A 222,297-nucleotide genomic window follows, 5' to 3' on the forward strand; every position below is an offset into this window, starting at 1 on the left:
ATGGCTTTTTCTCTGTGTGAAGGCATCCCTGATGTCTCTCTGTGTGTCTGGATTTCCTTTTCTTATAAGGATATAGTCAGATTGAATTAGGGCTCACCCATATGACTCACTGTATCTTAATTACCTATTTATTTATTTATTTATTTGTTTATTTATTTATTTATTTCTGAAACAGGATTTCACTCTGTCACCCAGGCTGGAGTGCAATGGCACAATCTCGGCTCACTGCAACCTCTGCCTCCCAGGTTCAAGCTGTTCTCCTGCCTCAGCCTCCCGAGTAGCTGGGATTACAGGCACACGCCACCACACCCAGCTGATTTTTATATTTTTAGTAGAGACAGGGTTTTGCCTTGTTGGCCTGGCAGGTCTCGAACTCCTGGCTTCAAGCGATCTGCCCTCCTTGGTCTCACAAAGTGCTGGGACTACAGGTCTGAGCCACTGCACCTGGCCTTAATTACCTCTTTAAAGGGCCTATTTCCAAATACAGTCACACTCCGAGGTACTGGGACTTGGGCTTTGACCTATGAATTTTGGGAGAACACAAATCAGCCTACAACAGCAGAATGTTTACAAACTACAAATATTCTAACCCAAGATGTTCTTGCTGGAAGACTGACAACGGGCTTGACTACATGAACATCTTAAGGGTGTGTCCTTTGGTGGGGAGCTACACTGTCCAAAATGGTAGCCAACAGCTACGTGTGGCTACCATGTTCAATAGCCAATGTGACTGTTGAACACTGACATGTGGTGAGAAACCAAATTTTTTAATTTTTTATTTTAACTAATTTAAATTTAAAAACTAAAGAAGGGTAAAACTATTTTTCTGCTGAAGACAGCTTTATTGGGTTGGTAGAAATACATTTAATTTCAATCATTACAAATTTAGTGTCTGGATAGAGATGTGATAAAAATGTAAAATACACACTGGAATTCAAAGACTTAGAATGAAAAAAGTGAAATATTTCTTTAATAATTTGTATATTGATTATATGTTGAAATGAAAATATTTTTAATATCTTGAGCTAAATTAAATATATTAATAAACTCAATTTCACCAGTTTATTTTCTTTTTTTAATAATGTGGCTACTAGATAATTTTAAATGACAGGTCTGGTTTGTACTATATTCCTATTGAACAACATTGGGTTAGAGCTTTAGCTCATTGCTCACCAAAAGTGAGTCAGTAAATACCCTAAAATATGAATTCCTTTTGCCAAAAAGATTAAAGTTCCAGGTTCTTTTGTGTCCTCTGTACAAAGATTAAGATAACTGAAACCAATCGTTTATTCTTGGATACTAATATATTATTAAATCTCCCATTACTTGCCATATTTGTAAGTTTTCTCAATAATATTTTCAACAATAAAATCTTGTTAAACATACCTACATTTAAGAATCAGAAATAATTTTCCACGTAATGAAATGATTCTTTCTTATAAATTAATCCTTCTATGCTGGTGCCCTGGTTTCTTTTTTTTTTTTTTCCCAAAATGCCCCCGCTTAATTTATCTTCCCATCCTACTTGCCATTTTTTTTTCTGTCCTCCTGCCTCAGTTGCTAGGAAATTCCTAAGCAAAGCATCTGACGTCTGATGAGGCCCAGCGGCTCACACCTGTAATCCTAGCACTTTGGGAGGCCAAGTAGGGAGGATCACTTGAAGCCAGGAATTCAAGACCAGCCTGGGCAACAAAGCAAGACCCTGTTTCTAAGAAAAATAAAAAAAAAAATTAATAATTAGCCAAGCATGGTGTCTACTCAAGAGGCTGAGGCAGGAGGATAACTTGAGCCCATGAGTTAGAGGCTGCAGTAAGCTGTGATTGTACCACCGCGCTCCAGCCTGGGCAATAGGACCAGACCCTGTTTCCAAATAAATAAATAAAGGCATCTAATATCTTTCTTTCTTCTATTTAACACATGCTGAAAATTCACTCTAATTTCTTCATTTGCAGCATAGAAGAGCAAAGAAGGCCCATGGGGTCTCTAGTTATGGTACAACTTTTAGATACACCTGACACGGTCAGTGGTGGGACAGTGGGGGTTTTGAGGAGGTGTAGGAATTGAATTCTAAGGTTTTGTAAAAGACTTTGAGGGTGATTTTTGTAAATCACCCTACTTAACATTACAGCATTAAAAAGTAAAGAATTAAAAGTTAAACATTCAAACAGGGTAAAAGATTCAAGGTCAGAATAATTGGTTGGTTTTCTCTAACCCTTTCTTAAGCAGCTTAATCCCCAAATGTCATAAAGAACAACTAACAAACAGCAGACGGAACTTCTGGACACCTGACCCCATGACACAGTTCATTATTCCCCACTGCCAGTCCCCCTTAGCCCCTGATAGGGAATATCTAAAATTCCCTAAATGACCAGAGAATCAGTCTAGTGTCATGTCATCACTCTAAAATATAGGACAAGGGGAACAATCAAAGAGACAGTTTTTGTCTTATCACTTTGTTCTTTCTGGCATCAGTCAGACTTTAGAATAACAAAATCAATGCAAACATTTGTTGGAAGATGCCTACTTTGAAGATCATTTGCTACCTAACTATCTTGGTCATTTACATGGAATCCAGGGAGGATTTCAAAGAGTCTCTCTCCCTTGTTACTCGGATAAAAGGAAGACTCAGGTGTTGAGTTTGGTTTTGTGTGTGTGTGTGTGTGTTTTAATATTTGATAAGGCTTCTATTTCACACACACAAAGATTCCCATGTGGGTTTTATTTCTTTTTGTCCTTTAATTGAAGTTATGCAGATTGAATCAAACATGAAAAATGCATTCAGACCCAAAAAAGGAAAAAATATTTACAGACAGAAAAGTAACATGTAAGTGTGTGGTTTCATATAGATAAAGCAAATGTTTTTCAGTGTGTGCAGTAGTAGTAATACATTGCAGAGTGGCTTACATTAGAAAATGCAAGAGAAAAAAAGATTGGTAAACATAGCCAGCAGACAGATATGAAAGATTTACTCACCAAAACTTGGGAGGGGAATATGAGGAAAGGGTGTACATGAATAAAGTCCTCATCTGATATAATAAGTTCAGTAGAAAATGTGGAAAGAAACAAAATCAAGAACTAGTGGGAAGCCATGTTAATTAGAGTTATGGAGGCAACTACTGGAAAACAGAGAATCAAAGAAAGTTTAAAGTTGTTGAAAGGATTTTGCTTTTCATTGGATGACCTTTGGCACTCTTTGGTTTTCTTTAATACATACACAAGTATTATTTTCATAATATCTTTCCATTTGAGAAATAACAATCTAAACTCTGCATTTACATCTCTCATTTACTTCTCACCCACTGTCATCTGCCTCACATTCCCCAACCCTTTACCCTACCCTTGCCTAAAATACCCATCCTCTTTCTTTTCCTCTTTCCATCCCACCATGCTTCCCTTGCAACCACCAGACTTTCATAACGTCACTCAATCTGCTCTCTCGAATGACCTCCTAATTAGCAAATCCAAGGGACACTATTCAAGTGTGTTCCTCAAGGCCCTATCTTCTTTTCTCTTTTCGTTCTATTCACTCTCCATGAGCAATATCATCCTTACCTATGTATGTAACTGCACATCTATGTTGATGGCTACTAAACCAGTCTGTCTTCTCCAAAGTATTAGTTATCTACCAACAGCCTGGTGAACATTACAGATGATAGGATTGGCCCTTCAAATTCAATCTGTCCAAATCTCAAGTCTCCATCTTTTCTTCTTCAATCTGCTCTCACTCTACATTTGCTATTTTGGTAAATAGGTCCTACCCTGTTACCTAAGCCAAACACTAGAGAGTTATCCTAGATTTATGTATCTCACTCATGAAACACTGGAGACAAACTACATTAAAACATATAGGACTCACAGATAGGAAACCTGTAAAACAGAAGACATTCAAGAAGTACCATGCATTTAAGAAAAATAAATACCATAAAATAGAAGAGGCAAATTCAAGAAGCAAAAGAATAAACATCTGAAAAAAAGAAATGTTTGTCTTCATTCACAAATGATATGATTGTATATGTTAAAAATCAAAAAAGTCTACAAAAATTTACTAGAACTAATGAATAAATAGAATAAAGCAGTTGGATACAAGGTCAATATGTAAAATTAATTTTATTCTGTATATCAGCAACAAACAGGTGGAAAATAATTTTTAAATGCCATTTACAATAGTATCAAAAACATCAAATGCCTAGGAATGAATGTAACAAAATATGTGCAAGACATTTACACTACTATAAAGTATTACTGAAAAAAACTAAAGATCTAAATAAATGGAGAGATATACAATTTTCATGGAGTGGCAAACTCAACATTGTAGATAGCAATTCACCCCCAAACTGAGCTATTAAATCACCATGATTCTAATCAAAACCCTAGCAAGCCTTATTTTAGAAATCAACAAGTTGATGTGGAAATGCAAAGGCACTAGATTAGCAAAGACAATCCTGGGAAAAAAAACAAAGCAGGAGGACTTATACTACTAGCAGATTTTAAGACTTATTACAAAGCTGCATGAATTAAAACAGCACATCTATGCCAAGAAAAAAAACAAAGCAGTGTATCTGTGCAAAGACATATAGATAGATCAAAGTAATAGACTAGAGGTAAAAAATAGACCCATAAAGTCAATTAATTTTTTTTTTGAGACAGAGTTTTGCTCTTGTTGCCCAGGCTGGAATATAATGGCACAATCTCGGCTCACTGCAACCTCCGCCTCCTGGGTTCAAGTGATTCTCATGCCTCAGGCTCCTGAGTAGCTGGGATTACAGGCATGTGCCACCATGCCCAGCTAATTTTTGTATTTTGGTTTTTTTTTTTTTTTTTGGAGAGACATGTTGGTCAGGCTGGTCTCAAACTCCTGACCTCAGGTGATCCACCTGCCTCGGTCTCCCAAAGTGCTGGGATTACAGGTGTGAGCCACCACTGCCAGTCTTCAATTGATTTTCAATGAAGATGCTCAATAACTCAAAGGGGAAAGAAAAATATTTTCAATAAATAGTATGGAGAAATTTGAAATTTATATCTTAAAAATGAACCCTGACCTCCTACCTCACACCATTCACACAAAAAAAATTAAGATAAATCATAAACCTAAATGTGAAAGTTAACAAATAAAGTTCCTAAAAATATATAGGAGACTGTCTTCATGATCTTAGAGAAATATTTTTTAAGGCACAAAACTATAAAGACCATTAGAGAAAAAAATCTAATAAATTAGACTTCATGAAAATGTAAAATTTTACTCATAAAAAAAAGAACACCATTAGCCAGGTGCAGAGGTACACACCAGTAGTTTCAGCTACTCAGGAGACTGAGGTGGGAGGATCTCTAGAGCCCAGGAGTTTGAGGCCAGACTGGAAAACGGTGAGATTGTGCCTGGAGAGAAAAAAAAAAAAAAAACACTATTAATATAGTGAAAAGGCAAGCCACATACTGGGAAAAAATACTCTCAACCTGTGTATCTAACAAAAGATTCACACACATAATTTACAAAAACTCCTGTAAATCAAGAAGAGAAAGTCAAACAACCCAATTCTTAAAATGGACAAAAGACTTGAAGAGGTACTTGCAAAATAATATATCCAAATGGATAATAAATATATGAATAGGTGTTCAATACAATTACTCATCAGGGAAATGTAACTAAAGACCACAATAACATAACTTGAGACATTGAAAATTCTGATAAATACTACAATATGAATGAATCTTGAGGACATTATGCTAAGTGAAATAAACCAGTCACACAAAAGACAAATACTGTATGATTACTCTTACATGAGGTACCCACAGTAGTCAAATTCATAGAGACAAGAAGTACAATGGTGGTTGCCAGGACCCGGGGGGAGAGGGAAATGGGCAGTTATTTTTTGTGGATGCAGGGTTTCAATTTGCAAGATAAAATGAGTGCTGGAGAGGGATGGTGGTGATGGTTGTAACTGTATTGAGAGATGATGGAACCTAAAGGTATTTGGGTCATGAGGAATCCACCTTCATGAAGGGATAAATGTAGCATCTCAGAAGTGAATGAGTTTTCACTCTCATGGAACTGGATTGGTGGCAGCAAGAGCAAGTTGTTAAAAGTGAGGTTGTCAGGCATGGTGGCTCATGCCTGTAATCCCAGCAGTTTGGGAGACCAAGGCAGGAGAATCACTTGAGTCCAGGAGTTCCAGACCAGCCTGGGCAACATTGTGAGAGCCAGTTCCTGCAAAATAAAACAAAATTAGCCAGGCATGGTGGTGCATGCCCTTGGTCCCAGCTACTCCGGACGGGGAAGCAGGAGGATCACTTGAGCCCAGGAGTTTGAGGCTGCAGTGAGCCATGATCACATCACTGAACTACAGCCTGGGTGACAGAGCAAAACTCTGCTCAAAAAACAATAAGAAGAAAATAAAAATAAGTGTGGTTGCCTCTCGTGTTTTGTCCTCTTTGCATGTACACATTTCTGTTTCCACTTCTCCACCATGTTATGATGCGGCACATGGCTCTCAGCAGACACTGACCAGATGTGGCCACCCAATAGTTGACTTCCCAACCCCAGAATCATGAGCTAAATAAATATTTTTCCTTTATAAATTACCCAGTCTTAGATTTTCTGTTATAGCAACACAAAAATGGACTAAGACAGCCCACTTTACAGCAAAAGTGATGCAGCGGTAGTTTCGTGTCCATGGGGTCTACAAGGCCTGCTGCATTCAACACCAAGAGGAAGCTGCCAGCCTGGTCGACGAGTTATATCACCTGCTCAAAGCAAATCCAGTGTGCTGGCTGAGAGATAAACATCTTACCAGGATGAGGCTGTTTTCCAGAATATGGCACACACCCTAAGTCAATGACCCTTATATGGTACTGTGTCCCCACTAGATGAAACAAATAGATTTTGGGACCAAAGGCTGAATATAGAAGTAGTCTCACATATCATCACTTCCAGTGATTTATTTAGAAACATGTGCTTCTCATCTCTTCAAACCTAGTTTCCATGGGTGTAGACATCCTGCTACCCAGAAGGGGAACACTTCCACCAGAGGATGTAAGTATATCATTAAACTTCAAGCTGTGAATGCCAGCTTTGGGCTCCGCATGTCAAGAGACCAGCAAGCAAGGACTGGAGTCACCATTTTGGAAAGCATCAATTAACCCTGATCATCGCGAACAGACAGGGCGGCTGGTAAGCAGTGAGGGCAGGGAGGAATGTGTGCAGCAACCACTGAGTGCCTCTAGGTGTTCCCTTGCCCAGTTGTAATGGTAAATGGACAAGTATAGCAGCCACAGTCACAGAAGGGCATGGAGACCAGAGGCTCAGACTCCTCAGGGACAAAGATCTGGGTCACCCCAATAAGGAAGTTTCCTAGACCAGGACAGGTACTGGCTGAGTCTGAGGGAAATCTAGAATGAAGAATGCGGGAAGGAAAAGATGAGTATCAGCTTCAGTCCTAAGTTAGCTACATTACTAGGAGCTATATAGTTCATCCCACTAACTTTCCTCTTGTAAATTTCCTCAGGAAAAAACATTGAGAAACATGGAAGGCTGAATTTACATGCAGCAAGCAGACCTGAGAGGCACAAAGCCCATTCTATAGAGGATGCTACGACACTACCCAGATTCCTGCTTCAGGACGGGTGCATGCACTGCATGGGTGGACTGCATTTTGCCTCCTTAGGACTTACTTTTGGGTCCCTCTCCAGAAACAGCTCTTAGCTGATGGCAGCTGCTTGGCCCAAGCTTCAGCCCCTCTTTGAGGACAATATACATGCAATGATCACTCACTGCAAGGGTACAACTTGAAAGGCTGCTGGACTACAAATCTAAACATATTCCTTTGAGACAGTATCAATGCACTGAGATATACAGAAGCTCATTCATTTAGCAAATATTAAGCATAGACTATGGGTCTAAACTATTTCAGGAGCTTGATATATATCAGTGAACTAAACACAAGAATTTCTGCCCTTGTGGAGTTTACATTCTAGTGGGAGGAGATGTAGTAAACAATATACATAATAAAGTAAATTATGGCTGGCGCAGTGGTTCACGCCTGTAATCCCAGCACTTTGGGAGGCCAAGGCAGGTGGATTACTTGAGGTCAGAAGTTCGAGACCAGCTTGGCCAACATGGTGAAACCCTGTCTCTACTAAAAATACAAAAATTAGCCGGCCGTGGTGGGCAGGCACCTGTAATTCCAGCTACTCAGGAGGCTGAGGGATGAGAGTCACTCAAACCTAGGAGGAGGCAGAGGTTGCAGTGAGCCAAGACCACACCCACTTGTACTCCAGCCTGGGTGACAGAGTGAGACTCCATCTCAAAAAAAAAAAAAGAAAAGAAAGAAAGTAAATTATATGGTATGCTATGAAAAGAAAAATAGCACAGATAAGAAAGATGAGGGGCACTGAGGAACGGTGGATGGCTGCAACTTTAAAATGGGTTGTCCAGGTAGATCTCTTTGAGAAGATGACTTGAAGGAGGAAGCATGCAATTATGTGGGAGGAAAGAATACCAGCAGAGGGAACAGCTAATGCAGGGGTAGTAAAACGGGCTCAGACCTGGCGTGTTTGAGGGACAGCAAGGAGACCAGTGTAGCTGGAGGGAGGGAGTGACAGGAAGTACAGAAGGAGAGAAGGTCGAGAGGGTAAGTGTGGTGGGGCAGAGGGGAGGGGCAGACTACACGTGGCCTTGAAGGCCATTGTATAAGGATCTTGACTTTTACTCTGAAGAATATGGGAAGCTATTGAAAGATTTTGATCAGACTAATATGATCACTTCTATGTTGAGAGGACTCTTCTCCCTGCCAGGAGGCTCTGGCAATAATTCAAGTAAGAGATGATGTGGCTCAAGTCAGGGGGTGGCAGTGGGGGTGATGAGAAGATCCTAGATACATTTTAAAGGTGAAGCCAACCTGATTCCCTAATGTATTGACAAGGGTGTGATAAAAAGAGAGGACTCATGGATAACTCCAAGGTATAACCATTTATGTTGTATCTAGCGAGTGTAAATGGATGGGTTTGGGAGAGCAGTGGGAGTGAGGGAAAGAGTCCAGAAGTTTAGGACATGTTAAGTTTGCAATGTCTAATAGACTCTGTAGCAGACTGCTGGTGCTCTGCTGCCAAGCTAGAGATGCCTAGGAGTTTATGTTTTCCCAGAGCAGTGCCTAAAGAATGACTGATAAATGCAGGAATATAATAGCCCGGCTCCCATTTTTTTGCTTTGGGGCAAACTACCAGCCTGGTGGTGTGAACAGCCCTGTGGGATAAGGTTAAAGCTACCCTCCATGGAATTTTGCCTGAGATCACACTTTGTTTGGTTTCCTCACCTTCTCTGTCCTGTCCTGCTTCACCCACCCCGGTGCTAGTCTCCTCAGAGTAGCTCCTAATGGATCACATGTACACAAACCCTCGTCTAAGGTCAGCTGCTGAGGAACCAGATCCAAAATGATATCCAAGCAGACATGTCAAGCTCATGAGAGCTGTTTCAGCTAGAAAAATAAACTTGGATGTCAACCAGATGTAGATGGAATTTAAAGCTAGGAGACAGGGTAAGGTCACCAAGAGACTGAGTTGGTGTTATTCTTTCATTATAGAGATTTGAAGATAGAGGAGAGAGTGAAAAACTTTCACCTTAAAAGTAATTCAGGGGAAGTAAAGTTGGCCTATTCTTTTTTAAATATTATGAAACTGTAATTACAATTTCATCATACAAAACGTCAGAAGTTAGTACTTGAAGCTGGGCCATGGTTGTCCAGGGAATCATTATACCATTCTTATTATTTATGTTCATGATTGAAAATTCCATAATAAAAATTATATAAGTAAAATGTAAATACACTCACCTTTAAAAAATAAATAATTGCATTGTAAAGAACTAGAAACAATGCAAATGTCCATCAATAAATTTATCGACATGACGGAATACTATACAGCAATGATTATGACAAACCATAACTACATGAGATAATACAAGTGAATCTTATATTGTTGCACCAAAAAACTCAGACACAAAAGAGTACATGTTCTATGATTTAGTATATGCGAAGTTCAAAAACAGGAAAAATTAACCCACGCTGCTAGATAGGAGTGTGGTTATCTTTAGGAGGCTATTGACTGAAGGGGACATTTGGGGGGCTTCTGTGATACTGCTAATGTTTTTTTTCTTGATCTGGTGCTGGTTACATGAGTGAGTTCACTTTGTAGGATTCATCAATTGTACACTTATTGTATGTGTACTTTGCAATATTTACTTTACCATTATGAAAACTCTGAAGAGTCTGTGATTTTAGCCTGCCACAATCTCATGGATACTGGTAGAAGACACAAGATCCTAGGTCAGAGACAAAGGACTTCATTATTCACAGGAATTGTAAGCTTCTGTTTGTATCAGTTCCCTTTAACCCTCAAGACCCACATGGGTGACGTGGAGATTAGCCCCGGTGGAAGCTGCACACGCAGTGCATTTGCATCAGACAATCTTAGCCTAGGAAACCTCAGTCTCGTAAAGGGACTGTAAGCAAACGCTGCTTAAACTTTGTCTCAGATGGAGACATTATTTTTATTATACTGCACAGCAAACAAATCTGCCCCTCCTCAGAGGGAGACCCATCTCTATCTTCCAAGGCTATTCACTATATGAACATATTTGAAAAGATAGTCTAGAACAAAACCTGTTAGTGCCTTTGCTCACAAGACTTGCAGAAACATGAGAGATCTATAGAGAACTGCCTCTCAACAATATTGCAATCAAAATATACATTTACAAAGTCATTTAGGTAAATCATTACAGACAAGGCCAAAAGGAACTTCATTTGATATTCCACTTCTCCAAGTCCCAGAGGTGATCATGACTTGTTTGGTGCATACCTTTCCAGACTATTAGCTATACAATCACAAGTATCTATATCTATATACGTACAGATATGTATCTGTATATATAGAGAGAGATACATATCTATATAGATACTTATCTATATATGGATTCCTATATATGTACCATATATATAGTACATATATAGTATATATAGTACATATATAGTATATATAGTATATATAGTACATATATAGTATATATAGCACATATATACTATATATGGTACATATATACTATATACGTAGTACATATATAGTGTGTATATATACACACATATATATACACATATATACATGTATATATACGTATATGTATATATACGTATATATGTATACATGTATACATATATACATATATACGTATGTATACATATATACACATATACACACATGTATACGTATACACATATACACACATATATACATATATGTATACATATATACACATATATACATATATACACATATATACACATATACATATATGTATACATATATACACATATATACATATATACATATATACATAATATATACATATATACATATATACGTATATACATATACGTATATATACATATATGTATGTATACATATATACGTATATACATACATGTATGTATACAGGTATACATACATGTATGTATACAGGTATACGTATATATGTATATATACATATATACATATATACATATACGTATGTATGTATATATACATATATGTATATATGTATATATACATATATACATATATGTATATATACATACACACACACACACACACACACACCCTCACACTGTATATATAGAGAGAGAGACAGAAACAGAGATAGAGACAGAGGGAAGTTATTTGGGGGCAGTATGGAGTATGAATTAAAAATTTGACATCATTCTCTTCATGTCATTTTGCAACTTGTTTTCACTTAACAGGATCTTGGCATTTTTCTTTTCCTTCTTTCCTTGCCACTATATGCCAACAGATCTCCCGTCTTCTAAGCTGCTGCCTAGAGAGCCATGGCATGGATGTGCCATGGTTTAATTAAACATTCCCCTTTTGAATGGGTTCAGTTTTTTCTTTCTCTTATTGCAAACAGTGCTTCAGGACTATTGTCAGACAGGTCTCTATAAATTTGTGCAAATATCTACTTAGAGTGGGTTGAGGAAGGACAAAGAAGAAGGACTGCTGCCAAATTTACCCTTCAAAAACATCATCCCAGTTACATCTCAATGGTAGCTTATGAAAGTGCCATTTCCCCATGACCTTGCCAAAATGAAACATTATTGTTCACTTTAATTTTTGTCATTTGGAAAGGAAACAAAAATTACATCTTGTTGGCATTTTAGCTTGCATTCTCCCAGTCTCTAGTAAAGCTGAACATATTTTCATGCCTTAATTCTTAAATTACCATTTCTTAACATTTATGTGCCCAGAACTGTAATGGGCACTTTACGTGAACTATTTCATTTTATCTTCACAATTCATCCCTGATGTAATAGTGAGGAATGAGCCAACATTTTTTCCCAGGTGACAGGTGAGTAAACTGAGGCTTAGAAGCTAGAGAACTAGGGTGGACTCACACATCTAGTGTTTATGGCAGCAAACTCCTCCTGCCACTTAATTACACAGTAGCTGTTCTCTTCTTCTTTAGTAAAATAATCCAAACTTTAATGGGAGCAGCAACGTGTCCAGCTTCAAATTCATCCCTCCCAGCCTTCCCTGTAGGTAGAAATAGCCATGTGATTACATTGTTACCAATGCATTACAGCTGCAAGTTGAGGGTGGAGCTGTTTCCCAAAAGGCTCCTTGAAAGGAGGAGTAGTTCTAGTTCTTTTGCCTTTCCCTTCCTCCTCCTTCCTCCTTCAGATGTGATGACTGAAACTGCAGCAGCCATGAGAGGACCATGAATAAAGGTGGCGTAGAAAGATAAAAAGAACCCAGGACATTGACAGCATCGTGGGGCCTGTTCTCCTCCACCCTAGACTACCTACGTCTAGAATTCTGGTTACGTGAGCAAACCCACTCTGCTTTTCTGTTATTACTGACACAATGATGGAGCCAGGATTTGAACCAAAGCTATGCTGAGTCATTCCTTCCCGTCCAGGTAACACTCGCCACACAAACGCTATGCTATTACTACAGAAGTCACCATCTGTGGCCTATAAAAACTGGAGAAATCTTGCTCCAGCTATTCTTTCTCAGGATGATTGGAGTTGCAAGTCTTGGAAGTAGGAATAATTTCAACCTCATAACAGCAATAGAAAAGTTAGTGCTTGTGAAAGATAAAAGTAGAAATAGCCTAACACAGCATAACTTTCTTTATTGATAGTATCTACACAGGGAAGTGTGGATTTATAGAAAAGAACAATGTGACAAATGATTACAAACAAAGTTCTGATTCTGGCCTCACTGTTGTATTTGCTGTTGAACTTAGAAAAATGACAGTTTCTGTCTGTTTCCCTTTTCTTACAATGTTAATAAAATAGATCTTTGCGCCATGGGCTTGTGATGAGAGTCCAATGATGAAATATACATAAAAGCTTTTCAAAAAAAAATCAACATGTTCGGTGCTCTGAACCTGGAAGGAATCACTATACGAATACTGCATTCCTAGGGTACGTGTAACCCATGCACAGAGAACCCTATGGTTATTATTATCAGATTGTAGAGACCCCAATTTTCTCCCTCTTTTTTAGCCATTAAGTCATAAGAGACCCCATGAGACACAGGAATAAGGTCAGAATGGAGCGACATTGTCACAGTGAGGAGTAGGTGTGCCTGTATGTGTGCGTGCGTGTGCGTGTGTATAAGATTTAACCTTTTTCTCATTGAGTTTCATATATTTCATGCAAAGGATTGCTGAATATTCATTGATGTATCTAGTATCCACAAGTATGCTATTAGAAATGTATTACTTATCTATATTTTTGAAATGTTGAAATAATTCAGTGTTGATCCTTTGCAAGATAGGTTTGCTACCTTTAAACTGAAGTGACAATAACACCCAAGCTGTCTTCGGTTTCTCTCAAGTTGTGCTGATATCCTTGATGTCTCTAACAAACCAGAGACTGCCTGTGAGAATCCTCTATGTCACCATTAAATTGAAAAAGGCTTGAAATATCAAAACCTCACTTCTTGTAGGGAAGGGAAGCGAGAAAAAAGCAAACCGATGGTTATTCATGAATCACCCCCGGCCTGCCATGATAAATAACAGTGGCCTCTTTCTCCTCTTGGCTGGGCTCGTAATTTTCTCCCTGAAGGTGTTTTACCTGCACAGGAAGAATTGGACTGGAGGGATGTCTAGTAAAAATGATTTTTAAAAGCCTCTTAAAACGCAAAAGCCTGTGTTTGGGTTATGAGTCATTCTTTTTGCATACAGCAAACAATGTCCAATTAATCTCAGCCGACTGGGGAGATGGGACTAAGACAATTTGCCATGTTTAGTCTGTGGTTTTGTGACAACCTAGTGATGTTAAGAGAAAATTAAATACTCGATAAAAGAGCTTATTTTAAAAGATTACAAGCGAAGGGGTCTAGATTTGGGCTTCTCTTGCGACATTAAACATGAGGATTCACTGTCCAAATATGGCTTCTGCATATAAGGTAGGAAATATTTATGCCATTTCCACATTAAAAGGGTAGCTTATTATTTGTAATGAAATACAGCAATACAAAAATAATCAGTCAAAGTGTGGCTTCAGTGTGTTTTTATGTAGACGTCTGAATGTCCTTCCATTGTTTCAACGGAGAGCTGCTGTTTTCTCCTGCGCTGACAGGCAACGCTATGTGATATGTTGGCAAACAATTTTACTGTTTTCCTCTCTCTTCTTATGAACGATATTTATAGACTCCGAATTGCATTTGGTTCCGCTTTCCGACACAGTTATCTTCTTGGGCGTGGATTAAATGAAGATCTGGGTGTTGAAAGACATTTACATAAGTGCTATTTGTGAACAGGAAGGCCAGTTCTTCTATTATCGCCAGAACATTTAAATCTTAATGACTGGCATTGTTGTCTAAAAGACGGTGTTTTTCCTGCTGAGAAACTGCATTAGATTCAAGAAACGAAGCTCATTTCCATTCTCTCAGCAGTCTCTCTAGAAATGACATGCAGTGCTTGAAACTGTTTATTTCCAAATTCAGGCCTCCCTCGCATCAGTCATCAGCTTCAATTACCAGTTTTCCGGAGCCGAGCCATCAGGCAGTCTGACACCGGGGTCCGGCCTAATTCCCACCTTCTCCAGAGTCAAGAGCATAATGTGCGGATGAAAAGGTGCAAAATAGCCTGGACTTCATTAGCATGCAGGGCCTGGCTGTTCATTTGCCGGCTGCGAATGGAAGTTCTGACACTCGGAGCTTGCTGCAAAATGAGAAAAGTCCTCTTCAGGGGAGATGAGGTCCTTGGTGGTGAGGAAAGGTCATCAAAAAGACAGCCGCTGCCCTTGCTCCCTGCTCTCCATGACTGCTTATTGATTCCAGGAACACCTCATTACACGCCGGATCAACATATTATTGCCATGTTCTGGGACTGAATTGTTTACAAGTGTCTTTATCGCCAGCAAAGGCCTGCCCGGAGATGCATGACTACACTCATTTGGCTGTGACCCGCCAATTATGTGTTATCCGATATGTTGCTGGGTATCTTGATCTTTGCCCGGGTCTTCGCCTGGCATCAACACAGTCCCATTTACTACTTCTTTCTAACCACTCTTTGGGAAAGTAGCCATTAGCCTGTCAGTGTGTAAATGTGCGTGTGTGTGTGTGCGTGCGTGTGTGTGTTACCTCTGCTACAGGAAATCTGAGCATCGATGCTCCATTGCTTGCTATTCATGAGGTGCATAATCATTTGGGGGAAGGAAATTCTCACTCACACTCACACACACACACCTTCTTTTTATGGCATCCAGGGTAACCCACACAATTTGCAATCAGTATGCACAACAGAGAGCATAATGCAGCTTGTTATCGGCTCCCTCTGCTTACATATAGGCCCTATACGAGAGAGCTGTCATATTTTATTTGGGCATAGCTACTGCAAACCACTGCACAGGACCATTTTAATCTTTCATTACAGACACTTCTATGTCTCCATAAAAGAAAGAGTGGACTAGCAACTTGATTAAAAACTTAGTAAAGAGATTGTGCAAACCCTCCCACCCCCGAAAAGTGGAGCTACAGCCCTAGTTTCTTACTGAAGCCACTCTGCAATGCAAATGTGACTTCCATTTTCCTCCAGTGGTGACTAATGACATAAATTTAATGATGCTGAGAATTGACAACTTCTGTTAATTTTTGTGAATATTGCTTGGAGAAGGTTTAATGACTCCACCAAACATTAGGACCGTCTCAACCAAATACTAAAAAGGGGGCCATTTCATTTACATTTCCTGTTGCCATCAAGAATGGCTCTTTAATGAGTTTTCCACAGCAGGACGTAGCGACACAGATGCCAAGAAACTTGCCTTTATTTTTCTTGGAAGCATATATCCTTGGCAATGGGCACATATTAATATGATGAGTGAACTGAAACTCAAGAATCTAACTGCCTTCAGAAAAGTGACATCTGTATGCACATTCATTTCCAGCAATTTCCCAGATTTCTTTGGTATTTGTCTTTCTTTAATTTTTTCCAGGTATTTTTTTTCTCTTTCCAATTTTGAGAGAGGAGTTTTGTAAAGATACTGAGTTCTTTCAGTTCTTTCCAAAATCCCTTAGTTTTGGCTTTCTGACAAATCACTATTAATAACTGGAAAAAGCTGATTAAGACCCCCTCGTCAGGGTGCTTCAACTCAATTAAAGAGTCCATCAAGAGATGTTTACTCCACCCAGTGTTTAAGGACACTGCTAATTCTGTACTATTCTGTACTATTATCAACCAATAAATACCCTTTGGAAGAGAAAGAGATGATTGGAAGGATTACTCTTGGTTTATTTCGGGGGTACTATTGCACGAGAAGCTTGATCAAGGGATAAAGATGGAACAAAAAGAAGTGTTTACCAACATTCGTATCTGAGGATCAAGTCTCAGTGTGGTTGGAACTCAGAGAAGGACAAAAAGGGTAATTTTCAATAACTAGGAGTCATCCAAAAGGAAAGGGGCTTCTTTACAAATTTACAAGAGATTGTAATGGTGTAGCAGTGGGAATGCCCAGGCGGTAGGCACTTTGAGGTTGAATGCCCTAGGTAGAAGGGAGAGCCCCATCCAGGAGCTTCTGCCAATTGTTATAACCAGATCATCTGTTATTTCAATGATTAAAGAGAATTCCTCTCTGTTATGGCTTAAATGGCTCATCTTCTTTATGAATCCCTCAAATTGGCACCAAAAGATTCTTTTCAATTAACAGAATGGCCAGTCATCCTAGATCCTCTGGATTGCTTCCCGACCTTTAGGAGTCGCAGGTTCCTACGTATATTTTCCGATGCTGAATAGAAAATGCATACACACAGTCTACAAGCATAGTGGTGTGATTAGATGATCAGATGGCAACTAAGCCCCAAAAAAGAGCTTGTTTTAAAAATCATTTATTAAATATAACTTTGTGCCAGGAAACTTTCTAGAAAGTTAACATACATTAACTTATGTATTACTCACAACAACCGGGTGACTTAAGTATTGCTATTCCCCCTTTACAGATGAGGAAGCCTTCTTGCACATCTAATAGGGTTTTCCAGTGTGCTCAAGGTCATGTGGCAGAGGTAGAAGAATTAAAACCTGGATGTGACCCACGGCAGAGCCCACACTCTATTCTGCCTCCCCTAGAGCCAGCATCCACTACACATTTCCAAGAATCCTGTAAAGCACCCTTTTCTGCATACCAGCCAACGTGAATGCCAAAAGAGTCGCTAGTAGTGATAATAAATATGTCAAAACAATTATCTTTTACATGTCTGATATCCTTCGCCATGAGGTGGGCTATAGAAGCCTTCTTTGATTGATAGACTAAAATAAGTTTTGATACAAAAAGGCAGTTCTGGCCATTTAATTAAAAAGTGGTGGGGGTTGCAGGGAGAACATATTCCGGGAGCCGTAGAAGTGCCCCCACTGGTCAGTAGGAGCATCTGAGGAAGTCTTGTCAATCTTTGGCTATTATACTCATCCAAGTTGCCTGCAGATCTTCCTTTAGTGGTTCTACTAAAAACACAACAATACTTTATTTACTTCCTGTGGCCATCATAGCCAGTTCTCCCACTGCGTTACTCTGCCATTGGAAACCTAATAACGAACGGTCCAATCACAACACAGGAGACTGCATTCAAAGGCTTGAGGGATATCCGTGTACTGACTGGAAACCTGCATAAACATGTTCACAGGTGCTGGAATCTTCCCCTGTCTCATGTATTCATTTTTCCCTGCTGTCCATGAGAATGTTAGCTACTTTCTGGTGCCTAGGATAATGCATCATTCGGAATGTCTCCCGGACTACTGGCCTGGCTTAAATGAAGGGAGATGACTTATCCACAGGGATCTTCCTCCTCATTTCTCCTTCCTTCAGTGTCAGCAGCCTCTAATCTTCCAGCACATTCATGCTGCCCCAGTTTCTTCTGTAAGAGAAAGAGAGACACTGCTCTTATCAGTTCATTTACACTAAGACACCAGAGATTCAAATGTATACCCTATCTTTCCCTTTCCATCTCCAACAGGCAGTACTTGTATCATAAAAGAGGTCAATGCTTGACCCAAAGGAATGGTGTGTCATGATGGGGATGGAGGAGAGGTGTGGTATTTGGGAAGGGGAAGCCTTCCAGGTGATACATTCCAGTGGGAACAAATTTGGCCATTCCTGAAGTAGATGTTTACATCACCTAAGCCTCACTTATGCTGGGAGGATTTCAGAATTATTTAATTTTCAGAATGAGCAGTTGAAGACTCTAGAGAAATCTACTAGAAATGAGCTCTACTGATCTAATCTTAACCCAAGGGCAGATATATGCTGGTCACTCTCTCCACCCAGCCCTTCTGGGTATTTCTTTCAGCTTTGCACAGACACTCATGTTGAGACTCCACTATGTACTCAAACTGTACAGAGTGTTCTTGGAGCTCTAACTTGCATTTTCTGCCCTTGAAGAGCCAACAATAAGAGGCAACAAAAAGTGTCACAAAACAGTAAATGATTAAAGACAAAATAACAAGTGTGTATAATAACAGGTGCCCTAGGAGTTGAGGGGTGAGTGTGGAAGACCCCCGTGGACTAGCATGATGGGAAAGACTTTCTACATGACATAGGATAAGAGTGTGTCTTGGAGATTTGAATAAGTGGAAAGAGGGGTGGGTAAGCATGATAGTATCCAAATATAACCACCCTCAGTTTTTCCCATTCCATGTAGCTCTTCCCATCAATAGGAAGAGGGGCGGCTCACACCGTAGTCCTAATTGGAGGCTGCAGTGAGCTATGATCTCACTACTGCATGCCAGCCTGGACCACATGGACAGATCCTGTCTGTTAAAAAAATAAATAAATAATCTGGGCACAGTGGCTTACACCTGTATTCCCAGCACTTTGGGAGGCCAAGGTGGGCCGATCACTTGACGTCAGGAGTTCAAGACCAGCCTGGCCAATGAGGCAAAACCCCATCTCTACTAAAAATACAAAAAATTAGCTGGGCATGGTGGTGCGTGCCTGTAATTCCAGTTACTCAGGAGGCTGAGGCAGGAGCATCGCTTGAACACAGGAGGTGAGGTTGCAGTGAGCAGAGATCATGCCACTGCACTCCAGCCTGGGTGATGGAGTGAGACTCTGTCTCAAAAATAAATAAATAAATAAGTAAATAAAAAGAGGAGGAGCCTTTTTCCCTTCCCCTTGAATCTGGCTGCAAACTGTGGCTTGCTTTGTGACCAGTAGAATGAGATGAGAGTAACATTCTGGGACTTCTGGTTGCATAGGCCTTAAAAGGACTAGCAGCTTCCACTCCCTCCCGCTTGGATCGCAGCTGTCATGCAGAAGAGAAACCCATGCTAGCGTACAGAATGATTAGAGGTCATGCGGACATAGGCCCTGGGAGGTGAGAGAGTGTCTTGGACTTTCCACATAAATAAGCCCAGCTGACCTTTCTTAGAGAAGTGCCCAACGAGTCCTGCTAGAAATTCTGACCAATGGAATTGTGAAAAAAAATAAACTGTTGTTGTTTTCAGTCACTAAGTTTTGGGGTGATTCGTTAAGCAGCAACAGATAAGTGAAACAGTAGGATAAAGAGGAGTACATGCATGATGAGCTGCTTTCCACATGAGAAGTTGGCATAAATAAAACGAGAATGAGCACATACGGTATTAGGGAACCCTAAATTGGATAAACCAACCCGGCTAGAGCAAGCATTTCAGGTTAGCAACTAGAAGAATATAGATCAATAAATCAGGCCCAAATAGCTTTATTGTGGGAAGGAGCTCTTTAAGGCAGTCCATGTGATGCCCTCCATAGGAGATGCTGTCAGTGTTGATAGCTCCTTACCGGTCTACATCAGCGTGTACCAGCTCAATGACCAACCACCAGTTGTTTCATTGCCTGGGAACTTTTTCTTGGCCCCTGAAGCTCACTCTGCTTATGCAACAGGCCAGAAGTGCTGGGGAAATAATGCCAGCAGAGTAGCCCTCAGCCAGTGACTGATGGAATTGGTCTATAAATATTCCAGCTCAAGTGTGTGCTACATCATTTCCCAGAGCTCACAGTAGAATTAAATTCCAGGTGCCCACAATGGTAACCTGCTTTATAATATACCTTAATGGTTGCCTTCCCTTCTCTGTCTCTCAACTTCATTCCCTTACTGATGTTTCCAGAGATCACAGTAATCCATTGCTTGCTTTTGGAGAAACCCAAACTAAGATGCTTTCATTTTGCAGTTAAGAAAAATAAAGCCAGGATGGGGATTACTTTGAGCGGGTGCTATAAGAAAATGAACCAAAATTTGCAGTTCTTCAAACAAAACAGAAATTTATTATTGCCGTATAAGCAGTCCAGGATGGGAGGGCAGATTCTGCTCCTGGAAGTCATCTCGGGACCCAGGCCATTGGGGAACCGTTGCCTTCCTCAGTACACGGCTCTCATTAGCGTAATTCCCAGCCAGCAAGAAGGAACAGGGAGGTGCAAGTATGAGATGACAATTACGCACATCACTTCTACTTGCATCTTGCATGCCACTGGTGAATGCTTAGTCACATGGTCCTCGTGTCGCTGCACGGGAGGCTGGGAAACGTAGTTCAGCTGGTCAGCCAGGTGCCCAGCGAAAATAGAATAATGATGATGAGTGGCAGACAGGAGTCTCTGACCCTGGAAGATTAGTTTGTTGCCAAAGTGCCTATAGCTAGTTAGTGGACAAGTGGAACTATAAGCCTTTCTGCACACTATTTTTTCCTTACTCCCCTCACTTGGATTCCAACCAGACTGCAACAGGGCTCAAATGTCATGTTGAAGAGTCTGGTATTCTGCAAGGTTCATCTCCCCTCATCACAGAAACAGCAAAGCAGAATAAGCCTTTGGAGGCCCTCTCAGGCTCAGCCTACATGAGGTTGCTAGATTGGATTTTGTGGCCAAAGCAAATAGCATAAGGCCCCATGCTTTCAAACAGAGCCAGCCAGCCTCACTGCTAGCCCATGTAGCCCCGTGGTACAGATTTTTAGATGCACCTGTTACTTTACTGACAAACACCAAAACAATGTCTTAGAAACCATACAAACCACACAAATCAACAATGATGGGAAGGGCACCCCTATGTGACACTCAACCTGTCCGATTGGAATCCTGGCCAGGAGAGGGAGAGGAAAGAACCATGGGGCTAGCTGAAATCTATGGATAACAGAGATATTTTGTAGTCATCTCTGAAGAACCTGAACTTGTTTCTGTAGCTTCCAATTATCCACAGGCCGACAAAGCTGTTTCTTTTGGAACTCTGTATCACAGATGGAAATGCTAGAAGGTTAAGCCCACCCAGCACAGCTCATTTATACATTAAAATAGAAGAAAATGAGAGCAGACAGGTTTATCTAAGCGGATCCTATTCATAACTTTTACATGCTAACCTGAATTTTTCAAATTCACTTTTTGACTGGATTTGGGGTTAAGTTGGCTAATGTACAAATGGTCATTTAAAAAAAGGGGCAATGAAAGCAAATGAATTGTTTATTGGAAAAATTTGTTTAATGGCTCTGCACTGTTCTTTTATGTCAATTTTTAAAAAAATCCTTTACGCTCAATAGAGATTGCACTAAATTTTAAAATTGTTATTCTGCCTTAACCATTCTTTAACTTTTCCCAAGATACAAGGTGTATATTTTTTTACATGTAGGTTGAAAATTACCAAGGTTTGTTTCATTTAAGTTATTGGACACAACTCATTATTATATTTCTAATATTTTTCTGCAAGTGAACAGGAGTAGCAGTTACCTCTGATTTGAACCCTATACAGTAAGGTGGTACTTTGGATTTTTCCCCCCAACAATTTCCTGTTATGCTCAACAAACCTCTCTCCAAATGCAAACCTCAGTCTCAGTTAGTAGACTGTGTTGAAAATATGTGTCTAATCACCAAAAAAGCCAAGCATTTATCAGGATAAGCCTTCCAAACTCATCAACTTTAATGGTATCCAGACGGCTTTTCTGGAGAGGACTCATTAGTTTAAAAAAAAATTCTCAACATTTCCATGTTCTGTAGCTTTACTGACGTAGTCAAAAATATAATCCAAGCTCCCTGCCTTCTTGTTTAGTAGCCATTTTCTGCCCATATACTGCCTTGAAAAATAGTCAAACAAATGTAAAGAAGATAAATATCAAGCATAAATGAACTAGCACCAAAGGGGATAGGTTCTGTATATAAAAATGAGCAACACCAGTGGCTGCAGATTAAGAAACTGAATATGTTGGTGTTTAAAATTAGAATGGTTCCCCAAAGGATTGAAAATGTTCCATTTAAGAAAAGAAATGTTTTCAAATCACTCTGCTAACTAGAGGAGTCTGAATCAAAGTCAGAAATTAATAATAGGATGCAGACAGAGACCCCCAATCATAAATAGCAGAGATGATTTTTATATGTATAAAAGCCTGCATGGCCCAGCAATGCCTATAGTTCTATGGGGAAAAAAAACTAATGAAGTGCAAGAAGAAAATGTTAAAAATAGAAATGAATGTGCCCGGTAGAAATGCTATTGTCATACTCTTGTGACACAATGACTTCTTTTCTGGAAAAGTAATTTTTCAATTGAGCCCAGGCAAGCATTCTATTCATTGTAAAGTTGTATATTTAAACCTGTAGTCTGAAGGGTTTGCCTGTATTTAAAGCTCAATGCTACCTGGGCTCATTAGAGTACCAGGGCAAAGCTCTAGCATGTTACTGCTTTGATACTCCTCAGAACTTCTAGGTAGTTTTCAGTAGCTTCAAGTACTTAGATTGTCGGCAGTATAGGAAATAGAAAGTAGAATATTGAATGGGTGAGGTGTATACATCAAACATGTGGGAATGTATAGACAGAGAGATAAAGATCCTCCTCGAACATCCTATTATATTGCAGAGGGTGCAGAACAATTCCAGGATAAACACAGGCTTGGAGTAAACAGAGCTGCAATGTGCGGGTTGCACGAATTACAGCATCCTGAGTCTCATTCGAGATCAAATGGTTCCTTTCTAGACTTTTTATCAGGAACAGGCTCTGCTCTGGGTAACAGAAAGATAAAAGAACATAATCGCAGCCATGAAATCTTTAGTGTAGAGACAAGAAGAGCAAGGAGTGTTTAAATTCAGGCCTGTTTTAACAACACAGCGGCCTCATTCTACAAGTGCCTCTTTTCCAGTTTGGGCCAACTCAGCGCTTTGGCTGAATCTGTGACAGGATGTGTGCCCTCTCCACGGTTTTGGATAAACCTGTGCTTTCTGGGAAGTTGCTTTCAGGATGCGCGTGCACTGGCTGAGGGTGAAGATAGGAAGGAAGGACACTGGTCAGGAGGAGGATAGCCCCGAGCCAGGCAGGACAATATCCAGCCAAAACAATTTACCCTGCTTTCTGGTAAACGCAATTTATTTTTATGTATTTATATTTGAAATAAACAATACCTGCACGTGGGGAGAAAAGTGAAAGATTCAAGAAACGGCACAGTGGAAAGTTGGTCTCCCTGTAGCCCACCTACCTTGGTTCCTTTCCAGCGACAACTGTGAGCCTTCCTTGCAGATATTTCCATGCACAAATTGTCACTCAATTTCAATCCATGATCTTTAAAAACACAGCTCCCCATCCCTATCCAGCCCCTCCCAGCACCCAGGTCTTCTCTTCCCCTTCAGGTCATTCTTCACCCAGCCCCACTCCCCAACATATTTCTTCATCTTGGGGTACCTGACAGACGACCTGCTGACACCCTGATGACCCAGGCGCCCTTCTTTTTATATATATATAAGGGTTAGAGTTATTACTTAATGATAATTACTTATTTTACACATTGTCGTCTGCTGATGTTTAAAAGATAAGAAGACATTTGTCAGGGCGGGTGCCTGAGTCTCTCAGAGGACTCCGGGAGACCCTGCCAAAACGTTTCCAAACTGAATAGTCATTGGGCTGCCAGATAATTCAGAAACTATTTGTATGAGCTGTTTATCAAATTATTAACCGCACAGATGTTGTTTGGCTGAAGAGCAGCTGAATCCCCTCTCTGGCAGCCGCGGAGACAAAGGTCTCCAGGAATAATTGGAGATGTGCATGGAATATTAAATTAATTTACTGCTCTTAATTCTTATGCAAATTCTGACCTCCGATGGCGCCTATCAATTACCCCGCGCGCAGTGAAAGCGAAAGCTACAGTTTCTTTTCTTCTCTTTGCTTTTTTTTTTTTAAGAACTCGAAAAAGGAAATATTTGCAATAAGCAGGCGGTAGTAGCACTTCGTAACTGGAATTATTTAATTGAATCTTCAAGTTTTTAGGGATGTCCGTAGAGGATAAAACCCCAGCGCTCAGGGGAGAGGGTGGGAGGGGTACAGGGGGCGGAGGAATTTGTTGGTTTGACTGTACACCTGCGGGCGGCGGCAAAATACAGCCACGAGCAGGGACCAGTGATGTCAAATAAACCATTGGCTTGTAGGCCGACGCGGGCCTTGGGAATCGCGCTAGCTCAGCGTTAGCCCGGGGTTTCACCCAAGCCGGCGATTCGAAGGGAGTCGCGTTTCCTCAATCTGCATCGCTAGGGGCCTGGCGTGCAAGCGCCTCTGCGCAACTTTCCTCCACCGCTGCCTACAAGGGAGGCTCTGGTTTCCATTTACTTACTTTTTAGGAGTTTTAACCTTAGAAGGTTCCTGCTTTTACAACCGCTAACCCAAAAAACCTTTTTTTTTTTTCTTTTTGTTCTTTGTAAAACCAAACCACTATGCTGCGCGTTCATGTTCAACTCTGTTGAAATCCCGGGTGGGCCGAAATAAGATTTAATTGTCTCCTGCGTGGAGAAGTGACACCCACTTTTTCCCCTGCATTGAGCAAACACCAGGGCTTTGTCTGAGCTTGTGGCTTAAACGCCGTGCGGTTTCTGCACCCAGTTGGTGGGTTGTAAGACCGGAGGTTTCCAAGTCTTTCATCATGTTTCTAATAAGGAAAACCAAATCGGGCCCATAATGTCATCAGCCCTGGCCCGACCTCGGCAGCCCGATGATGTCGCCAGCGGCCCCGGCGCAGCCACGACGCGCCGCCTTTCAGCTCCTCGCAGTCCCCACAAAAGCCAGACCACAATATCAATTAATCATGCAGCGGGCAAACAAGGAGATTTATCCCGCGACAAACAGCCCCACCGAGAGCCGCTGAATGGGCGTGATTAGCATGTGAAAAGGCGAGCAAAACTCCGCGGTTCAACAGCTAAAGAGCAATTTGATGGGGCTGGGATGGGGAAATTACTTGATTAGCGTCCGTCGGAGGAGAACACGGTTACAGTCCCTCGGCCGGGAATCCGACCGGGGAACAAAACGCGCTGGTAAACGCGGCGACGTACAGGGAGCGCGGGCGAGGGAGGGAGCGCGGGGGCCGACATCGAGAAGCAATCAGGGTGGGGGCAGAAATAGGGGCTGACCTGCTAGCCCCCGCCAAACCCCGACCACCCTCACCTAGGGCTCCCGGGCGGACCCAAGACTTCACCCAGCGCTGGAGGTCGACCTTAATTTAAAGCGCTGCCCCGGCTCTGGCCCCGAAAGAGAGTGACAGAGGCGCGTGCGGGGGGGAAAGGCCCACCCACTCTGTCCCTGGAGTCCCCTCCAGTGTCCCCAGGGTCGCAGTCAGCGGCTGCCAGCTCCAGGGGCTCGGGCCCCAGGTTGGAGTAGCCACGCTAGCGGCTAGGCCGTTCCACCGGGTACCTCAGCGCTTCCTTTTGCCCAGGCAGCTAACTTTGGAGCCGCGCAAGACGTGTTTTCCCGCTCCTTCGAATTTAACCGCCCAGTGCCTGCCTCCTGGAAAAGCTGCCACGATTGGGCTTGGGCTTGGCCTTGGTCAAGAAAGGTTTCCTCGGCTGCGCCACCGTGGGGATGGAGGTGGGAGTTGGAACACAGACCCCTAGCTGAGTGCAGGGGCCAGAGGCTCGCGGGGGCACGCGGGGGTGGTTGGGGGCGGAGTGCGGCGGGGGGTAAGGGCGCGACCGCCTTGGGGCAGGGGCGGTGATGGAGTAGCTCCGGGCTCTCCCCGGACTCGATTGGACAGCGGCAGGCCGGCCTTTGATCCTTGGAGGCGGATACGCAAGGCCAGACCTGGCGGCGTGGCCAGTTGGGCATCGCGGTATCTTCCCCAGGCCTGGAGGGCAGTGCTGAAGGCCCGCGGCAGAGGTTTTGCTTTAGGTATACTTGGGCCTCGCAACTGAGCTGTTTGCGAACAGAGACCTGGCGAATCGCCAAGGAGCGGCGCGGCTCAGCGTCCCCACTTCAAGGCCAAGTGGAGAGTGAGGACACGCTGAGGCCCCCTGCTACCTATCATGCCATCTTAAGCGGGCACCGACTCCTTACCCGGAAAAGACCCTGGAACTAAAGCCTGCGCCTACACCAGAGAGGGGAATTTAAGTTTCCCACTCTCGACGTGTCTGGAACCTTCCCTCTAGCCGCATACCCACAACCCCCTGCTCCCTGGCTCCTCCCAGTGTCAAGGAAGGGGAAAGACTCCCACCCTGCCCCCAAAGTCTCAGACTAACTCGCTCCAGGTCACAGGACCCACAAAGAGGGCCTTTCCAGCTCGTGCCCGGAACAGGGGTGCAGCGGCGACCCTCCGGGATCTGGAGAGAGAGAATTTAACACGGCCTTCCTGAAGTACATTCACACAAATGTAAGAAAGACTTCAACGCACAGAATCGCCAAAGCCCTTGCCGTCTTAAATAAATCCTGCCCCTTGGCACAGAAGAACGGAGAACCAAGGAGTCAATTCCTATTTTATAAGAAAAAAAAAAGGAGGGGGAGGGAGGAAGGGAATGGATGGCCCCCACTGAGCGGAACAATTGTCACTCAGTTGAACAGTGTCAATTAACAAACCGCAGCTCTGGCAGACTTCGAAAGACTTGATTCTTTTTGAAATGTCTGTGGTGATGGGTGTGCAGCGAACCCCTGCTCGCCGGTCGCCGCTCACCCCGCTCGCCTCTCTCTCCCTCTGGACTCGGTGCTGAAGCCCCAGTGTAGCTCCCTTCTCCTTTTGTCCTCAGCTGGACCCGGAAGCCCTGACTCCCGGCTTGTCGCCTGTGCTGAGAGCTGAGAAGGACGTCGCGACCGGCAGGCCTGGAGGGCGCATTGGTGTGCAGAGTGTAGCGGCTGGTCTGCCCCTGGGAACCCCAGACCCGCGAAGCTGGAGGGTGCACTCCCCGGCCTCAGAGCCCCAAACCCGAGGCGCTGTCCAAACGCGCCAACGCTGCATGCAATGTGGCAGGGCACACCGAAATGCCCGCCTCGCACACCTGCCCATCTTTCTCTGCTCAACACGAAAGCGCCTTGTGGCTCGAAGCGCTTCCTTGGGGTGGCTAGGGCTGTGCATTTTAATTCCAAAGTCAAGAGGTTGAACCATCTCAAAGTTGGCGGGTGGAGGGGGCGGTGGCAGGGAACTAGGTGGCTGGATGCCTTTGCCTGCGGGGTGGCAGGGCTGTTCCTACCAATAGCCACGGCTCGGGGCTGGCTTTGTAGTTATTTTTCCAAGTTCTGCCCGGTGCCCATCATATTGCCCTGAAAAGCAAAAGAGGCCGCTGCAATTTATTCCAATGGGCGGTTTTTAAGAAGCTGGCAATTTGAACCGGCTGGGTGTTATTTAGTGCAATGTGAAATCAAATGATCCTATTTCTCAAATAACAGTGTCTGTGAGGAGAAGTGAATCCTCTGAAAGGGTAATTGTCTGCTGATGGTGTTTCCCATTATACCCGATCTTGGCCTAAATGGTGTTCGGCAGCGGGGCGGAGAGCGAGGGGTGAAATCAATGCGCTCCAGCTCGCGCTCAGGAGACAGGAAAAGGTAGCACAGCTGGCGTCCTGGCACGTCGAACGAACAATGCCACCCCACGCGTCACTGATCGACTCATCTTGCAGGTGTCCGAAATCATTAGACTTGAGTGATCTTGTGGACGGGGGTATAAGACTAACTGTTTTTCCTTTCGCAACTTTGGGAATTGTTAGTCTCCTGGCATCAGTCACACAGCAGACTGACGATAATCTGGGAAATAAAACCCAGTTTGAAGTCCCTTATCCCACCCCCTCCCCACCTCCATGTCATTACTGAGACGCTCAGTCCTTTCTTCCAAGGACTCACTTCTGTCTAGAACCTTCCCAGTCCAGCTTCTGGAAAACAAATGTAATTCCTGGGAAATATAATGCGTCCACCAGGCGCACATTATTAATGCTATAATTAGGTGTGGTACCTTTGGGAGAAACAGGTTGGTCCTGGGCTTTTAAATTGTTCTCCGTGGGCCCAGCCACTATTTTTGGTGGAACCAGATATAAGGGGGTCAATTTGTGTCTGAGAGAAGCACAGATGAGGAGCAAATTTAAGGAATGATTTTCATAACAAGGACAAAAGCGGCATGCGGGAACCAGCGCGTTGGCCTTTGGTCAGGTCAGTACCCCGAGGTGGAGCGTCAGCGGTAATATCAGAGGCTGCTTCTCCTTAAAATGACTCCGGCTGCAGAGGCGGCCGCAAGCAACAGCCTTGTCCGTAAACCCTCTTTAGTTACCACTAACCCACCTTGAAGGGAGTGGCCTCCTCTCAGGGCCTGTGGGCCAGGACAGAGAGGTGCGGCCCCTGGAGAAAGATGCAGCCAGGTCTGCAGCCGCTGGGGGCCCAGGACGCGGGGCAGCTTCGGAGCACTTCTCCTCTGGCTCCCACCCCCCAACCCCTGACTTGTTTTTTTCCTAAGAAGGGTTTTGTGTGTTCCAAATATCCTGGAATTGCAGTCACAACCTACATCCTCTGCTAATTTGGGGAATTTCAGGCTGAGCCTCCTAGAACCAATTTGTGGCTTGTTTCTGCTCTAGCTAGGCAGGTTTTGTTTACATATTCTCTCTGGGTGTTTTGAGAGAACACACACAGACAGACAGACACACAGGCGCACACACACACACTCATATGTTTTTTCTATACTGTGACCTCTGTTTACAAGCCCATTTGGTTGTTCATGATTTTCCCCTTCCTTGGTGTTACCTCCAAATATCTGGAGAAGCTGGGAGAGAAATGGTCATGGCTGCATATCCAAGAAGCCCAACCTAGGAAGCTTCCATCTTTGTCTAGGAGGAAGGTTCGGCCACTGCACCTGGAGCCCGAGGCACCGGACACCAGGCGCGCCGTTCCGGGGCTCTGTAGGGCCTCTCTGGTTGAAGGAAAGCGGGCAGCCTGGCTTCAGCCCGCCGGGTCCCCTTTCGAATGCCATTTCCCAGCTAAAAATCCAGCCAGCATAGCCTGGACGCCAAGCCCTCTGGAGCCCTGGTCAAGACGCTTTAATTTTCACCCTCCCGCTCTGGGTCTGAACAACCCCCCCGCCCCCCTCCCGAGGGTGTTTTTTCCTAGGGTCTTCTGGGGACATCCCTACCTCTCGAGGGCCTGCCCTCCTCGGGCTAAAAGTTCAGCCCTTCAACGCAGCCATGGAATAAGAGGCGACTCTCCCCGTGTCCCGCAAGTGGTTTCTCGAGGTACCCCTCTGAGGCTGCCGCCCCCAGAGTAGACCTGGCTCTGCACAGCAGCAAAAGCAACCGCCTACCTGGCCGGGGGCAGGACTGTGCCGCGGCGGCAGGGACAGTGTGAGCGCCGCCGGCCCCCTCACCCGGCAAGGGCCCTGCGCTCACACCTCTTCCAGGGGAAGGAGTGGCCACGCCTGAGCACCCCTACCCCACCTCTTCAGGAGAAAACAGTGCCGACTAGGAGTCCCTCCAGTAACCTCAGTTTAGATCGGGTTTTCGCGCCTCCCCTAGGAATCAGGCTGGAAACCCCGGAGACTTTGCGCCTAGAGTTTTGTGGGCGTCTCTCTGCCTCCCCGCAGCTTCGGGCTCTCGCAGGCTTCATCCACCCCCTCTTCCCCCGGACCTGCCTGAACCCCGCCGAGCACTAGGCAAGGCCGGGGTCTGCGGGCTGGGGAAAAGAAGGGGCTTGGGGTGGCCCAACCCGACCGCTACCTCGGCCGGGCCTGCGGGGAAACCCCACAAAGCCAAGGCGCGGGGTGGGGGCGGAGGGCGGGATCCAGAGAGAGACCCAGAGGGGCGCCCCTTCCCCCCAGAGGTCTCCGAATCCTAGGGACTCTGTAACCCCCGTGGCAGAGAAAAGAGGAATTTTTAAAAACAAATCTTCCCTTGCCTGAGGCCATTTTCCAGCCTTCCACGCGCCTTTGTCGGGGAAAGAGTCGATGACTCGCCCTGCTCATCGGCTCAGACCAGAGCTACCCTGAGCCCACACCTCTCCTCCTCTCTGCAAGACACCCCTTCCGCCACCCCCAGTCCCACCGTCCTCCCCTCTCCAGACCCACTGACCTTGGGAAGGCGCAGACCCACCGCTCACCAAGCCTCGCCCCGCACTGTGCACGGGAAGAGCGGGCTCCGAGCGCAGCCCAGTCCGGTTAGCTGGTCGGCGTCGGCGGGGCTGCCGAGGCGGCGCAGAGCTCCCCTCCCCCATGCCTTATAATTTAATCACGCGCGATATTAAATTATCAAGCTGCTCATTAATCATCACTCGAGTTATTGGGACTGAACACGCCGCCGCGTGTTTTGACAGCCCAGAACCATTCGCGGGGGTCGGGGTGTGTCTGGGTTTGGGGACTGTGGGATGTCTAGCCACTCTTGAGAAACACTGCGAGCCCCACGCGGGCTGGTGGAGCCTCTTGCCTGGAAAAAGATGTGGAAACGCGCAGGTTGGGCGTCAGAGTTTGGTTGAGGGTCTGTCAAAAGCTCAAACGTAACCCTCCCAGGCCACTTTCCTTAATATTTGGATTTTGATCACGATGATTAAGACAGCCGGTGATGTGTAATCAACAGCATCTAATTAAGATGCAGTTTTTCAGGAGGGTGAATTTGACCTTACTCTGTGCATCTTCATTGCCCAGTGTGGACGGTGTGAAGTTAATGCGGTTGAAATACAGATGGAGTCAGATCACCGAAGTCATCTCAAAGAATAACTTTTCCCTGATTCAAAGGGTCTCTCTTGCCTTTCACATACTACAAATGTGGAGAGAGAGACAAAGAATTTTAAAAATTAAATTCTTAATTTGGGGTATTCATTTTTAAAATGATTTACGCGTTTCGCCCTAAAGTGGTTAGAACCTGGTTTTATTTTCTAGGGTTTTATTTTTCCTTTTCTCTATTTCAATTAAAGGAATCTCTTTAAATGAATAAACCAATTAAATGAAACTTCTTATGATTTCATTCCATACAATAGAAGAAACAAATGCTCATTAAAATTTGTCTTAGTGGCACAAAGGAGAGTAATTAATTCTCAGCATTCACACCAGCAAAACGATAAACAAGAGGGAAAACATCCCCCAACTCTGGAAGAGGAGGTGTAGATGTGAATCTGCAAACCAACTTAAAAAAATATATACCTAGTTTGAAATTAGTCTTTGGAAGAAGTGTAATTCCCAAATTAAGTCTTTTCCCACCTTAACATAAACCAAGGCTAGTTTAGCAGAAGACCAGTTCCTCTGGGCAAGAGCTGTGAATTTCAATAAGTTGGCAAGCCAAGTTTTCTACACAAATCAGAGATTAAATCAAGTTGTTTTCTCTTTTTAAAATATAAAGTATAAACAAATACCAAACTGGGGCATGTTCCAAATCCTCAGCAGCTAAATTGCATTTGACTTTTCTACCAGAAAATGTGATCAATTTAGTAAGCCAGTAAGTACATAAATACTACCCCCGCTTATGTTTTATCACAGAATATCATTGATAATATTAAATGTGTCCAAGACCGCTCATGAGTTATTTTCTCTTCTATTAATCTGTTGTCTGCATTTTTCTACCCTGTCCACAAACACACAAAGAGATGGGTATCAAAACTCAACACACACACATACTGCTAGGTGAAATTCATACATCCTAAAGAAGCTAGTGCAGGGGGGAAATGCCATAATATAGATGTGATATTTTTTCATAAGCCAATGGTGAAAAATATATTGACTATCTTTATCCAGGCAGTTCATGCCTACGTATGCTCTGCAATGACAAGGACATTTGTTGTCAGGGACTGAGAGATGGCTTTCAATGCCACGAGCTTTTTCTTGTAAAAGTGGGCCATTGGCTAAAAAATTGTATCTGAAGACTTTGTTTTAAAACTGGAGATTTTGAACATAACCTGAATTATCCAGACAACATGGTTTGGTGAACTTGGCAATCGTGTACTTCAAGACTACATGAGAAGCTTTTGAAAAAAAATAAAACATAAGGTTTTATTGAGTAGAGTCACCAAAAATGGGAAAAAATAATTCCTTTCATTCATTTGCCTATTTTCTTCATTGTACTGTTTTTGCACGATCACCCATTTGATGCTCACTGGAATGCTAAAAGTGTGAATTCGAGGTGAGAATTTATCTCCACTCCTGAGGCTCAAGTTATGGAACTTGTTCACCACTAGAGCAAAAGCAAGAACCCACATTTCCTGACTCCTAGTCCAGTGCTCTCTCCAAATAATAGCTAACATAAACATTTAATTTGTTCCTTTTCATGGGCCCTCCCTATCACTAAATAAGATTGAACACTTTAATTCTCTGAAGTTTTGTCAGAATGTAGCAAATTTGGAAAGCACTCTTGACTAGGGGTCAGTTCAGCCCTTAGTTATAGCCCTGTGACCTTGAACAAGTCACTCTCTTATTTTAGTTGGGTTCCCCTACAAGTCAGCCCTGAGCCAAAGATGAGTACAAATAGATTTTTCAGGGGGTGATCTCAGGAAGCAACACAGTAGGGGAAGTAGGGAAAAGAAGCAGGGAAGGGGAGGGAGCAATACAGGGTGAATTACCAAGCAAGTTACCATTTTATCACAACTGGAAATTAATACTACTAGAGAAATCTTGGGAGGCGGTGTAGACGCCTGCTTGAGGGACAAGGGAATTGTAGCATCCAATTATTGGTTGAGGACTTCTGGGGTGGGCATTATTTGCCCACACTGTAGAGTTGCCTTACAGGAGGTGAAGAAGACATTGGCCAAAGAAAGACCCTAGGTAAAGGGTCATAGATGCTGGCAGTTGGATGGTGGGCTGATGTGCACGGAAATGGTGAGTCCCACTGTGTTTTCCAAAAACAGCTGTGTCTGTATCTCCCAGCCCACGTGTTCTTTTGCAATTGACTTTGCCAGTTTTGCCAATTTCTTTGTGGAAAAGAAGTGGGACTTACTTTTCCACCCTTTGAATCTGGATGGGCCCTGTGACTGTTTTGACCAATAGAACACAGTGAAATTGACATTGTACTAATTCCAGTGCGGGTGTTAACTGGCCAAGCAGCTTCCATTTCTTGTTTCTTGGAATGCTGGCTCTTGGGACACTCCCTCTTAGAACCCAGCCACCATGCTGGAGACAGATCGGGTGAGCGTGCAGTTCAAAAGCCCTAGCTAAGCTCCCAGCTGACTGCCGGCATTAGCCACCAATGTGGAGTGAGCAATGACCATGAGAATGAGTCATCTTGGATGCCCAGCCCAGTGGAGGCTTCAGAAGACTGCAGCTCTCACATCTGACTTAAAAACACATAAGAGATCCTGCGACGGTTAGTTTATGTATCAACTTGGCTAGGCTATGGTACCCAGTAACTTGCTGTGAAGGTATTTTATATTTGTAGTTAACATCTAAAACCAGTTGACTTTAAGTATTAGAGATTATCCTCAATAATGTGAATGGGCCTCATCTGATCAGTTGAAGGCCTTAAGAGCAAAAATGGAAGTTTCCTGGAGAAGAAATTCTGCCTCAAGACTGCTGCATCAACTCCTGTCTGCATCTCCAGCCTGCCAGCCTGTGCTACAGATTTCAGATTTGCCAACCCCTGCAATTACATGATCCAATTCCTTTAAGTATATATATATGGTATATCTATATACAGGGTATATGTATACACACATACATATATATATACACACACACACACACACACACACAAATATATATATATATATATACCTATGTCTACAATTGGTTCTTTTTCTCTGGAGAACTCTGGCTGAAAAGGATCCAAGCCAAGAACCACCCAGGTGAGCCCAGTAAACCCACAGAACCATAAAAGTAATAAAAAGCCATTGTTTATCACACAGCAATAGATAATGAGAATAATCAGAACAGGAAGTGACATTGTCCACTCTGCTTCTTTGTACCTCAGTTTCATCATCTCTATAGTGAGTATCTTGTCCTAGATTGACATTTTAGCTCTTTCGAACTTTCTTGCTCTCAAATTCCCAAGACTCATCAATGAGATGGACTATTCTGCTGTCACTAAGTTGATAATACATATTTTGTTAACACCAAACTGAAAAAAAATGAATAAAGAATTAAATACGATAAGATGGACAGATTACTAAATTGTAAAAATTGTGGCACTGAAGAGGTTATAAAGTTAATTAAATAGTTGGTAGGTTAAGGAAAAAGTGGTTTTATTCTTCTTTATTAAGTTGCTTAAATAAACCTGAAATATTTCTGTGGTTTTATGATGAGAGAGTTTTTATTGGTGCTTTTGTGAAGTAATGGCAATGACCTTGTCTATGGGCTTTCTACAGAACAAGAGGTAACACTTCTCATCAATGATGTCACCAAAATATTCTAGAAATCAGGTTGAACATCGTAATAGAGAAAAAAACATGAGGTCCAATTATTTTCCTACTCTTAGAATGCCCAGGTGCATTTCCTGAGATTTGAGGGGTCATGGGAAGCTTTGTATTTCTTTTCCTTGCCCATAGCAGATAACTCTTTTCTTTCTGTTTTTTTTTTTTATTGCCCAAAGATAATGATGTCACAATTTCAACGTGTTTATTAGAAATTTATTCCTATAGAGAAATTCAGCTCTGAAATATTCAAGGAAACTTAAGAAAGGGAAAAGAATGTTGGAGAAGAAATCCCATGGAGTGTTAGAGTGCAAAGTGGTAGAAAATTTCAACTTATTGCTATCTTCGTTGCTCTACACACCTTGCAATATGCAGTTGGCCTGAGGCTCTCATTTCATTTCATATTGTCACTTCTAGACCACAATTTCATTCCCTCTATTTTTTTTTTGTTTGTTCTGTTTTTAAGAGATAGGGTCTCGCTACGTTGGCCAGGCTGAAGTGCAGGGGCTGTTCACAGGCACGATCATAGCACACTGCAGCACTGAACTCCTGGGCTCCGCAATACTCCCAAGTAGTTGAGACTATAGGCACAGGCCACTGCGCCTGGCCCGTCTACATTCTATTTAAAATTCATCCCACTGACTTCAGGTTCTGCTTGGGGATAAAAGAGAGCTGGAAAGAGCATTGCTCTCACCTTACAGCAACAAAGGCCAGAAAGCCAGTAAGTATGTCTGTTGTTGAAGGCACCAGAGTACTAATATCACAAGGCAACCAACTGGCCCAAGACTTAGGCTCAGGGTGAGACTTCCTGTGCGTGCCTGGAGCCCTCCATCTGACAGCTTCTGAGTGTATCCACTGAGTTCTTCAGTGCAAATTTGGAGCACGGAGAGGAAGTTGAACAGTTTCCCTTTAAGCAAGGTAGTATATTCTAATGGTCCTATAATAGGTCTTGAAATCAGTCTTAGTCCTCCAATATTCTTTCCACAATTCTTCTTTATAGAGTTGTTTTGGCTGTTAGAAACAGCTTGTCAATTTCTTAAAAAAAAAAAAAAAAAACCTGCTGGGATTTTGATAGGGAATTTGTAGAATTTATCAATCAATTTGGAGAGAATTGACGTCATAACAATATTGAGTGTCCTGACTTATATTTCTCTCCATTGATTTAGATCTTCTTTCATTTCTCTTAGCAATATTTGCAGTTTTCAGTGTGCAGTTCTAGCACATCTTTTGTCAGATTTGCCCCTAAATATTTCATGGTTTTTGATGCTATTGTAAATGGTATTTTAAATTTTTCAATTTCCTATTGTTTGTTGCTGGTATATAGAAATACAATTGAGTTTTATATATTGATCTTTTATCCTACGATCTTGCTAAACTCACTTATTAGTTCTCTGCAAGGCAGTAGAAACCAGAATGACACAGCCTGGTTTCCCTCCTCCCCATTATCCTAGGAGGACATTTGTCATGCAGATGACCATCGGTTGCCCTCTACTTCTCTGTCTTCTGCCAGGCTTCGAACAGGAGAAGCAACCTCTCCAAGCCTCGGGATAACAATGCTCACCTTGCCATGCTATAGTTAGGAGTAATAAGAACCTATATGTTGAAAGCCCAGCCAAGGTCTGAATCATAGCCCTCAGTATATGTCAGTGTCCTTTGATTAATATTCTAAGTTCTCCATGGAAACTCCCAAGCGCTAAATACCCTTTAGGTCCAAGTGTTCAAAGCATCTTCACTTGTTGGCCTATCATGATATGCTCCATTAAGGAACTAAAAAGTGTGTTTTTAGTTAATGCGCATGCTGTTTCTAAATAGCTGATGCTGTCAGAGTTCATTTCTCCTTTCTTACCCTGCAGGTTACCTTCATAGTGTCTGTACAGTCCAGGACATCCTCCACCTCTCTGTTTGAGGGTGTTCTATGGTGCTGGGACTCCTTGGGAGATTGCAAGCAAGATTGGAAATACTAGAGTTGTCTTAGTTCAAGTTGCTGTAACAAAATATGTTATACTGGGTAACTTATAAACAACAGGAAAGTAGAGTGCTCACAGTTCTGGAGGCTGGGAAGTTCAAGATTGAGGCACCAGCAGACTGGGTGTCTGGCAAGGACTCACTACTTCACTGATGGCATCTTCTTGCTACATCCTCAAATGGTGGAAGGGCAAAAGGGGCAAATAGGCTCCCTCAGGCCTCTTTTACAAGAGCACTAATCCCATTCATGAGGGCTCTGCCTCCCAAAAGCACCACTTCTTAATATCAAAACACGGGGGACCGGGCATGGTAGCTCACACCTGTAATCCCAGCACTTTGGGAGGCTGAGGCGGGCGGATCACTTGAGATCAGGAGTTCAAGACTAGCCTGGCCAACATGGTGAAACTCTGTCTCTACTAAAAATAGAAAAATTAGCTGGGTGTGTAGTGCATGCCTGTAATCCCAGCTATTCGAGAGGCTGAGGCAGGAGATTCACTTGAACCCGGGAGGCAGAGGTTGCAGTGAGCTGAGATCACATCACTGCACTCCAGCCTGGGCAACAGAGCAAGACTCCGTCTCAAAAAAAAAAAAAAAAAAAAAAAACCACTGGGTATTCAATTTCTACATATGAATTTTGGAGTATTGCAAACATTCAGACCATAGCAGGAGTTAACCTAAGGAGCAACCCTCCATCAATGAGTGGTGGGAGTGGATAGATTCAAAAGCCTACTTTCTCATCCCTCAGTCAAGATTATTCTGTTCTATCCTTCCATAGTCCCTTAGAGGTCCCCAGCTGAATTGAGTCACAGCTGTCCTCAGTGGTAACCTGCTCATTAAGGCCTCTTAAATCTGCTTCCTTTCCTTCTCTGTCTAATGGTCCCTGTCTCTCAACCACTTTCTGGGATAACCTCCAAAATAAACTAGTTGTGCCCCCCAACCTTGTCTTGGGATCTGCTTTGGGGAATCAAAAGTAAGATAGGTCATTTGACAAATGCTCAAGGTAGTTAGTAGCAGAACTAGAATTAGAACCCAGGTCTTCTGGTTCTAGACTATGTTCTTTAGTCTTACCAGATGTGGGAGTAATGCACTTGAAACAATGATAACACAGCATCCAGCAGTATGTAATTGGACACTAATAGCCCAGCACTGGCTCTGCATGCCATGCTTGTATCCTAAGGCTGGTATTAGGAATTACTCTTCTGAGTGGGTTCAAGTAGCAACATAATCAGCAAATGAAGTGGCGACTGAGGTGCAGGTCACTGAAGCCAAGAAGGGATAATTTTTTAAAGATAATGAAATAGTAGTGATATGGGATATTTTAAAATCTCATGGGGGGAAGGGAGCCTACAGTAGTGGTGCACAGCTGTAAGTATGACTTAATGAGGCAAGTTTTAAAAAGCCCAGAGGTACTGGTCAGCAGCATTTACTAGACCACGTGTTTCCATAAGCAAGGCATATGTACACATTTGACAAATGACTTATTAGTAGTGCAATAGCGTGGCGGTGCTGTGATATACTAGAAAGATGCCTACCCCATGACATTTTAAGTCAATTTTAAAAGTTAAATACAAGGTACTATATTAAATGCCATCACTGTCAATATCATAGTATATGAAATGAAAACAGTCTTATCAAAACAGGACTAGATAAATTGCATCATGTAAGATCCACAAAACAAAACTCTACATAACTGTTTAAAAGGATGAGGCAGATCTGTAGCTTTCCATATCCTGATACAGAAGGATCGCCAAGATATGTTAAGCAAAAACACAAGATGCAAAACAGTGTGTAAAGAGTGCTGCTATTTACATATTTTAAATGCTATAGTAGCTGGGTTCGGAAATGTAGAGGTGCTCAGATAGACAAAGATGTGCTTAGAATAACTCAGGAAGGCCAAGTAAGATACTGGTAACTCATTGCCTCCGGAAAAGGAAACTGGAAGGGTTGTGGCAGGAATGAGAGGGACATTTTTTGCTCTCTTTTTCACAATTGAATTTCCTATGATGTATTGTTTCAAAAATATTATAATAACGAAAAAATATTTGAGAGCTGTCCTGGAAGCCAGCCACCAGAGAAAGAAACAAGACCACTGACTGACATGGGATAATGTGGAAAGAAAGGCCCAGCCAACATCTATACCAAGGCCGCAGTATAAGAGTGAAGCCATCCTGGACATTGCAACCTCAGCAAAGTTCCGGTTGAATGTGCTTAATATGTGAACCATTCTCTTTACCATCTTTTTTCTCCTCCCGTGGAGCCGCCACCATGAAAGTCAAGCTGTGCAGTTTCAGCAGATACAAGATCTACTCCGGACACAGGAGGCGCTACGCCAGGACTGAAGGGAAGGTTTTCCAGTTTCTTAATTCAAAATGCGAGTAGGCATTCCTTTCCAAGATTAATCTTCAGCAGATGAACTGGACTGTCCTCTACAGAAAGAAGCACAAAAAGGGACAGTCAGAAGAAATTCAGAAGAAAAGAACCCGTCGAGCAGTCAAATTCCAGAGGGCCATTACTGGTGCATCTCTTGCTGATATAATGGCCAAGAGGGATCAGAAACCTGAAGTTAGAAAGGCTCAATGAGAACAAGCTATCAGGGCTGCTAAGGAAGCAAAAAAAGGCTAAGCAAGCATCTAAAAAGACTGCAATGGCTGCTGCTAAGGCACCTGCAAAGGCAGCACCTAAGCAAAAGATTGTGAAGGCTGTGAAAGTTTCAGCTCCCCAAGTTGGTGGAAAACGCTAAGCTGGCAGATTTGATTTTTAAATAGATTGGATTTTAAAAAAAATGTGAACCAGGCCATCCAAATGAGCTCAGTCGGCCCACAGATTCATGTGATATAATAAGTCATTTTGGTTTAAAGACACTAAAACCTACATGCACATATGAAGAAAGAAAGGAAAGAAAAATAGGAGAGAAAGAGAGAAGAAAAAGTTGAATAGAAAATGGTGACTTTTCCAAAGTAGAATTCTAACGTAAGTATGAGACACATTTTTGGTGACTCTTGTTGCTGCTAAATGGTAGCAAGTAGTTAACTGTGTACACATCACCATCCCTGAGTGGTGGTCTCCTATGATAGGGACCCAATGATACAGTAGAAAACCCACAGATCTTGGAGAAAGGCTGGACTAGATTTAAATAGTCAGCAAGTTCCTTAACCCCCTGAGCCTCAATGAAACAGGGATAATAACACACATTTTGCAGAGCTCTTGTGAGGCTTAAAGAAGTAGACTCCCACACCTGATTCTATGGCTGAAAGAGAGTGGGTATATAATAATCATTGACTTTTTGAACCACCACCATCCCACCCCAACTGTATCAGTTATCTAATGATGCCTACCAAATCATCCCCAAGCTTATTGACTTAAAAGAATATGATAATTTGTGATCTCATGGTTTCTAGGGTCAGAATTCAAGATCAGCTTGGCTGTTCAGTTCTCTCTTGAGATCCCTTGTGACGATGCAGTCAGATTTTGCCTAGAGCTGTAGTCATCTGAAAACTAGACAGAGCTGGAGGGTCTAACTCCAGCTAAGCCTAATTGCCGACTTACCAGCACTCACGTGGCTGGTACAACATCACACAGGTTGGCCCTGATACAGTGCGGGAGGGGACTACACAAGGGCATGAATTCCAGGGGAAGGAATATTGGAGGACTATTATGGGCTGAGTTGTATCCCCTCAAAATTCATGTTGAAGTCCTAACTCCCAGTACCTCGGAATGTGACTATGTTTGGAGATAGGCTCTCTACAGTGGTAATTAAGATTGTATTAGCCATTCTTACATTGCTACAAAGGAATATCTATGGCTGGATAATTTATAAGGAAAAGAGGTTTAACTGGCTTATGGTTCTGTAGGCTGTACAGGAAGCATGAGCATCTGCTCAACTTCTCAGGAGGCCTCAGGAAACTTACAATCACATGGGAGGCAAAGAGGGAGCAGGATGTCATGTGGCCAGAACGGGAACAAGAGAGAGGGTAGGGAGGTGCCACATACTTTTAAACAACCACATCTTGTGAGAACTCATTCACTATTGTGAAGACAGCACCCAGCCCCAAGCCATAAGGGATCTGCCCCCATGATCCAATCATCTCCCACCAGACTCCATCTCCAATATTGGGGATTACATCTTAACATGAGATTTGGGGGGTGAGGGCATAGATCCAAATCATGTCAAAGGCTAAATGAGGTCATCGGGGTGAGCCCTAACCCAATATGACCTGTGTTCTTATAAGAGGAGATTAGGACACAGACACAGAGGAACATCATGTAGACACAGGGAGAAGACGACCATCTATAAGCCAAAGAGAGAGGCCTCAGAAGAAATCAACCCTGCTGACACCTTGATTGCAGACTTCTACCTTCCAGAACTGTGAGAAAATTTATTTCTGTGGTTTACGCCTTGCAATTTGTGGTACTTTATTATGGTAGCCCTACAACCTAATACAGGGGCCATGATGGAAGCTGGCTTCTATATTGACCACCTTATTGCATTAAAAATAATGGCTTCTTCAGATACAAGGCCACTTATTGTACAATTCTATTTATATGAAATTTCCTGGGTAGATGAATCCATAAAGATAGAAAGTAGGTTAGCGGTAGCCAGGGACTGAGGGTACAGAGGAATGGGGAATGACTGCTAAGAGGTATAGGGTTTCTTTTTGGGGCGATGAAATGTTCTAGAATTAATAGTGTTGATGGTTGTACAACTTTGTGAATATGCTAAAAATCACTAAATTTTACTCTTTCAAAGGATGAGTTTCATCAAATGTGAACTATATCTCAATTTTTAAAAACATCTTGTTGGCTTCTTGTTGCTACACTCGACCATTATCCAGTATCTTTGGGGTGGTCTTCTGGCCTGGGTTCTGGTCCCAGAACTCAGCTGAGGAATGCTGAAGAAATATATGGCAGCCTTTATTCCTGAAGATGGCCTATAATCAAGTTGCAGTCATAGAACATGGCGTTAAAATACTCGCAAAGAGATTCCAGTTTAAATTCACTCCCAAAAAGTCCACCACTGGGAAGAAGCAATGCCCCCATAACACCTCCACAGGTCCACCCCAGCTTCCACTCCTGCAGCAGTGGCCCACCTTGGATATGACACAGCCTCTTGTGCCTCAGTTTGGCTGCTCCAACAAACACCTGCCATTGTGAGAAGAAGCAGAATATAGTGGTTGAGAATTAGGGCTCTGGTGCTACATTGTAGGGGTTATAACTCCACCCCTCCTTTGACGAGCCATGTGGCCTTGGTGGAGTGGCTTAACCTCGACATGCTCCAAATTCCTCATCTGGAAAATGAGGCCAATACATGTAAAGAGCCACGCACAAAGTGAAGCTCCATCATGTTAGCTATCGGATGGTATTTACTGACAAACATGCATGTGACCGCACACGTACAACCTGTAGCAAAATGAACCCATCGCCATTCCTCTTTGGTTACATTTAGAAGTCCCAGGAAATTCAGAATGCTTCCTTGTCCTCAGGGAGAGGTTGGAACCATTTGTTTATTGAGTGTTTTCTACTGGCCAGGCCTGTGCTAACGACGTCTTAAATATTTCATTTACTCCTTGCAATTACTTGATAAATAAAAATGTTGTTGCCCTCATTTTAGAAATGAGCAAAATGAGACATTCAAAATGTTGAGATATGCTCAGAGCCACACAGTCGCTAAGAGGCAGAGCTGGGACTGGAACTCAAGTCTACTGATTCTGAAGCACATGATCTTTAGACAACATGGTGCTGCCTGCGTGTCATTGACTTCTACCCCTGAGGCTGATGGGCTGAGATCTCCTCAACTGCCAGGGTTGACACAAAAGTAGTAAAACTGAATCCCAGCTTGAGGTTCCCAACTGAATGTCACCTACTGAGTCATCAGTGATGAATTCAGGTGACCAGAACCTGACCCTGCGTGGGCAGGTGACTGCAGAACCAGTAGAATTGATGAAAAGGACAGAGAGGAAGCTCAGGAAATGCCTCTGAGAGACAGAGATAAGTCATAAAATGCAGAATTTGGGCCATTACCTCTGATGACTTGCTTTACCTCCCAAAGGGATATTTTTCTTGTCTCCCTAAGAAGCAATGCTAGCTTGTGTTGGTTGAGGGATAATTCTACCAGGCATGATTCCAAGTGCATCACACAGATCACCACATTTAAGGCTCTCAATGACCCTGAGAGGAAGGCACTCTTATGATCACCATTTCACAGATGAGGAATTTGAGGCACAGCAAGGGTAAGTAATCTGCCCAGGGTCACACAGGTTGTAAGAGAAGTGACAGTATACCATGGAGAGGGGGCACCTGAGCCCAAATTCCCAACTCTTGTATTTGACTGCTTCTTGAGGACACAATGGCAAATGTTTGATGATTAAGTGTAGGGAGGTTGCTTTGTGTAGCAGTCATCATTGAGGTGTGCCCCAGCAATGAATGAAGCCAACGTTTCTACAAAGACTGTGAATAATTGCAGACAATGAGAAGTGGAACATTCTACATGCGGTGCCCTGTCACCTTGTAAACATAAATACATAGTCATCAAATAAATGGTATTTATTATGCAAACCCTTTGGTTTTAACCTGCCTGTGAATTGTAAGAACAGGCCTAGAGCGTCCCTTTGTTTCCAACCCTTGTAGTTAGGAGTACTTGTTGAACCCTGATGAGAAGTGCATCCAAGTGGCAAACAATTAAGAAATTCACCAAATGATTTTTGAGGAGAATCTTGGCATTCAAAGATTGTTCACATGTGACATCAGCACCTACAGCCTGTCACTCATGCACCCAGGGCTGCAGGGCTGCAGAGCTGCTCCTGCCTGGTACACCACGCCACGGGCCAGTCCTGCAGGGAGAAAAGAGTGCAAAGATTTGGTGTTTCAAGTCTATCTCCTCTGAGGATTCCTCTTTGTCTACAAAGGGATAATCCTGGAGACCTCATGGAAGCCCAATTCAAGGACTTCAGGGGAAATCATAGGCATATAAGAGCTGTGAGACAGAGTGAGCCCATCTCGTTTAAGTAGTGAGTCTCCAGCTAGAGGCAGTTAACTGCTCTATTATTCCATTTTTTGGCTGTTATTTAGCTTTTCTAGAACTCAAATATTTTAGAGACTCACTTTTTTTTTTTTTTTTTTTTTTTTTTTTTAGACAGGGTCTCACTCTCTCACTCAGGCTGGAGTGCAGTGGCGTCATCTCAGCTTGAACCTTCGCCTCCTGGGTTCAAGCGATTCTCTTGCCTCAGCCTCCTGAGTAGCTGGGCTTACAGGCATGTGCCACCACGTCCAGTTCATTTTTTGTATTTTTAGTACAGACAGGGTTTCACCATGTTGTCCAGGCTGGTCTTAAATCCTGAGCTCAGGTAATCCTCCAGCCTCCACCTCCCAAAGTGCTAGGATTACAGGGGTGAGCCACCACGCCCAGCCAGGACCCACATATTAATTGTTGGTTTATATGATATGAAATAAAATGAGGAAATCTATGTTTTTATTTTATTTATTGGAATCTGCACCCAATTCTTATTATTTTAAATTAGCTATTACAAATGTCTTTGTTAGCCAGGCATGGTGGCACGTGCCTGTTGTCCCAGCTACTTGGGAGACGGAGGCAGGAGGATCACTTGAGCCCAGGAATTCAAGGCTGCAGTGAGCTATGATCATGCCACTGCACTCCAGCCTGGTGACAGACTGAGACCTTGTCTTAAAATCAAATTAATTTAATTAAAAAAACAAATGCCTTTGAGCAAAGTGCTGTTAGTAACCTCATGTCTTCCTGTATTCATCAGGGTTCTTCAGGGAAACAGAACCAGTAGGAAACACACACGCACACGCACACACACACACACGTGTGTGTATATACATGTGTGTCTATATTATATATGGAGAGAGAGAGAGATTTATTTTTAGGAATTGGTTCATGAGATTGTGAGAGACTTCATTCTTTTCTCCTAAGGCCTTCAACTGACTGGATGAGGCCCATCCACATTTTGGAGAGTAATCTACTTTCCTCAAAGCCTACTGCTTCAAATATTAACAACATCTAAAAAAAAACTTCACAATCATGTCTAGACTGGTGTTTGATAAAGCAACTGACCATCATGACCTAGCCAAGTTGACACATAAAATAAATTCACAATCACACCTCTTCTCTTGATGACCATCACCTCTTTATTAGTCCATTTCACACTGTTATAAAGATACTACCTGAGACTGGGTAATTTATAAACAAAAGATGTTTAATTGCCGCATGGCTGGGGAAGCCTCAGGAAACTTGCAATCATAGCGGAAGGGGAAGCAAGGCACGTCTTACATGGCAGCAGGCGAGAGAGAGACAGAGAGAGAGAGAGAGAGACAGAGAGAGAGAGAGAGACAGAGAGAGAGAGTGAGACAGAGAGAGAGAGAGCAAGCTCGCAGTGGAAACTGCCAGACACTTACCAAACAACCAGGTCTCATAAGAACTCCCTCTCTACCGCAAGAACAGCAATTACCTCCCGCAAGGTCCTTTCCTCGACACAGCGGTATTACAATTCAAGATTTGGATGGGGACACAGAACAAAACCATATCAACCTCCCAGCAAGGATGGCATCTTACCTTCTATTCTTATCTTTCCACTTCCCAGTGATTTATGTCCTCCCTCTCCCTGTTCCATGTTTATCCATCTTTCCACTTCATCTCTAGATCTGCATGGTTCAACAAAGTGGCTACTAGCTACATGTAGCCTCTTAAATTTTAATTTTAATTATTAAAATAAAATTAAATTTGGCTGGGCCCAGTGGCTCACACCTGTAATCCCAGCACTTTGGGAGGCTGAGGTGGGTGGATCACCTAAGGTCAGGAGTTCGAGACCAGCCTGGTCAACATGGCAAAAACCTGTCTCTACTAAAAATACAAAAATTAGCCAGGTGTGGTGGCGCGTGCCTGTAATCCCAGTTGTTAGAGGGCGCTGAGGCAGGAGAATTGCTTGAACCCAGAAGGCAGAGGTTGCAGTGAGCTGAGATTGCACACCGGCACTCCAGCCTTGGCAACACAGTGAGACTCCATCTCAAAATAAATAAATAAATAAAAATTAAATTAAAAATTCAATTTCTCAGTTGCACTAGCCACATTCAATTGCCCAATAGCCATGCATGGCTAATGGCTACCAGATTGGATAGCACAAAATGGAATATTTCCATCACTGCAGAAAGTCCTATTGGACAGAGTCTCTCTGACTGGTTCTTTATTACAGCCTTGGCTTCATTATCTGGGACTCTGTCCTTGAGTGTTGGCTCTTAATATTACTGTTACAGGTTTTTATTACCATCTACATAGTCACATAAATCCTCACTGAGAATTTTATGGAAAGATATTTTGATGCATTTGTGCAATTTCTGCATGGAATGCTTGTGTATTAGTCAGGATAAGCAATGCCAGCTGCTGAGACAAATGACCTTAAAATATCAGTTTTTAATTGATTTATTTATTGATTTATTGCTCAATTAAGATTGATTTATTGCTCAAGTCACAGTCCCGTGCTTATCGCAGTCACTCACTTTTCTTCCAGGGCCTCAGAGTTCTCCAATGGATTCTTTGCACCTAGCCACGCAACTAATGGAAACAGGAAGATTGTGCAGGATGTTTTGGGGTCAGGCCTGGAAGTGGCTGCATCACTTCTGCCCACATTTCACTAGTCAGACTTGGTCATGTAGATCCACCTAACGGCTAGCAAGGATGATAAATGTAGTCTTTCTGAGTTCTAAGAAGGAAATTAACCAGAATGGTGAACACATCATGCTGTATCACAGCATGTAGCAAAATGTATTCTATGCATGCTACTCCCAATACATGAACCGTGTATCTGTAAAAACCCTTCTGGGTCACATAGTATATATTTTACACATCTCATACAAGGAAAATAAAAAATATAGGTAGCTTCAAATGATGAGGATCAAGGCAAAGGATTTATATAATATATATAATATATATAAGAGAGGATGGACTCTGGAATTGGAACAGGCCGGTGGCCAAATCCTACCACTCTTAATCCTACCACTACCATTGGTTTGACAAGAACACACTGATAGTGTGATTTTGGGCTAGTAGCTTCAACTTGTGGTGCCCTCAAAGGACTGTTGTAGATCCAAATGAGGCTACAAATGCTTGCACCAGTATACATGTCAGTGACAGAAGGAGTACATTTCAATGGCATACTCATACATGGGACATCACAGCTTTCCCCCTACTTCCTACATTTGATTTGTCTCTACTTTTTTATTTTGGTAGAGTCTTGCCCAGGCTGGCTGTTGCCCAGGCTAGAGTACAATGGCTCATAGCTCACTACAGTCTTGAATTCCTGGGCTCAAGAGATCATTCCACCTCAGCCTCCTGAGTAGCTGGGACTACAGGTGGGTGCCATCATGGCTGGCTAATTTAAAAAAAAATTTTTGTAGGGGGGCGGATCTCACTATGTTGCCCAGGTTGGTCTTGAACTCCTGGGATTAAGTGATCTTCCTGCCTTGGCCTCCTGAAGTGCTGGGATTATAGGTGTGAGCCACTTTGCCCAGCCTCATCTCTACTTCTAGATCAACTTTTCTAATGGGGTAGGAAGCAATGTCTTATATTTCTGCATAATGACTGCAAAATGAAATCTTTTCCTACTTTCATATCTATCATGGATTGAAATGTGTCCCCTGCACAATACATATGTTGACATTCTAACTCTCAGTACCTCAAAAGGCAGTCTTCTTTGGAAACAGGGTCAATGCAGATGTAATTAGTTAAGATGAGATCATACTGGGGAAGGGTGGGCGTCTAATCCAATATGATTGGTGCCTTCATAAAAAGGCAGAATTTGGAGACATATACACAGGTAGAACACCATGTGAACATGAAAGCAGAGGTCAAGATGATGTGTCTACAAGCCAAGGAACACCAAAGATTGCCTGCAAACCACCAGCAGTCAGGAGAGAGGCATGCAGCAGATTCTTCCCCACAGCCCTCAGAAGGAACGAACCATGTGGATATCTTGATCTTCAACTTCTAGCCTCCAGACCTGAAACACAATAAATCCTGTTGTTTAAGACACCCAGTTTGTGGTGCTTTCTTAGAGCAGCCCTAGCAAATTAATACAATATCCAAGCAGTTATTGACTCAAATATACATGATTTAATTAAAAGCAACATAGTGCATACATTTTAAAATATAAAATGTTGCTGCAGGCCAGACGCGGTGGCTCTCGCCTGTAATCCCAGCACTTTGGGAGGCCAAAGCGGGTGGATCACCTGAGGTTGGGAGTTCAAGACCAGCCTGACCAACATGGAGAAATCCTGTCTCTACTAAAAATACAAAATTAGCCAGGCGTAGTGGCACATACCTGTAATCCCAGCTACTCAGGAGGCCAAGGCAGGAGAATTGCTTGAACCAGGGAGGCAGTGGTCGTGGTGAGCTGAGATCATGCCATTGCACTCCAGCCTGGGCAACAAGAGTGAAATTCCGTCTCAAAAAAAAAAAAAAAAAAAAAAAAAATTGCTGCTGCATTGAGAGGCCAATCGGAACAGGACTTGTTGGGTTTCCCACTCAATTAGTATTAGATCATGTCCCCTTTGTCCAATCACATTTCTACACAACTGTCGATCATGCCTATCCAATAAAGTCCCCATAAAAGACCCAAGGGGACAGGGTTCAGGAAGCTTCTGAGCTGGCTGAACATGTGGAGGAGGTTCCTGGAGGGTGGTGTGCCCGTGGAGGGCATGGAACCTCTACACCCCTTCCCCCAGACCTCACCCTATAAATCTTTTCATCTGTATCTTTTGTGATATTCTTATAATAAACTGGTAAATGTAATGTATATATACATATATATGGAAATATGCTGAAATTAGAATTTCCCAATACTAGAATATATGTACAATTCTAATTTCAATATATTTTCCAGAATCAGTTTTGTTTTTGAGCTACAAAAACAACAATTTCATTGGTTCACCCTAAGATTCACGTGACTTCTGGGCCGAGACACTGGCTTCCCTTGCTGTTTGCTTAATGGGACCACTAGGGATCCATATTTTGAACCAGACTCGTTAATATTACATAGATTTCCAGCTATGTGACTTTGGCCAAGCCCCTTATCTGCCCGGAACCCTTTTTCCCCTGTAAAACAAGGGGGTGGGGCTAGACTCCCTCTAAGTTCTAGCTAAGACATTCTAGGACTTAGAGGAAGCCTTGATCTAGGCAGACTTGATGACCCTTGGTCCAGTGAGCTAAAAGCAAGGCTGCTTACAGAAATCAGCTCAGCTAAATAAAGAGTTTGAAGAAAAATATTAAAATAGAGGGCTCCAGCAAATTAAATATTCAAAGTGAAGAATTCAGAATTTATTGAAAGCCTGTCACCATTTAAAGTGCATAATTTTAGCATAAATACTCTAGAAATATTCCTTTTGTTTGCTATGTGTTATTGTTAATAAAGGAGATCCTACATCTAGATTTGTCATATGTCATTAATGAATCAACCATAGGATGCAAATTATAATTATTTTGAGTTATCTATTTACTGTTTAATTACATTTAATTTTAGATTCTCCTAAAATGGCCTAATAAAAATTTGGGGTGCTAAATGACTGCCTCATCTGCTTACTCTGTGCTACTTGCTGAAAATAGTTATATTAATTGTTTGGGGATTCTTTTTCTTAAAAAAAAAACAAAACTAACCTGGGGGCATGGTCCTAAATAAAATATCCTAAAAATTTAATGCTTTTCTTTTTTCTCCAGGGTTGTAGTAAAATGTAAGTTACACTAAACTCATTAAAATAAACCTTTGCACGTTACCACTGAATCAATTGGATATAATCTGAATAAAAACTAAATAAAAGTCACATGAGTGCTACCCTTAGACCAGGGCAAGAAGGCCTCTGCCCTGGCTTCTGTGTATTAGAGGGTCTGTTCTAGCCCTTCTCTGCCCATGCTGCTCCACGCAAGGCAAGGAGGTCCCATGGCCAGATGACAGGCCCACCTGGGGTGCTCACACACATACACACATATGCTCTTCTAGAACACATTCTAAGTACCCAACACCCTTACCTTCCCTGCTCAAAGGGGCCCAAGCTGCTTTCTAAGGCTTTAAAAGGCCTCTTGGCTGGGTCTTTCCTGCAAGGGTGACCATCACTGGCATGCTCACTGCCCGGCCAAGAGGAGGCTGAGGTGGGGTTGTGGGCAGAGTTGGGACTTGCTGGCTGGAGAAGAGGAGGAGAAGAGGCAGGGCACACACATCCCTGCCGGTGTGTGAGACCCCTCACAATGCAAGACTGGGCCTGGGGTGGGAAATGGGGTTGGGAGGAGCTGGAGAAGCAGGCAAACTAAATTCCACCCTGGTTTTCCAGGTTCTTAAGAAAGCATATTGATCAAAGTGGAGAGGAGAACACAAATTTTACCTACAGTTTGTTATCTTGAATTATAATTCAATATTTAGGCAGATGGTATGAGGGCCTCCATTCATACTCTTGCCCTGGACCTGGCAAATGTGAATGGAAGGCTGAGTAAAATCATAGTTTTGTGTTGTTGGCCTTCGAGTGTTCCATCTCTCCTACAATTTTAGTTTGTCACACCTTGCACCTTGTAAGTAAAATTAATGGCATAGAAAAGAAACCAAAAGAAGTGAACAATAAGAGACTAAAGAAACTCTACAGGCCGGGCAAGGTGGCTTATGCAAGTAATCCTAACACTTTGGGAGGCCAAGGTGGGTGGATCACCTGAGGCTGGGAGTTTGAGACCAGCTTGGCCAACATGGTGAAACCCCGTCTCTCCTTAAAATATAAAAAATACCAAAAAAAAAAAAAATTATCTGGGTGCGGTAGCGCACACTTGTAATTCCAGTTATTCAGGAGGCTGAGGCACGATAATCTTTTGAACCCGGGAGGCAGAGCTTGCAGTGAGCCGAGATCACGCCACTGCACTCCAGCCTGGGCAACAGAGTGAGACTCCGTCTCAAAAAAAAGGAAAGGAAGGCAGGCAGAGAAGCGGGCTAAGGCTTAATTTTTCTGCCCAGTGGGTTTTGGAATATGTTGGCTTCCTTCAGGAAGCTTTTTCCCCACGTTGATGATGATAATAAAACCTGATGCTTTCTATGTGCTGGGCCCACTTACTTACAAACACTAACACATATTAACAATCGAATCCTAAACTAATCCTGTGTTAACAGCCTCCCACTTTACATACGAGGAAACCTGGGGTGACTTGCACACGGCCTGGCAGCTGGGACGTGGATAGGGAATGTACACCCAGGCAGTCTGGCTCCCGGGCTCCTGCTAGAGGATCCTACAGGACATTAGGATCATTGTCCATTAGAGCTGTCTGCACAAACGTCTGCTTCCCAAGCAACTAGTTATCAACTTTTCCCTCTCGCCAACGATACTGGCACCTGGAACAATCCTTAGATTCAGCACGGATTTTCGAGTAAGGGGTTGGTCCACTGTCGGGGCTGAGCACAGCTGTTTAGCAGTTGAGGGTTTGTCTTTTTTTATGTGGTGTTTTGTGTCGCTTTTGAGTGCTGATATAATAGAACAAGCTTAGTACAGTGCCTGGCACTCAACAAATCCTGGCAAGAAAGGAGGTCGAGGAAAAGAAGCAAGCGAGGAGAGACGAAAGAAAGGGAGGGAATGCGTCTTGTAACATTAACGTAGCTTGTGCGAATTCTGGAAGGTGAGGAGAAAGGAGACATTGCGTCAAAGGGTAGAGGAGAGGGCACCGAGCGCCAGCCCCTCCGACGTGGTCCGCCCCGGCCTCACGACGCCCCGCCTCTGCCTCACGACGCCCCGCCTCTGCCAAGCGTCTTCCCCGCCCCTGCCAAGCGTCTTCCCCGCCCCTGCCAAGCGTCTTCGCCGCCCCTGCCAAGCCTCTTCCCCGCCCCATGCAGGTATTCGTCCCGCCCCCCACAAAGCCGACCTCCGCCCCGTCCCTCAGCGGCGCCCCGCCCCCACGGCGTCTTGCCCCGCCTCCTGCAGGCGGCCCGGCGCGGTGTTTACCCGCGGTGCATGGTGGGGCGGTCTCCTTCGGCAACCGCGGCCGAACGGCCGCCCAGAGGCTGTGCTGAGCTGGCGCAGCTGCAGCAGCATGAGCCGGACCCTCGCATCGGCCGTGCCCCTGTCGAGTCCCGACTACTATGAGAGGCTGGGCCAACTCCAGCACGGGCTGCGGGACAGGTAAGGGCACTGGGGCGGGGGTAGGGAGTCGGCCCGCGCCGAGGGTCTTCCGCGTGCCCTGCCCCATTTTCCTTCCCGCTCCCCCGCCCGAGGTTCCCCCGGGCCCAGGCCCACGCGCAACGCCCCCCAGGCTCCCAATGGGGCCTGGAGGACAACGTTTACTAGAGCCACCCCCTGTATTGGGGGTGCGAGCGGAGAGAGGTGAGAAACCGCCCCCCGCCCCCTCAATAGCAGCTAAAGCCTGGTCTCCGGTTTGAGGATGCGGCCGCGTCACAGAATTTGCCCAGAAGTGAAAGTGGGAGTTCTTCTGCCTGTCACTCTCCATCAAGCCTTGTGAGTTCTTCTTGTCCCCTTTTACACGCCCCCTCCTCACTCTCTCTTCAAATTGCCATCCCGCCGTGACAGCTACACTGCATCAATGATGACAGGTCCTGGAACGCAGACGGTTGTGTGTGTGTGTGTCAAACATGTGCCCCCGTTTAAACTCAGGAGACTTTTAGGGGGAGCGAGGGCTAGCTAGATTTCCAGCGAAGGGATGAAATTTCCAGCTAGAGAAGTCCAGCTTCCAGAGGGTTCATGATGCCTTTGATTAAGATGTGAAAGATGGGAACCACTGAAAACAGCTAGATCTAAGAGTGCATGTAGAGAGAAAATTATACCGCAATGTACTATGAATAACCACGTAAAAGATAAATTGCTGGACCTCTTATTTAGCTGCTAAGTTAATTGGAGTTGTAAATCTCATTAGTTGACAAGAAAGGAAATAGATTTTTGGATCTCTTGATAAACAAAACATTTAATGAGTGTTAAAAGTTACAAAATCATTCTAGTGAACAGGAGAGCTGTGTGTGTGAGACAATGCTAAAATGATAACAATAATTACATGGAAAATAAAGGCAGAAGTAAGTGATTTTGAAAAGGAATTACATTTATCTTATGCTAGATTTAATTCTTGTCAGATATTTATGGAGCATCTACAACAGGCTTCCTTAATTGTCGTTAGCATTTTTTTTTTACCTTGTACTCCTTTTCTACATCCTATTTTCTTTCTGACATATCACTACTCACCCATATCAGTGACCTCTTAATTTCTAACTTTAAAAAGAAATCTCTTCCTGCAGAGCCTTCCCTGTTTCAACCCATTCCCTAACTTTTGTGACTCTTGGCATTCTTACAGCACTCATAAATGGCATTCTTTTGAACATTAATTGTAAGTTATTTTTGTTTTCTGTGCTAGGGACACCTGGCTGTTTATAGTCCTTATGGCACAATAACTGTATAATGATTATGTACTTTATGGTTAACACTTATTCCTTTAATTATTAAACAAGGTGAGGCTGTTGAAAATATATAAGGAATTTGAATCAAATTTTATAGCCTGTTCACGGTTCTGCATTTCGAGGTTTGTTTTATTTTTAAGTCAGTACAAATCTGTTGCTGTGTGTGTTCATTTTTCATTTTAAGAATTTATAACTAACTCAAATTAATGCACATTGGACACAGTTATAGAGGCAAGTAATTCTAGATACAGAAAAGGCTGCAGTAGAAACATCAAAACCTGGATTCTAGTCCACGAACAATTGTGTGGCCTTGAGCAGGTTGTTCCACCTCTCTGAACCTTGGTTCTTTACCAGGAATGAGGGGGCTTGACTAACATGCAAAGTAAGGCCACAGATTTTTTTCTTTTTCTCTTTGCTGGAATAATGGGCCTTAAAGTAAAAAAAGAAAAAAAAAGCTGAAAGCTGTAGTTTTGCAAAGCAATGTGTAAAGAATATTATTGTCTGTATCCATTTTGAGTGTTTGGATGTACCTTTTTGTTTGTTTGTTTGTTTATTTGTTTGAAACATAGTCTCACTCTGTCACCCAGGCTGGAGTGCAATGGCATGATCTCAGCTCACTGCAACCCCCGCCTCCCAGGTTCAAGCGATTGTCCTGCCTCAGCCTCCCTAGTAGCTGGGATTACAGGCGCCCACCACCAACCCCAGCTAATTTTTGTATTTTTAGTGGAGATGGGGTTTCACCATGTTGGCCAGGCTGATCTCGAACCCCTGATCTCAGGTGATCTGCCTGCTTCTGCCTTCCAAAGTGTTGGGATTACAGATGTGAGCCACCGCACCCGGCCTTGGTTGTACCTTTTTAAACAAACAAACACAAACCATCCCACTGATCACAGATACCACTGTCTCCTAAAATTCCTGAGTCATTTCATAGGGTGCAACCCTGGGTAGTCACAGCTGCTTTATCAATCCAGAAACTTCTGGGAAGCGGGAGACAAAAAAAAACTCCCTCTTTCTCAGACCTTTTAGAGGTGGTCATTGCAATGTTAGCTGGTCAAATAGCCAACATATTTCTAGCCCAAGTCATCTTAGCTGTAGTTACACGTAGATGTAATTTTATCATCTGAATGTTTTCCTATGTGTGTACAGTGTTTTTTCTGCATTGTGGTGAAAGTCAATAATTGAATCTAAAAGAGTCTAATGGAGTGACTTGTTACAGTGTGTATAGCACCCACAAGCATGGTAGAAACTTATAAGTGGAATTGGCTCTTACGGTTATATAAAAACATCCTTTTAAAAGGGCCCATTAGCCAGCCGTGGTTTTTTCAGTGCCTATATTGATTCAGAGTAAGATATCATAATAGTCTAGAAACTGACACTGAGATATTAGTAGAGTAAACTGAAGATGGTATAGAATTGTGGTATCGAGACAAAAACAGAATAACAAGTGGCTTAAAAGTAGAAAACTCAGCAAGATAAGGACCACTTAGCTGTGTAAAACTGAAAGGTCCAAGTGAGGGGTGACTGAAAACATGAACTATGGGTAAGCATCCCAGGGATGGGTATTTCAAAGATTCTGAAATAAGAGATTTAATATGTAAGAATTGCAAGCCATGGAAAGGCTTTTCATTGAGGCAAATATCTGGTTTTTAGTATTAAATTTTAAAAAGACATGGAGGACTCAGCATTCTGAGGTGCTGCAGTGTGGATGAGGGGCTAGAAAATAGGCCTGTGAAGAAGAGTTAACAAGATTAGCACTGTTTTGCCTGGGAGAGAAAGCCAAGAGGAGTTTGATTATCAGGGTATGAAGTGTTATGATAGAGAAGTGTGAGCAGCAGATGTCTGCATCTGCTGAAGATGTTTTACAAATAAATTTTACATTCATTACTAAGAAGAACTTGCTGCTTGGGAGGTGGTGGATTTCCAAAGTGACTGTGGTCCTTTTTCACTAGAAGTCATAGGTGAATTTTAGAAATTATTTTAAAGTGGCTGGGCATGGTGGCTCACACCTGTAATCCCAGCACTTTGAGAGGCAGAGGCGGGCAGATCACCTGAGGTCAGGAGTTTGAGACCAGCCTGGCCAACATGGCAAAACCCTGTCTCTACTAAAAATACAAAAATTAGCTGGGTGTCGTGGTGCATGCCTGTAATCCTAGCTACTTGGGAGACTGAAGCAGAATCCCTTAAACCCGGGAGGGAGAGGTTGCAGTGAGCCGAGATTGTGCCACTGTACCCCAGCTTGGGCAACAGAGCGAGACTCCGTCTCAAAAAAAAAAAATGTGTGTATATATGTGTGTATATATATATATATATATATTTTTTTTTAAAGTAAGTTCTAGCTTACAAAAAAGTTGCAAATGTAGGACAAAGACCTCCAGTGTTCCTGTCACCCAGATCCCTCAACTATTAACATTTTATTAGATTTTTGACACTGAGATATCAGTTGAGTTTCTATTTAAATCTGTCTATCTAAAACCATTAGCCTTTTCTGATCTGTTTGAGAAGCGCGTATATGATGCCTCATCGCTTCTAAAATCTTCAGTGTGTGTTTCCAAAAACCAAGGGTGTTCTTGTACATGATCACACCATACAGCCCTCCTAGTGGTGAAACCAGTCTGCAGACCGCATCAGATTTCACCAGCTATCTTAACGATGCTCCCTTTTTTTTCCCCTGGTCCAGTGGCTCACCTGCGAACCGGGGTTGCATTTGGCTGCTGTGTCTCTTCAGTCTCCCTACATCTGGAATGATTCCTCAGTCTTTCCCTGTCTTTCATGTTCCTGACAAGTTCATAGAGTACAGCTTTCATTCTAGAGGGTGTCCCTCAAGCTGAGTCTATCTGATGGTGTCTCATTACCAGACTGCAGTCATGCTTTCTTAGGAATACAACAGAAATGAAGCACTACCTCAGGGCATGGGGTCATAGATGTATTTAGAGGTCTTCCTGTCCTTGTAATTTAATGACAAGTTGCTCACACTATCCAGTCATTCATTCTGCATGAACCCAGTACCCAATTGATCATGAAACTCTAGGGGGGGATTGGTAACTAATAAAAATTTCTAATGTGGAAGCAATTATGCTATATTTCCTTCACTTCTATTCTAAGTTCACTCTTACTAGTGAGAAGGTAAAGATTTGTGATGCTATTAGTTAAAAATGTGTGTTTTTGTAATTTTTTTCCTTTTAATCTTTCTTTTTCCTTTTTAACATAGGTATACTGCAACCCATGGGTTGTGTTCCCCAAGTGAAGATTCTGTGTCTGGATTTTGGACCCCATATTCCCATTAAATGAATTTTGGTTAAATAGTAGTTTCCATTTAACATTATGCAAAGAAAAGAAAGTTATGTAACCTGTAATGTAGCTAACAGTGACTTTTGGGATGATCTTTTTTTTTAAAGGAAAAGAATTATTCTGAAGATATGTAGAAACCGATAATTAAGAGCTCACAAATGGAGCATGGGGCCAGCCCCTTTCCCTCAGGAAGCCAACCTGAGATCACCTCTGTTGGAGTCCTTATCTTTATTTCACAGCCTTTTGTTTAGGATTCTTCGCTTGGATAGAATATTATGTGGTTTCTTTTTTGGCCTTTACTTAATGTTAACTTAGATGAGCAATTTAGCTTCGGTTAGGTGGGATTGAAACAAATAGTGGTGCTCGGATGGAACCCTCTGTGGCTAATCCTCCCAGGCACTCTTCTTGGGACTGAATGGCTTCATCAGTTTTACCCCCCAGCCCCCTGGTTTTAGCTGCCTCTGCTTCCTCTGCTGCCCAGTTCCCCCTCATCCTTGCCCAGGCTGGTTGTGGGGTAAGACAGGTTTTCTCCTTAGCTTATTGCTAGCACTCACCTGAACAGCACAGGTTCAGTCTTTACTGGTAGTAGCTCCAGGAAAACAGCAACCTGTGACAAATAATGGTACCATTACAGAGTTATAAAAAGAAATCCCTCCAAATTTGAAATGATGGTCTTAGAAGGCCTGGTCTTCATCAGATGTAAGTGAGGCCAGGTTTACTTTTCAGAGGTCTTTCTCTAGCTCATCCACTTGGCTGTGCCCAGGCTTGTCTGGTTGAAAACAGAGCAAGCCACCAGTCTTCAATCTGTACACAAAATCTGGTGGGACCCCATCACCGAAATGCCAGCGACTCAGAGAAGTCTGGCCATGTTACGTTGTATATACTTATCTTGTTTATTATTGTCTGTCCTTCTCCCTAGAATGTCAACTCTTTGAGGGCAGGAGTCTTGGCTGGCTAGTTCATATTAGTCTCCAGGCATAGAACAGTGCCTGAGTCATCGTAGGCACTCAGGAAATACTTGCTAAATGAAGGCACCTGCTTCCCAGACTTTTCCTATTGCATTTCCCCGTTTACTTTGTGGATTTTATTCTTTTGTCTCCTATTGGTGTTCGTTTTGTTTTTTAGATTTCCCTGGTGACTGCTGCATACTTTTGTGCCTTTTGTTTTAGATGCATCTGGCATTTTCTGCTTCTTAGACCAGAGAAGCATTCTCACAAAGGTGTGATTTGGTATTTGGAGTTTTTTTGACCTCTAATCAACACCTTGCGACAAAGCCATGATTTTGAAGAAGAGCATGGTCTAAATCCAACTCCCTATTACTTATCATGTAATTACTTATAAAATATTTTTTTTATAGTGAAAAGAAGAGATTGGACCTGGAAAAGAAACTTTATGAATATAATCAGTCTGATACATGCAGGTAAGAGATGACAGTGGGAACAGTTTTCAAGCCAGGTTCCATATATTAATCAAAAATTTAACCCTAATATTATGTCATAAGTATTGTAGTTAGAGTACTGGGTTTTTTGTTTTGTTTTGTTTTGTTTTTTTGAGATGGAGTCTTGCTCTTTTGCTCAGGCTGGAGTGCAGTGGTGTGATCTCGGCTCATTGTAACCTCTGCCTCCCAGGTTCAAGCAATTCTCCTGCCTTAGCCTCACAAGTAGCTGGAATACCTGGGATTACAGGTGGGTGCCACCATGCTGGCTAATTTTTCTATTTTTAGTAGAGACTGGGTTTCACCATGCTGGCTAGGCTGGTCTCGAACTCCTGACCTCAAGTGATCCCCACGCTTCTGTCTCCCAAAATGCTGAGATTACAGCAGTGAGCCACCGTGCCCAGCCTAGTTGGAGTACTCTTACCATTCTCTTATTTTTAGTGTGTAATAATTTGAAATAAACAGTGCAGTTTAATATAATTACTACCAAATAAATTTGGTTAAAATCGATATGAGATCAAAATGTGTTATTTTCATTATTTCATATTTGTTTTAAGAATCTGTTTTGCTTAAAAATCCTAAAATAAGACATAGCCTTATCTTTTTTATTGCAATTTAAACACATTGAGCTTGTGTGATGATTAAGACATAATACTGTAGTTGATCTTTCAATGTACTACTGTAGGCAGGGTTACCTGGTATCTCATTTGTTCATGGATATATGAGAATGACTATTAAAATTATAAGCAGTGAATAATATATTGTACGTATTATTCTTTTTAGGTTTCTTCCTCCACTATTAAGAGCAGATTTTAAATATTTTAGTTTGTATTTTATAAAAACTGAACTTTATCCTTAAGCCAAAAGTATGGCATTACCTCTTATATTATTCATATGAAGAACTTCTGGCTTTGATAGCATTAAGTTTGTAATTTATCCATGTCACACTATGAGTGAGAAATGAAAAGATCTCATCCAGAAGAGAGACAGGCCAGGAATCCTTTAAAGTCAAATTACCTATTAGGTCAGTTCTTTCCCTTGTCTTCAAAATTATTCTTTGTTTTTAAGATTTAGTGTACTTCAAAAGCTTCCAGTTGAGGTAGACAGCCATATGACTCTAGTAACTCTGAAAGAGACAAGAAATCAGTTGTTTTGTGTGTGGAAGAAATAGCCAGCATTGTGGATGCTGTGGCCTCAAGAGTGGGCGCGAGTCAGAGGGGATCCTTGGCAGCTGCCATTTTTCTAGCCCATGGCTAAAGGGCAGAAGATTGTGTGTAGACGTTTCATGCAGTCTGTTCTTGGGAAGCCTCCTGGCCTTCTGGTGGTGGGAGGGGGCAAGTGTGAGAAAAGGATGGGCACTTTTACCAAGCTGTCAGTTCACTGAGCTGCTGCTTCTCTCCCAGCCTCTTACTGTTTCCTGGAAGACAGAGGATATGATTTGCTAAAAATAGGCTTGCTTAGATTGCCTTTAGAAGAAAATCCAAACAAGGCTGCCTCCACCTAGTACCAGCCAGAAGGCAGAATCTGAGATGAGGGTCTGTGTATAGGTGGTAATTTATTTGACAAGGTGGTCACCTAAAATTGGAGAGCAGGGCTGGACAGACCAAAATAAGAGCTGTTCACTGCAGTGAGCACCTGGGGTTCAGTCCCTCCAGACCTTCAGAGGAGCCTTCAGAGGAGCAGTGTAGACTACCCTTCCGCTCTGCACGGTGTCTACTCCTGCGAAAGGAGAGGGGGCTGTATTCCTACCGGTTCCTGACCCCGGCTGGTAAGGGCAGCCCCAGGTGGAGTTAACTCCTTTACACATCTAGGTTTTTCCCTGCTGCAAACTCAGAATGGCAGTCCTGAAATGCCAAGTGCAGCTAAGGCAGAGGCAGATGCTCTCAGGTTATACCACATGCAGGAGGCTGTGGCGGCTGTGGCAACTGTGGCAACTGTGGATGGTAGAAAAAAGGTTGGGCCAGGAGGTGTGAGATGGGCACAAGAGGTGTCTCATCCAGCAGCCTACCAGACACACCATTATCTGCACCCTTTTTAATTTACATTATCACCGTCTCTCTCCAGCCTCTCCCTAAGATTCGACACTGACTGAAACGTCAGGCTCTTAAGCATGACGGGATCTTTTGTAATGTGGTATAAACTTCTAGGCTCTGTGGTTAGGTGCTTCAGTTCCATCTGAGCCTCACCAGCTCTGAGCCGGTGACCTTGGGGCAATTACTCCAACATTCGGTGCCTCCATTTCTTCTTCTGTCAAATGGGAACAATGATAGCTGTGAGAACTCAATAAGATTCATACAAAGCCTTAAAGCAGTGTCTGACCTAGAGCCAATTATTATTTATTACAATTTTATCAACATTCTTTTTCCTATTTTTTGCCTTTGAGCTTTCTGACATGCTGTTTCCCCCACCTGGAATGTTTTCCCCTCATCTTTTCATTTTTGACTTCATCAATTTTGATTAACTCTCATTCATCTTTCAGGTCTTTTTTTTTTTTTTTTTCCTGAGACGGTCTTGCTCTGTCGCCCAGGCTGGAGTGCAGTGGTGTGATCTCAGCTCACTGCAGCCTCTGCCTCATGGGTTCAAGCAATTCTCCTGCCTCAGCCTCCTGAATAGCTGGGATTACGGACACACACCACCACACCCGGCTAATTTTTGTATTTTTAGTAGAGGTGGTGTTTCACCATTCTGGCCAGGCTGGTCTCGAACTCCAGACCTCAGATGATCCACCCACCTCGGCCTCCCAAAATGCTGGGATTACAGGTGTGAACCCCCATGCCCAACCCATCTTTCAGGTCTTAGCTGAAAATTATTTCCACTGGGAAGGCCTCCTGGCCCTTTCAGCTAGGTCAGGTTGCCCGGTTTGTAGAAGTCCTTTTTAGTTTCCCTCATAGCATTCATCACGTATTTACTTATGTCATTGTTTTCTTTGTTGACCTTAGCGGAAAGACTTTGATCTTTAGAGTGCTGAATATGTGGATGATTGCATGGGTAGATGAGTTACTCACTCATGTGGTCAGCTTTGAAGGTCAATGTGGTAGCTGGAATGGAACTAGAATTTGGATGGAGAAGGCATGGTACAATTGTACCCACTCCAGGTAGACACCACCAGCAGCAGCTTTACTGAGTCCCTGAGTGTGAACGACAGTATGTTAGGTTCTACTTCTGTTACAGTTACTTGCGTCAAAAATGCAGAGACATGGGCAGCAATAAGACCAGCCTTCAGTTTTTATTCAGAAAGAAAAATGAGGACAGCCAACCCTGGTCAAAGCGCAGAATTATTAACACGATAAAGACTTTCTTGAAAATTGTTGGCCTAGGATTGGAAGTTTAAGATCTGTTGTTAAACAACTTTGGACATCTCCAGCATCTTTGCAAATCTTTGTTTTGAGGGTGAATATTTTTGTCATTTTAAAATTTATTTTTGTTTGATGAAAGAATGTTGAATAATTTATTGAGCCAACAATTGAAATGGTGTATAACAGAGAAGAAGAGTTAGGATTAACAGCGTTGGTGCCATGAGAAAAGTCGACTGCACAACTTGAACTATCCAGTATGTTTTTTTATGTACAGAAAAATTGGAATGCAGAGTATGTTTTTGCTATTATGCTTTGGATAAGAGTCTTAAAAGTTTTTTTCACAGTTGGAGTAGTTACAGTCCATATATTATTATAAAATATTTTAATGGTGAATTATATTGTAGCAATTTCTAACAAGTATATTTATATTATCTAAATTAGAGCTTTTGGTATTTTACATTTTTAAATTTCTTTTTAATTTCTTAATTTTATGGGTTGTGATTTGTAGTTTGATTTAATTCCATATGAGCAGTTATTTTTGAAATTGTCATATGTAAGAATGTTAGTGAGCCATTCGTCGAACATGTCCACATAGACACTACTCTTGAAATCACATTTAATTGTGAGAAATAAATCCATAGAAATCTTTACTGTGTGAATGTTAGAATGTGGTCTTATATATATTTCTCAGGGGAGTTATGCTTAGAGGAAACCGATATGATACCTCAGTGGTACTGCATTAACTTTCTGTCTCCAAAAATGTGTATATACATTTTGTCCTTTGGGTTTCAGTGGTTTGGGTAAAATACCTTAGAATACATTGTCTCATTAACAATTTTGATAAAAAAAGTTCTCTTTCTTAGATTCATCCAAGTCTAGTCCATTGTTTTAAAACTGCTTTTAATTTTCTAGAGTTAAGCTGAAATATGTAAAACTAAACAATTATCTGAAGGAAATATGTGAATCTGAAAAGAAGGCTCATACTCGAAACCAAGAATATTTAAAGCGATTTGAGCGTGTCCAAGCTCATGTTGTACACTTCACCACAAATACAGAGAAGCTTCAAAAACTGAAGGTGACTTCCTATTTTTTACTATGTTTCATTTTGTTTGTTGTTGTGATGGTTTTTTTTTTTTTTTTCAAGATGAGACCTCACTGTGTTACCCAGGCTAGACTTGAACACCCGGGCTCAAGCAGTCCTCCTTTCTCAGCCTGCTGAGTAGCTGGGATTACAGGTGCACACCGTGTGTAGCTGTGTACCTCCCGAGTAGCTGGGATTACAGATGCACACCCCAGGTTTATGTTTTGTTTTTAATCTTTTTTTTTGCTAAAATGAGAAATAATGAGTACTAAGTTTCAGATCAGTGGTAGTCACTAATGTTTCGTTGTTCATACTTAGGATTAAGTATCAGCTTTTTCTGTGAATTCCCATGTGGCTAAATTTTATCAGAGAACTTGAAACTGCATTTTCCAAGATTCTTCTTTAGTTGAGGAATCAATGGGATATCTCTAACACAGGCAAGATCACTAGCCAGTACCTGGCACAGTGTAACACATGGTATTTGTTGGCTGAATGACTGAATTTGAGCAGCATTGGGGTTCCCTCTAGAAACTGATTCTGTCTTGAAAGGGTTCTTTTTCTGTGGTCTGGGCCCCTCTTCTCTGGCAAACAGTGCATTGGGAGAGTAGTAAGGGTAGAACTGTCCCCGAGGAGTTTGCCTTCATGCTCCTGGTCTGTGTGACCCAGAGTGACTGCCCTTGTAGCCCTCTCTGGTTCTGGCACCTTTTTCCCCTTGAAGTGCAGGTGCTTGGCTGCCTGCTGCTGCTTGGCTGCCTGCTGCTCCACAAATTATGCCAAGTGTGGAGGGCCAGGAGCTAGGCCTTTATCCTCACCGTTTGCACTGGTCAGGTGTTGTCCAATTTAACCCATCTCAACACTGGTCACGGGAGGAGTTGGATTCAGTATTCTGCCTGCTAGCCTGCTACTGAGCCCCCCTACCTTTTTTTTTTTTTTTTTGCCCTGCAGTTTTTCTTCAGCCTTTTATTGCAAAATTTTCAAATACACAGAAGAGTTAGCATAATTATTATGATGAACACTCATAATTCTCCACTTAGATGCAATAGTTGTAAATACCTTGTTATATTTGCTTTGTATGTGTATTTTTTTTTTCTCTGAGCCATTGAAAGTCTGCTGCAGGCATCATGACACTTCTTTCCTAAGCACTTGAGCATGGATCTCCTAAATGCAGGGACAGTCTCCTACATAATCATACCATTATCACATCTAAGAAGATTAAAAATGATTCCACAATTTGCTTTTTGAGACAGGGCCTTACCCTGTCATCCAGGCTGAAGTGCAGTGGTGTGATCATGGCTTATGGTAGCCTCAACCTTCTGGACTCAAGCGAGCCTCCCTCCTCAGCCTCGAGCTGGGACTATAGGCATGCACCACCATGCCTGGCTAATTTTTTATTTTTTTGTAGAGATGAGGTCTCACTATGTTGCCCAGGCTGGTCTCGAACTCCCAGTCTCAAGAAATTCTCCTAACTTGGCCTCCCAGAGTGCTCAAACAGGGTGTGCAGTTTGAGTCACTGCACCCAGACGTAATATCATTTAATTTTCAGCTCCTATTCAGATTTCCCCGCTTCTCCCAAAAAGTAACTTATTTTTCCAGACCAGGAGCCAACTAGGGCTCATGTATTGTTTTTTGTGTTATTGATTATTGTGCCTTTTTTGTCTCTTTTAATCTAATTTAGTCTCCTACCATTCCTCCCTTTTTTTCCCCCATGTCATTGGCTATTTTGAAAAAGCCAGTCCATCTGCTTGTAGAATGATCCACATTCTGAATCTAAGGCATCATTTAACTTGTACAGCATCCCCTGTATTTCCTGTGAACTGGAAATGTGGTCTAAACAAGCACTGTCCAGTAGAATTTTCTGCAGTGATGGCAATGTTCTGTATCTATGCTGATGCTATCTAATACAGCTACTGCTCATATATGGCTATTGAGCACTTAAAATGTGGCTTGTGACACTGAAGACTGTATTTTTAATTTTGTCAATTTTAATTAATTTTAATTTAAATAGTTACACCTGAGGTCATACTTCCAACTGCATCCCATCAGGAGGCCCATGATGTCAGGTGGCCCCTGGGTGAGGCTGACTTTGACCCCTTGGTTAAGATGATGATCTCTAGATGTCTCTATTGTAAGGTACATTTTTTTTCCTGTTTGCATGTTAGTAACTAATCTATAGAGTGATGGGTTGGCATCATGGGAATATTGTGTTCCTCAGTATCCTTTTACCTAATGGTTTTAGGACCTATAGATGAGCCTTGCCTGAACCAGTTATTTCTAGTGGAGGTTATGAAAAGTGATTTTCTGTTTTATTGTATCTTCTGTTAGCTGGCTTTCCTCTATAACGAAGAGTGTTTTCCCCCTTTTCTTTTCTTTCAACATCTTCTTTTTTTTTTTTTTTTTTTAAATCGTACAACAGCACCTGGTATTCCCAGGAAGTCTCCCATCCAAGTATGAAACAGGCCCAACCCTACTTAGCCTTCAAGATCAAATGAGAGCAAGCGTGTTCAGGGTGGTATGGCCATAGATCCTTTTTTTTTTTTTTTTAATGTTATGATGGACTTGTGAATTTCTGTTTACTAGTATGTTATCAATTACAGTAATTATTCTTTTTGTTGTTTTATTGTCTTATATTTGGCCAATTGGAGTCTCTCCAGATTGGCTCCTGTGTCCTTTTGACATAACCCCGTTAATTCTGAGCCTTCTTTGATCTGGGGCATAACAAGACATTCCAGGTTTACCTCACATTTTTTCTCCCTCAGATATGGAATTAGCCTCCTATCCAAGGAGCTGTGGTTCTTTTTAATGGAGAGGGGTATTTAGAAACCAAGATATATGGTTAAATGTGCTCAAGCAATAGCAAGTTTTAGCTCCCCAATTTTTTCTTTTAGTATTCATGAAAAATGTTTAAAGTTCAAAAAAAGTTGTCATTATCAGTGTTGCAAACCACTTTTCAAAGATTTCATGGAGAAAATGAAAGTGATGGGCAAAGGAGGGAATTTTGTCTTCCCAATAAAATAAAGGAAATAATAGAACATTTCTGCTTATTTTCATATTGAGGCTTCATTTAATTGTTGATTTCTTATTATGACCAAATTTGAGAGGAAGGAATTTGAAGGGAAGAATCATCTTTTTAAATTTTTTTTATATTGAGAGCATTCATTATATAAAATAGGATATGTTATTAAAAAACTTGTATGAGCTGCTTAAGACTATCAACATGGGAGACCATTTTAACATGACAAACTAGATAGGAATATGAAAAGCTTTATTAATAAACATGGTTCAAAATTATGTAGGTGTTCCTTTTTTGAATTTTGGATAAGGAATGCCTTTAAAAAAAATTCTTCTAGTAGCGTAAAAGACCAAATCATGGCACTATACTCAGGAAGGATGTGAGTTCCATGGAGAACTGGACTTTGGCCGTCACCCTAGGTCCAAAGCCAATGAATGTTTGTTGTGTGCCTACGAACCCAGACAGCAATGTCAGCGACCCCTCCAGTGATCCCGTCTTCTTCAGCAGGCTGTGCAGTGAGCTGAGGTTCAACATAGGGGATGTTTGTCTCTGGTGTTTTCCCATTTCTTTCTGCTTCTTCCTTTTGGGCCAGAGTCCAGTGGTGGCCCAGGTATGCCAGAAACACTTGTCTCCTCTTAATGCTGCCCATCCAGGTATCAGATCTTTACCTCCTTTCTTGACTGACCTCACATAAGTCTTGGGAGAAAGATGTTCACGGTGCATTGTCCATACACCCCAAAATGCCACAGGTATTGCACCTTGAACAGACTGCAGTTAATACAAATGAACTTCAAATTGGTAGAATTCCAGAAAGTGCAACCAAGTGAAGCAGTGTGAGAGAAGTAGGGGTTTTGCCCAAACTGGTACCAAGTGACTTTCTCCCACTTTGTAGAGGTGGGCTGGGCCCAGTTCATTATATAATGCTAAAATCTCCTAAAATGAGCTAAATACTGAAAACACTGTCAACTGATTTTATGACTCATAATACTTTATTTGGAGGCCTATAATAATTTTCAGGGCTTTTAAAGGATATTGACGTGTTATGTAGTTTTGAAAATACAGTGTTATATCTATGCTGCTACTTGTCAGTTGGATAAAGGGGCTGAATAAACACAGTTCAAAAATATAAATATTAGGTCTGGGCATGGTGGCTCATGCCTGTAATCCCAGTGCTTTAGGAGGCTGAGGTGGGAGGATCACTTGAGGTCAGGAATTCGAGACTAGCCTGGACAACATAGTGAGACCCCATCTGTACAAAAAATTTAAAAATTAAATTTAAAAATTAGCCAGCTCTAGGGGTGTGCACCAGTAGTCCCAGCTGCTCAGGAATCTGAGATGGGGGGAGGATCATTTGAGCCCAGGAGGTTGAGGCCATAGTAAGCTATGACAGTGACACTGCAGTCTAGCCCTGGTGACAGAGCAAGACCCTGGCTCTCCAAAAAAATTAATAATAATAAAAAATTTTAAAAACCCAAGAATGTGAATATTAGTATTAATGCTGTGAGGAGTGTACCCTCCTCTCCCTCATTCACCCCCTCCCCCCACCTCGCTCCCTGTATTAGCTGCTTTCATAGAAGGGGCCCCAGTTGGTCCTAACTTAAAGCAATTTCACTCAGGTGCCCATTATCCTTGTCTCAGGTTGGGTTCTCCCTGAAGCAGACCTGGAGAACAGGGATTTGAGGGTAAGTGGTTGATTTGGGAGATAAGGAATATCAGTAGTAAACGGGCGAAGGGAGGCAGGGAGGGCACTGGGTGTATTATTAAGCCAGCTACCATAGTCAGCCCGGCGCCGAATCCTACAGAGAACTTCTGGCAAGGGGTTTGCACATTTGGGATATGTGTCCAGCAGCTCCTAAGCAGCATTGATTGAGGACTGATGGGCAAGGTTGTAGGTGGTAGGGAATTAACCAAACGCTCTCCAGAGCAGCCTTCCCAGGTTCTGAGAAGCCTTAGGTACGGAGTCCCAGATTCCAGAACTTAGGAGTGCCCAGAAAGGTCCCAGGGACATGTGTAGAACATTGCCAGCATCTGCCTTAGCCTCCCTTATGGCAGTATGGCCAGGATGGGGCCTACATGTCAGGGCATTCAGGGAGGATCCCCATGGCAGGCACAAGAGTCTTCATCTGGTTAGGTCTCTCCTTGGCCTGAAATGCTGGCCCAGGCTTTTGAGGACAAAGCCCAGATGCTGGTCTCTGCCTGCACAGAGCAGCCTCACCCTTATTACTCCTCCCAACACACACACACACACACACTCTCTCTCTCTCTGTCTCTCTCTCTCTGTGTCTGTCTCTCTCACACAAATACACAGACGTGCACATTTTTCTCCTCATCTCTCCCTAATTTCCCCCCTCCACCTTCTCCTGCCATCCCTATTTCTCCCTCTTATCTCTGCCCCCTCTCCTATTCCTGTCTCCTTGCCTCTTCTTACCCCCAAATCTGTCTCCTCCAGATCCTCTAACTCTTCCACCCCCATATCTTCCCACTGTCTCTCTACATCTTTATCTCCTGCACACGTACACAAACACACACTCTCTCACACACACACACACACTCTTACATGCACCCACAGTACTTTAAGCATGCTGAACAATTTGTATTTCCTTGAAAGCACCACATTATCTCGTACCTCCTTCAATTAGAAGGCCTTTTTCCCCCTGCCCTGCCTTAGGTCTGTGTCATAATTATCTCAGTAAGCACTTCCTTCATGGTATTATAATTGTTTACATGTCTGTTTTCCCACTTCACTGTGAGCTCCTTGTCTTATTATTTCAATGCTCTCAGTATCTGACCCAGAATATGGCACATAATAAGCACTCAGTAAGCATCGAGACTTCCCCCTTGACTGAAATTAATTCTTCCATATTTTTTGTCTCATTCTGTTATGGACTGTGAACTACTATGTGAGAACTAATGTGGTATTGATGATACTCTTTATTATACCTTCCCAGTTAGCATTTCTGTTTAATAGCAGAGGTATTCTGAATATATAATGTCATTATTTAAAGATGTGATTCTCCAGGCCTGGACAACATGATGAGAACCCGTCTCTACAAAAAAATAGAAAAAATTAGCTGGATGTGGTGGCGTGTGCTCTAGTCCCAGCTATTCGCGAGGCTGAGGTAGGAGGATTGATTAAGCCCAGGAGGCTGAAGGGCAGTGAGCTGTGATCATGCCACTGCACTCCAGCCTGGGTGACTGAGCAAGACCTTGTCTCAAAAAAAAAAAAAAAAAAAGTAAAGTAAAATAGATGTGTTTCTCCTTGAAAATTCGGTCATTAGGTTACGTATGCCTATAAGGGGCTAATATTTGAGAACAAGTCTTTCAAACTCTGATTTGATTTCTGCTAAGGATTGTGACAGACATTGTGAGCAGGGCACAACCTTCATACCCCTGGAGGACAAAGTGTGTAGCAAATACCATTTTTTATCAACCAAAGTGTCTTGCCTGTTAATATGCATTAGTTGAACAAATAAACGTTCCCCCATATCTTTGGTAAAAGTTCACAATCTAAGAGGAAGCACAGATATTGGAAAAAAATAGGAGAAGAGAAAACAAAAGACTGTGAATCTTAGTCGCATCTCTCATACTGACTTGAGGATCAAATCAACCCATTATGTAACTCTGTACCCATTTCCTCAACTCTAATATGAGGAGACAGGGCCAGCAGATTTTAAATGTCGATTCAGTTCAATTATTCACTTATTCTGTAACTTAAGAATTAGCTGTGCAACCCTGAAAAACAATGAAAAAGGAAATCTGTAGCAAAAAAAAGGTAGTGGTGGCACTTCCAGGCAAACAGTAAAGTGATGGAGGGGAAATTGACTGAAGTGAGAATACAGAAAGTAACATAATGGAAAACGTTTGTGAGCATGGAGAGAAATCCCAGAGACCTGAAACTTCTGCCAGAACCTCCATCAACCCCCAGTCATTGTTAACAGATTTCATTAATTCAGCTGAAATAAATTACTTGTGCATACTGAGGAAGTAAATGGGAAGGTCCTGCTAAGTTTAGGTGGGCAGCATCAAGCCAATGCTGTGAAGCAATACAGTAATAGACAGAACAAGTTACCTGATGGATTAACTGAGTGCTCTTGGGTTTATTAAAACAGATTTCTTGGGTTGGGGCGGGGGAGATAAGGGAATTATTTATCCCTAGAGGGGCTCCAGACCAGGAGATGTTACTGGGGCATGAGTAGGCTCTGGAGAGCGCTGTGGAAAACTCCTGCTCTCCAGTGTTCAGGACGTGGATAATCACCAGGTGTTGTATGCAAAAAGAAAAAGAAAAAGAGAACAAAGCATTTTTTGATGGAAATCCATGGTCCCAGGGGATATAGACTTACAGTCTGTATCAATCATTAATTTATCATCATATCTCTCCGACTTCATTGTGCCATTTCTATTTGCATTATTAATTTAGATAAAGAGTATCTACAGTTCAGTGACTTTTTCAGTTGCATTGAGAGCAATCTAAATTGGGCTCTTAAAGATACTTCTTTCTGTTCTTTAGGAAGACTTTATGCAGTTATCACTTCCTTTTTCCTTTAGCAAAATGAATTGAATAAAACTCTCATATTTCTATGAGAAAATGCTCTGTCTTTGGAAGGTATGGCTCTGAAATGATCCTATAATGAGGAAATCAGGTACAATGCTCATTGATCTCAAAGAGCATAAGAAAACATTTGTAGTCACAGGAAAAAAGAATTTTTATTTAACCTGTAATTGTATGTTTATATTGTAATTCATCTCCCATTTCTTTTTTGAGATACTATCCCTTGGAATCTGTAAAGGATGCCTGTTTAAAGCTCTTGGGGCTAAAATGTAAACATCTCTAAGTTCAGAGGAATAGATGTGGAACAGAGAGATATAAATTGTATCTTTGTTATTGCTTTATCTATTTCTAGTTTATTATTTTATCATTTATACTGGCCTGATAAAATTTTCATTTAATTGGCTATCTATTTAGAGAATTACTGCCATCTATCATATAGTACTCTGCTGGAGAAAAAACATCCATACCTAACTGTTACTAAAAATGAGACAGCGTATATTAATAATACCTTTCAAAATATTTTGAGGGAAACAAATCAGTTTGGTTATTATTGCCCATTTGTTTTTTGTGTGTCAAAACAAAGCTCAGGCCTATTTTATGTTCAGAGAACTAAGGAAACAGCTTTCTAATTTCATCATCTCATAGGTGTGTTTCTAATTACAGTGCATACCTGCCTAATTTAGAAAATGTTCTGATACTTATCTTTGATGGACCACAATCCATGACTTTTTTAAGGCTTTAATTACTAGCGTACTGAATCAAAGTGCTTTTTTATGCCTTGCTTTTAAGAAAAAGTCATTTTAAGATTGAATCACTTTCACCAATTACAGTGTGGTGATGATGCAGACATCTTTATGTAGTTATTAGTGCCAGAGCAAACTGGATTCTGAACATTGATGTCTGCAGTATATTTTTATTCATAGAAAATGGAATTTGTTTTAAGTTGATGATCTAGCAAGTATACTCAATTGCTGTGACGATCAGAATCATGATATTTTGTAGATATCATATAGATAAGAAATCAGTAGGATTGATTTTTTTTTTTGTTTGGGGCAAAACTTCTAAAAGGAAACACTGTCTAATGTGCTACTTTCATAATAAAGGAATTGTATTTTTGTGATAAAGTATCAAACTGTATACATATATATACACACACACATATATATACACATATACATGTGTATATATATACAGATTTTATTCCCTAAGTTGATGAAAGTAAAAATCCATCAAATCTTATTTTATTTAAAAATTGTAGCATTTTGTAAAATTCAACTTTTGATATGTGTCATTTGCAAAATTGTTCATTTTCTAAGATAAGGTGAATTTCTTGGCAACATCAGCTTTTACTTTCTACTTCAATGCTCCCTGTATGTTGTAAAGACCGCAGCATACAGACAGGTGCTAGTTGTAAAAATATTTATCACAAAATCAAACTTTGTTTATATTCAGCTCGAATATGAGACTCAAATTAAGAAGATGCTGCTCTCAAAAGATAGCCTGGGACTAAAAGAGGAACTGACAGATGAAGACAGAGAAAAGGTAATAAACTAAATTAATAACCTTTCTGTTAACAGAGGAGTTCTGGAGTGTTTATATTTTAAGATATTGTTTTAAATAAAATCATCTTATTAGAAAGATCCCTTTGATTAAACCTTAAGTGATTATTTAAAGATTTTTGCTTACAGAATATTGCTTTAATATCTAATTTAATTAAGTTTGCTGAAAGGGAGTTACTTTGGGAAGAAAGGATAGACTCTAAAGAAAACCTCAGTGATGTCAGTAGGTAAAATTGTTTTTCTAAATCATGCCTTGTAGCTGCTCTTTTCTTAGTTTGAGAAGTGTTTTAAATGAAAAGTAAACAAAATACGGCATTTTGATTCTTTTATTTGTGTGAATATATATAATTTTGTACATTTTAACCTTTGCACAGAAAAAGTGGAAAGAAAAGATTGCATATCTAAGCAATAGACAAAAAGATCGGCAAGGAATACTTAAATAAATTCTGCTATGTATCTGCTGTAATGCAGGCTTCTAATCCTCCCACCTATCTCCATATAAATGATTCTGTTCAAGACCATAGATGTTTTCTTCACTAAAAGCAGTAAAGCTCTTTTAGATGAAATGTCTAAAAACATCTTGTAATAACTTGGAGCATGCTGGCAAGAGTAGTCACTTGTGACTATGTGTGAAACCCCCTCAGCCAGTCGATATTGTAATAAGCAAAAATGGTAGCATCACTCTGTTATTCAGAAAAGCCAACAGCTTGCTTGTTCCTTAGGCTGCAGCATTCATTAAGAAAAGCTTACTGGGCTGAAAGCTGGAAACAGATGATAACGGGATATGATTTTCATATTTAATGCTTTCCTTGGAAGAGTGTGTGTGCTACAGATTGATAGAAGAATCAACTGCTACTTTACTAAAAGACTTTCAGGTTTGCCCTATAGCTACCGATGGAATCGTTCAGCCAAGAAATTAACTTTTTCTCCTTTTACCTGCTTTATATATCTGCTAAGCAGGCTGCCTGGCTGCCAGTAAATGTTATTATGCAGTTAACTGTTTGGTATTTAAGACTCTTATCAGAAAAGAAACAGAGGCCACACTATTTTGTTTTTATAGTAGGAGGAAGGTTTTAGTTTTTCTTTCTTCCGTGCATTAGCAGGCATTAATCTGAGTTTATAGGAAGTTTTCGTTTTCCTTCCTCATAGATTAAAAAGTTTTAAAAAAACCCTAGAATTTAGAGCATTCTTTAAACTGTAAGATACAAAACACCAAGCCCCAGCAACCTTGACCTATATAAAAAGGCCTTTAATGATAAATGATGTATATGCCATTCGATGTAGGCCAAATGTGGTATGATGTGATAGACTTTTAAAGCATTCAGACAGTTTTTCTGTTTGACATTCGGTCATGAAATAATTGATGTGTTTTAATCTAGAAGCCAGTTAGTTCTTTCTATGCCATTCTTGATAGACATATTCTTAGCACAGCATTGTCAATGGTACTTCAGGAAAACGGAAGCTTTTTTTTTCTTTATTTACCCACTGATTCTTTACCTTGCATGTAGTTGTGGAGTCTCCTTTTAGGACATATTTAAAATTAGGGCAAGAGACATACAGTTGACAACCCCTTAAAATGTTACGTATAATAATTAGAAGTCTTTTCATTTATACAGAAAGGTGTCATTTCCTTAAAAGCTTTGACTATTGGCTGTATAAGAATCGATTAGGTAACACTTTGAGAAATTTATATTTTGCCTTTTCTAATTTTCCATTGGTGTTCAACCAATTAAAAGGTAAATACATTTCAGCAAAATCATGTTTTAGTTAATCCTTATACTAATTCCTGAACCATTCCTTATCATATGAGTTATGTCTTATTGTTTAGTGGAAATCCAAGCTTCTCTTCTTTGGGCAGTCATATGAATTAGTCTTGGTCATTGACCTCCAGGGCCTTTCCTGAAGCATAGTACAGTCACTGGTTGAATCAATAAATAGTTGTTAAGCATCTGTTCTGTTTGAGAAGCCACAGTAGGCCCCTCTATGAAGGCCACAATTTTCTTACCTTCAAAGTGCTTCTCACAAAGCAATGTTCTTTCTAAGGCACAGAATAGTGTGTGATAAAGTGTCAGTCACATGGGACAAGCATGAGGAATGAGAAGAAAGAAGGTTCTACTTCCTGTGAATTGAGTAACCCCAGCCCTGGTGGAAGAGGTGGTGTGTGAGCTGGCATAGAAGGATGGGCAGGATGCCAGTCAGTGGTAGAAAATGAGCTTGGAAATCTACCTTCTGGGATTTGGTACCTGGAACTATGGTACCAGGCTAAGAACTGAGATTTCCTCCTTGAATTTGTGTGTGTGTGTATGTGTGTGTGTGTGTGTGTGTGTGTGTGTGTGTTGGGGCAGGTGAAGGAAAGACTTGTGAGCAGAGCAGTCACATCCCATGTGTGCAGCTGTGGGAAGATGAGGCTGGCAGTGCTGTGCAGGATGAGCCTGGGGAGGAGTACGTGGAACTGAGGAAATCAGGCTCCATTCAGACAGGAGGAATTAACAGAATGGAGGGCCTGTATTGGGGATGGCCATTGAGGTGGGAAACACTAATAAAGGGGAGAGGATCTATCAAATTGGTGATCATTCTGAATTATAAAAAGATATTTTTTTAAGTGGCTGTACAGCTTTCAACCATAGGCAGTAACTTGGATGCCAAGAAAAGTCATCAAGTGGTGTATGTCCATTTTTTAAATATAAAACTCTGGCTCAGTTTTGGTGTAGGACCTCTATTTGCTTGCATCCAGTGGTTGCTCTTTAGAATCATACATTTGCTTAGAAGGATTAATAGTTAGTCTGTTCATCTGCCATGCTTGTTTCCACTATTAATTTACTTAGTCAGCTTACAAAAAATGTGTCTTACCAAAAAGGCATGTTTCAAGCCCCACTCAAATCCTCACGAATTTTACTATAGTAATTCTTCACCTCTATTATATATATTGTTATTTTTTATTTTGGGGGCAAACTCTATTTCCAGACATGTTTTTCTGGTTGAAGAACAGTGACTAGAGAATATACATAAAAACACATAAAAATGTATGTCCTCAAGAAAGATTGAGATGGCGTTTTTGAATGAGAGTATACATTTGGGGATAGGGGTTGTAAGGTTTCTTAGAACTATTATGCTGTGAAGTATATTCTACTAGAAGTAGACGCAAACTGATTATACTCTGTCAGGGATGGATAGGTGTGGAGGACCAGGGAATTTCATCACAGAGCTGAAGGCTTGTTGAGGAGCGTCACTTCCACTGTGGTAACCCTCCCTACAAGGATCAGGTGGGAGAATGGTTATAAAGGTGTTATTCCCACTTTTAATACTGGTAGTAACAATGGGTAATAATCACTGCACTTTTACTTTGCCAGGTGCTGTATTAACACTTTATGTGTATCAACTCATTTAATCTTCTCAACAACCCTGGAAGTAGAGGATATTGTTGCCCCCATTTTATAGTAAGGCTCAGAAAATTTAGTTAACTTGCCAAAAACTACACAGCCAGGCAGAGCCAATATTCAAACCCAGACTATTGGACTTCGGCATCTATGTTGTTAACCACTTTGCAACAATGCCCTCTAAGGTAGTATGGGTAAAAGATAGTATGGGTAGCTCTTCAAAAGTTGGAGAAATTCCTGGTGAAATAAAAACAACTTTAAATACTACATTTTTACCTAGACTTGAGGGAGGAAATGGTCTTCCTTGGTACTGTAGTATTTGAGCTGAATCAGGTGAGCCATGGCAAGCTGAGGACCCGCCCCCTAAACTGCCCATGTTTGTAATAAAAGAAGCATCCGTTTCTGTTGCCTTTGTTCGGCAGAAGAAATGCCTTACAGCTCGACTGAAGAAGAACTTGAAGGGAGAAAGCCTGCACGGCCACAGGAGGTGGCTGTGTGTCTGGTATGCAGGGATGAGCTCTGCAGTGGCTTTAGCCATGGATCTGAGCATGTGTCCGAGGTGCTCCCAGGAGCAGTGCCACTGCAGGAGAGACACACGACAGAGAAGACAGCACCCCAGTATGAGATGATGGAAAGGGTTCTTCCATTCCAGATGTGTTCCCAGGATCTGAGCACCATTCATAAGACCAAGGCAGCCACTGTAGGACCTGGCTCGTCTCCAAGGAGTAAAGGGACCAGATACCTTGTGTGGGGGAAACTTGATTGAAATAAATATTGCAGCAAGGGGGAAAGGAATCCTAAAACTATACTGAAGTGTCTCTATTGAAAGAGCAAGTGACTTAGGTTGGAATCCCCTGGGAAGGACCCTAACACAATGATTTGAGTGTTAAGTAGTTTATTTGGGAGGTGGTCCCAGGAAGCACAGATAGAAAAGGGAGGAAGATGGCATGGGGAAGGGAAAGCGGGCTGTAAGAGTGTGTGGTTGAGTGGGTTATCACTCATAGCACCTGGTGCTCTGTCCCATTGGGGAACCTTGTATGACTGTGTAGGGCATGCCTCAGGGATATCCCATTCAAGGAGTAGGAAAGGGCGGTGTTTCCCCTCCAGGTCTGTCACTGCCAGAGTGCCACGCCTGGCTCCTCTTCTGGTGCTGCACAGCAGCTGAGAGAAATGCTCGGGCCAAGAGGCACAGGTGCTTACAGGAGGACACTGGGCAGGTACTGGAATGATGAGGGCACAGGGATATGGGCCCGCCCTCTCACACCTGCTAAGGGAAATAACAGTGGGTGGAGGAGGTAGAGGTTATTCCTTAGAGTTCTCTGTATAAGCCCGATTTCTTATCCTTATTAGCCCACAGTGCCGCCTTCACCAGTAGCCTCCTTGAATCACTGCTCAACTATAAACAACACAAAAGTCTCCCTAGACGGGGGCTCTGAGCAGTTGCCTTCACGGGGAACGTGGCCCTCAGTTCTGCCATTCTCAAAGTTATGGCTGTACTTGATTTAAACAGAGCCATGACGAGTCAAAAAGTAGCCTCTCTGTGTTCAGCTGGACCTTTTTATATTAATTGATTTCTTATTTATATGTGTTTGTATTCAGAAAACAATTAGAAATTAACCCGAATTACACAAATTGTATTTCAAGTCCTGGCCCTAAAACTACATCTGCAGATCTGCAGACCTTTTTTTCAGGAGAGGGTAGAACATGCTCTTCTCTCCCAGCTCACTTGACAGTAAGCTTCCACATGGCAGGGCCCGGCCCCTTCTTGCCCACCGTACCACCCCACAGCACCCTGCACCTGGTGAGTGATGATAACCTGCTGACCTGAAAGGAGGAAGCGGGGTGGGCTGCTCTCTGAGTGAAGGGTACTTTCCATTTAATGTGGTGTTCGAGGGCAGATGACATTTGGACTCTTCACTCCTGCTTTTGGGGGTGCCTTCCAAGGAGCTGGTGGGGAGTGTGGCTCTGATGGACAGCTCCCCCATGGGTCTTTCAGGCACTATTCTAAGGACTTTCTATAATATACGTGTATAGAAATACACGTTGGTTACAGCAACCTTACAAAATAAGAACTATTTTAATACCCATTTTACAGATGAGGAAATGGGAGCTCAAATAAGTAACTTAATTTCTTAGTCACACAGCTAGTAAGTGGCATACTGGCCTGGAGTCTTAATAAATACATTAGTCTGCTTTTCAGTTACTGGAAGAAAGGATTTACTTAGGAAAATGGTGGGAGAGGGCCTTTTTTTAAGGGATTAGGCTACTCTCTCATAGTCAAGAAGGAAAGAAAAACAGTATTTTTAAAACTTACCTTTTGTGGGGACATTTGGCTAGCCAGCTGTCTTCCTTTGCTCTTCTCTGTGGCAGGATTCTGTGGCAGGTGTATTATGTGACAGAGGCTCTAACAAGTGAGAAAATTGTATTCATAGATAAAGGTGCCTATCGTGTAGTGGAATGAGGGAGAAGAGAAAAAAAGTGGATGACAAGGGGAAAAGAAATGTAAGTCAATTTAACAAGAAAAAGATAAATTTTGTGGGGAAACACTATTTCTTTTCTCCCTTTGATAGTAGAAAAGGGTTTATAGAAGCTCCATAGGAGAACGAGTATTGGGTTCTTGTTCTTTAGAAGACTTTCCAAATTCATATACTTACAGTCCATGAAATACTGTATTATTAGAAAAAGATACACTTCATGCAGTCTTAAAAAAAAAGTTAGTGCCTAGAACTTTCTTGGAAAAGAATCTGGTAGTAACAGTCACGATGAATACACACATATGCTTTGTGCCAGCTGTCCCACTTTTGCTAATCTGTGCCCTAGAAAGAAAATCTTTTGTTCAAAATGGCAAAAATATAGTCTGTGTGTTGCAACATTATTTGTAGCAGCAAAAACACAGAAGCAGCCTGAATGAGCAGCTGCAGAGGAGAGGCTGAACTAGGGAGAGAGAGCACCCTCATGATCAAGTACTCTGCATATGGCGCCCAGAATCCAGTGCATTCCTCATGATCTGGGCAGTGTCCAAAGAATATTATTAAGAGAGGAAAGCATGTTGCGGAGAGTTGCTTACAACATGCTCTCACTTTGTACAAGTGGCCAAACCTTACCAGCAAGGAATTAGTTGTCCTGGGTTTGAAGGAAAGTGTGAATAGGCATCCTAACTGGTTTGCTTCAGTTACCTCGTGGAGGGGAGAGAGAGGCAATGAGCTGGGGAAAATAAGTAACTTGATCTTTACATCCCTTTGCTTTGTATCTCGTTTCTATAATTTAATAATTTTTATACAATTTTAAAAATTAAACCTATGAAGAAGGGATGAGCAGGTGGTTAGTTCATTTTAGGAAGAAGGAACCTGCTTGTGGTTGAGACTGTTCTTTTAATTGTGGGGGAGTGTGAGTTGCTTACGTCCTTACTCAAATCCCTCAGAATTATAGAAACTGGAGGTGCCTTTCTATCCCTCTGATGTAGTTCTGCATATTTCTTTTGTGAATGGGGATCTCTAAGAGAGTTTTATCCTGAGTTACCCTACTTGGGGATGGTGGAGCATAGACAGGGGATATTGAATTGTATTATAAAAAGAAAGGGCTGTTACCTTGACATTTTTAGGTATTTGTTAAGCCTCTTAGGAAGTGTTACTTGAAAACTGTAACTTAACTTTGTATTACTTTGACCAAGACAATTGCTTAGGCCTATGGATGTGAAACAGTGGCATTTTGGAATGCCGAATTTCTCTTGAGGCTCATACCTGCTTTTCTCTTACTCTTCCATTTACCCCACATAGACTAGGTTTTATTTATCATATACAAGTTCTATTCAGGGTCTATTTTAGTGAGATCAGATTTTGAGTTATTTGAAGTTAGAAATTAGGCACAGGCTTCAGATTCATTATTAGGGATTTTTATGTTTGTTTTTAAAAGCTGTGTTCAGTAATGCAATTTGAGTTTGACTGACTCAGTTTTGAATATTGTAGCATAAGAGGTTTGCATTGGAGTCCTGGTATCTGGGTTTGAATCCTGGCTCTGTGAACATGGACAAGTTGCTCAACCTGGCTGAGTCTCATAAGAGTAGGGCTAATAATAATGGTTGTTTTCATAATATAAATCTCTTAGCTCCTGCGTGTCACTTCGTACATGCTTGATAAATGTTCCCTGCTCTTGCTGCTACCGTCACCACCATCATTACCATTGTTGTTCTCCACTAGGGTAGCCTTACTTTGATCCTGGATTCTTGCCACTTATTTAAGATAGAGAAGAGGTTGGTGTGGCGGTAGGGAGACTACCTATGAATTGAAGAAATAGGAGGTAATACCACTTGATGGTGACAACTCATAAAGATTGATTTTGTGCAAGATAATTTACAGAATACACCGTTAAAGCCTAATTTAACAGATACATCTTAAAATTTAGATAGTTCCAGTAACTGTTGAATTTCATGGCCAGAGATATCTCTTGGTGGCCTAAGTTGTGAGATTTTGGTGATGACTCCATTTATCATGGTGGCAACATGTAAGAAGAAGACTTAAAAATCACAATGGCATACTGTATTAGTTTGCTAGGGCTGCCATAACAAAATACCACAAACTGGGTGGCTTAAACAACAGAAATGTATTTTTTGAAGTTCTGGAGGCTGGAAGTCCAAGATCAAGGTGCCAACAGGGTTGCTTTCTGATGAGGCCTTTCTCCTTGAGTCATAGAAGGGGCCTTCTCACTGTGTCCTCATGTGCCCTTTTCTCTGTGTGCATGAACTGAGAGATCATTGGTATCGCTTCCTCTTATAAGGACACCAATTCTATTGGATTAAGGTCCCACCATTATGATATAATTTAACCTTTATTACCTCCTTTAAGGCCCTATCCTTTAAGCCACATTGGAGATTGGGACTTCAACATGTGAATTGGACACAATTCAGTGTGTGATATGTATATTGTGTAAAATATGTATAATAATTTTATAATAAACATATAACTTCAGGATTGTTACATATAAATTATTGTTAATGTATTTTTAAAAATCTTCTCAATGTGACTTAAGAACTTGCTTACATAGAAATTAAAAACAATAATTGTACCATGTGAAAAGCTGAAAATTTGGTCTAACAGCTTCATTTCCATTCTGCATTTAACTTGCTGCTTCTCATTCCCTTGTCTGTGAAGATAATAAGAAGAAGAAAAAATAAAGATTTACTTAGCATTTTGCAAAACATGAAGTATAACTTTTTTTTCAAAGTATATTAGTGGTTAAGGTCTGCCTTTAAATACTGTAGTTCATAATGATTAAGACATCATTACAATTCTAAACTTGTTGATCTCTTCTTATGTTCACTCCTCTTCTTTCCCCCAGTAAAGATGAATTCCTGATTTTTAAAAGTTATCTTCTGTTCACTAATAAATATTTTCAGTCATGTTCATGTGCTTTGCTATTGCTTCCCACAACTCCCAACATTTTTTAAGACTGCAGATGGATAACTGTGACAAGAAGAGAAAAAGAACTGAACTAAAATCTTGGATTATAGATTTATCTCTAGCACTCAACTACAGAAAGTAATAGGAAGGTGTGGAAAAGTTGGTCACTATGTCAGATCCTTAAATACTGATACATGCTGCTGCTTTTGGCAATAACATCTGTCTCTCAAAAACTTTTGAATTCCTAATACTATTCCTGTGTCAACAATAATGTGAAACATGGTATTCTCTTTTCAGCTTCCCTGGCTCAGAAACTGCTTTGAGAAGACACCTAATAATGTTCAGAATTTAAGATTAAAGAGTATTCTGTTTCCTGTTGCTAAGCTAATAAAATGACAGACTTTTAAAAAAGAAAAGAGACACCTGTCTTAGAGTCTGATCTCAGCAGATGGGAAACCTGCCAGCCTACAGAAACTCAGCTTACATTTCACTGGAGCCAGTATTTTACTTTGCAAGTGTGGAGCTAGTTCAAATGCAGCATTGCCTTATAGTGAGCAGCAGTTAATTTTTGCAAGTTTCTCATTTTTTGTTATAAAAGTTTATATAATTGCTGGTGGGAATGTAAAATGGTGCAAACACTTTGGAAAACAGTTTGGCAGTTCCTGAAAAAGTTAAACATATAGTTACCATACGAGGCAACAGTTTCATTCATAGCATAGCATTCAAGCATAGCAGCTTGCTGTGTACAAGATTGGACACAAAAAGTGGACAAAAGTTTATAGCAGCATTATTCATAGTAGCCAAAAAGTAGACACAATTTACATGTTCTCATCTGATGAATGGATAAACAAACTACAGTATATCCTTAAAACAATATTATTCAGCCATGAAAAGGAGTAAAATACTGATAAATGCCACAAAATGGATAAACCTTGAAAACATTGTGCCAAGTGAAAGAAACCAATCAAAAAAGACAACATATTATATGATTCCACTTATACATTCATAAATGTGCAGAATAAGCAGATTTTTACAAACAGAAAGTAGATTAGTGGCTGCCTAGGGCTGGGGACTGACTGGGGAGGATGGGGAGTCAGGCTAAAAGGTATGGGGTTTCTTGTTGGAGCGATGAAAAAATGTTCCAAAATTGATTGTGGTGATGGTCGCACAACTCTGCAAATATACTAAAAACCCACTGAATTGTATGCTTTTAAAAGGATAAGTTTTATGGTATGTGAATTATATCTCAGTAAAATGGTTTTCAAAAGTTTAAATCAAATTGAATTTATTAAACCAGAAAAAAGAAAAGCGAATAGCAATGTTAATATTCTTGACATAATTCTATATAAACACATTTTGGTAAATATCTTTTTCCTGTGTTTAGATTTATTTTATATAGGTATAAGCATACTGAGTATGTAATTTTTAAAATTTGCCATATCTAAGTATTTTTGTTATGACATAGTCTTTATTTGCGTCATTTTTATGACTTCGTGACCTTTCCCTATTTTATAGTCATATAAGTTGCTTCCAACTTTTTATGATTTGAAATAATGCTCTACGTGAACTTGTTTGTCCACATAGCTGTTTTTTTCTATTAGCTTTATTTCCTTATTATGATGGATTTCCATATAGAATTACTGAATCAAAGCAACAAGTATGGTTAGGACTTCTGATGCCAGATTCTTTCCTACGAGGATTCTGCCCATGTATTCAGCCACCAAAGGTGTGACAGCTTCTATTTCACCTAACCTTCCTCAGTACTGGGGGGTTATAATTTTTAAAAATCATCTTTATTTTACAATAATTTTGGATTTGCAGAAAAGTTGCAGAGATAGTACAAAGTGTTCCCTTGGATCTCTCACCTAGTTTCCACCATTGTTACCATCTTACATTACCATGCCACACTTGGCAAATCTAGGAAACTAACACAGATACATTACTGTTAACTGAACTGATTCAGATATTGCCAGTTTTTCCATTAATGTCTTCTTTTTTTGTTGTTCCAGGACTCAATTCAGGATTGTTATAATTTTAATTTTTAAAAATTCAATATAATGTTTATAGAATGATATTACATTGTTATCAGTCTTAGACATAGGGTTATAATGGAGCTGAAAAAATTCCTGTTGCCTAATGACTTAACATTGTAGTGTAATGCATTTCTGACATGTTTGTGGTGATGCTGGTTCAACAAACCTACTGTGCTGCCAGTTGTATGAAAGTATAGCAGAAACAATTATGTATAGTATATAATACTTGGTGATAATAATAATAAATGACTTTGTTACTGGCTTATTATTGGCCCAATTGACAAAATTGGATTATGGGTTGTGGAATAGAAAACAAGATTATATCAATGTTAAATTTTCTGATTCTGATCATGAACTTTGCTCAAGAACGAGCGTGTCCCTGTGCTTTTGGAAATGCTCACTGAAGTGCTTAGTGGTAGATAGGCAGGGTGTCCCAACTTACCCTCAAATGGTTCAGAAAAAAATCATATGCTTATATTTAAGTATACACACATACAGAGACAAACACATATATGTAGAGGGAGAGAAAATGATAAATGGGATAAAATGTAAACATTTGGTAAATCTGGCTAAACACTGTTAGGGGAATGTTTTGTATTATTTTTGCAATGTTTCTGTAAATGTAAAATTATATCAAAATAAAGCCACGCATGCTTATGCACACCTGTAGTCCCAGCTACTTGGGAGGCTGAGGCAGGAGGGTCACTTGAGTCCAGGAGTTCGAGTTCACCGTGAGCAACATAGACCACATCTCTATAAATAAAAAAAAATTGTTTAAATTATGTCAAAATAAAAAGTTACTGCTCCCTATAAATAATTCTGGCAACAACTAGAAATAGTGCGGGAAGACAACCTTCCTATTGAGTTGAAGCAAATCCTCAAGTACATGTTGCCTTTTTTGGGCCCTTGGATGAATGATGCGTCGTCCACAGACTTATTTTTACACATAATTAAGGGCCACTTTTTTATAACTGCTAATTTGTTACAGGCCACTAACATGCCATGTACTTATTAATTAGTATATTACTAGAGTTTGTTGAGGACCCAGAGTTCAGTATTCCAGGAAGTCTGGCAATGCTTGGCAAAATTGCAAAATAGTTAATAACTACTTGCTGTCACAGAGAGTGGTAAATGCTCCTCTTTTTGGGAAATAAACCTCTGCTAACAGTGTTGTCTCTTGAATTGGGTCCTTATTTTCACTTTCTGTAGTTCTGAAGCATTTACTATAAGTACATCATGGTTCCCTGCTACTTTTCCTGACTGTGCAGATAAGCAATCTGATTGTTGTTTCCAGTTCTTCGCTCTGGATTTGTTGTTCAGTTTTGCCTCTCTTAGGGGGTTGGAGACATTTGAGAATTACTAGTTGAGAGCAGTAACTCAGGGGCACTTCCTTTGGCCCTCCTCAGGTGTCTTTCTCGTATCTGAAATGTGCCTTCTTTTGTGCTTTGGCTTGGCCTTTAGCGGGTCAAAAGAGGAAGGTGCTTAGGCCTTCCGTGTCCTCCCTGTACTGGGTTAGTCATTGCTCTGGTGTTGGTGCATTAACACTTCATAAACTGGTCTTGAAAATGAAAAATTAAAGGCTTCTCAGACTTCTGAGTCTGATCACTGATTTGCTTCATGTCTCCACCAAGTAACTGCTATTGCACAGCCACTCTGAGGCCTCAGCCCTTTTAGCCCTGCTAAAGTCTCCATAGTAGCCCATCCCTCAGAGCCATCTATTTACACAACTAGTTTTTTTATAACAGGAAAAATGAAAGTAGTTGTTAGATTACAGTAGTGGTAATAGGTAATTTTTCCTGTTTTAAAATTTGTCTTTGTTATTGTATCAGTATAATATATATCAGCTTTTTTATTACAAAAGGAATAGAAGACACAGTATATTATGAATACTATTCATATTGGTGAGTCAGAATGTTGATTAATATCATTTTTGCTATTTAAACCATATGGTATAATGGAAAATTCTTTAAAATGACATAATGGCCTCTTTGGATGGTGAAATGACAGTATTCTATAAGGCAGGCTTGACCCAGCAATTTCAGTTCTAGAAAAGTATCCTACTGATATACTCGCCTGTGTGCAGAGAGACATACACTCAGGAATAATCACTGCAGCATGATTTGGAGTGGAAGATGGTGGGAAACAAACCAATGTCCTTCAATAGCAGACTGTTTACATAAATTATGGTACATCTATAGAATAGGATAATATGCAGCTGTTAAAATTGAATATAATAAAAACTATAATTATATAATGCAAAGTATGTCACCCTTTACGCACATACCTGCTAGTGTATCCAGGTCCTTTCTGCAAGAAACTTAGAGTTGCTTTCTCTGGGGAGAACAGCTAGAGGACTAAAGGATCATGGAGGTAGAACTTCCTTTTTCCTCTATACTTTTCTATCCTGCTGGCTCTTCCTGCTTCTCCTCCCTCTATGGGGAGAGATGGGAGAGATGTACTTTTCCTAATTTTTTTTTGAGACAGGGCCTCACTCTATAGCCCAGGCTGGAGTGCAGTGGTGTGATCATAGCTCACTGCAGCTTTGACTTCCTGGGCCCAAGCAGTTCTCCTGCCTCAGTCTCCAAGTAGCTGGGACCACAGGTGTGTGCCACCATGCCCAGCTAATAAAATACATATATGTATAAAATAATAATTATTTTTTTTTTTATATGGAGTTTTGCTCTTGTCACCCAGGCTGGAGTGCAGTGGCAAGATCTCGGCTCACTGCAACCTCTGCCTCCCGGGTTCAAGCGATTCTCCTGCCTCAGCCCCCTGAGTAGCTGGGATTACAGGTGCCCAAATATTTTTTAATTAAAAAAATTTTTTTAAATTTTTTATTTTGTAGAGTTGGAGTGTCACTATGTTGCCAAGGCTGGTCTCAAGTTCCTGGGCTCAAGCAATCCTCCCACCTCAGCCTCAGGGCCGGGAACTCTTCCTAATCTCAGATTAGCTGCACAACTTAATTTCTTTTCTAAGGATTTTTTATTCATTTGTTCATTTTCTTTTTTTGTGACAGCTTTATAGTTTTTATTATATTCAGAGTTGCACAGCCATAATCACAATCAATGTGAGCATACTTTCATTCCTGAAAAAGAAACCCCATACCTGTTAGGAACCACTCTTTACCTCCCCCGATTCTTTCTACTCCCCACCACCCATCCCAGCCCTTCAGTCCCCAGCCTGGGGCAGACAGTTAACTACTTCCTGTCTCTAAAAATGTGCCTATTCTGAACATTTTCTATAAATGAAATCTTACACTATATGGTCTTTTGTGACTGGCTTCTCATTTAGCATGATATTTTCGAAGTTCATCCATGATGTAACAGGTATCAGTAATTCATTTCTTTTCATGGCTGAAAATTATTCTCTTGTATGAATGTATTACATTTTATCTAGCCATCTAATGTTGGCCGTTGGCGTTATCTCCACTTTTGACTATCATAAATAATGTTGCTGTGCACATCCTTTTACAAGATTTTGTGTAGTCATATGTTTACACTCTCCATACCTCTGCCTGGATATGGAATTGCTGGTCAGATGGTAACTCTGTTTAACTTTTTCAGGAGCTGCCAAACTCTTCTAAAGTGGGTGCACCGTTTTATATTCCCATCAGCAGTGTATGATTCTAATTTCTCCACATCCTGGACAACACCTGTTATTGCCTGTTGCAGTGAATTCTTATAATTTTACGTTACCTCAGCATCCATTTTAAATCTAAGTTGAACCTTCTCATACCAGAAGCAGGACTCAGTCACCCCTGACACAGCTGGCAGTTCCACCCTCCTCCACAGTTCCTCAGTGTGGTTGGTCCAGATAACCTGCCTTACACAGCTGCTCTCTGGTGACCACTTCCCTATGGGACAGCTGGATGCAGCCTGCTTGACAGGTCCTTCTGACCTTCGCATCCCCCATGGACCATATGCCACCGTGACCACCTCTCAGTCACTGGGTAACCTCCCAGAACTCATGCCTGCTTGCTTTAAACTCACCAGTTAAAACTCCCCGGGCTGCCTGTGGGAAACCTGTTTGGATAACATCTGGGACTCAGTAAAGACGTTGGCTCATGTGTCCTTCCCCTCAACCCCTGCTTCTACCATGTGAGGACACGGGTCCCTTTTCTCTTTCTCTCTGCCTGCACTCCCTGACATTTGTGTGTGTGGCCTCGAGGTGTGCCATGTACTCCCCAGAACCTGTAAGTGATAATGTCTTTATTTCCATCTCATCTTTCTCCTAATTATTGGAGGGGTACTCTCCATCTTAAAGATCCTAAATTAAAACACCTATCATTCTTAGTATAGCCATTGATAATGGGCTGAATATTTGTGTCCCCCCCAAAATTCATATATTGAAATTCTAATCCCCAAGGTGATGGTTTTTGAAGGTGAAGACTTTGGGAAGTGATTAAATCAAGGGGGCAGAGCCTTCATGGGCGGGATTAGTTTCTTTATAAAAGAGGCCCGTGGAAATTTGCCTGCCCCTTCCACCCTGTGAGCACACAGCAGAAAGATGCTGTCTGAGAGAAAGCAGTTCCTTACCAGACCCAGAGTCTGCTGGCGCCTGCCTGGATCTTGGACTTCCCAGCCTCCAGAACTATCAGAAACAAATTTCTGTTATTTATGCACTGTTTAGTTTATGGTATTGTTATAGCAGCCTGAACAGACCAAGACAGCCATAATAGTGGGCAAAGTGATATCTTATTGTGCTTTTGAATTATGTTTCCCTAATGAATAATGATATTAAGCATCATTTTATGTGTTTATTGGCCATTCATATATCTTCTTTGGAGAAATGTCTATCCAAATCCTTTTCCCACTTTTAAGGTCTGTTTGTCTTTTTATTATGTAGTTATATGACTTCTTTATGTATTTTGGATACTAGACCCTTATCAGATACGTAATTTATAATATTTTCTCCCACTGTGTGGGTTATATTTTCACTTTCCTGATGATGTCTTTTCAAAGCATGTATTTCTTTTTTCAAAAACATGTATTCTATACTTTGTTTTTTTTGAGATGGAGTCTCCAGGCTGGAGTGCAGTGGCATGATCTCGGCTCACTGCAACTTCTGCTGCCTGGGTTCAAGTGATTCTCCTGCCTCAGCTTCCTGAATAGCTAGGATCACAGGCACCTGCCACTGTGCCCGGCTAATTTTTGTATTTTTAGCAGAGACGGGGTTTCACCGTGTCAGCCAAGCTGGTCTCGAACTCCTGACCTCAGGTGATCTGCCCACCTTGGCCTCCCAAAGTGCTGGGATTACAGGCGTGAGCCACCACACCCGGCTTACTTTCTTTACTATATTTGTTTTGTGAACTATCATTGTTATTAAAATTAAATCCTATGGACTTTACTGCTTTTTCCTCATTCATTATGTAGGAAGCCATGAGTTTAATAAAACATGGTAGGTGCTGATTTCAATAATCATGCTTTGTTTGACCTCCTTTCATTTCTGAAAAAAAAAACCCCACCTAGTTGTTTATACACAGTATGTTTAACTCACATCTCTTTTGGTGTTGCAGGTTGCAGTGCAGGAGGGAATTAACTCAGGAACAGCCATGTCAAGAGGATTGTATCAACCAGCAACAATCTTTATGGGCCGCCAAATGTCAACCGTCTCAAGCATGGGAGATTTCAGTACAGAGCACAAATCTCCCCAACCCACAAAGAACTTTTCAATTCCTGACCCACATTCACACCGACAGACAGCCCAGAGCAGTAATGTGACAGACAGCTGTGTAGTACAAACTAGTAATGACACAGAGTGCTTAAATAAGTCTGACAACATAGATGGAAAGGCATCTCTTCAGATTGGTGAGAAAACGCCAGTCACAGCCAGTGTATTGTCTGAGGAGGAACAAACTCATTGCTTGGAGATAGGAAGTAACACACGTCATGGCAAGAGTAATTTATCTGAAGGCAAAAAGTCTGAACTCAATTCCCCGTTACAGGAAAGATTAAGTCCAGAGAACAGAACCACTGATTTAAAGTGTGACAGTTCCAGCAGATCCGAGGGATCAGAGGGAGAAATACTGACACGGGAACATATTGAAGTTGAGGAAAAAAGAGCCAGCCCGCCAGTCTCTCCGATATCAGTTTCAGAATACTGTGAATCTGAAAATAAGTGGTCTCAAGAGAAGCATTCTCCTTGGGAAGGTGTTTCAGGTGGGATGAGAGGCTGAGTTTGGTTGCTGATTTTTCTGGGTGGTAGTGATCTTATGTAAGGACAAAATATACTCTCCAATTGTCTCTCTTTGTCATGAAATAGTATCTTTGCCAACAAATTCCCTTCTAATGAACTCTTAAATATGTACGTGCAAGTGAATTTGCTGATTTTTAAACCTACTGTGATTTTTTTAAACATTTGAAAACATGTTTAAGCTTTTAAGTTCCGTAATGAATTGTGTGTGGGTTGCTTCTCCATGTTTTTAACTGATGAGTAATTCTGCTGTGTGTTACCTTGCTTCCCCCTGAAGTCAGTGATTGGTAATCAGTTCATGTCCCCACTTGCAGATCATCTTGCTCACGGGGACCTAAAGTCACAAAAGCCCTTCAGAAAAATGCAGGAAGAGAAGGAGGAGGAAAGTTGGAGCACCAGCAGTGACCTCACCATTTCAATAAGTGAAGATGATCTGATTTTAGAGAGCCCAGAACCACAGCCAAATCCAGGTGGCAAGATGGAGGGAGAAGATGGAATAGAGGCCTTAAAATTAATCCATGCTGAGCAAGAAAGAGTTGCCCTATCCACTGAAAAAAATTGTATTTTGCGAACCCTAAGCTCTCCTGATTCAGAAAAGGAATCCTCCACTAACGCACCGACAAGAGAGTAAGCCATTCAATTTTTTTTTCTACTGTTCTGTTTTTAATTGTAGACATTTCTAGAGACCATTCCACTGGGAATGTATTATTGAGTACTCAGCCATGAAAGTGTAAATTCCTTAAGTCTCATAAGTAATCTTTTAGGCAAGACCTAATTTTCTTTCTGTCCTTCTTTCTTCTTTCTTTCCTTCCTCCCTTCTTTCTTTAACAAAAAAACTTTAAAAGTTTGAATATCATTGAATCATGGTGATTACAGCTTATAATTATATACACATAATCCCTGGTTAACTTATAAGTCATTCCCCAACCCCCTATTCTCCAGCCTTTCAGAAAATAAATCTGTTTTGAAGTTTTGGTACCACAGAAGGTGACAGTTAAACTTACTAGGAATGCAGCATTAGAGTCTGAGAACTTTATGTCTAATTAATTTGCTTAATCCTTTTATTCCTTGCCATAGTATCATTTTTGTCATCTGATTAAACATGAGTTAATAAGTTCTTCTAATTGTATATATAAGCCAGATTTCCTTTTCTGAATCTAAATAGGAAACATTGGAATCTCTAATGTTAAATGGGAACATCAGCGTTATACATTTTGAGAACTTATATTATCCGACTGATAAAAATTTGTATATGTTTTTGTGCTACTGATTGGAGATGCTGGAAGAAAACTTTGTAGAAAGTTCTTGTGTATCTACTGTGTAGAAAACTTGTTAACTGTTGAAAAGTGATTTTGTGCTGAAAAATGGCATTAATAACATCAAATCTCTTTTGGGGGTAGAAGGAACCTAAGTAAACAACCTAAGGTAGATCTCACCTTTTACAAATGAGGAAACGAAGGGCGGAGCAGAGTGGTGTCACATAGGTCTACTGGATCTGCTGGGGCAGAACACCCCACAGCCTGTCTGCCTGAATGTCACACCACTGCCTCACCCCCAGAATTTTCTGTTACACCGTAATGCTGGTCACCCTTTCATTTCCACAAAGCTGGCAGCAGTGAAAAGCCAAGTGGGCCTTTTTGTACGGCATATGTTCTCTTTAGAACACCATTGTACCTTTTAATATATTGCCTCTTAGCATTCATTGTCTACTTATGGTGAAAAGTTTATTAATAGGCTTTAATGTATAGATTGTATCCAAACTGATGTTCAGGAAATATTTATTAAGAGTATATCCAAGTGCAAAGTTCTTACACTATGGATGGAAGAACCAACATGGTTCCTGTCATTGGGAAATTTGATTTATTAGAGAGGCAAGGCAAATGCATTTTTCTAGTAATAATACTTCTCTCATCAAAGAGGCACAGGTAATACATATTACATCATCAGGAACTTTATTACTGGAGGTAGAATGTTATCTATCTCTAGTTTTGTGTTTGTGGGCTTATTTTTATGGCATGGTGGACAAGTTAGTACTTTGGTAGGCTAACAAGGGGACTAATATACTTACCCAGGACTCAGTCTTTTTCTGAGGTGAAAAAAATTGAGTATGTGTATGGAATTCCTACTAAACATTTCTCTAAGAGTCAAGAATGTTCATTCTGTCTCCATTCGAATGACTTTTTTTTTTTTTAAAATGATCTTGGAGGCATAAAGTCAAGCTCCTTGGAGTTTTGGCGTATAGTTTTCCAGTATTTATTGGAAAATATGGGCATGCGGGGAATTTTGAGTATTTCTCTTAATAAAATGCCCCCAGAATGAAAATGTCAGTCAGCAGTGGTTGTTTCTGTGTCTGTATTATCAAATTTGAGCCTACTGATTTTCTGGGTAAAAATATTTTCCAGGAATAGGTTGAAGGTGGTTTTAAATGATGCTAGTTAACTTGCTGACATCACCACTGCGTTTGAGGCCCCACATTTTCTTAATTTATTGTTTAACTGGAGCTCTTCTTTGCTCTGAGGGTTAATTATTGGTCTGAGACCATAGCATAGCATCATATTTATAGAGCTAGCACTATAACCTCAACAGTTCAATATTTCAGTTGACTTTAGGGTCTGTTGGGGGCCTGGAGAAAAACCACTTGAATGAATTTAATTAGCAAAGATGCATAAATGGGACAAAGGAGGACACATAGGAGCAAATGATCCAGAATGTAGAATCTGCGCAACATCTTGAAGTCTTTCTAGGCTTTGAAGGAGAAAGAGGAGGGAAAGAGCAAATAGGGTCTGGAGGAAAATGCAAGAAGGAATGCGGAGCAGAGAACACAGAGGACATGGGAGGGGCAGAGCAAAGGACCCCATGGGTGAGATGGGCCTTTTAGAGTTAAGGTTCAAAATGTCACCTAGGGTGAGGTTGAGAAAGGCCTGGAATATCAGGTTAATGAATTTAGAGTTCACTCTATGCTTTGTAGAGCTGTTGAAGGTTATTTTAGGAGGACAGTGTGATGAGGCTTGATTTAGGAGGATTAACCTGACAGCATTAGTTCATTAGGATTAATCATCCGTGTGGTAGGCAGAAGTGTAGATGGCCCTGAGATTCCTGCTCCCTGTTGTCTGTGCCCTGTGTAATCCCCTTGCCTTGAGAGTGGGCAGGATTGGGAGTCTGATGGATTTTACTCCTGTGATGAAGCTGTCATGTGACAAAGATGAAAGATTTTGCAGATATAATGAAGGTCCCAAATCAGTTGCCCTTCAGCTAGTCAAATGAAAATTATCCAAGGTGGACCTGACCTAATCAGATGAGACTTTAAAAGAGACTGGCCCTTACTGAAGCCAGTGGCACAACCTCAGCTCACTGCAACCTTTTCCTCCTGGGTTCAAGCTATTCTGCCTCAACCTTACAAATAGCTGGGATTACAGGTGCCCACCATCAGGCCTGGCTAATTTTGTTTTTGTTTTTTTGTTTTGAGATGGAGTCTTGCTCTTGTTGCCCAGGCTGGAGTGCAATGGCACAACCTCGGCTCACTGCAACCTCCGCCTCCTGGGTTCAAGCGATTCTCCTGCCTCAGCCTCATGAGTAGCTGGGATTACAGGTATGTGCTGCCATGCCTGGCTAATTTTTGTATTTTGTATTTTTTTTTTTTTTTGGAGAGACTTGGTGTCTCCATGTTGGTCAGGCTGGTCTTGTACTCCCTACCTCAGGTGATCTGCCTACCTCGGCCTCCCAAAGTGTTGGGATTACAGGCGTGAGCCACTGCACCTGGCCAATTTTTGTATTTTTAGTAGAGACCCAGTTTCACTATGTTGGCCAGGCTGGTCTTGAACTGCTGACCTCAAGTGATTTGCCCACCTTGTCCTCCCAAAGTGCTGGGATTAGAGGCGTGAGCCACCGCGCCCAGCCTGAAGCCAGAGAGATTTAAAGCAGCTAAGATACTCTCCTGTTTGCCTGAAGAAGCAAACTGTCATCTTATGGGAAAGACCACATGACAGGAAATGGCATGCAGCCTCTAGGGGCTGAGGGCCTCAGTCCTACAGCCACAAGGAAATTGATTCTGCCAATAACCAGTGAGCGTGGAAGAAGTCCCTGAGCCTTAGATGAGATTGCATCTCCAGCAGACACCTTAATTTCAGCCTGGTGAGACCTTGAGCAGATGACCCCACTAACCCAGATCCAGACTCCTGTCTCATGGGAACTATGAAATAATAAATTTGTGGCAATTTGTGATACAGCAATAAGAAAATTAATACAACTCATTGGAAGCAAGGATTGCATGGATAGAAGTGTCTACCCATAATGACTGGGAACAGGCTGAATTGGACATGTTCAGGGTTCCTTGTGGGAACACATGGTAACAAAGTAGCTGAGTGAGTGATTCAGCAGCCAAGGTAACCTGTGCTTCCCCTCCCCTTGTACCCTCACCATCTGAGCAAGTGCGTTTTCACACTCAGGTAAGCAGTAGTGGAACATTATAGACTGCTAGGGACTCTAAAAGTGGGTGTGCCTATCCACATTAACCAACAAGCAGTTTCTCATGCTAGTAGGTTTTTTGTTTGTTTCGCTTTTTTTTTTTTTTTGAGATGGAGTTTTGCTCTTGTCGCCCAGGCTGGAGTACAATGGCACGATCTCGGCTCACTGCAACCTCCACCTCCCGGGTGCAAACTATTCTCATGCCTCAGTCTCCCAAGTAGCTGGGATTACAGGCATGTGCCAGCACATCCAACTAATTTTGTATTTTTAATAGAGATGGGGTTTCACCATGTTGGCCAGGCTGTTCTCGAACTCCTAACCTCAGGAGATTTGCCTGCCTTCAAAGTGCTGGGATTACAGACGTAAGCCACTGTGCCCGGCCTGCTTTGTTTTATATATCAATGCATAATGATATGTATCCACCTTTAAAGTATCATTAAAAAATAGTTTCTTTTTTTTATTATTATACTTTAAGTTTTAGGGTACATGTGCACAACTTGCAGTTTAGTTACATATGTATACATGTGCCATGTTGGTGTGCTTCACCCAGTAACTAATTAACATTAACATTAGGTATATCTCCAAATGCTATCCCTCCCCCCTCCCCCACCCCACAACAGGCCCCGGTGTGTGATGTTCCCCTTCCTGTGTCCATGTGTTCTCATTGTTCAATTCCCACCTATGAGTGAGAACATGCAGTGTTTTTTGTCCTTGCGATAATTTGCTGAGAATGATGGTTTCCAGCTTCATCCATGTCCCTACAAAGGACATGAACTCATCATTTTTTATGGCTGCATAGTATTCCATGGTGTATATGTGCCACATTTTCTTAATCCAGTCTATCATTGTTGGACATTTGGGTTGGTTCCAAGTTACATTTCGGTTGGTTCCAACTTACAAGGGACGTGAAGGACCTCTTCAAGGAGAACTACAAACCACTGCTCAATGAAATAAAAGAGGACACAAACAAATGGAAGAACATTCCATGCTCATGGGTAGGAAGAATCAATATCGTGAAAATGGCCATACTGCCCAAGGTAATTTATAGATTCAATGCCATCCCCATCAAGCTACCAATGACTTTCTTCACAGAATTGGAAAAAACTACTTTAAAGTTCATATGGAACCAAAAAAGAGCCCGCATCGCCAAGTCAATCCTAAGCCAAAAGAACAAAGCTGGAGGCATCACGCTACCTGACTTCAAACTATACTACAAGGCTACAGTAACCAAAACAGCATGGTGCTGGTACCAAAACAAGAGGTATAGACCAATGGAACAGAACAGAGCCCTCAGAAATAATGCCGCATATCTACAACCATCTGATCTTTGACAAACCTGACAAAAACAAGAAATGGGGAAAGGATTCCCTATTTAATAAATGGTGCTGGGAAAACTGGCTAGCCATATGTAGAAAGCTGAAACTGGATCCCTTCCTTACACCTTATACAAAAATTAATTCAAGATGGATTAAGGACTTAAACGTTAGACCTAAAACCATAAAAACCCTAGAAGAAAACCTAGGCATTACCATTCAGGACATAGGCATGGGCAAGGACTTCATATCTAAAACACCAAAAGCAATGGCAACAAAAGCCAAAATTGACAAATGGGATCTGATTAAACTAAAGAGCTTCTGCACAGCAAAAGAAACTACCATCAGAGTGAACAGGCAACCTACAGAATGGGAGAAAATTTTCGCAACCTACTCATCTGACAAAGGGCTAATATCCAGAATCTACAATGAACTCCAACAAATTTACAAGAAAAAAACACAACCCCATCAAAAAGTGGGCGAAGGATATGAACAGACACTTCTCAAAAGAAGACATTTATGCAGCCAAAAGACACATGAAAAAATGCTCATCATCACTGGCCATCAGAGAAATGCAAATCAAAACCACAATGAGATGCCATCTCACACCAGTTAGAATGGCGATCATTAAAAAGTCAGGAAACAACAGGTGCTGGAGAGGATGTGGAGAAATAGGAACACTTTTACACTGTTGATGGGACTATAAACTAGTTCAACCATTGTGGAAGTCAGTGTGGCAACTTCCTAGGGATCTAGAACTAGAAATACCATTTGACCCAGCCATCCCATTACTGGGTATATACCCAAAGGATTATAAATCGTGCTGCTATAAAGACACATGCACATGTATGTTTGTTGTGGCACTATTCACAACAGCAAAGACTTGGAACCAACCCAAAAAAATAGTTTCTGTGCTTGAAAATGACCTGTGCTCCATCTACTCACCCCTCTTCCTTTAACCCCACCTGAACCCCTTGCAAGTACTGATCTTTTTAGTGTCTTGTCTTTTCCAGAATGTCAAGTAGTGGGAATTATGTAACAAGTAGTATTATCAGGTTGGCTTTTTTCACTTAGGAATGTATATTTAAGGTTATTCCATGTCTTTTTATGGCTTCATAGCTTATTTATTTTTAGCACTGAATAATACTCCATTGTCTGGATGTACCAGAGTTTATCCATTCACCTACTGAGGAACATCTTGGTGGCTTCCAGGTTTTGCCAATTGTGAATAAAGCTGCCATAAATATCTCTGTGCAGGTTTTTGTGTGGACATAAGTTTTCAACTCATTTGGGTAAATACCAAGGCGTGTCATTGCTGGATCATGTGTAAGTCTGTTTTTGGTATGGGGTTATTTAGTTTTTAAATTTTAAATTTTTGTAGATACATGGTAGGTATATGTATCTATTTATAGGGTACATGAAATATTTTAATACAAGCATGCAATGTATAATAATCACTTCATGGTAAATGGGGTATCCATCCCCTCAAGCATTTATTCTTTGTGTTATAAACAATCCAGTTATACTCTTTTGGTTATTTTTAAATGTACAATTAAATTATTACTTACTATAGTCATCCTTTTGTGCTATCAAATACCAAATACTAGATCTTTTTTTTTTTTTGAGACAGAGTCTCTCTCTGTCGCCCAGGCTGGAGTGCAGTGGCGGGATCTCGGCTCACTGCAAGCTCCCCCTCCTGGGTTCACGCCATTTCTCCTGCCTCAGCTTCCCGAGTAGCTGGGACTACAGGCGCCCGCCACCATGCCTGGCTAATTTTTTGTATTTTTAGTAGAGGCAGGGTTTCACCGTGTTAGCCAGGATAATCTCGATCTCCTGACCTCATGATCTGCCCGCCTCGGCCTCCCAAAGTGCTGGGATTACAGGCGTGAGCCAACGCGCCCAGCCGTCAAATACTAGATCTTATTCGTTCTTTCTAACTTATCTTTTTGTATCCATTAACCACCCCCACTTCCCCCTGCCCCCGAACTGCACTACACTTCCCGGCCTCTGGTAACTATCTTTCTACTCTGTCTTCATGAGTTCAATTGTTTTAATTTTTAGCTTCCCCAAATAAATGAGAACATGCAAAGTTTGTCTTTCTGTGCCTGGCTTATATCACTTAACGTAATGACCTCCAGTTCCATCTATGTTGTTGTAAATGACAGGATCTCATTCTTTTCTATGGCTAAATAGGTAAGTCTATGGTTACCTTTGTAAGAAACTGCTGAACCGTCGTCTTCCAAAGTGGCTGTGCCATTTTGCGTTATCACTAGCAATGAATGAGAGTTCTTGTTCTACATCTTGTCAGCATTTGGTATTGTCATTTTAAAATTTTAGCCATTCTAAAAGGTGTTTAGTGTTATGCAATTGTTTTAATTTGCAGTTCTCTAATGACATATGATGTCGAACATCTTTTCATATGCTTATTTGCCATCTGTGTATCTTTTTTGATGAGATGTCTGTTCAGATCTGTCACCCATTTTTATTTCAGTTGTTAGTTTTCTTATTGTTGAGTTTTAATAGCTCTTTCTATATTTTGGATATCAGTCCTTTATCAGGGGGATAGTGTGTCTTGCAGATATTTTTTCCCAATCTATGGTTTGTCTTTTCCTTTGAACAGTGTCTTTTACAGAGCAGAAGTTTTAAATTTTATTTTTTAAATGTATTTTGTTTGTTTGTTTGTGACAGGGTCACACTCTGTTGCTCAGGCTGGAGTGCAGTGGTGTGATCATGGCCCACTGCAGCCCTGACCCCCCCAAGCTCAGGTGATCCTGCCACCTCACCCTCCTGAGTAGCTGGGATTACAGGCACGTGCCACCACACCCAACTAATTTTGTATTTTTAGTAGAGATAGGGTTTCCCCATGTTGGCCAGGCCAGTCTCGAAGTCCTGTCCTTAGGTGATCCACCCACCTTGGCCTCCCAAAGTGCTGGGATTACAGGCATGAGCCACCATGCCCGGCCTTTTGCTATATGACTTTCAAGGTTGAGTTATACATAAAAGGCCTTGCAGTGTCTACCCTATTAGCTGGAACTCTCACTATGGGAACCACAAGCCACCATATTGAAAGTCTGATCATTCTAGGCTGCTGTGCTGAAGAAATTATGTGTAGGTGCCCCAGTCCATAGTCCTTGCTGAGCCTTATCCTTCCAGTCGTCCCCACCAAGGTGCTGGACATATAGGTGATGGCTTCTTGGACTCTCCAGACAAATCCATCCAGAGGCTAAATATCACTAAATGCCCTCTCTTGATAATATGTGAAACAGAAGAATCACCCAGCCACTCCTTGCCTGCTTTCCTAATCCGCAAAAGCATGAGATATAATGACTTGGTTGTTGTTTTAAGCTACTAAGTTTTGAGGTAGTTTGTTATGAGTCTATAGATAACGAGAAAAGGGGTACATTCATTTAACATTAAATATGGAACACCTGCTCTGTGCCGGGCATTGTTCTTGCTCTTGTGGTACTTATGATCATGCATGTGGAGAAGAGGAAGGAAATATAAACCAGTAAACAATTGTGTGAAAAGTATTATGACAAAGGGCCAGGCGCGGTGACTAACGTGTAATCCTAGCACTTTAGGAGGCTGAGGCGAATGGATTGCTTGCGCTCAGGAGTTCGAGAACAGCCTGGGCAACGTGGTGAAATCTCGTCTCTACAAAAGATGCAAAAAAATTAGCCAGGTGTGCTGGCGCACGCTTGAGCTATTTGGGGAGGGTGAGGCAGGAGGATCACTTAAACTCAGGAAGTTGAGACTGCAGTGGGTCGAGATTGTACCACTGCACTCCAGCCTGGGTGACAAAGTGAGACCCTGTCTCAAAAAAAAAAAAAAAAAGTATTATGATGAAGAATAAACAGGTTAAGTAGATAGAGAAGGCATGGGGGTACAGTTTAATATAAAATATAAGATAGTGGGGAAAGGTCTCTATGGTAAGATGGTAGTTGAGTAGGACCTGAAGTGAGAGAGTTGGTAAGCCACATTCAGTTGTGCCCAGGCCTTCTCTATCCACTTAACCTCATCTGTTCTTTGTCATCTTTTACACTGGTTTATGTGTTTGTCTCTTAGTTTATACTTCTTCTCTCCTCTGGGAGAGAGATGGGATATGTCTTGAGAAAGAGCATACTAGGCAAAGGGAACCGCAGTACAGAGGCCATGCAGTGGGGGCGTACTGAGTGTTTCCTGAACAGCAAAGTGGCTGGTGCACCTGAATCCGAACAGGTGTTGGGGAGAAGGGAGAGGCTGGAGTGAGAGACTATCAGTGTGCCACATCGTGAAGGGTCAGTAGGCTGAAGGAAGGACTTTGGGTTGAACTTCAGTTGAAATGAAGAATCACTCTGGCCACTTATGGAAAATAAACTTGGGGAAAGAGTGGGAGCAGGGAGTGCTGTTTGGATGATAATGCAGAGATCCTGCAGAGAGGTGCTGTTGCTTTGGACTGTGGTGGCAGCAGTAGGGTGGTAAGAAGTGGTCAGATTCTGGATATATTTTTATATAAAAGAACCAGCTGGAGGGCTGGGCGTGGTGGCTCACGCCTGTAATCCCAACACTTTGGGAGGCCGAGATGGGCCGATCACTTGAGGTCAGGAGTTCAAGACCAGCCTGGCCAACATGGTGAAACCCCGTCTCTACTAAAAATGTAAAAATTAGCTGGGTGTGGTGGCAGGTGCCTGTAATCTCAGCTACTTGGGAGGCTGAGCCAGGAGAATTGCTTGAACCCGGGAAGTGGAGGTTGCAGTGAGCCAAGATTGTGCCACTGAACTCCAGCCTGGGCAACAGGGGGAGACTCCGTCTCAAAAAAAAAAAAAAAAGAAGAAGAACCAGCTGGATTCTTTATGGCTTGGGTGTGGGTTATAAGAGAAAGGGAGTAGAAGGATGACTCCAGGGTTTGGGGACAGAGTGAGTTATTTATTGAGATAAGGAACATGTAGGAGGCACAGACTTGAGGGAAAGAAAATCAAGACGGGAGTTTTGGGTATGTTAGATTTGAGATGCCTTTTTGACATTCACAGGGAGATGCTGAGTAGGCAGATGGATTTCATGAACTTGGAATTCAGAGAGAGGTCAGGGCTAGATAAATACATCTGTAAATCATCAGGGTATAAATACATTTTAAAGCCATGGGCCTAAGAAGAAGACTGGAGAGTGAATATAAATAGGAAAGTGGCCCAGGGCATGACTCCACATTCAGGGTCGGGAAGATCAGAAGGAACCAGCAAAGGAGTCTCAGAAGACGCTGCAGGGAAGAACGAGGAGAACCAGGAGGGTGTTGTGCTGCAGGTGCCAAGTAGAATGTTTCACATGAGGTTTAGAAAGCTTAAATAACCTGCCCAGGTCACAGAGGTGCAGCTAGGGTCTAAACTAACAGTCTGATGCCAGAATGCATGCTCTTAATTTCTGTTTTCTACCACCCAAATCACAGCCAAAATGGTTGTTTGTTAGTACTGACTCCGTGCCAGGCACTGTTTTAACACCTTTATTTATAATCATTTAATCCTGTTACCATCATCATTTTACAGATGAGAAAACTGAGGCACAGGGAGTTAAGTAACATATTGAAAGTCATAAAACAGCTGTGTGTGCTCCAAACTGGCCCTCTGTGACCAGAGTTAACTGGTACCCTATGCTGTCTCCCAGTGAATCTTTACTACCTAGATAGTTGGAATATCATCAAAGATAATATTTTATAAGATTAAATAGGAAACTCAAAAAGCAAATTAGATTCTTTAATTAGAAAAAGAAAAAAGAAAAGAAAACTAAGCAGTGGCAATTTGACCTCTTGCTCCGTCCATATTGATTTTTGTGCTTTCCAACCTCAAATAGGCCAATGAAGTGCTACGTGCCTTTATTCAGGCTTGAACAAAGTACTTGTAAAGTTGCTTTGTTCTCTCTCCTCCTGGAGTGTGACTGAAAACAGAATGTAATGCTGCCTTTTAAACTAACTCAGATGAAAGCCTTGGTTTCTCAAGGTCATAAAAATGTGATCACACAGATTGAATCCCATCCAGTGATTTTAATTTAGCTCCTCTTCAAAGTTAAATGTAGGAAAGAAGTTATTGCATCTGAGAAAAATTTGTTGCTGAAAGTCATGTGCCTGGAATAATAGGTTTGAACTATGTTCATTTAGAATTTACCCTGAATTCACTTTATAAGGAGCTGGAAGCATATTTAGAAATTCAGCATTCCTTCAGATGCGATGATGCCTTCAGATGTCTGTTCTCAGCTGTCTGTTTTCATCAGCACAGTTGCCTGTTTCTCTTGAACATGACCTTTGGCACCTCAACACTGGTGGCCCCTGAGCCTTTTCTTGCCACCACACAGATTCTGTCCTTTGTTCCCAAAGTAAGGCTGTGCATTATACTTCTGGAAAAATAACCCAGTGCCAGTAGATGTGGCCGTCAGGGTATTCCCTTTGTTTTCTACCTGTCACTTCATTCTTATCTTGCCTGTGCTTTTCCTGTTAGCTCACCTAGTTTCTGAAAAATCTAAGACTTTCATTATCCTTATTTTGGTCTAAATTTGTAAAAATCCAAACCTACTAAGAAGGGAATAGTCCTGAGACCTGATCCTCAGCAAAGTAGGCAATAATCATAGTCACAGCCATTGTCACTTGGTGTATAGGAGATGTTAAAAGAAGTCTCCATTGGCCAACAGGAATGAACCCAGGTCTCCATCCTTTGCCAGCCGTCTCACCATATAGGCTTCTAGCCTCAGTCAGACATGGAGCAATGGCAGGGGTTAGATAGGAACTGAGAAGCACTTGTGAAGGTCACAGCCCAGGTCACCGCACAGGTCACTAGAAGACTGAAACCTAATCCAAGGACCATAAAAGGCTTCCCCTCCCCCATGCCTTGCCACCACATCAATAGGGATCCTGTATAGTAGCAGGAAACGATTATACAACTGAATGAACCACATGTCTCAGACCTTAGTTAAGTCTCTAGGAGGCCAGGCATGGTGGCTCGCTTATGCCTGTAATCCCCAACACTTTGGGAGGCCGAGGCAGGCGTATCACTTGTGGTCAGGAGTTTGAGACCAGCCTGGCCAATACGGTGAAAGCTGGTCTCTACCAAAAAATACAAAAATTAGTCAGTCGTGGTGGCACATGCCTGTACTCCCAGCTACTCAGGAGGCTGAGGTGGGAGAATCACTTAAACGTAGGAGGTGGAGGTTGCTGTGAGCCGAGATGGCGCCACTGCACTCCAGCCTGGGCAACGGAGTGAGACCCTGTCTGAAAAAAAATGGAGGCTGGGCACGGTGGCTCACGCCTATAATCTCAGCACTTTGGGAGGCCAAGACAAGTGGATCACCTGAGGTCTGGAGTTCAAGACCAGCCTGGCCAACAGCGCAAAACCCTGTCTCTACTAAAAATACAAAAATTAGCTGGGTGTGGTGGTGGGTGCCTGTAATTCCAGCTACTTGAGAGGCTGAGGCACAAGAATTGCTTGAACCCGGGAGGCAGAGGTTGCAGTGAGCCAAGATTGCACCACTGCACCCTATCCTCAGTGACAGAGTGAGACTCTGTCTCAAATCAGTCAATCAATCAATCAATCAATCAGGAAAGCTGAAGACAAGGGAAGGAGACAAAAACAAGGACACCCAAGGAAAGTTTAGCCTCTGATACCTACATTTGCAGCTGCAACAGACGATAAACACAGCCTAACTTCTAACCAGATGAACATAAAACCCCAGCTTGAAGGGCTGTGTACCTGTTCACCCTAAAGGACTATTTACCTAGTACATCATGCCTGGCTTTCAACAAAAAACATTACAAGGCACAAAAATTGCAAAAAAAAAAGAAAAATACAGTTTGAATAGACAGAGCAAGCATCAGAGCCAGACTCAGATATGGCAGATGTTGGATTTTTCAGACTAGGAATTTAAAATAACTGATTAATATGCTAGGACTCTAGGGCTCTAAAGGAAAAAGAGGACAACGTGCAAGAAAGGATAGGTAATGTAAACAGAAAGATGGAAATTATAATAAAGAATAAAAAAGTAATGCTAGAATTAAAGAAACTCTGTAACAGAAATAAAGAATGCCTTTGATGGGCTTATCAGTAGATTGGACTTGGTAGAGAAATGATGTCTAGCTTATTTCACTTAGCATGTTGTCTTCAGAATTCATCCATGTTATGACGTGTCAAAATTTCCTTCCTTTTTAAGGCAGAATAATATTTCATTGTACGTGTATTTTCTTTGTCCATTCATCTATTGATGAACATTTTGGTGGTTTCTAGATCTTCGCTATTGTGAATAGTGCTGTGATGAACACTGGAGTGCTAATACTTCTTTGAGATCCTTATTTCAATTATTTTGGGTAAATACCCAAAAGTGAGATTGTTGGATCAAATGGTAGTTCTCGTTTTAATTTTTTGAGGAATCTCTGTACTGTTTTCTATTTTACACTCCCACCAACAGTGTACTAGAGTTCCAGTTTCTCTACATCTTTGCCAGTGCTTGTTATCTTTTGTTCTTTTTGTGAATAGTCGTATGAACTGATATTTTTCTGTGGTTTTGATTTGCATTTCCCTGATGACTAGTGATGAGCGTCTTTTCATATACCTGTTGGCTATTTATATGTTTTATGGAGACATTGAAGAAATGTTTATTCAGGTCTTTAGCCCATATTTTAGTCAGGTTATTAGTTTTTTTGCTATTGAACTGTTGGAGTTCCTTACGTGTTTGGGAAATTAACCCCTTATATGTGTTTTGCAAATATTTTCTCTCGTTCAGTAGATTGCCTTTTTGCTCTGTTAGTTGTTTCCTTTGCTATGCAGAAACTTTTTAGTTTGATGTAGTCCCACTTGTCTATTTTTGCTTTTGTTGCCTGTGCTTTTGGTGTCGTATCCATGAAATCTTTGCCAAGGCCAATGTTATGAAGCTTTTTCCCTATGTTTTCTTCTAGGAGTTTTAGAGCTTCAGGTCTTATATTTAAATCCTTAATTCATTTTGAGTTGATTTTTCTGTGTAGTATAAGAGTCCAGTTTCATTCTTTTGCATACGGATTTCCAGTTTCTCCCAATACCCTATGTTAAAAGACTGTCCTTTCCTCATCATATATTCTTGATACCCTTGTCAAAGATCAGTTGACTGCATATGCATGGATTGATTTATGGGCTCTCTATTCTGAATGTTCCATTGGTCTATATGTCTGTCTTTATGCCAATACCATACTGTTTTGATTGTGGTAGCTTTGTAATATATTTTGAAATCAGGACGTGTGATGCCTCCAGCTTTTTCTTCTTTCTCAAGATTGTCTTGGCTTTTCAGGTTCTTTTGTGATTCCACATGAATTTTAGTCTTGTTTTTTTATTTCTGAAAAAAAATGCCATTGAAATTTTGATAGCGATTTCATAGAATCTGGAGATTGCTTTGGTAGTATGGACACTTTAACAATATTAAGTCTTCTAATCCATGAACATGGAATTCTTTCCATTTGCTTGTATCTTCTTTAATTTCTGTCATCAATGTTTTGTAGTTTTTAGCATGAAAGTCTTTTACCTCCTTAATTAAGTTTATTTCTAGGTATTTTATTCTTATTGGTGCTATTGTAAATGGGAATATTTTTGTAATTTCATATTCAGACAGTTTGTTGTCAGTGTATAGAAACACAACTGAGTTTTGTATGTTGATTTTGTATTCTACAAGTTTACTGAATTCATTTATTAATTCTAACAGTATGCATCTGTGTGTGTATGTGATCTTTAGAGTTTTCTATGTATCACGTCATCTGCAACAGGGACAATTTTACTTGGATTTGAATAGCTTTTATTTCTTTTCCTTGCCTAATTATTCTGGCTAGGGCTTTCAGTACTGTATTAAACAGAAGTGGCAAGAGTGGGCATCCTTGTCTTGTTCGTGATCTCAAAGGAAAAGCTTTCAGCTTTCACCATTGAGTATGATATTAGCTGTGAACTTTTTATATGTGACCTTTATTAAGCTGAGGTAATTTCATTCTATGTCTAGTTTATTGAGAGGTTTTTATTGGGAAAGGGTGTTGAATTTTGTCATTTATTCTGTGTCTGTTAGGATGGTCATGTGATTTTTATCTTTCATTCTATTACTGTGGTGTATCACATTGATTTTTATATGTTGATTCATTCTTGCATCCCAGGGATAAACATCTCACTTGGTCATGATTTATGATTCTTTTAATGTACTGTTGAATTTGGTTTGTTAGTATTTTGTTGACAATATTTGTGTCTGTATTCATTAGGCATATTGGTCTGTAGTTTTCTTTTTTGTGGTATCTTTGCCTGGCTTTGGCATCAGGGTAATGCGGGCCTAATAAAATAAGTTTGGAAGTATTCCCTTTTTTTCAGTTTTTTCGGAAGACTTTGAGAAGTATTGGCATTAATTCTTTAAATGTCTGGTAGAATTCACCAGTGAAGCTGAAGCTGTCTGGTCCTGGGGTTTTTTTTTTTTTTGATGGGAGTTTTTTGATTACTGATTCACTCTCCTTACTAGTTTTAGGTCTGTTCAGACTATTTCTTTATTATTTAGTCTTGGTATGTGTATGTTTTTAGGAATTTATTTATTTCTTCCAGGTTATCCAGTTTGTTGGTTTATAATTGTTTATATAGTTTCTTGTGTTCTTTTTTAATCTCTGTGATATCAATTGCAGTGTTTCCTCTTTCATTTCTGATTTTATGTATTTGGGTTTTCTCTCTTTTTTCTTAAGTAGTCTAGCTAACGGTTTGTCAATTTTGTTTATTTTTTCAAAAACCTCTTAGTTTTATTGATTTTTTTTTTCCTATTTTTTGTATTCTCTTTCATTTATCTCTAATCATTATTATTTCCTTCTATCTACTAACTTTGTGCTTGGTTTGTTCTGTTTTTCTACTTAAGGTGTGAAGTTAGGTTGTTGATTTAAGCTTTTCTTCTTTTTAAATGTAAGTTTTTATTGCTATAAACTTCTCTCAGTACTGCTTTTGCTGCATCTTGTAAGTTTCGGTATGTTGTATTTTTGTTTTCATTTGTCTCAGATGTTTTCTAATTTCCCTTTTGATTTATTTTGTGATCCATTGGTTGTTAGTGTGTTGTTTAATTTCCACGTGTTTGTGAATTTTACAATTTTGCTTCTGCTATTGATTTCTAATTTCATTCCATTTCATCAGAGAAAACCCTTGGTATGATTCAGTCTTTTTAAATTTGTAAGACTTGTTTTGTAACCTAACACGTGATCTGTTCTAGCGAATGTTTTGTCAGCACTTGAGAAGAATGCTATAGCTTTTGGGTGGAGTGTTCTGTATATGTTTGTTAGGTCCATTTGGCCAGTACTGTTGTTCAACTTTGTTGTTTCTTTGTTGATTTTGTCTGGTTGTTCTGTTTATTATTGAAAATGGAATACTGAAGTCTCCCACCAGTATTATATTGCTATGTATTTCACCTCATTTTCAAACTAAAAAATCTGTGAGTTTTTGGTTTGCTCTTTGCTCTTTTTTTTTTTTAATAAGGAAATTCAGGCAGTTTTTTAAAAAGATGATGACGATGACAACTCTTTTCCTAGAATTTTTTTCACCATTTTCTATTTAAGTAAATTACAACATTTTGGGGCAATCTCCCAAGTAAGTGTTAAGGTGCCCTACCCCCACTCTCCTGGAGCCAAATAAGTGGTAGGGGGTGGGGCGAGGAAAGAAGAGACGGGTGCAAGGGGAGGAAAAGTCAGGAAGGCTACTGAGAGCGTAGAGCCGACTTGAGCCTCTGTTGGGAAGGGAACCAACAGTCAAGCCAAATCCTACTATGGGTATAGCAAAACTAAACTTCTTTCAATACAAATTTGAGATCTAAGAGTAGTTTATTCTGGTGGAACAGGCTTACCCATGGTTTCAGAAGTTAGAGAAGAGACTCTGAGAGTCAAGCCCTGGTTGTTCAAGACCCAAATAAGGCAGGAGAAAGCAGAACATAGGCAGGTTTCCAAGAAAATGAGCCCAATAGCATTCAAGCCTCAGTGACAGGCCAGGTATAGGTACTCCAGTCAGTAGTCCCAGCCGAGCCCAGTAATTCCAGCCCAAGCTCCAGATGTGAGTTTAGGAATCATCAAATAATTCCAGTCCCTTTATTCCAAGTCACCCTCAGATGTTCAAGCTGAGGCCCCAGACATCATGGAGCAGAGACAAACCACCTGTACTGTGCCCTACCCATGTCCAGATTACTGAACCACAGAAGCCATGAGCATTATAAAAAGTTGTTGGTTGTTGGTTTATACCACTAAATTTGGGTAGTATTTTATTATACAGCAGTAGATAACCAGAATAGCCATGATGACTGGTTTGGCTAATTGAAGGAGATTCGTCATTCCAGATTTTGAAGGCTGCAGTATGAACAGAGGCCTGGAGATAAGCAAGCATGGCCCGTATCTGGGAACTATTGTTTCTCCAACTGAAGGAGTGGCTCACATGCCAGCAAATAGCACCACTGTAGGCCCAGGGGATGCATTCAGGGTCTGCAAAGTGTCTTTTCCTCATCTTTCCAGTCCCCACACAAGAGCAGCCACCTGGTCTTGCCTCATGCTGGCCCAGCCACACCAAAGGCAAGGGTTCTATGGTTAACTCGGATTTTTTAAAAGGACAAAGAGGAGACATGTTAGGGGCAGGACGCACATTTGTCATTTTAAAATATCTCCTTAAATTCTTTTCAATGAAACACAAATTTGAATTACTGAAAAGCCATCTATCAGAGTTTTTTTTTTTTTTTTAGACAGGGTCTCACTCTGTCACCCATGCCAGGGTGCAGTGGCATGATCTTGGCTCACTGCAACCTCCACCTCCCAGGTTCAAGCGTTTCTCATGCCTCAGCTTCCCTTGTAGCTGGGATCACAGGCATGCGCCACCATGCCTGGCTAATATTTGTATTTTTAGTAGGGACGTGGTTTTACCATGTTGCCCAGGCTGGTCTTGAACTTCTGACCTCAAGTGAGCCACCCTCCTCAGCCTCCCAAAGTGCTGGGATTACAGATGTGAGACACCGCACCTGGCTTCTGTGTTCTTTTTTAAAACTTAGTTTTCTGGCATTGTTGAACATTCAGCTATTATCTTGATATATCAGGATGCTGTTGATTGCCAATAACAGGAACACTGTCTGAAACACAGATGCTTAAACAAGAAATGCATTTGTTCTGACTCATTTCTGGAAGTCCAGAGGTAGAGCAGGCCATGGAGTTGGTTGGTACTGCCCTTCACTTTTGTTGTCAAAGACCCAGATCCTTTCCATTTCCCTACTCTGACATCCTCAGTGTTGACCTCTTCCTACAGCCAGGAGCAAAGTGGCAGCAGCAGTGCTGTTATGGACTGAATGTTTGTGTCCCTCTAAAATTCATATGTTAAAGCCGTAACCCTCAGTGTGATATTTGGAGAAGGGACCTTTGGGAGGTAATTTGGGTTAGATGAGGTCAGGAAGGTAGGGCTGTCATGATAGAATTAAATGTGCTTTTAAGAAGAGACGCAAGAGAGCTCTGTCTCTCCCCCACCATCTGAGGACACAGTGAGGAGTCAGAAGGTGGATAAATACCAAGGACCCAATCTAGACACCACAGCCTTATATAGCTTCCAAAGACAGAAAGAGACTCTCTCTTCTTGGGTCTCTGTTAGAAGCAAGGAAAGTATTCAGTAGACTTCCCCTTGCATCTCGTTGACTAAAATTTGTTCACAGACCCGTTCCTAAGCTAATTACTGGCAAGGGTTATTATAATTGTCCTAGACTAAGGAAGCCTTTTCTGTGGAAGACCAAATAGTAAGGCCAGGCACAGTGGCTCACCCCTGTAATCCTAGCACTTTGGGAAGCCGAGGTGGGCAGATTGCCTGAGCTCAGGAGTTCAAGACCAACCTAGGCAACATGGCGAAACCCTGTCTCTACTAAAAATACCAGTAATTAGCTGGGCATGTTGGTGTGCACCTGTAATCTCAGCTACTCGGGAGGCTGAGGCATGAGAATCACTTGAACCCGGGAGGCAGAGGTTGCAGTGAGCCGAGATTGTGCCACTGCACTCCAGCCTGGGCAACGGAACGAGACTGTTCCCCCGCCAAAAAAAAAAAAAAAAAAGACCAAATAGTAAATATCTTAAGCTTCTTTTCTCCTCTCCCCTCCCTCTCTCTGCTCTTTCTCTCTTTAAATATGTGCTCAAGGGCTATACAACAGCAGGCTGTGGCTGGATTTGGTCACCCCTGGCTTAGATTAATCACAGTCTACTCTGGAATGAGGCAAGGGGTTATTGCCCCATGAGTTATACAAGGGAGAGGTTGATTACTACACAAAATTGGGGTCCCACGAAAAGGAAGAAGGGAGATGGACACTGAGTAGGCAACTGCACGATTGCTAAATTTGGTCCAAAGAAAGGTTAGTAGATGCAGAAAACAGCCAAAGGGACTGAATCTGGAGACAGAACTCTACCCCGGCAAGGTGTTTGTCCTGTGACTGGTGGGTTAAAATGGGAATGCCACAGGCAAGTTGAATAGGTATTGCTTTCATAATCAGAAAAAAAATTAAAACCATCTTTCAGAAATGTTCTAAAATTCGATTGTGTGATGGTTGCACAACTCTGAGTATACTAATAAAAACCATTGAAGGGTACATTTTAAGTTAGTGAATTTTATGATATGTGAGTCATATCTCAGTAGAGCAGTTACAAAAAAAATCTCTTGAATTCCAAAGCTTAAAAACCATGGACCGCAGCTCTGTGGTGCTTCCTGTTTAGAGGCAAGGGCGCCTTTGGCTGTGTGGCTAGCTTCACGGCTTTCACGGATGGCCTTGGAAATCTTCCCATAATGGGAATGCTTTTAATGACCATTTCTTTTTACATATGTGCTAAATGTTTTTCAGTCCATGCAAAATATTTTACATTTTATAATTAAAGAATTAGCATGCTTACAGTAAAAATAAAACTGATACAAAAACAGTAAATTACAGGATTTTTTTGTCCTTTTTACCTCTTTTTAAAGTGTATTTTCTGTTTTTATGCAGTAGGACTCATTCACTGCATATGTCAATGCAGCCCAGTAGTAGACAGTCTTCAGGCTGGCTTTGCCCAAGCCTCAGATGGTACCAGTGGGCTCTGACTTCTCGGTTTCCCTCTGATCCACTCCCTCTGGATCAGCTCAGTTCTTAGGCCTTGCAGCTGGAGAATTTTTCCCTGGCATGCTGAATCAGAGGCTGTCATTGGCTCTGACCACATCATATGCCCATCCCCTATACAATCACTGAAGCAAGGGCAGAGTCCATTGGCTTTTACCTGGATCTCATGCTTCACTCAAACTGTATGGGTTAGGATAGGGGAGTAGTGGTTCATCAGAATAAAATTGGGTTCTGTTAATGGTTGCCAGGTGGCAGAGCCAACACTTTCCTTCTCTGCATCCCTGACTTCATTTTTTTTTTTTTTTTTTGAGTCAGAGTCTCTCTCCTGTTGCCCAGGCTGGAGTGCAATGGTGCGATCTCAGATCACTACAACCTCTGCCTCCTGGATACAAGCAATTCTCCTGCCTCAGCCTCCCAAGTAGAGCTGGGATTACAGGTGCCCATCACCACACCCAGCTAATATTTTGTATTTTTAGTAGAGATGGGGTTTCACTGTGTTAGCCAGGCTGATCTCGAACTACTGACCTCAGGTGATCCACCTGCTCAACCTCCCAAAGGGCTGGGATTACAGGCGTGAGCCACCACGCCTGGTCCCCTGACTTCATTTCTACCTGTTGTTGCCCATTTCATTCTTCCTTCTTTAGTTCTTTGTGGCATACTTTCCCTTTAATTCTCTTTAACTTATAGTTCTCACCTTTGAAGAATAGCAGTTGAGCTTCTAGTGACAGACTTTTGGAAAAACCAAGTTTGTTTTAAGGTGGGCTTTGACAAAGAACCTTCAAGCTTGATAACTGAGTGGGAAAGCTTCCCTTCAGTGAGAGAAAAGTGTCTGCAGATAGGCCAGGTGAATGAGACACCCTAAAACTGGAAAGTTAAGCAGGAAATAAGACTTTAATGTTTCCTGGGGCCTCCTGTTGTGGCATGCCTGTTATCCCAGCACTTTGGGAGGCCGATGTGGGAGGATTGCTTGAGGCCAGGAGATTGAGACCAGCCTGAGCAACATAGCAAGACCTTGGCTCTATAAAAATAAAAATAAAAATAAGTTAGTCAGGCATGATGGTACACACCTGTAATCCTAGCTACTCAGGAAACTGAGGTGGGAGGCTTGCTTGAGCCCAGGAGTTGGGAAATACAGTGAGCTATGATTGCATCACTGCATTCCAGCCTGGGCAACAGAGCAAGACCCTGTCTCGAGGAAAGGAAAAAAATAATTGTGTGTGTGTGTGTGTGTGTCTGTGTGTGTGTGTGTGTGTACGCATGTGCATGTGCTTTCTATACTTTTATACTGAATCTATTTTGAATTTGGGTTGGAAGCTTTAGAATATTACCTTAACCTACAAGAGAGATGTGAGGAATAGTTCTGAGTCCCCTATCTTTTATGGCTTTCAACTATTTTTCTCACTTCTTTTCTGACAGTTTTCCTTTGTCAGTGTAAATTCATTTTGATTTGCTTGTCATTTTGATGGACTGGAAATGTGTTTTTAAATCTGAAAACAGTACTAGTTTCAAATTTGTTTTCTTTCCTGTAGTGATTCTCAGATATATTTTAGTAAAATTATTCTACCTTTTCTTTTTGAGACGGATTCTCACTCGGTCACCCAGGCTAGAATGCAGTGGCACGATCTCGGCTCACTGTAACCTCTGCCTCCTGGGTTCAAGCGATTCTCCTGCCTCAGCCTCCCGAGTAGCTGGGATTACAGGCAGCCATCACCACACCCAGCTAATTTTTGTACTTTTAGTAGAGACAGGGTTTTTACCATTGTTGCCCAGCATGGTCTCGAACTCCTGGCCTCAAGTGATCCACCCACCTTAGCCTCCCAAGTGCTGGGATTACAAGCGTGAGCCACCACGCCCAACCCTACTTTTATTTATTTATTTTTTAAACAGAGTCTTGCTCTGTTGCCCAGGCTGGAGTGCAGTGGCGCCATCCCGGCTCACCACAGCCTCAACCTCCCAGGTTCAAGCAATTCTCCTGCCTCAGCCTCCCGAGTAACTGGGACTACAGACGTGTGTCACCATGCCCTGCTGGAATTATTCTACATTTGAGTAAAGTGGTCTTTTCTAAGTTCATAGGAAAATTAATCTTTGAATTTTGAGAACCGTCTCAAAATTGGTTTACTAAAACTTGGGCACCTGCTGTATAGTTTGCCTACTAGAAGATAATAAAATGAATGAGAGTACCAAATGAAAAATAATGGAAAGTATGGAAGTTGCTGATCTTGACAGATTCTTAAATCATGGACATATGTGTTAATGGTTTGATTTTTATATTGTGTACATATATTTATTGTTTACTAGTAAAAAAAGTTCTAATTTGTGTGATAAATGGAATATATCAATACTTCATGGCAAAAATTTTTGTGAATTTCAGGTGTTCTTCCACCTTGAATGTTGAAAAGCACTACTTTCCAGGATAACCAAATCCCTAAAAGAATTTCTGGTCATGAGACTGATGATCCTTACTGATCAGCTGTGTCACATATGATGTCCATGTGATGGAATGGACTGGGCATGGTTGTTTTAGGAGCATGACTGGCATCTGTAATCATGAGTACACTTGGAATGCGTTTCTTCCATTTCGAAAAGTCCACTTACCCGGAATTGGGACATCCCCTAAACTCTGACACTGACAAAAGAGGTCATTGCATCTGGTTCCCAGCTACTTCCATACTTTCCATTATTTTTCATTCGGTACTCTCATTCGTTTTATTATCTTCTAGTAGGCAAACTAGATAGCAGATGCCAAAGCTTTAGTAAACCAATTTTGGGAAGGTTCTCAAAATTATAAAGAGTAATTTTCCTAAGAACTTAGAAAAGACCACTTTACTCAAATGTAGAATAATTCTACTAAAATATATCTGAGAATCACTACAGTAAAGAAAACAAACTCAAATCTAACAGGCTGTCCTAGGAGAGCCAGTTAGCTTTTGTTGTTTTCTTGCTTACATCTCGCCTTCCCTTCTTCCACATTTAATCCATTTATTCATTCATAATACTTGTTCTTGTCCACTTTCATGTTTCTTATTTCTTCTTTTTGTCTTTGGCTTCCTCTTAGTAGCTTCTTAGACAAACAAGCACTTGAATAATAAACTGATTCAGCATCTTCAGTTTAATACAGGGCAGGTTGAGCATCCCAAATCCCCAAATCCAAAGTCCGAAATCCTCCAAAATCTGAAACTTTTTGAGTGCCAACATGATGAATGTTTATTGGAGCATTTCAGATTTGGGATACTCATATTCCAAAATCAAAAAATAAAAATTAAAAAAAAACACAATTCAAAATCTGAAAAAATTCAAAATCCAAATTCCCAACCATTTCAGATAAAGGATACTCAACCTATATTGATCCTCTAAGGGTTCAACAGCAAACCAGCCCAATCCTTTCAGCCGTCCTATATTTTATATCTACCATGCTCAGAGAGCAGGAGGCATGATATTCATAAGCCAGGCATTTCACTGGTATGGAAGTAGACCCCGAGCAGAGTCAGAACCCAGGATGGGACCTGCCCTACTCATCTGAGTGCCCCCTCAGTGGAGTATAACTCTGTACTAGACCCATTCCCATTCATCAGACTAAATTGGCCTCTGTGGAGACTCACTTATCCTAGAGAAGTGACATGGCAGCTTATTTCAGGGTCTCAACGTTGCCTGAGCCAAAATTCAGTAAGCCTATCCACCCTCCCATCATGCCTTCTGGTTTCCCTTCTCCCTGAATCCGCTCACCTAGTGTAACCCTCACCAGCCCAGTCTGAGCCTCCTCGTCTCCTCTCTTAAACACACGTGTATATATGGATAGAAACAGACAGACAGACATGGAACAACACAGCAGAGTCTGATGTTTTGTTTCATGATCCTGCATCAGCCTTTAATCCTCACAAAGATAATTCTACCTTGACAATACCAGATACCTTTTCATCATCATCATTTACCCTCTAGAGTTTAATGATAGAACTGATTATAATGTCTAGTAAATTCTTTTTGATATGTTTGTAGTATTTTAAAACTTTCTGAAAATACAGAGCCTAATTGTATTAAATTTGGGGAAGGCATAAAGTTGTATGATAATAAGACATTTACCCTCGTTGGGCCTCAGAAAATGACACCCCAAAGGGAAGGCCCCAGAAGTAAGTTTCTCTCTGATCTTCTCCCACTCTCCTGTACCTCAGCCTCATTTTCTCAGAGGTAAGCTATAGAAACTAGAATTCCTTTTCCTCAAAGTGAATCATAAAAACCTGAACCCATTTTCTCCAAAGCCAGCCATAAAACTTAAAAATATTACTCGAATTTCCCTCCTGTATTTCTGTGGCAGAGTTGGCCATAAAGAAATTCTTTAACCTACCCTGTTTGATTGTGAGTCGTAAGACTCCCCATTTCAGAAAGGGTCCTGCCCCATATCAGGGAGGAATAAACACTGCACAGAGACACCAAGAAGAATGAACAGACAGGCCTGGCAGAGTTTCCCTACTCAGTCTGTTAGCATACCTTCTTGGCCAAGCACAGTTCTACATGGTTGTCTGTTCTTCACTGAACTTCAGCATAAAAATGGAAAGTTTTCCCAATATCCTTAGGTCTTCAATCTGAAGGCTGCCATGTCACAGAAAACAATGATCAAATAAAATTTGTTGTGTTTTCTTTTGTTAACCTGTTTGTTATAAGGGTGTTGACTGTGACCCTTATAATGAGGAGGAAAGGGATCACCCCTTCTGACCCTACACCCTCCACATTCTTTTTTTTTTTTTTAGTAGATATTTAAAGCAGTCACTTTAGGTAGCTGATTCCATAATAAACCCTGGAGATGTGTTTTATATTTTTATTTATTTATTTATTTATTTATTTGTTTATTTTTGAGACGGATCTCGCCCTGTCACCCAGGCTGGAGTGCAGTGGTGCAATCTCGGCTCACTGCAAGCTCTGCCTCCCGGGTTCACGCCATTCTCCTGCCTCAGCCTCCCAAGTAGCTGGGACTACAGGCACCTGCCACCACGCCCAGCTAATTTTTTTTTTTTTTGTATTTTTGGTAGAGACGGGGTTTCACCGTGTCAGCCAGGATGGTCTCGATCTCCTGACCTTGTGATCCACCTGCCTTGGCCTCCCAAAGTGCTGGGATTACAGGCGTGAGCCACCACGCCCAGCCTGTTTTGTATTTTATTTTAAGAGACGGAGTTTTGCTATGTTGCCCAGGCTGGTCTCAAACTCCTGGGGTCAAGCAGTCCTCCCACATTGGCTTCCCAAAGTGCTGAGATTAGAGGCATGAGCCACCATCCTGCATGCTGTTTATACATCTTAGTTGGAGAACTCAGCCAGCACCCTAATGACTACACCCTTCTATGGGTGCTGATTTGGAAGAAACCCAGGGAAGCAAGAGTAAATTTTCCCAATCTTTACCTGCCCAGTCAGGAGGATTTTTTTCAACCTGAAAAAAAACAGAACCCCTGTTCTGTTAAAAGGGTTAAGTTTGGGATCCATAGAATTATCAAAGAGAGAATGCCGTTCATTTCATAAAGGATGTCTGCCACCATTACAAATGATTCTTGGCTATTAAAAATGGGTGATGGGTTCAGGCGGTTTAAGGGTGGAGGAAAAAATGCGTGATGGGTTCTCTCTTTAAGGGTGGATGGAAATACCTATTAAAAATTCTCCCAAGCCTTCCAGCTCTTCATTAAGACACTTCTTTAAAAAGTCATATGGGAGAGGGTTCGTTCTGAAAATTAAAATGGAACAGAATGATGAGATCTGTTCAGAGGCCAAAGTGGGGAAAAGGCAAGGGTTTTGCTTGTGCAGCCTGTGCTACAATGAAGAGGACCTTAGTACAGATGGATGGTGCCCTACTAAATGTAGCCCATAATTCAAGCTGTCAGCTTCATCACACTGCTTCCAGGTAAAGAGAAGGAGCCCTTGTTTCCTGGGTAAAGAGAAGGAGCGTTGTTTGCTGACCCCTGGTCCACAGCCTGCCATGGTTGCCTCGCTGTGCTGGCCTTTGTGTTGCTGTCTCCTCCTTCCCTCCTTTTTGGCATTGTGCTCCCTTCAAGTGGCCCCCTGGAAGGGACCACCCAGGGGGCTGCACAATGGAGATTGAGGTAGCCACCAAAACACAGGTTTTGTAAGACAGCCCTTTAAAAGAAAAATACTGTTTAACTATGTATGTGTTTGTCCTTTCTACAACTGTTTTGTGTGGCAAACAAAACCCTGTATACAAACTTCACTGTGGCCTCACATACAGCTGTTCCAGCCATCGGGTGTCAGGCTTGAGATAGTCGCTTCCAGTTTATTTTCCCAGGACACTAATTCTTGATGTGGTTTCTAGTTACATGCTTAGATTTATGGCCAAGAAATGTGATATCAAAACAAGCAAATTGCACTGGCTTTATTAAACTATTTTATCAGTAGTCCTCAGAGTTGACGGCTGGGCATTGCTCCTGGGTGAAATTTGCCTGTAATGCTGCTTAACAAAAGCTAGCAGCCCGGAATTCAGTTCTCAATAGCCATTTACACCTCTGTAAAAGGATTAGCGCTAGCCAATTGTTACACTGTTTAAATCTTAATTTGCATCGTTATGGGGGTAGAGCTTCTAAAGACCTCTCTGGTTCCCAGTTGAATTTGTGTACCTGTGGATGGGAGAGTCACTAGAGATTTCTCTTATTGATGAGGGTGCTAAATTGCTTCGGGATAACCGGTATGCCACAAATATTGAATTAGCCTCTCAGGTTCCAACTGGCAGACAATAGTCTGCTTTGGTTCATTAGTTATATTTTATAGCAGTTGTGGTCCTTGAGTATTTGGTACTTGGATGCATTCTTCTACATCTGTTTCAAGTAAAAATTTTCATGGGTCTTAGGAGGATTTTAAATGTTGTTTGTAAGCAACAAATTTCCTTGGGAATTATATGCAAAAACAAAAACCAGAACGTGATAGTTTTAAAAGTAATCTTTTTCTATCCAGACCATATGTTTTTAAAGATCAAAGCCTTTTTATGTTTAGAATTGCCCTGTCAATAGACAATAGATGAAATTGTCTTTTCATAATGTAAAGCTGGAACTACACATCTGTTTCAGATGCTCAGCCTAGGCATGAGTGAGTTCTAATTGTAAGATGGAGGAGGAGGGAGGTGGACAGGGAGGGAAACTAGCAGGTCAGGAGCATGGCAGGAAGAGAGGGTATTAAACTACATTAAATGGATGAAAATTGAGGGAGTTTGGACTGCTTGGTTGGAATGAAAACAAAGCTTGGGACATTTTAATGACCACCTTATCACCAGTTCCACCATTTTTCCCTCATAAAGCATTTGTTCATTTATTCAACAAATAGTTACTACGTATCCATCTCACGCATGGTGTTAGCCACTGAATTTAGTGATTATTGCACGTGGAGTAAAAAGAATTGTCTTGGTTGCTGAGAGTAGTCAGGATGGTAAATATAATTTAAACAGACTTTGCAGCCTGCAAGTTTTCCATGTAATAGACATGCCAGGCAGAAGGAAAGTAGATACAACTGCTTATAAATAAATATTGCCCTTTTAAGAAACATTACAGAAATTGAATGCACTGGGTGGAAGGGCTTTTGGGGAACTCCCCAGGAAAGGTTGTTTTGAGCCTATGGGGAAAGCCAGGCCAGCCATTCCTGGGGAGGTGAGCCACAGCAAAGGCTTTGGTATTCCAAGAAAGCAACCACAACTAAATTATTTTTTGTTTTTTAACTTTGGAAAATTTTGAGGCAGTGACTGGATGCTCATTGATCCTCACAGAGGCTAAAGAAATCGTCATGGTTTCAAAATTAAAATAACTGAAATAAGGAAGCCTGTTCATTTTGCTTTAATGTGTCTTTGTACACATGCTAAAAGAGAACAGAGGGGGGAAGCATCCAGAAAGGAACTTACACCTTAGTTGATTTGTACCTGAGAAGAATTTTTAGTATATGAGGTTAACCAACAGGTTTGTTTTGTTTTTTGGAGAGGAGGTAGGGGTTGTTTAAAAGAAAGAAAAAAAAAATGCAGCCCCAGACTGTTACCAGTATAACAGTAAAAGGAGTTCAGTGAGAGAAGGCAGTAAAGCAGCCCAGAGCTCCCTTATCGAGAATGTTTTAGTTTATTCTACTCACAAACCCTCTTTGTTGGGAACTGTCCAACCCCAGCTTCTGCCGGCAGGAAGGGGTACACTGGGATTGGAAGAAGGGAAACCAGGGCTCCAAGGAGCAGGATCAGGACGGAAGGTAGGGCCAACCCCATGAAAAGACAGAAGTTGAGTTTCCTAGCCAGTTTTTCTGCATCACTGGAAAACAATTGGAATTTGAAACAAAGGTTGGCTGCCTTGCCTCTTCCCACCTTTCTGAATACAGGGTATTCCTGAATTACATGTTCATCACTTAGGGACCACCTCTCCAAATAATACCATTTCGTTGTTCATTTCGGGATTTTTTTTTTTTTTTTTTTTTTTTTGCGGGGGAGGGTGTTATTTTGTTTGATTATTAGCGACTGGGTTATACTATGTTGCCGAGGCTAGACTCCAACTCCTGGGCTCTAGCGATCCTCCTACCTCACCCTTCTGAGTAGCTGGGACTGCAGGCTGGAGCCACCTTTCCTGGCTTGCTTCTTTTGAAATACAATTTCCTTCCCTAAAATTTTATTCTGGATGTGATCAACTACAGTGCTCTGTGACCTTCAGTCTCACTAAAAATATAGTGACAACATTTTATAAAACTTCTAAAAAGTAATATGTAAATTATGTAAGTGTAAGTTTCCCTGAAAAATGAACTGACAAAAGGCAGATTAATAGGAGAAAAGACTTGCAAAATTTGTTTTGATATGCATAGCACAGGGAAATTGCAGGAGAGTGATTACCCAATAACCCATTGGGGTATGTTTACTTTTTTATCCTTCTTCATAGGGGAGGGGAGATGGGGAAAGCTGGCAATTTGGGGCATAGTAAATGATTTTTAGGGGAAAATGAATGGACTTGAAGAACATACAGTGGCCTGGGACAAAGTCTGTTTGGCCTGCAGAGTAGACAGTGGTTTGTGAGGACATCTGTCCAGGTGTGTTGACAGACTTAGTCCTTCTTTCTGCAGTGTAAGTTGAGTTAATAAAAATTCAGAGAAGGGACTATAGGTGATTGTTTTCTTCTTCCAGCAGGTCCAGACTTTAGGCAGATAAGGGAACTTCAGAGAACAATTGCATCCTGTGCTTTGAGAGACAGGAGGGGGGCGGGGGAGGGAAGGTCAGAGAGACCTTGCATCTCTGCTTCAGCCCAGCATTTCAAAATGCTATATTTTGGGATATCAGCTTCTGAGCCCCAATGTTGGCGAACTTGTTACTATTTATGATCAGAGATCACACCATTTTGAGATTGCTATTCCTTGGAGAAAATAAAATCTGCAAATCAAGCCTATTGTGCCGCAAATGAAACACAAAAATTTAACTCACCAAAAAGATAACACTGGCAGGAATATGTACAAGTTATCTGGTAGGTTTAAGGAAAAGTTTATTTTCTGTAGCCCTCATACAGGGTCATTTTTGCCAAGAAGTAATTCTCAGTTTGCAATTCTGAACACAGCACTTTTTCTCTCTTACTAACTTTAAAAATCCCTGTACCTTGGGATCTGGAACTAGAAATACCATTTGACCCAGCCATCCCATTACTGAGTATATACCCACAGGATTATAAATCATGCTGCTATACAGACACATGCACACGTATGTTTATAGCGACACTATTCACAATAGCAAAGACTTGGAACCAACCTAAATGTCCAACAACGATAGACTAGATAAAGAAAATGTGGCACATATACACCATGGAATACTATGCAGCCATAAAAAATGATGAGTTCATGTCCTTTGTAGGGACATGGATGAAACTGGAAACCATCATTCTCAGCAAACTATCGCAAGGACAAAAAACCAAACACCGCATATTCTCACTCATAGGTGGGAATTGAACAATGAGAACACATGGACACAGGAAGGGGAACATCACACACTGGGGACTATTGTGGGGTGGGGGGAGGGGGGAGGGATAGCATTAGGAGATATACCTAATGCTAAATGACGAGTTAATGGGTGCAGCACACCAACATGGCACATGTATACATATGTAACAAACCTGCACGTTGTGCACATGTACCCTAAAACTTAAAGTATAATAATAATAAAATTAAAGAAACAAAAAAAATCCCTGTACCTTAATTTCAGTGTTCCCAATAGCCTAGAGTGGAGTTGTCTCCTAAATCTTGTGTGACTGAAAATGAAGCTAGAAAGCAATTATTTTTAATTTGGCCAATTTTTTTACATTTATTATATGCTTTAACTGTTGTTGGATAAGATAAGCTATGCATCTTTAAAGTGCCATTTGTGTCCACGAGTTACTTGTCATTCAGCAGGTTCCTCCACCTGCCAGACCTCACAGAGAACAAGGTGATGGTAGGGCTAGCATGTTGGTGCCAGAGACTGGACACAGGTTCCTCAAGCCAGTGCCCTTCCAACTGGAATGATTTTGGCAGGAATGTACATAGAAAAAGGAATTGAGGTCTTGAGTTCTAAAATAGTTACAGTGTTTTTATAACACATAGTCTTTAATATTTAATTCCATACAGTGTTTGAATTCTTTAGTTGAGTTCTTTTCAGCAAAAGAACTGATGAATATTTTGTAAACTAAAGTCTGCTATCTGGGAAGAGCACTGTTAGAGATCCTCAGCATAAACCAGCTCATCTTTTAGTCAGAGAAAGTTCTGAGTTAGAGTAGATCATAAGCTCTGTGCATAGTGCTTGTGGCCAGCTTATTGATCACCCAGTACCGAGGGGGAAACCCTGGACTGGTGTAACAACAACCATTATAAAAATACTGTCAGCCAGGTGCGGTGGCTCATGTCTGTAATCCCAGAACTTTGGGAGGCCGAGGTGGCAGGATTGCTTGAGCTCAGGAGTTTGAGACCAGCCTGGGCAACAAAGCAAGACCCCATCTCATTTTTATGAAAAAAAATACTGTAAAGATAAGTGTGTCATATGAATTTCTTTTATCTGGGTTTAAGTTTCAGCTTATCATTCGACATGTAGTATCATGAAGTTGTATGCTCAGCATTGTGCTGAATGCTATGAGAAATAAAAGTAAAAAATTCAGAAGTGCAGTTGCTATTCTCACCAGGCTTTTGCTCTTGTTGAGAAGACTCGGCAGAGGTGACTTAACTATGGAATAGCACAAGGTAAGAAGGTAAGATGGTGTCTCTTTTGTGATAAAGAATTCAGGGATAAGAAAGATCCCTATGAGTAAGGTAGTCGGGGAAGCTTCTAGAGGGTCATGAGATGAGCTAGTCTAAGTAAGCCTGACACTTAGATTGATAAGATCGGCAAAGAACAAAGGTTACCTGGCATTTGTCCTGGCAGGACAATCAAGCATTACTGAGCACTGGCGTGCATGCCATGGTGGTAGTGAGGGGATGTTGGAGGAGTGCAGATGCGGGTAATAAGTAGGTGCATTCTATGGAAGAATTTAAAAACAATAATGAGACCACTAAAAGTCAGTCTGCCTTCTGTTGTCACCATTCCTAAGGATGGCAAAGATAAAATACACCTTCCCATGGAGGGAACCTGCTCCCGCTGCAGCATCCACCAGCACCATGGAGTGTCAGCCAGTTTCCAGTACTGCACAGTACTAACCTTTTAGAGGATATCCAAAAACATGAAGCCATGGTCCTTGCTCCAGGTTTGCATCCTGGTTTGGGAAGTGGGACTAAAGGGAATCTAAGCTTGGAGATCATAAGCTGGTGGCCTGCAGGCCTACCTTGGGCTGCAGATAGGTTCTCTTTGTCCTGTCAGTGGGTAGGCAACCTTTTGAATTAGTCACCACATTTAAAAAATTGGGAGCTGTTAAATAAAAACAAAACTTGCAATTATAAACTTCCAGCTTCTCTTAAAAACTGAGAAGATCTAGGTTCACTGGGACACACACTCCTCAGGGAGAGCTTTTGATGGAGGCACTGGCCCCAGCTCTCCACAGCCCCACCCCACCAGCAGCCAGCATGGTCTCAGTTACCTTCCCTGTAGTCAGCTGAGTGCTCCCCAGGTGAGCAGTGAAGGACTGTTTCTTCCTCCCTTGCCTCACCTACTTACCTGCTCTTCCTCTGCCACCTACAGCACAAGGTCAGTCTCCTGACTGGTCTCTGGGCCTCAAGTCTCTCTCCTCACCAACTCCATCCTTGCAAGGCTGCCAGGCTAACCCTCTGAAAAACACTGCTTTCGAGAAACCAGCAATGGCTCAGAAATCCACAAGCTTATTGCTGTATTCTTTCCAGAGTTTCATATTGAATTTAATTTTCCATTGCTATCCTACTATGACCAACAGCAACCCCTACCCAGCCAAACTTGTCTCCCTTGCTGGTCCCCATACCACTCTTACCCTGTCATTTCCCATCACCTTTGCCTCTGTCTCTCCTTAGTTTCAAATGTCATCTCCCCTTCTCCCTAAAACCTGCCTGGCTTGAGTTCCTCCTCCTTAGTGAAGCCCCTGAGACTCCAGTGATCTCTCTGTGTCTTTACCGCTTCATAATTCCTGACTGTCTGATAGCCTGCCCTATACCTCTCACCGTTGATGACAGGCTCTCTTTTACTACCGTGAAATTGGCTCACCATTGGTGGGACCTCTTAAGGGCAGGTGTTATTCTGGAAATTGAGTGATGACAAGATAAAGGCTTCCAGGAAGAATTAGGATCCAGATTTTGCCTAGGCAATAAGAGGTATTCATAGGTACTGTAAGTCAGATAGGCCTGAAGTCTGGAAGCTTTGGGACAGCAGAACCCAGGAGTGAAGGACCCAACTCAGGGTCTGACCTATAAGAACTAAGAATCCAGGCTTAGAGTTTAGACAGAAGCCTGGGAATTGGCAAGGAGCTGGAGCACCAACAGTGCGGATAAGAGTCAGGAATAGCACTTGAATCCTGTGTGCCTGTTATTATTCCTTCCCAGCATAAAGGTACACTTCAGAGTAGGGGTAAGCCTGAGTCTGCAGTTGTCACTCACCCTCCAATAGACGGACCACGTCTCCTTCATCCTTATCACATCAGGCACATAGCCATCAACTAGGTCCAGTAACTTCACCAACTGTAGTGCTATTTACAAATTAGTACTTTGCAAATTAACATATTGCTTTATAAGTTGCTTTGTAACTAATCTTCATTTTCTTTTTGGGGTATGTGTTGAATATTCCCAACTACAAATGTGAACAGCTCCTTTAAAATAGAAACACTGTTTTGTCTTTGATATCTTCTCCTATAGCTTTTTAGAATCATGCATCCCTCAAAATAGACATTTTTTTAAAGACGGTAACTAATCTGTTTGAAGGCTACTGTGATACAATGACAGACCTAACCTAAAACAGTGACCAAATTTTTAGACTCTTATCACTTACTCAATAGACTGGATATAGATAATAAAAGATAAATCCCTCTTTCCATGCCTTCCTATTCTGATTAAGAATAAAGAAAATTTGACTGCAATAGGATCTGAATGGAAAACTAATAGCCATTTTTCTACATTCAGAAATAGAGGATGTAACCTATACTTCAGCCAGAAGTTTTCAATTTCTTAGCAGTGACAATTTAAGTAAATTTCATATGAGTTGTGGGGATCTAACTTTGTTATGATTGACAATATAAAATTAGCCTTTTCTGCTGTTAAGATTATCTAGCATACCTATCATTCAGGTGGAATGTGGAACAAGATTGCCCAGCTGTGGATTTGAACATCATTAAAGTCAACAAAGGGTTAAAAGTTACTTCCTCTGATGGGTTTAAAATTGCCACATACACGCAAACAAGTTTTTCAAACTGCCCCATTTTATGTCTTTGTTGAGAGACAGTATAGTTGCTGCATTTTAATGTCCAGATTATATTACAGATATATTTCAGTAAACCATGAAGAACCACCATAGATTCTAGAAGCTGGCGATCTGTGCTTAAATAAGCATCTCCTGCAGCACCTTGTTTATTTTATAGGCTCAGTAATCACAGTGACATTCTGAAAGAAGACCTTGAAGCTCACAGAGCAGCTGTCCTTCACCAGCTCCCAGGACTCCTACCTGGGGGTGGCAGCTATGAAAAGCAAGTCAAGTCTTACTGGCTTGATATTGCTGTCATGGTGGGATGGCCATTCTTGTTCCCAAATGCTCCAAAATCAAAAAGATCACAAAGTTGCAATCCTCTTATTTATTTTTTATTTATTTATTTATTTTTTTTGAGACAGAGTCTTGCTCTGTTGCCCAGGCTGGAGTGCAGTGGCCTGATCTCAGTTCACTGCAAGCTCCGCCTCCTGGGTTCAGGCCATTCTCCTGCCTCAGTCTCTTCAGTAGCTGGGACTACAGGCGCCTGCCACCACGCCCAGCTAATTTTTTGTATTTTTAGTAGAGACAGGGTTTCACTGTGTTAGCCAGGATGGTCTCGATCTCCTGACCTCGTGATCCGCCTGCCTTGGCCTCCCAAAGTGCTGGAATTACAGGCGTGAGCCACTGTGCTCGGCCGCAATCCTCTTATTAAAACACATCTGCACTGTTTACTAGCAGAGAATAGATTATTACTCAGGAGTGGTCAGTAGGTGCATGTCTGTGAAAGCCCCTCTGAAGGGACCTTGTTTGGCTGGCTGAGTGAGTGAGTGGCTTTGAGTCTGCTTAGCCTACAACATAGTGCCGTCTTCCTCACCTGTCATGTGCCACTTAGGCTGTTTTATGTTAAAGATATAAATAGGGAGGATATTTAGAGGATTCAGCTTAAATCTAGTACACATTGGACTCTATCAAAGGGTGGATGGAAATCAGGATAATAGTCTTTAAAGGGACCTTGTCACAAGAAAACTTCACCAGATTAAGTGGCTTTGTTTTACATTACCTTGTGTGTCTGTGCTAGTAATCTTGAAGCTATGGGAAATGCTGGAAATGACCTTCCTGGTCAGTAGCTTTTCAACCTAAGGCAGTAAAAGGCAATGCCAGAAAACCCTCTTTCAGTTTTTATCATGCAGAATAAAAACCACGGTCTTAAAATAATCCTTTACAACGTGGTGGAAGAAGCTGGGTTGGGAGAAGTCCTTCTGTGCTCTCTAGATCATTTGGTGATTGTGTGTTAGAAGGCTCTTTAATCTCCCGTTTCTTTCTCACTGCCTTTTATATCTGTTTATATACTATTTGGCATAAACCACAGTTGTGGTGTGTAGCATGGGAAGGATATATGCATTTATAATTCTCTGTGCAAGCTGAGTTGTTAAACTAAATGATTCATTTTGTGACTCTCTTAACCTAGGCTGCCAAACTGTGATTATGGGTGATAAGCCATGATGTCTGTACCTACTAGACTAACGATTGTTAGAGTTTCTCAGCATTCATAATAGAGCATTGATTTCCATTATGAAAGGTTGTGTTTTACATGGCTATTGATCTACAGTTATGTGTAAATCAGTCTTCCATAAGAAATGATCCTTCTTTATGACCACCACAAATTTTAAAATTAATATCTGGAGTCTTCAAAACTGTTTCTTTACCACAATCATTTTTTAGAGCCAGATAAAGAAGTCAAGAATGTTCTCTGCTGTCAGCATTATGTTCTGCTACAGTTAGAATTGCTGTATACATTGTGACTGGGGATGCTGTTTAACACGCACTGATTATCACTGGTTCACTGTCTAGCCTTGAAAAAAGTGCCAAGTGTTTGTGACCTTTGAGAGACAGCAGTCAGGTCTTTAAACACAGATTCTTCCTAATGGATTTTAGTCACCAGGCTGCCCCACTGCCCTCCTTGCTCTAGCTTCCTCTTGGGCCCCTTAGCACCCAGAAGTCCCTGCTGGGAACTCCAAGTCTCAGTGAAATAGACCTGTCTGCTTTGTGATCATCACCTGGCCAGTTTGATCAACCATTGCAGAAACACTGGTTTGGAGAGAATGATTTATTCTTGTTCTTTAATGGTTAATAACTCTGGTGTCATAGAATTCTTTTTTCTTTTTTTTTAAGACAGAATCTTGCTCTGTCGCCCAGGCTGGAGTGCCGTGGAGTGATCTTGGCTCACTGCAACCTCCGCCTCCTGAGCTCCAGAGATTCTTGTGCCTCAGCCTCCTGAGTAGCTGGGATTACAGGTGTGCACTGCCACACCCTGCTAATTCTTTGTATTTTTGGCAGAAGATGGGGTTTTACCATGTTGGCCAGGCTAGTCTTGAACTCCTGGCCTCAAGTGATCCGCCCACCTCTGCCTCCCAAAGTGCTGGGATTACAGGCATGAGCCATCACACCAGCCTGGTGTCATAGAATTCTAATCCAGGCAGGCAAGGCTTTGACTGGTTACAAAGTCCTTAAAGGAGTGTTTGGTGTAGCAGCAGCTCAACATCTGTCTCTTTAATCTTGATCTGTAAAATGAGACACCTGCCCCCATAGCATACTCTAGAGCAGCAGTCCCCAACCTTTTTGGCACCAGGGACCAGTTTCATTTAAGATAGTTTTTCCACGGACCAGGGTTAGGGAGGTGTGGGCAGGGGCATGGTTTCAGGATGATTCAAGTACATTGCATTTATTGTGCACTTTATTTCTATTATTATTACATTTTAATATATAATAAAATAATTATACAATTCACCATAATGGAAAGTTAGTGGGAGCCTTGAGCTTGTTTTCCTGCAACTAGACAGTCCTGTTTGGGAGTGATGGGAGACAGTGACAGATCATCAGGCATTAGATTCTCATACAGAACATGCAACCTAGCTCCCTTGCATGCACAGTTCACAATAGGGTTCGTGCTCCTGTGAGAATCTAATCTCCCCCTGATCTGACAGGAGGCGGAGCTCAGGTGGAGCTAATGCTCCGCCCTCTGCCACTCACCTCCTGCTTTGTGGCCCAGTTCCTAGCAGACCACATATCAGTACCAGTCCGTGGCCCAGGCATTGAGACCCCTGCTCTAGAAGATAATGTGAAGATTTCTGAATTCCTGCTCACAAAATGAAGCATCTTAAGAGAAAAAAAGAACTACTCTTGCAATCATTATTGATTTATGTTATATCAAGGATTAAGACCTTCATATGGGCCAGGTGGCTAACGCCTGTAATACCAGCACTTTGGGAGGCTGAGGCAGGTGGATTGCTTGAGCTCAGGAGTTCGAGACCAGCCTGGGCAACATGGCGAAACCCCATCTCTACAAAAAATAAAAAAAAAATTAGTAAAGTGTGGTGGCGCACACCTATAGTCTCAGCTACTCAGGGGGCTGAGGCAAGAGGACCGCTTGAGTTCAGAATGTCAAGGCTGCAGTGAGCTGTGATTGTGCCACTGCACTCCAGCCTAGGTGACACAGCAAGACGCTGTCTCAAAAAAAAAAATAACAAAAAGTCATATGCAAAGTTTACTATTATCATGTGGAAGATCAAGCTATTGTTTTTGACAATTATGAATTATAAAAATATGATTCATGTTATTTAGAGAAATTGATTTAAAAATTGCTCATTATTGTCTTCTGGAAAACATTTTAATATAAAAATGATTAATAAGTATTTTATGAGAAACATAATGAGACTATCCATTTATTTTTTTCCAGGTGCAACTAATTCTCTATATTAGTGGCTACTTTCAGATACGTTTCCCAATTGTGTTCTCATGCTCATACTGAAAAATTGAGTCAGCTTTGTATTGTTTGTATTATAGTATATAAAAATCTCTATTTTAGTCTGCCTGTGTTCAGAATTAAATTCAGGGTATTTATTACTCTGCCTTTAAAGTTAGGAAATATGGATACATTTGTTTAAATTTCACTTTTCTGATTGGAAGCCCTTTCAAGTACATGAAATTAATTATAGACAATTTAAACTATATTCCTTTATTACATTTTTAATTAAAGAATTACCTGACATTAAACTTTGTTTTTATATGTGTCGTCAATGTTATAAATTTTCCAACGTAAAGTAGACGAAACAGAAAAATCTCCTTTAAATCCTTTGTACCACTTTGCACATTTTCTGATGTGGTATGTTTTTGTAGAGCCATGGGCGAAGCTCCATTTAAGGAAGTCATGGCTCTTGCACTTCTTGCCTGATCTATCCCAAAAGAAATCTGCAAGTCAGCTTTCTTTTGTGCTTTAAGGGTTGCCTTAGTTGTTCAGAAGTCACCAACCCTAGGTGCTGTACCTCCTTCAACAGCTCATTTTCTGTTTGACTTGTGCAAGTCAATTAATCAATTTTGTCCTTTTGTGGGAAATAAGTATAATAATTTTAGGAAACCTTAGCTAGTTTTTCATGCTAGGACCCAAAGGGTAGATGCAATTGGGTGGTGTATTAGTAACAAGAGTCTTGCCTTCATTTTGCTTCTACAGAAAATCATGTGTATTAGCCACCAGAGGGACTGTTCTTTGGTAATTTGACTCACTTAGCTATTTAACTAATTTAATTCATCCAAATTAAACTTGCTTTCAAGCCAGAAGCATAGTTGACTTACTTATTGTAAGAAATATACCCACTGAATGGGCTAGAATTTGCTGATGACTGGTCAGTGCATTTTCCCAGCAGGCGCAGTCTGTTAAGAAACCAAATATAGATGCAAAGGTCAAAACAAAGGAATTGGGTAGTTTAATGACATCATTGTGGTACGGTGGTAACCAAGAAAGGCAAGTTGCTGAAAGGTCTTTCTATCAAACTAGTCAGAAGCCTTAGAATCAAAGGATTCCAATGACTCATCTCACTTTATTCAAGTCCTGGAAAAAAATAGGGTTAGGTCAGGCACAAGTAATAACAATTAAGACTTCTTAAGGAAGGTTCTGAACTGTACCTAGACTTACTTTCTTTTCCAGAGATTTTATTATGGAATTTTTCAAACATACAGAAAAGTAAAAGGAATCATACAGTGGACATCCATATACATACCACCCAGATTGTACTCCTGACATTTTATTGCACTCTCATATTTGTTTATCAATCCTTTATTTTCATACGTTTCTAAGTAAGTTGCAGACACTAATATACATTTAACTTTTTACCTTGACATTTTTAAACATTCGAAGTCTCATATACCCACTACTCAGATCCACCAGCTGCTCACATTTCATCAGTCTTGTTTTATCTCTCTCCCTAACGCTTTTTTTCTTGAGTAGTTTAAAACAGACAACATATCGTTTCGCTCACAAATACTTATACCTCTAACATATAAGGATTTAAAATACTATCATTTAACATAATCAACAAAATTCTTCAGTTTATGTAATACCTAGTCCTTGTCAGTTTGCCTTGCTTATCTGAAAAAATGTTTTTCTGCCTTTGTTTTGTTTGAATCAGAGTTCAAATAAGGTCCACATATTATAATTGGCTATGTCTCTGAAACCTCTTTTAATTTTGTGACATTCCCTCCCTGCTTTTTTTTATACTATTGATTTGTTGGAGGAACTGGGTCACCTGTCCTGGAGAATTTACATGCTCTATTTGGTTGGTATGTTTAACCAGTTCCTCTTTACTCTATTATCTGTAAACTGGTGGTTAGATCCAAATATGTGATTAAATTCCAGGCCAGTTATTTTAGCAAGAAAATGTTATGGGTGGTGCTGGTACTTAAAACTGGGCAGCACATGATGTTTCGTTACCCCATGGTTAGTGATACTAAGACCGATCTGTGGGTTCAAATGTCAAAAGGTTGATGACTCCAGGACGGAAGGTTACTATTATGTAATTTTCACAAAATTATTACCATTTCCTAGGTACATTCATTAATTTGGACTTACAAAATGGTGACTTTTCTAATTTGATTATTTCTTCTGCATTTATTGGAAGAACTTTTCCTTATCAGCTACTTGGTGACTCTGAAATGTATTTTTTGACCACAAAAGCAGGATAAATGCTTTATTCTGTTTCTTTATTTACCAATTTGCAGAATAATGAATTGTTGCCCTACCAGCCTCCAAAGGTTTTAAAATTTATTTTTATTTTGTCTTTACTGTGGTTTAAAAAAACGTAAAATTAGCCATCTTAACCATTTTGAACTGTACAGTTCAGTAGTGTTAAGTATCTTTACTTTGTTGTACAACAGATCTCCGGAACATTTTCATCTTACAAAATGGAAAGTCTATACCCATTAAACAACTCCCCATTTTCCCTTCCCCCCAGGCCCCAGCACCCACCATTCAACTTCTGTCTTTATGAATTTGACTGTTCTAGGTACCTCATTTAAGTGGGATCATACAGTATTTGTCCTTTTCTGACTGGCTTATTTCACTTAGCACAATGCCCTTAAGATTCATCTATGTTGTAGTATGTGACAGGATTTCCTTCCTTTTAAGGCTGAATCCAAAGGTTTTTATTTTTATTTTTTTAAATTTTATTTATTTATTTATTTATTTTTAGATGAACTCAAGGATTTTCCTGTATTCCCTGTGTTTCAGTCCATTGCAGTCAGTATCCTTTTGGTGCTTAAATTGTCCCATCTTTGACAGTGGGAGCTTCCTCAAGATATCCCCTCCCCACCTTCAGTTCTTTTGATACAACTTTGAGAGCTTCCTTACTTTCTGGTACAACAAGATGTTTCAGGTTCATCTTGTGCATTTCCTGCCCCAGACCTGAATAGGGCATTTCTTTAATGAACTTTGGTTACTTTTAGTATATAAATACCACAGCCTGAGCAGCAATATAGGCTTATTTTTTAACTCTTTCCTAATATCTTAATTTTTAAAAAACTGTAAGTAGACCATGGTAAGAGTGTAACAAAACAACAAAACGTCTGCTGTTGAGATGAAAATGCGATCTTCTTCTCTTCACTACATGTGGGAGACTGACCATCTATGCAGTGATTCAAAACCATTGTTGTGCTTTAGAATCACTCTGTGAGCCTTAAAAATCCCACTGACCAGACCAGGCGTGGTGGCTCACCCCTGTAATCTCAGCACTTCAGGAGGCCGACGCAGGTGGATTATTTGAGCCCAGGAGTTTATGACCAGCCTGAGCAACATGATGAAAGCCAGTCTCATGACCCAGTCTCTAAATAAATAAATAGATTAAAATTTTAAAGTAAAATTTTTAAAAAGCCCACTGGCCAAGCCACACCCCAGACCATTTTTCCTGGACTCTGTAGAGGTGGCCCCAGGCACCCAGATTGTGCAGAGCTCCCCAGGTTGTTCTGTATGCAGCAAAAGTTGAGAATACTCATTTAGCAATGAAATAACCAAAGTTTTTAAAAGTTTAAAAAAAAGGATACTTGGACTCAAAGCTCCCTCAGACCAGAATATGTTGAGTTCCAGACTTCTGGATAAACCATCTTCTACTAACATAATTGAGACCTTTAAAAATATGGGAATCTTATAATATTACAAATCTATAGTGAGTGTCCTGTTTCTGTTTTATAGACCTGGACAAGCACCAGACTCAGGCGTACCGAGGGCACAGGTGGGTCAGCATGTTGCCACCTTGAAAGAACATGATAATTCTGTCAAAGAAGAGGTAGGTAGCTAAACTGTCTGAAGTTTTCCCAATCACAAATGTGGACCACAGGGCAAGGTTAGTAATTTTTATTAAAAAAAAAAAAAAAAAGTTTTGGCCGGGCGCCGTGGCTCACGCCTGTAATCCCAGCACTTTGGGACGCCGAGGCAGGTGGATCACGAGGTCAAGAGATCGAGACCATTCTGGCCAACATGATGAAACCCCGTCTCTACTAAAAGTAAAAAAATTAGCTGGATATGGTGGTGTGCACCTGTAGTCCCAGCTACTTGGGAGGCTGAGGCAGGAGAATTGCTTGAACCCAGGATGCAGAGGTTGCAGTGAGCCGAGATCACGCCACTGCACTCCAGCCTGGCGACAGAGCGAGACACCATCTCAAAAAAAAAAAAGTCTCAAGATGTACAAATTATTCATTTGAGGAAATGTTATGTATTTGAAAAAAATAACGATAAGAAAAGTAGTAAGTGAGGTTTTGTGGTTGGTTGGTTTTTAACTTTCTGACCTCGGGCCTTTTGCATAATGTTTTATGTAGGAATTCATTTTCCAAGAAATTTCGAAGCATCTTATAACACTCTGGTTTTCCGTCTCCACTCCATACTTTAAAAATACTTCATAGTCATTCATGTCAATTCAGCAAATGCCTGTCGATCCATTACTGTACACAGGTATCAGCCCAGATCCATTGGAGGGAAAGAGACAAATAAAGTGTGACCCCCTCCTTCTGGGGTGTGACATCATGGGACGCATGTAATAAGAAAATGTCAAAAATGTGGGTTTTCGGGAAAGAGAGCCAAGCCAAGACTCCTGGAGAAGCAAGGAAGGCAGAGGTCATGATGGAGGGAGTACAGGGGCATGAGAGGTGATCTTTAAAAGATAGGCTTTTGATGGTACGAGTTGGGGGTGGGGGCAGAGGCGACAAGAAATGGCTGCTATGAGCCAAAGAGCACACTGGGAAACCCAACACATATTCAGGCAACAGAGCCATCCTGAGGCTGAAGCGTGTGCTCAAGTCTGGGGATGGTGAGAAGGAGCACAAGAAGTGGTTGCTGGCCATGGTGTGCAGCATCCGATGCCAGGCCAGGGAGAATGTGTTTAGTTTTGTAGCTTTTGAAAAGCCACTGGATCTTTTTGAACAGAGCTGTGATAGGCTTTCCTCAGTGCCTTAGGGAATTTCATGTTTGGTTTGGGACTGAGACATTGAAGGAGGGAGCCCTGCAGTGGTTCAGGCAAGAGGAAGGAGGGGCCTGATTTGGGAGCTGGTGCCAAGAGAGAAGTCGAAGATGCTAAACAGAACATGGAAACAGATGGAGCAAGTTCCCAAGGAAATCATGAGGGGAGGAACCGGAAGCCCAAGTTTAGAGCATGTCCATTGGCATATTCCTTCCTCATTCCCTAGAAAAGCCACATTCAGGGAAACAGCCTTTCTTCTCCTAGGTTGAACATCTTGGGAATGTGTCTTGTTTCAAAGCATGTTTTTTCATCTTTATATATAATATAGGATTTTCTGGCTTTGATTCTTTTTAAGGTGTTTTTAAAATTATTATCATGCTCATAGTTCAAGGATTATGTATCTGCACCTTCTGGAGTCAAGCCTTCCCTCTGTCTTGAAGTCACATGCCCAAGTGGCTGTGCCATCTAGAGCCCCTGGCATTGCCCCTCCAGCCTTCCAGAGCACCTTTAGTCCTCCTCAGACCCCTCTTTCCTTGCCAGTCTAATTAAGAGAGTAGCAGGACTTTTTTTTTTTTAAATAGCATTTCAAACATACATATATTCAGTGATAGGACGGACCCACTAATCACATGCCCACAACCCAAATTCACATGTGTTATCATTGCACCATATTTGTTTCAGACCCCCTCCTCCTCATCTTCCTCCTTTCTCCCATCTTCCTACCCCCTTCCCTTCCCCCTCCTTCTTTCCTCCCCCCACTTCACCCACCTTCTCTCTCTTCTGCTCTTTCTCTCTTCTCCCTCTTCTCGTCAAACTTCCTTCCCTCCCTGCTTTCCCTTAGGGGGAAGAAATAAATTATTACAAACATAGATACAGCCCCCTGTATGCCTTTCATAGATTTCATGCCCCTTTTCAAAGATAACCTAGATCGATTCCTTCTTTGCTGATGAACGTAGATCTTTTTTGTTTGTTTGTTTGTTTTTTCGAGACGGAGTCTCATTCTGTTGCCCAGGCTGGAGTGCAGTGGTGCGATCTCGGCTCACTGCAGCCGAGGCTCACTGCCTCCCGGGTTCAAGCGATTCTCCTGCCTCAGCCTCCCAAGTAGCTGGGACTACAGGCATGTGCCACCATGCCCGGCTGATTTTTTTTTGTATTTTTAGTAGAGACAGGGTTTCACCATGTTGGCCAGGCTGGTCTCAAACTCCTGACCTCGGGCGATCCGGCCCCCCACCCCCCATCGGCCTCCCAAAGTGCTGGGATTGCAAATGTGAGCCACCATGCCCAGCCGATGAACATAGATCTTAAGAAAGATACTGTTTGGGTTTCGTTGTCCCTTTGAGTTAGCACTGTCTTGTAACAACATTATTTCCCATGCTTGTTCACTGCAAGTACATCACATCTCAGGCATTTTAAGGGTGAAATATGTGTTGATCGACTGTCCTTTGCTATCTAATATTTTTTTAAATGATATTGTTTATATTAGAAACACATGGTCCACGTCCCAAACAACCAATCTACTCAATTTTTCCAATAATGGGAGGAGGTGCCGTCTAACTAATATCTAATGAATCAAATTATATTCTGCATCCCCTAATAGATCTTTGTTCCTTTTTAAATCATTCTGATCTCATTTTAGTGACAATCATAAAAATTACCAATAGATTAATGACAAAATCTATCCTTAAAAATGGAAGTAGGCCGGATGCGGTGGCTCACGCCTGTAATCCCAGCACTTTGGGAGGCCAAGGTGGGCGGATCACAAGGTCAGGAGATCGAGACCATCTTGGCTAACACGGTGAAACCCCATCTCTACTGAAAATACAAAAAATTAGCCGGGTGTGGTGGCGGGTGCCTGTAGTCCCAGCTACTCGGGAGGCTGAGGCAGGAGAATGGCCTGAACCCGGGAGGCGGAGCTTGCAGTGAGCCGAGATTGCACCACTGCACTCCAGCCTGGGTGACAGAGCGAGACTCTGTCTAAAAAAAAAAAAAAAAAAAAAATGGAAGTAAACAGGTAATTTCTCATCCAGTTAGGTTGTGACTGAAGAAATGCACAGCCCCAAAGAACAATATTACCAAAATGATGCAGGCGGGGCAAGCCTTGTGAACTGAAGGACAAAATGCTTTTGTGAGTCCTAGAACTGTTTTGGTTTACATGTCATCCTTTTCCGATTAGTAAAATGAAGTGTCTTTGAGTTGTTTCTGTGTATTGAAACCATCTACACATATAGTAAATACTACGGGTTAAATCTTTCTCTTTAGATAAAATCTTAAAAGTAAGTGATTTTCAAAATTTAAAAAAGCTGTACTAGAAACTACTTGGTTAAGAGTCTAATGAAGCTCAGAAATATTTACTTTGATCTCGGGTAAATGGCTAATTAAAAAGCCGCATGTAAATGATGTTTACCTGTGGGTCCCTGTGCTGTCAGCCTGAGTCAATCCCTTCTCTTGAGTGAATACATCATCAAAGCCGCAGAAACTCAGATTATGTTCCCTGGAGACCAGATAAGGTCTGCAGTGCCCACATAACCTATTAGGCAATTACATAATTGAGCTGCCTGCTTTTAAATCGGAAAAATTTGTAATTACTTTTTGTGGAAAAAAAAGTGAGTTGGGTGCTTCATTAAAATACAAGATGCCTTAATATTACTTTTCTCCCAAGTGATATCTGTTTCTGCCCTGGAGAACTTTGTCACAGCAGAGCAATTTGCTGGTGACACTCATAGGGTAGATCGGGGTCCTGCCCCCACCATACACACAGACCAGTTTTATTCACCAGGAAGATGCTTTCCCCAAATGCTGGACTGTTTTCTTGTTCTTATCTCCTGAATACTCATTTGCTGGGTCATATGAATATCTTCCCATTTAAAAAAAAATTGCTACACAGGTAAAATCCCTTCATTCCCTTTAACGTAGAACTTAAGTGTTGATGCTTGCATTTCTCTTTAAACACCAAGAAATTACTTCCAGTGTCCAAGAGGAATATTCTTGAACCTTGAGGAAGAGTCAGTTAAATCTGCATGTTAGGGGAAAATATTATCTGCTGTCCACATCCATTATTTTTAATTCTCTTGCTTTTCTGTGTCTGTGTTAGTAGCACTGGTTTGCATATAGAAGGGAATTTAATTTTATCAGATGCATTTACATTCATTTTCTCTTTGTATTGGTACCACTGATAGCAGAAATTGGATTTCTTTAGAGCTAGCATATGTTTTCTTTTAAAAACAAGCATTAAAAATCTTGAAATAGTAAGATAAAAAGAAAACTGGCCATTTTCCTACTATTCTACTATTTATATATAACCCTGTTAACATTATGGTGTATGTTTTTTAAATATTTAATATATTGATATGGGAGGCCGAGGTTGGTGGATCACCTGAGGTCAGTAGTTCAAGACCAGTCTGGCCAATGTGGTAAAACCCTGTCTTTACTAAAAATAGAAAAATTAGCCAGGTGTAATGGCACGCACCTGTAATCCAAGCTACTTGGGAGGCTTAGACACAAGAATTGCTTGAACCTGGGAGGCAGAGGTTGCAGTGAGCCAAGATCGCGCCACTGCGCTCCAGCCTGGGTGACAGAGCGAGACTCCATCTTTAATAATAATAATAATAATTAATATATTGAAAAACATAGGTTGCATTATTTGTATACATAAATACATAACCTAGTTTCTTTTTACCCCCATTTGCTGCAAAGTGAACTCTTTCATACCATTACATGTTCTATTTCCATCATTTCAAATGGCTTTACAGACGTCCCCTGTCCACTGTCACTTCAGTCATTTACCTGTTCAACATTTGTTTCTAATTTTTCCTCTAGCAAAAAAGTTTCAAAGAATATCTGTGCAATTCAGATTTTACAAATATCTATAATATTTTCTTAGAATGAATTCCTAGATGTAGAATTACTAGGTCAAAAGGTGGGTATATCTTTCAGGCTTTTGCTATGCATGGCCAGATCTCACTCTGGAAGGGTCATCAGAGTTACCAGTAATGGATGAAAATAACATTTCTCTGAGTTCTTTATGAAACTAGATACTATCAACTTTTTTTTTTAGGGGCACCAATTTGAGAGATGAAAATGACCTCCAATTTTCTTTTGTTCATTTGACCTTTTTATTACAATTGAGGTCAAACTTTTCTCTACCTATTTATTAGCTATTTGTATTTCTTTTTTCATAATCTGCCAGCTCATGTTCTTTGCTCATTTTTGTATTAGGTTAGTAATATTTTTTCTTATTGACTTGCAAAAACTTTTTAAATATAAATTTGGACATTTTGTTGCAATCTTTTTAGCACTTTAATTTTTGTCTATTAATTTTCTTAATGGTGTTTTAGATACAATGTCTTTTCTATTAATATCTTACATCTGTCTGTCTATATATTTGAATATCACAACCGTAAGTTTTTGGATGTAATTTAAGAGTCAGCCTAGATGATTCTTGGGGTTCTAGATAGAGCAAGATTAATATTTAAACTGAACATGGAGGAAAATTCTAGTAGAACTGGGCTAATAAAGGAATAGTACTGTAGGTGTAATTCATAGAACGATTTATCTGCCATAATATCTGAAATATGGAGGTGTCAACATCAGTCATTCCACAGATAGTTTGTGCCCTGGCATTTAATTTCCAAGCCCTTTCTCCTGGCTCCTGGGAAGGCTGAAAAGTGAGGGGGTGGTTTGTTGGTACTGACTTAGCCTTCAGACTGCTGAGACCAATGGAACAATCTCTAGTTTTCTCTTCTGGGCTCCAAAAAGAGAGCCTTTATTAATAACAGGTAAGTTGAAACCCATGCATAGTTCATTCATAAGCACTATCAGAAAGCTTGTGGTAAAATTGTTGTCTAATGACATTTTTTTCAGAGAATTAGCTCCAGTTTGCAGAACCCATTTAGTCCCAGCATGAGATGTAATAAAGCAACCTGTTAACTGTTCTCTGAGCTTCTCTCTGTGTTAGTGTCATCAGTCTCAGACTGCAAACTCCTTCAGATTGGAGGTTTCCTTAGAAATACACTTCTCTGGAACATCTGCAAACAGTACATCTTGAGAATGTATTACAGACATTTTCCTGACTGCAGAAGTTGTTTTTGCCAGGCACGGTGGCTCACGCCTATAATCCCAGCACTTCGGGAGGCCAAGGAACGCAGATCACCTGAGGACAGGAGTTCGAGACCAGCCTGGCCAACATGGTGAAACCCCGTCTCTACTAAAAATACAAAAATAAGCCTGGTGTGGTGACACACGCCTGTAATCCCAGCTACCTGGGAGGCTGAGGCATGAGAAACACTTGAACCTGGGAGGTGGAGGTTGCAGTGAGCCAAGACCCCGCCACTGCACTCCAGCCTGGGCAAGAGAGAGAGACTCTGTCTCAAAAAGAAGTTGTTTTTGACTAGAAATCTATGACCTATTCTTGTCTATCCTTGTCTGAGACTAACTTTTGTCTTCATCCCTGCTTATCATCTTTGAGAAATTATCTGTGGAATTATCTTAAAAGATACGTTCTTTTATAAACATTTCTATCAAAAAAGTAACAGAAATCCTGGAGATAAGTATTGAGTAGTGAAGATAAATGGGATAAAATACAGATAGTCCCTGACTTCCAATGGTTCAACTTACAATTTTTTGATTTTACAGTGGTGTGAAAGTGTTAGGCATTCAGTGGAAACCATACTGCAAGTAGTACAGTATCCAGTAAATTATATGTGAAAATCAACATTTTATTATAAAATAGGCTTTGTGTTAAATGATTTTACCCATCTGTAGGCTAATGTAAGTGTTCTGAGCAGTTTAAGGTAGGCAGAGCTAAACTATGATGTTCAGTAGCTTAGGTGTGTTAAATACATTTCTGACTTACAATTTTTTCAACTTGTGGGTTTATTGGATGTAACTCCCTTCATAAACTCAAGGAGCGTCTGTGTACAAAGTAAATTAAACTAGCAGTGCAGTATGCCCGCCACATTATTTACCTCACCATGGAAAAGAGGGCTCAGTGCAGAACTGTTGGCAATGGCAGTATTCTTGTCAAGCATACAAGGACTCATTAGAAAGGTGTTTGTAGTAGATTCCAGAAGCAAGTGCAGTGCAGTGGTCTGTGTAGGCAGTTGGGATGGGGGCAGTGATGGGAACCAGCCTTTGTCTGGCCTTCAAGGGCAGGACCCTACCCCTAGACTGCAGAAATGGGAATACTGAGCAAGTCATCCCAACAGAGTTATTACGTGGAGTGAAATCCAGGGACTAGTTTCTAGAAATAGAGGAAAAGCCCCTGGTCACTAGAACTGCACCACAGAAAGGTCCTGGCTGCAAGGCTAACGTGACACCAAGTTCTTTGGCCAAGGGGACTAGAACTCCTTAAATCTCCCAAATCAGCTACTCCAGCAACTCTGGTAGGCCATGGGTCCAGGAGGTCAGCCAGTACTAGGGAGGGAAGAAGGCAAGAACTCTGCAGGGACGCCAGGACTAAAGGCAGTTGCCTTGATGTGTCTGAAATGCCAAAAATGCAAGACCAGACCTTCCATCCAGACCTTCCGTCCGGGCCTTCCGACCGGACCTTCCATGCTCTGCTTTAGTGACTCTCCCTGTCGGAGTGTCTTCACCTCGTTTCATGTTAATCACAAAGAAGGTTATTTTTTCCACCTTGTTCACTGGATAGTTACATTGTTAACACTTCCCTCTTGGCTAATGATGAACTATGAACATTTGTCCACTTCTGCTCTTTATATTAATTTTAAACTCTCATGTGTATTTCCCACAATTGGTTTGGACACTACCCAGTATTTACTGTCATTGTCAGCTACCTGTGGGTCACCACCACCACCGCGGTTTCCTCTCCAGCTACCTAAGGAAATCGCCACCTGTCAATAGGAAATGAGAGAAACATACACTCTGGCAGCGGGATAATGTGACCAGTGGTTATCTACTAAAAGTTTAACTCTTATTACCAGCATATTTGTATTTCTTAGGGGAAAGTACTGACTTGAAAATCAGGAGACATGGCTACTAACCCAGGTCCTGAGAATTGCCCCTTTTTCTCCACCTCTAAGGTTGGCTCTGATAAAAACCTGTGTCCTCCTCCTTGCTCAGGACACATGAGGCATATAAGTAAGACAATGCCTTTGAAAAAGGATAGGCAGTGTGGTGGGTGAGTTTCCCCAGATCCCCAGATGACTTACAGGCAAAGTGCAGACCATCTTAGTACTTGATTGAAGACTGGGATTTAGAATAAGGGCAGTTATCTTTCTTCTCAGTGCATCCTCTTCAGCCACAAATTTTTCTGCAATCTTCCTGTTTAGGGGAAGTTCGTGGGTCATTTTTAGGAGGATGGGGATATGGGAAGGTCACATCTTTCCAGATCTTTTTCTCAGTTCAAAGTAATTCTGTCTGATATGCCTAGAAAATAGGATTCATGTAATGAAAGAATAAATTTTTCCTTCAGAAAGGAGGTCTGAGGCTCTGCCTTTTGCATATATTGAAGGGAGGATAAACCTGCCCAGATTAACAGAGGTGGTCACATTTCATATACATACTTAACAAGCAGAAGAACATTTCTGCATTACATAAGATTCAGCCCTCAAAAAGTGTATTATTGTGAGGGTAACTTGTAAAGAATTAGATTATAGTAGAAAATAACCAGGTGTTATTTTATCTTGACATTTTAATTTCATTTAAATGTAGGAAACAAATTAAATCCTAAGTAAAGCTTAACTTAAAATTGTATTTGAAGGCTATCTTTGAGATCAAGAGGAATGTGGCTACAGTTTATTTTTATTTCTTTGTGCGTTTTTTGAAACACTGTAGGCAACAGCATTATTGAGAAAAGCCCTTACGGAAGAGTGTGGCCATAGGTCAGCTATTCACAGTAGTGAATCATCTTGCAGCTTGCCATCTATTCTGAATGACAATAGTGGAATAAAGGAAGCCAAACCTGCTGTATGGCTCAACAGTGTTCCTACAACGGAACAAGGTAACTATTGTTAAAGTGTGTGTCCACAGCAAAAAGGCATTCAGGGTCATCATCATCTTTCTCAAGGTATACCTATAGAATGTCACTGACTAGTGAATACCTCTGATTTTAATATGCATAATATAGTATTTGTTTTATACCACCTTCCAATAAATATATGTGTTCTCCTTTAGTCTTAACAGGAATGGGAAATCTAACTGTAAGTCTGTAGTTCTAGTGAATTTATTTCTAATAAAATAAGTATGAAGAAGTTACGAAATCTTAACAAAACTAATCACTTGGCAGTAGATAATTTTGATCCCACAAAGATGAAGATGATTCCATAAAGTACTGTGAAGTTTTTGATACCACCTAATAGAATTACTCATAATTGTAAACATTACTTTTAATTATAATAGAACCTTATCAGTGTCTAAACAGTTGATTAAGAATCAATGAATTTATGCCCCCCAAATTTAATAACCAATTTTGAGCACCCAGAAACTGTGATTATTTTAGCTTTACTGCTAAGACATGCCATTTAACTGCTTTAATGGTTTTCCAAGACAGCTATGAATTCCTCAGGAATTGCTCGAGTTGATGTACATGTGCAGGATGTGAGACTTACTTATTTTATGTCCCACCCAAATTTGGTAGATGTCAGGCCCAGTTATTTTGCATGAAAGCAACGTAGTGGTACCTTAATTCAATTTTATTTTTAAATTTTTATTTATGAGATACCTTAATTTTAGAATAGGTTTCCTTTTAGGAATAGTATTGTTTCAGACAAGAAATACATTAACCAAAAAAAAAAAAAAAGGGAATGACAAACACCCAAAGGATCTATTCCTTAACTTTGAAATACACTTTTTTTATTATGCATTCAATTTTTAGAAGTTTCAAGTGGCTGTGGAGACAAGAGCAAGAAAGAAAACGTGGCTGCAGATATCCCAATCACAGGTAAAGCTATGGTTGCCTAAGAGTTTCAGACACAAGATTTAGCATTATTATATAATCAGAACATTTTGGGTCAGTGGTTTGTGGATTCCACTAAGAGCATGTGTATTCAGCTACTGCATGCTGGAGCAGGAGATTAATCCTAAGAGCAGAACATATATACTTATGTTAACATAAACTAAGGTGGAAAATCACTGTGTCTGTTGAATTCTTCATCACCATGTTATATATTTACACCTGTAACATCCTCCATCATATACCCTCTCAGCACCTGTGTCTCTGTAAAAAGGTCCATCTCCCTGGGGAACACCCAAGTCATTATATAGCAAACTATAGATGTTTCTGATTTTACTCTTTTCTTTCCTGTAGTAATTGAATATGTATATTAAAATAAGCAGATAATAAAAAATGCCAGATAGGAAGCTTGCGTTTGCCTCAGTTACAAAGCCTGTCTGATAATTTAAAAACTGTACCAATCAGGCTTCATCAAGACCTATTAAGATTTCTGCACATGTATTAGGCTTGTTTAGGTGGAATCTGAATGATATCATTATTTTTTTCTTTTTAGAATAGGAACAGCAGCAATTAGTATTCTGTACAGAGTTCTATTTGTCATACATCTGAATTTACTAGTACCTTATTTTGTAAAGTGGTGTACTACTTCATTATAAATTCAAAGGTCTGACTTTAAATATTTATACAAGTAAATACACCATTGCACCAAGGTACTGAGGCATGCATCTGCATATGTGGTAGTTTTGTTGTTTATAAGCAGAAAAGAATGGCTTGCTTTTATGGCAACGCAATTCCTGGCATGATTAATTTTTTAAACTCATGTTTCTGTGATGAACTCTGGTTTTGAAAAAGGAGTTCATGGTAGAGCAATTATTGTATATATTATGCATTCAGATAATATTTCACTCTAAAATGCAGAGTTTTTTTATTTTAAACATTTTCCCCAATGATATGTTTATTGTGTTTTTGGTCTGCATTTTCTGCAAACTCTGGTATGGCTCCCTGTTATTTTTATTAATAGAAATGTAGATGATCCCAGACTACAGATAACCATGAAGTCATTTGGATACTTTTCTCTTGCATTTACTTTTGGATGCAGAAGTATCTAATGGCCTCTGAATTTATTTCAGTTAAAATTAGAAAGGATTATTGAGGAGAAACCAGGAAATGACCTTGTTCATTCTTTCTTCTCTTTTCAGTATTCTTTACAATCATCCCTTGCTGGGAGTAGTTGACTCTCCCCAAAGTTAATGCAAATATATTTTCTCATATACTTTCTTTATAAGAAATCGGATAATTAAGTACCAGGGTTTCAAATCCCTCCTTATGCAGAAGTGCAATATGGCTAGAAGCAACCTGGGCTATTTGCCATTAAGATTTTAAAAGAAATTGTAATTCCAACAACCTGCCATTGATCCATCAATAGTTGGCAGTTAAAAAAAAAAAATGCCTTGTGCCAAAATATTAGACATTAAAAAAAGCACTTTGGAAATTTTTTAAAAACTTAGCAAAGCCATATACATTGTTAAGGTGTTACTGTTCTGTCCTTGCCAGTGTACTTCCCCCACCCAGGGACCTCCCATGAAATTCATGTTTGAAGGCCTCACGTACCTTGGCACTACTGATACTGTTGCTTTGTCCATCATTGCAGCTACTTTGATCTCTAAGTTCTTGACCATCATCCCTTTATTAAATGTTTGTGACTTTGGCATAACTATTTGGAGATTTCACTTTTGGTAGAGTAAAGCAAGTATGTAGTTTAATTTAAGATAGAGTCTGTCTGCCTCTTTATAATAGTTCTGTTGGGGTGTCCTGTTTGTGTGGGTGCATACTGGTTGTGTTTGTATGGGCTGCATTCCTTCTAGAATATTCCAAAGAAAAGAAATATTCCAGAGGCTGTCCCCTGAAGGTTGAGGAAATGTAGCAGTTGGGCTGGGGCTTTGGAAGCAACCATCAGTGTCAGCTCTTTTACTCCTTGCTCTGTTTCTCTACCCTCTCTGAGCCTCTGTATTGGGAAAGCAGACATACTACCCAATAGGGTTGTCTTAAAGTTTAAATGAAATCGTTTGTGAAAGTGCCAAGCAGATACTAGACACTCAATTTTATCTGTGATGTATGATAATATTCATGTGAACATTATTAGTATTCTTGGTCTTCTGTGCTGGCCCCCACAATCCCCAGCATTTCCAGACCAGCTATGAGGAGTCTCACAAAGCAAACTCAAAGAAGAACAGAAGTAGAGAGAATGGGGATGCAGCATCACAGAAAGTGCCATTGTGAGATGAGCCCCCAGAAGAGTGGACACTTTCAGTCTGTTCTTGTGGACCTGCGTACCTTCCTTGAGTTGTGGTAGCCGCTTGGGACCAAGACCCACACAAGCACAGTACTGCTGCAATACCTGCGAGACAGTGCTTCCTGATAGTACTGCTACGTTAGTTTCTGCAAGAAATTGCCACTTGAGAACACAATTGAGATTCAAATCCAGAAGGATAGTTACCTTATCAAAAAGGAATCTCAAGAAGAGTTTGATGATACTTTTCCAATTTCCACTTAGTCCCATGAGGACATCCACAGAGAAAAATCCGAAACAGCTGGTGAAGTACTCCTGAAGATCTCATTGGTCAAGGCCCAGACATCTCTGTCTCGGGGTGCCTATGTGCCCTTAGTAACCCTTACTTGCTCACAATGGAAGATGTTGCAGGGTACCTGATCGCCAGGCAGCAGACCTCCCCTTATGTGTGTGCTGCCCCACAAGTATTGATGAGCTAATGCAGCATTTTCCAAAATGTGTTATTTGCAATGCTCCACCCAGAAAATACATCAATTAATACATATTTTGTTTCCCAGCCCGGTGTGATTCTTCTCTCTCTCTGCAGTATGCATAATGCATAGAAGCATAGTGAAGACTTGGAGAAGACTTTCAGCAAAGGAATTGTTTAAAAGTGTGAGCCTAGAGTTTCAGATAAGTTATCATTTATTTGAAAATGGAATTCTTCCTGTTAACAGCCAACAGAATTAATGTTCTGTGGAACATGCTTTGTGAAACATACACACATATATGTGGAACACTTTTTAAAGCAGTGAGTCCAATGTGGGCACCAGTTTCCTCAATACGCTAAAATTATCTTCAGCATTTTTCTGTGGTTTCATTTTGTGGGAAGCTCCCTTGTGCGTGAGATTGCTTTATAATGAGATTTTGGGCTACCTTAGTGTAACTACACCCAGATGTTATGACTGACAGCTGCTTGTTACAGCTGTTCCTTGAATTGACAGGAAGGTTACAATAGTAACTTTAGGCGCCCAGAAGTGCTATTCTTCAGTGTGGGATCCTTCTGTGTGTCTTTATTTGCTTTTCAGCCATTTCAGAAGAAGTATAAGAGAAGACGTGGCTGAGGTGAAATCTGGGAAGTCACAGGAGGTTGGGGGTGGGAAGCTGTGAAGTCATACCTTTATCAGAATGAGGGGGTCCTGGGGATGTTTAACCCGAGAAGGGCACAGTAGCTCTTTAAATATTTGAGGAGCTGCCATATACCAGGTAGAATATTTATCGAGCTTAATTATAGAGTGTAGCTCAGTAACAAAACAACTTTCTAGCTCTTCATTTCAGCAAAACCAAGTTCAGTATCTTCCAGGTGTGAGTGTTTGAACCATGGCAGGATCCATGACTTTTTTTTTTTTTTTTTCTTTTGAAACAGGGTCAGGGTCTTGCTCTGTCACCCAGGCTGGAGTGCATTGTTGTGATCACAGCTTATTGCAGCCTCTATCTCCTGGGCTTAAGTGATCTTCCTTCCTCAGCCTCCCAAGTAGCTGGGACTACAGGCATGCACCACCATGCCTGGCTAATTTTTGTATTTGTTATAGAGATGGGGTTTCACCACGTTGCCCAGGCTGGTCTCCAACTCCCGAGCTCAAGCAGTCTGCCCACTTTGGCCTCCCAGAGTTCTGGGATTATAGGCATGAGCCACCTTGCCTGGCCCTGTGGCTCTTTAAAAGAGGCATCGTGGAAGAAATTATTGCTTCTGTGACCCCTGACATTCCTTCTAATGCCAAGGGACTGTGCTTCTTCCTCTATGCTAGTGGAATCCAGTGTGCCAGCATTCTCATCTCTTCATTTCCCTTTCTCATTTGCTTATCACCCCAAAACAGAGGTCTTCTTGGCTGGGGCTCCTCCTTAAAGAGTCTGCTATCACTTTGAAGGCATCTGCTTTGCTAGTCATTATTATGGAGCATGCAAGTTTTATGTGTTTAGATTTACATAGAAACCCTCCTGGGCACACACTGATGCCCCACCCACAAACACAGAGTCAGTATTCCATAGCCTGTGTGATCTGTTGTTGTGAATATAATCTACCCCTTTTATTAGTCTAGTTGTTGTTCACTAAAGAATCCAGGTGGAAATCAAAGATGAATTTTTATATCTATAAATGTATGGTTTTCTGTATGTAATAAGTAGTATATAATTAGATGTATTGATACAATATATATTAGTTATATATTATATATCATATATAATTATAGATAATTATATATAAAATCCTTAATTATATTAGTTAATAAAATTAATATTTTTATGTGGGCTGAATCCTGGGATACCAGGAACCACAAAAGATGGTATCCCTGCCCTCACTAAGCCTCCCTCATCTCTAACCTTTACAACAGTCCTATAGGGTAAACATTAGTACTCACCCTACAAGTGGTCAAACAGAAACTTAGAAAGGTGTCCTGCTCAAGGCCATGTAGCTGATGTGTTAGATCTTGAATTGAACTCAGACTTTAGGATTTGGGCCCTTGAACTCCTTCCATTTCACTACCCTGCCTCTTTTATTTATTTTTTTTTTTATTATTTATTTATTTATTTTTGAGACAGAGTCTCACTCCATCACCCAGGCTGGAGTGCGGTGGCACGATCTCGGCTCAGTGCAACCTCTGCCTCCCCGGTTTAAGCGATTCTCGTGCCACAGCCTCCTGAGTAGCTGGGATTACAGGCATGTTCCACCAAGCCTGGCTAATTTTGTATTCTTAATAGAGATGGTTTTGCCCCGTTTGCCAGGCTGTACTCGAATCCTGGCCTAAAGATACCCACCCACCCACCTTGGCCTCCCAAAGTGCTGGGATTACAGGCGTGAGCCGCCACGCCCGGCCTACCCTGCCTTTTTTATTTTACGAAAAAAACAACTGCATCAGGATGTCCGGATCAGTTAAACATCAGTGTACATCATAACAGAAGATGGGCTTTGCAAGGCTGCTTCTGAGAGCAATGATAAACAAAGCTTGCCTTTCCTTTCTCTTGGGTTAGGCCTGGAGAGGTGGGCAGCATGCAAGGATTTTCAAATGCAGCTCATCCCAGGACGTAGGTCTTTTATAAAGTGGGGCAAACCTGAGCCCAGCTGGGCTGCTGGGAGGTCGGTTTCCCTGAAATACTTCCTGACCTAATATATAGGTCAGTTTGCCTGAAACACTCAGGCCATGAGGAAAGTGATGCTTATCTAGATTGGGAGAGAAAGTCTGCCTTTTGAACTACTTATATCCGCAAAGTGAAAATTTCCCACATTGACAATTTTATTTGTATTCACATTAGTTTACCTTTCAGCATTAAGTGAGTTTTAGCTTTAGCAGATGATGCAGCTATGCTAAATGTCGTAAAAATACAGCACCTAGCACAGTATCTGGCACAGAGTGGGCACTTAATTTGTCAAATGAATAAAAATGGGGATATTGAGGAATTTTCTTAAATGCTTGATGATTCAGGACAGAATACTATCTCTTTCAGTCATGCACTCCACCAATACTTTTCCCACCCCACGTGCCCATCCTGGCAAAACTAGTCTCCTTAAGCTCCATGTGAAAGGGGCTCTCAGCTTTTATCTCAAGAGGATTAAGCCTCTAAGAATGTCCATTCAGCCTCTCATTCTTTTGACACCAATTCTCTTGGTCAAGCTGTGTTGAAAGTGGTTGCCTGACTGTGCCATTCCTCGTGGATATTCTTTGGCAAGCTGAAATATGCAGGGTAATACTAAGACATCCATTTAGAGTCTTTCCAGGAGGTCAGTATAGATTTGGAGGGTGCCACTTGGAGTTCTAAGCAGTGCTTCCCAAAACATGATTGCTTGAGTTTTACATCAATTCGGAAAAGGGCTGGAAAGATATAGTGGCTAGGTTGTCACTGGTGACTGGATTTATCCTGGGAGGAAAGACTGTAGTGATGACTTTGGGCTCCCAAAGCACAGTGGCATAACACCGCTAGTACTGAGGCTTTACCGAGAATGTGCTTCACCTGTCCTGTCCCAGAAGCATTTTCCTGATGAGAATCTGTCAAGACATGTTACCTGTTGTGCCTGGAACAGGAAACCCCCAGCTTGTGCAAAACCAGGGGAACCACTGTATGTTGCTGGATTGTCCATTGAAAGTCCACGTGGCCCCGTCTCTGCCAGGGGTCAGCCTGCTGGGGCTTCACCCATGGAGCCTGCTGCCTGCTACTTGCGGTAGCAAACAGTCCTCATTATATTGCAGGGCAGTCCTGTTTATTTAACATGGTCATTAAAGGATAAAAGGTACCTTTCTGAAGGGTCTTCTGGACTGGACGCTTCTACGTTCAAGGAGATGAACTCATAAATGCCAAGAGAAATTCTCCCCAGCGGTTCATGGTAGAATCCCATGTAGAGTTTTAGAACATACCCATGCCCCAGCCACACCCTTGTGCAATTATTTCTGAACCTCTGGGAGTGGCACCCAGGCATAAGTACTTTATAACACATCCAGGTAACTTCTTAGGTTTGAGAACTGTGGAGCAGGGGTCTCAGATCAAAAGAGCCCTTGTAGGTCATGTTTTGAAGCACCCTCATTTTACACAGGAGACTGAGAGAGAGACAAAATCGGGCTTTAAATATTTTAATAAAATGAGGGGTTGGAGTGTATTATTTTCCTAGGGCTGTTGTAACAAAGTATCACAAACTTAAAACAACTGAAATGCATTCTCTCACAGTTCTGAGAGCTAGAAGTCTGAAATCCAGGTGTCAGCAGGGCCCTTGCCTCTGAAGGCACTAGCTGGTGGCTCCTGGCTTGTGGGAGTATAAGCCCCGTCCCTCCCTCTGTCTTCACTTGGCCTTCTCTTCTGTGTCTCTGTGTCTGCTCTTCTTCTTAGAAGAACATCAGAAATTGGATTTAGGGGCCACTGTAAATACAGAATGGTTTCATCTAGAGAACCTTAACTAATATATCTGTAAATAACCTATTTCCAAATAAGGTCACGTTCTGAAGTTCTGGGAGGACATGAGTTTGTCAGGTTGAGGGGAACAACATTACTCAACCAACTACAGGGAATGAGGAAGGACTTCTTCATATTTTACATTTTTAGCATCCAGTTCATCTTCTACAGCAATTATTCCTGAACCTACTATAAATAATGGTAAAGATAATATTGCCATTTCTAATTTCTCTCATTAAATAAATCATTGAGTACAAATGTCTAAAATACACTGTTTTTTAAAAAGCTATTTAAATCAATAAAATACAGCTTTCTGATTAAGATTACTCAAGCTTTGAAAAGTTAAAGGTTTCATGAGGTTGAGAGTTGAAAATTCACCTCTCACGACTGAACAGTGTTAAATGGCAAGCAAAAGTGTTTCAGCTCGTTTTGGGAATGTTGGTTAAAGGTCAGTTTCAAGCCTGGAATTTGTTTTCAGGTTTAATTGTTGAGTTGCCCCATAGAAATTAAGACTATGATATAAATCTCTATTTTCTGAAGCAGCCCCAGACAACTCATGTGAATTAGGGTGGGTCTCTTCTCGTGCATCAGCCGTCTTTCTGAGAGTGCAGAGAGCAACCTTGACAGTGGAATTTGCAGGCCCAGGTCTACAGTGGAGTGGAGTTCATTGCAGAAAGTCTGGATGTGAAAAGTGATTCTGGTTACGGACCCAAACTTGTGTATCTTCCTGCCTCTTTTTAAAAAAAAAATTCCTAAATATATTTGATGACTTTTCTGTATTTTCAGAATTGCAAAAGCAGCCATATCCTATTGTCTCTCTCTCTCTCTCTTTTTTTTTTTTTTTTCAGAGACGGACTCTTGCTCTCTCACCCAGGCTGGAGTGCAGTGATGTGATCTCGGCTCACTGCAGTCTCCACTTCCCAGGTTCAAGTGATTCTCGTGCCTCAGCCTCCTGAGTAGCTAGGATTACAGGCACCCGCCACCATGCCCAGCTAATTTTTGTATTTTTGTATTTATAGTAGAGACGGGGTTTCACCATGTTGGTCAGGCTGGTCTTGAACTCCTGACCTCAAGTGATCCACCCGCCTTAGCCTCCCAGAGTGCTGGGATTACAGGCGTGAGCCACTGCACCTGGCCCTATTTCCTTATTTTTTATTTTTATTTTTTGAGATGGAGTTTTATTCTTGTTGCCCAGGCTGGAGTGCAATGGCATGATCTCAGGTCACCGCAACCTCCGCCTCCCGGGTTCAAGTGATTCTCCTGCCTCAGCCCCCCAAGTAGCTGGGACTACAGGCATGCGCCACCACACAGTGGTGTAGATACAGAGTTTCTCCATTTTGGTCAGGCTGGTCTTGAACTCCCGACCTCAGGTGATCCTCCCGCCTCAGCCTCCCTAAGTGCTGGGATTACAGGCATGAGCCACCCCGCCCGGACCTTATTTTTATTTAAGCAGATTACTAGGCAAATGATTTCTGGATTCTCACTGATAATATTTATCTTTTGAAGTAACTTAAATATATCTCACAATTTTTATTTTATTTTGCAAAAAATGACCAAGTTTGCAGTGTCAGCAACACACCTAGTCCAATTTGAAAAAGCACTTAGGTGTAGAAATATGTGAAAAGTAACAATGCTGAGAAACTCAGTGGACAGAGAATATTTTCCAGATTTCATTTTAACTTCATATAGAAATAGCAATTATCCTTGCTTACTTAAACATGCCCAGTTCTCTGTCGGTTCAAGGTCGGTTTTTTAGCCGTAGTGATAGTATTGTTTGCATCTCCCTTTGTTGTTTTTTTCTGAGGCCAACTCTTCTTTTTTTTCATTAAGGATTTCTGCAAAAGCAATGGGCAGATTCCCTGCCTCCAAGACACCCCTTAGAGACTGGTGAACCACGTGTTTGTCTGGCTCTTGTAATGGGGTGTTAAAAGCACTTGTTCATCAGATATTTTCTTTTTATTTGTAGATTTAGAAGTATTTTAGCAGGTGTACATTTGCATATAAAAGAGGAAAAAGATAAGAAGTTGAAGCTTTTTCTTTCTCCTCTCCTCAACATCATCTCTCTCCCACCTCTTTATTCAGCATATTTTCACTTTCTTTCTGTAGCTGTTTCTATTTTCTGTACACAAAACGCATATCAAAAAGAAAAAAAAAACAGTCTCAGCAATCCTTCAGCACTTTGCAGAAAGGTAGATGATTGGGTTCAGGCAGCTTATGTAACAAAATAAGGGAAAATACATTTATCTCATGTCATCAGTCAGGAGTTAATAGACAAGGATAGATTTTTACCTTCTGGAGCTGTAGACTGCATGGGATGGCCCTGCTTGCCTTGCCTTACATTTTAAACTACAATATTTTCTACTTTTTAAACTAAATCTTGACACAGATTTGAGTATATAATCAATGCTTGAACAAAAGATTCAGAACTGAAACCTTGAGCATGCATGTGTGTTTGTTTCTGTGTGTATCAGAACATTCCAACCGAAAATGATCGTATTCTTTAGAAGTGTTTGTTTTATCTAAACATTTTCACTACTCAGTATTTTCTGAGAGTTTAACTTTACTAATGGGAGGAAGTGTTTCCCTGGATTTCTAAGTCAGGCTAGAAAGTGAAACCTTTAAAGCAACCACCCAATCCTCAAATTTTCAGACTTACAGTTTACTTGCAGCTGAGAAAACTAAATTATTTTCCCCTTGGAAATACATCAACTTTATCCCTACCTTGTTTGTAACAGACTAACTTGAACTTCTAGATTCATTACTTTTGCTCCTTTATTTGTTCATTCATTTAATAACTATGAATTTGCAGAGCAGCAACAAAGTGGAGCTTTTAACTGCTTGGTTCATCACTGTCTTTCTTCTTTCTAAAAAAATCCTGGGCCTGAATTGCCACACACCTCATGTCCATAACTTTACACTCTTGCTTCATGAAACTAGCATCCTGGCCAAGTCTTCTGGGCTGTTTCAGGAGGATGTCTGATTTGTTTGAGAACTCCTAGAAAAAGTACACTCTTGCCTCCAGTCTGAAACCTGGTCTGTTTGATGCAGACAGCCCCTTAAAAATCTTCATACAGCTGATGCATCCTCCCTGGATAACATGTTCCAACAACCCTTTCAACAAGAAAGCTTTTCCTAACATCTAGCTTGTATTCTTTGGCTGCAGTTTTTCCCTAAGTGTTCTTGTACCACTTTCAGTGAACACAAAAAGTTGCTCACTAACGTCTAGTTTCGAGGCTACAAATATGTTCTGTTTTGTCTGTGCAGTGTTTCATTTTTAAAAAGAAGAAAGAAGAGGCAGAAGTCTGGCAAGACCAGGCCCACTTTCCCACCAGGCAGCAATTGGCTGGAGCCAAGGAGCAGCTGTGCTCTGTAGACAAGTCATGTGCCTCCTTGCCTGCTACATAGCAGGCCCTTCCTGCTGCTCCTGCCTGGCCATAGTCACTTATTGGAGGTACTTGCTTGGCCCCAGAGGCATCTGCATCCACAGTGCCCACCCTCTCCAGTCTGTTTGCAATACCTGAACTTTCCTTCCCTTCTCCAACCTTGTTCTATGCAGACTATGTATTCTTTAATCACTTCTAATTTGTTTTAGCCAACCCTTATTAATTTTGTTTTTCCTATGTGGATCATCTCTCAGTCTTTCATAAATAGTTTTGTGCAACAATTCTGACTAAATAGGGGGGTGATGCATAGGGAGAGCGACTCCATCTCCCATGCATCTGATCCACAGTTGGGCAGCAGCAGTGCTAGGCGCTCTGCCCTCTCCCTCTGCTTTGACGTCTGTGGTCCTGCCTCAGTGAGTGTCATTCCTCTAGGTGAATGCACTTCATCTTTGTACCTTTTAAACTTCACTTTGCCTTTAGACCATTGGAGGGAGTGCGCACTGGGATTGGGGGCGAGAGATGTGCCCAGCAGTCCTCAGCCTGATCTTCCCAGCCCTTTATGACTCAGGTCAGGGCAGCTGCATCCCAAATAAAAACTGCCCAGGTGGGCTTCGGTGACCCTACTTGGAGTTGGAGAATGGCCACAGAGGCTTAAGAATGAAACACCAGTGAGGTGATTGGGAAGTGGTGGGCTCTGGTTGAGTGGGGCAGGAGAGTGAGCCATCTCAGGATAGGTGGTTAGCCAAAAGCTCCTGAGCCCACACTCTTCAGGAAGGAAGGGAGGGGGACCAGAATGGAAAGTGTGGAGCATAGAAAGGGCTCATCTTTTCCAGAGTATCAAAATGGTCCCGTGTTGCTAGAAGTGATTTCACTTCACATTGGTAATTTCCTCCCTTGCTAACCTCAAACCAATAATACTATCAGCCCTTCTTCTGTTTGGGCAGAATGCTTAATCCACCCCAAATCTGAAATTACCTCGGGACTACTAGCTTGATATTTCTCACAGAAATCCCCTTCTGATTGCCAGTGACACGTTTTCCTGGTTTCTGAGAAGCAGGAGAGCCGTCTCACTGGAGTCAAGTGATTTACCTTCAGACAATGGAGAAATGAATTTGCAGCACGCAGCTCCAGCTTCCAGTGGCCGGGAGGCTTTGTTTATCAAGAAGCTGCTCCTTTTTTTCAGATTTCCATCTTTGCTATCTTTTCCTTGATGAAATAAGTTTAATTGAATGTAGAAATAACATGTGATCATTAAGATCTGGACTTGTATCTTGAGAGCTGAAAAACTTTTTGGTTGATTTTTATAAAATAAAAACAAAATAGGGCATTTTTACCTCTTTTACACTGACTCCTTACCTTTAGAATTCAGACACTCTGTCTTTGATTTTGTTAATATTGTCCCTCTTTCACAGTTACCTTACAGTATATTTGAAGTAACATGGATGTTAGGATTAGCCAGAGGGCATCACAACACCATCCCATTGGAGCCATCCTAGGACAATGCGACCAGCTTCATCAGGAAACACTTTCGTCCCAGCGCCCCTCCACACACACACACATTACAGAAAACAGTACTTTCCCCTCTGTATGCACTGTGTCTGATGTTTTCTTTATTAGATTTTTCAAAATACTAGTTTCAGTGACCTAAACTGATTTCACAATCCAGCAATGTTAAAAAAATGTTGCCTTAGAATTTATCTTCAGAGCAAAGAATCCCTGATCTGTATATGTTTTAATTATATACTATTTAATATTCCAAAGTATAATGTTCATTTTAAATACTCATTTTTATCTTGACTGATTTTCACTAGGGCAAGGTAAGTTGTATTTTTATTCTTCAGTGTGATGGTAGTTTTAATCCAGTAATAGGGTCTCATGGTTAAGTTCTTAAATGAAGCCAGCAAAAGCAGGAATCCAACCTGTTGCCAGCCCCTAGCATTGACGGTGGGACTCCTTTTGTGTTACGTTGAAGATGTAGACATGGATGCTGTTTTGTCATGTCTGTGCTGAAACTCTGATTCTTCATCCTGCATTTCATCTGGGTGCCCTTGAAACTTACAGTAATGGGGAAGGTTGTGTCACTCAGGTTCTTTACGTATTTTTGTTTACTGTTTTTCCCAACAGTCTTCCCCAATTTCACTTATAGCAGATGCCATTAGAAGCCTGCATGGCCAAGAGCATCCTATGAACATGAGCCGGTGCAGGCTGCCACTGATCCCTGTGGACGCCTGGCTTTGCTCTCTACAAACCCATTCTCGCTCCTTCCCCATGGCAAGACTTGGTTAGATTTCCTCAGCTGTGGGACTCTGAGCTCATCCAGCTGTCACCACCCTTCCTGACCCTCTCCCCATTCCCGCAGTCCTGTCCCAGAGCCCCTGCACTCGAGTGTGAGAGCCCAAGAGCCAGAGCAAAGAGAGTTTCTGAGTGACCTGACCACCTAGGAAGACTTGCTTCCTCTTCTGGTTCATTCCCGTAGCTGCGGAAGTGAAACTGTTTTGCTGTGATGGGGAAACCTATCCACAGACCCACTCAAAACAATGACTACAATTTGGCTGCCTCAAATAAACTCATACAACTTGTCTTTGAGTCTTGAAACCCGGTTCAACTAAATTGTTTTTTGTTTGTTTTCAGAATGTCAAAAAAGTGACAGTTCAAAAAATAATAATTTGCATGCATTTGAGAAGTGTTAATCTCATAGGAAGAATTTAAAAAGCTTCTTTCTGGGCAGTAAAAAATGTAGTATTTCTGTGTTTTTCTTTAATCAATAGAAACAGAAGCCTACCAGTTGCTGAAGAAGGCCACCCTTCAGGATAATACAAATCAAACTGAAAACAGGTTTCAAAAGGCAGATGCTTCTGTGTCACACTTGTCAGGTAAGTAAGAGCAGATGGCAGTGTCCAGGGGCCCAAAGTGGCAGGCAGGGCTGTGTTCAGGGAAGGGTGGTTATTCTTTATGAAGGTTTCTGGAGTTTGCTCTGTAACGAGCTGTCACCAGGACAGAATGAGCTAGTACTTTTTTATCCTTAGCAAACGGACATGTGGAAAAGCCCTTTTGTTGTGTCCTAGACATGTGCTGGCCAGCATGGCAATGGCCCTCCCAGGCCCTGAATTCTGCCAAGCATGTCATGATAGTGACTTGTCACCAGTGACCCTGAGAAGACACACCCAAATTCCTTCTCTTCCCCACGGCTACTAGTGTCTTAGTTATTCAATGGGCAGTGTTGTACTGGGCTGCTTTCCCTCACCAGAACGTTGGGGGATTTAGAGTTCTTTTACTGAAAGGATTATAAATCCCAGGAATGCTAAATTTTATTATTTTATTTTATTTTATTTTATTTTATGTTATGTTATGTTATGTTATTTTATTTTATTTTATGTTATTTTATTTTATTTTATGTTATGTTATGTTATGTTATTTTATTTTATTTTATTTTATTTTATTTTATTTTATTTTTGAGACAGGCTCTTGCTCTGTCTCCCAGGCTGGAGTGCAATGGCATGATGGCTTACTGTAGCCTCAACCTACCAATCTCAAGCAATCTTCCCACCTCAGCCTCCCAAGTAGCTAGGACTACAGGTGCACACCACCACACTCGGCTAATTTTTGTATTTTTTTGTAGAGTTAGGGTTTTGCCATGTTGCTCAGGCTGGTCTCGAACTCCTAGACTCAAGCAATCCACCTGCCTTGGTCTCCCAAAGTGTTGGGATTACAGGTGTGAGCCACCATGCCCAGTGAGGAAAGCTAAATTTTAAGCTTAATTATAGTTCCTTCAATCTAAGATTTTGTTTTAATTGTAATTTTGTTTTTTCATACTTTGTTATTGTACATCTATTATGTTCAGTGGTTTTCCTTTCATTACACCAGTTTTTAGAGTATAAGTTACCTCAGTTTCCTTTGTGAGAGTAAATGGATTAATACAGCAGGAAATCCACATTAATGACTTTCTTAGCCACCATGCTATAATTTCATCTAGCAGAATGAACAGTGATTTCTAAATAGCATGTAATTCCCAGTCCATATTCAGATTTCCCAGTTGTCTCAAGGATGTCTTCTTCAGCCAGGCACAGTGGCTCATGCCTGTAATCCCAGCATTTTGGGAGGCCAAGGTGAGAGAGCTGCTTGAGGCCAGGAGTGCGAGACCAGCCTGGGCAATATAGCAAGACACTGTTTTTACAGAAAATTTAAAAATTAGCCACACGTGTTAGCATCTTCCTATGCTACCAGCTACTTAAGAGGCTAAGGTGGGAGGATCACTTGAGCCCAGAAGTTTGAGGCTGCAGCAAGCTATGATCACACCACTGCACTGGGCAACAGAGCAAGACCGTATCTAAAAAGGAAAACAAAAAATGTCTTTTTCAGACAGATATTTTCAAGGGACATACTTACGGTACATCAGACTTAGCTGTGTTTGGAGAGCTGTTTCCTAAATAATATTAGTGGTTAAAGTCAGTTGCGGCAGAATTCAGTTATTTTGGTGGTATTGAGGATTTGGTGACCAGTGCACATTAAGTGCCCAGCACAGTGCCTGATAGTGAAAAGCCCCCTGGGAGAGCTGGCCATTGTGGTGTTAGTGGTGATTTGAACTTGGCAAACATAAGACATTGCAGTTTATTGAGTTATAAAACAGGGCCTCTGTCCTGATGGAGGTTGTCATCACTTGCAAACTCTTAACTGTTTGCTTTCCATGACCTTCTTCACATTTGAGTCATGGAATTTGAATCCAGAGGGATATTAGAAAGAATGTATTCAACACCCCCATTTTACAAATGAGGCCCCAGGAGAGTAGCACCTTGCTCAGAGCCTTTCAGCTGGATAGCTGACACACATACTTTGGAAAGTGATTCCACACATCTGTTTCTGGTAAGTGTTATTTTCAGTAGTTAATTGGACAAGTGCAAAAGGTGAGTAAATTTGGCCGGGCACTGTGGCTCACACCTGTAATCCCAGCACTTTGGGAGGCCAAGGGAGGCGGATCACCTGAGGTCAGGAGTTTAAGACCAGCCTGGCCAACATGGTGAAACCCTGTCTCTACTAAAAATACAAAAATTAGCCAGACATGGTGACAGGCGCCTCAGCTACTCAGGAGGCTGAGGCAGGAGAATGGCTTGAACCCGGGAGGCAGAGGTTGCAGTGAGCTGAGATCGCACCACTGCACTCCAGCCTGGGTGACAGGGCCAGACCCTGTCTCAAAAAACAAAAGGATGAGTAAATTTGACATATAAGTTGTAGTCCCTTCAATGTGTATCAGAAATTGTGGATTATGGTACTATTAATAACCTTGTACTTAATGCATTTTTATTAATTTATTCATAAGTGAAATGACACTCTAGGTTGTATAGTCAAGCACCCCTAAATTCATTTCCCTTGCCCCATACTCAAAATTACACTACATGTTTTGCAAGATTCCAAATTTTCTGGCAGTAGAATCATGGAAGTGCTCCTGCCTGTGTTTGCTGTCACTGTCATTGTAGTCAGATCCTTTGGCTGTGTTTTGTCTTTTACCCTTACTCTCATTCTGATCCTAAGGACTTATCTGAGCCCCAAAGAGAAGCAGAAAGTGGGCTGGGAGGGTGTAGGGCAGCTTCATAGTGTTGTTAGAAGTAGCAGGGATGGGAGGTGCTGGTGCACTCTGCACTCAAGGAGCCCACCCCACATCTAACTAATGAAGAAGCAGTGCATGTTTCACTTACTTCTGAGTCTTTGGACCTGAAGGAAAGCCACTTAAATAAACCTCGAGCCCTAGTTTTCATGTCTGAAAAGACCTCCTCCTGGTAAGCATTTGGACACCCTCTTTGGCTGAATGTGGACACATTTTTAAAATAATCACTTTGCTGCAGAGTGTACATGCAAGCAGGCAGGTTACAGGTTAGAAACTCAGCAAATGCTTTTTGCAAAGATGCCCATGCATGCTGTATCTGTGATTTTGACTGCCAGTTAAGAAGCAGACCTGTAGCAGAAACATCCAAGGCTGAGAACTCCCAGGAGGCAAAGATCAGGGGTTGCCTTGCAAACTGGGGGCATTGTGGGAATATCCAAGTCTCTGGCTCCAAAGAAAGAGGTGGAGTGTGCATACTCCTCCTCAACCTTTAGAGGCTGGTAAAGAGTGGCCTTGATGATTTTCAGTGGAGATTCTTTCTCCTCTGTGGGATGGAAAATAGAGGATTTTACAGAGCATCTTAAGAGTGGATAAGGTGGGTAACTGTTATCCACAGGTCTCAATTATTTCTGAGCCCTGGTTTGCTGCCCGTGTGTCATAACAATGGGAATTATCCAGTGCTTTGTGACACAGTAGAGATCCATATGCCTACATGTGCATCTTAGTCATTTAAAATTGAACTCTTTGGATGATTTCAGTTTTCACTTTTTGTGGCTTCTGTTTCGGTATCACAGGAAAGCGCCCCACTCCCTTTCAGTATTCTACCAGCATTTCATTCTCTGCCTCAGAACCTCCTTTGCCTTCTGTGGCTTGAACAGCATCTTCCTCTGTTGGCGTTTGTTTCACCAAACTTACTGTGAGGCCACTTTATTCATTTTGTCCCATGGCTGCATGACAGCTAACGCTCACTCTCCATGTTTATGCTTATCACAGGTTTGAATATTGGCAGCGGTGCATTCGAGACAAAGACAGCTAACAAAATTGCTTCGGAAGCTAGTTTTTCATCTAGTGAAGGAAGTCCTTTGTCAAGGTAAAGTTGTGAAAGCCTTTCTGAATAGCAGCAACAAGATGAGAAATGTCACAACGCAATGAATTAAACTCTGGCTGCATATTATTTTGTTGTATGACTTGGAGGGTTATGGTTTGGGTTTTTGTTTATCTAAAATAACAGTTGAAACTTTAGTCTACCTTTGAAAATATTTGCACCAGAGCCAAGTATTGTTTTGCAGCTGTTGTTTCCTTGGTTTAAGACTCAATTGACACCTCAGTGAACCACAAATTAGCCTCTACAGCTGCTCGCAGTAGGACTGCTTAGAGACCACACAATGGAGGTTGTCAGAAAAAGGGCAGAGAGAAAACATCAGGCCTTAAAAGAAATAAAGTGGCATGTTTCTTCTTTTTGTGATGGCTAATACATAAACTAGTAATTGCTGGATATTCATTTTTATTTTCCTCTTTTTTTTTTTAACCAAGTGTTTAGGCTAGATTATTCTTTCCTTTTCTAATACTTTCTTGCTTATTTTCCATAAAGAACAAAATTTATCTTTTCACATTTGTCAAACTGTAGCACTCGCTTCTTGTAAGTTTTTTGAGCAGTGATAAGAGAGTTGTGTGCTGAATTTGTCATTAACATAAAATACTAATCATAGTAGCTTCAGGTCACTTAGAATTTATAGATGGGAATATAAGCCATCATCTGATGAAATACCCTACTCTTTTGCTTTGAGCTAAATATTGTTTAAAATGGCATAGCAACTTTCCTTTTGGAACAGCATTGCTCAGTAAAAAGGTGTCCTTCAGATGATTATATTACATTTGAATTAACTGCTTGTCTCTGATGAAATTTTAGAACAGGAACTTTACATTTTTAGTATAACATGTAATGTTCCATAAGAGAAAATGATTTGAGCCAGAAATGTTGAATTTTTTAAATGAAAAAAATCCTATTTTTATTCATATTTTATAAACAATACAATGTTTTTAGAACCTGGAGTATATTAAAATGAGATTGAATTTCTAAAATTATGGGTTTTAGAAACTTGACAAGTTCAGTTTTAGGGAAATAACTCATTTAATTTTCAGAAGTTATTATTTTTAATGCCTGAGTTTTCATCCATATTTTTGAAGGAAGTGGGAGGTAAACGGGACAGGAAGAGTGTTAAAGTTTTATGTTATTATGATTATATTATAAATTCAAGTACTAGGTCTCCTAAAAGAAATTTTAAAAGACAATAAATTCTACAGATAGTTTTCAGGGCTGAATGTTACCATTTGGCTTAATAATATATAGAGGCACTAAAAAACCCAGTTCTTCCTAAACAGTCTTTACATAGGTTCTTTGGGAAATTTTTAAAGACATTGAGAAAGCAATTGGCTTTTGTAGAACATTTCTCAGTCTAATAATTTCACACTTTGTCTATATTTTACTAAACTAAAATCAAACATTTTCCTCCTTCAAATTGAGGCAGAGGCCTTTTGTTATTAGTATTGTTTCTGTATGAAATTAATTTCCTAATAAATTACAAGTAATCTCATCATCCCCTTTAAGAAAACAAAACAAAAAAAAAACACAAAAAGGCCTTGAAGGAACTCTTGGTTCTAGGCACTTGATAATAATCCAGTGATGAAAAGGTCTGGGCCCAGAGTGCGTGGGTTTGGCGTGCTGTTTGTCACGGTTTGGTTCTTGTGCTGGGCTTGGTGTTGTTCATACGCCACCCTGGGCTTTGGAGAACTCCAGTTTTGCTGTTTGTGCTGGATTCACTGAAATTTCTTAGAGGCTTACATTTAAGGATCCCACTTACTGCAGTCACTCCTTGTGCTTTATTGCTTTTACAAGTGGTCTCGAAACCCGGTACTTGAGAATAAACATAACAGTGCAGTGCTGCTGTAGCACTTTTAAAATTCTTCTTTGCTCTATTTTGTCAGTGAGCTGATGAGCAACCTCAAAAAAAAAAAAAAAAAAAAACTCCGCTGGACCTAAAAAAAAAAAAAAAATGGCTTCCTCTGATGTCCTAGAGGCAATAATTATGATGTGCTAGTTAAGCCCAAACTACAGCTGAGGGATTTTACTTTAAAGCAGCGGCTTGGGCGCAAAAATGCATTTATAGCTCTTTGTCTGCACCTCATTATGTGTGGGCCTGATTCATTAAGTAATTGGTTTGCAGTTGTTTACATGAGTATTAAGGCCTTCTTTTCAGCCGCCTTTGAGAGATACATTGTGCAAATGTTGCCTGTGATGAATGCAGAATGAGGGCCAGAGGGTCCGTCCTATTGGCTAAACAGTGCACTCCTGTTGAAAAGCCAGAGAAAGGGATTGGGTGCTGCTTTGCATAGCAATGACTTTCTTAATAAGCGTTACAGATTAATACACACAAGCTATAAAAGATGCAAAGAGATACTCTTAGCACATTTATACATGCTCATTTCATTGTGATGGTGGTGGGGTTCGGGTGCTTTCATATTCCGTTTTTCAGAGCAGCAGCTTCAGTGCATGAGCCGTAATAGAATCCGATGTTTATTGTATTATAAATCACGGGCAAGTAGGCAGATTGGCAACAGTTTATTATTAAAGATTCTTTCAGTGTAAATCTTTTTCTACCATTGTATTTGCTTCAGCAAAATCATTTTGTGGTTGAGTGGGGATGAAAGGCATAATGTACGAAGGAGTGAGTCCTAATAGGAAGCCGTTCTCCAAGTAAAGACCACTTGTTCCCTTTTGTTCAGGGGTGCATGCCAGAGCTTCCTCTCCTCTGCAAACATTGTCTCGCTTTACCTTCCCCAGCAAGCGGTTTTCACTCTCCCGGATCCATTTGTTCAATGGAGAGCATATTTTAAAAGCCTGCCCTTAGCTTACTGGTTCCTGCCTTGTAACTTCAGCTTACTGGTTGGACCAGATAATGTTTTACCAAAAGGAAAGGGTGTGTGCTTGCAACATAATTGCCTGGGGGAAAGGTAGCAGAAGTCACCCAGCCACTGTACTCTGGCAGGGCCACCATGGGTGGCATTCTGTGCCAGCTGCCAGCCTTGCAGCCACCAGAGAGGCCAGTGGAGGGCGCCAGCCTGCAGCTGATGCTCTGATGGGGGTGGTGGCATTTTCTGTCTTTGCCTGGTCACTGTGCCATTTTCCCCAGGATAACATAAAGATTATAAGGAACCAATAGTCCAGTGAAATAAAAATGAGTTTTTCCTGAAAGTCCTTTAGGTTCTTATATAAAAGCACTCTTCTCTGTCTTGGGTTTGGCACATCTCCCTTCTTAAATTCCACTGAATTAGCAGCTTCCTAAATATGTCACGTTTCTTATCACAAGCCTACATACGCTGTTTTTTCTGCACAAAGCAAATAAGAACAATCGCTTGATTATTTGAAGAGAAAAAGTTAACAAGTTGACCTCAGGCAGCTGAAAGTGGCATCTTCTGTAGGACCCCTGATTAACCATCAGGGGGCGCTCAGACTTTGTTAAATTACTGGTAGGCCTTTAAAACCTAAAATTAGTGTTTACAGAGATTTGTTGGCATAGTCATTGGGATTTTTTTCTTTCTGGATTATTTTTTGCCTTCTGTTTTTCAGAAACATATGTCTTGTTTTGAGGAACATTCCAGCTGAAATTGCTCCTTTAGAAATTGTAACACTGATTTCCGCTAGCAGTCAAAAATTATTACAAATTTTAGAATTTGGAGTCTAAAGACCAGGTCTTCTAATAAATTAGCTATTTTCAGCCTTCTAATACGACTCCAGAACTGGAAGGACACGTCCTGCTGGGAGCCATTCCTCCTTATCCTGGACATCATAGACAGTGCTCCTGGCAGGACCCTCTGAGTCTCATTGCCACACTCAATTGCTGAAGCCTCAAAGTCACAATAACTTGGGTATATTTGTTAATGGACCATGGCTATTTTTTCTTTTTTAAAAAAATGATATGACAGGCCAGGTGCAGTGGCTCATGCCTGTAATCCCAGCACTTTGGGAGGCCGAGGCAGGCAGATCACTTGAGGTCAGGAGTTCGAGACCAGCCTGGCCAACATGGTGAATCCCTATCTTTACTAAAAATTAGCCAGGTGTGGTGGTGTGCACCTGTAATCCCAGCTACTTGGTAGGCTGAGGCAGGAGAATCGCATGAACCTGGGAGGCAGAACTTGCAGTGAGCTGAAATTGCACCACTGCACTCATCCGGGCAATGGAGCAAGACTCTGTTTCAAAAAAAGAAAAAAAAAGAAATGATGGCTGGGTGCAGTGGCTCACACCTGTAATCCCAGCACTTTGGGAGGCCAAGGTGGGTGAACCGCCTGCAGTCAGGAGTTCAAAACCAGCATGGCCAACATGGCAAAACCCCATCTCTATTAAAAATACAAAAATTAGCTAGACATGGTGGCAGGCGCCTATAATCCCAGCCACTCGGGAGGCTGAGGCAGGAGAATCGTTTGAACCCAGGAGGCAGAGGTTGCAGTGCATCGAGATCGTGCCACTACACTCCAGCCTGGGTGACAGAGCAAAACTCCGTCTCAAAAAAAAAAAAAGTAGATATTGACCATGAAATTGAGTCAATGTGTTACTAACATTAGGCTTTCCCTCTGTTCTTTTCTCCAAATTCCACCCCCTGCTCCCACCCTGGGCCAGGAATGAGTATCTGACACCCACCTCTGCTGCCACAAATCTCTCAGGAGACCCTTGTTGCCTGCACCCCTGTCAAGCACGGGTAGTCTGCACACTGCACACCCTTCCCAGCCAGCTCGCCTTGTCCCCCTGCTCAAGAACAGTTAACAACTAGACCGCATGTCATGCCCACATACGACCCACTATTTCATGTCCCTGGATTTTATTGGAATGCTCCTGCCCTACTCTTTTACTTGGTTAAGGCCTTCTAGATTTTTCAAGGCTTAACCTTCTGAACGTTTCCTAAGCAGAGACCTGGCTGCACAGCATGCCCCTCCTGTGGTCCCCCTAGCTATTTCTGTTATCATCTGTAGTCAGGGATAGAAGCCATTTCACAGTACCCTCTCTCCTGCAGTGGGGCTGGCTTCATTTCATTTATTTATTTATTTAGAGACAGGGTCTCGCTCTGTCACCCAGGATGGAATACAGTGACACGATCTCCGCTCACTGCAACCTTTGCCTCCCAGGCTCAAGCAACCCTCCCACCTCAGCCTCCCAAGTAGCTGAGACCACAGGCACATGCCACCATGCCTGGCTAATTTTTTGTGTTTTTGGTAGAGACGACGTTTTGCTATGTTGCCCAGGCTGGTCTTGAACTCCTGAGCTCAGGTGATCCACTCTCCTCGGCCTCCCAGAGCGCTGGGATTATAGGCAAGCCACCGTGCCCGGTGGCAGATTTCTTAATCGCCAGCACTGGATAGTCATTGCGCTTCCTGAGTGAGTAAACATGGATATATAGCTCCACCATTCGCTCCAGTTTTTTTTTTTATAAAAGTCAGTTTGTACAAGTTCCCTCACTTCTGTATGGCATCATGTACTTGAGCTGCAGGGAATCATGCATTTCATACAGTTATCTGCATAAGTATGTGTGAGAGAGAGAGTGTGTGTGTGAGAGGGTGTGAGTGTGTGTGTGTGAATGTGTGTGTGTGTGGACACATACATTTTCAAAGGGAGACTGGTGATGACTGAATATGCCCTCTGCTCATGCATCCCCAGTTTCAGGAAGCAGGACCTGGGTGAACACACTTGCAGAGAGCCTCACTGGGGTTCTTTCCTGGCTGCTGTCTTGTCTGCTGATGGAAAGGTGTCTGGCTTCGGGCTCTGACCTTGATGAGAGCTCTTGGCACATGCTGGAAGCCTGGAACGTCATCCCCCAATTCCACTGTCATCAGTTCTCAGCCAACCCCACTGTTGCCCTTTCAGCCAATTTCATGGTGTTTATTCCGGTGTCAGTCTCCTCACCGGAGCACGAGCACCTCAAGGGCATCAAGCAAGTCTGTCTTGTTTGCTGCTGCAGCCCCAGCACAGAGTCTGATGTCTTGCTCTGCCCCTGCTCTTGGAAGGCCTGGTTGAGGCAGTTTCCCTGTCTCTTCCCATTTCAAGGGCACCCACCCATCAGGTTCCTCGAGGAAGAAACTTCATGCATCTCAGGCCTGCCTTCTCTCCGTCTGTCCCCAAACCTCCCATTCCTTGGCCCCTGTGCCTAAGTACTCATCACCTCCACTTAGAACCCACAGCTGCACATCAGCAAACTGAGCACATGCTTTTGTTGATCCAAGTGTGCTGACAGTGCGGTGACACTGCTTACTGAAGTCTGCTGTCTGCAGGCTCTCACACAGGATTGTCTGTAAATTTATCACAATACTTCCAGGAAGGCATTACTGTCCCCACTCTACAGACAAGAAAACTAGTGCTTGGAGAGGTAGGGAACTTGCCCAGGATCACGCAGTGAGCAGAGTCTGTCTGGCCCCAGAGCTGATTCTGTCTCAGCTTCTGAAAGCAGCTCACATAGCCTGGCACATGCTGTGGCAGGGTTCTCCCTGCCCTACTGTTTTACTGCTTCTCAGGAGGCCCTGTGGGGCGGGTGTCTACAACGTGTGCATTTGAAGGAGTGTCCCAGGAGGAGCATTTTGTTCTACTTCTGCTCTACTGCTAGCTCGCTCTGTGTGTCTTAGGACACATCTCTCAACCTCTCTGGGGTCAACCACTGTACAGTGAAGGCTCTGGATTGATCATCTGTGAATGCTGTGTTCTAATTGAATAGTGGGTTTCTTGGCCTTGGGTATTCTGTGTCTCATTTTTGTCTTTACTTGTTGGCTCCACAAAGCAAAACCTATTGTCAGTAATCCTTACTATCTAACTTTATATTGATGTTGACTGTGTAGAGCAGTTCTAGCTACGTTAGCCTTTTATTCATATAAAATGAACAACTGACACGTAATTGTTACTGTTTTCCATAGCGCACTGTGTCATCCTGACTCCATGTGTAGAGTGTTCACTGTGTGCCGGGGCTGCTCTCAGATAAAACCTGTTCTGTTGGAAGTCCTGGCTGGCCCTAACTTTTTAAGTTTAACAAGGTTGAGAACAAAAGTGACTTTGATTAGCATTGTCCTAATCTGGTTTATCAATAGCAGGGGAATTTATAAGCAGTTACCAAAATGCATCCAAAATAAGATGGCTTAATGGCTAGGCAGAGGGGAGAGATGTGATGAAGTCAGTACAGCAGAATGGTAACAAGTGAGCGTCTCCCTAATGAGAATGGGACATTCCTGGTACAGCTGGGAGAAAAAAATGACCAAAGCTACTGGGAAATTCTGCAGAGATAATTATCCCATTATTTTTTAATTAATTAAAACTAATTAATTAACTTTTTTTTTTTTTTGAGACGGTGTCTCGCTCTGTCACCCAGGCTGGAGTGCAATGGTGCAATCTCAGCTCACTGTAACCTCCGCCTCCCAGGTTCAAGCGATTCTTCTGCCTCAGCCTTCCGAGTAGCTGGGATTACAGGCGCGTACCACCATGCCTGGCTAATTTTTGTATTATTAGTAGAGACAGGGTTTCACCATATTGGCCAGGCTGATCTCGAACTCCTGACCTCAGGTGATCACCCGCCTCAGCCTTCCAAAGTGCTGGGCTTATGCCACCACACCCAGCCGATTGTGCCATTCAAATGAGACCAGCGGAACATGGTTATATTTTAATTTACTCAGTTAATCGTCTGCAGTGTCTTGCCTGAAAATGGCTTATTTTGAAGTAGGACCTCCAGTCCAGTTGTAAACTTCTAGGAAAAAAATACCAAGTCTGCCCTCTGGGATTCCAAGAGTCGCCCCTGAGCCACGGTGTAGGGGAAAGGCAGGCTCTCTGGCTTGCAGCGTGGGCCTCATGTGAGGCAGTTCTTTACAACAGTAGTGGCCCTTGGGCCAGGCCCAGGCCACTGCCTGGGTCCATACAGCCCGCAAGCTAAGAGTGGTTTTCACATTTTTAAATGGTTGGAAGAAAATTAAAAGAATAATGTTTCATGACACGTGAAAGTTATATGAAATTCAAATTTCAGTGTCTATACATGAAGTTTAATTGGAATACAGCCACATATTTTAGTTTACAAATTGTCCATGGCTGTTTTTGTGCTAGAAACACAGTTGAGTAGTTGCAGCAGACCATATGGCCCACAAAGCCTGAACTATTTACTCTCTGGTTCTTTACAGAAAACCTTTGCCAACGTCTGCCTTACAAGATGGAAACATTACTTCTACACTCTCAGCAAAGATTACACAGTTAGATTCCGAGCACATAAGACCACATGGTGACCATATCCCATGGCCTACAACCTTAACTCTTTAATTTCCTTTACTTTCTGAAATGCAGTTTTGTTTTTCTTTCATCTCCTCTAGTAGCCAAAGTAGTTGGCTCTATCCAGCACACCATAGAAAGTTCTCAGGCTTCTCCATCAGCCTTGCCTTAGCTTTACATATTAGGTATGACCTAGAGAAAAAAATGTTGGCCCTAAGAATTCTGTATAATAAAAAATCAACTATGAATTTTAGGGTCACACTGACTTTCAGAGATTTTCCCAAAAGGAAAAATAATTGCCCCTTAGATATGAGAGTGGAGAACAAAACACTGGAAAGCACGCTCTGCCCTTCTCCGTGGGTAGACCACGCACCACGCACATTTAGCTCTGAAACATGTTTCCAGTGAGAAAACCAATCACACAGACAATTAAGAACCATTACACAATTAATTCACATTTCACTGGGATGTTTACTGGCTCCCTGTGGCTTAAATGTTCTCAAAGCCACACTGTGTAACCACAGGACAAACAGAAAAAGCAAGTTCAAGTGGCCTCATAGAGACATGGCTTCAGGAAATCATTTTTTCCTAGAGTGCCACATGCAGAAGTGAGGTCCCTGAAATGCTCAGTGGGTCACCTCCGTGGTGGGACTCAGCGTTGCTGGTTGATTGCTTTTGATGAGTTAAGTGACGACTAACACACACTCGCATAGATGTTCTCATGTGTCTGTGTTTACAGCCTTGTGCATGACTTTTTCTTTTTTTTTTCTGCTTCAGCTTTTCTGGGTTTTTATTTTTTTCTTTGCCAGCAGGGAAGCCAAAGAAACTTGAACTTGATCTGAAGTGCAATATTGAATAGAAATATGTAAATCAAGTATTGTATAATTGAATATTGATCAAATGCCTTTAAGCAGGGCCCTATGCTTAGTGAGGTTCACTTGTTCATTCCAAGTGAACATACTCATTAAGCACCTGTTAAGTGCTGTGCACCGCGTTACCCAGGTGAGCTGAAACAGGTGTGGTCACTACCCACATGGATCTTGCAGTTCAGAGAGGGAAGAGTGGCACATCAGTTGGCTGCACAAGTGGATGTGAAACAGCAACTTGACAAGGACTCAGTGGTAAAGATATGGAGTCAGAAGTGGGAAGGCTCCAGCAGGACAGCATGACACTCCTGGGGGATCCACCTTGGAGGCACTGCTTGAGATTTAGGTCTTTGTGCAGAAATCAATGGAAAGGCATTGAAGAATTTTAAGCGAGGAAGTGGAATGACCAGATTTGCATTTCAGAAAGCTCACTCTCATTGCCTAGTGGAAAATGGATAGTAGGGGACAAGATGAGTGTGTATCATCAGTTAGGAGGTTGTTGCAGAGATAGAAGCAAGAGCTGATAGTTTTGTTGACCAGTGTGCTGGCAGTGCCCAGGGAACTGGTGAGGACTGCAGGAAGTATTGTGGGTGGGGGGGTGGGGGTGGAATTGGCAGGACCAAGGGCCAGATTGGGTGTGAAGGAAAGAGGAGACTGGAGAGGGGCTTGGGGAGACTAGTGGGTCGGGGGTGCCATTTGCTGAGACGGGAGGAGCTGAGCTCACCACCACTGTGTCCTTTCTCCCATGTCAGGGGCTCCCTGCTGCCCCACCCCACCACACCTTGTTCCTCAGTCCTGGCCTGTGAAGGCCTCTGCCTTTGGAGGTGCCTGGCTTCCTCTGTGGTCCTGCAGCTCCCCCGATCACCTGCCACAGTGCTGTCCATCCTCTCCTGCTCCCGCCGTGGCTCTTCTTGTATGGACCATGGCTGGCAAATTAGCCTCTTTCCACCCATCCTAGCATTTTTGTAATCCACCCTCCCCTGCAGCACCTAGCCCAGTGTCCTCAGGTAGGGGGAGATGGGGAAATAATAGACATCCCTGCAATTGCATTTAGTGTGTGTGTGATGTGTGTGTCACTTTCTGTAAAATGGGTTCCTGCAGGCTCACCTCACTGTCAGGTCCCCACAATCCTGGCAGCTCCAGGACTGTCAGTCAGCTGCTGGCCTTTCCAGATGCTCGTAGGGGTCTTCCATGCTTCATGGAGAAATGGCTGTGAGCACTACTCAGTCATGGCAATTAAAGAAACAGGTACTAAATTTAAAGGGAGCACTGAAAGCCTAGAAAACGATACCTTAGCGGAGCATGTTTTTCTGAAAAAAAAAAGTAAATTATAGCAAAATGTAGATTTTTAAGCCAACAGTCAACCAGACTTGGCCCAAAGGGAAGGAAAAGATATATTTGCAGGGTTTCCTGTGTCCAGCAGAGCAAGGCCCTGGCCATGAGAAGGGTGGTGGCGGTGCGTGGGGTAGGGCAAAGTGTGGAGCCATGCACCAAGAATGGTTTCTCTCCCAGTGTCTCCTGTGACCATTCAGGCAATTCTTAAAGAATCTCAGCATCATAAAACATTCGAGTGACGCTCCCTGGGGAGACTTTTAAATTCATTAAAATTGCAAAAGCTCCTGAAAAGGCACACAGAGAAATCGTGTCCCGTGGAGCCAGTTTTCTTGCCATATTGGCCTCAGTCGAGACGGTCCTGGATGCCACAGACAGTAGCATTTATATGACACTTGCAGGGCGCTCTGCCAGGTGTTTGTTTTGAATTCCTTTCTTAAGCTGTTAGTATTGCTGCCACTGGTTTGACTAAGTATTTTAACTTCCTTACCAACATCTTGAATTCCCTACTGCAAGTGTTTGATTTTTAGCTTGCCTGAAAGCACTGAAGTTTGACGCATCACTGTCTTCCAGAAGACTGTTGAGGGAAACCGGTCCTCTGCCTCAGGGGCCCATGCGATCATCGTCCCCCAAGAACACATGGCCCCACACAGGCACAGCTCAGCAGGGAGGGGTGGGCCATGCAGACCTGCCGAGGGGACACACACAGGACGGGAGTGATGCTGTTAGTAGCGACCCTCCCAACAAGGCCACGCTGCATCCCGATATTTTCCCTTTACTTTTAAACTCTGGGAAGTAAGCGTAAAGTTCTGGCCTCCAGTGAATCAAAGTGCTTCTTCTCTAATGCGTTAATTATGAAAATATTAGTCTCATTGTCTTTTTCAGAACTTAGACTGTTTCTTTATTTTGCAGGCCTGAAAACAAAAAGAAACCCGTGATCAATTTAAAATCTAATGGTAAGAGAGATAATCGGACACTAGATTTTCTTTTTATGTTTTAACCAAAAAACTCTGTGACATGCATTTGTTGTTTACACCCTCATGTGAGTCCTGAAGCGGGCGTGCTCACAGGGACTGCCATTGCAGCTCTCCCTGGGGTGGAACCTGAGGGCTTCTGGAGGCTCAGTTCTTCACAGACAGGACCACACAGGTGCCATGGACCACAGGGGCAGAGCATTGTAATTTCCAAGTATGAATTTGCAGGGGATCCTGGCCTCCATGTCTAATTAATTATCAGCACCATATATTTTACCAATGAAATGTTTCTTGCCTCTCTCCTCATCCTCAGAAGCACCCATTGCTCATGACCGGACAGGCTCTTGAAGTAATTCTAACTGGTTTCCTCATACCCAGTTCCTCCCAGCTCCTGACTCTCTTCCACCTGGCCACCAGCCTCCAAACCCTGGTTTCCCCCGACCTTCCTGTATAAGGACGGCCAATGCCTCCCCGTGCCTGCAGGGTAGAGTCTGAGCTTTCTCCATTCCTGGGAGGCCCCAGCCCTGCTCTCCAGCTTATTCCTCCCAAGGTCGCCTCTTTGGGTCAAGCCACAGTCAGCTTTTTTCAGCTGTAGCACACCTATGCCTCTGTACCTTTGCCCATGTTGTTCCTTCTGTAGGGAGTTCCTTTTCCTTCTCCTCAGCCCAGTGAGCGCCTATTCATCCTTCAACACCCAGCTCACAGGAAAAATCTAGCCCTCCTACCATAACACTGTGGCATATCCCCTGCCCCGCTTGGGCTCTATCAGCTTCTGTCTCCTTAAACCCCTTATACCTTGAATTAAAGGTATAATTTGATTAATAGTTTTACTGACAATAACAAAAATATCTGCTATTTATTTAGCCCCAGTATGTCCCACTTTGCTAACCCAGCATGGAAACTAATTCAGAGCTGCTATAGAACCTAGGCTTAGGAATCTGCCTTTTTAGCAAGCACCCCAGTGTGAATCACTCTTCTAGAAGGACAGCTACCTACTGTGGGGGAGACAAGTACCCAGTGGGTTGTGATGGAGAGTATGGGCTTGAGTCAGATGACTTGGGTGGGACTCCCAGCTTGGCCACTCACTGGCATTGTGATTGTGGCCAATTTCTTAACCCCCTTCAGCGTCCATTTGTTTGCTCAGTGAAATGAAAACATTAATACTTACCTTGCCAGGCTGGTGCGAGGATGAGATGGGGTTGCGTATGAGAAGTCAGCACAGAGCTGGCACGTGGTGCCATGCAGGTGTTAGCAGAGTTAAGGGATTGTTGATGTAGTAGACGTGGTCCGCTCCACCACATCTTGCCAGACCACCCGCAGGGCACCTCAGCTCCAATTCACAGACGTGCCTACAGCTTCCTGCACCAAGCAGCTGTGTCGCTCTGCCTGAGGGCTTTCTCTGGCTGCAGGAGCATGCTCAGCCCTCACAAGGCAGCTCAAAGTACCAGGGAGTTGATGCCCTGGGTTGAGAGCAACCCTCAACCAACAGAGGCAAGTTGGTGGATCTGTAACCCCACTCCCTTACTCTTCACTGAGACAATCTGGGGAGAGTTCTGCAGTCTCTCAGGGGGCCCCCGCAGGCTGAGCCTTGCCTGTCCACTCACTGCCAGGCACCCACTCATCATCATACCCTTCATTGGCTTTCTGTCTTCCTTGTGTCACTGTCCCCATGGTTCCTGGGATCACCTCTCAAGTAAACGATGTGGACCAAAGTCCTGTCTCAGGGTAAACATCTCTGCTTATTCCCCTGCCACGTCTTTCCCTTCTCCTCTCTGCTCTCATAAAGAAGAGTGGGAGATGAAAGTGGAGGGGCAGCTGAGGTGGGGTGGCATCAGGCTGATACAACACCCCAGGGAACCCTGCTTCCATGTAACCCTGACCTTAAATCCCTATTCTACAATAAAGAGTTGGGCACAACAGAAGGGAAAAGGAAGTATCCTGCAAATTGTTTTCCATAACAGTGCAGAGGACACACTTTGAAATGTGTAATTTGTGCAGTATGACCTGCATTTGGGTGTGTCTGGTCAGGTACATCATGTGGTGTCCCTGTTAGGCATTTTGCAGACCAACACTCCGCTTAACCAGTCCTTCCATGCTGTGCTGTTTTGTAAGCTCTTACCAGAGTGCAAAAATGTTAAATGACTGGTTTTATTTTCCAGCCCTCTGGGATGAGTCTGACGACAGTAACTCAGAAATTGAGGCTGCTTTACGCCCTAGAAACCATAACACCGACGATTCTGATGATTTTTATGACTAACATGCTGTGACATCTGTTCCAAATAAAGTCTTTAAACAAACTGAAACCCTGTGTTCATATGTGATGTCCAAAATAAATATGTTCTTTTAAGTTTTCTCATTGTTTTATAGGAAAACTTAGGACTACATTGCTATTCAAGTGAAATTTTATGACATAAATATGAACTTGCATATTCATTTTTAAGTGTCATCATGAAGCAAAGTGATGAATGCAATGCCCATCAAAATTCAAGGTAGTTTCTATGTTAGGAATTAGCCAGCTGATCTTAAATTCATATGGAAATTCAAGAGACCCAGAATAGCCAAAACAATCTTGAAAAAGAAATACAGTTGGGAGGCTGAGGCAGGTGGATCACTTGAGGTCAGGAGTTCAAGACCAGCCTGGCCAACATGGTGAAACCCCATCTCTGTAATTTTTGTAAAACTACAAAAATTAGCTGGGTGTGGTGGCATGCACCTGTAATCCCAGCTGCTCGATCCCAGCTGCTCGGGAGGCTGAGGCAGGAGAATTGCCTGAACCTGGGAGGCAGAGGTTGCAATGAGCCATGATCACGCCATAGCACTCCATCCTGGGTGACAGAGCAAGACTCCTTCTCAAAAAAAAAAAAAAAAAAAAAAAAAAAACAGAGTTGGATTTCTCACATTTCCTTATTTCAAAACTTACTGAAAAGCTACAGTAATTGAGATACTGTGGTACTAGATAAACAGAAATCAATGGAATATTGACTCTCTTGATTCATATGTATCTACAATTGAGAATACAAAAACACTGTCACATTTAGGTCAATTAATTTTTGACAAGGGTGACAATTTCTGCTACTCAATGGGGTAAAGAATAGCCTTTTCAACAAATGATGCTGGGACAAATGGATAGCCACATGGCAAAAGAATGATCTTGGATCCCTACCTCACACTATATACAAAAATTAACCAAAATGGATCAAGAACCTAAATGTAAGAGCTAAAATTATAAAACTGTTAGAAGTAAACATAGGTGGCCAGGCACAGTGGCTCATGCCTGTAATCCCAACACTTTTGGAGGCTGAGGCAGGCAGATTGCCTGAGGTCAGGAGTTTGAGACCAGCCTGGCCAACATGGTGAAACCCTGCCTCTACTAAAAATACAAAAATTAGCCAGGCATGGTGGCAGGCACCTGTAATTCCAGCTACTTGAGAGGCTGAGGCAGGAGAATCGGTTGAACCCGGGAGACGGAGGTTGTAGTGAGCCAAGATCGCACCATTGCACTCCAACCTGGGCAAACCCGGGAGACGGAGGTTGTGGTGAGTCAAGATTGCACCATTGCACTCCAACCTGGGCGACAAGAACAAGACTTGGTCTCAAAAAAAAAAAAAAGTAAACATAGGTGTAAATTTCCCTAACCTTGGATTAGGCAACAGTTTCTTAGATATGACCGCAAAGGCTTAGATGTAGTTGCAAAAGATACCACCAGGAAAGTTAAGGCCAGGTGCAATGGCTCATGCCTGTAATCCCAGCACTTTGGGTGGTCAAGGTGGGTGGATCATTTGAGGTCAGGAGTTCAAGACCAGCTTGACCAACATGGTGAAACCCCATCTGTACTAAAAATACAAAAAGTCAGGCGTGGTGGCACGCACCTGTAGTCCCAGCAACTCAGGAGTCTGAGGCAGGAGAATCACTTGAACCCAGGAGGCAGAGGTTGCAGTGAGCCAAGAGAGCGCCATTGCACTCCAGCCTGGGTGACAGAGTAAGACTCCATTTCAAAAAAAAAAAGAAAATGAAAAGACAATCTATAGAATGAGAAAATATTTGCAAATTGTACATCTAAAAATGGACTTGTATCCAGAAATACATAAATAACTTATAACTCAATAATTTAAAAAACCCAATTTTTAAAATGGGCAAAGGATCTGAATAGATACTTCTCCAAAGAAGATATACAAATGGCCAATAAGATGCATAGCATCATTGGTCTTCAAAGAAATGCAAATCAAAACCACAGTGAGGTACCCCTTCATGCCCTCTAGCATGACTGGAATCAAAAAGTCAGGTAACAGAAGTGGTGAGGAGGTGGAGAAATCGCTGGCAGGTATGTGAAATGGTGCAGCAACTTTGATAAACACTCTAGTAGTTCCTGAAAAGGTTAAACATAGAGGGATTATGACCTAATGATTCTACTCCAAGAGAAACGAAAACATATCTACACAAAAACTTGTACAGGAATGTTTATAGAGGAATTATTCATAAGAGCCAAAGAGTGGAAACAACCCAAATGTCCATCACTTATAAATGGATAAGCAGAATATCCATACAGTAGAATATCATTCCTCAGTAAAAAGGCATGGAGTACTAATTCATGCTACAACATGGGTGAACCTTGAAAACATTATTCTAAGTGAAAGAAGTCACTCACAAAAGACCACATAATGTCAGATTCATTTCTACGCAGTGTCTAGGATAGGAAAGTCCATAGACAGATGAGTGGTTGTCTAGGCCTGGAGTCAGGAGAGGAGTGACTGCTGATATGAGGGATTTTGGCAGGGATAATGAAAATGTCCTAAAATTCATTGTGCTGATGATTGTATAATTCTGTGGATACACTGAAAACCATTGAATTGTACACTTTAAATAGGTGAATTATATGCTATGTAAATTGCATGTCAATACAGTTTAGAAAAAGGAAATTGGTAATTCATACGTCTTGGGGTCTAGTGACTCGAGTGACTACAGGCAACTCTTGGTGCAACACTTTCTCACTTTTAAATGGTCACTTTAGTCAATGTCAGAAGTTAATTGTGCAACTCAGGAGCCCAGGGCTCATGGTGGGTCATGTGACTACTCTGGCTTCCTTTGAGCCCTCAGAATCTCTGAAATTGATTAAAGCATTGTGTGTATTTTGTTTTTAAATCACCTCCTGCTTGTCACTTACCCTGCTCAAGAACTTGGGAGTTGTCTTTGATTCACTCCTTTATTCATCTTTTCACTCAAATTACCAAGGCCTTTCCTGTGTCTTCCCTGCCATCCTCACCATCCCCATCTGAGCCTTCACACCTGAGTTTCTGCAGCAGATGTCTTGATATTGCCCTTGGCAACTAAGGAAAATCCTGCCATGGGTTTCCTTTTTCTTCTTAAAAAGGTATAACTTGGGTATTATCAATTTGCTAATAATAAAATAGCTGCTATTTATTGAGCACCCTATCATATCCCAGACACTTTGCTTGCTTAGCATAGAAACCAACTCAGGGCTGATGTAGAGACTAGGAATCTGCATTTTTAGCAGGCACCCCTGTGGGAATCACTGTTCTAGAAAGACAACTATCTACTATGGGGAAATAAATCCATCTCTGAAATCCATGTTTTTATCCATTTGATGAGAGGCAAGGAATGTTGGCTGTTTGGTTTTTTTGTTGTTGTTGGTTTTTGTTTTGTTTTGTTTTTTGTTTTTCTTCATTATGTTGTTCTGACTTAGTTGTTTGTTCTAATAAGAAAATATTTCATTCTTTGGTTTTTAAAACTTTTAAGCTTTATACTACAGCATTGTTTTTCTATATTCTCTCTTCCCTATCCACAATTATTAAATAATGGGAGTTGACTCTAATGGTAATTCTCCACATAGATAAGGGGATACATTATGGCTCGAAGCACACGATGGAAAGATTTAGAATCATGCTATTTTAGGACTGGAGAAGCTTTTAGAGATCACATGGTCTTTGAATTTTAGAGTCGAAAAGGACATTATTCATCAAAACTCATTTTAGAAAACTTGGTCAAAAATGATAAATATGACAGCAAAGTGAAGAGCAATATAGATACTAACCTGTCAGTAGACACTAAGAAGACAAGGAAAGAGAAGCGTGCCTGGCAAGGATTGAAGTTAAATGGAAAAATGTGACTTGCTTTGGCCAATGCAACGTGAACACAAGTAACCAATGCCACTTCTGGTTAGAAGCTTTAGTGCTATGTGTGATTCTCTGTGTCCTCTTTCCTGGGTCAGCAGCCATGGCAGCATGGGACAAGTGGAGCCTCCATCAGCCTGGCTGCCTCAGTGCCTAGGAAGAGCAGACCTCCCCTGCTAATCATGTTTGCACCACTGGAATTGGCAGGTTGTTACCACAGGAAAATTCTGGCCTATCCTGACCAATATACTATTCTTCCATTTACATACCATCTACGTATGCTCTTTTTTTTTTTTTTTTTTTTTTTTTTTTTTGTGAGACAGAGTCTCACTCAGTGGCCCAGGCTGGAGTGCAGTGGCAAGGTCTCAGCTCACTGCAACCTCCACCTCCCAAGCGATTCTCCTGCCTCAGCCTCCCGAGTAGCTGGGATCACAGGCATGCGCCACCATGCCTGACTAATTTATATATTTTTAGTAGAGAGGGTTTCACCATGTTGGCCAAGCTATTCTCGAACTCCTGACCTCAAGTGTTCTGCCCGCCTCTGCGTCCCAAAATGCTGGGATTACAGGCATGAGCCACACCACGCCCAGCCATTTATGTATATTCTGATTAGGCCACGTGTAATTTAATTTTGGAGTGGTGAGACTTGCAAGGTTTCCTAAATGCTCACTGAATAAACATTACACCTTTGAGGTTTTTTTAAAGAAAATTTGATTCTGAATAAAGAACATCTTTTTTCCTTTTCAGTTGAGAACCCCAAGTATCTGTGGTTAGACTATTTCTAAATGAAGTGGTAACAATTACAGTTGCAGAAGGTGAGGAACAAGTTGCACACCTTGGGGCAGGGATTGGGGGACATTTTTAGAACTGAGCTGTGGTAGTCAATAAATGGGAGCCTGTTGACAGGAAAACCTCCAGAAACCACAGCCTGCGGGGAAGCCCTCTGTGGTCTCTGGAAAGCAGGCACAGCATCTGGAGCATTTCCCTGGGTATTTGTATATATCTCCACTGGAAAATAGCAAATGAACTGGGTTCCTCCAACTATCTGACCCAAGAGGTAGAACTGAATTCTCCCTCCTCCCCCCATTTCTAATGTGGGCTGGACTTAGTGAGTCACTTCCACAGAACAGAGATGGGAAGGGGGAAATAGTAATGGTACAGTGGAGAAACCTGCCTGACACCACCTTACGTGATGAAGGTTAACACCCATGAGTCATGACTCGTGTGGATATCTGGAACCCTGACATGCTGCCAGGAGACGGGCACTTCTCCTCTATAGTGTTCTTTCTGAAAAATCTGAACCACAGCCCAATCATGAAAAATATCAGATAACCTTGGCACATTTGACAAAACACCCAGCCATTACTCCTCAAAACAGACGGTGTCATGAAAAGCAAGGAAAGACTAAGAAACTTTCACAGACCAGAGGAGAAAGGGACATGACAACTAAAATGCATTGTGGGGCCCTGGTGGGATCCTCGAACCAAAAAAAGGGCACTCATGGAAAATCTGGTGAAATGTGAGTAAAGTCTGGAGTTTAATATTAATGTACCATGTTGGTTTCTTAGTTTTGACAAATGTGCCACAGCAATGTAAGATGATAATATTAAAGGCAACTGAAACTGGGCTAGGGGTATATAAGAACTCTGCATTGTCTTTGCAACAAATCTAAAATTATTCCACATAAACTAACCTCCATCAATAAGTATTATTGACACTTGGGTGATACCCTTTCACACTTTTTCTATGCACATATGCTTTTTCATTCTCTTAAACGTTTCTATTTTTAATCTAAATCTTACCAGGCTTAAAAGATTGATACCCACTAAGAAAACAAAACAGGCCTTCAACCAGGGCACTAACTTGCTATTTGTCAGCAGTGCTGATGGGGTATACAGAGTCCTACATCTTAACATCTTTTACCTAGAGATCACATGCTGCACTGATGATAGTCCAGAAGAACGCCTAGGTTTGGTGCTAGTCTTTAAAACTTTGCTAACCATTTTCTTACTTTGTAGCAATAGAGTAGGCCTAGGGCCCCACACTAGTAGCAAGCAAAATTTTCCAGCTAAAATGTAACCTTTTTTTTTCTTTTTAGTTACTATTTATCTCAAATGGCTCTGGTTTAAAATGTATAGAAGTGGCCAGGCACAGTGGCTCATGCCTGTAATTCCAGCTACACAGGAGGCTGAGGTGGAAGGATCACTGAGTCCAGGGAGATCGAGGCTGCAGTGAGCCATGATCGTGCCACTGCACTCCAGCCTAAGCAACAGAATGAGGCCCTGACAAAATAAAAATAAATAAAATAAAATGGACAGCAGTGATATAAAGTTCCCTTTTAAAATACATTTTAGGGAAAAAGAAAACTGACCTTCAAAAATAAGCTTAAAAAAAAAATAGAACAAGTGCTAGGAGGCATGGCCAAGTGGAAGGAGGGGAAAGTTGCTCTGTTACCCTCACCAAATACCTCTCTGATGTATTTTGGGGTTTCCAGAGGATGAAGCTTCATGGGGAGGTCACATATGGGGCCCATGGCTGGTCCTGTTTCCCAGGTGAAAGCACTATCACTATCACAGCATAAGTTAATAACCCGATCTTCCCATTTATAAATCAAACTTTTGTGAGTTTGATTAACATGTGGATGCTGTGAACTGGTGAAATCAAGCACAAGGACTCACAGAGTTAAGGACTCAGCTCTAGATCTGGGGTAGCCACTCCCCACCAACTCCCGACTGAAGTTCAGATACAGCTTTATTATTTGGTCATTCCGCAGTCCTTTCCCCCCTCCCCCCCAAGTAAAGGAGATTTTTGTTTTGTTTTGTTTTGTTTTTTAATTATACTTTAGGTTCTGGGGTACATGTGCAGAACCTGCAGTTTTGTTACATAGATATACACGTGCCATGGTGGTTTGCTGCACCCATCAACCTGTCATCTATATTAGGTATTTCTCCTAATGCTCTCCCTCCCCTAGTCCCCCACCCCCCAACAGGCCCTGTTGTGTGATGTTCCCCTCCCTGTGTCCATGTGTTCCCATTGTTCAACTCCCACTTATGAGTGAGAACATGCAGTGTTTGGTTTTCTGTCCTTGCGATAGTTTGCTGAGAATGATGGTTTCCAGCCTCATCCATGTCCCTGCAAAGGACATGAACTCATTTTTTTTTATGGCTGCATAGTATTCCATGGTGTATATGTGCCACATTTTCTTTATCCAGTCTATCATTGATGGACATTTGGGTTGGTTCCAAGTCTTTGCTATTGTGAATCATGTCACAATAAACATACGTGTTCATGTGTCTTTATAGCAGACAGTGTGGCAATTCCTCAAGGATCTAGAACTAGAAATACCATTTGACCCAGCAATCTCTTTACTGGGTATATACCCAAAGTATTAGAAATCCTCAGCCCTTTTCTGACACTCCTTGTGTGTGGGGCCTTGTTATGCTAGTCACTTGGAATGCAGAGATGAATGTAGCACAGTCACTGACCTCGGGATACTCAAACTCCAAGAAAGGAGAAAAAAATGCACCTGAAGCATGGTGCGTTATGTACATGATGGTGGGAAAGATAACCCCGACTTACGATGCGATGCATCCTGACAACCTTATTATGAGCCAAAAATAGTGTTAAGTTGAAATGCATTAAGTAAACCCATCATGAGGTCAAAAATTTTAAATCAAACCATTGTAAGTCAGGGACCACATGTCCCCAAAGCTGAGAGGAGTGAATAATAATTTCTCCTAAGGTAGACTTAAGAAAGTTTCACATGAGAAGTGGCATTTATACAAGACGGGGTGAACCTGGAGGCATAAGGGGACATAGGCAGAGAAATGGCACCTGCAAGGCTCAATGGCACAAAAGAATGTGTGTAAATTAAACATGATTAATTGTCGCATGTAGCAGCATAGGGAACATGTGCAGCAAGGTGAGGGCTGAGTCCGTGAAGGTAGGTGAAAGTAACTGAGAAAGGAGTAACTGCAGATTGGAAGGGCGGAGACAGAGTATTCATTATTCACAGACAATATGGTTGTTAACAAAGAAAATCAAGAGACTTTGAGGGCTAAGCCTTAGAACCAGTGAGAGGTCGGCAAGATGGGTAGATATATGGGAGTGTTAGGGTGGTTTTGTAATGGTAGTTGCCTGTAAGTAATCCCAGCTACTCGGGTGGCTGAGGCAGGAGAATCGCTTGAACCCAGGAGGTGGAGCTTGCAGTGAGCCAAGATTGCGCCAGTGCACTCCAGTCTGGGCGACAGAGCAAGACTCCATCTCAAAAAAAAAAAAAAAAAAAAAAAAGAATCATAGTTACCTCCTAATTGATCCAAAAGCCAATGCGATTTCAGTCAAAATCCCAACAGGTCTTCCAGGTACTTAACAAAGCTGGTCATAAAACTCAGAAGGAATTTAAAAGGCCAAAATGTTGAAGGCAATTTTGAAGAATAAAGAGAAGAGGTCTTGCTGTAGCAGACATCAAGATTTATTATAAAGAGCAGTAATTAGGCCATGTGGTATTGGCTCGGGGATAGAAATATGGAGCAGAACACAGGCTCTAGAAATATTTCCAGGCATGAGAACTGAGTGTGGGACCCACGTAGTATTAGAAATCAGTGAGGTGATCCACCTTCCAATCAGGGCTGGACCAACTGGCAAGCCACATGGCAAAACAGAAAATTAAATTTCGACTTCATCCCTAACACGAAAGAAATTTGTGCTGGAATAAAGAACTAAGTATGAAAAAGAAAACTTTAAAACTTTTAAAGAAAAAAATAAGTCTCTTTATGACTTTGAAGCAAGGAAGAATTTCTTAGCCAAGACAGAAGAAGCAAAAACTCATAAAAATATTGATAAATATCACAACATGAAAATTTAAAACTTCTGTGGCTGAGCACAGTGGCTTATGCCTATAATCCCAGCACTTTGGGAGGCTGAGGCAGGTAGATGGCTTGAGCCCAGGAGTTTGACACCAGCCTAGGCAACATGGCGAAACCCCGTCTCTACCAAAAATAGAAAAATTAGTCGGTGGTGGTGGTGTGCTCCTGTAGTGTCAGCTACTAGGGAGTCTGAGGCGGGAGGATCAATTGAGCCTGGGAGGTCAAGGCTGCAGTGAGGTGAGATCACTGTCTGCCATCCTGGGTGACAAAAAAGAGAGAGAGAGAGAATGAAGGAAAGAAGGAGGGAAGGAAGGAAGGAAGGAAGGGAGGGAGGCAGGGAGGGAGGGAGGGAAAAAAGAAAAGAAAAAGAGAGAGAGAGAAAGAAAGGAAAGAAAGAAAGGAAAGAGAGAGAGAGAGAAAGAAAAAAGAAAGAGAAAGAAAAAGAAAGGGAAAGAAAAGAGACAGAAAAAAGAAAGAAAAGGAAGTTTTTAAACGACAAAAATACCAACCAAAAAAGACAAATCATGGGCTGGAAGGTGACATTTCTAGGATATATATCCATCAAAGACCTGTATCTGGAATACATAAAGAAACACATATTGAGGGCCGGGCGGTGGCTCACGCCTGTAATCCCAGCACTTTGGGATGCCCAGGCAGGCAGATCACGAGGTCAGGAGATCGAGACCATCCTGGCTAACATGGTGAAACCCCGTCTGTACTAAAAATACAAAAAATTAGCCGGGTGTGGTGGCAGGCGCCTGTAGTCCCAGCTACTCCGGAGGCTGAGGCAGGAGAATGGCATGAACCCGGGAGGCAGAGCTTGCAGTGAGCCGAGATCGCACCACTGCACTCCAGCCTGGGCGACAGAGCAACACTCTGTCTAAAAAAAAAAAAAAAAAGAAATACGTATTGAGAAAAATACAACTCAGTAGAAAAACACAAAGGATCGGAATGAGAAGTTAATAGAAAATGAAATCCGGATGATCAGTAAATGTAAAATGTTCTTGAACTCACTAGCATAAACTGTGAAAGTGACATAGGATAAGGTGCCATTCCATACCCAACAGACTGGCAGAGAGTGAGAGGCAGATCACGCTGACAATCGGGAAGGACTTCAGGGAAGAGGGACTTTGACACAGTGTGAAGAGCCCATTTGCAACATCAAGTGAAGTTACAGACGGGCATGTCCTGACTCAGCAACTCCATTTCTAAATGTATACTCTAGAGCCACGCTACCCAGCACAGTCAACACCAGCCACATATAACCTGAGCACTTGAAACATGGCCAGTCCAAATTATGAGACAGACACTGGATTTGAAGACTTGGTCTGCAAGAAATAATGTAAACTATTTTATTAATTTTTATATTGTTCATATCTTGAAATGGATATATTTGATATATTGGGTTAAATGTAGCATCAAAGTTAATTTCAACAGTTTCTTTTTTACCAGTTTCTTTTTGCTTTTTTTTTTTTGAGACGGAGTTTCACTCTTGTTGCCCAGGCTGGAGTGCAATGGTGCCATCTCGGCTCACTGCAACCTACGCCTCCTGGGTTCAAGCGATTCTCCTGCCTCAGCCTCCCGAGTAGCTGGGATTACAGGCATGCACCACAACACCAGCTAATTTTGTATTTTTAGTAGAGACGGGGTTTCTCCATGTTGGTCAGGCTGGTCTTGAACTCCCGACTTCAGGCGATCCGCCTATCTCGGCCTCCCAAAGTACTGGGATTACAGACGTGAGCCACCACACTCGGCCTCTTTTTGCATTTTCTAATGTAACTGCTAGAAAATTTAAAATTACATATGTGATTTGCATTTGTGATTTTATTATATTTCTATTGGCCGAAGCTGCTATAGAGAATTCTGGCCATTGTACACAAAGACAAGTCCAAAATTTGATTGTGGATTGTTTGAAATAGGAAAAATTTGGAAGCATTTGGGCCCATGGACAGGAAAATGATAAGAAACACATTGCTAGAGGATTTATACAGCTAATGAAACATATGTAAAAGTGAAAAGAGAAAAACAAAAATAATGTGTACAATTAAAAACAAAGTAATTCAATGAGTCACTTAAAGATAGAGAGGAAAGGACTCATGTAGAATAAAAGTAGAAAAACATGGATGGAAGGGATTTGTGAGCGCTTCAAGAAAGTGATTAGCTCTGGGGAAGAAAAAAGATTAGGGTGGGTGGTACACAGAGAACTTCAATGCATCAGTAGTGGCTTATTTTTTTAAGCAACTTGGTCGGGCACAGTGGCTCACACCTGTAATCTCAGCACTTTGGGAAGCTGACGCAGGCAGATCCCTTGAGCCCAGGAGTTCAAGAGCAGCCTGGCAAACATGCCAAAACCCAGTCTCTACAAAAAAAAAAAAAATACAAAAACTAGCCAGGCGTGGTGGCACAGGCCTGTAGTCCCAGCTACTCCAGAGACTGAGGTGGGAGGATCGCTTGAGTCTGGGAAGCAGAGGTTGCAGTGAGGCGACATCGCGCCACTACATTCCAACCTGGGCAATAGAATGAGACCCTGTCTCAAAAACAACAACAACAACAACAAAAACCCAAATACTCTCTCAACTTCATGTACTTGTGAGTGTAGAAAGACATAAGACATAGATATTCTTCAGTTATATCATCGATAACCACTAATTTTTAAACAATTTTCCTATGATTGCTTGCTATAAAAATGTAAAATGGTATATATGTTATTCACCCTGTAATTTTGGTTTATTTTCTTTTAGACTTTTTTCCAATGTATATTTTTTGGAACAGTTTTAATGTGTTTACTTATCATTTACCCTGACTTTTTGAAACCTAGTGTTGTAAATGTGACTTATGTTTACATAGCAAAAAAAAAAAAAAAAAAAAAAAAATCTATATGGTCTAGGCAAATACGGCAAAGCATCAACATTTATCAAATATTTGTCAAATATGGGTGGTGGCTACATGTTATTTGTTATGTTTTTCTCTGAATTTTTGTGTGCTTAAAACAGTTCATAATTTTAAAAAAGAAACAGGTCATGAAGAGTGCTATATTGATGCTAAGGAATTTGAACTTTATTCTATTGGCCAATATTTGGAAGCCATTGAAGAATTTTAAACAGGGGATGAGATTTCCATGTTGAGAGAGCGTTTGTATTCTGACAGTCTCATTTTAGGCTCATCAAGTCCACCAGCTAATAAAAGTCAAGAACAGAAATCACCGTATTTGATTGCTTCTGGCACACTTTTTTTCACATTTTAACAGTTCTGAAATAGGAATGCGTCTCGTCGGCCACACAACAGTCGTGGTATTGTTGTCATTGCAGAATGGGTGTCAGCTGCTTCGATAGAAGTCCTGGGGACAATAGTGGAGAACTCTGACATGCCGCATCACCAGTGTGCTTCATGGCACCGTGGATGACATCACGTGGGGAAAGTGACATCTGCCACTCAGAATCAAAAAGTGATTTGGAAGAGGCAAGTTTGATACGTGAAGGAGTTTTGGAAAAGCATTAACTCATTTGGTTGGCCTGTATTTTCTTTAATATACATGCATAAGAGTGAAAAATTTTTTCTTAATTTTTTAAAATTATGGTAAAATACATAGAAAATGTACCATCTTAACCATTACCAAGCGTACAGTTCAGTGGCATTAAGTATAGTAACACTGTTGTGTAACCATCACCACTATCCAGCTCCAGATCTTTCTCATCTTGTAAAACTAAACCTCTGTATCCATTAAACAATAACTGCCCATTCCCCTCTTCCTCCAGTCCCTGGCAACCACATTCTAACTTTCCTTTATTTTTTTTTTCTTTGAGACGGAGTCTCACTCTATTGCCCAGGCTGGAGTGCAATGACACTGTGTCGGCTCACTGCAACCTTCATCTCCTGAGTTCAAGCAATTCTGCCTCAGCCTCCCTAGTAGCTGGGATTACAGGCACCCACCACCATACCTGGCGAATTTTTTTTTTTTTCCAATTTGGATAACTTTAATTTTTATTTTATTTTTTATTTTATTATTATTAGACTTGAAGTTTTAGGGTACATGTGCACAATGTGCAGGTTACTTACATACGTATACATGTGCCATGCTGGTGTGCTGCACCCATTAACTCGTCATTTAGCATTAGGTATATCTCCTAAAGCTCTCCCTCCCCCCTCCCCCAACCCCACAACAGTCCTCAGAGTGTGATGTTCCCCTTCCTGTGTCCATGTGTTCTCATTGTTCAGTTCCCACCTATGAGTGAGAATATGCGGTGTTTGGTTTTTTGTCCTTGCGATAGTTTACTGAGAATGATGATTTCCAATTTCATCCATGTCCCTACAAAGGACATGAACTCATCATTTTTTATGGCTGCATAGTATTCCATGGTGTATATGTGCCACATTTTCTTAATCCAGTCTATCATTGTTGGACATTTGGGTTGGTTCCAAGTCTTTGCTATTGTGAATAGTGCCGCAATAAACATATGTGTGCATGTGTCTTTATAGCAGCATGATTTACAGTCCTTTGGGTATATACCCAGTAATGGGATGACTGGGTCAAATGGTATTTCTAGTTCTAGATCCCTGAGGAATCGCCACACTGACTTCCACAATGGTTGAACTAGTTTACAGTCCCACCAACAGTGTCAAAGTGTTCCTATTTCTCCACATCCTCCCCAGCACCTGTTGTTTCCTGACTTTTTAATGATTGTCATTCTAACTGGTGTGAGATGGTATCTCATTGTGGTTTTGATTTGCATTTCTCTGATGGCCAGTGATGGTGAGCATTTTTTCATGTGTTTTTTGGCTGCATAAATGTCTTCTTTTGAGAAGTGTCTGTTCATATCCTTCGCCCACTTTTTGATGGGGTTGTTTGTTTTTTTTCTTGTAAATTTGTTGGAGTTCATTGTAGATTCTGGATATTAGCCCTTTGTCAGATGAGTAGGTTGCGAAAATTTTCTCCCATTTTGTAGGTTGCCTGTTCACTCTGATGGTAGTTTCTTTAGTTTAATTAGATCCCATTTGTCAATTTTGGCTTTTGTTGCCATTGCTTTTGGTGTTTTAGACATGAAGTCCTTGCCCATGCCTGTGTCCTGAATGGTAATGCCTAGGTTTTCTTCTAGGGTTTTTATGGTTTTAGGTCTAACGTTTAAGTCTTTAATCCATCTTGAATTAATTTTTGTATAAGGTGTAAGGAAGGGATCCAGTTTCAGCTTTCTACATATGGCTAGCCAGTTTTCCCAGCACCATTTATTAAATAGGGAATCCTTTCCCCATTTCTTGTTTTTGTCAGGTTTGTCAAAGATCAGATGGTTGTAGATATGCGGCATTATTTCTGAGGGCTCTGTTCTGTTCCATTGATCTATATCTCTGGTTTGGTACCAGTACCATGCTGTTTTGGTTACTGTAGCCTTGTAGTATAGTTTGAAGTCAGGTAGCGTGATGCCTCCAGCTTTGTTCTTTTGGCTTAGGATTGACTTGGCGATGCGGGCTCTTTTTTGGTTCCATATGAACTTTAAAGTAGTTTTTTCCAATTCTGTGAAGAAAGTCATTGGTAGCTTGATGAGGATGGCATTGAATCTATAAATTACCTTGGGAAGTATGGCCATTTTCACAATATTGATTCTTCCTACCCATGAGCATGGAATGTTCTTCCATTTGTTTGTGTCCTCTTTTATTTCGTTGAGCAGTGGTTTGTAGTTCTCCTTGAAGAGGTCCTTCACATCCCTTGTAAGTTGGATTCCTAGGTATTTTATTCTCTTTGAAGCAATTGTGAATGGGAGTTCACTCATGATTTGGCTCTCTGTTTGTCTGTTATTGGTGTATAAGAATGCTTGTGATTTTTGTACATTGATTTTGTATCCTGAGACTTTGCTGAAGTTGCTTATCAGCTTAAGGAGATTTTGGGCTGAGACAATGGGGTTTTCTAGATATACAATCATGTCATCTGCAAACAGGGACAATTTGACTTCCTCTTTTCCTAATTGAATGCCCTTTATTTCCTTCTCCTGCCTAATTGCCCTGGCCAGAACTTCCAACACTATATTGAATAGGAGTGGTGAGAGAGGGCATCCCTGTCTTGTGCCAGTTTTCAAAGGGAATGCTTCCAGTTTTTGTCCATTCAGTATGATATTGGCTGTGGGTTTGTCATAGATAGCTCTTATTATTTTGAGATACGTCCCATCAATACCTAATTTATTGAGAGTTTTTAGCATGAAGGTTGTTGAATTTTGTCAAAGGCCTTTTCTGCATCTATTGAGATAATCATGTGGTTTTTCTCTTTGGTTCTGTTTATATGCTGGATTACATTTATTGATTTGCATATATTGAACCAGTCTTGCATCCCAGGGATGAAGCCCACTTGATTATGGTGGATAAGCTTTTTGATGTGCTGCTGGATTCTGTTTGCCAGTATTTTATTGAGGATTTTTGCATCAATGTTCATCAAGGATATTGGTCTAAAATTCTCTTTTTTGGTTGTGTCTCTGCCCGGCTTTGGTATCAGGATGATGCTGGCCTCATAAAATGAGTTAGGGAGGATTCCCTCTTTTTCTATTGATTGGAATAGTTTCAGAAGGAATGGTACCAGTTCCTCCTTGTACCTCTGGTAGAATTCGGCTGTGAATCCATCTGGTCCTGGACTCTTTTTGGTTGGTAAGCTAGTGATTATTGCCACAATTTCAGAGCCTGTTATTGGTCTATTCAGAGAGTCAACTTCTTCCTGGTTTAGTCTTGGGAGGGTGTATGTGTTGAGGAATTTATCCATTTCTTCTAGATTTTCTAGTTTATTTGTGTAGAGGTGTTTGTAGTATTCTCTGATGGTAGTTTGTATTTCTGTGGGATCGGTGATGATATCCCCTTTATCATTTTTTATTGTGTCTATTTGATTCTTCTCTCTTTTCTTCTTTGTTAGTCTTGCTAGCGGTCTATCAATTTTGTTGATCCTTTCAAAAACCAGCTCCCAGATTCATTAATTTTTGAAGGGTTTTTTGTGTCTCTATTTCCTTCAGTTCTGCTCTGATTTTAGTTATTTCTTGCCTTCTGCTAGCTTTTGAATGTGTTTGCTCTTGCTTTTCTAGTTCTTTTCATTGTGATGTTAGGATGTCAATTTTGGATCTTTCCTGCTTTCTCTTGTGGGCATTTAGTGCTATAAATTTCCCTCTACACACTGCTTTGAATGTGTCCCAGAGATTCTGGTATGTTGTGTCTTTGTTCTCGTTGGTTTCAAAGAACATCTTTATTTCTGCCTTCATTTCGTTATGTACCCAGTAGTCATTCGGGAGCAGGTTGTTCAGTTTCCATGTAGCTGAGCGGTTTTGAGTGAGTTTCTTAATCCTGAGTTCTAGTTTGATTGCACTGCTGGCTAATTTTTTAAAAATATTTTTAGTAGAGATGGGGTTTCACCATGTTGGCCAGGCTGGTCTCGAACTCCTGACCTCAGTGTGATCTGCCCGCCTCGGCCTCCCAAAGTGCTGTTATTACAGGCGTGAGCCACTGCACCCGGCCCCCTAACTTTCTATCTCTATGAATTTGCCTACTCTAGGTACCTCAGTTAGGTGGAATCATACGGTAGCTGTTCCTCTGTGCCTGTCTTATTTCACTTAGCATCGTGTTCTCAAGGTTCATGTACACTGTAGCATGTGTCAGAATTTCTTTCCTTTGTAAGGCTGAAAAATACTTGAATGTATGTACCACATTTTGCTTATCCATTTATCCATGAATAAACACCTGGGTTTGAGTCTGCCTTTTGGCTCTTGTGAATAATGCTGCTATGAATATGAGTGTACAAATATCTCTTTGAGACCCTGGTTTCAATTCTTTTGGGTACATACCCAGAAGGGGAATTGCAGGATCATATGAATCATATCTATTTTTAATTTTTGAGAAATTGTCAGACTGTTTTTCATCATGGCTGTGCCATTTTACATTCCCCCCAACAATGCACAGATCCCAATTTCTCCATATCCTCACCAACACTTTTTTCTTTTTAAAAAAAAAAATAGTATCCATCTGTATTAGTCTGTTCTCACTTTGCTAATAAAGACATACCAGAGAGTGGGTAATTGATAAAGGAAAGAGGTTTAATGGACTCACAGTTCCACATGGCTGAGGAGGCCTCACAATCATGGCAGAAGGAGAGCAAAGTCACGTCTCACATGGCAGCAGGCAAGAGAGCTTGTGCAGGGAAACTCCCATTTATAAAACCATGGAATATCGTGAGACTTATTCACTACCACCAGAACAGTATGGAAGAAACCTCCCCCATGATTCTATTATCTCCACCTGGCCCCACCCTTGACACCTGGGGATTATTACAATTCCAGGTGAGATTTGGGTGGGGACACAGCCAAACCATATTATTATCTTAATGAGCATGAGGTGATATTTCACTGTGGTTTTCATTTACATTTCCTTAATGGTTAATGATGTTGAATATTTTTTCATGTGCTTATTAGTCATTTGTATATCCTCTTTGGAGAAATGTTTATTCAAGTCTTTTGCCCATTTTTAAAATCAAGATGTTTGGTTTTTTGTGGAATGATTTTTTAAATCTATGTTTAAGCCTAAAAGAGTGTTTTCAATAAATATAAAACAAATATTCTAAGAGAAAAGGAAACATTATATCACAGGTTAAGTGGAAGGTTTTTTTTTCCTTCTTAGTGGTACATAAAATAACATTAAACCTTACAATTAATAGCATTTTATTTTATTTTATTTTATTTTTTGAGATGGAGTCTCGCTCTGTCACCCAGGCTGGAGTGCAGTGGCGTGATCTCAGCTCGCTGCAACCTCCACCTCCCAGATTCAAGCAAATCTCCTGCCTGAGCCTCCCTAGTAGCTGGCACTACAGGCACATGCTACCACGCCTGGCTAATTTTTGTGTTTTTAGTAGAGATGGGGTTTCACCATGTTGGCCAGGCCAGTCTTGAACTCCTGACCTCAAGTGATCTGTCTACCTCAGCCTCCCAAAGTGCTGGGATTACAGGCGTGAGCCACCATGCCTGGTCATTAATAGCATTTTAGATTCAATTAAATAATGGTTATAATGAGAGGATGATTTAATGAACTATTGTCAAATGGACTGAAATAATTTTTAAATATTTATATAAATGAAAGAATGTCAAACATATAAGAATGTAAGACTTAAAATATATTTAAATAAGAAATTATTTTGAATCTAAATATGGTATCAAATGAATTAGAATAGTTGAAATTTAGGTAGGAATAAACAGTTATAATTTCACTTCAGCAAGTAGAAGTTTGGGATGTCAAAAACTGAAGCAAAAAGGAGACAGTGCATCAGTATGCATTTGCTCTAAAGATTTTTTAAAATTCTATCATCCTTCCTAGGAAAAGAAGGAGGGGGTTCACTACCTCTTTAGTGAAAGAAGACCACATACAGTCCCAATTGATGCTTCACTTTTCACCCCAAATAGTCAAATTATATCTAGTAGACCTAGCCTATTTTGTTGTTGTTGTTTTTTGTTTGTCTTTCTTTCTTTCTTTCTTTTTTTTTTTGAGACAGAGTCTTACTCTGTTACCCAGGCTGGAGTGCAGTGGCACCATCTCAGCTCACTACAACCTCTGCCTCCCGGGTTCAAGTGATTCTCCTGGCTCAGCCTCCCAAGTTGTAGCTGGGATTACAGGTGTATGCCACCACACCCAGCTAATTTTTGTATTTTTAGTAGAGACGAGTTTTCACCATGTTGGCCAGGCTGGTCTTCTGACCTCAAGTGATCTACCTGCCTCAGCCTCCCAAAGTGCTGGGATTACAGGCATAAGTCACCATGCCCAGCCCTAGCCTATTGTTATTGCAGAAAATTGTTAGACTGACCCCCTGTATTTTTCTACTCCTTTGTCACAGATGCCTGAAATTTCTTTCACTGAATAAAAAGGTTCTTGGTTCATGATAAGAGATAACACTTAAAATACAATTGCCTGGTCACCGTCATCACTTATAATGGTCAGAGTCCTTAGCTGCAGACAACAGTGTCCACTCTAGCTTAGATTAGGCAGAAAGGGATTTATTGAAAAATATTTGACAACACCAGAATCTCCAGGAGAACTAGCCAACTAGGCTGTGTGTTCATATAGTCACTACAATGAAACCAGAAAAAAATGCCTAGTTCCCGTTCTAGTGAAAATGCTGCTGTCTCCACTGCCTGCCAACTGTGATGTCACAAACTCGGCCTTGACTGCTTGGGAAGACCTGACTCCTCTGCTGCTGTGCTTGCTGGAAGGCCCAGTTCTTCTACAGAGGAATCGTCCTGTAGTTTGCTTCTACATCCAGGTCTTACAGGGGTGCATATGATTGGGAGGTTCGAGGTCACATGTTTGCATCATAGCTGCATGGGAGTCTAGAAAAGATCCTATTACATACTCTCACCCCTATGACATAGGCAGGCAAACCCTATAGGGATTGAAATAGGAATGTGAGCTGAGTTGGCAAACTTAACAATAGCTGCCAAACTCCTGGACTGAAACACAAGCTAAAATATAAACAATGAATCAAGAAGTATAAATAGGCTGGGCACGATGGCTCACGCCTGTAATCCCAACACTTTGGGAGGCTGAGGTGGGAGGTTCACTTGAGCCCCGGAGTTTGAGACTAGCCTGGGCAAAATAGTGAGACCCTGTCTCTACAAAAGTAAATTAGCTGGGTGTGGTGGTCCCGGCTACTAGGGAGGCCGAGGTAGGAGGATCACTTGGACCCGGGAGGTTAAGGCTGCAACCATGGCACTCCAGTCTTCACAATAGAGCAAGACTCCGTCTCAAATAAAAATAAAAAAGAAGAAGAGGAAGAAGAAAAGGAAGAGGAAGAAGAAGAAGGAGGAGGAGGAGAGGAAGGAGGAGGGAGGGGGAGGAAGAGGAGGGGGGGAAGGAGGAGAAGGAGGAAAAGAGAAGGAGGAGAAGGAGGAGGAGAAGGAGAAGAAGAAGGAGAAGAGGAAGGCAAAAATAATAATAGTGAACTTTGTATCTTTCTCAACTTCAATAAGACAGGGTCCCAAGAAGAGACTAGGGTTTCTTGGATATCTGAAGTGAAGGAAGCATCAACCTTAGAGGAAGAAAAGGAATCATACAAAGCAGGGGACTAAGGCTGGAATAGACAAAACCTCCCCATTCATCATTTGTTACAGGAGAGCCTGTTACCTTTAGCAAGATAGGACAAATAGGAGTTGTCATCCATTCTAAATCCAAGCTGGGCCGGGTCTGCATTATGAAGTTTTCCCCCAGTTTTTAAGGGAGAAAGTTTACTTATACATTGACTTCATTCCCAAAGGATTCATTGAATGACTCACACAAGGAGGACAGTATATAATCTTGTTATTAGGTTAGTGTAAAAGTAATTGTGGTTTTTGGCAATAAAAATGGCAAAAACCACAATTACTTTTGCTCCAACCTAATACATTAGACACTTGTAGCTCAAGAGATGTTTTTTCCCTAAAGATCTCTGATAATTTACAATATTCGGGCTCCATGAAGCCAGGTATCAAAGACATTTGTAGATGTCACCACACACCCCACCACCTTCAAGACCTGTGGCATGACGTGGCCTCCAGAGAGATAGCTGACAACTTTAAGGCAAATTCAAAGCGGCACAATTTACGTGTAATAAAATGCTCCATGTTAAGTGTACAGTTTTGATAAATGCATACACCCATGTGATCACCACCACACATAAGAACAGTCAGCATAGGCTCTTAAAAAGAGGAGCCTAGGGCAACCCGCTTGGGTCCCCCTTCCATGCTGTGGAAGCTTTGTTCTTCGCCTTTCACAATAAATCTTGCCGCTGCTCACTCTTTGGATCCGCGCCGCCTTTAAGGCTGAAAAAAAAAACATGAGCCTAACAAGCAAGTATTTGTAATGTGTCTTCTCCATGTTCCCAGCCAGCGTATAAAATAGATACATTTGGCATGGATATTAGGTTTAGTGGGGAGGAATGCACAAGGCCATCACAAAAATGCCACCCACTCATTCCCGTTGCTCCATTCTTGCTTGGCAAGTTATCTCCTGACTGCGGTTGGCTTCCCTTATGGCCATCTTGGACTTCCTCAAAGCATGGTGGCTTCAAGGCAGCAAGACTTTCCGTGTGGTAGCTCAGTCTTCCAAGAGCGAGAATTCCAAGAGGCCCAACCAGAGCTGCAATGCTTCTTATGACCAAGCCTTGAAAGTCACTTCCGCTGTATTCTGCAGGTCAAGAAAGTCACTGGGACCAGCAAGGGGAGGGGTATGAGACCTCACCTCTTAATGGGTAGAGTTGCATGTGTATGCAACAGAAACTATCACGGAGCTGTATTTGGAGATTCTCTACAACAATAGGCCATAAAATGGCTTAAAGACTTTTTGGACAGAGCAGTGAACAGACGCTAAGGATATAGGGTTCAGGCTCTGCCAGGCTTGCTCAGGTGACACTCGCTGATCCCATAGAACATATCGGGGTTTCCTCTCTCCAGTCGCTTGGGGTCAGATGTGAATGAGGTGCATACAAATGGGGAGAGCCCTGTGAGCCTGAAGGAGGAGCCCCGGGCCTCACCACTGTTCTTAATTGTGGTGGTGATCACATGGGTGTATGCATTTATCAAAACTGTACACTTAACACAGAGCATTTTCTGACATGTAAACTGTGCCTCTATGAAGTTGACTTAAAGGGGTCAGCTCCCCCACCAAAGCAGTGTGGGCATTTCCCACAGGAACTTGGTGTGCCACAGCAGAAAGTCTCAGAACTGGTCTGGCGACAGCAGCATGAGCTCTGGATGAGAAGTCTACCATGACAGCAGGGCCTGGGCTTCCTCTGACTTCAGCCCTCTGAGGCCACCTGCTGCCTGGGACCCATCTGTTCCCTGCCCTGAGGGCTACTGTTGGGACGTTCTGCTAAGACTGAGTAGAGAGGTTTCAGCCAGGCTGAATATTGAGACTAAAGTTGAAAAGGAAGATTTGATTCTGGAATAAACAAATCGGAAAGAAGAATTCTCTGGAAGACTCCAGGGTGAGACTCCAGAGGCCTGTGTATTTGGGGAAGCCCGAGAAGCAGGGAACAGAGGAGCAGAGCTGTTGGAACAGCCTGAAGGTGAGCAAATGGGGAGAAATGAAAAGACCCCAGGCAGACCCCAGTAAAAGAAAAGAAATGTCTCCCAGAAGAGAGGCCAGAACCATCTGGAGCTTGGGGAAGTAGTCTGCCACAGCCCCAGCCTGGCCGCCACAGCAGGAATCTCTATGCACGTGCCGAAGGTGGCACCAGGGGCTGCACATGGGGAAGGAGCCCTTCATCTGCAGCACGTGCGGCAAGGCCTTCAGTCAGGGCTCCAGCCTCACTGTGCACCAGGTGTGCACACAGTGTGAAGCCATCCATGCACCCTGAGTGCAGCAAGACCTCAGCCACAGACAGCTCTTGCCTCCTGATGCACCAGAGGAGCCACACAGGCAAGAGGCCCTATGAGTGCTCTGAATGCGGCAAGGCTTTCACCTGCAACTCTGAGCTCCTGGTGCTCCAGGGGACGGATGGTGGGGAGAAACCCCATCGCTGCACCCAGTGCTCAGTGTGGGAAGGCCTTTGGCCAGAGCTCCCACTCATCTTTCACCAGACCACTCATGCCCGGAGGAAACACCAGCTGGTTTTCCTGATCAGATCCCAGTGTTGATGCCCCAGGGCTTCAGGTCCAACACTGAATCCAAGTAAGAGCAAGCTGAGCCTTTGTCAGCAAACTAGCTCCGTGCCAGGAGCTGCGGAACAAGGCTGGGGCAGACTCCCCCAGGGTCTTTGGAGAGACAAGATACACACACGTGTAAACATATACAAGTGACCGAATGCACCAGGTGACAAGACAGGATAAAGTGCTGAAGCATGTGAGAGATGGCAAGATTGGCCTGGAGGGGGTGCTGAGGTGAGGCAACCTGGGGAGGGGACCAAGCTAAGCACAAGGATGACTCCATGTGGGCCCCAGTGAAAGGAGAGACTGAATAAGAGAGTCTCAAAGCAGGCTTGAGATGCACATAGGGAAGTGGAGGTTTCAGGTCCGAAGCCCTGGTGTGTGAGGGCTACAACCAAATCCACAGTCCCGCCCACACTACTGGGCTTCCTGTGCCAGGGTGACCCGAGGTGAGCCATTGAGCATCACTGTCACAGCTGTCCAGGGCAAAACGGATGTTGTGTGCTCTGATTCAATGCCCTGGGTCCTCCACTGACACTGCCACAAGCAAGCTTGAAGCCCCAGGAGCAGCGGCACGGCTCTGCCTGCTTCCCACTCTCCAAATCTCTTAGAAGCACATCTGATTAGTAGGACCTACTTAGAGCACACCAGAACCCTAGCTGCAAGGGAGTCTAGGAAATGTAGTGATTTGCTTTCCATGCTCTGCAGTATAGCTAGACATACCAGAAGGGGCTGGAATGGATGTGGAGTACCATTCTACCATATCCACCACAGAAATCTACAGTACTAGTCCTGGAATACACTTGAGGAGGATTGTTCTCGACAGAGAATGAGGGGTAAATTCTGTGACTTTGAAGCACTAAAATCGACCTCACTGAATCCTGTCCTTAGGGACCCATCCCTTCAACTCCCCAGCAGAGGCCAATCCAGGGTCTTCCATTAACATGGGAAAGCACACTTTCGGCAGGCATAAACACACCAAGGCAAATCTCAGTGGGTTTACTTTACCTTACAAAGATAAGGCCCATAAAATCTCCTGCATTTGCTACCACTGGGACTTGGCTATCCTTGAACTTTTCATTTCAATGAATTGCTTTTCTAAACGTGCTATATGTGCTGCTCAAGTGAGCACAAGGAATTTTTTTCCTAATTTTGCCTCCTTTTTAAAGGGTCACCATGCCCCTCTGTCCTCCTGACTTTCTCCATTACCATGTGGTTTAATAGCTCAGCATGTACGTGCGTTACCAACACAAGATTTATTCAGGCCCCAGTTCTTTATTTGTAACAGCTTGTAAACCTCCTCCTCCTTTTCCTCAGCAAAAAAACAAGGAAACCAAACAGCTACCAATCCTTACAGCTTTTATCCAATACTCAAGCTTTCATCCACTCTCGATATTCCTGTCACTAACGGCTGTGTCATCGGCAGACTTCTTCGGCGACAATCAGATCTTGATGGATCACACTGGCAAAAACACATTAAAGAAGATTGCATTAATTCCAGCCCCAAATCCAAGCAGATAAGGATGATATGACTCAAGAACTTACCCTAAGTGACAGAAACTGAACTCCTCCTGAGGAAAGACTCTTTAGCATTCAGCAGCCGAGATTTCAAGTCTAACTGCTTTTGGTGGTGGTTTCATATGTGTATTTCAAAAATCACCTGGAAATCTCCAGCTCCTTAAGGCGGCTCCCTTTAAATCTTTTTGAATGACATGGTGTTGTCAATTGCCTCCTTCCACTGACATCTTCCGTGTCCTCAGGCCAGTCCAGCCACTGACACAGACTAATATTTGGTGACAGATGGTTCCATGAGCTTCTGGGAAGGCCATATCTCACTTTTGGAGTGCAAGTGATAGCCGAATTCCTCCAGAGCCTTATTTATTATACTATTACTGCACAAACTCATTAGATGTAAAACCCTCTGCCAGTCAACCTGATCCTGCTCTTCCCCAGCTGTCCCACTGGCAGCCCAAAGATGATGACAGATGATGACACTGACAGACAGCCCGACTGCCATCTTCTGCCTTCCCAAATTTAAAGCCGGGCATTATTCAAGCGAGGGGATGTGCCAGGGAAAAAAGCTAGAAAGCCTCTCTGGAGCACCCTGCGGTTTAATCACCACAGTAGTTAATGAAATGGTGTTCACAGGGTGCCACTGGCCAAGCCTTCCTGGCATTTGTGAGCACACTCATTGCCACTGTATGAAATCAACTGAAATCGGATGCATCTCTCCCTCCAGTCCCCTGGGAATGCTGTCAGTCTTGCCTCCTGGTCCCAATTCTCACTGAGGACCAGTCTTTCTCCCTGTTCAGATATACCTGCATCTAGTCGCAATACACACACATTTCTCATTGGCATTTTTGCAGCAATATAAGAAGTAGCACTTTATTTATTCACACATTCAACAGGAGCATCACTGGGGAATACTTGCTGTGCCCCAGGCACCATGCCAGGCTGGATACATGGAGAAATGAGTTTGGCATGATCCCTGACTTCAAGGACTTCATTGTCTTGTAGGGAAAGACCAGATCATCTCAAGGTGAATTGTTTAGGGCAATGTCTCAGCTGCTGTGACAAACAGGCCCCGAAATACAGTGGCTCAGAGAACAGGGATGTTCATTTTGCTCTCATTCATTAACAGCCTCCAGTTTGGCAGGTGGCTCTGCTCTGCACGTTCTGAAGCCCTTCCATTTCGTTCCATTTCATCCCTCCACCATCCTGGTCTGCATGGCCAAGCGAGTTCCAGGCACTGGAGAAGGGAGAGGGAGTGGGAGTCCTAGGAAAGAGATGTCCTTTTAAGGAGGACCATGGGAATTTCTCCAGTTCCATTGGTGAATGCTTGGCTACTTGGCCACATCTAGCCATGTGGGTCAGGAAACATTCACCACCTGGGCAGCCATATTCTCAGGAAGAACAATGTGAATTTTGGTGGAAAACTGGCAGTCTTTGTCACACAATGCTATGTGCTAAATACTGACAGGGGAACAGCTCAGGAGAGGCCAGACCTTGCAATGGTTAAACAGTCTGGTTCAGGAGTTGGACAAATCTACATTCAAATCCCAGTACTCAACACAGTGTCATATACATAGTAAGTACCCAACAATTATTAGCTGACAGCATTGTTATTTACTATTCCATGGAAACGCACTTGGATCGGATAGACTGCCTGCGAGCGGTTCCTGTTAGGCTTAGATAAGGAAGCAAGCTTTGGGCTGAGTCTCGAAGGTCCAGTAAGAGTTCAGCTCATGCACAATTGGGGGTTCAGTCATTCTGGGCATGAGTGTGCCAAGGGAAGTGTGTGAGCAGTGAGAATTTTCTCATACCAAGGGAGCTCATATTAGGCTCCTGAGGTTCACATTCTCACCCTGTAATAACATTGAACCTCAGCAAATCCCCTTGGGAGGATGAGAGAGAAGAGAGACTATCAACATACATCATGAGAATCAGTGAACAGGAACGTGCTGAAACTGAGGACAGACAGTAGAAAACCCAGGACTATGATCTAATGAGAAACTCACCCTCCATGTCTTGGAGGATAAGAATCCTAACTGGAGTCTTTATAGTCCTAAAGTCTCAAATGATAGTCTTTTTTAAAAAGTGTGCACTGCAGTCAGATAGATTTGGCAAATGCTTTATTTTTTTAACTTTTATTTTAGAATTAAGATATTTTATTTTAGAATTTAGAATTAAAATATTTTATTTTAGAATTAAAATACATGGGTAAATTGCATGTCCTGGGGGTTTGGTGTACGGATTATTTTGTCACCGAGGTAACAAGCATAGTACCCAATAGGTAGTTTTTCAATCCTCTCCCTCCTCCCACCCTCCACCATCAAGTAGGCCCTAGTATCTGTTGTTCCCTTCTTTGTTACCATGTGTACTCAACATTTAGCTCCCACTTATAAGTGAGAACGTGCAGTATTTGGTTTTCTGTTCCTGCATTTGTTTTTTTGGGATAATGGCTTCCAGCTCCATCCATGTTGCTTCAAAGGACATGATCTTGTTCTTTGCTATTGTGAATAGTGCTGCGATGAACATACGTGTTCCTGTGTCTTTATGGTAGAATGATTTATATTCCTTTGGGTATATATCCAATAATGGAATTGCTGGGTCGAATGGCAGTTCTAAGTTCTTTGAGAAATTGCCACACTGCTTTCCACATGGCTGAACTAATTTACATTTCCACCAGCAGTGTCTAAGTATTCCCTTTTCTCCACAACCTCTCCATTTTTTGACTTTCTAATAATCGTCATTTTGACTGGTGTGAGATGGTATCACGTTGTGGTTTTGATTTGAATTTCTCTAATGATTAGTGGTGTAGAGCATTTTTTCATATGCTCGTTGTCTGCATGTACATCTTCTTTTGAAAAGTATTCATGTCCTTTGCCCAGTTTTTGATGGAGTTCTTTGTTTTCTGATTGTTAATAAGTTCCCTATAGATGCTGGATAATAGGCTTTTGTTGGATGCATAGTTTGCAAATACTGTCTCCCATTCTGTAGGTTGTCTGTTTACTCTGTTGATAGTTCTTTTGGCTGCGCAGATGCTCTTTAGTTTAATTAAGTCCCAGTTGTCAATTTTTGTTTTTGTTGCAATTGCTTTTGGCATTTTCATCAGGAAATTTTTGCCGGGGCCTATGTTCACAATGATATTTTCTGGGATATCTTCCAGAGTGTTTATAGATTTAGGTTTTACATTTAACTCTTTAATCCATCTTGAGTTGATTTTTGTTTATGGTGTAAGGAAGGAATCCAGTTTCAATCTTCTGCATGTGGCCAGCCAGTTATCCCAGCATTATTTATTGAATAGGGAGTCCTTTCTTTATTATACCCCCCATGTGTGTGAGCTTCTTAAATTCTTGGAGTAGTCCTGTAATAAGGAAACTCTTGTTTTCCCCATTTTTCATTGAACGGTTTGATCACTGCATTCAACTGAGGTGCCTTGATATGGCCAATGAGCAAATAATTTTGAGACACGGTCTTATCAAGTACCCTGTTCCTGTGGATGTTGGCCTATGGTAAATTTCCACTAACCATAGCTCCTTATCCCTATGTGTGGTAAACTGTCTGTTTAGTGAGCCCCAACCCCCATAAGGCTCTCCTTGTATCTAATTCCTTTGAAGCTGGCTCGGCTCTGTGACTGTGGCAGAAGTGACAGTGCTGGTTCTAGGCCTAAGCCCTGTGAAGTTCTGGCAGCTTCTATTTTTGCACTTTAGGGGAAGCCAGCTGTCACGTAAGAAGTCCAACTACTCCGAGACCACCATGCTGTGAGGAAGCCCAAGCTCACCACATGGAGAGGACATGTGGAGAGAACCCAGGAACCCAGGCAACAGCAAGTGACTCCTTTCAGCCCCCAGCACTGGAGCACCAGAGGTGATGCCACAGGACCAGAGAGGAGCACCTGCCCGAAGTACAGACTTGGAGCAAAGAAGCAATTGTTGTTTTTTATGCCGTGTTCTGGGCTGGTCTATTACACAGCAATAGATATTCAGAACTGCATTTTCCATCTGGCTGAGTAGACTCCTGAGCAGACCAGCTAGGTCCCCTGATGCCTTCACTCTCCTTTCCTCTGTGGTCACTTCTTTCCTTATGGCCTACGTCCCCAAGCCAGCATCTCCAAAGAACAAGGATGGCCCTTCCCTAGTCACAACACTATCATCGCATGAAGACCATTGACACTAATTCAAGAATGCCATCCAATATATAGTCCATTCACATTTCCCAGTTTGTACAAACATCTATTCTAGCATATTTTTTTTTAACTCGAGGAGCTACTTAAGGCTTCCTCATTGCATTTGGCTTTCATGAATGTGAAGAATTCCTGAAAGGCATTTATTTCACTAAAGAAAAAAGATCCTCACTAGAAGTCAGCTGGGAGTAGTGACTCATACCTGTAATTTCAGCACTTTAGGAGGCAGAAGTGGGAGGACTGCTTGAGCCCAGGAGTTTCAGACCAGCTTGGCCAACATGGTGAAACCCCATCTCTACTAAAAATACAAAAATTAGCCAGGCGTGGTGTCATGTGCCTGTAATCCCAGCTACTCAGGAGGCTGAAGTGGGAGGATTGCTTGGGCCCAGGAGGTTGAGGCTGCAGTGGCTGTGATAGTGCCACTGCACTCCAGCCGGGGTGACAGAGCCAGACCTTGTCTCATGGTGTGATTATTACCTGGGCAACTCTTTGCTCCTTTCTGAACTAGGAACAACACCTGTTCTACCTATTCCTCAGGTTATAAGTTTCAGTAAAAGTCACTTACTTGTGGCGAACACTATTCTAACTGTTCTTGTCTATTTTAAAATGTGCTTTCACAGAAACTGTTTTCATTTCTGGTGACACATACAAACCTGGCGTGCTCACTGTTTGGCATATTGGCTTCTTCATGGGCCTCATCCACGTTCTCACTTTATTTTTTGATGGCGCAAGTATTTCTCTGTATAGTAATTCCATGCTGTGCCTTTCTCCTATGGAAACGTCTGGTTCCTTCAGTGGACCTTTTCTGGGTAGAGATGTATCACTCTGCAGGGTGTTGCTTAGAAGGAGTGAGACCTGGAGTGGGAGAAGGGAAGAGGAAGGTAAAACAGTTTTTGCAGCGCAGTATCAGGAGAGAGGGATAGTAACTCAACACAGGGCTTTCCTGCCCCTGTTGGTGGAAGAGGCAGTAGGACATTTCCAGAAACCCAGAGGAGTCCAGGATACGTGAGTCTAGAAACGCTAGTCATGGCATTGAAATCAATTTTTTGTTGGCATGAAGAACCCGGCATACACACACTAATTCTCCTTGGTTTGTGCATTATCTGCTCCCAAGCTGAGTAAATTCACAAGCTTCTTATTGACATCGCAGGGGAGGATGCTGAAGGTTACTGGTGAGTTTATACTGCCTTTACATGGTGTGGAAGTCATTATTTTACTGTAATAAATGTTAAACTGTTCACAAAGATATGCAAAGGTTGACTGGTGATCTCAATCCTTTTATGTTGTGAGTCCCCATTCTGCCAGTCCTCTAAGGAGGGAAAGGAACTATGACCCTTGGTTTAGATGGCTCCCCTCCTCCATGCTGTCCCCCAGGAGACCATAAGAAAACAGAAGGCTGTGGGACCCCACTGGCTATAACTAGGACCTTGGGAGTCTGATGTAAATGTTTACCTATTTTTTCCCAAGGAAACAGCATTGTCAGAACTGGGAAAGGACTTAGAAAAAAGAAGGCGAAAGGACAGATTGCAGTCTCCGTCTTCTGTGTGGCCTCAGGGGACGAACCATTGATTAAAAACGGAAGGTCAATATCATCTCTGCTGGGTAAACTTGAGATCCTTGAAGAGCCTCTCAGCCCAGTAGGACTCTCAAGCCCTGCTCTGGAGTGAGCAGAAAGGAAACGCAGTGGTTTCCCCTTGAAGGCTGATCTTGGCCTGAGCTCATCATTAAATAAGAAGCACGTAGATCTTTACGCTGCCTGTGCTGCCCTGGTCAGAAAGGCATTCGTCACAGCTCCAGGCTTTAATTTCCTAAACAGGCTAAGGTGAAAGTCTCTCCAAGGCTCTCTTTTCAGAAAATGGGAAATGATGTTGGCCCTGAGTCCAGAATAGCACATGGGTGCCTATTTGCATAGCTTGATCACAAGGCTTGTCTGTGACCACTCCTGACCCCTCCATGCTAACTCAGCCTCCGTCTGCTGAACACAGCCAGTCCCTTTTCTAGGGCAGCCAAAGCTTTGTTCTGAGATTTCAAAATAGATGTCAAATATTATTATAGCTGCAGTTTGGGATCATGGCCATCTTAGTGGTTATAAACAGAGGTTCTGAGGTGGCCACATTCCCACTGTGGGGTGGGGGTCCAGGAGAAGCTCCTCCCTCTTTGCCCCCACCCACCATCCCTGAGCCCCTGACCCTCTCCCCATAAGGATGTTCTGCGGGGCTTTGCATAGTTGTTTGCTTGGAATTCCCTGCCTCCTCACCTGTCAGATGAGACATAATCAGGTGAAGAACCAATATCCCAAAAAGATGGCTCTGAAAACAGAATCAGGTGTAGCATGGGGAACCACTGGAGACAGCAGATAGCCATGAATCTTGGCTCGCCCCATCTAGTGTGAATTTTCTGTGAACATAACCTCTTCTTGATGATTTCTCCTGCAGGTCCTGGGTCACCTGAACACTTGGCTCTGGGCAAACCTGGGAGTGGCCAAGACCTGAAGCAGGAACAGTCCCCATCCCCATGGTAGAAGATGCTTCCCTTTCCAGATCCCTGGCTGGCTGCTTGGTGCGACGCCGGCCGGCTTGTTGGAGGGTGCAGCCCCGACTCTGCCACAATTTTTTGAGCAGCAGTTCCCAAACTTGAGTGACATTGGGATCTCCTGGAGAGCGTATTAAAACCTGGATCCCTGGGATCCACCCCAGAGATTCACATCCAGAAGTCTGGTTTGGGGCCTGAGAATATGAATATTTCCTAAAAGTTCCCAGGAAATACTAATGCTGGACCAGGGACCACACTTTGACAACCACTGCCTTAGATCTCTGTGGTATCGAGTAATTACCCTCTGTCTCCTTGTTTTCTGAGCACATCCTCACACTGTGAGCAAACTATGATCCCAAACCATGGGACTCTTTTCTCTCCAGAGTTCATTTCACAGGTATTTTCTGAATTGACTCCTGGTGGAATGTGGAAAGGAATACAAGTGCTGAGTTGTGTGCTATAATAACACTTGCCACCAACCGCAGGAGTTGAGCTTTGAATTGGTTTCTGGTCAAAGGTAATCATAGATGAACGGAAGCAAAAGAATTTTATAGGCCGGGTGCGGTGGCTCATGCCTGTAATCCCAGCACTTTGGGAGGCCAAGGCGGGCAGATCATGAGGTCAGGAGATTGAGACCATCCTGGCTAACACGGTGAAACCCCGTCTCTACTAAAAATACAAACAATTACCCGGGTGTGGTGGCGGGCGCCTGTAGTCCCAGCTACTTGGGAGACTGAGGCAGGAGAATGGCGTAAGTAAACCTGGGAGGTGGAACTTGCAGTGAGCCAAGATGGTGCCACTGCACACTCTAGCCTGGATGACAGAGCGAGACTCCGTCTCAAAAAAAAAAATAAATAAATAAAAGGAATTTTATGGCCGGGCGTGGTGGCTCACACCTACAATCCCAGCACTTTGAGAAGCCAAGGCAGGCAGATCACTTGAGGTCAGGACCAGCCTGGCCAACATGGTGAAAACCCATCTCTACTAAAAATACAAAAACTAGCCGAGAGTGGTGGTGCATGCCTGTAATTCCAGCTGCTTGGGAAGGTGAGGCAGGAGAATCACTTGAACCTGGCAGGCAGAGGTTGCAGTGAGCCAATATCACACCACTGCAAAACAGAGCAAGACTATGTTTCCAAAAAAAAAAAAAAGAATTTTAGGAATGAAGGAGAATTTAAACTTCAGTGTCTAGTTTAACTACCTGTGAACCCATCTTATAAATATCCCATCTCCCAAAGTCCATTTATAAATTGGTTGTTTCATGCTCAGAACTCATCTCATGCAATCAGCATTCTACATGATGGCTAATGGAATGTTTAGATCAGTTCACAAAAGCTTAGTCACCCTATAACATGGCTGCAATTACTAATTTTGCGCAAAAACAAAAAGTAGGAAACTAAATTTTATTCTAACTTTCATAAGATGTTTAAACATATAGAGTAAATCAAAAGTTTATCTTCTAGGCCAGGCATGGTAGCTCACACCTGTAATCCTAGCACTTTGGGAGGCCGAGGCAGGTGGATCACCTGAGGTCAGGAGTTCGTGACCAGCCTGACCAATATGGTAAAACACCTTCTCTACTAAAAGTACAAAAAACAAAAAATTAGCTGGACATGGTGGTAGATGCGTGTAATCCCAGCTATTCGTGAGGCTGAGGCAGGAGAATCGCTTGAACACAGGAGACGTAGGTTGCAGTGAGCCAAGATTGCGCCATTGCACTCTAGCCTGGGTGACAGAGCGAGACTCCACCTCAAAAAAAGAAAAAGAAAAAGAAAAAAGTTTCTCTTTTAATAAACAATCATTTTACAATGTGTCGTATTACAAATAATTAAGATAAAATAAAATTAAATGAGAGAAAATGTAATTTGATATGGCATGTTAGTGGGGAGCTTAGTGGATATCTCACCAGAGCAGCCAGAACACTTTTGAGAGCTTTAGACAGGGACTAATTTCATTTCTGAACATGTAGACTTCTAGGGCAACTTGGAGAAATGGCTGATTCCAGAGCTGGCACAGGGAAAGTTCAAGATGAGCCTGGAACATCTTACTGTGCCATAAGAAAAGGACAAACTCTAAAAAGGTTGGAAACATCAAAAGGATGCAGGAGCTAATTTGAAGGGGCTTCCAGTGACCACATTGAGACAATATGAACATTAACATAAGCCAAAATAAGGCCAGGCTCAGTGGGTCATGCCTATAATCCCAGTACTTTGAGAGGCTGAGGTGGGAGGATCCCTTAAGGCCAGGAGTTTGAGACCAGCCTGGGCAACACAGACTCCATCTCTACAAAAGAAAAATTTTTTTAATTAGCTGGGCATGGTGGTGCATGCCTATAGTCCCAGCTACTCAGGAAGCTGAGGTGGGAAGATCTCTTGAGCTTAGGAGTTGGAGGCTGCAGTGAGCTATGACTGCGCCACTGCACTCCAGCCTGGATGGCAGAGCGAGACCCTGTCTCTATTAAAAATTAAATAAATTAAAAAAAATAAAAATAATGACAGCAAAGGATTATAACCCATAAATAAAAGAAGAATCCATCTGTCCCTGGTTATTATACACACATACACTCTTCGTGTGTGTGTGTGTGTATATATGGCAACTAATAACAAATATATATAAAGTATACATACATATACATTATTAGTATATTGTGTATATTATTTATGTGTGTATAGTAGTATACATTAACATACTGCATTATACTACATAGTATAATGTATTGTATAATAAATGGTAAATATAAATATACATTTTTAGTATGTTATATATGTGTGTATAGTATTATACTACATAGTATAATGTATTTAGTATATTATGAATATACTAAATTCGTATTTTAATATATTATGAATCTGTATATTATGAATATGTATATATGTGTTATTTTAGTATATTATGAATATGTATATATGTGTATTTGTATATAGCAGTTATACATTATTAGTTGGCATTCTCCTATGAAGAGCTTTCCCTTCTGGCCAGGTGCAGTGCCTCAAGCCTGTAATTCCAGCTCTTTAGGAGGCCAAGGCAGGTGGATCACTTGAGGTCAGGAGTTCGAGACCAGCCTGGCCAATATGGTGAAGCCCTGTCTCTACTAAAAATACAAAAATTAGTCAGGCTTGGTGGCACACACCTGTAATCCCAGCTACATGGGAGGCTGAGGCAGGAGAATCACTTGAACTCGGGAGGCAGAGGTTGTGGTGAGCCAAGATAGGACCACTGCAGTCCAGCCTGGGCGACAGAGCAAGATTCCATCTCAGAAAAACAAAACAAAACAAAACAAAGCTTTCCTTTCTCTCCTATTTAAGTAAAAAATGTAGAAGGAATGATGAAGTTAGAAACATCACCATTTGGGGCTGGGTGCAGTGGCTCACGCCTATAATCCCAGCACTTTGGAAGGCTAAGTCAGGCAGATCACTTCAGGCCAGGAGTTCGAGACCAGTCTGGCCAACATAGCAAAATCCCGTCTCTACTGAAAAATACAAAAATTAGCCAGGCATGGTGGTGCACACCTGTAATCCCAGCTACCTGGGAGACGGAGGCAGGAGACTCACTTGAACCCGGGAGGTGGAGGTCGCAGTGAGCTGAGATCTCACCACTGCACTCCAGCCTGGGTGACAGAGCAAGACTCTGTCTCAAAAAAAAAAGAAAGAAAAAGAAAAAAGAAAAAAAAAGAAAGAGAAAGAAAAAGAAAAAAGAAAAAATAGAAAGGGAAAGAAAAGGAAAGAAAGAAAGAGAGAGAAAGGAAGGAAGGAGGGGAGAGAGAGAGAAAGAAAGAAAGAAGAAAGAAAGAGAAAAGAAACATCACCATTTTGCAACCATAATGATATTGGGTCACACAGGAATCATCAATGGATGTTAGAAGTAGTACATGAACATATGATTAAGAAGAGGGCATTTACATATTCTCAAAATATTCACTCTCAAATTACTTATTAGTTACAAAGAGAAAAATAATGACTTTCCGGTGGAGAAACCTGGTGGTCACCACCTTACCCAAGAGATCAAGGTTAGTGCCGCCAGCAATGGGACATATCGACCTTCAACGCACTATACAGAGAAAAGTGTACTGCTGTCCTGTTCCTCCCCAAAATGCACGATCTAAAACTAATCATGAGGAAATATCAGACAAGCTCACATTGAGGAACAGCCTACAAAAGAACTGTTCTGCACTTTTAAAAAACATTAAGGTCAAGAAAGGCAAAGAAGGAAGAAGGAACAGTCCCAGATGGAGGCCGGGTAAAGAGTCCCAACAGCTCAGTGTAAATGTGTGACCCTGAGGTCCCAGACTGGAAACATTGCTGTAGAGGACATTATTAGGGTACGAAGGACAAAAAATGAACATGGACTGTTTAGTAATAACAACGTATCAATAGTTTTCCTGATTTTGATAACTGAGCAGAGGTTTTGTAAGTGAATTTATTTGTTCTTAGAAAATGCTGTCAGATATTCAGGGATAAAGGGGAACATGATCTCTCTGTCTTAGTCTGTTTAGAGTTGCTATAAAGGAATATTTGAGGCCAGGTAATTTTTTTTTGAGATGAGGTCTCACTCTGTCACCCAGGATGGTGCAATTTCGGCTCACTGCAACCTCTGCCTCCTGGGCTCAAGTGATCCTCCCACCTCAGTCTCCTGAGTAGCTGGGACTACAGGTGTGTGCCACCACACCGGGTTTTTGTTTTTTTTTTTTTGTATTTATAGTAGCGACAGTCTTACCATGTTGCCCAGGCTGGTCTCAAACTCCTGAGCTCAAGCAATCACCCACCTCAGCCTACCAAAGTGCTAGGATTACAGCTGTGAGCTACCGCACCTGAGCAAGGCTGGGTCATTTATAAAGAAAAAAGGTTTATTTGAATCTGTTCTGCCGGCTGTAGAAGAAGCATGGCACCAGCATCTGCTCAGCTTCTGGGAGGATCTCAAGCTGCTTCCGCTCATGGCAGAAGGCAAAGGGGAGCTGGCTGTGTAGAGATCACCTGGCGGGAGAGGAAGCAAGAGAGAGTGAGAAGGGGAGAGACCAGCTCTTTTTAGCAACCAGTGCTTGTGGAAACTAACAGTGAGAACTCACTCACCCCGCTCCCAGGACGTTAATCTATTCATGAGGGAGTCTCCCTCTTGCATGACCCAAACACCTCCTGTTTAGTCCCACCTCCAACACTGGGGATCAAATTTTAACATGAAGTCTGGAGGGAAAACATCCAAACTATAGCACTAACTTCACTCAAATGGTTCAGAAAACATGTGCGTGTGTGTGTGAGAGAGAATGACAAAACAAATGTGGCAAAGTGTTTACACGTTCAGTTTATTCAGACTGAATAAAGAGTGTATGGGCATTCTGTGCACCATTCTTGCAATTTTTCTGAGAGTGAAATTATTTCAAAATAAACAAGTTTTTCAAAGCACAGGTTTTCTTTTTTCCTGATGTGGGACACCGCTAACCCTCTTTTGTGCTCAGAGGTCACTGTCAGTATCTCCTCACTCCCAAATAAAATCAATGTGCAAACTATTTTATTCAGATGGCAAAGCAATTTCTTTGCCTCCCCCAGGGCACTGTTTGTGCTCCTTCCACCCTGAATCTTTCTAGCTTTGAGTGCAAGCTCTCTTTTAATTCAGGATTTCTTTCTTTCGGTCCCATCCAGGATCTTTGGCTTGGATTGGAAACCAGGTCTTAACAAATGGGTGTTAATGCTCAGATCTCACTTTCTGTTTACACTGTCCAGACACACCCCATAGTCTTGCACTCTCACCTTTGAGCGCTACCAGGGTCCAAGGCCATTGGTTAATTAATGTGTAACCAGGACCATTAGAATCCAGAGGATGAGGAAACTAGAGATGGGAATGTGGAGGCCTGGACCTCAAACTAGTGCTAGTGAAAAAGTGGGCAGCCCTCACTCAAGGGAGGACATGGCCTTACTTCTCCTGATCTCAGAAGATCAGCATTACAAGAAGGGAACAGAGAGGGACAGAGCATGTCATCCCTGTGCAAGGGCAGGCAGTTCGCTGGCTTGCATAGCAACTCTGCCTGCTGAGCAGACAGGCAGGAGTAGAAGCAGAGGGAGAAGGAAGGGAAACCTTAGCAGCCTGGCAGTGGGCGGAGGTGCAACTCCATCCACCCACAATGAGGTGGTGTTGATCAGTCCTCCCTGTGGCCAACAGCTTTGCACTGAAGCAAGGCTGGTCCTAGCTACACAGTTTGTTGTCTGTGGAATCTGTTTTCTCTCTGGATCAAGACAACTGGTCCCACAGAGATGTTCCTACCACCTGGCCGTAATGGGCTACTGTTCCAATTCTGGGTCCACAAAGAACAATGATTTCAGAGGCCCCCTAGACCCTTTTCCACCCCTGCTGCCATATACAAACTCTCTGGGAAAGATTTATACTTAATGAGGAGAAGAGTCTAAAACATGCTCAGGAACTCTCACTGCGCAATTTCATCTCCTTTAATGAGCACATCTCTCTTTTTTTTTTTTTTTTTTTTGGTGGTTTTGTTTCTTGACTCATTGTTTTTTCACCGCTGTCTTTTTTCCCATATAGATAATCATTCTGAAAATGTACTCAGTGAAAAAATAAAAACACAGGGGACAATGAACACAAAAGTCTTACCTTTCCAAGCAGGTGCTATAAATATTTGGCTTCATTTTCTTCTAGTTTCTCTACCAAATTTTGTTTTAAATGCTCACATATTAGATGAATAGATTCTTGTTCTATAATATTGAAATGATAAATAGCTAAGTATCCTTAGGATGTTTTGGTGTGCATTTACAAACATATGCTTACATTTAGGAATTTAAAGTTTCATGGTTTGTTACAAAAGTGCTACAAATTACAAAATATTACTATCTATAGATCTACCTTGGTCTTTAAAAATTGCTAAAGTATTTCCATATTAACATGCCATGTTGACCTAACCATTCCTCCTTTTTTTTTTTTTTTGAGATGGAGTTTTATTCTGTTGCCCAGGCTGGAGTGCAGTGGTGCAATCAAAGCTCACTGCAGCCTTGAACTCCTGGGCTCAAGCGATCCTCCCACCTCAGCCTCCCTGAGTAGCTGGGATTACAGGTACACACCACCAAGCCTGGCTAATTTTTTTTTAAATTATACTTTAAGTTCTAGGGTACATGTGCACAATGTGCAGGTTTGTTACATATGTATCCATGTGCCACGTTGGTGTGCTGCATCCATTAACTCATCATTTACATTAGGTATATCTCCTAATGCTATCCCTCCCCCCTTCCCCCACCCCACAACAGGCCCCGGTGTGTGATGTTCCCCTTCCTGTGTCCAGATGTTCTCATTGTTCAATTCCCACTTATGAGTGAGAACATGTGGTGTTTGGTTTTCTGTCCTTGTGATAGTTTGCTGAGAATGATGGTTTCCAGCTTCATCCATGTCCCTACAAAGGACATGAACTCATCCTTTTTTATGGCTGCATAGTATTCCATGGTATATATGTGCCACATTTTCTTAATCCAGTCTATCACTGATGGAAATTTGGATTGGTTCCAAGTCTTTGCTATTGTGAATAGTGCCACAATAAACATATGTGTGCATGTGTCTTTATAGCAGCATGATTTATAATCCTTTGGGTATATACCCAGTAATGGGATTGCTGGGTCAAATGGTATTTCTAGTTCTAGATCCTTGAGAAATCGCCACACTCTCTTCCACAGTGGTTGAACTGGTTTACAGTCCCAACGACAGTGTAAAAGTGTTCCTATTTCTCCACATCCTCTCCAGCACCTGTTGTTTCCTGACTTTTTAATGATTGTCATTCTAACTGGTGTGAGATGGTATCTCATTGTGGTTTTGATTTGCATTTCTCTGATGGCCAGTGATGAAGAGCATTTTCTCATGTGTCTGTTGGCTGCATAAATGTCTTCTTTTGAGAAGTGTCTGTTCATATCCTTCACCCACTTTTTGATAGGGTTGTTTGATTTTTCCTTGTAAATGTGTTTAAGTTCTTTGTAGATTCTGCATATCAGCCCTTTGTCAGATGGGTAGATTGCAAAAATTTTCTCCCATTCTGTAGGTTGCCTTTTTACTCTGATGGTAATTTCTTTTGCTGTGCAGAAGCTCTTTAGTTTAATTGGATCCCATTTGTCAATTTTGGCTTTTGTTGCCATTACTTTTGGTATTTTAGACATGAAATCCTTGCCCAAGCCTATGTCCTGAATGGTAATGCCTAGGTTTTCTTCTAGGATTTTTATGGTTTTAGGTCTAACATTTAAGTATTTAATCCATCTTGAATTAATTTTTGTATAAGGTGTAAGGAAGGGATCCAGTTTCAGCTTTCTACATATGGCTAGCCAGTTTTCCCATCACCATTAAATAGGGAATCCTTTCTCCATTTGTTGTTTTTGTCAGGTTTGTCAAAGATCAGATGGTTGTAGATGTGTGGTATTATTTCTGAGGCCTCTATTCTGTTCCATTGGTCTATATCTCTGTTTTGGTACCAGTACCATGATGTTTTGGTTACTGTAGCCTTGTAGTATAGTTTGAAGTCAGGCAGCGTGATGCCTCCAGCTTTGCTCTTTTGGCCTAGGATTGTCTTGGCAATGTGAGCTCTTTTTTGGTTCCATATGAAGTTTAAAGTAGTTTTTTCCAATTCTGTGAAGAAAGTCATTGGTAGCTTGATGGGGATGGCATTGAATCTATAAATTACCTTGGGCAGTATAGCCATTTTCACAATATTGATTCTTCCTATCCATGAGCATGGAATGTTCTTCCATTTGTTTGTGTCCTCTTTTATTTTGTTGAGCAGTGGTTTGTAGTTCTCCTTGAAGAAGTCCTTCACATCCCTTGTAAGTTGGATTCCTAGGTATTTCTCTTTGAAGCAATTGTGAATGGGAGTTCACTCATGATTTGGCTCTCTGTTTGTCTGTTATTGGTGAATAGGAATGCCTGTGATTTTTGCACATTGATTTTGTATCCTGAGACTGTGCTGAAGTTGCTTATCAGCTTAAGGAGATTTGGGGCTGAGATGATGGGGTTTTCTAAATATACAATCATGTCATCTGCAAACAGGGACAATTTGACTTCCTCTTTTCCTAACTGAATACCCTTTATTTATTTCTCCTGCCTGATTGCCCTGGCCACAACTTCCAACATTATGTTGAATAGGAATGGTGAGAGAGGGCATCCCTGTTTTGTGAAGCCTGGCTAATTTTAATTTTTTAATATTTATTTATTTATTTATTTAGATAGAGTCTTGTTCTGTTGCCCCTAGGCTGGAAAGCAGTGGCACAATCTCCGCTCACCACAACCTGTTTCCTGATTTCAAGCGATTCTCCTGCCTCAGCCTCCCAAGTAGTTGGGATTACAGGCACGTGCCACAGCGCCCAGCTAATTTTTTTTTTTTTTTTGTATTTTTATTAGAGACCGGGTTTCACCACGTTGGCCAGGCTGGTCTTGAACTCCTGACCTCAGGTGATCCGCCTGCCTTGGTCTCCCAAAGTTTTGGGATTACAGGCGTGAGCCACTGTGCCCGGCCTATTTTTAAATTTTTTAAATAGAAACTGGGTCTCCCTATATTGGCCAGGCTGGTGTTGAATTCCTGACCTCAGGTGATCCTCCTGCCTCGACCTCCAAAAGTCCTGGGATTATAGACATGAGCTATCACACCCAGCCTACTCTCTTCTTGAAACATGTTCTTCTCTTGGCCTCCAGGACATGCTCTTGATTTCCCTCCCATCTCACAGGCTATCCTTCTTCATCTCCTCTGAGATTTCTCCTTATCCTTTTTTTTTTTTTTTTTTTGACATAGAGTTTCACTCTTGTTGCCCAGGCTGGAGTGCAATGGCGCAATCTCGGCTCACTGCAATCTCTGCCTCCCAGGTTCAAGCAATTCTCCTGCCTCAGCCTCCTGAGCAGCTGGGATTATAGGCATGGGCCACCATGCCCGGCTCATTTTGTATTTTTAGTAGAGACAGGGTTTCTCCATGTTGGTCAGGCTAGTCTCGAACTCCCGATCTAAGACTCCAGACTCAAAGAGTGAGCCACGTACTGATCAAAATGAATCTGAATTTAAAATAACGTCTATACCTAGATACCTAATAATGAAACTTTACACTATCAAGAAAAAGATCTTTTTAAAATCTAGGAAGGAAAACTGATCACAGAAGAATGAAAGCATACGAGCATAAAAATTAAGTCCTTCTGGTTTCCACACTAGCTCTGACATTTATCAGCTGAGTGACCTTGGGTATGATACTCCATCCTGCTGTGTTTCCATTTTCTCATCTGTAATAATAATAAACATAACAATAATCATTATTTTTCTGAGACAGAGTCTCGCTCTGTCACCAGGCTGGAGTGCAGTGGTGCGATCTCAGCTCACTGCAACGTCCGCCTCCCGGGTTCAAGTGATTCTCCTGCCTCAGCCTCCCAAGTAGCTGGGACTACAGGCGCACCACCACGTGCAGCTAATTTTTGTATTTTTAGTAGAGATGGGGTTTCACCATGTTAGCCAGGATGGTCTGGATCTCTTGACCTCGTGATCCACCCACCTCAGCCTCCCAAAGTGCTGGGATGACAGGCATGAGCCACCGCACCCCGCCTCTCCTTATCCTTTAGAGTTCACAATACTGGAATACCTTGGGGCTCAGTCTCCAGAACTCTTCTCTTCCTTTTTAACGTGAAACCAAAGTAATTGCATCCGTATTTGTAGCTTTAAATCCACCTATATGCTGCTGACTTCCAAATTTAAGTGTCCAGCCCAGATTCCTCCCATGGATTTCAGATTCACCGATCCACATGCCTACTCAGCATCTCCACTTGGAAGTTTAATTTAAATATCAGATTTAACAAGTCCCATTTTGAATCCCTGATTTCTCCCCCAAGCCTGTCCCTCTGTCATTCTTCATGTCTTAGTAAATGACAACTTCATTCCTCCAAGTATCAAGGCCTAAATTGTTGGTTTCATCCCTTTTTCTTTTTTTTCGTACTCCACAGTTACAAATCCTGTCATCTTTTTCCTCACTGCCTCCACCCCTACTAACCTAGTCCAAGCCACCATTATCTCCCACCCAGACTAACAAGTCTCCTCACAGGTTGTTTCAGTTCGCTATTTCTGTGTAACAACTTGAAATTTAGTGGCTCAAAGCAACAGCACTTCATTTATTATTTCCCGTGATTCTGTGGGTTGATCAGGTAGTTACACAGCTTGATGTGATGTCGTTTGGGGTACTAGGATGGCTGGAAGGATGAGTGTGGCCTCACTCTCATGGCTGGGATTTGAGGATGACTATCCAGTAGAAGCTCAGCTATAGCTGTTGGCCAGGGACCTTCTCCACCTGGGTGTCAACTTTCCACATAACTGCTTGGGCTTCCTCACAGCATGGTGGCTAGGTTCTAAGTGGGCGCATTCCAGGCACTGAAAGGGAAACTGCATGTTTCTTAAATCACAGACTAGGGAACCACTTCTGCACACTCCTTTAGTCAAAGCAGTCACAGAATCTGTCCAAAGTTAAGTAGTGAGAAATAGTATCCAGCTTTCAATGGAAAGAGGCAAAGAATTTGTGGTCATCATTAGTCCACCACACAGGTCTCTCTGCTTCTACCATTACCCCACATAACTTCTAGACACTTCCTTTTAAAATCATAAATCCCTGGCCAGGTGTGGTGGCTCATGCCTGTAATCAAATCCCAGCACTTGGGGAGGCCAAGGCGGGATGACTGTTTGAGCCTGGAAGTTTGAGACCAGCCTAGGCAACATAGTGAGACCCCATTTCTACAGTTTTTTTTTTTTTTTAATTAGCCAGGCATGGTGGTGTACACCTATTATGCCAGCTACTCTGGAGACTGAGGCAGGAGGATCACTTGAGCCCAGGAGTTTGAGACTGCAGTGAACTCTGATCACACTACTCCACTGCAGCGTGGGTGACAGAGTAAGACCCTGTCTCAAGAAAAAAAAAACCAAAAACCTACAAAAATAAAACATAAATCTTAGAGCTCATCAACAGCTTCTCCTCTCCTGGCTAATTAGACAACTTAATCTGACCCTTGCCCCTTCTCCTGGCCCCTCTCTCCTGCTTCCTCCATGCAGTCCACATTAGTCTCCAGTGTTTCCCAACCTCACCATTCACAGTCCTGTCTGGAGGCCCTGGCAGTGGCTGTTTCCTCTGCCTGAATCCCATGGACCTTGGCACGCATAATCACTTCCTTATTTCCCACAGGCGTCTAATCAAAGAGCATTTCATCCAAAGGGCCTTCCCTCTCTAGAATAAGCAAAACTAATTAATGCCAGTAGGAGAAGAATGCGGTGTCTCTGGGTGGAGGAGAAATTGCCTGGAAGTGGCCTGAGGGAACTTTCTGGGGTAACGAAAATGTTCTACATTTTATTTTGGGTGGCAATTACACGGATTTTTTTCTGTTGTCTATTGCTGTGTAACAAATTGCTCCCAAACTTAGTTGAAGAAAACCATTGTTTTTCACCTCTCGGGATTTCTGCAGTATAGACACCTGGACAGGGCACAGTGGGGACAGAGTGTTCTGTGATGTCTGGGGCCTCAGCTAGAAAACTTGAAGGCTACGAGCTGCGATTATCCAAAGGCTCATGTATTCCCATATTTGGTGGTTGGTGTCGGTTGTTGGTTGACCTCAGCTGTGGCCAGAACACCTACTTACCCATGGCCTGTCTGGGGCCACTTGGCTTCCTCACAGTGCAGTTGGGTGGGTTCTGAGGACAAGCATGAGGTTGGTGGTGGTGCAGGCTGGGGGTGGGGTGGGTGGATGGAGAGAGAGAGAGAGGAAGCACAGGCAAGCATGTGCCAGGTGGAAGCTGTCTTGCTTGTCTAACCTAGTCTTAGAAATCATATCATGTAGATTGTATGCATTGACGTCAAGTCGCCAAGGCCAGTCTAAAATCAAGGGATGGGGCCAGGTATAGTGGCTCATGCCTTAATCCCAGCACTATGGGAGACCGAGGCGGGCAGATCACCTGAGGTCAGGAGTTCAAGACCAGCCTGACCAATATGGTGAAACACCATCTCTACTAAAAATACAAAAAAATTAGCCAGGCGTGGTGGTGTGCACCTGTAATCCCAGCTACTCGGGAGACTGAGGCAGGAGAATTGCTTGAACCCGGGAGACAGAGGTTGCAGTGAGCCAAGATTGTGCCACTGCACTCCAGCCTGGGTGACACAGCAAGACCACGTCTCAAAAAAAAATAAATAAAAATAAATAAAATCAAGGAATGGGATGAGAATAGTGAGAAAGATGGGAACAGTGTCATAGAATTTTCAGACATGTTTTAAAACCACCACAGGTCTGTACAATTGTCACAGCTTGTCAACTGAACACTTAACTGTGCATCATATGGTAGGTCAGTTACACTCCAATTTAAAAAACAGAAAATGGGGCTGGGTGTGGTGGGTCATGCCTGTAATCCCAGCAATTTGGGAGGCTGAAACAGGTGAATCACTTGAGGTCAGGAGTTTGAGACCAGCTTGGCCAACATGTTGAAACCCCATCTCTACTAAAAATACAAAAATTCGCCGGGCAGGGTAGTGGGCACCTGTAGTCCCAGCTACTCAAGAGGCTGAGGCAGGAGAATCACTTGACCCTGGGATGTGGAGGTTGCAGTGAGCTGAGATTGTGCTACTGCACTCTAGCCTGGGTGATAGCATGAGACTCCATCTCTAAATAAATAAATAAATAAAAATAGAAAAATGGGCCAGGTACAGTGGCTTATACCTGAAATCCCAGCACTTTGGGAGGCTGAGGCAGGAAGATTGCTTGAGCCCAGGAGTTCGAGACCAGCCTGGGCAACAAAGCAAGATGTCATCTCTACAAAAAAAAATTTTTTTAATGTAGTCGAGCGTGGTGGTACAAGCCTGTAGTCCCAGCTACACTACAGGATGGCCTGAGCCCAGGAGGTCGAGGCTGCTGTGAGCCGTGATTGCACCACTGCACTTGAGTCCCCAGTTATGGTCACTCCCCATCCCTTTGCCCCGTTTTATTTTAGTTCGTAGCACCTAACAAAACCTGTCACAGCATGATATATTGTCTTTTCCACCTGTTTGCTGTCTCTCTCTCCCCCAACCTGCCACCCCAAGAAGACTGTAAAATCTAGATGAGCAGGCACTTTGTGCTGTCCACCCAGCACCTACAACCACATCTGGTGCACATCAGCTGCTTAGTCAGGAGTTGTTGAAGGTAATTAAATGAATGGAGTAACTCCAGGAAGGGAGGTGGAGCCTACATAGCTGAAAACAAGTGGCAATCAGACCATTGATAAATAACAGTTATCAGTGTGTTAAATGCAGATCACCAATGTCACAGGCATTCAGACAAGGGAGAGAGCATCTCATCCTGACTTATGAGAGCTGGAAGGCTCCTTAGAGGTGACTTGGTTTAGCTCCTCATTTTCTGGGTGAGGGTAGTGGGATCTAAAGGAGATGAGAGGCTCGTTCAAGGACATACAGCAGCAGGCTTAGAAGGCAGGCCACGTGACGCGGGTCACTAGCAAGAGCTCCAGGCTCTCGGTCTTCTGCAGCAGGGCTGCCTCCTCCGCCAAGTGCAGCATCTTTTAGGAAAGGAGTGTTCCTAGCCTGGCAGTGCAGTTAGGTAGAAATGAATGAGATGTCAGAAACGGTATTGACTCTGAATTGGATGTTAAAAGTCAGACTCACACTTTGAGGGTTCTCTTTGTACTAGACAGAAGGAAAATGCATTTTCTTTGGAGTTTTAGGTCATTTGTTTTACCTTTTGTGGTGAGATCAGCCACATAAAAATATTCCTCATCTTTGGGTGTCATAATATCCCCCTTTTTTTTTTCTAACCATAGGCTAACGTGCTGTCTGTAAAAGGTAGTGATTTCTAAGCTGGTTCTCTTTAAGCAAGTGATTCCATGATAAACAGATAGAAACGTGTTCCTGCCATTCACTGGAAGAAAAGCTTTTTGATCCTTACCTTTGTTACATTTCTGAGAGCACTAATTAATTTAAGGCATTCTTCTATTGTGCTGGACTAAATTCTACACTATAAGCAGCTCCCACATTGTCAACCATAGCCAGATAATGACTCATTTTTGCATAACACAAGTGTCCAATTCCCTATTTTAGTTATTATTCAAGTTTATTGACTGATTCTATTTAAGTAACATGTGTTAGGACAAAGAAACACACTAGTCCAGGTGGAAGATTCATTTCAGAAAAGAGTATGGGGATTCACAGAACAGTGCAAATCAGGTTTTTAAAAAATAGAAGAAATGAGAAATGGTGCTTAAACACGTTGTATACTAAATTCCTAATGTATTTTCTCCTTAAAATTGATATCATTGTCTTACTAAGCAAAATTGGCCATTGGTGATTTAAAAAATGCATTAATTCTTCTCCCCTCACCCCCCCTCCTATCTTGTTTTAATCTTCATGACTAGCATTACCTTGAAGAAACCACAGCTGAGCCCAGGAGACATTATGGAACCAAATCTTGCCCATGACGATACTACTAACAGGCACAGACTTCATTCAAATTCAGCATCACCCAAATAGATGAATTAAGTTGTTTGCTTAAGCAATGAATGAATAATGAGACAGGGTGGGTTGCATTTTTCTTTTTCTTTCTCTTTGTAATTGTCATGAACCATACATTCCAATTTTCCAGTTTGTGCTTCAGTTAAAATCACATCAGTCCACTTAAGTTTCTTCAGGCTCTCTAAGAGCCTCTGCTGGTTTCCTCCCTTTTCAAAGGCAGTGACTCTCAGCCATCCTGCAGAGACAGTACATGTTTGTAGCTCCCACAAAGCTTTGCTTACAGTAGATACTCACCAAATGTTTGTTGAATGAATCTTTGAAGAGAGAATGCCCTCTGTACTCCCTTCCTTTCAAAATACAAGATTTCTGGCTGGGTGAGGTGGCTCACACCTGTAATCCTAGCACTTTGGGAGGCCAATGTGGGTGGATCACCTGAGGTCAGGAGTTCAAGACCAGCCTGGCCAACATGGTGAAACCCTGTCTCTACTAAAAACACAAAAATTAGCTGGGCGTAGTAGTGCGCACCTGTAATCCCAGCTACTTGGGAGGCTGAGACAGGAGAATCACTTGAACCCGGGAGGCGGAGGTTGCAGTGAGCTGAGATCACACCACTGTACGCCAGCCTGGGTGACAGAGCGAGACTCCGTCTCAAAAAAAAAAAAAAAAGTAAAAATAAAAATAAATAAAAAGAAAAGGGGTATTTCTAAAATCCTAGAAACATGTTTGGTATGGCTTTCCTTAGAGACAAATAAAATTTCAAGATGGATAATGTCTGTGAAATTTGTCTTAAGAAGGTAGTGAGTCACATATCCATGCTGATGCCTAACCTAGATCTTGTTGATCCTAACCCTGACCTTTTGGTTGGTCATTGTGTGTCATTGGCCACACGGAAAGCCAGGCAAAAAGCAGCACCAGGCCAGCCTAAGTCCATCTGCAGCCCTGGAAGCACTGTCATGTATGGCTCAGTTGTGGATAAGCAAGTGATTCAATGGTGAGTGAGCAAGTGAAGCAAGTATTTACCAGGTCAGTGGAAGGCCAAGTCTGGAAAGTGAAATAAGGGCAGACAGTGGAGAGCCAAGGATGCTAGACTCGGGAGTGTGAATTCCACCCTACAGATAACCAGAGAGGCTTCCACATTTTTTAAAAAATTTTATTATTATTATACTTTAAGTTTTAGGGTACATGTGCACAACGTGCAGGTTTGTTACATATGTATACATGTGCCATGCTGGTGTGCTGCACCCATTACCTCGTCATTTAGCATTAGGTATATCTCCTAATGCTATCCCTTTTTTTTTTTTTTTTTGAGACGGAGTCTTGCTCTGTCGCCCAGGTTGGAGTGCAGTGGCGCAATCTAGGCTCACTGCAAGCTCCGCCTCCTGGGTTCACGCCATTCTCCTGCCTCAGCCTCCCGAATAGCTGGGACTACAGGAGCCTGCCACCATGCCTGGCTAATTTTTTGTATTTTTAGTAGAGACGGGGTTTCACTGTGTTAGCCAGGATGGTCTTGATCTCTTGACCTCGTGATCCGCCTGCCTCGACGTCCCAAAGGGCTAGGATTACAGGCGTGAGCCACTGTGCCCAGCGGCTTCCACAGTTTTTGACAATGGCAATAATGCTCATGGAGGCCATTCCTATAATCACCAAGCAGATATTTAGGAAAAATGGCACAAGTACTTTGGAAAACAGTTTGGTAGTTTTTTACAAAGTCAAATATACACTATTATGCATCCTTTATTCCTATTTGTTCCAAAGAAACGAAAATGTATTTCCACAGAAAGACTTGTGCATGAATATTCATACTAGCTTTATTCCAAAAAATCCAAGAGCCCAAATATCCATCAATGAGTAAATGGGTAAACAAACTGTGTTATATCTATACAATGAGATACCACACAGCAAAAACAAAAACAAAACAAAACCCCAAAACCAAAAAACTACTGATTCACACAACACGGGTGAATCTCAAAAACATTATACTTAATATAGCCAGATATAAGACTATAAATAGTATGACTTCATTTACATGAAACTCTAATGAAACTAATGTATAGGGACAAAAAACAGATCAACGGTCGCCTGAGGCTAGGGCTAGGGAGGTAGTTTCTACCACAAAGAAGCAAAAGAGACCTTTTGGGGTGAAAAAAATTGTTTTATATCGTGATTGTAGTGGTGGTTGCCCAAGTGTATGTATACATTTGTCAAACCTCATTGAACTGTACACTTAAAATGGTTGCATTTAAATATGTGCAAATTATACCACAATAAAGTTGACTGGTTATAAAAAAAAGAGAACTATATTTGGGCATAGCTTTACACAAGGCCAAGGCGAGGAAACAGAAGAGACTTTCCTAGGGTGTTTATGGTTTAGTATGAAGCTGAGGTGCAGATCCATGGCACACTGCCCTGCACTTAGGAACAATGGGTGGCAGAATGGATTAAGTGGCCAAAGAAGCCTATGGACAAGAAATACAGAAGGAGGCAGAGAGAAAGAGACAGAGAGAGAGGTCGGGGAGTAGGTCCACCATGGCCTGGAGTTAAAGAATGATACATCATTTTAGAGAAGGTCTTATTTATTTCACTCTTCCATCAAGGCCTGTTCAAATCCCACTTTCTTCACAAATTCTTGCTTGAGTCCCTACCCACAGCAAACTTTTCATCTTTCCCTCTTTTGTACTCTTATAGTAAGTTCTGTTTAATTTATGTGTAAATAGCTATGGCCTCTTTTCTCTTCAACTGCTATTCAAATTGCTTAGTGCTAATTAATTTCAAATGTGCTTATGCCTTATCTCATATCTAGAACACAAGTTCCTTAAGAGAGTCCTGTACCTTGGATCTCCCCATAGTTCCTTAACTACAGCAGCTGGGCAGCTTTTGTAGATGTTCGTGATTCATCAATTTTCAGTTCCTAAAACTGGACCGGGTTAACATTTTGGGGTAAGGAAGATAAACCTACAATTCTATTATGATTGTACCTAGGGACTAAGTAGGGAGGTATTCTGGTTTGTGAACCCCTTGGTAATTCATTCCACTCCTCCTTTAATTGACAGACCATACTTTCTATCACAAAGCCAAGACCCTCTTCAGGCAAAGGCTTCTATGAGGCAAACTGAAATTGAGTTGATATAGTTACCCCATCCCATAATTTTATATTTCAATTTTTTGTTTGTTTTGTTTTTCCAATCAGGAATTTCAGCCAGGGCAGTCACATTTGTATTCGAAGCCTGCCAACTCTGACCCGAAATCAGGTCTCTGTTTAAGACACAACTTGACAAGTGGATTACATGTTCTAGTGAAAGGCAGATAAATGTCACTCATGTCACTATAAATAAAAGTCTGGGCCTGCTTATCAGCTTGTAGGGTTGAGGTCTTACCTTCAACACTTCTCAGAGTGCTTTACACTTTATTATCCTTTAAATGAGATCTTTTCCATCCAGCTTCTTCGAGGGAATTATTACTGTTCAGCTCTTTGAAACATATGGCTCCTGTCAACTCCCTGTCTTTTCCTTTAAGGAACAATACAACCTGTGGCCTTAAACAGAAATCTGCCAGAATTTTCTCAAATGTCATATTAGGGAATGAAATGTAGGAAGACTTTTTCATAGTAATGGCTCTAGGACACCTTCCATAGTAATTGATCTAGGATCTTGTACCTGCTTTACGAGCAAATCATGTTCTAGCAGGCTTTGGTTGCTTGGGGTTATGGTTTAGAGCATGGGATTGGTCATCTAAATCCATGTAATAACAAGTATGGTTTGCAAAAAAGGATTTTCATGGTTAGAGAAATTTAGAAATGCACAATCAAAAAGGCTCTAAGATGGTTGCAGAAATGTAGTCTGTTTAGCTCGATTTAATCCAGAATTCTCAAAGATATTTGACCACAGAACCTCCTTTTCACATATTTTTGGATACGCTACTCACAAAAATGTTTTTGAGTGACTTAAGGCATTAACACAGATTGAGACAGTTTAGAATTGAATTAAATAATATTTCCTTTTTTTTTTTTTTAAACTTGAGGCAAGGTCTCGCTCTGTTGCCCAGGCTGGAGTGCAGTGGCACAATCTCAGCTCACTGCAACCTTGACCTCCTGGGCTCAAGCTATCCTCCTGCCTCAGCCTTCCGAGTAGCTGGGACTACAGGCATGTGCCACCATGCCCGGAAATTTCTGCATTTTTTATGGAGACAAGGTTTCACCTGGTCTCAAACTCCTGAGCTCAAGTGATCCACCCACCTTGGCCTCCTGAAGTGCTGGGATTATAGGCGTGAGCCACGGCACCAAGCCAGAGTTAAATAATCTTTCTGTATTTATCAAAGTACACTTATTGAGGCCCTAAAAAGGCACATTTTTGTGTCTATATATCTGTATTACATTTCTGTACATTTCTGAGCTATATTCTAAAGCTCAATGA

The 222,297-nt window shown here is 41.9% G+C and overlaps 1 protein-coding gene and 2 pseudogenes across 7 annotated transcripts; 2 read left to right on the forward strand and 1 right to left on the reverse strand.

The window, feature by feature from the left end:
* Positions 1–39,246: 39,246 nt before the first annotated feature.
* LOC129021508 (large ribosomal subunit protein eL24-like) lies at positions 39,247–39,739 on the forward strand (annotated as a pseudogene).
* Positions 39,740–51,179: 11,440 nt separating this feature from the next.
* On the forward strand, positions 51,180–171,894 carry KIZ (kizuna centrosomal protein). 7 transcript variants are annotated; one of them, XM_054466968.2, is made up of 13 exons: positions 51,180–52,128; positions 58,054–58,116; positions 62,340–62,502; positions 71,520–71,609; positions 87,948–88,590; positions 88,939–89,251; positions 130,788–130,881; positions 139,840–140,005; positions 140,879–140,944; positions 154,312–154,416; positions 158,133–158,229; positions 169,530–169,573; positions 171,751–171,894. In XM_054466968.2, exons 1-13 carry the CDS (start codon positions 52,040–52,042, stop codon positions 171,846–171,848), a joined length of 2,031 nt encoding a protein of 676 aa, XP_054322943.1. In that variant the 5' UTR covers positions 51,180–52,039; the 3' UTR covers positions 171,849–171,894. The 7 variants fall into 7 exon arrangements, with proteins under 7 accessions (XP_054322943.1, XP_054322947.1, XP_054322946.1 ...); XM_054466972.2 differs by having other exon boundaries at positions 51,346–52,461; positions 130,788–130,827; XM_054466971.2 differs by having other exon boundaries at positions 51,622–52,128; positions 130,788–130,827.
* On the reverse strand, positions 64,913–65,031 carry LOC129022153 (5S ribosomal RNA; annotated as a pseudogene).
* Positions 171,895–222,297: the final 50,403 nt, after the last annotated feature.

The sequence above is a fragment of the Pongo pygmaeus genome, chromosome 21 (genome assembly GCF_028885625.2).
Source record: "Pongo pygmaeus isolate AG05252 chromosome 21, NHGRI_mPonPyg2-v2.0_pri, whole genome shotgun sequence".
Lineage (NCBI taxonomy): Eukaryota > Metazoa > Chordata > Mammalia > Primates > Hominidae > Pongo > Pongo pygmaeus.

Coding starts and splice junctions, on each gene's coding strand:
- KIZ (XM_054466968.2), top strand. CDS start 52,040: ATGAGCCGGACCCTCGCATCGGCCGTGCCCCTGTCGAGTCCCGACTAC. Junction 52,129..58,053: donor CAGCACGGGCTGCGGGACAG/GTAAGGGCACTG, acceptor TTTTTTTTATAG/TGAAAAGAAGAGATTGGACC. Junction 88,591..88,938: donor TCCTTGGGAAGGTGTTTCAG/GTGGGATGAGAG, acceptor CCCCACTTGCAG/ATCATCTTGCTCACGGGGAC.